Source organism: Episyrphus balteatus, chromosome 1, assembly GCF_945859705.1.
Source record: "Episyrphus balteatus chromosome 1, idEpiBalt1.1, whole genome shotgun sequence".
NCBI lineage: Eukaryota > Metazoa > Arthropoda > Insecta > Diptera > Syrphidae > Episyrphus > Episyrphus balteatus.
In genome coordinates, this window is record NC_079134.1 from 144,063,117 (window position 1) to 144,351,474 (window position 288,358).

Sequence of the window (288,358 nt, forward strand, 5' to 3'; positions counted from 1 at the left end):
AAACATGAAAAGACTTTTGCTTTTGGAGGTGCATAAATATACCAAAAAAAAGAGAAAAGTGATTTTTTCATTTCAAGTTCGGTATAGCTAATATGAAAATATTATAGAATTGTTTGTTCCGCTTTTTTTTTAACCCGAACGAAACCAAGGCTTTGAGGAACATATAAAAGAAATTTCCCTATATTCGAAAAAAAAACTGTTTCATATTTAACGGAATGATAACACTGGCCAACAATTTTCAACTTTTTAAAATTTTCCAGAAAGATTTATAAAAAAAAAATTTCCAGAAAAATTTATATTAAACTCAATGTATTTGGAGTCAGTAAACCTAAAAATCACATTAATTTTTTTCTAGGAGCTCTATTTTTTTAAATATTTTAGTTTTCCACATTTTGGGGGTAATTTCGTACTTATTTATAGGTTATACTTATTTTAACTGTTTTTTAACATTTTCCAGAAAATTTTTAATCGAACTTAATGCATTTGGGTCTCAAAATCACACTGGTTGCTTTCTAGTTTTAGATATTTTAATTTTTCACATTTTTGGATTATTTTCATATTATTTTTTTTTTAGATTTTATTATTACAAGCGTTTTTAAAGTTTTGTTGGAAAAAATTGTTTCGAATGTAATTTATTTCGGTTCAGTAAGTAAAATAGAAATACAAAAAAAAATTGTATGAGTTTCTATGCCTTTTCATGTATGAATAATTTTAAAACTATAGTTGATAGAAAAAATTAGCACCCTAAAATTAGTAAGAAATGATAAACAATGGTCTGGAAAATGTTTGTGTGTTGAGCAGTGTAATTAGAATATTTTAGCATATATGCGATTCTCCCAACTTTCGAAAATACTTATTCGAACCTGTATAAATATCGGTCAAAATGGTGAAAGAATAAGCTGGTTTTCGAGTATAACTAATTTATGTTCACCACCATACAATCAAGTGTTCTTGACAGGAAAATTAAATTTTTTAACTTATCTTTTATTCAATGAGTAAAATAAATTGAAAAATTCTGATTATTTTAGCATCTTAAAGATATTTTTATTAGGAAAAAAACTCACTAAGTCTTACATCACAATGTTTTTTGTTTTTCTTGTTTTTTCTTCATTTGTTTAAAATCAATTGGTAAAAATAAAAAACATTTAAATCCACTCTTGAATGCATTTTATGCCAAAAATACAATTTTTTCATAATAATAAATTATTCTAACAATCTCAAAGCTGAGTTATACACTGTTTTATGCTTCTTTTGTTTTTTTCTTATTGACTTAAGTTCTAATTTCCAAGCTCAAAGAGATAGTAATACTTTTTGTTGTTGTTGTATTTTTGTATTTTTTGTTGTATCTTCTTTCTTAATTATGTCACGGATGATAAGCAAAATAATTGTTCTTTATTTTTAAAAAATGCAAAGAATTAATATCAAAAGCCAAAGAGGTGTATTGTGGAAGTATATGTATGATCTTACATTTAAGTTGAATATTTAAGTTTTATTTAGAAAAAGAAATATATCGGTTATACCTTGAGAAATGGTAAAAATATTCTTTGAGAGCTTAACTGTTACTTTTTTTTATAGAAAAAACGTCTTGATATTGAAACGGAAGAAATATTTTTTTTTCGTTTTTTTAGTTGAACATAAATTGAAAACAATTTATCAGGTGGTTCTTGTGTAAATAAAACGCATTGATTAAAAAAAAATCTGATTATGTGTGTGTTGTCGGTATAATACGCCTGTGTGACTTTAAAAGTGTTGCTAACACTTAATTCGTGGTGAGCCAAAATCTTTTTTAGTTGTCGTTCACTATTTTTTTTAACAATCCTAAGGCTAGGTTTATAATTTAATTTAGACCTCTAGAGTTGGACTATATTCTATGAAGTTGCTCCGTCTCTACACGTAGTGCCTGTAATTTAAAAAATTAAATATTTAATCTCTTCTTAGTTTTGAATTATTTAAAAGTAGTAAAACCTGTAATTCATCTTGTATCCTATCAGTAATTAATTTTCTAGCATCTGGTTCAGGGACATTTCGATCTTTCATATCCTGAATAAAATCATCCAAGGCAATCGGCCTTCCAATATTCATGGTCACTTTTTTGCCCCATTTTGGGATGTAGGGTTCGGTGTTTGGTAGAACTTCGTGCATACCTTCGTGCCAGACTGGCAAGACAATTGGTATTATTGGTGCATCGTAAATCATTCGACCAACACCCCATTTCAGTCGCATAAACTCTCTCGTCATGTTCACTTTGCCTTCAGGGAAGACATGTACCCAATCGCCTATTGATAGTTTTTGTATGCAAACGTCTACGGCATTTTGATAGACACCAGCTCCACGTACAACTGGAATGCATTTTCCTGTTGAATTGAAAAAAAGAAAACACAAGTTTTAAAAGGATTCTGATATTATTTAAATTAAATTACTAACCACTCATAAAAAATAACGAATGATATTTATTCGTAAAACAAATATCGTGAGCGGCTAGTGACCAGCGTGCTGTGGCTGTCGAACAACAATGTTTTAGTGGAAGAACTCCTGCAACGAAAGAAAAGGTGTTATTAGTTTTAAGTGATCTACTTATGTATGTTAAAATAAAAGGTTTTTTTTTATGAACAAAAAGTATGCAAAACGGAGAGCACATTCTTTAAGATAATTATTATGGAGAAGTGCTAAACCGAAGGAGAGGTGACCTCGAGTCATTCCTCGTCGCCATAAGTCAGTATAAAACATCCGTACTAAAGCTCATTTTTTATGGTATCTTATTCAGATATGGGCTTAGGTAATACTTATACAGTGACGTGCAGGTAATTAGAAACAATTTCATAGCAAAGAAAGGCACTTTTGGCATTTGATCAAAGGTGCAAGAATTGAACTGGCAACAATTGGAAAAATTTATTTTTTTTTTTTTTTTTTGTTGAAACGAATATAAATAGAAAATCACCTGATGAAAAAAATCTAAAACTCACTTTCCGAGTACGCCTGGCCGTATTTGCATATTGGTCAAAGTTTTTTGACTATTGTCGCTATTCTAAAGTGGAATTTTTTCTGAACTAAGCTAAGGATGGAAAATACCAGAGGAAACGCACCAGGGTCTCTTTTTTCCGTGTACACCGCAGAGCAAGGCATGGTACGCCACTTAAAAATCGTGTTTTGGCATATAGTGGTTTACCCAAGTCTCGTCAATGGTTACAAATCGTCACACAAAATCAATTGGATATTTTTTTAAAAGGTCCTTGCCTTTGAAATCAATGTGTGAGCTTGTTTTTGATCAGAGCTTTTTAATAACTACATCATGTGCAAGATGTTTCGAACCATTTTTTCGCGTATCCTTACATCAGCTAGCTATTCTGCCGTACTAATCAAAAAGGGCGAATGCGCCAAAAATGAACATCCTGGAACATTGCCTCATTTATGTGTTAACTAAAAACAGCGGATTTCCAATTTCAAGTGGCTCAAAATAGTAAGTAAAGATGAGTACAACGATATTACTCCACTGTATTCCTTAATAGAAAAATGCAATTTTTTCTAACACTAAAATATATATATATAAAAAAAAATAGATACGCATTTAGGAAGCTTGAGCAATATGTTATTATTGTGTAAACTAAAAAATATAAGTTTCCTACTACAAGTTGCTTAAAATCATTTTTGAAGTTGAGCACATTTAAAATTCTGAACTGTTTTTCTTTTTAGAAAAATGCATTTATCTGAAAACTACAAAAATGGATATACACCCTTTTTGCTTAAGACGGCAGTATTTCGATGGTTTTCGGAGTGGCTGCTGTATTCAGCCTTTTTTGACCTGCGACGTTTTTTAGGGACGTGCGGAATGTTAAAATTCCTCTGTCCATTTTTTGACGATTGATATCGCGAAAAGTCTACGTAAGTTTTTATCATCATCGAATAAATTTGATTTGGGGTTATCCATCCAAAACAAAGAATTTTATAAACGCCCAATAATCATTTTTGAAAAATTCTAATAACCAAACCATTAGCTTATGAAATTTTAGCCAATGTGGGATTTATAAATGTTCGCCGATTCGCTGATCGCTACCTTTGCCATGCCGGGAACTTTTTACCTTGTCCTCGCATTGTTCTTATTACACCCGTGTACCTTTATTGAAATTTTTTTTGTTACTTACCCCATAGTCCGGGATCATCAAAACATGAATGATGATTTGATACTGTTAGTAATGGTATACCTGGCGGTCGATTCGCAACCGCATCAATCAGTCTTTCTTGGTTGTAAACTGTTGTCTTATTACAGAAAACTGAAAATATACAAAAACAATAGAATTTTTTATAAAAATTTAGTTTTAGGAGTTTTTTTTCTAAATAGTTTTTAGAAATGGTTTAAATGAATAAAAATTGATGTTGGTTTTTTTTTTAATTGACAATAACTTGTGCAATAGCCTTGCGTGTTTAAAAAATATTCAAATATTGGGAATGGATATAAAACCGTTGCTCATATAATCAATTGGCTTTTCAAAAAATGCATTTTATATATTTTTATGGTTTATAAACATGAAATGTTATTGATTAGGCTTTACCATTTGCTATTTGAAGAAGAGAAATTAATGAAAAATAAAATAATTGTATGACAAAATTTAATATATGTATGTACCTAGTGAACAGGGTAGTTTAAGTTGAGCATGTTCAGTTGGCCTCGGTACTCTTTATTATGTTAAGTTTAATTTTAAGCACTTGCGTTTTTGTATTCTTCTGTGGAGTGTTAAGGTGCTGGTAAAATATATGCCATGAGTATTTTTCCCATTAAGGAGTCAATGGCAGCAGTATGAAACTAATTTCAAGCTGTTACCCAAATCTCTTAAAACGAGTTTTTGGGTTCATCTGTCAGATGTTTGGGCGCGGATAAAACATCTGTCATGGGTGTTTTTGAAATCAGGGCGTCATGATCCAACTAGTTTTAAATACTTATCCTCACTGAATCAATTTTCAGAAAAATTGTACATTTGATGCATTTTTTCTCTGCAAAGACGTTAATACATTCTGACAGAGGATCGTTTATGGTAATATTAGGCGCCGGTTATAGCGTTCAGAAAAATGCATCAGAAAAAAAGAAACAGTATGAAATTGAATATTTTTTCTTGATGCTCGTTAATAGCGATCTGGAAAAACTACGTCAGTTGACGTATACTACTTACTCTCTTCTTTTCCTGATTGAAATAAACACGAAAAATTTTTTCGCATGAAGTGGAACAGGAAAAATTTGAAACACTTCATCGGAACGATTTGCTTAATTTTGTTTCAAATGTCAATCAGCTGGCACGAAAAATGAATTTGCATTATAGCCCAGTAATTTTAGACATTTTTTAACCCAATCTGCGGAAAAATTCCTACTGGGCTCGATTTTGGTATAGACCTTCGCTACGGCGTTGTTATGAAGATGTGAAAAATCGACATTGATATCGTGTCCGCGTTAAGAGTTATAGGGGTCAAAAGGTCACAAAAACTGGTTTTTCACGATTTTCAGCAAAACGGTAAGTCTTATCAAAAAATTTTCAATGCAAGAATTGTAGACCAGATTATTATATATAAAAAGTGTCATGACACTTTTTTTCCTAAGACCCACCGTTTCTTAGGTATAACGATTCAAAAAGTTGAAGTTTAGTTGTAATCGTCATAATCCTATTCCTGAAAAAAAAACTCCTAACTGAAAAGTTCCTGAAATTTCATTATTTTTTTAGCTTGAATTTCGTTCCTCAACTGTTAAGAATATGGGGAAACCAAAAAAAAAATGGAAATTTTCGCCATTTTTCCGATTGGGGCCCTTCTCCCGAAACCATTTCCCTGGGAATTTTTGTTTAGAATATGTCTAAAAATACACAGGGTGTGCAATAGAGAATGGACAACCCTAAAACGGCTTATAGCTACACTTATGATTGTTCTAAAAACAGATAGAAAAAAGTTCTATCGCAACCAGTTCATAAAATATGGACTTTTTTTCGTTCAGTGTATTTTAAATTTTATCATCTTATGTTTTCGTTCACTACAACCACGAATGAATGAATTTTATTTATTTCTTTTTTTTATAATTTTCTACAATAATTGGATGAGTACATAAACACTTTAAAAATTTCATAGCTATTGCACATTTTCGTAAAAAAAATTTTGAAATCTGTTTTTTGATGCAAAATGTAAAAAAAGTATTTTATGAAAAATTTTAAACACCTGTGGTATTAAATAAATCTATAGATACCTAGGTGGCCAACTTTCTTAAAAATATTCTGGTATAAGGAGAATATTTTTAAGGAAGATGGTCACCTAGGTTTCTATAGATTTATTTTATACCGCAGGTGTTTAAAATTTTTCATAAAATACTTTTTTTACATTTTGCATCAAAAAACAGATTTCAAAAATTTTTTTACGAAAATGTGCAATAGCTATGAAATTTTTAAAGTGTTTATGTACTCATCCAATTATTGTAGAAAATTATAAAAAAAAAGAAATAAATAAAATTCATTCATTCGTGGTTGTAGTGAACGAAAACATAAGATGATAAAATTTAAAATACACTGAACGAAAAAAAGTCCATATTTTATGAACTGGTTGCGATAGAACTTTTTTCTATCTGTTTTTAGAACAATCATAAGTGTAGCTATAAGCCGTTTTAGGGTTGTCCATTCTCTATTGCACACCCTGTGTATTTTTAGACATATTCTAAACAAAAATTCCCAGGGAAATGGTTTCGGGAGAAGGGCCCCAATCGGAAAAATGGCGAAAATTTCCATTTTTTTTTTGGTTTCCCCATATTCTTAACAGTTGAGGAACGAAATTCAAGCTAAAAAAATAATGAAATTTCAGGAACTTTTCAGTTAGGAGTTTTTTTTTCAGGAATAGGATTATGACGATTACAACTAAACTTCAACTTTTTGAATCGTTATACCTAAGAAACGGTGGGTCTTAGGAAAAAAAGTGTCATGACACTTTTTATATATAATAATCTGGTCTACAATTCTTGCATTGAAAATTTTTTGATAAGACTTACCGTTTTGCTGAAAATCGTGAAAAACCAGTTTTTGTGACCTTTTGACCCCTATAACTCTTAACGCGGACACGATATCAATGTCGATTTTTCACATCTTCATAACAACGCCGCACGGTTGTCCAAAATGACTTATCTCGTTGCAAAAATCATAACTTTTGAACGGATTGAGTTAGCGGTACAATTTTTTTTTTTATTTGAAGGACATTTCTAGGGCTGTTATACCAATGAATTTCAATAAAATTATTTCACAGGGTGTTTCGGAATCATCGGCCAAAAACAGATTTTCTTTAAAAAAAAAGTTTAAATTAAAATTGGTATGCCATTTTGTAGAAATCACTAATCCACATTTAAAAACAAAATTTCAAAAAAATACAATGTCCCGTTTTCGAAAATTTAATTTTTCAAAAAAAAATTTCAAAATTTTTTTAAAAATCCAAAAATTATTTTTTTTGAAATTTTATTTTTGGCTTATATTTGAGTTATATAAGTGCTTCTTCACAAAAAGTTTCGTTGAAATCGAATAAGCCGTTTTGGAGAATATCGGATTTGAAAAAAAACGGTTTTATGGCAGGTACCGTAAAAAATCCATTCGGTTCCATTCATTAAGCCGAATAGGGTATGTGTACCAATCAATTGTTGATTCAAAATAAAAATATTTAGCTGCGCATGCTTGCGCACTGCCGAGATTTTGTACTTTGAAAAAAAATGAAGGCAGAAGGAACAGATTTTCTTTAAAAAAAATGTTTAAATTAAAATTGGTATGCCATTTTGTAGAAATCACTAATCCACATCTAAAAACAAAATTTCAAAAAAATACAATGTCCCGTTTTCGAAAATTTTATTTTTCAAAAAAAAATTTCAAAATTTTTTTAAAAATCCAAAAATTATTTTTTTTGAAATTTTATTTTTGGCTTATATTTGAGTTATATAAGTGCTTCTTCAAAAAAAGTTTCGTTGAAATCGAATAAGCCGTTTCGGAGAATATCGGATTTAAAAAAAACCGTTCTATGGCAGGTACCGTTAATAATGATTTTCCAAAAAAATTTTTTTCATTAGAAGATAGACCTTGTTTTCAAACTTACATTTGAATTTTTTAAACAAAATCGTTGGAGCCGTTTTTGAGCAATTACAGCTTTACTGAAATTGGTGTATGACAAGTACCGTTATTTTTGGCCCAAAAAAATTAATTCCAAAAACACCTCTGGAGGGTCTCCAAAAAATGCTACATACCAAATTTGAAGTCAATCGGTCCATCCGTTTAGGATGTAGATCCTTATACAGACAGACAGACAGACGGACTTCCGGGACCAACTTTTTTGGCATTCTCTATAATCGTAATATCATGGAAAAGTGTAATCTGAACTTTTTTTAGATGTGAATTAGTGATTTCTACAAAATGGCATACCAATTTTAATTTAAATATTTTTTTTTTTAAGAAAATCGGTTTTCGGCCGATGATTCCTAAACACCCTGTAAAACAATTTTCTTGAAATTCATTGGTGTAACAGCCCTGGAAATTTCCTTCAAATTAAAAAAAAAACTGTACCGCTACCTCAATCCGTTCAAAAGTTATGATTTTTGCAACGAGATAAGTCATTTTGGACAACAGTGCGCCGTAACGAAGGTCTATACCAAAATCGAGCCCAGTAGGAATTTTTCCGCAGATAAAACCTAAAATTACTGGACTATTAGGAAAACAAATAAATACAATTTAAGCAAAAAATAATGGTTCGATTGTAAATTTTCTTTTCGAAAAAAATTCTTTGAGTCATTTATAATCGATTGGTATAGTATTTGTTTTTCAAATCGAATCACAAAATATCTACACTTATGTAAGAAAAACTCGATTATAAGAAACACAACCAAAAACACTGTCTTTTCCTAATATTTACCTTTGAAAGTAATCGTTTATAAGAAACTCGCATTTAAGAGAAAAACTGTTATAAGAAACTTCTTTTTACTAGCCAATATCAATTTTAAAATAAAAAAGAATTCCTATAAGAAATTCAATTCATCGAACAAACTTTTTCAAGTCTTTTTTAAAATAATATGTAACTTATCAAATTAACAGCATAGATATTCCGGAAAATTTAAGTTTCAATTTTTGAAAATTCAGAAACATTATCTATAAATTTTTTTTTTAATATGTATGTGAGTTTTTCCTTGGAGCCGACGATATCTCGTTGTTCATGAATTTTATATAAGAATATTTTTTCTTATATCACTCCTTAATATACAGGGTGTTCCAAAAGTAATGGATCAAACGAAATATGCTGATAGGCCTACTTAAGGACTCTCAGAATTTGGTAACTTGTTCATCCCAAATCCTTACGGTTTTCGATTTAATGCAGTTTTTGTGAAATTTCGAAAAATGCCGACTTTGCATCAGTATTTTGCTTCCTCCGCTCATAAATGATTTTTGTTTTTTTACAATTCTTCCACTAAAACATTGAATAATAATAGGAAATAATTAATTAATCAAAATATTTTTTATTTCATACGCCATTTTGCTGCAAATTAATTAACAGTTCCATGTTTTATAAAAACTCAATTTCTTACTTTTATTTCAGAGCAGCATCCCGAAAAAAATTTGCATGGTGTGATACTGGTTTATTATTTTAAAAACTTGCCGTGTTATTGCAGTTTTCAAAAATGTATACAAATTTCCAAAGTTGAAGTTATAACGAAAGATATTACAATTTAAATGCAACAAAATAGGGCTTTTCAGAGTAAAATAACAAAGAAAAATAAACACATTTTCTCGACTGTTGTTTGTTTATTTCTTTTTGAATAAAAGTCGAGACTTTATTTGTTATTTTTCTCTGAAAAACGCTGTTTTGTTACATTTAAATTGTAATATCTTTCGTTATAATTTCAACTTTGGAAATTTTTATACATTTTTGAAAACTGCAATAACACGGCAAGTTTTTAAAATAATAAACCAGTATCACACCATGCAAATTTTTTTCGGGATGCTGCTCTGAAATAAAAGTATAAGAAACTTTCTTTCTTATATCCGATGTTTTAAATAAGAAAACTCGGATATATGAAATAAATTTTCAGCGATTTTCAGACTTTCTTATATCAGTGTTGCACTGTATTTGAAAATTTTTCCTGATTCATTTTCGGCTATAACCGGCTACTAATTTGTTTAAATAAATAAATGAACATGAAAAATATCAGGTGTTCAGGAAAAACATAAAGGCTTGGCCACACCGGAGGGTATGCGGTATAGCGGTAACGATATTTGTACTAAAAAAATTCCACACCTGAACGTTGATGTGTCAGTTTGGAATTTTTTTCATACAAGTACCCTAACCGCTACCCGTACCGCTACCGCATACCCTCCAGTGTGGCCAAGCCTTAAGTATCTTTTCTTATTCAAATACGAAATACATCGATATCTCTTATCGTATAGTCCAGAAAAAGCGTATAAGAAATATAAACAATTTAACTCATATATTTGTTTACTTTCAAAATATCTTATTTTATATTTTTGTTTAAACTAAAAATACACAATTACTATCACCGTACTAATATCCTATAAACTGAAAAAATTACTCGAAGAACTGATATTATGAAAAAAAGTTAAGCTTTTGGGTAAAAGCTGAGGAAGAAATTACAAAAAAAAATTGCCAATTTCTTAATCCGTCAACAATTTCAATCTCAAATTCGTAAAAATTTACACATACAGTTAGCGAAGGGAAACTTTAAATTATTGGGTCATATTTTCGTTATTTGTTCACATCATTTTGTTCATTTTATTTGATGTTCTCCTTTCTTAGAAATTCCAATCACCCAACACACAATCATCTTTATCAGCATTCAAAATGTCATTTAAAATAACCGTTCAGTCTGCATTTCTAAATTTAAATAATATATTTTTTTTTTTCTTTCTAAATCTTCCATCTAATCTATTCAAATTGAAAAGATTCGGCATGTGTATATTTGCGCAGTTTGTACTTAGTTTGCACTCATGGATAATATTCTTCAATTAGGTCGACATTCTATTTGGATTAAGCTTTTTTTTTGTTGCAGTGTCATTTATTGTATATATTTTTTTCTTCAATTAAGAATGGCACATCACAGCAATGTCGTTCCAAAGAAAAGAAATTATTTTTGGCAAAATTGTTGGTCCACAATGAATAACAATTATGCAATTAAAGTTGATAATGCATTTATATAATACTTGCAAATATAAAACTCAGATTATCACTCACTAAAAAATAATCTAATAATTCTATTTATAATAACAGAAGAGATGATTTTTTTTTTGCCATGACGCTGATGCATGGAAAAAGAAATTCATGGCGAATTTAATTTGTTGGAACAGATGTCAGAAGTAAAAATGTGATAATAATTTCTGATCAAAATATTTCAGTGAAAAAGGCAACGAAATGTTTTGATGTTTACATATACATAAAGCAATAAATGAAAAGCTGGCTAGAGCAAATCAAAAAATGTTATAAACAAAAGAATATAAAACAGTACTCGCTAAAGCAATAATTATTATTGATTTAGCTCATTTCGAATAATCAATTTTCCAAAAAAAAAATATAATTTTTTTAATATCGCCAAAAATTTCTTTGAAATTTTTTTTATTATATTTTTTATTTATATTATTTGATATCGTTTTGACAAAGTCAATAGTGGAGTAACTAAAGCTCAAAAATTGGTAATATTAGGGAACCCGGCCAAACAGCTTAGATTTTGATGATCTTTTTTTTCAAACGTCGGTAATTAATAATACTTTAAAGCAGGCATGTCAAACTTGCGGCCCGCGGGCCGCATGCGGCCCACAACCAATATCTTTGCGGCCCTGTCCACATTTTTAATAATTTTGAGTTTAAGTTTATAATTAAGATTTTGTGTTCACATCCTTCGACACATATTCACACCCTTTTTTCTAATCAACAAACAAATATGCAACATGTACTTAAAAACAAAATTAAAATTCTTTTTTAGATCTCATGGCTTAAATCAGTTTAAATTCTGTGATTTCTCCAAGTTAATTAGGATCGAATGTTCTGATATAACTTACCAAACGGAATTTTTTAGGGTTTTTGATTTGAAATGGTTGCAGAGTTTATAATTCATGATACCTTAGACATTTATCTTAGTTAAACTTAAAACTGAATGGAAAATGCATTATATAACGATTGTGTGACCAGGTTATGGCATTCAAATGCAACTTATCTCTTTTGGGACATCAGAAGAGGATCTGACGCACTTTTTTCAAATTTAGGTAAATTTGCATCGTGCGTGACTCGGCCGTATCAAAAATACTCCGCAAAAAAATCTAAGCTTTAGGGATAAATATGAAAAAGGTTTGCAGAAACAAGTTCTCTTGATTTTCTTCGATTTTTTTTCCATAAACATAGAATTAATGCGGAATCATATGGAAATGGAGGCAAGCGATTTCTAATGTCACTTCAAAGTTAGTTCAAAATTCGTTGAAGTTTTATGTTTGTACACATGAAAACTGCCATAAAAATCGTTTGCGAATTTCACAGTGGGTACCTGTAACCTGGAATGAGTTACCTATAACATCCAGCTTTACTAATCATGGTCCGAAAAAAAATTGTAAATGGAAAACATTAATGTACCATCATTCTTCTTTTTTTATTCTTATAAATTAATTTTGTAAAAATTTTAGTTTTACTTTTTTCTGCGGCCCATAAAAAAATTGATCTCGCTGTTTTGGCCCCTCATAACTATTGAGTACAGTTTAAATTTCTTCCTTAGATAAGATTTGATAACTTTTAAATCAATTATTTATTTAGCAAATGGTAGCTAGCATTCCATTTCATTCCAAGCCGACGATTTTGAAACTGTAAAGTTCGTAATCTTAAGTTGTTAGTAAAAAATAAAAAAAAAAAATATATAAAAAAAGGTGAGATAACAGCAGTGCATATCGCACATGTAGTACAAAAGTGGCAGAACTCAAAAATCTTCATTTTTCAATAGAGGCGATAAACCAATTTACAGAGAATAGAATCAAAACAAAAACATTACTGTTAAAAAAGGAGCCAAGTTCTCCTATGTTGAAATTATGCTGGCACAAAAAGTACTGAGATGTAAAAGTGTACCAAGTTCTAAAGTTTGGGTTCAAATTCGTATCAATAAAATTTTGATTGTTCTCTTGACAATTTTTCTTTTAATTACCGATTTTTAAAGTTATTTCAAAAATTGCCAAGTAAACAATCAAAATTTTATTGATACGAATTTGAACCCAAACTTTAGAACTTGGTACACTTTTACATCTCAGTACTTTTTGTGCCAGCATAATTTCAACATAGGAGAACTTGGCTCCTTTTTTAACAGTAATGTTTTTGTTGTGATTTCACTACTTTTTGCAAGGTATGGCTGTAGAATTGAAAATCTCTAGGTATATTTGATGAAAATTCAGTGAAAATGGGCGGTTGCCACGCCCCCTGGCTGAAACTCTCAAACTTTAATTTTGTTCCTTTGTATAAACTACCATCTCTACCATTCTACCAAATTTCAAGATTCTACGATAATCAGAAGTGCTCTTTTATATTTAATGAAAATTCAGCGGAAATGGGCGGTTGCCACGCCCCCTGGCTGAAATTCTCAAATTTTAAATTTTTTCCTTTGTATAAACTACCATCTCTACCATTCTACCAAATTTCAAGATTCTACGATAATCAGAAGTGCTCTTTTATAATTAATGAAAATTCAGCGGAAATGGGCGGTTGCCACGCCCCCTGGCTGAAATTCCCAAATTTTAAATTTTTTCCTTTGTATAAACTACCATCACTACCATTCTACCAAATTTCAAGATTCTACGATAATCAGAAGTGCTCTATTATATTTAATGAAAATTCAGCGGAAATGGGCGGATGCCACGCCCCCTGGCTGAAATTCTTAAATTTTAAATTTTTTCCTTTGTATAAACTATTATCTCTACCATTCTACCAAATTTCAAGATTCTACGATAATCAGAAGTGCTCTATAATATTTGATGATAATTCAGCGGAAATGGGCGGATGCCACGCCCCCTGAATTGAAAATCTCAAATTTTCGATTTTTCCCTTTGTATACACCACAAGCCCTATCACCGTGTAAAATTTCAAGTTTCTACGTTAACGGGAAGTTCTCCATAATTTTGATGATCTGTCAGTGAGTGAGTGAGTCAGTCAGTCAGTTACGGTTTTTGCGATTTTTTAAGCCCTATATCTCAGAAACTACTCATCGTAAAAGGCTGAAATTTTGTGAGGAGTATGGTTTTGACAAGCTCAATAAATGTAGCGAGTTTGAAATTTCTAGCATCTTTGGTGTGGAAGTTAGAGGGGGGTCGAAAATGGCCTGAGTTGTTTCCTGTAAATAAGGGTGTAGTGCCAAAGTTGCTAGAGAACTTGGCTGGGCACTACCGTGCCCCTTGATGAGTATATGTATTTATTAATTAGTTAATTTTTAGAAGAGGAGATACACTTTTAACCAAATTCAGACAACCAGCATCATTTAAATTATCTTAAACCTTGGAAATTCACGTTTTTAGAGTTGTGACGATTTTGGTGATCTTTGTATACAAAAAATAATGTCTTATTTTGAGTTCAGCCACTTTAGACAAATTTTTTTTGAGCTGTGACAGTTATGATGTACTTGACTCTAAATAATTAAATCAAGTTTTTTCACCGCTTTCATATTTTGTTAGAATAAATTATTGAATATTATTTCAATACAATAGGTGTGTTTTTTATTACCACCGGTCTTAACTGGACAAAAAAACTACAGTCGGGGCTAAGCAATTTACATGTTAAATACAACAACACTTTAGGTAGTTTTTATTTAATAGTTAGTTAAACTTTTTTTTTCAAAAACACAAGAAACCCCAAAAGCGAAAAATATGACAACTTTATATTTTTTTGTGTCACCTGATTTCAGAACATTTAGTATGTTTTTCTCGCTAAGCCCCGAGGCGTTTTTTTTTAACCAGTTAAGCCCGGTGGTAATAAAAACACACCTATTATAAACACCGTAAAAAAAACATAGGTTTAAGAAAACTATGAGACCGAATCACAAAATCAAATTATATAAGAGATTTCGGTGAGATGAATCACAACAGGGATTTGAGATACTCACGTTAGGAAACCACAAACATTTTTTTTGAGATAAGCTTAATAAGCTTAATAAGCCGTTGAAATATTTTATTCACCTAACTCATGTTGTTTTAAACACAACGAACGAAAAAATATAATTTTGGATTTTTAGGCGAAGTGCTAAAAAATTTCAGACTTATTTGAAGTCAGCATGTTTTTTGTAGCTAGAAGTTTATTCGTCTAAAGTGTCATAACTCGAAAAACATCCAAAAATGTATGAAAATAGGATTTGTTTTGAGTTGAAGTGTTTGTAAAATATCAGCCCTAGCTAGCTTAAGCTTTGATAAAAAATTGGAAGCATTTGGGATTAAAATGAGCTTTAAAAAGCAATTTTTTAAATAAACAACAAAACTGTATTAACTCTAAATTACAACTTTTCATTTATCTAAAGTGATGTAACTTAAAATAATATAAAGGAGATACGGTAACCTCAATCAACTAAAATGTCACAATTAAAAATGAAACAAGAAAATTCAGCAAAAGTGTTTCAATTCAAAATGCAACACTCGATTTTCTTGAAAATGGTACAACTAAAATGACACAATTCAAATTAAGACACTTTTAATACTTATGAAACAACTTTTTCCAACAAGAATCACGTCACAACTAAAAATATGTCATTTTTGTCAAAGGACTTTTTATTTTAAATGAAACATCTAAAACGACATTTTACCTTCTGGAATAAAAACTATTCAAATTATATCAATGGCAACGAGATAGATTTGTCCGGGAAAATTTCAAATATTTTTTGAGTTGTGACACTTTTGTACTACATGTGCGCTATGTATTTGTTGCATATCATGGGTCAAACGCCAAAAAGTGTGCATTAATTGAAAATATAGAATATTATTTAATATCTTTCATAGAAAATAACTAACTTGATTCAATGAAGTTCTAAACAGAACAAATATTTATTGAAACAAAAATCATTAGAAAACTATAAACAAAATATAAAACAGTGTATAAATACTAACAAGTAGATTCTCATAAAGTTTTGCAACATTATTTGTATACCGATTTTTACCTATGTAAGTCGATTGTCGTGAGTCGTAGTTATACTTTGTCAAAGTAAAAGTAACTGATCTACCACTTTTTGAAAACGAAGATTTTTCATTTCCGTAGGTAATGTTTACGATCTTCTATGAAAGAACCTTATAGTTTAAAGTTTAAACGATTGCTCTCATTTTATCTATTGACATGATATCAACATTGTTCATTATTTGAAATAATATGATATCGGTTTTATCTGACATCACTTCGACATGAAAAAATATCCACTAGGATTCTGGAATTATCACGAAAGATTACAACATTTAATTGCTTAAATAAAAGTAGGAACAAAAGTTCAAATTTACTGTTTACAGTTTATTAATTCTCCCCTTTGCCAAATCAAAAAGTGTCAACATATTTTCAATTATTATAAATCAACCTCAATATACACAGATCACTAGTGTTAAAAAATATTAAATTAGATCGCGCTTACATATACCTACTATCTCCCGATCATATCAAATCATTTATTTTGAGCTTTTTAATTTTGTTTAAAAAAAAGATAAATATATCCCAAAAATAGTTCAAAATCCCCCATAATATCTCTCCTAAACGTCAGATGACATTATTATTATTTATCAAAATCACATCTCATCTGTTGTGTTTTGTCGTCAAAAAAAGCTTTCATACAAATAATTGCGCAGGTTCAGTCGAAATTGTTTTTTTTTTTTTGCAAGAGCAAGCGTAGAGAGAAAGTTTACGAGTACTTGCAAAAGCATCAGACATTTAAAAACACTCAAAGTATTTTTTTTTTATGTTTTAAAGTGCCACAAGCGACATGCCCCATTTCGTCATCCCACACATAAAATCGTGCTCAAGGTGGTTGATCTTTTATTATAATTTTTTTTTGTACCTATTCTGTCGTTTTTGTTTTAACAAACAAGGACTATGACTGTCATTGGTCTCTGGAGGAGGTATATAATTAAGCTCTCTCGTCTACAATAATATTATGCATTTTTTTTAAATAATTTTTTTTAGTTATAAATAAATTTTTAAAAAATGTATCAAAACGAAAAGTGTTGTTGATGAAATTGTTGATGATAATGAGGATGCTTTTTGATGACAATGATGAATTAAATTGATGATTAGAGAGAGAGAGAAAAAACAAATCAGAGGAAAAGGTGGAAGAAAAAGAGCAAAATAGGTTTTTTTTTTTTTTTGATGATTTTATTTATTACATACCTAAAAGTATTTTACTAAATAATCCAACGGCAGCTATGGCAATCGTACTAGCAAAGTACCAAAATTTCGACGGATGCATTAAGCGTGGGAATACCCAATCGATATTATAGCCCATTATATCCTTTTTAGTTTGATGATTATTTTGTTGTTGTGTTTGAGAAGGAGTTTGAGTTTGTTGGACGTTGCACTGTTGTTATTTTGTTGTTGTTGTTGTTATTCAGGATGTAGAAAAATAGTTTGTTGATTTTTTCGATGACAAACGACGACGGCAAGGACGAAAATTAAGGATTATCCCAGAAACAAAATAAAATTAAAATTTGTTTTGTCAAATAATAATATTTTTTTTTAGAGAAGATTGCATCTAGATTGAGAGAGAGATAGAGAATAACACAATTTCACGCATTCACACACAACACGTCACACACGTTTTGATTTTTTTTTAGTCTTCTTTTTCATCGAAATGCTTCTTTGATCTAAAAAAAATAAATTTGAATATTTCAAAAAATATTTTTAAGAATCCTTAAAATTTTACAGTAGTTTTTTTATTTTTTATTTAAAAGGATTCGTTAAGGATTTGTGGAAGAAAATTGGAAGAATTATTTCAACAGACAGCTGGAAAATTCAGCTTTTCAGGACATTTTACGAGGACACGACCAACAAAAATGGAGAATGGTTGTTGGTGCACACAAAAATCGTTGCATTAAAAATGTCTACAAATGTGAAAATAAGGATACACGGGAGAGAGGGGGTGGCTTCGCGAATCGAAGGATATATTCTCTTTGTTAAGCAGGTCAAAGTTTAGTTTGAGGATTTTCGTTTCACACGATTTTTGTAGAAATTTCTAGTTTTTTTCGTTTTCAGTTTCATTCAAAATTACTGTTTTTCAAATTTTTAAAAAATCAAAAAAATGTAAAAAATATTTGTTTATTATTTTTATATTTCACATTTTTGTTGGGTAGGAAGAGAGATATGCACAAAAAAAAAACTGTCTAGACGATATAAGTTGGCGTTTTGAGAGAGAATAAAAATATAACGAACGAGGAGCAGCGAGCGTTGTTGTCAAGCTTTTGGCACCAATGAAGAGACTGTGAACGCCCTTGTGACAACTTTTGAGTTGGAAAATGAACCAAAGCAGAAGCAATATGATTTTTAGTTTTTATATGCACATTGCGCCTGTGCTGGGAGTTGGAGAGCTTTTTTTTATAGTCTTCTAAATGCAAGTTGTCATCATTCTAGATAGGTAATAAGGGTAGATTTTGATAGAGAATAGACGAAGCACAACAACGTTAAGTGTAACCCCTTGTTGAGTCGAGTTGACGATGATGATGATGCATGCATCGGGTTGTTTATTGTTAAGCACGTTTTTTTCGTGGAACAAGAGGGTTTATTTTGAAAAAAATCATAAAAATTTATTCGAAGAAGATCTATTTGAAAAAATGGGTAAAGTACACGATATAGTTGTGACTTCTTGTAAGAGAGTTTGAGAAATGAGGTTAGAGCCCAGACCACGCACCGGCCGGCATTTTTATATTTTATTTTAATTTGAGAGAGGGAGAGTGAGAGAGAGTAGATGGATTTACGCATAAGGATTTTTAGTTTCTAAAGGTTTCTTTTTTTTTTAATTAAGAGAGGAACTTTACCATTTTTGAACTAAAAATAATATTTTAGGTTAGATTATTTCATATATGTAGGTGCAATGCCGGTAGGTAGTTTTTTTTTGTATTGTTCATCATCATCTTGAATTCTAGAAGTTCTTAAACGGTCAAAAGTGGAGCTTTTTGAAATTGGGTTAACAATTTTGGATTGTATGTCAAGAACAGACTTGACAATTGTATTAATTTTTTTTTTATTATTATTTCATTTGAGCCTTGAAGGAAGAAAAAAAGCAAGAAGTGGTTTTAATGCAAGTGCACGAGGACATTGTTCAAAGGCCATTTTTAGAAAAATAAGTACAAAAATGTAGGCTTTGTTATTTACATATGTCAAGGAATGATATTTTGTCGGAATTTATTTAAATGCAGGAAGAGAAGCAAAGAATAGAAACCGTTATACGGAAAATCATCTGAAAGTGAAATAACCTTTAGGAAGTAAGATGCTAATCCTTAAACAAAATTATTTTTAGAATCTAACAAAAAAAAATTTTATATTGAAATTCGTAAAATAAGTCTGTAAGCGTTATGTTCTGGCAGACTAATATTAGTTATAAAATTTTTGCAATAGTTTTTACCATTAACCTAAGGAACGAAATTGCAGTTTAAAAAAAATGATTAAGAGCCGGAAAACATGTTTTGCAGGTGTTAAACCAATGCATGAAGCCCTCATTCCGTTGGAGCTTCGAGGCACGGAAAACATTGCGGCTAAATAAAAAACACGTTAGACAAAAATATTTTAATCATATTCGAAAAACATTTGGAAATGTTTCTGTAACAAAATAAAAGTTAATTTTGTTTACCAGTGCTAGTTACTCGTATCAACGATAAAAAACAATATTTCAAAAAATTGATAGGGGAGTAACAAAATCAAATTATTAGGGAACCCGGCCGAACAGCTCTGATTTTGATAATCTTTTTTTTTTCAAACGTCGGTAATTAAAAATACTTTAAAGTCTATAGGTTAAAAATTGCCGAAGTTTTCGTATTGTTTTTTAAAATTAAAATTAATTTTTTATTTCCTTGAATGTTTGAATACAATAGTGTTTTTATTCGAATAGTTTTTTTAAACGATAATTTTTTCATTTAAATAGTTTTTTTATACGATAGTTTTCTCATTCGAATAGTGTTTTTATACGACAGTTTTTTTATTCGAATAGTTTTTTTTATTCAATAGTTTATTCGATTGTTTTTATTCGATAGTTTATCCGATAGTTTATTCGATAGTTTATTCAATAGTTTTTATTCGATAGTTTTATTCGAATGAATAAATGAATGAATGAATAAACTATTCGATAGTTCAAATCATTCAGTTAATAACTAACGATAGTTCAAATCATTCGATAGTTCCCATCACTAGTTTCGGTACTTCAAAACCCTCGCATTTCCCTTAAAAATATTGTTTCACGTGAAAATAAACTTTCTTGAGTCCTTATTCTACGACAAACGAAACCAAATTGCCAAACTATTATTTTTTTAAAAATTCTTCGCTATTTATACTTTTTTTTGTTGTACTGAAAAAATTATATTTTTTTTTCAAAAAAAGGATTATAAATATTTTTAGCTGGTGGATGTATCTTAAAATTTTAGGTATCATTTCGAATTAGCATTCAAAAATACCTTGAAATAATGGGTCCGCAATATGGCAAAATCAAATTAAATTTTTGAGCTTGATTAACCATCATCTCATCCTTTACTCTTTCTTTTTTAATGCGATTGAAAAAAAAACAAATAGGGGGTTTTCGAGGAACTTTTCGTCTGCGTCGATACCAATACTAAAAATTGATAAATAAATTTTTCTAAACTTTCGCGGTACTAAACTTTCTATTTTTCCTGGACTGAGTTTTTTGTTTAAAAAATGTTAAACAGTAATTTCAAAGATGAACAAGTTTCGCACAAGTGGACAGTTAACCTGTGAAAATTAAAAATCGGTTCCCAAAAAAATGTACATTTATAAAACTTTTATCTTTCAATGGCAAATAAAACAACATTCAATTATTAAAACTCAGTTTTTCACTAATTAACTAATAACTTAAACAATTTTAATCTGAAAAAAGTTAATGTTGATGTATTCTCAGCGATAATTTTTTTTTTTTATCTGACCATCTGACTTATTCCGGTTCTTTGATAAACTGAAATGATGAATGTATCACCATTAAATTTAAAAAGTGTTTCATTAAACTTCTTACAAACCCAAAATAGCCCCTTGAAGTAAATAAATCAAATAAAGCAATTTGTTGTTTTTATTCCAGCTATTTACTATCTTAATTACTTTATTTGGAGACAATTAATAGAACAAAAGTGTACAAATCAATTAACAAAATGATTCAAACATCTACACACATCCATTCACACATATTAACTACTGAATATATTATTATTTAGGTTTATATAAAATGATGACAAACTTACTCGATCAAATGTCTTGCTTAATTCAGCATAGAAGATATCTTTCTTCAAATCTTCAACCATAATTATTTAAGTCCGATTCTCAATTTATGTATTTAATTGGTTTTTATTTGTGTATGTTTTATATTTAATAATAATTGTAATTGTCTTAAGTAGCTACATTGGTGTAGGTCAACATTTTGTTTTTTTACCTTAAATCAATCTGATGATGATATAAAAAATATTAGTTGAATACTTAATGCGGATGCGGAGTGATCTTGAAAAAAAAATACAATTAAGGCCTTGAAAAGTTTTTTTTTTTTATTGTAGCCAAAACAACTCTTTGCAAAAGATTTTTTTTTTTTTTTTTCTAAAAACTACTAAAACTAGAACTACCACAAAATAACCGTAAATCTATGATTAAATTATAATGGAATTTCGTTATAAAAATTATCTATTGAATTAGTTCCTGACTTGACTGACTATCCAAATATTGATTGGTATAAACTTCTAGTAGATTTAAACAAATCACTTTCAATAATTTATGTGCGAGTAGATTACAGATTACATTATAAAAATTGAAAATTTCGTATTAACTAAAATTCAAATTTATTTTTAGTGGAGTAACTTAAGCCAATTATTTGGGAATTTTATAAATTAAATGATACCAAAAGATTTTCTATGTAGGTAATTTAAGGTAAAAAATTATGAGTGGGGGACTGTATTCCATTGTTTAAATTAAACGATAGATGTAATTTTCTCACAAATTGACTTCAAACACAAAACAAATATTTTGAACACAACGGCAATACTATCTGTTAAATTTAAATCAAAAAAATTTTTTAAGCAAGAGTTTTTTGAAAAAAAAATGCTTATCAAACTCAGAATTTTGAAAAAAAAAATTTATTAACAAAATTTTTAATGACTTTTTTTCAAACTTTTTCGTAAAATAATATGAATTTATCATAAAAATTTTTTTAGTATCTAATAAATATTGTTTTGGAAAAAAAAATTAAAAATTCCTTCAATTCTACTGGATTTTGTTCATAAAAATTGAAATGATTGATTTTCTCTAAGACTATAACAAACAAGACCTTCAAACAATTTAGCCTTCAACTTTACTTAAAATTAAAAAAAAATTTTGAAATAAAATACTTTTTAATTCTTTTCATGAACTATAATACATTTTTGCTGTTTTGAATTCAAACAACAGTAAATATGGCCGAAATTTTTTTTTAAATAATTTCCTATTTTGTTACGAAAAGAAAAAGAAATGTTAAAATTTGTTCACTAAATATTTTTTTCAAAAATCTGAGTTTGAGAACCGGTTTTTCCAAAACACTAAGGGTCATTTTGTTCACCATTGCTCAACTTTTAGCAAACTCTCAAGTTGACGAACTTTACATAGAGTTGACTTCAACTCGGGAGTTAAAACAAAAGTTGAGAATTTATTTTGTTCGCTGTTTTTTCTCAACTCTCCAGTTTATAAAACAAAAGTTGCCTAATTTTCAGTTTAAAAAATGTATCCTTAGGATATTTGTCACAGCTAAAACAAATACTGCCACTTCAATGTCATTTATATCGCAGTTTTTTTTATATTTTGTGCATTTTTTGTGTTCAAAATGTAAAATTTTAGCTAACAATTTTTAATTTTAAGCAAATAATTTTCTTTTTCAAAAGTTTGGATGTGTTCATCAGGATATATGTTTTTTGATAACTAAATTAATCTTCCAACATTTAAGAGCCATTTCAGTTTATTTAACGTCCATTTTGCCCATAAATAATTTTTTTTAACCATCAATAAATTGTTTAAAACTAAAATTTAGAACAAAACATGAAATTTTGCTATGCAAAATCTCAAGTTTGCTTCCCCAACTCCTACTTTTTCCGGAAGTTGAGAAAATTGGAAGTTTATAAACTCTCGAGTTGAAAATCGAAAGTTGAAAACGTCAACTTTTAGTGAACAAAAGCAAATTCGAAAGTTGAAGAAAAAAATAATCAAGTTATGTTTAACTTCGAGTGAACAAAATGGCCCTAATTCAATTTACTTAGTTTTATTTTAACAAAAAAACTACGCTTCTAGCTTTTTAAAAATGTGTATTTAAATATTGTAGGTGTTGCCGTTGTGATCAAATATTTTTTCCTTGTGTTTGAAGTCGATTTGTGAGACTGAGTACTATATATGTTTTTTTTTTCCTTAAATTACCTAGACAATCTTTTTGTAGCATTTATATAAAAATTTCTATTAAATTTCAAAAAACAAAACGGCAACAGCGACAATTTGTAACCTACTATAGAGGTTAAAGTATTTTTAATTACCGACGTTTGAAAAAGAAGACCATCAAAATCGGTGCTGTTCGTTTATTTATTATCAACTATAAACAGGAACAGAACACAATGGCCTTTAGTAACAGACCCACATTAAATAAAAAATAAAACAAACATACATCTCACTTCCAAATTAAAAAAGTGCTTTGATTTTAAATTCGCCTTAAATATGAATGAACTGCTTCTAAGCCATTTTAAGTTTAAAAGTTAGACGTATGTATGTTTTTTATGTTTTTTATTTTTATTAGTTTTTGTGTTAAAATCGATTTTTGCTAAATTCGGGTCTATTAATAAGGGCCAATGTTTCTTTTTATTTTAATCAAAATTATTTTTTCTTAACTGCGAGTCATTTCAGGAACGTTTTTGGAAATTTTTAAAATAATAGTATTTCATTTCAAAAACAAAGTTTATACCATTTATCCAATGTAAGTACTAAGTGGGGGTAATTATTTTATCTATTCTATTCCCTCCAGATGGATAGATCAAGTCACACACTTTATGATTTATTATTAAGATTAAAAAAAAAAAATGTTGTTTTATTTACAATTTGCTTATGTATGTAAATGTACTCATAAACAAATTTTTCTACAAAACTAAAAAATTAACAGATACGCCTCGGGATATGCAACAACATAAACACTTTTTTTAAGTACATTCAAATTCACTCACAAAAAAAATAATTCGAACTCGAATTTGAGAGAATTTTGCAAAAAATTTCACTCAATATTAAACAAAAACCAACTGTCAAAATAAAAATGTGAATACCAAATGGAAACAAGTAAGCAACAAAAAATAACAATGTCAACAAAAAAAAAAAAAAACCAGATAAGCGTTGGTGTAAACACACAATAAGTTGATAAGTTGAAATCTATCCAAAAACATTCAACTCAAAATAAAACAAAGGAACAACTTGACATAAAATCAACAAAAGAATAATGTAAAAAACACTATATGAATGCAAATAGATCACAATCTGTACTAAAGCTAAAAAAGATACAAATTCGCTTTGTGTATAAAAAAAAAAAAAAAAACAAAAAACCTTTTAACAAAAATAACGTTCATTGACACAATCACATGAGAGAGGAGGAAGAGCACTTAGTTGAGAGAAACTCAATGCAAACTCTGTGTCAGTGCAAACTAATGACCTTGCTGCCAAGACTTGAAACACTCGATTCAAGATGAAACTGAAACAAGTTTGTAGGATTCACAATTCAATATTTCTACCGGTTTATCAAGCATCTGGATCATTTTCACGAGGTATCTTTTTTTTTGGTTTTTTTTTGTAGACAAATCAAATTTAAGAAAAAATATTAAAATATATGTATTTTACAGGTTAAAATGAGAGAAAACTAGTCGTCTTTATATTTCTTAAATAATAAGATTATAATCACTGGGAAATTTTTAGGTTTAAAAATAAATTTTTTCTTTTTCGTATACTTTTTCGCATTTATATACTCTCGAAATATAAGTACACTCTTGAGCAGCAACCAAGAGACCGAGCGACGCACATGGATCATAAAAAAACTCTCTCTATACACGCTGCCGACAGTCGCTAACACATAACACAGACTAAAGAAATAAAATGACGAACAATGGAGACAACCCCAGAAGAAGCAGGCAGAACCGAACCAAAGATTCACTTGTGTGTTTAGCATTTTTAGCTTCACTTTTCTACTCGTAGATATACCTACTTCCCGATGTGAGTGAGTAATACCATATCCGAGTCTTCTCTCGACTCGGCGACTCGAGTTCATATCTAGAGGCCAAATTTTATAAAAGGGCATTGTGCAAGAAGCGTTTCATGCATTAAAATTTTTGCTCGAAAATACATTTAAAAATAAAAAATAGATCCAGCTGACGATGATAATAAAGAGTACAAGAAAAAATTTGCTGATTCTTTCTTAATCTACCTACGGGTTTTTTTTTATGTTAAAGAAACTATAAGGCATACAATTGAGGGCGTTAACAAATGATTGGGTTTTGGTAGCTACATATGCGTCAAAAATTCAAAATACGCATATATTTTGTTTACAATAAAAAGTTGCAAAATTTTTTTCATATTTCAAATAGGTTATTCAGGTTCGGGACCTCAAAACGAAAAATATTATACCTAAATCTTTGACTTTTATCATTTTTGAATAATATGGGAATACCAAATAAGTTGTGAAAATTATTAAAATATAATTTTGGGTAAAGTAGATCTATAAATATTTTTCCCCTTCTAAAAGTATTAGTAACGGTTGACGAAATTTTAAAGAAATATTAAATGCAAATAAACTTGTTAAACTATTAAATTATTAGGCTCAATAGGTTTCGACCTATGAAATATTTCAGAAAAATATTAACGAAAAACAATTTTTTGTATAAAACAAATAAATAAAACATTTCAAACGGATAATAAATTCGACACTAAATATCACTCACTTCCTGTGTCTCCAAGTTTATCTCCTATTTAAATTATTCAAAGTTTTGAAAACAAATTTTTTTTTCGTTTTTGTTATTTTTTGATAGCTTTAACCTTTGTAAATAACAAACCTACTGAAAGACTTGGAGCTATGGAAAAAGTGGTTTCAATTTTATTTAAGTTTAAATTAATAATTACCGTACTTACTCATTTTTCATTTTAAACGCAAAACAAAAACATATTAGAGCGGGCGGCCACTGCAGAAACGTTCAACTCATCGAGCTAAAGAAAATTTCAAATGGGAAGTGAGAGAGGGGTATTAGTAGTTACGAAAAACCACAGGTCTTCCCGTCCGCATCCTGGCACGATTGGCGTGGTAAAGTGCATTGTGCATCTCATAGAGTTAAAAGACAATATTAGTGTCAAATTAAAGGTGATATTGTCAGCAATCATAATTCAGAGGTCTTCCGGGTGAAAGTTTGGCAGTTTTGTCATACAGCCCATTATCTATTTATGCGTTGGTCATAAATCCACAAATCAATTATTGACTTACCCACACAAGGGGGCCAAATTCGCGCGAATTTTTATTTTAACACCTCAAAATGTATTCTCCTGTGGGAACATTTTTTTTCCGCATCGCATTTGTACCAATTGATTTGGACTGATTTGTTTTTGATCTATGCGTGATCATTAATAAGTCCGCTTTGTTTGCGATATAGTTTTTCAAGTCTTTTAAGTAAAATTTTGTTTTGCTTTTTCTTTTGGTGTTTTGGTATCAGTTTTTTTTAAGAAAAACTTCATACAATTTTTAAAAATAATAAATTTATAAATAATTTTAAAAATCTTTTAACAAATATTCTTTAACAAAAATTCAGCGTTTCCACATTGTTTACAATTGAATACTTCTTAAGCACCTTTAATCTTCATTCTTTTTGAAATTAGGAAGTTAGGTCACAATTTTGCAGATTTTTGACTCACTTGGCTTGGTTGTAAATCCATAGTGGAATTATAACCCAATGGTCCCTTATTGACTTTTCGCCCGTGGCGTATTATGACCCTTTACTCCCCTCGCTCTTTTCACGTTGTTTTTTTTTTCTAAAGTAGCAGCTCTGAAATTCAACAACTTCACAAAATAAGATCATTTACTTTTTTTTTTTTTTCTATTAACTAATTTCCTGACATGGTCCAATATTAAGTTAGTACAACTTTAACATACATAATTGAAAAATGTTTGAAAGACGTCCGCATTTAAAATGTTTAATTAACTTAGAGCTGGGTAACTATTTGGATACGTTATCCTGCCAACGCCAATTTTTTTAATATTTTGTCAAACAAAGAAAGTTATAAAAATTAAACAAAACTATTTGTTTTAAATGGAAAGTTGTACAATGTACATATGTATATCAATAGTGAGTTACATTTCGAAATACACTTAAGAGCAAAAAAACGGAATCAAAAAAGATAATTTTTATTTGAAACAAAAATTGCAATGGATAAAATAATGTTTTTTCAAGTTTTATGGTCTCATTTAAAAGCTTGAATTTTTTACTTTTAATTGTTGGTAAAAACTTCAAAATGCATACGATAGTATCATAGCTATCTGTCAATAAATTGCACTTCATTTTTTTTCTAAATGTTAAATTTTCTTGATATTCTCTGCTTCAATTTCAGTTTTTTTTTCCTACCGTTACTATTGACGTTATCTGTCAATAAATTGCACTTAATTTTTTTAAAATGTTAAATTTTCCAGATACTCTCTGTTTCAGTTTCAGTCTTTTTTTGCTTACATGCTTCATTTATGTTGATTGGATCCTTATAAAGTGAACGGGTTTTAAAGTTCCTAGTATTGATTTAAAGCCTTTGTTTCAAGCTTTTTAATGGTGCAATTAACATTCATGTATGTCAATTACATCCTGGCCAATTAACGTTTAAAAAAAACGCAAAAGTTTGATTCCATTTTTTTGCTCCTAAGTGTACCTATAGTAAAAAAAAATGCCTTGACAACTTTAATTACTCGTCTCAGTTTTTCTCTCCCATTTTAATGTTCAGACCTTAAAAACCAATGTAAATCGCTATATCCTTTTAAATCCTTCCCTTAATCATTAAAGCTCGTACTGTGTTTTGTTTACATACATATTAAGGGTACCCAAAACTATTATAAAAAAAAAAAAACATATTAAAAAAAAAAGTTTTTAATAAAATTATTTAATTTTAACTGGTTTTTTTTATATTTATTGCTTCTATTTAATTTTGCCTACGATTAAAATATTTTATGATATTGTTTTCTATTGTTTCTACCAATTATTTAAATTGACAAATTTGCTATTTTTAATTTGTTTACAGAACTTAAAGGATCATCACTAATTGTTCAAATACACTACCACTTATTGAATACGTTTACGTATATTCATTGAAAAAATGCCATATAAATTATTAAATATTACGAAGCAGCAAATAGCCGTTTTTAATTATAATTAAATTTGCATTTAATTCAAAATGTTTACGGTAAACTACATACAAATTTTTAAAGTAGTATATTAAAAAAGTACTAAGCATTTTTCAAAACACGAATATTTTTATACGATATATCTCATATAGTTATGCACTTAATTTAATATATGATTAAAATTATTAATGAATATAAATTAAAAGCTCAATCGACACAATAACGAGAACTTATGAATTACAAATGCGTACCTCATAGTTAATCCAAGCATGACGAATTCCAACGGACGTAAAACGTATACGTAGATAAAAATGAATGAGATTTTATAATGAGCCACATTATCAACGAGTAAGCAATATTTAACACATTTTCTTATCAATTTTTGAAAATGAAATTATAACAATGACTTTTATAATAAAGGATTAGTAACAGGCGATCATATAAAGGAAGGTATGTATTTTTTTAAAGTTAGTTTAGATAATCATTTTGGAAGATAATTAAAAATTGAATGGGCATAAGTATCATGTACAAGCAAAATATATACAAGCAAAAGTTTATACGATCAACTCAGACATTTTTTGAAAACAAAGATATTTTACAAACTTGAAACTGAATAAAACTAAGTAATTGTCTCTATTAAAATATAATAGAGAACAAAGTCTTCCTTTTTTATTATGTGTCACTAATTATAAAGGCAAAACGATCAACTGGAAATGTTATTGTTTATTTCTCTTTACAGAAAAAAAAATGTTTGGAAGGCAAAAAAAAAAATGCAATTAATTGCCATGTAACGCATTACTAATATGGAGAAAAACCTGATTTGCATCAAAAAGCTTTTGAAGGTTTAAAATTGCTTTGTTGAGTTTTTTTTTAGGTCAAACAATTAAAACACCAAAGTAAACTAAAACATTATATACCCACTTAGATCTATTAAATCAAAAAGTTTTCATGTGAGAAATGTTGTTATCATTAATTTGTTTGATGATAAACTTCAGTGATTTTCACTTTTATTATCTTAAAAAATCATAACGCATAGAGAAAAACCCATATATAAAAGCAAAACAGTTTTTATAATCATTAACAATGATGACAGGAAAATAGCGTGTGGTTGCTTTAATGAGTTTGATTTTTAGTTTGATTAATGAATATTCTAATTACAAACGTACTCAATGTCAATACATTTATTAGCACTCTCGTTTTCTTCACTCATTTTTTCTTTGAGGATTTATCAAAAGAATATTTTGTAGATTTTGAAAGAAAAGTTCTTTAAACATTTAAGAAAATCATTTTCGTTTTATCAGATCAAGGTTGTTTTATGTTTATATTTCATTGTTTTCAAGCATACTTTCTGCCTCAAGGACACCTGTTGCTCAAGTATTTAAGATTTTTCTTTCATATATCATCTTGAGTCCGAGGAAGAACCAAACAGGAAAATAGTGTTTTTTCTCGGATTTTTATAGTTATTATTAAATTTAAAAAAAAAAACATTGTTTAGATTATTAGATGTGTTTTTGTTTTGTGGGAAAGCTATCCGAATTATTATATCCAACATAATCAACATTGCAAATGCAATGCACGCATCAAGATAAATGCAAAAAGAAACAAACATATTCTATCTGCAGCTGGATTTAGCTAATACATATTCTTATCGGGAGCTGCGTGTTGTTTTCGTAATACATGTAAACTCCAACACATTTCTATTGTATGTATTGAAAAACACAGTGTAATAACCTGAGGTAACCAAACGTTTACTCATGAAACAATTCAATTTTCACGTTTGAAAAAGAAAACAAAACTACTAAAAACATATGTTTTAAATAAGAATCAATAGATTTACAGCAAAAAACTACAGGATAAGTTAATTTTACGCAACAACTCAATTGTGCGTTTCTTAACAAAATTTTGAACATTGAAATTCAAATCCTGAGACTAAGGGTTTTTAAAATAATAAGAAGAAGTATCATAGCGGATACCGGCCCGGTGAGGGTTTCAGGAGGTTATATTGGAATAAAGGAAGCGAGTTTTAAAATCCGATGTAATGGAAAAGTTTGGAAACAAAGACAGAAAAACAGAATCAAGAACTGATATAGTTTACTGTTGGGATACTAACAAAAACGTTTTTAATAGTCAGTTAATGTATGACATTGGTTAATTTGATATTCACGTCATACGTCCGTGCCTAATTTACAGAAAACTATTTATCTTTCGTTCACATAAATTTTGTTCATTTTCAGTGACAACGAACATTTCAGAAAAAATTTGTTAAGTTTCTGAATTTTCGCTTTATTATTATTCATTATGTCTAATTGAAAAGCCGATTAGTTGTGCCAATTTTACAAAAAGAGATACATTTATATCGTGAACGAAATGGTGTTAAGAACTCAAAATTCATTTTTTTAGAGATTGAGCTGAAACTGAAGTTCAATTTGATCCAACTTCATCTTTTATTCATCAGGAATCACAATTTCATACATACACGTCATTGCTCAACATTAGACCTGTTTGCGTGAAAATCATGCAAAACCTTACTGAAAGAAAAGAGTTGTAGTAGCTTCCAGTAAGTTTTTTTTTTGTAACTCTTTGTTAAATTTGTTCGCAATTTTACGAAAACACAACTATTGTAGACGATTTATGCTGGTGATAAAATAACACATATTACAAACTCATTTTATTTTCTGACCGCGAAATTTTAAAATAACGATGCAGAAAGCTTATTTTTTTGGTTTCAAAAACAATTTGTGTAGTTTTTTCAAAAATAAATCGCGCTAGATAGAAAAAAAATTTTTTTTACTTTTGTAAATTTCCCACTTTTTCACTTTTTAGGTCATTGTAGTTAAGGCTAGAAGATGCAAAAGATTTTGTGAGAAAAGTATATGGGATTTCCGTAACTTGTAGTTGTAGGTAATACTCGGGCCCCTAGGCAACTGGCGGGCCTTACATGCCATAATAGTCCAGTGCATTTATGGTCGATTCAGCAGTTTGTACCACCCCCAAATTTTTTACCCATTCGATAGAGCATTGGCTGAATAGCATTAACCTTATTTTTTGCACTTGTGAAATTCACCTTTCGGCCGCCATCTTGGATTTAAGTTTTTGTTAAATATCTTGATTTCTGTATATACTACATAAAAGTTGTGTTTAAAAAAAACGTAGACAATTAAATTTCTCGTCTTTTATGTTAACAACATTTTTTCAATATTCTGAATATTAAAAAAGTTATAAGCCAAAAAAAGTACAAAATTTACGGTGATAAATCTTTTTTCGGAAAGTTTTTTTTTTATAATTTTGATAAAAAGGACTCAAAACTCAAAATTGTCCTTTTTTTCACTTTTTTTGGGTTGTAACTTTTTTAATATTCAGAATATTGAAAAAATGTTCTTAACATCAAAGACGCGAAATTTAATTGTCTACGTTTTTTTATACACAACTTTTATGTAGATATTTAACAAAAACTAAAATCCAATGAATTTCACGAGTGCGAAAAATCAGGGTAATGCTATTCAGCCAATGCTCTATCGAATGGGCAAAAAAAAAATGGGGGTGGTACAAAATGCTGGGTCGAATTATAAATGCACAGGACTAATAAGTCTAGTAGGAGCAGTCGAGTATCTCTAAAATTAAGGATTGCCCTCGGTTTTCGTTCCTAGATTTGCAATGTTTTATTTATATAATATTGAAATTTTTTATGTGCAACTCACTGACTAAGAAGATGATATTGAATGGAGTTTTCTACTTTCGTCTACTAAAGTTCGTTTTTAATTTTACAGTTTATGACCATACACTTTTCTTTTGCAACTCAATTTTATTTTTTATGTAAAATACAATAGACAGACCTTAAGAGCAAAATTTTGTGTACACATATTTGCTTACATGTGTGTGGAGTGGGGCTCAATTTGTTTCGATTTATTTATATTCAAATCCGGTGCCAGCAATTTAATGGAATAATTTTGTCAATGGAAAAATTAGCAACATACCACAATTTTTATCACATTCACTAAAGGATATTATTTCTAATAAGAAATTATAGAATTTGTTGAAAAACTTACATTATCTTTGAATGCAAATAAAGTTGTTTTAAATTCCTGAGTACGTAAGAACCCTGGCGGTTTTAATACTGCTGCTGTACGAAGCCTTTCTAAATGACGTAGTTTACACATATTTGCATTGATTAGGCAATACATTATGAATAGATTAATATTTATACTTTAATTAATTGATATGTTTTCGTTTAACAATTCCTTAATTTAATTATTTTGGAAGAGGAACCACGTAAACTTTTTTAGAAACCTTTAATTCCTAGCTGAAGCGCCATTCAGCTAGTTTGACAGGTACATTTAGAAATGTCAAGTGTGTTTATTTGCACGTGCAAAAAAAAATTGATGTTTTTTTTACTTCTGCCGGTATTAAGCTATGGGAGAAAACGGAACAGATAGCTTTATGTGAAAGAGAAAATCTGTCGTTGAAATATATTTTTGTAGTAGATTTTTTAAAAGAATATGGCTGATGTGGTTCATGTCTGAGATATATTGAAAATAGGGTAAATAACCCAATTAACATTCTTCATTTAATTGGGATTGTTTTCATTTTAAAGGCTTAACTATGTACATTGGCTCAAAAAAGGGAAAGAAAGTACAAAAGTGAACATTTTCAAAGGCATTTTTGAGACTGAAAAATTTAAACAAATGATGCAGAAAGTTTATTTTTTGGTTTAAAAAAACAATTTAAGTGATCTTTTTGACAAACAAAATGCGTTAGCGAGAAAAAAAAATATTTTCACTTTTGTACTTTTGCAAAAATTGGCCAATGTAGTTAGGGCTAAAAAAGTGAAAAAAGTACAAAAGTGAAAAATTTCAAACTTATTTCGTGATTATTTACAGTGATGGAAAAATTATAAAAATGATGCAGAAAGATTCTTTTTTGGCATAAAAAAATTAGTATACTCTTTTTTACAAACAAATTGCTCTAGCAAGAAAAAATAAAAATCACTTTTGTACTTTTGAAAAAAGTGGCTAATGTAGTTAAGGCTTTAGGTATACCAAACTACAACGACCACTTTTTGCGAAAAGTGAAAATTTTCAAACGCATTTTGTAATAGTTTTTCCAACAGCAAATTTTAAAATAATGATCCAGTAATCTTAGTTTTTTACTTCAAAAACAATTTTTGTAGTTTAAGCCTAGTATACAGTTCTTCTAGCAAAAAAAAAACCAATGCATTTCTTATGGGAGAGATTTTTGTGGATTTTTTACGAAAAAAAATATTTTTTAACTCACCACAGCTGCAAACCAAAATCTAAAAAAAAATTATACTCACCAGGATTTTTTTTTCTCGCAAAACAATGTGCAACCCATTGTTTTTGCGGAAAAAAACTTACAACAACTGTCATCTCCCGACAAACTATTTTGGTTCTATAAAGCTTTACAGATGCAATTATTGCTTTTGTAAAGCATTATAGAAGCAAAATTGTTAGTAGGGCTGTTCACCACAGATATTTTTTTTCAATAAAAAATTTTTTTCTTCACCACTTGTTTTTTTTTTTTATCAAAAAAGAACTGTATACTAGGCTTTAACCAAAAACTAGAAAATTTTGTTTTTACTTTTGTAAAGTCTTAACTACATTGGCCACTTTTTACAAAAGTTTAAAAGTAAAAATATTTTTACTTCGCTAATTTTTAAACCAAAAACTAAGTTTTCTGCATCATTTGTTTTAGTTTTTATCCGGAAAAATTATAAAAAATTAATTTGAAAATTAACACTTTTGTGTTGTTCACTTGTTCACTTTTTAAGCCTTAATTTATCTTAATATAAAAACTAAACTTTGTTTATTTTTAAAAATTATTTTTCGGCCGTCTCCAATTTCCGGCCACCTTTCGGAAAATCTTTATAAGTAGGGGTTTTGTAGGGTTTATTCCAAAATTTTGCTCTTATGCTGTTCTCTTATATGTTAGGACAGCATATAAGTGAAAATTTGGAATAAACCCCTTTGAAATCACTAGTTATAACGATTTTGCGAAAGGTGGCCGGTAACTGGAGACGGCCGCAAACGGGCAACTCTACCCTATTTTCGTAGGAAAAGAATGCCAAAAAAAAAAACAGAACAGATAAATTAGACCTATTATGGCTTTGTTATCGTAGATAACAACAATATAGTTTTCTGTAACTATACAAAATAGTTACTTTTAACTATTTTGCTTTGGCATGTGACTATTATAATAATTATTTCTAAAGCCTGGTACGCTGCTCGCGCTAAATTTTAGCCGAGATAAAATTCCCATACAAGTTATCGATAATTTGTATGGGATCTATTTTAGCTCATCTAAATTTTTCGATAATTTGTATGGGAGCTAAAATTTAGCGCGAGCAGCGTACCAGGCTTAACTATAAACAAAATAGTTAAAAATTACTATTTTAATAGTTACGTAATTATTACGGCATAGTCAATTTAATAGTTATTTTAAACTATTTTGTTTATGCATGTGACTGTTATAATAGTCATTTTTAACTATTTGTAACTATTTTCTGTCAAAAAATAGTCATTCGCCATATTTCACTAACGCAAAATTTAAAACAAGCCATTGTCAAGAGTTTAACATATTACTATAGTTAAAAATTTGTTAAATATTTAGTAATTTACTAGCTGACGGAAAATTTTAATCCTTTTTCATCGTTTTACTAAATAGTAAATTACTAACGCCCAAATTATCAATTTTGATAGAAAAATTAAAAGAGTAAGAAGATGATCTGAGCACGAGGTTCGAGTCCTGAAGTGAATTCTATAAAGTGACTATAGTTATAAAATAACTATTTTATTCCTTGACTGTAGTTTTAAATTAAGAATCATCACACTCGTAGGAAGGTCCGGGGATGGATGAAAAAAATCATATTTTTTGACTACGATCGATGCTTTTTCAAACCATATTTTTTATGTCTGTGTTGAGTTTTTTCTCCAAATTTTTTTCGACATTCTTCTTTAACAATATTATAAACAAAGTTGTTTTATAAACTAAAATCACAACTAAAAAAAGTTCTGTTACTTATAGATAACCACCCGACAAACAATTTTGGTTCTATAAAGCTTTACAGATGCAATTGTTGCTTCCGTAAAGCATTATAGAAGCAAAATTGTTAGTAGGGCATGTTGGGTTCAAAATTTAAGTTCATTCATTTACCTACGCATATTTTAACTTGGTTACTGATTTTACGCACACCTTTTCCTCTAAAGATTCAATAATAATAAGTGGATGAAAAATTCTCAAACATAAAAATCAAAAGTTATCTTCAATCGAAATGAAAGACTTTTATTTTATTTTGGCAAATTCGAATCCAAGAAACAAGATTCAATGACCGATGACGACGAATCGGCGAACCGATAAATTCTTGTGGAATTCTATCTTCATTATTCAGAATGCATAAGCCCCTAATTGATATTCCAGGTATGTCAAAACGTTTACTGCAATCATAAATACACCCTATACCTACACTCTAAATCCACTATGGACTTTGACTTTCTTTCAGTTGAATGGCTATTACTTTTTTAAATTTTAATATCAATCTTATATATTTGCACCCCTCTTAACTAATTTGGTACACACAAACTAGAATACGTATGTGTGTGTCTTGAAAATTAAGCCTTTAAAGAAGAAAAACAATAAACCATTAAAAAATGAATAAATCAAATAATATTAAATTAAAAAAAAAAACTTGGAGATGCCGGGGATCGAACCCGGGGCCTTTCACATGCAAAGCGAACGCTCTACCACTGAGCTACATCCCCGATGAGAAATCTGTGGGTTCAATTTACATTATGAGTAATGGCATACAAAATCCATCACAGTCATTTAAGGTCCATTTTCTTCACTCGGAGTTGAACATAACTTGAGAATTTTTAATATAAAAATTCTCAAGTTTTGTTCAACTTCGAGTGAAGAAAATGGACCTAAAGCTGTTGCCTGTTGTCGGTTCGATAGGGTGATTTGGAAGTTTAAGGTGCTAGAATTTAAAAATGTAACATATCGGTGTAAAATTAACACAGTGAGCCTGAACAAGTTTAAGGTTGACCTAAAATGACGACAAAAACTAAAGATGAGGCTTTGTTCCTGAAGGCCTCAGCAATAATAATCCGTTCTTACCAAAATCGGATTAGCTTCCTTTTTCGAGATACCCCCCGTAAACGTGTTTTTTTCAAAAAAAAATTCATATCAACGCTAGGCTCGAGTACGATAACTTAGGCGCTGAGAATTGAAAACGGTTTTTAGTAGAGGTGTTTAATACAATCATTTTTTGTTATGGGAGGGAGGGTCTATGTCCCCCCCTTTAGGCGGGAGGGGCAATTTTCTAAAAAATCATACAAAAAATTATTAAAAAACAATGGCAACACTTACAGTTATCAATGATACCTTTTTCAAAAGCTAGAATTGTACACTTAGTTATAGTTTTTAAATCAAATTATTTTAATTAGTTGTTTTCGAAATAATCGATTTCAAAGTCAACAATTGTGAAAAAAAAGTTTAAAAAAAAACATTGAAAACTATTTTTGTCAAGACTTTGGATTTCATTACGGGATTAATTGATAATGTAAAGTACCTCAATAAATTCCTTATCAAATACTGAAAACCATATGTTTCTATGCCTTCTATTTTTTGAGAAAATTGAAAAATAGGAAAACTACTTTCTTTATAAGATTTTTATTTTCTTGGCTATTTTGCTTTGCCACTATCAAAAATCAAAAATTAAAAAGTACTGTGCTTAATCTACCTCGGTTCCACGAATGGGTTTTATTTCCATTAAAAATTGGATCTTAAAAATAAAATTTCTTGGTACCAGTGTGATACCAGAACGCTCATTAGTGAGCCTGATAAGAAAAGTAGTTTTCCTATTTTTCAATTTTCTCAAAAACTAGAAGGCATAGAAACATATGGTTTTCAGTATTTGATAAGGAATTTATTGAGGTACTTTACATTATCAATTAATCCCGTAATGAAATCCAAAGTCTTGACAAAAATAGTTTTCAATGTTTTTTTTTAAACTTTTTTTTCACAATTGTTGACTTTGAAATCGATTATTTCGAAAACAACTAATTAAAATAATTTGATTTAAAAACTATAACTAAGTGTACAATTCTAGCTTTTGAAAAAGGTATCATTGATAACTGTAAGTGTTGCCATTGTTTTTTAATAATTTTTTGTATGATTTTTTAGAAAATTGCCCCTCCCGCCTAAAGGGGGGGACATAGACCCTCTCTCCCATAACAAAAAATGATTGTATTAAACACCTCTACTAAAAACCGTTTTCAATTCTCGGCGCCTAAGTTATCGTACTCGAGCCTATCGTTGATATGATTTTTTTTTTGAAAAAAACACGTTTACGGGGGGTATCTCGAAAAAGGAAGCTAATCCGATTTTGGTAAGAACGGATTATTATTGCTGAGGCCTTCAGGAACAAAGCCTCATCTTTCGTTTTTGTCGTCATTTTAGGTCAACCTTAAACTTGTTCAGGCTCACTGTGTTAAGTAGTGTAACATTTACTAGAATATACCGTGTAGTATTTTGGTTGAAATAAAAATTATTTTTTTTTCAAATGTTTTGAAAATTTCACAGTAGTCAAATTTTGTTTTTTATTTAGAAAAGCTAAATTCTTAAGATTGCTTTACATTCCTTTACAACGCAACTAAAAATGCAGTTTTGAAAATTCTAAAATTCACTCACAAATAAAAAAAATTCTATTTTATTACTATTTGCGTAATTTTTATTAATTTAAAACTCTCTATAGGGTAATTCCACGAAAGTAAACCACTATTTTGAAAAAAAAAAATGAAAGTAAAATGTATAAGATTTTTCTTTAGTAATTTCATTTAGTAGGTATAACTTTTTTTATTTATGTAACTCAACCGTAAACTAAAAAAAATTAGGAGTTTTTGAGTAAAAATTGAGAAAAATTACTTAAAATTAAAGTTTTAAAGCACGCATTATCTTTTCAAAACCTGCAACATTTGCAGGTGGAGTCGCATTTTTATCTGAAAATAATTTTCTTGAAAAAATCTCGATTCAATTATTCTGATGTTTACCCAGACTAGCTGAGCCTAGTAAATTTATTATTTATTGTTTTAATATTTAAAATTTGAAGTTATTGATTTTTTATAATGTTTATAAATTTAATAAATACGTTTTTTCATACAATGTCACACCCGTTACATTTTTAAATTGTTATAACAACTTTTTTAATGACCTTCTTACTTCCTTTCATATTGAATACGATATCTATACGACTTTTCATTCAAAAAACTTCAATATGTGTTCAAAAAGTCAAAAAAGCAGACTGGATCGGTTTTTTAACGTTACACCCATTACATCTAACCTTAATAGATTGTGGGGTTTAAAAGGACAAAGTAATTTTTCAAAATACACTAACAACTAAATACATTAGGTGAATCTATAACTACCATATTTAGTGAATGGTAGGTAGGTACACAAACCAGAAACAAAAAAATGATGTAACTGTGTCACACCCGTTGCAATGGAAATACCCTATAATTAATGTCGGTTCCAGACCACTTGAACAAACTCGTGCGACAGAAAACATAATTGAAGAGTTTAACTTTTAAGATGTTAGACATATTTGGTTCGAAAGTCCATTTTATCATAAACAAAACACTTTAAAGTCACTTGTCACTATGTATAAGATCATGATTGCGAATTATGAAAGAAAAGCATTTATTTAAAAAAAACGTTGGAATATTCCATTACAAATGTTTTTGTGTCGTGATCTAATTCTAAGCGGATTAAAAGTGTAAGTGGATTCGTAAAGGGTGCTCGAGAATACCAATCAACTTGTGCTCTCTAGCTTCTGGTCACTGTTCGCCAATTGAGTTCAATTAACAAAAGTTTAAAACGCAAATTCATTTCAATTGCTTTTGAGATCGTACATGCAAATGTTAACAATGTAAAGATGATTTATTGAAAGAAACCAAAAGATAAATATCAATTGACACTTAGATAAACATAAACTTAATTCTAAGTGAAAAGAAAAACGAGAAGGATCGAATTTTCGAAAACTTTTAATTCCAAAAATATAAAATCCATTATAAGACTTTTGGGGGTATAGAATAGGACAACCGTTCTTTTAAACGAAAATCAGTGCTTCAAATGCCTTCGATTTTATTTAAAATCTTTTGCTTTATGATCACAGAAATTCAAAGTTTCAATTCCGGATATGGTGGACTTTGTTTTTCTAAAAAGAAACAACAAAATATTTTTGCATTTTAATTTTGTTGTTTACCACTTTTAGAAAAACACCAAAAATTTATCAAAAAAAAAAAAAAAACAAAAACAAAATAAAAGTTCTAAACAAAAAATTAACATTAATTATACACAATCTTGGTATCATAAGTTTCATCTTCAATATAGTTGTTAGTTAATCTACTAACAACAAAATTTAGAAAAAAAACCCAAAAAGGAATAGACGTCAAGAAGATTAATGAATCACACACAGGAGAGAGAAAAAGATTAAAGTCTATGGAATTTCCTAAAGTTCAATATTTACCATTAAAATCCGTATTTGATTTTTGATTCGGTTTAGCATAAATACAAATCAAATTAATTCAGACTTGTTTGTCTGAGATTCAGAAAAAAAGATAAATAATGACGGCAAGTCATGTCTGGCGCCAATTTTGAAAGCATTTAAGTTCTAAATTCTTTGAACCTTTCTTTCTTTGTTGGAGTTTTTAGAAACAATTTAGTTATTGCAGAAATGTTTACACCCAAATTATTTAAAATTTATGTAGGTATTTCCCCCAAAAAGGTTTTACAATTAATTCAATATTTAAATAATATTTATTATTTAATTTCTTAACATTAACACAAATTATATATTTTTTAAGTATAATAATACAATTAAATATCAAATAAATATGATGTTAAAACAGTTTTAAAATAGAACTAAGATAATATTATATGTCAACTGCTTTTAAAAGGGTCTTGTATTTAAATTTGTTAATTGTACCTAACAAATTATTTTTGCATGTAAACAAGCGTAAAGCTGGTTCTTTATATCACATAATAAACAAAAACAATTTCTTAAATGGGTGTGAACACTAAAAGAGAAAATTCGTCTCATTTCATCTATTTATAGAGAAGAATTTTTATTAAAAGAAATTTGTAGATTTTGAAAATAAATTTTACATTCCTACATAAAATTTAAAAATTTACATTTTGTTTATCCCATTTTTTGAGAAATCATTGATCTTTATTTATTGCAAAAAATTCAAATTCATTGAACTGTTTGCATTACATTTTGTAATAAGATATACGTAGATTATTTTTTTTTTTTTCAAATTTTACTGAATATACACTCCTGCTCAAATTTAACGCACATCCTATTTATTTTACAGAAAAGCCCTATTATTACTTTATCTCACAGTATCTTGGTTGTTTTGTCAAATGAGACAGGAGTGAGCTTTAATTGAAGGTATGGAATAAAATGTTTGTGTTGAAGATTTGGAGAGGTATGCTAAAGTCTATCTGTCAACCCGCGAACCTTTTAGAGATGAGTCATAATTGTAAAATCAGCTTTACAACACGTACGCAGCTAGTGAGCTTTCCTAGATCTACTTTAAGTACCCAAAGATACTTGACTGATGTCCTCGAACAGCATGCGGTTCCAATCACCCTTAGATTTGGTCCACATTTCAGTCTGATGCACGATAATGCATGCTAGAGTGGTTTGAGAATATCTTCAAGGTTAAAACATGCCACCCTTGAATTGACCACACAGATATCCGGATTTAAATTCAATAGAACATGTCTAGGAAATGTTGAAAACAATGCATTTGCGACCAAATTCCATCTCCAAGCATTCTTGATCAACAGAAAATTGCATTGAAAGAAAAGTTACAACAAAACCTTCAAAAGTTAATTCGTGGAATGAACAGGCCACTCCAAATTATCATATGCGATAGAGGAGACCATACCAAGTATTTAATAAAATTATTGTAAAAAACTGTCACGTGCTTCCATTTTAAAAAAAAAAATTTTCTGTAGAAACAAAAATTATTTTAATATCAGTTTTCAGACCTTGAATTGCAAAATTTGGTGCATCTTTTTTTTTGGTTGATAATACCGATGCAGTTTAGCACTTTTCTGACTTGCTAAACAATAAGCAAACATAAAAAAACACAGCAAATAATTTTAAAGCCATTTTAAATAAGATGCAGGGGTATAACTAAAGAAGAAAAAAGTGTGCGTTAATTTTGAGCAGGAGTTTATGTTTTGTTTGTTAAATTTAAAAAATTAAATGGTCTTATGCATAATAGTTTTTTTATTTACTTTAAGGATTTATATTTGTTGGGAGCGGGTCATAATTCTGCTTGTCAAAATTCTGTACGACAAAATTCTGTACGGTCAAAATACTGTAAGACCATAATTCTGTACGTCATTATCACTGTATGAACAAAATACTGACTTGCAAAATTCTGTTTCGCAAAATTCTGTACGGCAAAATACTGTAGTATTTTTAAAGAAATTTCCTTTGATAAAAACACTAAATAGTAGATTTAAATATAATTATTGACAGTAAAGTTGTAATTTTATACAAACATAATTATTAAATCAAAAAAGCTAATCAATTCTAGGAACACAAATCAAACTTTTCTTAAACATAAAAAATACGTTTTACAAAAAAAATGTCAAAATTAATATAAATTTAATTTTTTTTTTAATCCGTTTTAGGTATGCAACGTGGTTTAATTCAGATTGTTTTTCATAAATAAGTGTAGTTTTGTTTTCTCTCTCTTTTTTCCGTAGATCCTAATAAGGTACATAGATTAATCAGCATTAGAAGCTTGCCTCTTTATTAGGTTGATCTCTTAGAAATTCATAGTAAACCCTCTTTTAAATATATCTGTATTTCAAAATTCTGTAAAAATGCTGTAAAAAATATCGTTTTGATAATGTAAAAAAGTGCGCGCGCACTTTTTTTCATTAGCTGCGTTCCTTTGGAAATATTTATCTACTTTTTAGTACTTAAAGCTGCTTTGAACTACTTTTTCAGTATAGCAAAGTAGATCAAAGTAGTTTTAAGTACTAAAAAGTAGATAAATATTTCCAAAGGAACGCAGCTATTATCAAAACGATATTTTTTACAGCATTTTTACAGAATTTTGATATACAGAATTTTGATGTACAGAATTTTGAAATACAGTATTTTGACCAACCAGAATTTTGCTATACATAATTTTGTTCGTACAGCATTTTGCACATACAGAATTTTGACATACAGTATTTTGGCATACAGTATTTTGATTACAGAATTTTGCAAGATACTGAATTTCGACCCCAACCCAATAAAGTGCACTATTGGGTCGCATATCTTATGCTAAAGCTCAAAGAATGTTTAATGTTTTCATAAAACAAAATAAAATAAAATAAAAAAAACATGCCATTAATATTAATTTAAAAAAAAAATCAACTTTCCACAAACCTTGTGCAAGAGTGATAAATTATAATTTAATAAGTTGCTGAAAAGAGGCCTAGCCCTTATTTTGTTCACTCGAAAAATTACATATTCTTTTGTTCTTGTACGATATCTAGAAAACTAATTTAATGTTGACATTCCCTTAATTGCCACTTTGTGCCTACCTATACTATGCTTGACTTTTCCAATGTTCTTCATTAAAAAAGTAGTAAAATAAAACTAGCCGTACAAGACTGCAATTACCCTAGTAGGTACCAACTTTTCTGAAGTTATTATAGGATTTGAATATTCATTTCCAAAAAATTATCTTCCAGTTTTTTTTTTCTCACACAAATTAAATTGTCTGAAAGCTACAAAATAGGTGACTATGGGCACGTTCAAACACCTATCGGATAGGCTATCTGGGATACCCGTATCTGGAATATCTTTTTGAACGAAGAGCTATCCAGATAGCTTGCCCAAGCAGCTACCAAAAAATATTGAGAAGAGGAAACTGTTTATTTTGAGCAAATTACATTTTTTTTATTGTTGAATAGTACTTGCACAATCGCTTTGACTTTATTTCTTGCAAATTTGTATTTATTTTTAAGCCCGAAAAGTAATCAAAAAAAAAAAAAATAAATGTTTATCAGCTGATCACTTGAATACCTGAGGTATACCAGAAATTCTCGGATACCTTCAGATTATTTTTTGACAGAAAATGGTTCGTTTCCTTGCTAATTTTTAACATTGTTTACAACAACAAAAAGCTATCCGATAGCTTTATGTTAGCTCTTTGAACGTGCCCTATATAATGTACTATCTTTTGTACCCCGTCCAGGTTAATAATTTACTACCAATCCATCTTTTGAAGATAATAATCATACAAACTACGTTTGATAAATTTGCAAAGAAATATAATATTTTATTTTAACAGATTGTTTGCCAAAGATACAAAAAAAATGACGAATCAAAAGAACGTAAAAGTTCTTAACGTGGGTAACAATAAAATTAATTGTCTATTCTTTAGTTAAAAAAAAGAAAAAAAACATGAAGATTCCAACTTTAAACTCATCAAAAGAATGAATCTATAGAAAATTATAAAATCATGCTGTGTCAGCTTTTATAGTCAGCAAATTTTTCAAATTAAAAAACTACATACATAAATACCCACAAGTTTAAAAACATTTTGTACAATTTTGTGTAAAAAAGTTTATGAACCATGAAATTATTGGTTACTCCACCACTTCATGACCACTGGACAAACAAAACAACAGCGACCAAAAGCGTGTAGACACATAGTCATCAGATGCTTTTCTCTAAATTATTACTTCCTTACTTGTCAAGAATTAAAAATAAATTTCAAATTGACATGACGTCTTCTCCTGGACAAACAAAACCAGCATCAAAATAAGAACTTTACGATCGGATTACCTTAATTGAGTAAACAAACAAACGTATAGAAGTAATATGAGTAATTTCCCAAAAATATAAAAATTCAAAGAAGAAAAATTATTTAACAAAGAACAACACTTTAACATCTTTACAAGAATCAAATTAATGTTTTTTTTTTACAATTTTAGCTTCACACATAAAAAACTTTACAATATTACAAGGGATACATTTTTTCAGCAATTAAGTTGAAACTTATGTTCTAAAGCAAAGTATTTATTGAATGACACATGAGTGTTGATATGAATTTGTATTGTTTGAGATGATATTTACATATTTTATTTATTTATCAATCTGCATCTGAAGATTGATTGAATTGCAGTTATTTTCCGTCAATCATTGTCAGACAAAGGGTCATTAATTGTTTCTATTTTTTTTTTTTTTTAATTTAAAAAAAGCTTTATTGTAAAACTGATTTTGAATTAAACACTTAATTAAGGCTTGCATATATGTATTCTCATTATTTTTGTTTTTATAACCTACTTATTCCAGTTTATAATCTTGATTATTAAATTCAAAAATTTGCTATAAAACAAAACTTAATCTTATTCCTAATTAAGATATTATTTTTTTTAATGATGAGTATAACAACCATTTTAATTAGCGATATTAGTATCCTGTAATGTAAAAAAACGTGTCCAAAGGGGTAGAGGGATTGTGGATTTTAAATCATTTATTAGTATTCTTTCGAATTTAATACTTTGTCTGAAGTTTTCTAAAAAAAAATTACACTTTGGAAAAACTTATATCTTTTTGACATGAATCCATTAGATTTTCCCCAAAATATTAGTTTTAACGAAAATCGGACACGATCTTTATGCTTCATATTTTTGTACCCCAACAAATAGCTTGAACCCATTTTGAGTTCCTATCGGAGGTCATTTTCACTTCGGAAGTTCATCGGGAAAAATGAGTTTTTTTTTATTATAGTTAACAAGGCAATAACAGGGCGTTCGAATCATCACTTTTTCTCTATTAAACCGATCCTGTAATATAATCAGCTCTATATTAGATTTAGGTAAATACAAATATCTTGACAAATCGACCCAGGAATGTCATTTATAAATCGAACGCCTTTTGGGTAACTGTGGCGTATACGTAATTTTTTTTTTCTATTGAAAAACTCAATAAATCAATATAAAATTTCTATTGTCTTACCAATGTATGTAAGATTTTTATATAATATAATTGTTTTGAGCAGCAATAACAGGCAAGTTTTTAAAATAATAAAACACTTTCAGACCATGCGATTATTTTTCGGGGATAGCTGTTTTAAAATAAAAGTTGAAACTTGTATTTTATTAAAACTTCGAATTGTTAATTCGTAGTAAAACGTGCGTACGATATAAAATATGTTTTTATAAATAAACTAGCTTTTGGTCAGTGTTAAAATTAAAGAATCAAAATTAAAAACCAAAAATCTATTATACACTACACAGGGGAAGCAAACCGATAACCGTAAAGAGGACTCTCTTTACGGTTATCGGTTTGCTTAGTTAATTTTAATTTATTTTTAAATATTTAAAAAAATATAATTTAATAAAGATCATTTAAAGTATGAAAAGTATACCATACAAATAGATGAACTGTAATCGTTTTCAAACGATGCTGAAATTCTGACATTCAGAAAATAAAATACCAAATAGGCGTTGCTACATTTTGAATTAAATAGTCTTTTTCGGTTTCACTTAAACCTTAAAATTGCAATTGAAAGATTATTTTCAGAATTTAAAATAATTAAAAAATACCTCAGAGATTTCATACGACAGAAACAGTTATTGGCCCCTTAATTTTGTCCATAGAAGCCAAAAATTCTAAAAAATTAAAATCGTGATCAAAAATCGTTTGGACAGTTTTTTTGACGTGATAACGTCTTATAAATCGATGAACCATGGCAGCCAAGACAAAAAAGTGACACCATTTTCTCCCGTTCCACTTGAAATTTTTCGCAGTGAGTCAAAAATTTCAATTCAAAATTAACTATTAGAGATAAAAATATCTTTTATATAGGTCGTTTCAAATCAAAAGTCCCATGGAAAATTGAGCAAAAATAAAAAAAACTCATTCGCTTACTGGAAGGAAGCATTTATGAGACAGCTGAACTTGTTCTTAAATTACGATAAAATAATGAAGAACAGTTCTTTATATCCCGCTTTTAATTAATGGATCCGTCTGTGAGATTCACTGGATTAGCCTCAGAAAGCGGAGGCAAGTCTCCCGGGCTTGCATCACTCCATATCCACGGACAATACAAAAAAACATACAATTATTTAAATATTTATCATTTGAAGGCAGTTGGGATAACTTTGACGAAGATATTGTTATAGGACTAGGTGAAGATGGACCAGAAATGTCCAGTTTATATGATAGCAATTCATAACTTAAAATTCTATTAACTTCTTTTCATTTGTATAATTGGGCAGTAAATATCTTATTTTTATTTTTCAATTATTTTGGAGTCGTCACCATGGAAATCATTAATAAACAAATTCAGATTTTTCGTTTGTTTATTTTTTTCTCTAGCATTTCTTTCATTTAAACAAGCATGATTTGTTGTTATTTTTGAGTTGATTTGTCGCAATGAGCCAATAAAATTGAGTTTTTTGTTTATTTGTTCTCAATTTTATTGGAAGGGAGAAAATAAACTCAGAGTCAGGACTTTTGATTTGAAACGACCTATAGCTTATTTAAAAGATAATATAGGTCGTTTCAAATCAAAAGTCCTGACTCTGAGTTTAATTTCTCCCTTCCAATAAAATTGAGAACAAATAAAGGAAAAACTCAATTTTATTGGCTCATTTGGACAAATCAACTCAAAAATAACAACAAATCATGCTTGTTTGAATGAAAGAAATGCTAGAGAAAAAAATAAACAAACGAAAAATCTGAATTTGTTTATTAACGATTTCTATGGTGACGACTCCAAAATAATTGAAAAATAAAAATATGATATTTACTGCCCAATTATACAAATGAAAAGAAGTTAATAGAATTTTAAGTTATGAATTGCTATCATATAAACTGGACATTTCTGGTCCATCTTCACCTAGTCCTATAACAATATCTTCGGCAAGTTATCCCAACTGCCTTCAAATGATACATAATTAAATAATTGTATGTTTTTTTGTATTGCCCGCAGATATGGAGTGATGCAAGCCCGGGAGACTTGCCTCCTCTTTCTGAGGGTAACCCAGTGAATCTCACAGACGGATCAATTAATTAAAATAGGGATATCAAGATGTGTTCTTCGTTATTTTATCGTAATTTTAGAAAAAAGTTCAGCTGCCTCATAAATGCTTCCTTCCAGTAAGCGAATGAGTTTTTTTTATTTTTGCTCAATTTTCCATGGGACTTTTGATTTGAAACGACCTATAACCTAAAGCTTAATATAAATGAAGGATTTTTAAAAATTCCTTCATTTAATAGGGCAAATAGGGGTAAAACAAAATTGCAAAAAATTGGCTATTTTCTAAACGCGACAATGTAAATAGTTGATTTTTTTTAATCGATAGATAAATTCATTGCAAGACTGACAATGGTATTGAATCAAAATCAAGTAAGAAATGGTTTTCTAAAACTAAAACATGAGGTAGACCTTTGACGAAGTAGTGATTATAGGTAGGGACATTTTTTTTGACAATTCGAAAAACGTCATTCGAAAGATAATAAAAAAAAAGTTAGGGGTCTACCACGGATTTTTTTTAAGTCTCTGCGTTTCGAAATATGAATTTTTGAAAAACATCTACTTATTTTTGGGTATTTTTGTGGTGAGTTTTTATTTTTTTTAATTTTTCGTAGCCTTCAAAAAATCTCAAACTTATACAACATGTAGTCTATGACCGTGCACATATATGTGCATTTGGTATTTTAAAATGATTTTTGACAATTTTTTTTGTCCCAAGTTTTTTGACCGTTTTTAACCGTTTTTTATTTTTATCTTTTTTTCTTCAATAGATAAATAAATGAAATTTATGTTGTAGATATGAAATAAACAGAATCAATTTTGTGGTCACAATTTTGAGATAAAGGTAAAATAAAGTTCTATTTTTCAACAGGTTATATCTTTTGATTTAGAGCAGATACAAATTTGATTTAACTTTACTGAGCATCCTGATGATATTATCTTTCATTTGATATAGCACACATAACTGTACATTCACTACAAGGCTACACAATGTTAAATTTAAAAAACTTGCGGAATACCTCAAAACACCTGTGGAGATCTGTTGATCATGAACAGCCACTTGTGTGGAAGCATCTCAGAAATAAGACATGATATAAAATGTTTTGTAGGTTGTCATTGAAAAAAAAAAATTGATTCAATAGTGTGAGAAGATAAAATTATATGTTTTTTTTTTTGGTTTTTTTTAATGAAAACTGATTGGGTTCAAAAAATTCTAGCTCTTTTTGTAGGCGTGCGTCGCACAGACATGGGCGATATACATATTTTGAGCTAAAATAATAAGCTTAAAGAAATGATTATTTATAATAAATTATTTTAATACTTTTTGCGCATTGTAAAAATTTAGAAATGGCTTTATTAATTAGAAGAAATATTTGGCTTTTTAATGATATAATTGTTTTTGTAAGCTTTTTAAATAAAAAAATTAATATAATGAGAAATGAAAAAAAAGGTATTTTTTTTGGTTTTTTCTTGTAAATTATGATTGTTTGAAATAAATAAACGCTTCAATTGACTCATTTTAAAGAAAAGCACACAACCTGTTTTCTTACGACGTTATCACGTAAAATCATCTTCCGTAAACCGACTTTACAGACAACCACTTTTTTTAATTAATTTTGTATAGGTACAAACAAAATTGATAAGCTATTATAAAAAAATTGTATGTCAACACACATAAAACCAAAATTAAAAAAAAAAATAACAACACTTACTAATTAAAACTACCAGTCTTTTAAATTCCGTATTGGGACGCAAATAGTTACAACTCCAGCCCTTAAAGTAGAGTACACACATTTATTTTGAGATCCTTTTTCATTCCGGGGTTTTAATTGCGGGTTAATCAAATGCAGACTGTTCCCATTGTCTGCTATCCATAAGTAGGTATACAATTTGTACTTTACACGTGTCTTAAACAACTTTAGCCGATAAAGCTTTGTCATGTCACTATAGGTCATCTTCAACACGTTACAAATTATAATTGCTACTTTAAAAAAACAAAACAAATTAAAAATTCCAATTATTTATGATTTTAAGTACAAAATTTGAAAAAAAAAATCAGCTTTACAATTTATGGTTATCTCACTGTCACGCTTAATTCTTTAATTCTAATAAATTGAAATTCTTCGTAAGAAGATGCAATGCTTATAAGAACTTAGGTATTCGAGTTCAAAAGAAAACAAAAAAATAATTATAATTTATTAATGTAAAGCTTGTTTTTTTTTCGTTATAATGTTTGTATTAAATAAGTTATTGCTTTTGTTTGAAAGAAAGGAGTGACCTTGGCCTAATGTCGACAGGGTTGTATTTTTTTGGTATAAAAACCAAAAAACAAACAAGTTCTTTATAATAAGATTTCGATTAAAATTTGTTTTTATTATTTTAATGAGAATATTTAGTTCACAATACAAAAAGTTAAAAACTTATAATTATGAGGGGATTTTTTTTTTAAATTATTTTTTTGTTTTTTTTTTTTTTTTTTTTTTGTGACCAATTTAAGAAATTGCGACTTAAAATCTTACTGTAGTGGATTCTAGATTGATATGAGCTGTATTTGACTGTCTTATACTTATACCTTCTCTGGTCTAATTAAATTCCTAAAAAACATTTTTAAAAGAAACTTAAGAAATTTTTAATTGTAAAATGTATCTTCTTTTATAAGCTAATTTCTAAAAAAATATAATAGTAGGTTAGGCTGCTATCAATCAAATCAGAATTAACAGATCCCATCTTTAGATTGCCTTTGTCTGTTTGTAAATAAAGAAATAAACAAAGCAAATTCCCATCTCACATTATAATACCTATATAACGTACCGGTGTTATTTCTCACCTGTTTACGAAGTCGCCTCAAGTTATTTATAAATAGGTATTTGAAATATTTTACAACAGATACAACAAAATAAGGAACACCTCACTTAAATCCACATACCAGACATTTATTCCATGTTTTATCAAAGTCTACAAAAATGCCAATCCACATCATATTATATTCTATTACGAACTTGGCCAAGACCCTAAAATGTGCTCAAATGTGATCCAGAGTTCAAGCTTACTGAAAAAAATGTGAGTATAAAAATACAGGGTGTCCCACAGTCACCGCCCCAAATGAAAACAATAGGTTCCTGAGGTCATTTTAAGTCGAAAAACTTCAGAGGCAATTTTCTCGTTTTCGTCCCGTTTTCGAGTTACCACGGTTTTTATGATTTTTGCTCTCTTGTCCTTTAACTGGCCTTATCTTTGCCAAACTACGTTTGATTTGAAAGATTTTTTTTACAACCAATCAAGAATTCATTACAGTTTAAGTTTGTCTCAAAACTTTTTTTCTGCGGATAACCGTTTCTCCGCCATTTTGCATCAAACACAATTTTCTTCGTTTTTTAAGTTGTTGCTTACACTTTCATATCAATTAAGTAAAAAAAACACGTTAATAAGTATTAATTTTTTGTGCTTTTTATTAAAGCCCAGTTTATTTCCATAAAAAAAAATAAGTTTTATTTCATAAAAAAGGCTACTGAAAGTAATTAAAAAAAAATAAACAAACTGAGTGAATAAAAAAAAAATAATTTTTAAATAAAAAATTAATTTAAATGAATTAAAAACTTTTTCTGAGCTATTGTGGTTAAGAAAAGAACAAATAGACAAAGCTCAGAAAAAGTTTTAATTCATTTAAATTATTTTTTTATTTAAAAATAATTTTTTTTTATTCACTCAGTTTGTTTATTTTTTTTTTATTACTTTCAGTAGCCTTTTTTATGAAATAAAACTTATTTTTTTTTATGGAAATAAACTGGGCTTTAATAAAAAGCACAAAAAATTAATACTTATTAACGTGTTTTTTTTACTTAATTGATATGAAAGTGTAAACAACAACTTAAAAAACGAAGAAAATTGTGTTTGATGCAAAATGGCGGAGAAACGGTTATCCGCAGAAAAAAAAGTTTTGAGACAAACTTAAACTGTAATAAATTCTTGATTGGTTGTAAAAAAAATCTTTCAAATCAAACGTTGTTTGGCAAAGATAAGGCCAGTTAAAGGACAAGAGAGCAAAAATCATAAAAACCGTGGTAACTCGAAAACGGGACGAAAACGAGAAAATTGCCTCTGAAGTTTTTCGACTTAAAATGACCTCAGGAATCTATGGTTTTCATTTGGGGCGGTGACTGTGGGACACCCTGTATATAAAATAAAGGTTTTGTATTTTTGCGAAATAACTACATTAGTAGACACGTTTGTAAAGTCAAGTTAAGGCATTCGTAAAAAAAACTCTCCAAAAAACAGAACGATCTTTAAAGAGAGTTAAGGTCATTCGGGCATGGTTTTACCCATTTGTTGTTTGCAAAATCAAAGATTTAAGTATGGTTCAGTATTGGTTAAGGAGTAAGTTTGTTGATTAGACTTTGTGGACGGCAAAAACGCTGTTGGTGCAGTTTTTTTTTAATGAATTTGCATTTTTGGTCCAAAACCTAAGAGAATCTTAGTTATCATATCCGAGAGTTAACTCTTAAATTACTATCTTTAACAACATCTTTGATGCAGAACTACTGCATGTGGCCTTAGAGTTAGTTTTTCAGGGTGAAATTAGAGTTAAACGCTTACGCTTAAAATATTGTCAATTGTGTCTATTGAATTCCGTTCAACTTGAAAGCGTTTTGTATAAATTTGGAAAGAAAATCGACATAAAATTCTTATTTTCTTGGTGTCCGTTGACATAATGATAGTGAGTATTTACGACACATCTAAGTTATAAGTTCCATGCTCATGCAAGCTTTACTGTTTTTTTTTTTTCGCCGGATTGTGCGTGAAGCGCCTACCTGTTTACCTGTTGTGTCTTATAGCCCGGGAGTTCATATTAGTAAAATCTACTTCCAAGAAAGTAATAAATAGAATGCAAGAAAATATATGAATCTTAAGCAAATTGCATCTATGATTTTTCAACAAAGACTGGCGTCAGTTCTTTTGTTTTCGTTGAATAATTTCAGGGTTTCTGGCGTGTTCAGAATAGCTCAAGCACAATTAGCAATTAGGATATTACAAACTGTCTCGGTCGCACGTATAATTGTTCTTGCAGCTCAATTATAACCTGTTTATTAGCAAACCTTGGGAAATTAAGTTAAAGAAATTTGAATAAATTTTATTCTTCTATTGAATTGAATTGATTCACTTTTAATTGATCAAAAAGTATGAAAATTTCGTAAAAAATATCCAAAGCTATTTTTTTTGAGAAAAAAAAACTAAAAAATAAACAATTTTGTTAGAATCACAAAGAGTATTATTAAGCCTGAACAACATCGAAACACAAAATGCTCAGTATAAATTTATTTTTAATACATATTTTGAACTTTTTTCATTTTTATATTTCTGTACTTCAATTTTTAGCTCTGGCTTTTTATACACCAAGTTTGATCAAAATCGTTTGGGTTGTTTTCGAGAAATTTTCAAAACCTCATATTGTCTCACATAAAATTGGCAAGAATTTTTCACACAGGAAATATGTATATGAAATCATCTTTTTATAGTATTTATACTCTTAGAGTTAGAGTAAACTGACTCGGAAGCAACCCCTACGTCCAATCTTACCTGATGTCATTACTCTTTTTCAGATTTGTTTCCAGAGTAGAGTAATCGTGTGTTGTTTTCCATGTGGCACTGAGAATTTATTCCTTTTTATAACAAAAACATGTCAACATCGCTAAGACGTATTCATTCGGACGATGACTAACGGTATTTACATTGGACTCAGTTCTCCACCTCATTTTGAAGGCTCTGTGTTGCTTTCCCACTCGCACTTCATCATGAGAAAGAGTTGCTTCACTTTGTAAACTGAGTTTCAGATTTTCTGAAAGATATCTTATATTTTTCGTCTTATAGTTTTTGGCAAGAAGTGAATGGCAGTTAAATCAGATTTAAAAGTTTACAGTTTACACCACTATAATTTTTGAAAAGTCGGAAACATCGTTTAATGTAAATCTGAAGTCTAAGATAGACTCCTTTCCTTTTTTTTGGACTTGAAAGATAAAAAATGATTAAACATCATAAACATCATCATTTCTACTTGATTCTACTAGTTGACGTAAAATAATGTGTTTTTTTTTTTGTTTTTTGGAAAATAATTCTGCACAATGAATAGTATTGCTTGCTAAACCTATTTATAATGTAGCTATTGTTTATCATAGGATATAGTCTAAGAGCCGGCAGCATATTTTGGCAGTTTTGATATAACCGAAATTCGAGTGTGCACATATCTAGATATGCACCACAGTATGTCAACGGAAAAAGTCTGGCAGTGATCTTTTTCAGCTTTCCCTTGCCAGCCGCATCCAAAGTGCAGCAAAAAATCAACTTTTAGCGTTTTGGTATAACCAAATAAATGATACACCAAAAAATCATAAAAAAATCCCCTGATTACGAAACTGTGGGTACCAGAAGTTTTTTTTCAGCTTTCGGCCCGCCAGACCGCTTTGAAGCATTTTGAAATGCATTTTTCTAACAAAAAACCTAATAGCTTATTTTCTGTTGGGTATAACCGTATGATGGTAACAAATTAAAATTCTGTGTTTAGAAAATATAAGTTTAAGCCAGATATTTTTCAGCCTTCCCTCTGCCAGACGCCCTTAAAGGTTTCCCAAACAGGTTTTTCCATACAAAAAACACTTAGTTTCTGTTTTTTCTTATAAAATTGAAATAATATTTTTTTGTTTAGAGTAACCATATGATGGCCTGATTTAGAAAATGTAAGTTTAAGCCAGTTTTGTTTCAGCCTACCCTCTGCCAGGGTAGCCACTGCCACTGTGGCGTATGCGTAACATTTATCCAAATATTTTTTTATGGGTTTTCATAAATTGAATTTTTTTCTAATAAAATAAGTGTAAATCTTAGTTGTTATGCATATCAGCTTAAACAAGCCCTTCATTATTTTAGTATAACTTTTCAAGTCACACCGATCAGTAATTTGTTGATACCCTCATAAGAAAATATCTTTTACGAGTGTATTTATTTTTATATAAAAGGTTAACCTTTTTAGTTCAGAAAACACAAATAAGACCAAGAAATAACAAAATTTAACCTTTATAAAACAGAATTGCCACAAATTTGTTGCAAATCAAGAGGGGAAATGCGGCTGTTCGGGTTACAATATTGTATAAGAATATGTTTCTGAAATTAAAGGAAAACAATTAGATTGTTTAGCTGGAGTTACATCTGCTAAATTAAAACCCATCTGTGCTATTCGGGTTCTAGAAGGATTTATCAAAAATGATCGAAATTTCAACCCAAGCCAAGCTTTCTAATCATAAGCTTATGTTCTTACCAATATTAATATCTTAACTATAACAAAAGTAATTATGTTAAAAAATATTTTCAATATGTTTCTTTTCTATTACGTATGTTATCGTTTGAAACTCTTTTCATTTTTGCAACTCCACCTACCCGACTATATTACTATCGACGATGTTCGTCCAAATTCCTAACAGCATGATACTTGTTTTGATATTTTGTTGTTGCTTTTTGTCTGTTTTGTTATTGTTGTTGTTTGATGATCATCTACATCCACAAAAGCCCGGATCGTGCCAATGAAGCTGAAATCAAACCACCGCGCGCGATGATGTCATTGAGCTAACCAAGTTGTGACGTCAAAGTCCGATCGGAAAGTGTTAAAAATTTTATAAATTGGAGAGAGCGTAGCGATCCTCTTCTCATTTCATATTGAATCGTCAAGACGAACTAACGTATTATACAAAAAATCGTATTTATCTCTACCGAACCTGAACTTTATTTATTTTTTTTTGTTATTTTTGCTTAACAAGAAAATAAACTGTAAAATCGAATTCGAAACGAGTAATAGTACCTACATTATTTAAAGATACAGATAAATCACAAAATTGTACAAGAAAACAACCAACATAAACTCAAAAAGAGAAAAGTCAAAGAAAGTTTTACAACACACAGGTCACCTCTTTTCTCCAACTCAATAAAATACTTGTGCGATTGGCAAGCAAGTAGGTGCGCAACTTCACGATTTAAACTGCAATTTATTTTATTTTTATCTGTGAGATACATTTTTTTGGTTCGATTGTGATTTTCATTTGCGTGGTTGGATTTTGTATCAAAAAAAAAAAAATATAGCATTCGCAAACAGAGTTTTGTGGATACATTTTCGTGTATTATATTTTTTGACTTGTCATATTTCGTCGTCCAGAAAGAAGAAAGTTCACCCAAAGTGAAATTTATTTACCGTGACAAAGTAATACCTAAGAGGTTTTATTTTGAAGATATTAAAAAGACTATTGGTATAGAGTTTTTGGGTGTTTGTCATTCGTGTGCAGTCTTTATAATAAAATTGCTAATTGCATTTATGAACAAGTTTTTAATTGCTTCGAGCACTTAAAACTCAACCTCATCTATTAAACGGGCTATTAAACTTTTTTTTTTTGTTGTTTTATATAAAAAAAAAGAAATAAATAAATAAAACATCTCAACATCAAAATGGCAATAAAAATAATTACAACTCTACTTATTTTGACCGTGTCTCTAGAGATGAGTTCCGGTTCAGCGATACCAATTTGGGAGTTTTTGTCACGTAATGAAAAGGTGAGTTCCAAACACTTTTTATAATCTAAAATCATATTATATTTTTTTGTTTATGTCATTATTTGATTATTTTTATTAAAAAATGTGTGGGCTATATTTTTGTTAACATAATCGACCTGTCATAATTGTATACCTGCTTTTATTATGGAGGCAATAAAAATATTGAACATGGGTTTGAGCTGGTAGGCGGGAATTGGATTAATAAATATTTTTGTAAACAATTTTTTTTTTAAATATGTTTGCACTTTAAGATGTTAACATATGAGAGGTTAAGATGAATTATTTTGCTGCATAAAATTTTGAAAATGGACTTTTGATGTTTACTATCATAACTTCTAAGAATTTTGAGATAGAGTCATTCATTGTCTCAAACTTTACTTTGTTAAAAAAAATTATTTGTTAAAAAATATTCTTCTTTATTCCATCCATACTTAGTAAAAATTTAAAAATAACTTAAAACCGAATTAAAACAAGGTTTTTTAAAACAAAAAATTAAACTAAAATTTTTAAGTCATAACTTAAATGAAGGAAAACATCCACAAGAAGTAAAAAAAAAAGTTTAAAAAAATTGTCAAATAAACTTTGTTAGCATTTCAAATTACGAATACGTCGTTTTTTCTTAAGAATATAGCAAAAAAATACTCCTCAAGTCTGTTTTTTTAATGCAAGTATTGTGCAATAAAGGAAGTATACGTTACCATTATTACCGGTGTGGCACTTTAAGTCCAAATATCATAAATTATTTAAATAAATATTCAATATTATTCAATATTATTTAATTAAATCAGACTAAGGAATGCATAGGGTTATACTAAATGAATGGTTTTTTTTTCCGCCTCGGATTTTTTCCATTTATCGAACATTATTTGTTATTTTGTTATGAAAAGATTAAAGTAAAAAATTATATGATAAACACAATTTGAAATTGTAATTTCCGAAAATTCTGGGTTTAAAAAAAAAAAAGAAAAAGTTCAAAACTATAGACCTATTGCAAAATAATCAATTGTTGCGAAGCTCCTTGAGTTGTGATTTAATCTTAAATCAATCACTGCGCCAAATCTACGTGACTTTTTTCATGGAGTTTACAGAAAATTGCATTGACTAATGTAAAAGTAAGAAAGAGTTAGATTGTGTTTTTAAACTTAGTGTACCTACTTGGATAAAGTAAAAGTTATATTTTGAGACCTCAGTCTTTTCAATTCAATAGATCCTAACTCGGTGCTTTTAAATGGTTGGCCACCAAACTATTTCCTTGTTAATACTGGAATGCCACAAGGCGGCCATTTTGGTCATTTATTTTTAATTTTATATATACTTATATGACTTCCGTCCATCTTGAAATATTCAAATATTCTAGAATATTTAAAATGATTTCTAATTATTTATTAATTTATTTTTTTTTAAACTTTATATACTTTATACTTTAAAATATGCCATGAGAACAGATTTTTGTTTTCCATTCATTACTAAAGCTATTAATGGGAGAAAAGACTTCATTCACCTTTTGTCTCGCATTAATTTCAATATTCGCAAAGAAATTTCAAAAATGTCTCAAATGTTATTAAATGTTTTACTATTATATCGTACTTTTAATTTACTATTTTCTCCTTTAAATATAGGTAATATTCAATTAAGGTTATCTTTCTTATTAGTAAATTTTAAAACTTATTCCAATCGCTTAATTTCTAAGTATACAAAAAGTTTTACCAATTGCAAATAATAATAAAAAATTATATGATAAAAATAAAAAGAAAAACGGGGGGTGTGACAAAAATACGCCAAAAAAATACTTACAAAATTATTCACAAATGTTGACCTTTTAAATATAAAATCTTAAAAAGTAAATATCAACAAAAACGTGCCTCCAAATAGAAAATGTTAATGTAACAATAGCTAAACATTATTATTATTTAAATTAATCTGTATGCAAAGTAAACTCTTCTCCAGAAACATTGTGAATATTTTTGTCTATATTTTCTATAACCTGAACTAATTAATAAAATACTCAGACAAAAACCTATAACACTTAATTCCCTTGAATACTAAAATATAAATCAAGGCAAATTTTACTACATCTACTACTTATCAAGAACAAAATACACAAAAACAAAAGTTTGTCTTATAAAAACCCTAATTTGTATTTAATTTGTTAAACTTTTAACATTTTCCATTGCATTATTTATATAAATTTGAACTTAAATTAAGAAATTTTGTTTTGATTAAACTTCTCTCACCTACGTCAGCAAGAGTGTTATAAAAACAAATTTTATTTCAAATTAATTCTAACTGTCTTTAGTTTTTTTTTCTCTAGAACCGGATATAAAGAAAAAAAAAGTGGAATTCCACCATAAAACTGGTCAGCCCCAAAATCTTCATAAATATTCACTATCAGTCAGTAGTAAACATCAACACTTTTAAAAACAATAACAACAACAAAAGAACAAAATTTCAAAAATCTTAATAAAAAATAAAGATATTTTTCCCAAAGAAAAAAAAAAAACCAAACAATAAACATAAACAATCTACTTTCTTATTCATCTTTATTATAAAATAGAAGATCTTTTTTGTCAAAACAAGACCCAAGACTTAAATATACTTAAAGCGTAAAAGCCGGTCTTTATCCTCCTATTGACCTTTTTAAAAATTCACTATTAAAAATGTATTTACAAAAGTTTTATAACAACAAATTTTGTTTGTTTTTAAGAACAACACAAAATTGTACTAAACTTTAAGTCTTGGTTGAAAGAACTTGCTCTTTTCGAGAAATGAAATAGGTTAATATCTTAGATCTTGAATTATATTTTTCACGAATCCATAACTTCTTCTTAAAGTTATATTAGAGAAAAACAAAATAAATTATTTACTATGACGTCAAAGAACACAAAAAACAAAAACTCAAAAAATATTCAAAATATTTGCTAATAAAAAAAAGAAGACAGATTTAGTAAATTTAAATAAAATATGCATTGGACATTGCCAAGTTCGTTACCACTACTCGCACCATACGATACCTTTTCTAATTTGCATTTGCTCAGACATAACATAAATATATGCGCACTGACCATTTTCATTGTCTGAGCGTCTAGTTAAAGATATAGATTTCCTAGAAGCGATATTAAAAAAATGTTTATTAACTTATTATTTAAATCATTTAGCAACTACTTGCCGCATAGGCTCGCAGTAAGAGTCGTGCTTTATGTGGCGATGCATATAATCTTTCTTTGCTTGGTTGTAACTTTTTTTTTTATTATGCGGCATCCGATGGATTATGGTGGTGGTGTGGCCGTCAACCGCGCTTTATGAATAGTTAATTCATTTGCATTTGTTTTTGAAGGACAGGGTGCCGCAAAATTAAACATATACGCATAAATAAAAAGATACAGAATGATAAACCAGATATAAGGTTATTGTGGACCTTAAAAAAATCATTGTATTAACCTTAGAAAATATTTTAAGAAGACATGTAAAAAATTTGAGGAAACTTAAAAAATAAAAGAAGTTCATCAGAATGATCTCAATGTTTCTAGCTCATAAATTATGTATGTCAAATCGTGTGAGAGCTTTGTACCGATAACATTCTCATCTTAAACCTTCATATAAACTTCATTGAATGGTTAAGACTTTATAACGTGACTAGTCTTTATCCACACACGCATCCATAAAAGTTCAAATAGGCCTTAAATGTTATACATGTATTTGAAATATTCAATAAAAACTAACAATCGGAACGATTTTGTCACACCCTGTTGTAAAACCGAGCAATGCAACACGATATATTGCATTGGAAAAAATAACTCAACGAAATGTTTATTTAAACAGAATGCTTCCTCTCTCCCACATGACCGTTTCAGCTGTTTGTAATTTATTCTTCGTATAAATGTTTTATCATAATCTTTACTGAATATTTGCACGATGTGTTTATTTTATTTGCGTAAGTGCCGGATTTCCCACAAGGTGTAAAAACGAGCCAATGAATTTAGAAATTTTTGAAATTTAAAATCTAAATTTGCCAAAATCTAGACCTCATTGCACTAATATTTTTCACTCCTAATTTTTAGTTTTTTAATTTAAAATAATGATAAATCAGATGGTGAATTTAATTTGCTAACGAGTCTATTTGCCATCCGCCCAATTAATGTATTAAAATTGGGCAAGGACAAATTTTAAAATAAAAATCTACTACAATTTGAGGTTCCTAGCAACTATTTGACAAAAATATTTTGACGCAAGCTTTTTCGGACATATTAGAGGCGTTCGTTTGGAGATGGTAGACTATTCATGAGTAGATGATTAGAAGATCTAGTACTACAATCAACGCGTTATCTACTCGAGTAGATATGAATGTGAATATGTTGTAGATACTAGATTTCTACTCATAAGCAGTCTCCCACCACCAAAGGAACGCGGCTATAGTTGGTATTAGCATTAGCCGCGTTCTATTGGAGGTGGTAAACTACTCATGAGTACATTTACTACTAGATCTACTCATATTCCTCTGCTCCAGTAGAAGGGAATTGCAATGATTTGGTTGAAATTACTTTTCATTGAAAAACATTAGTAAGTACTCATGGTTTGTGAGTAGTTTAACACCTCAAAAGATACGAGGATGTAATAGGCCAGTCTTATCTGTTAAAAACGTCACATCCTTCGTAAGATATCTATATCGATCTTTTAGAGTCTTTGTCGCATTCTTGAAAAAAAAGTAACAACTTGCATTAAATACAAGTGCGGCCCTGGGTTTATAAAAACTCCTTTATCTGCTAGAAAAAAAAAAAACACTGAATTAATGGTTAAATTTACAAAGGAAACAAACTATCAGATATACTATATGGGGAAACACAAAAAACAACAACAAATCATACAAAAATTAAATTAAATTGAAAACCATTAAGAACTTACAATTTAATGAATAAAATTAATCATTTTGTGTGGGATACTTGACAACATGATCCCAATCAATGATGATATCAGGCATTACATAAGCATATACCCCAATGACATGTGCGTCCTTAAACTATGTCCGTGTAACACTTTTTTTTCTATTATTTTTTGTTGAAATCACTTATAGATACTCGATGATCTTCGGGAATCTATTTCTAAACTCATAAATGTATTTTACATATAGGTGCATCACACTTCGCGGTATTGAAAAATCATGACTTTGCAATACATAAAATAAAAATAAAAATAAAATGTAGTAAAACTAAAGCTCTAAACAATAATTATTTTCAACTACCCGGTTTGCCGGTCTAGACAACAAAAACATAAAAAAAGTGCATTGTATCTATAGTTAATTTGTTTAGCTTCAAGAGCTCATACATACAAGCTCGAAGGTGAGCAATATAATGTTAATGTAAGACTGCAAAATAAATGGATTTTACAACCATTTTTCCTTTGTTACACATCGCTTATAATGCCCTCGTCTCTTCACAGTGTAAATGTGTAATATTTTTATTTTCGTTATTTAATTAATTCAGTACATGTGCTATGCACTCATTGTTGTTTGATAAATTGTTTTGATTGATTTGTTGATACTCTACAACTACAACAAAATTATTGACGAAACGTGATTTTACAAAAAGAAATAGAAAAAACTGGCAAATACTTTTAAGGGAGTTTGTTTTTATTGTTGTCTATAGATCTGTTGCCAAATTATATAACGTTCCACCTATAACTTTCATGATGAAACATTGTAAAATATTTTATAACTTTTTTTTCTGTTGTTTTGGTTGAGATAAAAAAAAAAAAACAACATCTGCCAACATTTTGCTGTATAATAAATGGGGGTTATAGCTTGTATAATAAGCATTAGCTTATTGTTTTTTTAATATATTGGTGACTAATGGAAGTTCAGGTGCTGTTATATTGCCGGTAGAGGTATCACTATCATGTCTATTTCCGGTAATAAATAAATATCAGGGTTTTAAACGATGTGGTCCCACAATGTTTAAGCTTCTTCCGAAAGTGAATTTGATTAAATTATTTGTTAAGGCTTATCGATATACATAATAACATTGCGAAATGTAAATAGTTTTTGGTTCAATGAACTATTATTTGTTATTCAGCTTTAATGGAAACTGATTATGAGACTTTTTTAAAACTGTAATAGACGTTCAACTTCTATTCTGGAAATAATTTTGAGCAAGTTCAATCTTTGTAGTCTTTTCTATTATTTTGTTGAAAGTTGACAGAATATTGGCAAGAAATATTACTGGAACATTGGCTGCGTTCCTTTGGAGGTGTTACTCTAAACTTGTCATGAGTAAAAATCTAGTACTACCAATCTCACTTCGTATCTACTCAGTACTCGACCAGAAAATAATGTGACAGTTATAGTACTAGAAATCATCTACTCATGAGTACCATCTAAAGAGAAACGCGGCTACTACCTATTGCAACTCGTTTATATAGGTGTGTTTCTTAAGGACTCAAAAAGTACTTACAATTATTTCAGATTGTTTTTAACACTTTTTTTTTCTATAAATAAAAAATCTTAATGTAGTCATACGAATAAGTACGTCTTGGTTGAAGGTGTCAGAATCCATCTTTGTACCTACATAATTTTTCACTGTACTGTTTGATTACATCAATGTCAAGTTGCACTCAAACAGAAGTTAGTTTTTTGTCTTACATCAAACTGTGATTATAATTAATGATAATGAATAACCATAACAATTAACAATTGTAAACTATTAGTTCTTTTTTGTCTCTGTCACAATGAATTTTCAGTGTTAGCGAAGCATTATACAAAATAATTAAATCTACTACTTTCATCAGTTATATAAACAAAATCTCCCATTGAGATTGGCACTTGTAAGTCAAGTCATTTGAATGTCATTGCTGATATGATAAACGATCTTAAACACTTGAAAATAATTACAAAGTTTTAAATACAGACTTATAGACTTTCTTTATATGAAAGATGTGTAGGTATACAAAAGTGCCAATAAGATGCGTGCGAAAGTGAAAGTTTATTTTTTTTTTTCATAGGTACCATACCAGTCTGGCATTGAATTTGTTAATTTTTTTTTTTTACTTTGCAAATTTTATTTATTACAAACTTTTGTCTTGTCATTCATAAATAAAAGATAAAAAGTCATACTACACATAAACTTATTGTTTAAAGGTGCCTACAACTTCGTGCTGTTGCAGAGCTTTAACAATCTTTATTATTTTTACTCTTGAGTTGAAACTAAATAAAAGTGTGAACATACATATACCTTTATACCTTATACAAATTTCGACCCCTATTTGGCACGCTCTGAATATAATATTGTAAATTTATTACTCTTTTTTAATGTGACACTAATTGTAGTTGAGAAACGATATGACAGTTTACACGCATTATTACTTCATATGTTTGGCATGGTGGCAATGACATCAAACAAACAAGTGAGGGATCAGTTGTGAGATAACTGCAGGAAAAAGTAAGAAGAACGATATTTTTTAACACAAAGATAAACTGCGTTCATAGTTAAATTTTAAAGCTTATATTAAAAGAACCTTCACCTTTCTTTCCTCTTAGCTCAACATAAATCTATAACATTAGAAGTAGGTACAATATATTTATAGTATCAATCGAACTAACATATTTCTGCTGAACACCCCTTCAAGCAAACGAGTCCGACCTCGGTTCGAATCGGCTCCGAAGTGAGTCTGAACTCGACAACGAAAACGGTCCCACGGTGGCACAAATTAGTATGAAAATTATAATCACTGCAGATTCGATTGTATAAATATTGGTATTTTCACCACGATTTCCTTCGACTTTTTGTTCATACACAAAAAGTTGTAAATGTGTGAGTAAAATGGCATATCCAAATGAAGAAATCAAACAGAACTCCGTTTTCTTGCTTGAAGGGACACTCATGATAAACGGTTTTCGTTTTAAAGGTGCAGGTGACACTCAAAAAGGCGTGTTCATGTACTTGCATCGTGAAACCATAAATAATCAAAAAAGGAGTGAAATCCATCAGTTTTGAAGTCATCTTTAAAATAACACTTCTCAATCTTAATTTTTCTTATTTTCTTCAAAAAACATGTATGTATGAACTCTGTGCAGTTTTGGAGAAAGGTGTTACATCATCAAAGCCCTCTCGTAAACAATATTATTATTTAATTACTTCCTTTCATATTATGCATAACTTCCACTCCATCACCAAACCCTAAAGTAAAAATTTTAAATAAGATATCAACACATCACGTCTGTTAGTTCGTCCATCACATTACAAAGAAAAACACAAAAATAATGACTCTTTCCGCTTATATCATAAAACTAGGTAACTTATATGACGTATGCTCCTTAAGAAGAGATATATCTTAATTACACCTTTGATGACTTGATAGCTTTTCTTCGTCAATGCCTTTCAAAAAAGTTGTTAAAACTTCATTTAAACTCTATAGGTCCTCTCTTTAGATCTTTTATCTTTGAAACAACTTATAAGTTGTATAATAATTTATTATTTTTTTAGATCAAATTTTGTTTATTTCTTTCATTATGTTGAAGTCAACGAACTGCACTTTCTTTTTCTTAACATTTTCAATATGATGAAAATTTTTGAAGTTCATTTACCTACCTTAACATGATCATGATCACATTATGTCATGTTTGGAAATCTCATTTTTTATTTTATAGGTTAGAAAGTCAAAAGAAAAGACGTAAGGACTGTTAAAAATTTGGCATAAGACCATAGACTTAATTTAAAAAATAGGTTGTTGGAAATAAAAGTTAAATTAAAGTTGTAATAATAGTCCAAATTATGTCTTAAATAATTGCTTGTAAAAGCTTTTATAGGGTTAAATTATACACTTTTTCTGTTTGACAGTTGCTATAAACACAGATTAAATACAAAAATTTGGACAGATTTTGACAAAATCTGAAAATAACAAATTTGACAGTTGGATGAGGTCCCATCCTTTCTTTCCATCTTGACACTTGCTTATGCCTCGTGAGAAAGATAAAACACACTACTTGTCTAATTCAAACTTAATCTATCTAATTAAAATGAGTTAAAGTCCATAGACTTTTTCAAGACTAGACTAAATGGAATTTTACATTGAACTTGATACTGTTTTTTATAGAAACAAGTTAATCAAGTCATTTAACTTTTTTTTTCTGCATGAAATGACTGGATTAAATGATTCAATATTAAGTGTAATAAAGTGTCAACTTATAATCTGAAAAGTGGTTAATCTAAGGTGATTAATATAAATTAATTAAAAAACAAACTATTGTTAAAGAGGATTATAATTTTAATTACATTTTTGTATTTAATTACAATCTGCATTTTTTTCATTGTTCAATGCAATTCGTATCACGTAAAATTGCATTATTGTAGTCGATTTATTATAAATACCATAGCATACACCTTCTCTAATTATATACAACCTTCTTGTACAAAGCAAAAATAACTCATTATAATTCAATTTGAAGAAAATTGTCAAATCAAAACTGGCTTCAAGTCCCCCGTTCGTTCAAGGTGTATACAGTATTTTTACTTAGCTACAATAAATAAAATCCATAATATGCAAATATCTTGCGATGAGCTGGAGGTAAACCTTCTGCATTAAAATGACAACCGAACCAACATTTTTTGAAAGTAATATTGAGTTATAGTAAATGAAAGTTTTGGATTTTTGGCAAAGATTTTTGGCAAAAACTGTAGTTTTAAGTTGGCATATTGTGTTCGATTGTTATCTTATTTTGTTTGAAAGCATTGCTGCCAAAATTATAAAACTTTAATAGCAACAAATTTGGCACTGTTTCCAGTTTTTGTCATAAATAATGTAATTCACATCTTCTTATAAAAAAAAAATTGAAGTTGTTAAAAGATGTTTCATTACTTACGACATTTATTTTTTAAGATTAAAAATACAATATAATTTTAAAATATACTCCTGAAATTTCGTTCAATCTCATGACATTTTTCACTTGAATTAACAAGTTCAAGTCTTTTTGATGCAGTTTCGCATTATTTGTATAATGTAAACTTGAATTTCAGAAGTTTAAAAATATTAAAATAAATATATTAACTTACATTTGCGTAAGCGAAAACATTAAATATTTGCTTAACATTCAAGCAAGCAAGGTACTGTAACAGCTTAAATGTCTGTTTTCACTTGCTTTCTTCTTATTGACTATTTAACTCAAGCGATGTGATGGTGTATTTTACAATGATATTTTCTGAATTTAAATTTGTCTTTGTTATCTTTTACATTGTTGTGCAAAAAAATTATCAGCTGGCCCTGACTAACAGTATTGCTTCTATAAAGCCTTACAGATGCTTCAGTTACTTCTTTAAAGCTTTTTAAAAGCAAAATAGTTGTTAGATGGGAGAAATAGCTTTTGGAGAGCAATTTTTAGTTAGTTTTTGGCATATGCTTCCGTTTAGGTGATATTAAAATTTGAATTATTCTTCAATAGTGACACAAAAACAAGTGACAGCCAAACTGATACACCATTTTACTTTTTTTTATCGTTGGAATGCGTTCACTTTGTTCTCACTCGGCCAACTCATTTTGACATTTCAGTGTTTCTTTCACACTTGCACTTTATGATGAGAAAGTGAGCCAGGAAATTTTTAAGGCTTTTTGACAGACTCTTTTTGATCCCAATGTGATCACGGTCTATTGATGAGTCTACGAACAAAAATGGATTCACTTTTTGACAAAGAACTAAATTTTCACAACTAGAAATCATGAAACTTCAAGTGACCTCTATTCCAAATGCATTTCACTTAAGAACGACAGTAAACGAGACACATAAATCATCTTCCAGCAGACAAGTTTGACAGTAGGATAGAATTCCATTAATAATAATTTACTTTTTGACACATTGTTATTGTGTGGGTAATGTGGATACATTAACAAGGTATTCTTTTATGAGGCCGTTGACTCACAATTATTCTACTTTACTAACTGTTTTGAAGATTTTATGACAATATCCTCTTTCATGATCATTGTTTTCTTAAGCAAATATGTCGTTTCTTCCGGTTTAACTGCATTTTATATCAGTCTACCAGAAAATAATAATCTTCCCACGAAATGTCCTTATTTGCATAATCCAAGATAAAAATATCTTCAGTTTACTGTTAACTTAATTTTAGAACATTTAATGGAAGTGAATTTTTGGCGAAGCAATAATAAAAAAAAGAACTTGGATGCGATTATACAAAATTATTTTAAAATATACTTAATTTTTAAGCATCCAAGGTAAATCAAGAAATTGTATTGTTTAGTTTTTTTTGTTTAAAATTGAATTACAATTTTTAGGGCAAGAATGACTTCTTATTAAAATGAAATTAACGCATTCCAAACTCTAATGTTCCTGTTCTCGAATAATAATATCGGACTTTCATAACTTCTTTTATGAATCATCAAAAGCTTTAGTCATCTTTGAATGACTTCGATTGTGAAATAAACCAATTGCTTTCAAATTTTTGATATCTAAAAATGGATTCATACAATCATCAAATAGAAACAAAAAATTCCTGACAAGCACGTTCCAGGTTATAGGTATGTAGATTAAAGTCAAAAATGTATCTTTGCTACTGGAAAGCCCAGTAGAACCAAAATCAATCGGTTTAACAAAGCAATTCGGATACATATCACGCACTCACGTAATAAACTTATACAAGCCAAAGACTTCAATTTCACAAACAAACAAAAAAAAAAATAAGTCAAATTAGAATATTTACTCAACCAAAGTAGATCTAGAGTAGAGGTATATTTTTTTTTATTTTCTTATTCATCGGATGAGTTCCAGTTTCTCATGCACATCATTTATCTTGATAACTGACTCATCATCAAGATCATCATATAGGTAGGCAAGGTACATCTGCACGGTAGCTAGCTGAACCATGGTATCTTTGAATTTTCTTTAAGTGCTGTGCGAAAAATTCTTGTCTATTTTTTTTTTTTTTGCTCACATTGTGATTAACAAAAATCCCGATGTAAACAAGCCCTTATTGACAGTTGTTAAAATAAATGATTGCTTTTACTCTTCTAAAGACGTTCATAGTGAAAAAGCAGTACGAAAACGTCAAAATGAGTCGAAAGATTGAGTCCAATGCGAACACCATCTAATTGTGCTGACATCTAAGACGGTATTCGCATTGGCCTCACTCCGCCTAATCATTTTGAAATTTCTGTGTTGCTGTCCCACTTACACTTCATGGTGAGAAAGAAATAGCCACAAGAGGCAGGAAATTTTAAACTAATTTAAAATCCTTGAACTCACAGAAATGTCAAAATGAATTCGCAGTGATAGGCCAATGTGAACACCGTCTTAAGTTGAACAACTTTCTATGACAGCTTTAGCTTTGACTTTGACAGTTGCATTTGCATTATAAGTGTGTTCAGTGAACATGACAACATCGAACAAATAAATCAGTTCAGATTGAGAGTTGAGATTTTACAAAGTTTTCTTCCGAAAGTACCCAACTAGCACAACAGCTTCTATAAATTGAGATCTCGCAGGTTCTGCTTTGTATACAGCTTGTATTGAGCTTGCTTCAGAATTTAATCGCTTATAGAAGTTCGGACTTGTTTAACAACTTCTAATAAGTTGTTTAAATACTGTTAAAGAAACTTAAACGAAGAAAGCTTGTTTTTCGGATAAGCTTGCTTAGTGAATTTATAGAGGCCTTACAGAAATTACCAAGTTTTTATTTAATTTTTGGTTTTGATATTGAATAATCTAGCTTGGACACTTTTTGGTTTCGACATTGAATAATTTAGCTCGGACATTTTTTTCTTTGACATTTCTGCTATTTGAACTGATTAAGTTTTTGATTTCATTAATGAATATACTAGGATGGCCGAGTGGGTAGAGTGATGGACTACTACCAAGCAGATACGAAGTTCGATTCCTGGGTGTGGTAAAAAAAATTATCTACTTTTCAAATTATTATTAATAGATAAACTAAATACTAATATAATGTTATATATAATATCAGGTCAAAAGATATAATTCATGATTTAAAACCTGCTAAAAAAGAATTCTTTTTGGTTTTTGTAGTTTTTTTTTTTTTTTTTTTTTTAATTTCGATAAGACATGTATTAAAGAGCTATACAGGCGGTTCCGAAGCTATCTGTCAAATCTCAAAGCTTCGGTAGAGCTTCGGTAAAGCTTCGTTTAAGATCCTTATAGAGAGTCAAACTTGTATAACGTTCTCCTTTTTCCATGCCCAACAACCTTACTAAAGTTTAAAAGAAGCTGAAATGTAGCTTTTGTAATACCTTAACCGAAGCTGAAATGTTAGTTGGGTAGACGATGAAAAACTTTTTTCTTTAGTTTAGACATTAAATTGTTAAAAATTTTGCTTCCACAGTACTGTCATGCATGCTCTTATACCATTATAAACTAAAACTACTTCTTTTAACGGCTATATTGCCTGTCTTATAGTCTTCACTTTAGAAAATGTAGATTTATAGATCAAAGAACTGTAACTGTAATATTAGTATTATAGTGGTGCTCTGATGCTCTAGTTTTTGCACAATGCAGACCAAGGGAAATAAAATGTATGTACAACTAAATACAAAAAAAAAATCTATACAACCTTACTTTCAAACTGAATTTTTGATTTTCTATTTTTTATTGTATTATTGCAGATGTCTTATTTGTATTCAACATTTGCCAAGCTAGTGAGCGATCATTGTAAGACGAATACAGATACTCGAACTGTACCAGTTAATCATTGCAAACGCGATCTTCTCAACTATGGATATGAGAAATTACAGACGTTCGCAGATCATCAATTGGACACATTGGATCCATATCAAAGAGGTGCTAATGAATTGAGTAAGTATTTTTAATATTTTTTTTCGTTGGGGTATTTTGTTTACTTTTTTAGGGATATATTTAAATAAATGAGTGACAAAATAACTGCGCAGATATTTTTAATATTCAAGAGCTAGATTACTTTTATTTGGAAAACAATGAGTCACCTTGAAAGAAAGTTTTTATCAAAAAGCTGACAAGTGAATACCTTTTTTTCAAAATGATCTAGTTTTTTTAGTCAGTCTGACAGATGGGGTTTTGAATTATGTATTTACGAGGTTAGAAGATTGATTGATAAAGATAATGCAAGATTGTATACATATAAATTATTTTAGTCTTCAGGTTCTATAATTTTCAGTAGGTAATAGATTCAAATTAAATTTTTACTATGAGACCCTGTAACGTATGTGTAATATTTTTTCATATTATTTCAGTGATTAAAAAAAAAATCAAATGCATTGTCTGCGATAGCCAAAAACACACACTCAGTCAAGGCAAACAGGTCTATAATAGCTGCGTTTCCTTGGAGATGGTAGACTACTGATGAGTAGAAATCTAGTACAAAAACTATACATTTCTATCTACTCCAGCAGAAGATAATGTGTTGATTGTACTACTAGATCTACTAATCATCTACTCTAGCAGAAGATCATACATATGTAGATTTTAGTACTAGATCTAATTATAATCTACTCATGAGAGTTTACCACCACGGTCGCGCGGCCACGGTCGCTAATTTAAAGCTTACCAATCCCCAATTGAAATATTTCAATGTGATAACTTTTAACTTTTGTAAGCTGCAATAGCCCCCTTTCATTGGGGGTGGTAGTTTACTCGTGAGTAGAAATCTAGTACAACAACTGAACATTCTTTTTTCCTCGAGTGGAAGATCATTTGTTAATTGTAGTACTAGTACTCATGAGTAAACTACCACTTCCAACGGAACGGGGCTAATGTAAAGAACGCTTTCTTGTTGAGGAGAGTTTCGTTATGTAAAAGATATCCCTTTTTCGCAATCATGTTTCTAACACTCCTTAAACATTCGTATTTTATTAATAAATTTTTCTTTTCTTCTACTTAAAGTCTGGACAACAATGATCCGTGGTCATCCAGCTGTAGCAATCCCACCCAGTCGTCACCCACAACCTACTCAAGCCCCCAGTTCAATGGTCGTCCTAACCCACCAAAATAACCCATCATACCCATCCAATCCTTTGTTCGATGAACATGAACGTAAACACGCCTTTGCCATGGATATGGACACAGCTTATGGTTATGCACCGCCTGCACCAGCATCAGCTGAAGATCGTTTTTCCGTCCATTCAACATCTGCCACATCATTCAAACAGCCAACATATCTGAGTGGTCCATTTGTTTTCCGAGTTCGTCCAGATGGCACTCCTATCGAAGAAGACAAACACAGACCATATCCTGTCGATGATGATCTTGAAGCCTTCCAAATTGCCAAACAGAGTAAAGTAGCAACAATCAGTAGCATCAAGCAAAAGAGATTAGCTACTCTTGCCAGTCAACATTTGACAGTTCAACCTCAATTGCAACGTGACAGACGTCAATCCAAGGTTGTCAATAAGCAATATCAATCTGTGGTTGGTACCCCTTACTATAGCCGCCGAGTGGTTCTTGTGTAAAAAAGAAAACAAGGTCGTCAGTGAAAAGGTTAAGAGCCTAACGTGTCTAGCGATAAAGAGAGGATCAACTATATAATTATGCTTCCTGGTTGTCATAATGACACATCATCCAAGTATTCCTTAGATAAGCATTGAGCATTTTATCATCATCACAAAAACACATGTCAAGCTTGTAACGAGACGGGGGGCTCTTGATGCGGAGATATATTTATAAATTTATACTATGTGGTATTCTTAAGATCTGTTTAGACTGAATGCATGTAAAAATGAAAATGAATGAACAAAACTGAGTGACTGAGTGAGTGGTTTAATGGGTAAATGCGACGAGACGATCTGATTGTATAGGAAATTATGCAAATTTAAACTTCATACCGATTATATACAAAGCAAAAATTAAAAAAAAAAAAAAAACTGGGATTATTCATTACTATCATCATCATAACTAGTAATTAAACTCATCTCTAATTGTAATGCAGTTAAGTTAAAAAGCTTTGAACTTATATGAGTATAATAATAGACAAAGCAGGAAATAAAATTAAGATTCATCTTTAATTGACTAAAGATGAGTTTTTTTAACGTACATTCCTTAAGTTGATTTCATATTTTCTATACAAAATTCATCTCATGATTTGTTTTTCGTTTAGTTTAAAGACTACTTTAATAAGTTTTTTTTTTCATTTGAATATAAATATATATAAGATAATCATCACTAATAATTTAAGTTCATTTAATTATTAATAAAGTTTAAATTTATAAATTAGTGTAAGAATTATATACAATGTGATGTTAAACCATTTTTATGTTATATGTAAATTAGAAAAATAAATTATTACAAAATATTCTCGTATTTAACAAGATTTGTTTTTTATTTGTTAATAAGTTCTCAGACTGCTTGTAAGGAAAAAACAAGTTTAATTCAACAATTTGTATGTTTCAGTCAACAAGATGTACTCCAAGCAAGGTAAACCAATACGGAAAACAACTAATTTTAGCCGCGTTCGTTTGGAGATAGTAGACTACTTATCATTGTATATATATTTCTATAGTACTATCATGAAGTCGAATTTAGTATTAGTTCATGTCGCCACTTTTTTGAGGTGGCGCTCAGTGTGTTTTTTTCATACAAATTCTGCATTTTCAAGTCACCACTACCCTACTAACAATTTTGCTTCTATAAAGCTTTACAGAAGCAACAATTGCATCTTTAAAGCTTTATAGAACCAAAATTGTTTGTTGGGTAGAGTTCCTAAGATCGTTTCACTCCATGATAGTACTATGGAAATATATATACAATGCTACTTATGAGATTATGATTAGTAGATCTAGTAGGATCTAGCGCGCCTCTTTTCAAAACTTATGAGTGCAAAAGAGAATAAATATAAAACAAAAATTATCCGACCGGAGAGTCGTGGGTCGAAGTTCTGAGACTCCTTTTGACGTTTCTTTTTCCACTTTTTCTTTTTTCAACATTCCCTTTCATTTCTTTTCGCTTCCTGGTGCAAAACAACAACAACAAATTTTAAATCAAAATGTCAAATTTGAGTCCTAGACTCAAGAGGCATCGTGTAATAGTACGCGCCTCACAGAATTATTATCAAAAGCAAATTCGAAAAAAGAGTCAAGCCTTTTAAGGCTTCCTGTAAGTAGCTGACATACGAATGCGTAGTTGTTGTACTAGATTTCTACTCATGAGTAATTTACCACCTCGAAAGGAACGCGGCTATTGCACAAAATGTTAGCCACGTTTCTTTGGAGGTGATTAGCGTACTCTATTCATGAGTATTCATAGCCTAGTACGCTGCTGATGAGATACGAAAAATTACATACAAAAGTAGCACAATGAAATGGAAAACAAAAAATTTCGTTCTGCATTAAGGCTTGGCCACATCGGAGGGTATGCGGTAGCGATACGTATGCGGTAGCGGTACGGGTAGAGGTAACGGTACTTGTATGAAAAAAATTCAACATCTGAACGTTGATATGTCAGTTTGGAATTTTTTTCATACAAGTACCGTTACCTCTACCCGTACCGCTACCGCATACCCTCCGGTGTGGCCAAGCCTTTACACCGTTGGACCAGCGAAATTAAAAATTGTACTAGATTATCTGGAGGAGTCTCCACCTTTTTTTTTGTACGAAAACATTAACCCTCAGTAGACACACCCCTTTTTTGTGACATGCAAGGCATACGGATGCGAATTTGGTTTTTACTTTTTCATGTCGTTATAACTTTTTTCGGTTTTAATATTTTATAGGGAATATGCATATAAATTTGACGTAGAATTTTCCGAAGAATCCGAATATTATTTTCACAATTCCTATCGTTAATTTAAAAATGTTGTCCTGCCAAATTCACACTCGTGGTGTGCCGACAGAGGGTTAATTGTATATACGGGAAAATGACTCTTGAGAGCTACATTTTTGTTAGTCATTTAGTCATTGCATGTCTTTCTGAAATTTGTGTTAAGATTTATTTGGTTTTGCAACATAAATGTTTTTCCGCTGGGATTTCGTCAGCATTTCGTTGTCCTGTTGGAGACCGACAACGGTGTTTGAGGCTTATGGATCTAATATCCTCACGGAAAAGTACTCATGATTGTTTTGCAAATGTCGCACTTGTCACATTAGAAAAGCCTTATGCACACGTTCAACACATTTTCTGCAGTTATTTTTGTTTTTTGGGGAATTTGTAAAATTAAAATGTTTTCACCGATGCATTCTTAAAATTTTAATTATGGCCCTGTTAAGTGTTAAAACAAACAATTTTCTGCAGTCATGATAACGTCGCGTTCAGGTGTCATAGTGTCTGAGAGGAGGCCCAACACCAATAAAACGTGTCTACAGCGTTTGTTGTAATTATCGCCGTTGGAAGAACCTAAAAAAGACAATTAGTCAAGGAAACATGCTTTACTGCAAAATGGATCCACTATTTCGCGTTTGATTTTGTTATATCTGCTGTGGTCACCATTTGATCATTACTGAACGATTAAATGTCGAAAAATATTTCTTAGAATTCTGAAGAACATTATACATAAATATACATTCAAATAAAAAAAATCGAAAACAGAAACTGGTTCATTTTTGAATATTATATAAAACTCAACTTACATAATCTTAAAGAAAAATTCGTTAGATTATTATTTGGTAAGTGATAGAAATTTTTTTATCGTCTATTAAAAAAAAATGTTACACATACGCCAGAGTGGCACTCAAATAATTCGATTTCTCATTTGAATGAAAATTAGGTTAAAAAGAATCATTGATGGGTCCAGGGGAAAAACGGCACGTCATGTCCACTTTTTGTCATAAATAAACTAATGATGATGTTTTGTAGTATTGACTGAGTACTGTGTGATGGCTTCCTTACTTTTAGAAAACAAATTTAAGCTTTGCTAAGAAAATAAATAACTGACGTGCCTTTAGTACTAAGTTGTATGAAGAACAAAATTTTAAAATTCGTTTTTCTCGGAATGGACTGGACTGGAATGGACTTGTGCTGGACCCTTCAATTGTTTTTTTTTTTTTTGGACTGAAAACCAAGTTAGAAATCAAATTTTGTTTTTATAGAAGTTGTTTTTAGACAGTATCAAAAATACAGGTATTAATGCAAAGACTAAAACTGCTTTTCTTAGATTTATTATTTCAACTTTTATATTACCTAACTTTGAAAACAAAAACTAACTATACAATGTTTTTTTTTGAATTAAATGTATATAAATCAAACAAAAGTTAACAGACCAAATATTTGTTAAAACGCAAATTGAAGAGAAATTAACAAGTTTTTTATTTTGAAGAATAAACTCAGTGCAAAAACAAAAATATAAATTCGTTAGAATTTGATCTTTTATTAGGTATACAAATGCAAATTGACCTAATCTAATTTAATTAGAATATTATAATCTTAAAGGAGCTTTACCTACTTAAGAATGTCTAAAGTCTGAATACCTGAATTTTTTTAATGAACTTAAACTAATTATAAAAAAAGAAGAATAACACGGATCTTAGAATGTTGACGCCATATCGATGTCTAATCTATTGTGTAATTTATTATAATTGGGTAAGACTCTAAAAATTGACACACAAAACCGCCCACCATAACAAGATTTGCCAAATTTGTTTCAAACGATTTATTTATTTTTTCCAAACGGGTCTTTCTTCAGTATACCGATGTATATATATAATTTTATTCACATTCTTTTCTTCTTCAAAAGAAAGGTGAGATGTTTAGCCTCAAAGAAAAAAATTTAGTATGACCTTGAAGACGGTTAAATATCTAAGACGTAGTAAAATGAAATAAAAAAGATTTACATTAGTTGCAGATTCGACTAAGTACCTAAGCTTGCAGGTTTAAATAAGTGTCAATTAAAAGAACATTTGAAAATTGGGGGCAACCATATCTAATCGAAACATTTGCTACAGCACTCTGTTTTGGTTTCGTCAAACAATAATTCTAAAAAATTTCAAGTAATTAAAGTAGGTATACAGGGTGATTCGGGAGGAATGAGCCAAAAAGATAGAGCTAGTAGGTTCAGTCGAGACAAGAAAAAAACCGTATGTGAAGGCCCGACTAACAATTTTGCTTCTAAAAAGCTTTACAGATGTAACTGTTGCTTCTGTAAAGCTTTATATAACCAACATTGTTAGCTGGTGGGGGGGGGGTGCATCTATTCCCCTAGGTCCATTTAGCCAGGAGGGGCAATTTTATATCAAATTGACTGCATTTGGGCAAAAATCATTTCAAATCAACGCAACGGTTAAACTTACAATTACGTGCTTTACCTTTTTGTAAAGCCAAAAATCGGAATGAGGGGGGAGGGGGGTAGAGCCCCTCCCATTCTAAGTTTTTTTTTCTCGGCTCAACTTACAGGGAAAAAAAGAGTTCAATACTACATATTTTTATCAAGGTTGTGGATTTCAATACGAAATTAATCGATTAACTAAACTGCCTCAAATTTATTCCTTTTAAAAAACACTGAAAATCATAATGTTCCTATGCCTTCTAGTTTTTGAGTTCTAGCTCTGCGTTTAGCGGAGTTTAAATCATGGGAGCTGGTGAACTCAGGATAAACCTGGTAATTTGGTAAACTAACTGTTATGATCACAAAAAATGTTGACACATCTACCATTTTACCAGGTTTAACACCGTTTCACGAATACCCCTTATGTATTAAATATAAAAGATCTTTTTTGTGTAAAATTTTGGCTTTTGAGAAAGGTACTAACTCTAACAGTCGTATTTATTAGATTTGCTTAAATTGGTTCTCAACGGTTGTTTAGTTCAGCTTGCTTAAATATTTAATTCGCTTTTAAGCAACGTTGCTTAAATTTGTATTTATAATCGAATTTCCACAGATGATTAACTAATCGATAGTTGTGTTAAAAAATAAAGGGGAATTGACTAATCTAGTACAAAATACATTTAAGATACATCACGTGGTCGTTGACGATGATTTTGCTTTCGTCGGGTTCCTTAATAATATGCACAGAGCAAAGTCAGAGAGCATTCTTTAATTTTAATTTAAAATTCAAGCTCCTCTTAGGGAATAATTACATTTCAAGCCAAAATGACGCCTTCACACCCTATATAAATTATTACCAGGATACTGAGCTATCTTAGTAATAATTCATATGTGGTCAAATCAATCTTAAAATGGCTCTAAACAAGCTCTAAACGCGGTGAATGGGCGTTTAAATTAAGCAATCGTTAAGCAACGTTGCACAAATGTGTAATTTTTTTATAAATACACATTTTGTACTTAAAAACTATTTAGAGGTTGTTTAACGTTAAACAACCTTTAAGATTCTTTTATAAATATGGCTGTAAGTGTTGTGGGTGTTTTTTAAAAATTGTTTTTTGATTTTAAGTCACTTTTGAGAAAATTCTGAATTAATTTAAAATCAAGAAAAATCAACAAAAATTTTTAAAGCAAGCAATAAATGAATTAAAAGTGAAAAAACGATCAACACTGCTCTTGGAGTCAAAAAAAATTCACAGGACAGTAGAAAAATGGCCTCTAAAATCATTTTTTTCGTTCGCCATGGTGGTGCTACCATAATGCCAAATAAAAAATCATGAAAATTTGGAACAATTAGTCAGCTATTACATGCAGCCTCAAGAGGCGCGCCTCTTTTCAAAACTAATGAGTGCAAAAGAGATAGAAGATCAAACAAAAAATTATACGACCGGAGAGTCGTGGGCCAAAATTCTGAGACTCTTTTTTGACGTTTCTTTGTCCACTCTTTCTTTTTTCAACATTCCCTTTCATTCTTTTTGCTTCCTGGTGGAATACAACAACAACAATACTTAAATCAAAAGAGAAATGTCAAATTTGAGTCTTTGACTCAAGAGGCATCGTGTAATAGTACGCGCCTCACAGAATGATTACACTGGTCAACAAGGTTTTTGTTACAGACACCAAGATATATTTTTCTATAGGTTTTTTGGGTGCTGAGCTCGAATCCGAAGTCAGAAAAATTCTACCACATCACGTTTTTGAGATAATCCCGTTAGAAAATCGAAAATGCCGCTTTTTACCAGTTTTCGAGATTATTTCTTAGCTTTTGGTTATTTGTTTTAAATAAATTTGTAACGGTTTCTAATAGATCTAAATCTTGTCTTTCTTAATCCGTTTAAATCTTTTAAAAATCTCTTATCTTCTTTGAGAAATCTGAAATTGAAATCAACGTGTTTGGTATATCTCATATTTATTTGCTTTTAATAGTAAATCTCGAAATGTTCTTTGCCAATCGCTTTCGGATTTGAGCTCAGCACACCAAAATCCTATAGAAAAGTATACCTTGGTTTCTGTAACAAAAAAAAAGTTCAATTTTGTTGACCAGTGTTATCAAAAGAAAATTAGAAAAAAGAGTCAAGCCTCTTGAGGCTTCATGTAATAGCTGACTTACGAAAACAAAAATCTCCAAAAAGTATGCAACAAATTTAAATCAAATTATTTTTGTCTAACACCATCAAAAGTTCTCTCGTAAGTAAACCTACCCCTATGACAAATGTGTCAAAAACATATGTTTGACATTTGACATTTCTTTTCTTTAAAAAATTTTAAAGTAAAAATAAAAATTGGATCTTTAATAAATTTGTTATTTTCACTAAATTATTGTAATAATTTATTATTTATGTGTTAACTATCTGAAAGATATATTAATAAAGTAACATTTTCAATATTAACTTACTAAAATCACACAATGCAAGGTCTATTAGCTTTTCTTAAAAACAAACCCGTATTTTATATAAGTTTAGCCGGCACAGTTGTTGGTGTATCATGTTTTGTTAAGTGAGTTTAATCTCTTGATTCCTTTCCCAAATAAAATTCATGTTTCATTTTCTAGAGATCAAATGCAAGGTGGTCAATTCAAAAAGAAAGTATCAGCTGAAGGTAAAGTCTGCATTGTAACCGGTTCCAATACAGGAATTGGCAAAGAAACTGCAAAGGAATTAGCTAAACGAGGAGCTCATGTTTATATGGCTTGTCGTAATATTCAAAAATGTGAAGAGGTTAGTCTTCTTATTGACTTTTAATTAGAATTTGTAGTTTTATAATTTATTGTTGCTTAGGCACGAGAAGAAATTGTTCTGGAAACAAAGAATCGACATGTTTACTGTCGTGAATGTGATTTGGCTTCCCTCCAGTCGATTCGGCAATTTGTTGAAGCGTAAATTCTAGTTCCTAGCCAAAGTGTTATCACATTGATTTTGACTATATTTTTTTTAGATTTAAAAAGGAACAAACCAAATTGGATGTTCTGATTAATAACGGCGGCGTTATGCGTTGTCCACGTACTTTAACTAAAGATGGATTTGAAATGCAATTGGGAGTCAATCACATGGGTCATTTCTTGCTCACAAACTTGCTACTGGATATCCTCAAAGTAAGTGTCTGCAAACGGCTTATACAAGAGGGAGGAGGGGGGGGTAGGTCACGACTGGACTAGGATTATTTTGATTCCTTCCTTCCTTATTTTACCTGTACTAAGCTTGTACAGGTAAAATAGGCATTACAAAAAAAATTGTTAAACTCATGAAACTTGACAAAAAGTTTGCTTTTGTTATAAGAACCAAAAATCGAAAAAGTCTAGGTACAAAAAAATGTTTAAATTCTTGTTTTTAATCTCAAAATTAACACAATTGCTGAATTTGAATAGTGTATTACTCACTTTTTCCAATATACCCACATTTTCTCTACACCTAGGAAAAACAACCTTTCACTTGAAAAAAATGTATAGACTTACTTTATTCGTAATTTGTATCATGTTTCCCCTAGAATCAAAAACAATCTATTCCACTTTTTCTTTTATTGAGTTATTTAAAAAAAAACGTTCCGAAGCACTTTTTCCCGCTTTATTAAAAAAACAACGTCTGAATCGAATTAAACATGTACTTTTGATTTTATACTGACTGTGCTTTCCTTTGTCACCCAACGCGTTCCGAAAATATTTAATAATTAATTTTGGAATAGAAGTGTTTTGAAAGTCATGCATAGGAATAGTTTTCTTTTGAAACTTAGCAAAAGAAATATTTAGCTTTATATCAGGAATAGTGTTGTTTTGATTCTCAAAAAATGTAAAGAATGTGGAATACTAGCCCAGTCATTTTAGTCATTTTTAAGCCCAATCTGCGGAAAAATTCCTACTGGGCTGAATTTTGGTATACAGCTTAATGACGGCTTTGTTATGAAGATGTGAAAAATCGACATTGATATCGTGTCCGCGTTAAGAGTTATAGGGGTCAAAAGGTCACAAAAACTGGTTTTTCACGATTTTCAGCAAAACGGTAAGTCTTATCAAAAAATTTTCAAAGCAAGAATTGTAGACCAGATTATTATATATAAAAAGTGTCATGACACTTTTTTTCCTAAGACCCACCGTTTCTTAGGTATAACGATTCAAAAAGTTGAAGTTTAGTTGTAATCGTCATAATCATATTCCTGAAAAAAAAAACTCCTAACTGAAAAGTTCCTGAAATTTCATTATTTTTTTAGCTTGAATTTCGTTCCTCAACTGTTAAGAATATGGGGAAACCAAAAAAAAAATGGAAATTTTCTCCATTTTTCCGATTGGGGCCCTTCTCCCAAACCATTTCCCTGGGAATTTTTGTTTAGAATATGTCTGAAAATATACAGGGTGTGCAATAGAGAATGGACAACCCTAAAACGGCTTATAGCTACACTTATGATTGTTCTAAAAACAGATAGAAAAAAGTTCTATCGCAACCAGTTCATAAAATATGGACTTTTTTTCGTTCAGTGTATTTTAAATTTTATCATCTTATGTTTTCGTTCACTACAACCACGAATGAATGAATTTTATTTATTTCTTTTTTTTATAATTTTCTACAATAATTGGATGAGTACATAAACACTTTAAAAATTTCATAGCTATTGCACATTTTCGTAAAAAAAAATTTTGAAATTGTTTTTTGATGCAAAATGCAAAAAAAGTATTTTATGAAAAATTTTAAACACCTGTGATATAAAATAAATCTATAGAAACCTAGGTGGCCATCTTTCTTAAAAATATTCTCCTTATACCAGAATATTTTTAAGAAAGTTCAAGCTAAAAAAATAATGAAATTTCAGGAACTTTTTAGTTAGGAGTTTTTTTTTTCAGGAATATGATTATGACGATTACAACTAAACTTCAACTTTTTGAATCGTTATACCTAAGAAACGGTGGGTCTTAGGAAAAAAAGTGTCATGACACTTTTTATATATAATAATCTGGTCTACAATTCTTGCTTTGAAAATTTTTTGATAAGACTTACCGTTTTGCTGAAAATCGTGAAAAACCAGTTTTTGTGACCTTTTGACCCCTATAACTCTTAACGCGGACACGATATCAATGTCGATTTTTCACATCTTCATAACAAAGCCGTCATTAAGTTGTATACCAAAATTCAGCCCAGTAGGAATTTTTCCGCAGATAAAACCTAAAATTACTGGACTATACATTCGTTTTGATTCAAACTATAATATTTCTATAAAGTATAACTCTGGAACAAGTTGACTTTGAAAGTGCTCGACCACACTAAAAGAAAGAGGTTGAAAAATTGAGATAAACTGCGTTTCTAACTCATTTTTCACAAAAAGTGGAATAGATTGTTTTTGATTCTAGGGGATTTTCCTTATTTCCCAAAAAAAAAAATACACCCTTTCACCTAAAATATTTGTCTAGACAGCTTAGATTCTTGGTTTTTGTTATAAATTGAACATTTTTACCTATTGGTTTGAAATTTTCTACTCAGTTTTTGTGGTACTAATTCCGAGTTTCATCATTTCTTATAAAGTAAATACCCTTTCACTCAAGATAATTTTGTTGACTCTGTAGATTCTTATAATATAACAAATATAACTTTTTCATCAAGTTTAAAAAATTTACAAAATTTATGTCAGCTGTTATGAGGTATCATCACACATAACTCAACCCATAAAAAAAAAAACACCCTTTCACAAGGTTTTATACCCTGCTTCGTATAAAACCTTCTTCCCGAATTTCATCAATGTTTCTTGTTATTTACATAGGTTTCGGTTATATTTTACCTGTTGAAGTAAAAAAAACAAGCACCCTCGTTTTTAATCGGCAATAACTTTACTTAGAGCAATCGTATTAACTTTACTTTTATGTCAATAGATAAAGCATCCGAAAATAACTTTAAAACATGTGCCATATGATGATATTTTACCAACAATTTTTTCACTATATTTTGACAATATTTTGACCTTCACCCCCTCTCTCTTGTTCGCGAAAAATCACCCTTCCAACCAACTATTTTGATTCTTGGTTTTTTATTCCAAAAGCAAACTTTTTGCCAAGTTTCATCAGTCTAACAATTTTTTTTTTATTTGTTGATTTTATGTAGGTACTATTTTACCTGTACTAGCTGTGTTTTAGAGTTTTGTATGGATTTAAAATCCGAAAAAGTATTGTATTCAAGTCTTTTAAAAAGAAATTTTCCTTCATTTTATATCAAAAACATATATTTAGAGCAACTCTTTCCTATAAAAACAAACGGATCAATGCTCAAAAACTCATCGATGTTCATACATAATTCAAACTTCAATTGCATTTTCTGGCAAACTATCATTTCTCCATGTAATAATTGATTTCGACAAAAACTTTAAGTTTTTAGAGTTTTCGAGGATCTTTTACTTACGCAGATTTGTGCATATACAGTTAGAATTTTATTTGATTATTATGGAAGTAAATTAAATATGTATATTCAATAAGCTTTCTTTGTGGAGGTCAATTTTGTTGATGACATTCGTCATCGGCAAAATTTTTATAAAGAAGATCATTTCTCAAATGTTTTTTTTTTATATTGTAAACCGCTGATAAATACCTAAAAACTGACGAATTCCAAAATATCTATCCTGAAACTTGAATAATTTTATTTAATATTTTCTGTTATGCCAAAAATATTTGTTTGTCTTTACTATTTTTACAGAGGTAGTACCTGGGTGACCGAGCTTTGCTCGGTATCTTTAAATGTTATAACTTTCAGGGAAAAAAGTCAAATGCAAACAGCAATTTTTTGGACTGGGTTTGAGTTTGAAATGACCAATTTTTTTGCGGGTTACAAAACACCACATTCCCACTTTATAATCCAGTTTATTTACGTTTGAATATACATACGACGATCAGCAATGGATGAAAGGGTTACAGGAATCTGCATTATCGAGAATGCCTATAGCAATGAGATCCCTTTTTGTTCAAATTTTAATTTACGGGTCAGAAAGTTTTGGATGGTGTATATAAAGCTAATCTTTTTTTTTTTTCAAGTTTAGCCTTGTCGGCTGGTACACTGCTCGCGCTAAATTTTAGCTCCCATACAAATTATCGAAAAATGTTATCTGAGCTAAAATGGAATTTACTCTCATTATGTTCTATCACTCCAGAAAAAGGAGTACAAATTTAGAGTACTCCTTAATAGAGTGAAAGAAAACGACATTATATCTTATAAGATTGACATTAGGTCAATGGTGTTGCTTGTTGTGAGTTCTTTTATTCTTAAACGTTAACAATACCCGCATTAAAACAAAAAAAAAAACGTAAAACAAAAATAATGTCTGATACCAAATTAACAAATTACTTAAAAGTTTCAATACATGATCAAAAAAGTTATGATCTAAAGAATGTTGTTTAGTTATTGCTTAGAGGATATAATATATGGAGTTCTTGTTCCTATACCTAATACATTGTAACGCCATATGCATGGATAGGGGTCGCTGCCTTCGTTTTTCAATGAGAGTCCGGTTCCGCAGCTGTAAATAAACACGCTTGTTGATGACATCCATGCACTCATCGAAAAACTTCAAGCAACTACAGCCCTCTATAAAAGCTTCAAGGAACTAACAGCACAAGCACTCCATATATTATATCCTCTAAGAGTTATTGTAACAAAAAGAAAAAGAACATTGCGTAAAAAAAGGAACCATCTCTCAAAATTTTATTGAAATCGTTGAATCTGTCTCCACAAAAAAAACTAATTTAAGAGAAAATACTTCCAAAATGTTGTATTTGCCTAGAGGAAAAACCCTCAAAATTGTATCGAAATCTTTGAAGCTATTACCAAAAAACTTATACATAAGTGAGAAAAATAGGCGTGGCTGTAGGCTTATTTCTAAAAGTACTTCCAAAATATTTTATTCGCCTAGACCCTAGAGAACCAAACCCTCAAAATATCATCAAAATCTTTAAAGTTAATACCAAAAAATGTATATGTTAAAAAAGTGGGCGTGGCAGTGGGCGGATTTTGCCAAAAGTACTTCCAAAACTTTTTACTCGCTTAGATGAGCAAACCCTGAAAATTTCATTGAAATCGTTAGAGCCGTTTCCGAAAAAAACTTATATGTTAAAAAAGTGGGCGTGGCAGTGGGCGGATTTTCCCAAAAGTACTTCCAAAACTTTTTACTCGCTTAGATGAACAAACCCTGAAAATTTCATCGAAATCGTTAGAACTGTTCCCGAAAAAACTTATATGTTAAAAAAGTGGGCGTGGCAGTGGGCGGATTTTTCCAAAAATACTTCTAAAACTTTTTACTCGCTTAGATGAACAAACCCTGAAAATTTTATCGAAATCGTTAGAGCCGTTTCCGAGATCCCAATTTTATATATATTTATATATATATATACAATTTTAGCTCGTTTAAAGTTATAAGATTTGAGTTAGAAATTATTCTTAACATGTGTCGGTGTTGGGTTTTATTAAAACAGCATTGAATTCTTATTTCTTGTAAGAAAACTGTATCCCCCTCTCATTAAAGTAATAAAATTCTCATACAATTTTAAAACAAAATTTAAAAATAATTGTATTTTCAAATGCAATTTTTTTACAAAACTTTGCGATTCGTTTGTTTGAATTTTAATTCAAAAGTTACCACTGTTATTGAATAAAAAAGATTTTTATTTTAATTTTCTGGGCTAGCGGAAAACAATGAAGAGTTGTTTTAAAACAAATTATTCATTCGAAATACTTGTACAGTACAGTGGATTTTTAGAACAGGATGGTCTAAATTGGTCAAGACTTAAAGCTTGGCGCTAAACTATACCAAACGAATCACATACCGTTTTTGTTTGGTTATTCTTAGAACTATTTGGAGCTTTTCGATTCAAAATCCAAAACGAACAAATTTTAATGTTTATTTTTGAAAAATAAATTTTGGCAAGACTCCCCCGAAAAGAAATCCTGTATACGCTCCTGATGTCTCCTCAAGGTCTTCTTATTTCTTGAGCTAATATTTTTATTTTCCAGAAAAGTGCACCCAGTCGCATTGTTGTTGTAGCTAGTTTGGCACATACTCGTGGAGAAATCAACGTTACAGATCTGAATAGTGAAAAATCTTATGACGAAGGTGATGCATATAGCCAGAGTAAACTAGCAAACGTTCTCTTTGCCAGAGAATTGGCCAAGAAGTTAGAAGGTAAATCATATTCATCAATTGAATTCCTTGATCTCACTTATGTATTTTTATCTTTAAGGAACTGGAGTAACTGTGAATTCTTTACATCCCGGAGTTGTAGATACAGAAATCGTTCGTCATATGGGCATTTTTAATAATTTCTTTACAAGTTTGATATTCCGACCTCTTTTATGGCCTTTTGTTAAGACAGTGAAGTCGGGAGCACAAACTAGCATTTATGCTGCATTAGATCCAGATTTGGAAAAAGTATCAGGATTGTATTTTAGCGATTGCGAACCAAAAGAAGTAGCACTTGCTGCTCAAAATGATGATTTGGCTAAATGGCTTTGGTCAGTAAGTGAAAAGTGGACAAGAATTAAGGCTTAGAATGACTTTGTTAAATAAAACTAAAGTAGATATTTTAATATTTACAATGGATCTAAAGTCTTTCATTTATCATATTTCATAAAATTTTTTTTGTAACTACCTATTTTTATAAAAATCAAAAAAATGTACCTAGCAAGAATATGGCAAGGTCACCGGAAGACAGGTGAATTTCACCAGATCATCCCAAAGTATCGGATAATCAATCGAATATGACTTGAGCAATGAGAGTTATTTCGAAAGGTCATAGATTAAATATTTTTGCATAAAAGAAATTTTTTAAAAGATATGTATTTCGATTGTAGAATGTCGAAAATAACATGTTTTTTGCATACTACTTTTAAAAGATGAGTGGTGAATTTGCAGATTTTATACCTTGTATGTAGCTTTTTTGAAAAATTGTCTTCATAGGTACTCTATCTTGAGCTACGGAACAATCCTACAATTTTTTCGAACTTGGTATGTGAGGGTCTTAGGTGATTTCCTATAGGGGAAATTGAACTTATTTTTGGGACCTGTCATTTGACTACAAAAGAAAAGCTTATTTTTCTGGAAACGGCTCTAAACGATTTCACTCCAAAAAAACTGGCTGTAGTATATCGCACATAAAATTCAACTTTGAAATAAAAAATATATTTTTTGAACGGCTATTAACGAGCCTATTATAGATCCGTTTCCTTGACTTACATGGCTGTTCTAATATTCGTTCGAATTTAAAAACGGAAACGAAAATTAAATCCACACGGATTGAAAACGGTAGCTTTGATTTCCATTCGACTCTTTTGTTGGAGAACGTTGTTTTCCGGTAGCTAATTGCTACCCGGATTGAAAACGTCAAAAATTTGTCGGATCGTAGGTCTGTTCGTTTTTCGAAACATCTATGAATTCGCAAAATGTGTTCGAATACGGAATTCGGAATAGCTAAAATTTGAAAACGGGAGCCAATAGAATTCGAACGGAAATCAGAACAGCCGTGTCAGTCGCAAACGAGTAAGGCGATTCTAACAAAAAGCGTTTGAATAGCGGTTAAGCAGTAATAGGTGTGTTTTTTTGTTTATCAATATAGATTTTGTGCAAAAAACGACATTGGGATTTTTGAAATCCTTCCAAATGTTTGGCACCACTGTACATACACTTTGGCAGCTGTCTGTCAAAAATGTGCCGTGCTCATGTTTTTTTAACTCCGTAGTGGTATGGCCTTTACATCCATGATGGATTAAAAAAAAAATATTTTTTCACCAAAAACCAAAACCAATTATATGGCCATTGCATTCATGTTGGATTCAGAAAACAATAATTTTTTTACAAAAAACCAAAAATCATTTGTATATTCTTAGCTTCACTTTAAGACCATGACCATTAACATTAGTTGCGTCGTTCTTGTGTTATAAGCGTTTGAAGGTAGCCATATTGAATTTTTTTTCGATTTTTTTTAAATCAAACGTGGAAACTTATTTTTATTTCTAATTTTTCGAAAAAAAAACTTTGGTAAATTTATATATATATTTGTTCAACAATCTTATCAGGATCCATTTAAGACTTTTATCTGAAAAGTGCATTGCGTATATCTCTTAATATTTACATTTCAATACAACCATGTCAATCAAATTTTTGATTATTTTTTTCTATGAGAGCTTTTTTCAAACCTCTTTTTCTCCACTTTTTTTTTGCTAATATTTTCAGATATTTCTGTATGAACACAACAAATAAAGTACCTTGGCACTACTGTTTTTATCGAGAGAAAGTAAAATCTGGATAATTATCTGGATTTTTCAAAAATCTATACAGATAAAGTTTTTGTTGTTTTTAACACGTAAATTGTTTTGATTTCAAATATCTCGATGTTGTTTTTTTGAACAAAATCTATACCTATAGATAAACAAAAAAACACACCTAATATATCAACTTAACAAATTAAAAAAAAAATGATAATTTTTTTTAATCAATTTTTTGAAAGCGGATTCATGATTTTTTTAATTTTGATAAATTATCTTAAGAACTTTTTGAAAATTTTTATTTTCAAAATACCTAGTATTTTAAGCCTTAACTACAATGACCTAAAAAAAATACCTAGTATTTTAAGCCTTAACTACAATGACCTAAAAAGTGAAAAAGTGGAAAATTTACAAAAGTAAACATTTCTTATTTGTTTTTAGCGCTATTTGTTTTAGAAAAAAACTAAAGAAATTGTTTTTTAGAACAAAAAATAAGCTTTCCGCATCATTATTTTTAATTTTGTGGTCGGAAAAACTATCAGAAAATGAGTTTGAAAATTTTCACTTTTTGAATTTTTGCAAAAAGTGGCCGTTGTAGTTATACCTTTACGGTTTAATTCAAAGAACATTTTCGCAATATTTTAAGACTAAATTAAAATTATTCTATTATTAATGCTATAAAAAGCTCAATCATAGTAGGTATGTATGCATAAACAAAAACATTCATAGTAACTTTCACCAAACGAGCAATAAATACGTCTTAATACAAATTTTAAAAATAAAGGCGACTATAAGTAAAAGTCATGACATTCCTTTCAGTTGAATACGAAGTCGTTTGCTGTTCGTATGACAACATGCCAAATGATGCCATGATTTAACCCCAGGTAGTAAAATTGTTTGTGCCCACATACCTAGAGATACTAAAAAATTAACATGGCGGATAGATTTTTAAATCAATTTTGACAACACTTGACTTTAAAATAAAATTTTGACAACTATTTCAACTTAACCAAAATAGATTACCATTTATCACTGGAAAATAAAACGAAACAAGATGGATATCTCTTTTTCACTAATGTGCGTTTGTATTTTGCACACACCTAATGTCTTGCATCTCTTTTTTTCCTACGACGCATAAAAGCAACCGTTGAATAAGTTCTACAATGCAGAAACTCTATTCTTGCATGCAGGCGGTTGCCGTCGCATTCCAGAAAATAGTAAATGTGAGAGAGCCCTTAATGTAATTTGTGTTTGTTTGGTACTTTGAACGCACTCATATAAATTACGTTCAAGAAATTATTGTCGTTAGATAATTATAAAATTAATTAAAATGCTTTTAATCAAGCAGTATATCGTCGGTGAAACCAGAAAAGGGTGTAACTCCATTTTAGCAAATTTTATAGGAGAGCAATAAAACAAAATCGTTTTTAAGGCATTTGTATGAGTTTTCATTTTCTAATTTGCTAATAAAATAAAAACTATGAACTTTAAGGGGATTCTGAGTTTAAGGAACGGTAGATATTAGGTTTGTTTCACAGATGGCATTCAAATCTAATTTTCAGAAAATTTGGAGTTACACACTTTTCTGGTTTCACCGACGATATAGCAATATAATAAAAGAAAGCATTTTTTAGCAAACAAAAGCCAGCCAAAGTAACTTTAAAAATATTTTATATTCGGAAAAATAATTTTTCATGCCCTACCTATAAATAAATAAATTTAAAAAGATAATTCAATATACAAAAAGTGAAAGGTAATTTATATGCCTTATTTTATTCAACAATTTATTTAATCGGAAACAAAACTGAATTCAAACAAAATTGTATAATTTAACGAGGACAGAGATAATGCTTAGGAAAATCAAAACTTTAATTTAAGCAGAAAAAATTCTTTTCATGAATGTTAAGACTTTTTAGTTAAATTTACAAAAAAAAATTCTAGTTTTTTCCCAATTTGTAATTTATTTCTTATTTGATGTGAAAAAAAAAAAACAAAATATATGAAAACATTCTTACAAGCATTTATTGTATTAAAATTGTTAAAGTGTTAATTTGCTTTTATAATTTTTTTTTTTGTATTTTGTAATAATTTTTTGCCGTTGATTTTGGAGTAAGGCCTATAGTGTACGCAGCTGAAGCGGAACGAAATTTTCCGTACAAAAATTTAAAACTTATTTTATGATGTTTTTCTTAATTTTTTTTATTTTTATTTTTATTATTTTTACTTTGCTATAGTCCCCGATGGTATTTTTTCGTTAACAGGTTCGCTGTTGACCTTGAAGACTTCAAAATTGTTCGTTTCGCTTCAGCTGAGTACATAAAGGCTTAAAGGCCCACCAACGACGATCTTCAACTGCGTATTTTGTCGTCCGTAATTTTTTATTTTTGAGGGAATAAGCTCGCATAACACTCTGAAAGGCATTTGTTTGGGAAGGATTTTAAACTATTTAACGATTTAACAAGTGTATATGACTGGTATCAGAACTTGTAATTGTTTTAGGAAACAGTTGAAAAATTTTACACACGATATGCGCTGCCGTTACAACTTTTGCTTCCAATTCCCATTTAAACAAATCTATACAAGTTTTACAAAAATTACTTGCGTTCGTCTCCACTTACGATAAATCAATCGCAATCGCAATAAAAACAGTAGCAGATCATAGACCTTTCAATTATTAGGTATGTTTTTTATTCAACCGGGCTTAACTGGACAAAAAAAACGCAGCCCCGTGGGTTTAGTTGTTAAGTCTGGAGATTTCTCTGGGCTTAACTTTTTGAACAGTTTTAATTCTGTGCTACCAAACTAATTTTTTCATAAATTGCTTAGAATTTGGTTAGAAACGTGAATACTGACGTGTTTGGAATGATATTTAACTAGTTTTTCTAGCTTACATTTTTGTATCTCTTTGTAAAACATACATGAAAAATTCAAGAAAAATTCGAAAGCGAAAAATATGACAACTCTAAATTTTGTTGTGTCTTGTGTTTTCGGAACATTCAATATACACAGTGCTGCCAAGATTTCATGTTAAGCCCCGATTCGGTTTTTTGTCCAGTTTAGCCCGGTGGTAATTAAAAACATACCTATTATTATTTATGAAATATAAATAGGTATATAATCACTTTTATTTTTCTAATAACGAAAATAAAAAATATTTTGTTTGATTCCATAAAAATAAACCAACCATTAAAAAATAGAAAACTTAAAAAAAATCTATGCTGTATACGTTCATTTCGAAATATAATTAGTACATTCTACCTCCATCTACATCAACTGAACGCTTTCATTTTCGAAGTCCAAATAAAAACATTTAATTATTTTAAAACAGCATTAATTTGCTCTTAAATCGCCCCAAAACAGTCACAAATTAATTTAAAAAAATGATTTTTTAAATAATTTAACTGTGCCAGCGATTGTCACATTAAAAAAAACACCCCAAATTAATTATGCCAACAAAATGATTTCGACGAGCACATTTATCGCACAGGTAAAACGGAACAACCATCTTATAGTCCGCCATTACGGTTAGTGATGAACGTGTCCCTGTGAAAAACTCGTGTCGTTGCACAATCTGATTAAAATTCTACTTATCCAGTGCGTTAAATATAATAAAAATAGTGCAAATAGATAATTTAATATCGTCTTTAATCATATTAATATATAAAATGCAATAAAACGCCCGATTTTATATGAAAAAAATGCTGTGAAAAAAAGCATTAAGCAAATTTGTCGTTCATTGATTTTTTTTTTTTTTTTGCTGTGTGGGGTGAAATACAATATGGCGTGTTGGTGATGTGTGTGCTACATCGAATGCAGAGCCCTCTGGGTTGCGCATTTGTTGTTTCAGTTACGTTCATTCGTCTCGCTTTTTGCTTTCGCCTATTTGCTTGGAATAGTTGTTGTTGTTGTTGGTTCGGTTCAAATCGAGTTGACCAACACAGCGCGCGGAACTTTCGAAGTTCGGTTGAATTTTTCCACTGTGATACAACACCAGTAGCTATCTCGCTCTAACTTGTGTTGTTTCATATTTATTTATTCGAAATTGTGTATGACAGAGGAAAAGTGAGTGTCAGAATTTATGAAATACAAAAATACCATACTGAAGTGTGTGTAGTAGAGTGCGTGTGTTTTAAACTGCGCATACCCACATTTACCATCAATATATCAAAAAGAGACAAATATATAATACAGGTCGCTTGCGTGCTTCGATATTGTTGTCCCATTCGTTCTCTTCTTCATGTTCTGCTCTTTGTAGTCTATTTCGCGGCCAATGTGGAAATTCTCCACCGATGCCGCCATTATGGCTTTTTGGGATAAAATCGGCAAAAATGTTTTTTTATTTCCATCCAAATTGTGTTCCCGGTTTTCCCTCATAATGTGTTTATTAAATTTGTATTAAAGTTTTCTTTAAATGTTGCATTAAATGCAATTATAAATAGAAGCTTTTCAAATCATTAGAAAAAAAGTGAAGTGAATTTTCATTTTTTCTCGTCGAAGAAAAAAAAATCAATTTTTTGCATGGTCTACCAGGGAACAAAAAAAAAATTAGTCGCCTTGTCGGGTTATGAATTCGCCGTGGTTTCCTTGCGAACGACGACGTTGAAGGCGTATATACTTTCATTTCCCCTTTTTTAATCTTTCTTTTTGTTGTTTTTCGCTTCAAAATAATTATTTCGGGGATTATTTTTATCAAAAAAGATATAAATTAAAATGATTGAATATTAACTAGATCTCTTTTCCGTTCAGCATAATTTATGTTAAAAGAAATGTTTTGCATAGGTTTTGACATTTCGAAACAAGAAAAACGTGCAGCGTTCCGGGTTGCGGCAAAACACCTGTCATTATCATTTTTTTTTTATTGTTATTTATTATTGTTATCAATATTATTATAATTATCGTTATCAATGAATTTTTTTGTTTTGTAATTAAAAATATAAAGTGATTAATGATGGTTTATGGTTTATTTTTTTTTGGTTTTGTAATTGGAAATTTTTTATTTCTAATTTAGAATCCTTCGAGGATAATACAACAACAACAAAAACAACAACAAAAAACAACCAAAACATCAACAAAACCTGGATTAAGGATTACTACTATCAATTCTTCGTTTACATACAAAAATCGGCGGCAAAATAATAAACAACAACAACAACAACAAAACTGTTCCATTCAAGAAAAATTTGTTTGGAACAGTTCCGTCCTATGCGGAGCTGAGCAAAAGGAATTAAATCTACACTGAAAATAATAATTGGAATATATAAAATTTAAGTTTTTAAATTTAAAAATTAAATTAAAAAAAAAAAGAAAAAATACACATAAAAGATGTCGAAACTATCGTTTCGGGCGAGAGCCCTTGATCCAGCCAAACCAATGCCAATATTTTTGGCTGAAGAATTGCCCGATTTGCCAGAATATTCGGCAATTAATCGGGCAGTTCCTCAAATGCCAAGCGGAATGGAAAAAGAAGAAGAATCTGTAAGTATAAACAAATTTTGTTTACATACATTTTGAATTTAGTTATTAGATAATTTGTAAGTGGGGTTTTTATGAATTGGGTTTAGTCGAAAAAAGGAATGTATTTTTGGGGGTTTTTGAAAAGGGATCAAGGATGTGATCATTCCAGTTGCGATTGATTGGCAATACAATCAAAATAAAATGTTATTGTAGTTTTTTTTTTGTTATATTTATCATTAAAATGTAAACACTTTTAAATATTTGTACTAAAAAAGATTAAGGCCCAATTTATTGACTCTCCATTAAACTTAAATCGCCATTAAAAAAGGGAATTTTAAAATTAAAAACCAATTTCGTTTAATTCAGTCTCTTTTAAGGATTTTTTTGAAGTTTGGCATCATTAACTAATTGAGCATTAAATTTAAAAGTAGTTTTAGTTAAAACACCAAATTCGACCTTTTAAGAGGGATTTTTAGAGCTAATGGAGGTTTTAAACAGAATTTCTATTTATTCACTCTCCATTAGTGTCAAATGTCATTTCATTTATTTTTTTATTTGAATTATTATTTTATTTGAAAAATGTCAAATGAGCTAAAGAATTATTAAAAAAACATCACAATTATGAAAAAAGTCAAGACTACAATTTTTTGTAGGTTATACACACATGCATTTGTACCATAAAAAACAACAAAATTCAAAGAAATTAATGCATTTCTTGTCTACTTCGCACAGATAATACTAGGTCTACTAGATTATATTCTCAAAACTAATCATTTTTGAGATGCTGCATAATACATACATAACATACATAACATTGCAATTGAAGCCATGAGAAGAAGAGATATAAAGCTTACTTCTAAACCAATGACACGAGATGAATGCCGATAACACTTAAATTTAAGTTGTTATTTGACACCGATGGAAAAAATTAAAAATTTCACTTAACTCCTTCTTCTTCTCATGGTTTCAATTGTGGGTTGTAGCATTCTTTAGTTACCACTGGTATATCGTTAATCTCTTGCATTTTCTGGCGTTTTCAGCTGCAAAATACTTACGGGTCATAGTTTTTTGGTTTTTCTTCCAATTCAAATCTATTTGATTTGACAAAATTGTAGCTTTTGACAGATTATTTTTCAAACAAAATAAAAAATCCCTAGGATATTTTTAACAGAGTTTTAAATTTAAAGTTTCCATTAAAAGTAAGGACTTTAACTAAAGAAGAGTGAATTAAATGAATTTTTAATGATGTATACTTAAAGGCGACAATAGTTTAACGAGGCCGTTAACTAAAGCGATAAATTTCAAAATTTAATGGAGGCTCAATAAATTGGCCCTAAGAGCGGTATTCAGAGTTGTCACTCAAGTAAAATTTTTTTTCAAGCACAAGTCTGAGATGAGTTTTCTGAGTGTTTGCTCACGTATTTACTTCAAAATTTCCTTAGTTGGTATTCATAAGCTAATTCATAAGCAAGAGCAAATGTTGACTTGAGTAAAATTTTTACTTGAGTGACGACTCTGAATACCGCTCTAAGTTCTTAATAAACTGAAACTCGGTTGCACGTATTTGCTCTTATTTTAACATATTTTAACATAATGCTCAAAATATTAGAACTTTTTAAAAAGTCGGAAAAAATATTTAAATTAAATTAAAATTTGAAAAAAGTATAATATTCGTTGAAATCGTTTTTGTCGTTTACAAGAAAGTCGAACGTCAAGAAAACGGTATGTACCTACAGGTATCAAAAAATATTTCTTTTGTATCAAAAGTAGGAATTTATTTGCCAATAGGTATTAGTGCATGTATTTTTTTTTTTTTTTTAATAAAAACCATAAAAGCCGTTTTTGGGGTAGAAATTTTTCCATTCTGGTCGTATCGTATGTAGGTATCTACCAATAACACTGGTCAACAAGGTTTTTGCCACAAGAACCAAAATATACTTTTCTATATGTTTTTGATATGCTGAACTCGAATCTAAAGTCAGAAAATATTTATTGGCCTCCGTTTTTGAAATATTACCGTTAGAAAATGCCGAAAAATGTCATTTTGGCTGTTTTCGAGGTTATGTTATTATGTGGGGTAATTCATTTTGAAAAAAATATAACTATGTCTAAAAATATAACGGTGTCTATCTTCCCAAAAATGTTTAAATCTTTCCTATATCTTTTTTACTGCCCGAGATATTAAAAATTTAAGTACCGGTCTTTGACTCAGAAGCAGCACTTTTTTTGCCACAAGAACCAAAATATACTTTTCTAAAGGTTTTCGGGTTGCTGAACTCGAATCCGCAATCAGAAAAATTCTATTGGCCGCCGTTCTTGAAATATTACCGTTATAAAATGCAAAAAAATGTTTTTTTTATAACGGTTATATTTCAAGAAAGGAAGCTAATAGAATTTTTCTGATTGCGGATGCGAGTTAAGCGAACCAAAAACCTTTAGAAAAGAATATTTTGGTTCTTGTGGCAAAAATTGTATGCCCAGGGACTTAAACTTTAGATTAAATTTAGTTCCTCTTTACTTACTAACTGAAACTTAAGATATCTGAAGCAATAAAAGAGATATCTGTAAAATTTAAACAGTTTTTGAAAGAAGAATAACTATTCTTAAAATCAACGGCACGAATTTGTTTATAATGAATTACCCCACATAAAATTAGAAGCTCGAAAACAGCCAAAATGACGTTTTTTTTTAGCATTTTATAACGGTAATATCTCAAAAACGGAAGCCAATCAAATTTTCTGACTTCAGATTCGAGTTTAGCACGTCAAAAACCTCTAGAAAAGTATATTTTGGTTCTTGTGGCAAAAAAAAAGTTCAATTTTGTTGACCAGTGTAATTTTGGATCTAAAAAAAAAAAAAGTTTTCTCGTCTGATTGGTATTTTAGATTTTTGTTTACAAATTCTAAAGTTGCCCCATAGTTACGGTGACCATCCGTCCCGGTTTACCTGGGACTGTCCCGTATTTCTACAGCTTGTCCCGGGTTTTTATTTAAGAAACCCAGGACGAATAAGTGTCCCGTGTTTTGTAATTTGTCCCGTGATTGTCCCGTATTTGCACATTCTCTGATTTTTGTATTCAATATTTTAAGTACTTTGTACGGAAAACAAGAAAACATTGGTTGGAAATTAAAATTTTTCTAATAAAGCAATAAATAAAGTACGCTGCTGAAGCAAAACGAACATTTTTTTAAGTCTCCAAAGTCAAAAAACTGTTGCTGCAAGAAAAATTGCCTGGACAAATAAATGGCATTGGCAAACGATTGAAAACTCTCCATATATTCTAGCACAGTGAAGAATTTCGTTACCTAGGCTGCGTATTGTGCAACGAAAAGTAGAGTTTTCGTTCACGATTTCGTTGCGCTGGTTTTGTATGAAAATTTTCGTTTCGCTTTTAGACTAGGCTTTCGTTTTTTTTTCTAAATGTTCTTCAATTATTTAGTTCCAGCTGCTGTTTGTCAGGTTTCTACACCAGTTTAAATGTTTTCGAAAAAAGAACAACATATGGAAGACTAAAGAACATAGATGAGTTTTAAAACTTTTAAAGACATGTTAAAAGTTGTGTTAAAGATCATACAATTTCAAATCATTTGAAATAAAATTAAAATGTTAAAAAACAGCTCTCCCGATTTTGATTAAAAAAAATATTTTTTTTTAGAAGTTATAACAGACATTATTATAAAACCATTTTATTGATTTCTGATTTCATAAACGACTTAAATGATTTCAACAAAATTTCAACAAAAACGTTTCCATAAAATCGTCTAGGAAATCTTGATAAATCAATATTTTCAAAACGATCGAACGAATTGTCGAATCTGCAGGTGGCACTGTCTGCCAGGCCAAGATTGTTGAGGTGTTTTCTCAATTTGCAGTGGCCTGTAAGGATCCCTGTTATTATTCTCCGGTTATTTCTACTCAGGTTAATGCAGGTTTTAAAAATTTTTTTTGGTTGTAATTCCCAAGTAGTGATTTTGTCTGTCTGGCTTCCTCATCGGTCTTTATCATTTGTTGGATCGTGCTGTCTCCAATTCCGCAATATGGTTCTGGGCCCATAAGAGGTGCGGTTGCACATGCTTTTGCTAAGGAGTCTGCTACTTCGTTCCCTTGTACTTCAACATGGGTATACCTATTTACCTATTAATTTTATTGAATTCACACCGCTTGTGACTATTGTAAATGATAAAAACTTTAATTATCAACTGATATAAATTGGCAATCGCAGTGGAGTAAAGGTTTTGTTTTTTTCTTAAATTAGGAAATGAAAGCTAGTTTAGTTAGGTCCAATTTATTCACTCTCCATTAAATTTAAAGTGGCCATTTAAAATTCGTATGCGATTTGATAGATTTTCAATTTTTAATGGGTACTTTAAATATATGTAATGTATAATGTGAATCCCAATCATCAAATAACTTTAATATCTGGTATTTTTAAGATAGTGAGAGCGAATTTCAGAGCTGCTTTAAGTTCAAAGCTCTTTGAAAAAAAAAAATATGGCTTATGGAATGTGTTGTAACATTGTTTGACTAAAAAAATCAATCCCTTGTGACTAACAAAAACTTCCCGAAAACTGAGGAAAGGCTATCCTGAATAAATAATTTCGCTGGCAATGTTTACGTTATTTCAAACATGGGAACGAAAATGATCATGAAAAGTTTCTCTCAGAATTTGTTGGCATCGCCAATTAATGTCCTGGAGAATTTAGCAGTCATTGTATAGGATTTTTCGTTCTCTAAAAATTAAGGCAAATAAAAACATTCCGAAGGAAAACAAAAATTCCTCTAGAGATTCACGATAGGGCCTAAATTGCTGTGCAAAAAGATTACTTTCCTAATACTTGGCTTAAACGTTGTTCGTTGCAGATTACAAAAATCTGAAATGTCCAATAAATAAGAACTTTTGGGTGGAAGGAAAGTAGGTAGTAAGAAAAAAGGGAAAAAATATTACAAAGATCTTATGAAAATATTTGGGGCCGATTTTTCAGGGTATAATAATGTACCAAAATTATGTCATTCCTCCTGAAAAATGTGGGAACAATGTTAAATTTGTCGTTAAAAATGAAAAATCTAAAGAAATCATAAAAATTTATAAATATTTTTTGTTAAGTATGCACCATTGCACTTATTGATTTTGAAAGACCAGTATCGAATTCTGTAATCTTTTGAATATAGGTAGAAATCGCGCTGCTCTTAAGGGCCAATTAGCACCTACTTATATAGGTACATAAAAAAAACTTAGCACAAAGGGCTTGAAATTGTATGTTCTTGTGTAGAAGTAAAAGCTTGAAAAAAAAAGACTAAAATTACTCAAAACTGAATTCTTTTTCAATCTAAGCCATAGTTTTTAAATACCTACATTTATAAATGAAATCTTTCACTTCATCAATTTTATTTCAGTAAGATTTAAATAAACAATTATGATTCTTAGGGCCCTATTATGACTCACGAACCGCTAAAATAATTTGGCGAATCAAAGTTATTCAGCCTGTTATAAGGAATTTAGCGTTTTAAAAATGATTTTGGCACATCATTTTTTTTTATTTTTACTCTATAACGGGGAGTAGTTTTATAATCGGAATACCACGACAAGAGTGTTTCCCATATCGTTCTCCTTGAGTCGAACGTTCGACACGCGAGTCATAATAGGACCCTTATTCAAGACTCTAAAACATACGTCTGTATATGGAGTGTCAATTATGTATTTTTGTCATTTAGTAGCTTATTAAAACTGGGTGGGCAGTTATTAGTCCCTGAGAGCATATTTCAAATTCTTCTATTAAATTATATTAGAAAGCGTAATTATAAGCAAAAAATTCAAATTGCATCTTCAGTTCAATAATCCTTTGTAATGATTTTCATAGAGAATAGGTAGGTGGTGTATAGATAGGTACCATGAATACCTCGCAAATTACATTTTGACTTCCTGACAAACAAGCATTATATTTAACACTTCCAGGAAATGTTCCTCTACATTGTATGAAATGGAAAAATGAAAATAATCCACACTTACATTTTTCTACCTAAGAACTTAACTACCTACCTGTTTTATTTTTTCCAAGAAAGAGAAATTTTAAATACGAATTTCATAAATATATTATTATTATTATTATTATAAGTTTATTACAATGCAAATAAATTACAAAAATAATATGTGAAAAGCGCTAGCTACCAGGGCCAAAGGCTAAACGATTTTTAATTGATTTTGAAATATACATATTAGTTATAAATGATTGATACAAAATTTCAAGGTTATATATTTCTATGAATATTGAAGGCTTTAAGAATGGAATATATTACTTTAATGTTGTCTATGGATGGTGATTTCAGGAGTTCCAACATCGGTTCGTTGATGCCGTGAGATGATAGGGTTCTTTTTATTGGTTCACAGTTGGAGGCAAGATGTGGAACCGTGAGTGGCCCGTCGTTACATAAGTGACATCTTGGGGGATCTTTGTTCTCGAGGAGATGACAATGTGTTAAGTTGGAGTGTCCCAATCGCAGACGAGTGAAACAACGGATCATGGGGCTACTGCAGTTTGTAGGATAAGAAGCAGAGTCAGCACTGGGATTGATAGTAGTATAGTGGTGGCTATATGCGTTCCACTTGGTCATCCTGAGGTCCTTCCAGTATTGTTTTACTTTATTGTAAATATCTTTTTTACTTATCACACAGGTCATAATTAGGGGTTCACTAGCTGCACTTTTGGCGACTGTGTCCGCGAGTTCATTTCCATTTATTCCCGCGTGTCCGGGGATCCAAAAAAGTTTGATGGATTTTTTATTTGCAATCAGTTTGTCTCTTATGTGACGGATTATTTGGTGGTTGTTGTTGATATTTTGTATGGCATTGATGGTCGACAAACTGTCCGTGAAAATTATTCTTTTTTCTGCATTCTGCAGTTTCATTGCAGAAAGTATTGCTGCTGCTTCTGCACAAAAAACTGATGAAAAGTCTGGTAGGAGGGATTTGTAAAGGGTATTTCCGGTATCGTCAACTACAGCAAAGGCCGTGCCGTGTTGGTTTTTCGTACCGTCTGTGTATATGAAGTTCCAATTATCCCTTTTGTAGGGGGATGATTTTTCGAAGAAATAAGATCTGTACACGTCATTGCTAGTTGATTTTTTCGGAAGCAAAGTAAGATCTGTATTAATAGAACTAGGAGAAAGAAGCCATGGTGGGTGTAGGCATTCTTTTTCACTATGGAAAGACAGTGGTATACCAATTTTTTCGGCGGATAATAAAATGTTGTTGATCGTCGAAGGGCATTTCGGTGTTTTTTTCCGGAGAGAACAAAGTTTTGCGGTTGGTATGATTGGCGATTTGTAAGGTCCGTTTATTTTGTAACAGAGGATGGCTGTAAGGTAGCCCATTCTATCTTCTATAGACGGCAGTCCGGATTCGGTGAGCAAGTTAACTATCGGAGTTGTCCTGAAGGCTTTTAGGGCTAGACGGATTGCACCATGATATTCTGGTTTCAGCAGTTGAAGAGATGTTTTTGAGCACTTTCCATATATTGTTAAGCCATAGTCTAGTTTTGATATAATAATAGATTTTATAATTCTTATTATGGTATTTACATGAACAAAGCTTGATTTGCAAGATAAATATTTTATGACATTAACCCTGGAAGATAGGCTTTTTTTAAGTTGTTTACAATGTTCCTTAAAGTTAAATTTATTATCAAAAATTATACCAAGAATACTTAAGCTGTCTCTGTTACATATAGGAATATTGTTAAAATATAAATTGATTTCTTTTGGACAACTCGTTTTTCGACATATATGTAAGATATTACTTTTATTAATTGATATGATAGAACCTGAAATGTTGGACCAATTGTTGATATCAGTAAGAACGTTTGAAAAGATTGTTGTTAATTGTAGAAGGTTTTTGCATTTTGAGAACACCAGAAGGTCATCGGCATACAGAGAATACCGCACAGATTGATAATTATTAAGGATTTCGCTTATATCGTTAAAAGCTATGGCAAATATAACCACGGAAAGTGGAGATCCTTGGGGGATCCCATTATTTAAATCTTTAAGGTTGGAGTAAACATTATTTATTCGTGTGCGGAATTTTCTGTTTGTAAGAAATGATTTGATATATTGAAACATTTTTGGTCCAACCTTCCATTCCATAAGTTTTTTTAGGACAACATGAATCCCTATTCTATCAAAAGCCTTTTCGAAGTCGATTGATAGAATAGAGATATGATTTTTCGTGGATAGGGATGTTGCAATATATTCATCAATGTACAAAAGTGCGTCGGTGGTACCGAGACCTTGTTTAAAGGCAACTTGATTGTTGCTTATGAAATTATTATTTTCAGTGAACCATTGAAGTCTTTTGGCAATAATTTTTTCTAAAATTTTACCCATGCAGGAGAGTAGTGATATGGGGCGATAGCTGGTAGATTCAAGTGGGTTTTTCTTAGGTTTTAGCATTGGTATGACTGTTGCTGTCTTCCAGGTCTGAGGGATAATACCACTGTTGAAAATATTGTTGTACAGAGACAATATTCGATCTTTGAGAGTGTTAGGGCAGTTTTTTAACATAGGGTAGGATACCCGATCCATTCCAGGAGTATTGCCTTTGACAAGGGAAAGACAGTTTTCAAATTCGGTGCGACTAATAGGTAACTCGATTAACTTACCGGAAGTAGATGTGTTAGATGGATGAATACACGATTGCAAGATAGTAGTTTTAGATTGGACAAATTGTGGTGTAAAATTGTTATCGTTTGAGTATGAAGACCAAATGTTGCCGAAGTGATTGGCGATTTCTAATGAATCTAAAAGTGTTGTCGAGTCAGTTTTTATAGTTTTTATGGAATGTGGGGAGAAATTGCCTGTAAGACGTCCGATGTCGGCCCAAAGTTTTTTGGGAGTTGAGTTGCAGTTGATATTGCTTGTAAATTCCTCAAAGGATTTTCTTTTTGAAAGCTTAGCAGCTCGTCGAAAGTATGCGTTTGATTTCCGATACTCAATAAGGTTGTAGTTAGTTGGGTGCTTTTTAAAGGTTTTCCAGGCATTTTGTTTTGTTTTCCGTAACTCGCTTATCTCTTTGTTCCACCATGGGGGATTTGATCTACCAAGACCTTTGTGTGATTGTGGGATTGCGATGTTGGCTGCTTCTCTAATAGATTTAAGTATTTTTGATGCTTCTTGGTTTATATTTGTTGAGATAGGTCTAGACGATAGCGATTTTAAAGAATGGGTTTGAAATTGGTTCCAATCAGCGCGATCGATAAGGTATTTAGGTTTAAATTTTGAGATGCGTGATGAAGAGTCCATTGATAAGGCTGAAAGTAACGGAAAGTGATCACTACCATGTAGATTGTCGAAAGCAAACCAAGATATATTAGGAAATAGCTGTGGGGAAACCATTGTGAGATCAACATGTGTGAAGGAGTTGTGGGTCGAGAAATGGGTCGGGGAGCCATCGTTTAGCAGAATGAGATTTGTGATAGCAAGAAAATCTTCAATCTTTTTGCCTCTGATGTTACTTATAGGAGAGCCCCAGAGCGTACTCCAGGAATTAAAATCCCCAGTAAGTATTACTGGATTATGAAATTGATCGACAATGTCACATAAGTCGGATGTTGCAAATGGTTGGTCTGGTGGGATATACACATTTAGGATTGTAATTTTGAATTTAAGTTCTATTTCAATTGCTAATGTGGATAAATTGGAGTTTGTTGGAATAGGAGTTTGTGGAATGGACTTGTGAACAAAAATCCCTATCCCTTGTTTGTGGGTCGTATTTGTTGGAAGGTTATGCGAATAAAAATTGTATTGTTTTCGAGATAGAGACGAAAGTTTATTTTGGTCTGTTATGTGAGGTAGATGGGTTTCTTGAATCGAAATAATAGATGGGTTATGATCTTTAATCAGTAATTGCAACTCATGGTAATTGTTGAAAAGACCGTTAATATTCCATTGCAGAATCTTGACCATCATAATAAAAAGAAAATCTCTTGGACGCAATATGGTTTTATTTTTTTTTTATGTATATTGCGAAAAAGAGAAGGGGGAGGAGGGTAAATTTAATATCGAATTTAGAGTCGAATTACGTTTGGGAAATATAGTTATGATTTTAAGGTAACTATTAGTTAAATATTTTTATTTTTTTTTTTTTTTGGTTATACCTGTAAAAGGTATAAAGTGTATTATATTTTGTTGATTGAATTTGGAACCCCAGAAATCTGGGGTTCTTTAGTTTAGAGTATGGCGGCGACTGTCGGGGGCGGGCACCTCATGGAAAATCGAATTTCCACGAACTGTCCGCCCCCGACAGCCGCCGCCAAAGGTGAGTAGATTATATTTATTTATTCCATAATGACGTCCGTCGCTTCGTCACTATCGTCGTTAGATTGTGCGGAAGCTGAGGTGTAATACTGAGATTTTAAAATTAAATCTTTAGTCATAATTGTTATAGGAGAGTTGGGTAATTTTGTGATGTTAGTTTCATCGTTTGTGGGTGGTTTGATTGGGGTGGATTGTGTTTGAATTGAAGTTGTAAGGTTGTTGGTAGGATTGTTTGTAGATGATGATGTGGATGGTTTTGTTTTTGAAGGTTGGGTATCAAAGTCTATGGAAGAGTCGTTTTCAGAGACTGGATTCGTTGAGTTTGGAGGTGAAGAAGTTCCTGGATTGGATGTTGATTTAGCCGGGGCTAGATCAGATTGATTTGTGTTTGGGGGTAAAGAGGGGATGGATTTTATTGTTTTATTTTGGGGGGATGGTGGTTCGGTTGTATTCGCGTTTTTTTCAGTAGCAGTTGAGTTAGAGTTTTGGCCACGTATTTGAGAGGCATAGGTTTTAGACGGGTTGATTTGTTGGAATGTTTTATTGTATAGTCGCCTAGCTTCTGAAATAGAGCATTTTTGCTTGGTTTTGATTTCTAGTATTTGTTTTTCTTGAATGTATCGTGGACATTCGTTTGAGTTGGAAGGGTGAACTCCTTCGCAATTGACGCACATTGTTCTTGTACATGGAACGGGCGTGTGTGGAGGTAAGTTGCATACATAACACGTGGGCTTGCCAGTGCACCGATTTTTCGTATGACCTAAACGTTGACACACTTTGCATCTCATGGGATTAGGGAAATAATCCTTGACTAGTACCGTAGACCAACCGGCTACCACTTGTTCAGGATGATTATATAAATTGAATGTGAGAACTATGTGCCCAGTGGGAACTTTTTTGTTGTCGACAGATTTAGTAAATTTGAAAGCACTTGTTACACCTTGAGAAGCCATATTTTTCGCGATTTCGGTATCCGGGCAGTTATTTAAGAAGGGGGCATAGATAATACCTTTGCTTAAGTTGAGGGAATCGTGAAATTTCACAGAGATAGGGCACAAGTTTGCGAGCGTTTTCGTTGCGATGAATCTACGTGCGATAGCTTCTGATTTGGTAAGAATAAGGAGGTTGCCGTCGCGGAGTTGGGAGATTGTTTCCCATTGGGTACTTATGCCGTCGATTGCTTTGCGTAGTTCGAAGACATTGAATGAATTTAGAGATTTATTACTGTCTGTTGAGGATATAACAATATATTTTGGGTTTGCGGAGTTGATTGGGTTCGTAGAAAAGTCCAAACCTGTGTAGGTAACGCGTGCACGTTTTCCTTTTTGTGTTTGATGTTGATTACTTAGGACTACCAAGTCTAAGTCGGAAAACTTCCCCCCTCTGCGGGGGGGCGGCCCTGCCATGGTGAAAAAAACTTTTTTAAGATTTATTCAATTGAAAAGGATAAATTGAAATTCGATTAAATTGCTTGAAAAGCAAATTGCAAAAAGGGTTGTCAAAAAAAACACGTGGGTTATATGAGCGAGACAGATATACTGTATGAAACTGGTTTCCGAGGAAAAAAGATGAAGTGATCGCTACGAAGGCTAGACGATGACTGTCATAAATATAAAAACTGGTTTTTATTTTGAAAATATACACTTTATTTCGCAATAAAATTGTATTACCTACATACATTCCCTTCTGCACATATGGAGTTGAAATATTTTTTAATTATAGGTGTCATTATTTTGTCTCTATTTATGTACATATATTAATTCCAGAATTAGTATTAAAACTTTTTAATCTTTTATTCATAATGTACCTAATCCATGTTGCTATGCATCCTGTTGAAATGCATAGGTAGAAGTTTCTTCTTATTTAAATCTTCATAGAAACTCTCAAAAAATGCTCTTAACTAAAGTTTTTGTTCTTGTATTGTCTTAGGAAAATTCTTCTTCTTCTTCTTCCTTATAAGTCGCTGTTATGATCTCGTTGTCGAGGGGATCATTACTCTACCACGTATTTGCTTCACACGAGTAACAGCAAACCAAAAACAATTGAATCATTGCGGTAGTTTCCGCTTGTTTCATATTTTAACCCAATATACAAATGTTATTGGATTTGTTTGTGCCAGAAGGCCCGCCTCATCTTCACAACAAGTTGCATTAATGGAGGATTTTCACTTATGATAATCTAGTCTGACTAATTCACTTTATTTCACCATTAATCATAAAGCCAAGAACTTGTGAGCAAATACTTTGAACTTCTTCGGTGACGCCCGGGAGTCATCTAAGCTTTGTTTTTTCTTTCTCGTACATGTCCTTGATCAACTGAAAGTTAGTTTCCGAAGTTCTTCGTTGCCTTAGGCCTGAAGGCAACCAAAATATAATCCCGTTGTTGTCTTTTAAATACTTTTTCCAAAATTAGACAGATGTATTTTTTGTACAATAACTACACAAAATTGTTTATAGTGCCAGTAATTTACTTTATCGAACGATATTCCTGAAATATTTTTTCGGGCTTGGATGTATTTCGAGGTGGCTAAGGAATTTTTACCACCACTTAAGCTGAGGAGTTCCCCGAAAACGTTGTACTAGAGAACTGAGTTCTAAGAAGTTCCCGTCATGTTGAATGGGTCAATGTTAAAAAAGTTGTCTGACTAATGTCCACAGTGCCAGTCATTGAATCTTTTCCCATTCACTTTCTACCGATATACAGTGGACCTAACATAAATTGAACAATTCGAAGGTTTATTTTCGATCCCAACAATAATATAGCCTGGCTCCATTTAGCACGGCTGGGATAATTAAGCTCCTATAAATGCCCCCCTTTTTAATGCTTAAATGTGTTCTTAGCACGAAAAAACTGGTTTTCGTTTAATGTAAGCACTGATGTTGTTTTGCGATATAACAGTGGATTCTTGGTTAACAAATTCTTCGACTTCATCTGTCCATTATTATGTTTGGTCCAAATTAATGTTGTACAGTTTCTCATGTCATTCTTTGTTTTCATTCCATTAACGTTAACTACCTACATTTTTGCTACCTTCGTTTCAATACTAGCAAATGTACGACTGACAGCTCTCATAAGCACGGATTTGTTCATAACCCTTCAGTAATATCAAGAAGAAAAACTATTTTATCAATATTTACGATATTTTGAAAGATCTCACGGAAACCTAACGTAGTTCTGTGTCTAATCTAGAAATAATATAAAAACCATATAGCCTCGATTTTTGTGTTATCCGACTACCTTTGACTAACTGGCGATGATGGATATGATGTCACTATTAGAAAGGTTCTTGTTTGCTAACATCAAAACTTATACAAATTTGTTATTCCAGAACTCTAGTTTAGAGATTTGTATGATTTTAAGACGGTCAACAAAATTACACCGAAATTTCAAGACTATTATTGCGACTTGTTGTTTAAATTGATTTTTTTTTAACACATTTATTATGTAGGTATGTTAGCTACACCTACATGTGTATAAATTTACATATACCTTCCTGCTCATGTTTTATTAATTTATTTCTATTCAATCGCAATCACACATTTGGCAATTTTTTTTTGTTGGTGTTTATTGTTTATTTTTAGTCGCAATAAAAGCACTAAGCAGCATATCTTCACCTCTATCAGCAAATAATAATCTTTTCGTTAAAACTTTTAATTTAAGATTCTGATAGCGTTATGATGCCCCCTAAGTTTATAAAAAACAAGGTTTATTTTAGAAATTCTTTTGAGATAAGAAAAAAATAGTGTAAATGAGATGATAATCAAACAAAAGAGTTGTTTAGCAATAAAAAAAAAACGAACTCTGATGTTTTGTAGTCATGCAAGATGTAAACAATCTTCGGTACACGAATGTTTCTCTTAAAACTTCCAAATGTACATACATTTTTGTTGTTGTTCGATAGTATTATGTCGGCTTGTACGTGAGAATTTTTCTTTTCTTTTGGGGAATTAGGTATTCATATTGATTTTATCTATCTAACATCCCAAACCAAAAAGCTTCTCTAAATTAAACAACAATGTATCATGATTTTGCAGGAACACCATCTACAAAGGGCGATATGTACTGGTTTGATTATTCCCACGCCCGAGGTGTTTACATGTGATCAGGATTTCTATGACAGAAGCTATCCTCCCAACTATAAAATGCCACGCCAGATGATTCATATGCAACGTAAGTTTAACAAAATCTACTATAATCAGGAAAAGCTTATAAAATAATTTTTTTTTTATTTTAGCACTTGGTCTGGAACAGGATATTCCCGACTATGATATGGACAGTGCAGATGAAATGTGGGTAAATCAACAAAGTCGGCGATTAGAATTAACTCCATTAAAATTCGAACAAATGATGGATCGCTTAGAGAAGAGTTCCGGCCAAACTGTGGTAACGCTTAATGAAGCTAAAGCACTGCTCAAGCAGGACGATGAAGTTAGCATAGCAGTTTACGATTACTGGTTGAATAAGCGTTTAAAAACTGTAAGATTGCTTTTTATAGCTCTTATTTACTAGTTTTTAAAATAATCAAAAAAATGCTTAAAATCAAAATATTCGTAAACTACTTAATTTCAGCAACATCCGTTGATTTTGTCTGTGAAAACAGAAAATCGACCTGGTACTTCGGCAAACAATCCGTACTTAGCATTTCGTCGACGCACTGAAAAGATGCAAACACGAAAGAATCGTAAAAATGATGAGACATCTTATGAAAAGATGTTGAAGTTGAGGTAAAAGATTTACTATTTTTACTAAAAATATGAATTATTTAAAATTTGTCTGATGTACATTTTAGGCGGGACTTGTGTCGAGCGACGACTGTACTTGAAATGGTGAAGCGACGTGAAAAAACGAAACGAGAACAATTGCATTTATCTATTGAGATCTTTGAGAAGCGGGTTCAGCTGCGTGACTTTAGTGGAAGCCTAATGTCAGAGCTTAGTTCGACTATCAAAAATTCAAGGTATAATGTTTTTGAAAATAAAAACAAAAGCTCAAAAACTAATATATCAATCTATTCGATTTCTTAACAACAAATAACAGGCCAGCATTTGCACCATTATATACAAATCAATACTCACATAATCCATCAGCGTCGTCTACGAATCCAGTTGGAGGTCTTTTGCCGTCGAATACAGCATCGACCAGTGGCGGTCATAGTTATACTTCGACGTCACAGTACCTGAATACTGCGAGTCTAGCAGTTGGTAAGTTAAAAAGAAAAAAGTATAAAATGCATTTTTTTAACTTTGTTTATTCTTCTTCTTTTAAAAATAGAACCAGTCGGTGTTAGCAGTAGTGGTAGTCGTAAAGAAAAAAGACAATATAAAAAACGTAAACACAAAATACCACGTGAAAAGCAGTATTCCTTAGTTCAAAGCTCATCACCTGCGCCAATAGAATCGACGATCGAAACAGAAGAAGAGGATCTCACAAATAACCCATTGGGTTCAGAAGGCGAAGATGAAGGACAATTTGCATTTAGACGAAATAAGAACTGCAATTACCACCGGGTACAATTTTTTTTTTCAATTTGTTTTATTATTTTCGAATCTTATTTATATACTATTTTTGTATGTTTAACTATAGCCCCTTGATACTTATGGAAATTGGCCATGGGAATCGAAGAATGATAATGGCTTTGGCGATAAGAAGTATAGATATACCCTAACATCCATAAGGCATCCTAGGTAAGAATAGAACTAAGATACACTTTTGTATTGATTTTAATTTTATTGAAAAAGGTCTAAATGAATTATCTTTTAAAGATTGAATATTTATTAGGTTTTATAGCATCAACAAGACTGAGCAATTACAATTACAGTCAATTTTTGTTTGTATTAAAAAGCCGCCGAACGCCGACTTTGATTTCGGAAAAAATCTAATTTATAGCGTTTTCGTTTGGTAATTCTTAGAAGGGTTCGGGAGTATCCGATCCTGAATGCCAAACGAACAAACTTGGATTCTTCTTTTTGATTCTGAAGTTTGGGTTTCTTTGTATTTGTGAAATGCAAATAATGCGAACGACTGATGAAAGTTTTGTTTTGTTTATTTTTGTTTATTTCATAAAAAGATATCTTTTATTTTCGTTTTCTTCACTTTATTTTAATATAATTTAAAGTTTGGCATAGTAAGAGATCTCGTTTTTCAGAAATGAACAACAAAAAATAATATTTCATTACTTTGACGTCTTAAGTGTGAACATGTGTGCGTGATTCTCGTTTTGATTCTGCCATAAAATTCGGAATCGATTTTCTCTTCTTTTCAGAATTAGAACTGTCATTGAGTGCCAAACGAACAGTTTCAGAATCGTTCGGAAGAATTCCGGACAGTCCCGGACGACCAAACGAAAACGCTATTAGTTCCTGTCGATTTTAAAAATAAATGTTGAGGGTGGCCTTTTCCTACTCTAAACAGAGAAGGTATACAATTAGGGATACAATTTGTGTATCCAATCAAGATCAAGATTAAGATTAAAAAAAAAAACTTGACTTAGAAATACGATTCGCTGGATTTTAGCTTCCTTATCGGAAGTTTTCAGTTTTCACACAGAATTGTACCAAAAGTTTCTTTTTGTGGAATTTATCTTACCGAATAAAGTGTAGACAATTGACATAATTAAATTTCACTTGAAGCTTATAATGCAAGTTCTTTACGAAAGAGCAGAACGCTGCATAAGATCTAATACAAAAGTTCTCATTAAGAATCTAAACAAGTTAACGGTTAATTTGAATAATTTCGAATTCCTTTCAACAAAATCAAATTAAAATTAACAATGTGCCGAGCAAGATATATTGAACAAAAAATCGCTTTCAAATTGATTTTTTTTAAAGGAATTCGTAATAAAACTTTGATTCAATTGCAAATTATGTATAGGTCTGATTAAAATTCTAGAGTAAAACCGGAGTACCCCGTAGTACTAAAATTACTTCGGATTAAATAATTTTTAATTTTTTCGTCATTTACGAAATCCAGAAGTTTCGAATAAAGCAGACACGTTGCCTGCAATTTTTTGGCCCATATGCAAAAAATGAGCATAAGCTCATCTCTCACTTTTCAGTTTATTTTCTTGAGATCTATCTAATGAAAATGAGTTCGACCTAAAGAAAATGTTGTCATTTTTTTTGCATACGACCCATTGTTTCCTTCCCACTGGCACTGTTGTTTCAAAACTGATGTTCATAGTGAATGAAAATCAAATGTGCATTGTGTCGCTTGTTCGCCATAAGAGTAAACAAAATGCTCTTGGTCCTTTCAAACAGATTTGTAACTTGAAAACCATTTTTATTCACTATTCAAGGAAATAATTTGCTAATTAGCAACTGATGCTAGTATACATATGATGGTAAATGTATTCCACTTTTATCCTATAAACTACCCGGCCATATGAATACGAACAACCTTATTTTTTTTCTTAAAGAAATCATATTTTCTTTGTCAGCTTTTTTTGTCAGTTAAAGACAAAGTAATGATTCGGTTGCCAGTGAACAGCCACATGTCTTTCAATATCAAAATTGTTGATATTTTCATTAGGCTTTATATGAATTGACACTAACATGTGTCGTTTTTCAATGAGTCAAAAACCGGTGGATATTTAAATATTTATTATTTTGTTTTAATGTTAATGCATATGTATGAGATGATGCATTTTTTGATTCGTCATGTTGAGTTCCCGAAAATACTCACGTGTTAGATTTAAATAATTAATTTATTTCATTGACTTTTGACTGTGTTCTTTGATAAGCTAAAGTAATTTAAATTGTCAAATTCATAAAAAATCCAATAACTGATGCATGTTATGACTAATGAACTTTTGAAGCTGATAAGTTGAGGAACCATATGATTACGAGCTATACCTAGGCGGACGTGTGTTTGTATAGTATAAAAAAAATTTGTTAGAGCCTTTCACAGAGTAACTTAGTAAATTGAAACAAGACTTTATTCAAAGCCGTTATTAAAAGCATTAAATGTGTGGACCCTGCCCTCAACCAAAAATCCTATCCAGTGAGTGTGTCTCATTGCTTTCCCCTTGTTGAGGTCTATTTCTGGTACATTTTCAATAGAGGTCTAGTTCGCAGACTTGTTAACCTGGTGGGTAAATTTGGTCCTTCGCCATCTCGGTCGTTGCTTTTTCATTTTTATGAGCAGTTCGAGTCGCTCGAATAATAATAATAATAATTAATCTCAACTATGCATCTCTTGTTCTTCTTAGTTCTTTGAGAACGGGGTTTTAAAACTCAAACGCCATTTTAGCCAATGTAACGGCGATTATATTAATGTACTTTTTCGATCTATCTGATCACGGTGATGATTTATTGTTGATGAGTCGATGAGTATTTGTTTTCCAATGAAGAATTATACTTTGTTTTTGTCGTCAAATTCAAAATTCCAAACCAAACCAATTCTTGCCGCCTCCACTTGAATACAAGCAAATGCACGTTTCGCATTACCTACTCTATTATATCAAAATCATCAGCATAACCTAGTATTTTATCTTCACTTATAAAAAGAGGTTGTATAGTAGCGGTTTATTTGGTTTGAAACCTTTGTCGAATAAGGTCTCGAACAAACGATGGTTATGTTTGTATGAAGTTGTATTTAGAGCATTAATTTTATTACAGCTAGTTCTAAGTTTAAGTGACGTTCTCTTTTATGCTCACAATAAATATTTTGTAAGGGAATCTTTTAAAATTCTCAGTTTCAATACCAATGGTATCTTAACCACCTGTGTGTTACCAAAGCTAGGCATGCCTTAGTTGTTCAACGGGAAGGTTTCGCGCTTAAAAAATAGACCTTTTTCATATTATTGAAATTTTGAGACCAAAACCTTTTCACTAAACCAAATTTAACTTGCAAAAATTCTTTCTATTTCAGACCACGTTGTATAGGATTTGCACGACGTCGATTGGGAAGAGGTGGACGTGTTATTTTAGATCGAGCCTCAACAAGTATGGATGATATTTGGTCTAAACTCGATTATACCATAATGGAAAGTAGCAGCTTACAAAATCCCGCCGCATGTCTAAACGCAAATCCAGTCGTCGTCGCCGCCGCCGCTGCCGCCAATCAACAACAACAAACTCAGAACTCTTCAAGAACCTGCCCAACAACTGAAAACAACGTCAATGTCAATGTCGATTCCATCGACTACGATGATGACGACGATGAAAATATTTCTCGGGATTCACTATATGTGACAGCATTTGTGAAACCGGTGCCAATAAAACGTCCCAAACGCAAATGGGATTACAACAGTTTTCATCCCAAACACAGAACATCAAACAATAATAATAACAGTGAAAACAACAATAGTATTAGCAACATAACTAATAGTCTCCTTAATGAAGATGCTATCAAGCGTGAGAAGCTCAATGACGCCGAAGACTCTTTCAAGTTTTCAACAACGTCATCGTATGCAGCAGCTAACGTTGATCAGCAGCAACAGCAGCATCAGCAACAGCAACCAACCACCTCGTCCATATACTCAGAGGTTGTAAGCGACATAGTTAAAAAAGCACAGGTGCTGCCAACTGATCGCAAATTTAATCCTAACGACATAAGTAGTAGTAGTAGTTTTAAATTTAGTTGTAATAGTTTAAACGAACAAACTTACAATAGCATTAACAGAACTACATCCAATGTAAACAATTACATTAATAACAATAATAACAACAACAATGATGGAAAGCCCAATGTGATAAGCAGTGCTGATGTCCAAATCAAGCAAGAAATAATCGACTCGGCCGATCTAAATATTCTCGATGATGAGAATGTTAATTTGGCCCGATTGAGTAGCTACATAAATGCCAATCGAAATAATGCAGCGAATCAGGCTCTAACCGATGCCTTGATCAAGGCCGAACCGGATGACGAAATGAGTGGTGTGACAATTAATAACAATCAATTGCCCAAGAGTCAGTTTACGGAAGCTAAAGACGTTCTGCGGCATAGTAGTTTGAAGGATTGCTTTGCCATGAATGATCGACAATTTCCGTTTCTTTTGGACTATACGAGTGCACCACCTCCATCGAGTAAACGAATGGAGTTGTGCAACGAAATTTTGAGTGAGATAAGAAGAGATTGGTTGCATTTTCGACCGAAGACACCGACAGAAGAGTTGGATGATTTTAATGAACCTATAGCGCCTGCGGCGGCGACTACCGTCGAAGGTGGTGGCGAAGCACCAGCCACTAAACCAGCTGTTGGCTTTTCGGCTATGACACCGATTTCGATTGAAATGCAGCGTTTGAGTCGATGTGCAAGTCCTCCATCGGCGATGTTTCAAGAAAACAACGGCAACAGTACTTCAGCGGGTTTGTGGGAAAGTGCTTCTGATGATGCACTTTTCGTCACAAATCCCTTCACATACACCGATTTGGAGCCTGATTCTCAGTTGCTTCCATCAGTGTTTGCGGCCAACTATCTTAGTAAATCTGCTAACGAAAATAATCTCGATAGCGATGGACCTAATGTTGGCATAGATTTGAATCTAAGCGGTGATAGTTTAGCTGACATGAATTTCTCCCTCGGTGAGGACGACAACGAAAAAATGCTGGACAACATTTTGCAAGAGTGCCAAATAGACGACCTTAAGACGCTCAATCAAACAACGACCTTTTGGAATGGCATTCTCGACGACGGCGGCGCTGGCTTGCTTGACTGTATCGAAGAAAAGAAATTGCCCAGTGATGTGACGAACAAACTTGGAGAGGCGGGTGGTGATGGTGCAGGCACTGATATCGCACTGGAAGATGACAAGGATGGCGTAAAGGCTGCGATAAATAAGTTTAATAATAGTAATTTTGGTAGTTCGACATTCTCCACGATAAACGGTCTGAAGGATGAGATATTCTTTAAAAAAGAAGAAATCAAAGAGAAGCTACCGGAGGTCAATAAAATAGAGCCGCCTGATGAAATTTTAGCATCGCCTCCACCTCCACCTGTTCCGTCGTCATCATCGACAACAGCAGCGGCATTATCTATAGCACAACCACCCGCCCATCAACAAATTCAAATAATGCAGCAGCAAGGACTGCTGCCGACATCTGAATTTACTGGAAACACATCTTTAGGTCATTCATCAGGTCAGAGGACTGCTTTAAGAGTTGTTCAACACCATCAACAACAACAACAACAGCAGCAACAACATCTCCTGCAACAAAATTTGCAGCTTCAACAAAAGAATCTAGTAACGCCGGCTGTTACACAGGGTGCCATGGTCTCTCGTCCCCATGTTCTTACATCAATGGCGGCTACAACCAATCATACCACCATATTTGCAACTCAACAAGACTCCAATGCAAACGGTGGCGGTAGCGGTAGTAATATGCCACAGAAAATCTATCTTAAACAAAGCAACTGCAATGTTGGTGGTGTTGTCAACACCAATCAAGTTCCTAATAATGTTAATCAACAACAGAATGCAGTCATATTGGCCAATGTGAAACTGGACAATGAAATAACATGTGATAATCTGGGGAATACTATTATTTCAAGTAATGGCCCAAATCATAGTGGTGGTAGTGGTTTGGTCGATGCAGGCGGAGGAGGGAGTTCGAGTGGCAATGGAAATATGATAATGACCGATAATATGATGAGTCATCAGACACCGATGATTGTGACGACTTCAAAACCACAACAGCAGCAACAACAACAGCAGCAACAACAACAAACACAGCAAATAGTTTGGCGACACGTTGGCCAAGGTGGATCTGGTATTTTATCAACTGATGCAACTGCAAATAAAATTGTTTGGACAAGTCGACCAGCCGGACAAAAGAAACAATTGAATGGGCCAGAGGGTAAGTTTTTGTTTTGTTTTGTTTTCTTATTTATAAGTTTGTTTATTAATTAGATACAATGACTAATGTGTTTTTTTTTAATTGTGAAAGTTGTTAGTTATCACAAGTCAAAAGCTATTTAAATTTTAAATCGTAATAATTAACTTTTACTTAGTCATTCTCATTAGTTTTAAGTGTTTTGTTGATTTGAAACAAACAACTATTTGCCTCAGTTGTGAGTGAGTGCACTTCAGAAAATACAAAGATTAAACTATTTTGTTGATGACAAGTTATTTAGATCTTGAAAGGTTGAATGCTTAATTATCTTGAATTAAAAATATTAATATTCAAAACTGAAATTCGAGTAATAAGTAAGATGACGAAGTAAGGTATTAAAGAAAGCTAATTTATAAAGATGACACCTTTGGGCCATTTGCTGAATCGAAACTTAAATAATTTATGTTGAACATTATTCCTTACTTTTTCGTCTGCGTAAACTGTCACATAAGGATTTATGTAGAACTTAAATGCTTAGGTTTCGATTCAGCAAACGGGTCTTAATGCCATAAACTGAAACTGTGGGTCGAACAACTGTGCGTTGTGTTGACCTCAATATTGCCAATGTTTGTTTGTTGAAATAGTCGTAAACCCAAAAAAATGGGTCTCCTTTAAGCAGATGATCATTTGGCCAAAATCCAAATTTTCGGTCAACTTTTTTATCGTCCAATAAGATCACGAAACTCTGTTTTTGTGCCGTGTATCTGGCTGAAAATTTCCCACTGTGCGACGATTTTCCTATGCAATCTGAAGCTATGATAAAGGTTAGGTAGAAATGGGTCTCAGAAAAACAACTGACACAGACACTTAGACGACTTATTGGTCCGTTGTAATACCATTATATTACAAGGAATTTTCTCTGTCTGTTATCATTAATTCTGAGTGCTTATCCATGTCTCTGATAATTTCATTCCCAAGAGAAAATGCTCTATTTATAGCCAGGGCAAGTCATTCACATAGAAAGTCATGATGTCCACCAGTCTGTTCGACTGTGCCTCCATCTGTACACATTTCCACAACTTAAACGAGTGAACGCATCTTCTAAAAATTTGGTAAAGATAATTTACATCTAATTCTGAAAGTTGTTTTTTTTATATTTCGCTTGAAACGTGTACGTCCCATACAACATTTTTTCATATTATGTTCATTGAATAATGATAGCAATTGCACAACTGAATACAACTGAATTTTTAGTTTAAAAAAAAACTCAAATAACAAAAAAAAAGGCGTTTTCGTAAAATATTTTGTCTGTCGAGTGGACTCTTCCTGTATAATTTCTTTAAAATTCTTATAGAGACCGTTCTTACTATTCACAAGTTAACTAGTATGTATGTAGCTTGCAGCTTTGAGCTGCAAGAGCAATTTTTTACGAAGAAAAACTGAAAAATCATCAGAAAATGAAACTGTTAAAATATGAGATAAAATATGAGAACTTAATGAATGCATTTAGAGGTGGCGATTTTTAAATTTTGAATTTCAATAAAAATTACAAAATTACAATTTGCGAGGTAATCAACCTTTTTTCACTTAAACTTTTGGTGAAGAACAAGAAACCAATTTAGCAAAAATTACGTATTCACTTCAGGTCAAACTCGCAAAAATTTTTTAAAATACGGCCAAACAATTTCGGGTGGAAAAATTTCAACATCAAACTCTCAAAAGGGTTGAATAAATAAAATAAAATAAATCATTTCATGCGGAACATTGAATAAATTAAGAGACATATAATTTTTTCTCAGTAACGAAAGCAATAAAATTAATAGAATTTAGGTATCGAGTTGGAGTTATTTTTTAATTTTAGTTGTACTTCTTGTCTTAATGATTTTTGGAAAGTATAGGCCTGGTATATAAGTAGTAGGAACATGAAATACCATTGCATTTGAAATGTTTAAACGAATTTACCTTCTAATCAATCTCCGAAGCAGTCAATTCACTTCCAGTTGTGTTGTTTTGCTTACTATTTCTAAAAAAGTTTTCTAATAGAAATTCTACTAAAATCTTTGAATACTCGTTAATAGCAGAGATTCTTAGGAAATAATCCATGTTCATAATAGCTGTTTTTTAACAGCGATGTGGTTCGCTGTTATGAAAATTGTGTTTTTGACTAAAAGGGTTAACATTGTATTAGGCCTCGAAACAATTTAGAAGACGTGGAAGGTTTTACTTTCATTCAGGCTTGAAAGAAGGTTGTCTTTTAAGGTTTTTTTCTACATGCATGAAGCTTTTCTCACGCTAAACAGGATTTTTTTCATAATCTTTACTAATTTTAAAATGCAAATAGTTTTCTTTACTCCTCTGCGAATCGCTCGCTGGGCTAACAAGCGGATGCTGTAGGTTAATCAATGACTTTTAAAGTGTTGTGAGTTTCTGCTTAGATAAAAAGTTTAATGATTGATTTTTATAGATTGCGTGTGTTTATGTTTCTAAAAGTAAAGACATCGGCACGACATCATAATCTATCTTTCATTGGAAGAAGTTTAATCTTAAAATCTTCACTAAGGCTAGGTTAAGTCAATAGTGGTTTGTTTTCGAAAAGAAACTAGCGTCTACCAGGAACTTTCAGATTTTCAGTAAACTTTAAATTTATGCAGTTTGAAATATGACATTAATGTTTTGGTCTTCGTCGAAAAGACTTTTATTAATATTTTCAATAGTCTAATTAATTTGTTTTGAAATTCATTACAAATTTTAATAAATAATTTCTATCATTTGTTCATTTATTTGAAGAAAAAATAAGTAAAACGTATTTATTTTCTATTCTAGTGCTGGATAAACTTTTACTGAGTCGCAAACTTTCACAGCGGAAGGTTCAAATCGCTCATCAACAACAACAACAGCAGCAGCAACAACAATCCCAACAACAACAGTATCAAGTTATCAAAACTGAAGACGACACAAACTCTACAACAATGGTTGATGTCAACAATCAAACAACACAAAAAACTCTTCCAACTGGAAAAGTAATCAAAATGTCTTCATATCCAGTTGTGGTCTCAGAATTAAGTGTTCAACAGCAACAGAACTCTGCTGCAGTTGCAGCAAACCACAATTACAGTTTGCAACCCTCATCACAGCCTATCACCATGATTAGCCAGCATTCTAATACCGGTGGAGTGGCTGGACCGAGTGCCAACAAACTGATACTCAGTACATCGGGTCCATCGGGTAATGTCACAAGTACTAGCAATTTCACAATTGCCACATCGTCTGGTGGAGATATGCAAAATAAAATCCACTACAAAGAGATTTCCAATACGAATCTCAAGTTGAATTTTGTATCAACTAGTTCAATACAACAGGGTAATATTGTTGTCGACTCGAAGAATACAATAAGCGCGCAGCAATTAAACAATCAGCAGTTAAAAACAGCCCAACAACAACAACAGCAGCAACAACAGCAGCAACAACAACAGCAAATACAACTGCAAAAAATGAAACGCGATCGAATAGTAAACATCATTGGAGGCGAGACTCCCGACAACAAACGAGTCTTCTACACCAGCTTATTGAATCTAAAATCCCTTCAGAAAAACAACTCTGGGCAAATGCAAATGCAGATCTCACCCGGTATGACTACAGTTCTGGGCAAACAACAACTACAGCGCATTGCCAACAATCCAGCTTTGTTTGCCAACATGCGCGTTCCAATATCCAATCAAGTTGTAAATACCCAAACTGGGGCCTCTGTGTCGGTGGCTGGCACCACAACAGCAATGTACACAACATCTGCTTCGCCAAAGACCTCCTCCAATGAGATATCAGTGAAAATCAACAACAATTCCAACGACATGGCAACAACTTCGTCCAACATGAATGCAGGCTCATCAGCGACAGGAAGCAACACAACCAACAACAACAATAACAACAACAACAATAACTCACTCTCGGCAGGCATCAATCTAAATACAACCAATAGGTGAGAAAAGGGGAGATAACTAACGACTATTCACTGCGTATGCCCTGCGCTAGCTGCGGGTATATCTGCTAAACAACTCCATAGAGGTTTAAAGCACTTGCTTCTTCTTATCGCTGTCGATGTTTTGTGCGCTATTTAAAAAAAACAACAAAAAATTTGTAAAAAAAAAACTGTTTGCCGGTTCTTGATTTCAAATGCTTTTCTCTTGCTTCAGTTTTTTCCATTCAAACTGTGTAAAGTATAATAACAACATTCTCGAGAAATGTCATAGGTCATCAGTTTAATAAAATATGCTGTCGCATATTTTATAATAATTATAGCAGCTCACTACCAACTTTAACAACAACCAGCATCCGCAGCAAATATCCATCCATAATTTCAGTTAGAATTTCACACACTCAAAAATACACGAAAAAAATATATAAAATACCGCCAGCATTTCCATTAAAAAAATATATATAAGGAAATACCTGAATATAATACGAAAACTTAATTCGTTTTTATTCATTTATTTTCTCTAAGACTGTCGTTGATTAGATTCAAAATAAACAAAAAAAAAAAATTATATAAAAAAACAAAAAATCGAAAAAAAATAACACAAACAAAAAAAAAAAATAAAATGTTCTTATTTTATTATTTTGAAAGGATTTTTTTTACATAAACTAAACAAAAATGTCATATATACGTTCTTAGTTTTTATGTTAGTATTAATTTAATTTAAAAAACAAAAAAAAAAATAATTAAAATTTAAAATTAAACAAAAAATAAAAATAAAAAAAACTTATTAAGATCTTATTTTCAAGATCGACTTTTGTAAATAGTAACCTATAATATAAATACATATAAATATATATATATATATTAATAATGATATACATACATAAAAAAAAGGAAGAAGAGAAAAAAAAAAACAAAAAAATAAATGAATCATAATTATGAAAGTAATCAAAATTTCAATGTATTAATAAATGAGAAGTACATGCAAATTGTTATTTAAAAAAAAAAAACAAAGAAAAATCTTATTCGACAACTAAAAACAAGAAAATTTTTAGAAGAAGACACAGTAACAGAGAAAGAGCTAAAAGAAAAAAAAGAGGGGGAATATACATAAAAATACACATAAAATAGAAATATTTAAAACCCGTTGTTCAGGAGTTTACATTAACATACTTCATTAAAAAAAAAAATAATGCATTTTTCAAATAAATGTTCTTCACCAATTTTTAAAAAAATATCTACTCTTGCTCTACTTATGTATAAAAATAATAAAAAAAAAAACTTAAATTTGATCAAACGTATTGCGCGGGGTATTGATATTTAAAAAAAAAAATTGGAATGAGAAGAAGATATAGAGGAGAAGATTTTTTAAATCTCGTGTCGTTCAAAAGCTTTATTGTATAAAAAATTATAAAATTAAAAAAAAAAAAACAAAACAAAAAAAGGATAACAATCATATAATATAAACTTAATTGAACATTCCTAGTGGATTTGTATTAAAATTTTTTTCTTGTATGTAAGATAAAGGATGAAGTAGAAAGAAAGTAGGAGGAGGGAGGGTGTTCTGTGAAAAAAAAAATATCTGTTCTGTCTTCTGTATTGAAAAACTTTTTGTTAGGGTCTGGAAGAAATTCGATAAGGAAATCATTAATTTATTATATTACTTTGTTCAAAGAAAAGGGGCGTTTTATGAATTTTATTTGTTGTTGTTTTTATTTATTTATTTTTTTAATTATTGGAGCTAACTCTTTCTCTAGTGCAAATGCATTATATTGTTTCGGTTTTTTTTTGTGATTATTTTGTAAAAAAAAGGTTGGTAGAAGGGAATAACATGTGTGTAGGAGTTAAAATAACATTTTTAAATTGCAATTGAAGTTCAAATTCAAAATGATTAGAATAGAAAGTAGTCAAAGTGTAGAGAGCGAGAGTAATGAATTATCAATTATCAAGTATATCTTTAGGCTGTTGTCCCCAATATATTTGTTTGTAATATTAAAATTTCATATAGCATAATTATGCTAGCTCAAACTTAAAGATTTCGCTCAAAATTTTATACGGTATTGACTCTTTATTGAATCAACTGCAATCAAGCAACAAACAAGTTGATTATCAGAATTTAGATTCTTTGTTAATATTTTAAAGCACTTATTAGAAGGTTTTTTTTTTTTATTTTTAATTAGATTTTGAATCAAGTATACTAAATGTCAGCTTTAAGATAAAAGAATTTCGTAAAAACCATGGGGCACATGAAAGATGAAATTATCGCAATTATAAATGTCTCCGAATCTTCGTTGTGAGAATTTTCTAGTTTTTTTTTGCTTGTTCAATTACACAGATGCCACGAAAAGGTTCTTTCAGAAAGTGCCAGCAGACTTGGTATATTATTCATCATGGCGAGGTCTTTGCAAGTTGCTTTCAACAATTTAATAGAGCTTATTAATATCTGGAGTTTTCGAGTAAAATAATTGCATAACCCCAGATATCGTTTGGTGAAAATTGTCCTTATTTCTCTGTACAGATAGAGACTTAAAAGTTTCGCTCTGAACTTTTGGTCACTTTTAGGGAAATTTGGCTGTCAACAAAAAAAAAACTGAAGAATCCCAGTCAGGCCCAATAAAAAATAAAAATCAGGCTATTAACCGGAAAGTCAAGGACTCACTTGAATTGATGCCTGTTAGCGTAGAGCAAAGAAACCGCTTGAGTCAAAGCTTTGCTTAGATATGAACTTGTGCTTTCGGTGTCAACTTCAATGATAGGGCTAGTTGTAGGATTTCTCAAAGCAAATACTTCGGGTTTTAGCCTCAAATGGTGATTTTTATGTGTATTGAAGAAAATTCAAAACGATATTGGATTTTCTTCATTAATATAAACAGGGATTGGAAGTTTCGACCTGATTGAAGTACAGGCGAGATCAAGTGCATGTAAAATAAGCATGATGATTGCATTACTGATTGTTGTTTACATTTTTGCAAATAAAGAGAAAGAATGTAAAAATAGAAGCAGATAAGTCTGAAAAAGGTCTATTTCGTCACAAGTAAGTAACTTTGTCGGAGGAAAAATTAAATCATCGATGATTTTCGTGAGTGTTTTTCAAAAAAAATAAAAAGCAAATCGATTTGTTTCAGTTGTAAGCTGTGTCTTAAAGATTGGTTGTTTGATAATAATATTTTATGAAAAGATTATGGTTGAAACTACTTCGTTATCGTTCAAATGCGATTATGCATAACGATGATCGTTTTATTTCAACAATAACCATTAATCTTTACGAATGTCATTTGTCTATCGTTTGACTTTCGTTTAGGTGTCATAATATTTTATTGCCGGTAGAAAAAATGTTTGGTTTGGCCAAACGACTTGCTCGTTTTACACAATCGCTCTTTGTCCAGGCTATCGCTTACTTGCCGTTCGTTTCGTATTATTTAATAGACCTCCAGAAGCAACGTGAAGATGAGAGTTTTCTTCAGAACATCCTTGGTTCTTGATGAAAGGGTCTTAGGTCCACATTATGAATAGCGAGCGAATCGTACTTTCGACAAATTGCGATGGTTTAAATAAGCGAATATTTGCTATCGTAAAAGTTGATTTATTCATGCGAGTCATGTTTTCATACGTTTCGTTAAGTCCTACGAGATGAAACCAAAGTCTCATTTCCCATAATCAAAAATTCCCCATGGCCAAATACAGTCAAATCCCTCTAAATCTAACTACATTTCAATAAATTCGTTTTATAAGGAGTATTTATTAATTCCTTTTATTTTATGGTGGAAAATGTAACACAGCGTCCCAACGTTAAAAAAATGTGAGAATGTCGTATCGGACTTTAAGTCATTTTAATATCGATAACTATACATATAGGGGCCAGGCAGGTGGAAGGAATGAGATAAGCTATGGTAATACATAGTTGAATTGGTGATCAAAGTCTTTAATATGTAATAATTGAATTGAGAGTAGTTAAGCGATCGCTGAACCTAGAGTTAATGTTTAAAAATCAACTTTCATCTTAGTCGATTTCAGTGAAGGGGACTGAATGAATTCCGAAAGATCTTTTTGATAACTGCTAAAAAATTAATTGTGGATTTTTTCTATTGTTTGTCTAATTTCAATAGAATAAGTGGTCAATAAAAGAAACCTTTGAGCAAAAAAGCTGCTGTTTCTTTTTATTTTGTTCTAAACGTCTCGGAATCTATAGGTCAATCGAATATTGATCATTTTAAATTTGAAATCAAATATTTTAAAATCTTCCATTAATCCCGCTTGTCTCTAAAATTGTATAAAGGATTTCATATTTGGGAGGTGCGTGCAGTCAAAATGGATTTCCTTTGAACAAAATATTTATAAATTCCAACACTTTGCCTACAAAACTTTTCAAAACAATTAATAAATTTATTAAAATACTAACGTGAAAAACGGGTAATAACGCTGAAGGTTTTATTTAACTTAAACACCATTTGTGTGTCCCATTTGAATGAACTGCAAAAGTTTAGAAATAATCTAAGTTGGTAGGAATACCTTCGAAACAGCCTCCATTTTAAAGAAATAATCAGCAAAATTTGAACACAATAATATCTATTACTTAATTTTTCGAATAAAATAAGTTTAATCCAAGTAATTTAATACCTTAAAAAATAAATAACATCAATTCGACAAGGTTATAAGAATGAGAGAATTTCTTAAAAAAAGAATTGTTTTTGTGTAATATGAATTGTAGATAGAACTAATAATAATAATGAATAATGCCACTTTCTTATTTATGAATAAATAAAGTAAAAGATACATACCTACCTTTTTTATTATAATGATGACATCCTTATAAAAATAATAAATAATTAAATGTACTTTTTTTATCAGGCTCATAAATAAAATTCAAGAATGAAAAAAAGTAACTAAACATGTGATTCTTATAAACAAAATATTAATTTTAAACAAAAAAAAAAAAATAAACATTTCTTATCAGGACAATAGAAAACATTTTCATTTAAAATTATTTGTTAATAATTATATTATTCGAAAATAGTAAAAACTTTTTCTTTTTAAACTTGTTTTCTAGTTTTAAAAAAAGCAAAAAATAATAATTTGTTTCTTATCGCACCTCGAAAGTTGGTAAGGAGAGAAACGATATGCATTAAAAAATCTCCTTAATTTTGAATTTAAAAATAAAAAAAAAAAAATTAAAATTTTTAAAAACTGCAGCTTTTTCAGAGTCAAGACTGTCGTATACCAACAGAGAGCGAAATTTAAATAAAATATAAATAAAATTTTAAATAAATTAAAAAAAACGAATTTTGGCACATACCTATATAAATAAAATACTTAAATAAAACACACAACTCTATAAATATTAATAATAAACAAACAACAAAATAAAAAAAAAACATATACATATAAATAAATATAATGTAAATGTATGTGTGTCTAATTTAAAATAATAATAATAATAAAATAGTATAACAAAAAATTAAAAATATTGCAGTAATTTCTAGAATTATATTATAATTATTATGATAATTATTGTTTATCCGTGATTTAATGAGTAAACAATGAAAAATACGCTTATAGATAAATAAACTCAGAAATTGTAAGAAAAAAATTATTCATAAGTTTTACTATTATATAAAAAAAAAATAAAATAAAAAATAAATAGTTTTATTATTTTCCATATAATTGTTTAAATATTTTTTTTTTAATTTAACTAATTATAAAAATTACAAATATTTAATTAAAAACCAACAACAACAAAACAAAAAAAAAAAAAAACACTATAAATATTAATAATAAAAAAAATTAAATTTAAATAAACATAAGTACGTGTAAATCTGTAAACTATTATTTAAGTAAAATTTGAATAAAAATAATAAACAAAAAAAAAGAAAAATTAACCAAGAAGGTGACAAAAAAGATATTTGGATTTTAAATGTAATATAAATTTATATTAATTATTACTTAATAAATTAAAAATAAAATAAAAACAAAAAAGCAAACAAAAAAATATAATTATAATATACATTATGGAAAATAAAATAAAAAATTGTATTGTTATAAATTCAATAATAAATAAAAAAAGAAACCTAAATTCATTTAACTGAATACCAATTGAAGTGAAAAGACGCAACATTTTTTGTATAAACATATAATTAAATTTTTGATGATTACGAAACAAAAGAAAACTTGGTTTTTTCGAAGGTGTTTTGATTTATTTTGAGAATGTGTTCGGTTTTTTCTTTCGTTTTTCCGTTTTGGTTTATAATGTTTGTGTGGATCGAGATTCGAGAATTAAACAGAGTTTAATTTTCGTGTTTATATTTGTTTATGTTACAATTTTTATTTAGTGCCCGCTAAAACGTTTGGTATTTTTAAGCTCAAAAACAACACAAAAACAACATTTGAAATACATTGATTAACGAGGACATTAACATTTTTTTGATAAAGTTATGTTTTGCCTAGGTTCTGGATTGGATGTTGTTATTTTGGTATGCATGCGAACTTTGTTTAATTATTTTTAGTTGCGAACCTTTTTATTAAATCTTACATAAATGTAATTTTTGTTAAAGGATTTTAAGATGTTTAAGATATGTTAAAATTTCACATCTTTTAAAAGATTTATTAAGTTAACCTATTCTGAAAGAGAGACCCCCGCACTTATAAACTGTATAAATAATGAGTAAGTATGTAGGTACTTATGTATATTCCTATTTCAATCTTTTATTTTACTCATTGAAGAAAATGTAGATAATTTAAAGCTCTAAAAGAGCCGCTATTGTGCCTAAGTCGCCATTTTCGTAATAGAGCAAGAGCCCACGACGGCCAGACCTTCGTTATTTTATACCAGCTGAAAGTTTGTCTGTGCATACCCCCCATAGAGGTAAGAACGACCAGGGACTTTATAGTTCTGGGTTGTGGTTGCTTTGGCAGTTAAACGGTACTAAAGGTGTAAAAAATAGGACCTTACTTTCGTCAAAGTATACCGCTTCATTTTTTTATATTTTCTTAAGGATAACTTCAGAAGTCTAGTCGTCCATTGCCAGACACCTATGACGGTTGTTTCCCCCTGCCAGACACCCCTAAACTTGCAAAAATTAGGACCCTACTTTCGTCATAGTATACCAGCTAAATTTTATATATGTTATTTGGGGACCTATGAAAAGATGTTACCTCAAGAGCCAGACAGTTTTGATGGTTGCAACACCTTGCCAGACACAATTTTCTAAAAAATGACTCAAAATTAAAAAAAAATATTAAAAAACGACGGCAACACTTACATTAACAAATGATACTTTTTTCAAAAGCCAGAATTGTACACTTAATTTTAATTTTTAAATCAAGTCATTTCAATCAATAGTTTTTGAAATAATTGATTTCAAAGTCAAAATTTGTGAAAAAAAAGTTTAAAAAATTACATTGAATATTATTTGTGTTAAGGCTGTGGATCTAAATACAAAATATTCTAATAAAATAAACTGCCTAAATTAATTCCTTATCAAACGCTGAAATCCATATGTTCCTGTGCCATCTAGTTTTCGAGATATTTGAAAAATAGGAAAACTACTTTTTTATAAGATTTTAATTATAGTAGGAGATCCCACCATTGGACGACCTATTCACGTCGTTATACCAGTTGAAAGCTATATTTTCTGAAAGGTAGTGTCTAAGGAAATAAATTGCACATGGGTTGCCTAGCGATATCCTGTCAAGGCATAGGGTTGCCAAGCCTTAAAATTATTTTTCCGTATTTTTGAATACGCGTCCCTGCTTATATGGCAAGCCTAAGAGTTCTAAAAAAAAATATGTCATAGGAAATTTATTTTGATAATTTTTATTTTAAGGATTTTTTAAAATTTTAAGTTTGAGTAGGGTAAACAAAGGCAATAGGTAAATTTAGAAAAGGGCAAAAATCTATTTTCTAAGAAAAACGTGATAAAATTAAAATTGAAATTGGAATCGATAGATATTATGAATATATGAAAGCCACACATACAAATAAAAAGTGTAAAAACCTACAACTTGAGATAAAGTCTTTTTAAAGTCATGACACTCAAATTCGAGATTGGAGAAATATTTCATTAAAAATCAGAATAAAAGATTTTTTAAATAATTTTGATTTGATAAGTTAGAAAAAAAAAATAACTTAAAAAATAACTGTTTCTTTAAACACTACCCTTAAGAAAATAAAGCTTTTAACTGGTATAACGAGATGAATAGGTGGTCCTATGACGGGATTTTCTCCTTATATATATTGAAAATATACGAAAACAAGTACTTTTTCAAAAAATTCCTCCGAAAAAACAGCAAGTTAAATTAAAAATTTGACAGACACGTGTCAAGTTATTTTATTTTTTCTAACTTATCAAATCAAAATTATTTAAAAAATCTTTTATTCTGATTTTTAATGAAATATTTCTCCAATCTCGAATTTGAGTGTCATGACTTTTAAAAGACTTTATCTCAAGTTGTAGGTTTTTACACTCTTTATTTGTATGTGTGGCTTTCATATATTCATAATATCTATCGATTCCAATTTCAATTTTAATTTTATCACGTTTTTCTTAGAAAATAGATTTTTGCCCTTTTCTAAATTTACCTATTGCCTTTGTTTACCCTACTCAAACTTAAAATTTTAAAAAATCCTTAAAATAAAAATTATCAAAATAAATTTCCTATGACATATTTTTTTTTAGAACTCTTAGGCTTGCCATATAAGCAGGGACGCGTATTCAAAAATACGGAAAAATAATTTTAAGGCTTGGCAACCCTATGCCTTGACAGGATATCGCTAGGCAACCCATGTGCAATTTATTTCCTTAGACACTACCTTTCAGAAAATATAGCTTTCAACTGGTATAACGACGTGAATAGGTCGTCCAATGGTGGGATCTCCTACTATAATTAAAATCTTATAAAAAAGTAGTTTTCCTATTTTTCAAATATCTCGAAAACTAGATGGCACAGGAACATATGGATTTCAGCGTTTGATAAGGAATTAATTTAGGCAGTTTATTTTATTAGAATATTTTGTATTTAGATCCACAGCCTTAACACAAATAATATTCAATGTAATTTTTTAAACTTTTTTTTCACAAATTTTGACTTTGAAATCAATTATTTCAAAAACTATTGATTGAAATGACTTGATTTAAAAATTAAAATTAAGTGTACAATTCTGGCTTTTGAAAAAAGTATCATTTGTTAATGTAAGTGTTGCCGTCGTTTTTTAATATTTTTTTTTAATTTTGAGTCATTTTTTAGAAAATTGTGTCTGGCAAGGTGTTGCAACCATCAAAACTGTCTGGCTCTTGAGGTAACATCTTTTCATAGGTCCCCAAATAACATATATAAAATTTAGCTGGTATACTATGACGAAAGTAGGGTCCTAATTTTTGCAAGTTTAGGGGTGTCTGGCAGGGGGAAACAACCGTCATAGGTGTCTGGCAATGGACGACTAGACTTCTGAAGTTATCCTTAAGAAAATATAAAAAAATGAAGCGGTATACTTTGACGAAAGTAAGGTCCTATTTTTTACACCTTTAGTACCGTTTAACTGCCAAAGCAACCACAACCCAGAACTATAAAGTCCCTGGTCGTTCTTACCTCTATGGGGGGTATGCACAGACAAACTTTCAGCTGGTATAAAATAACGAAGGTCTGGCCGTCGTGGGCTCTTAGTCTATAAGACCGTGGTCTTACGAAAAATTCCGGGCGAAAAATAATTCTATACCCCTGGAGACTCCCGATATTCGCTTAACGGGCCTATCCTGAATCCCCAAGGGAATTTTGTTTCCCTTGGAATATATTTATCCCTCGGAATTTTTTGTGCGAACGTGAATTTATTTTCAGGGAACCAAAAATCGTATGAAATGACATCTAAATTTCCCTGGAAAATTAATTGCCGATATCAAACTTTTCATGCGAATTTTTTATAAGATTTTTTTTTTTTGTATTGGAAGTCCTTTCAATAAAACATTAACCTGAGAGTTCTTTTTCAGAAATGGACAATCCTATTGTATATACCGTTTAGAAAATTACATTTGAAATTTCGAGGTTCCCCTGAATGGAATTAACATTTTCCGTTTAAACATTTTTTTTTTGTTCGCCATCGAGTGGAGATCTTTGATTACACTGGTCTGCAATTGAATCCTCCTTTAAATAAAACTATACTTTTCTAAAGGATTTTTGTATGCTGATTCCGAATTCGAAGACAGAATTGATCTAGCACGTCAGGTTTTTTAGATATTCCCTTAGAAAATCTCAAAAACCCATTTTTTTTCGAAGAAATATTTTGGCATAATGTAATATTTTTCAATTAAAATTGTTACGGTTTATAAAAGAACTTATTTTTTTCTTTCAAATTCAGTTTCAATCTTTTCAACATCTCTTTTCTTCTCCGAGATATCTTAATTTAAGTAAGTTTAGCAGGTTTGGCATATCTTATCATAAAAAAAACTGATCTCTAAAAATTAATATATCTTTCTCCCTAGAACAAAAATATACTTTTCTAATGGACTTTCGTATGTTGATTTTGAATCCGAACTCAAAAAATATCGGTAAGCTCTGGTTTGTGAGATATAGTAGTTTTTATTGAGATTTTGTGATACTTTAATGCGAATATCTTAAAATCCTGACGTGATAGAATTTTTTTGACTTCGGATTCTAACTCAGCACATCAAAAACTATAAGGAAAGTATACTTTTGTTTCTTGGAGAAACAAATCTGAAGCTTTACAAGGCAGTTTATCGAATGGTTTATTACAAATAAGATATTTCTAAATAGATAAATAGTATATAAAATTACAAAACACGTAAAAATTTTGTTTAATGTATTTTATCATGGTTTTCTTTACATATTTGACTTTTTAAATATAATCGGCGTTGATATTTTACATTTTCCTTAATTAAGGTGTTTTTGTTCATGTTGGATTTACTAAAAAGTAAAGGATTTCGATATTTCTGCTTTTTTTATAAATCAGTATTTTAAAATATGAGTAAACATTAGAGTGACCGCAAGAAATCGATTTTCGAAATTTGGTCGGGGGAACCCCATAAAATGTTCCGCCTTTGCAGATTTTTAGATAGCCAAAATTTCAGCTCGATTGGATAACTTTAAATGGTGCCGACACTCGTCCAAAGTATCAAAAATCTCTGTTTTTTCACTGTTTTTCGAAGAAAATTAGCTCTAGCTCCCAAAGAGATCGGGTTATTTTCACTTTTTATATATTAAATTAAGGGTAGTGTTGCTACACATAATTCAGATGCTAAATTTGTTTAGTTTTACTAAAACAGAAAAATTTTGTCATCAATTTAAATTTTCAGTACTTACCTCAAAAAGAGCTGAAGTGCAAACTCGATTTAAAATGAAACTTTTTTTTAAACTGTTTTATTTAAAAAAACAAAACATTTAACAGAATTGTAAGGCTGTGTGTGAATTGCGTTAAATATTTAACACCGTGTAAAATTTTTGACACTATTGAGGTGAACAAAAAAACCTCAGCTGTATGGCTTATTGTTTAATATTTTTCTCTGCTTCTTTTCTGCTATGAAACTCCTTTTTAATAAAAAAAATACAAAACAAAACCATCTGCAAAAAAAATTTAACTCAAATTTAACCAGGTCCCAGAGCCCAATAAATTTTTAACAGCTGAAATTTTTTTATTCACCTCAATAGTGTCAAAAATTTTACACTATGTTAACTTTTTTACGCAATTCACATAGGCCTAAAAAACAAAATAAATAACATCGTGTTACATTTCTTATACATAATTATTGAAGTAAATACTAAAAAAATTTAATCAAGAGATTTACAAAGTAGTTTTGGAAGCATCAGGATACAATTTTCGGCCCTCACTGACTACTTGAAGTACATATTGTTTTTGTTCCTCATCTTTACTTAAAAAGGTTATTAAAATCGGTTATTAATTTGACTCCTCTTTCTGTCATGTCATTTACGACTCTAAGTTATTGCACTTTTTTAAAGCCTTCTTTAAAATGCGGGTTTTCGGGCCAAAGATTTGGAGGTTCTTTGAGAAAACTTGTGTCTATTTTCAATCGGCTGAAAAAGTTCAATGTTTTTTTGCTCACAATATTTTTTAACCCTGCTGTGACAAATTGTTCATCTTCATGTGTCTGTAGCTTTGGATTTACTATTCTGTTGGTTTACGTTTCACTGGTTTTCAAAATTATGTTGGCCGTTTCTAATTTTTCGCCATCTCGTAAAGTTAGGTCAAAGAACGCCAGACCTGCCAGCTCTGAACTCAAATACCATAAATGGTTTGAGAATTTAGCAAGAGCCTTCTCTGAAATATCTTTGTCTATCTTGCGGTATTCAATGCAATTATGCAAAAGATCAAGATCTTGTTTAGGAGCCAGATAAGCTCTTGGGGCATTAAACCAAGCAAAAGTTTTTTCTTGTTGAATGTAAGTTTGATTTTGAAACTACAAAGTCAATTGGATTTTGCCCTAGTGCTTCTATTGTAGCTATAATTATGCGAGAAGCATTTCTATCAGATGCCTTACATCGATCCAATAACATAGAAAGTTGCATTGTTAAAAGCTCTTTCACCCCACGACTATACCTCATACTTTTGCTACCCGAGGGCCCAGAGATAGAGAAACATCCATTCTATCCCAATCCGCAGAATAAAACAGTTAAAAAAAAATTTAATTTTAAATCGAGTTTGCACTTCAGCTCTTTTTGAGGTAAGTACTGAAAATTTAAATTGATGACAATATTTTTTGTTTTTAGTAAAACTAAACAAATTTAGCATTTGAATTATGTGTAACAACACTACCTTTAATTTAATATATAAAAAGTGAAAATAACCCGATTTGTTTGGGAGCTAGAGCTAATTTTCTTCGAAAAACAGTGAAAAAACAGAGATACTTTGAGCGAGTGTCGGCACCATTTAGAGTTATCCAATCGAGCTAAAATTTTGGCTATCTAAAAATCTGCAAAGGCGGAACATTTTATGGGGTTCCCCCGAAAAAAATTCGACAAAAATTTTTTTCTATGGGAGTTGCGGTCACTCTAGTAAACATAAATGCAAAAGGACATATTTGGTGTCAATCAATAGCCCATATTATGAGGAATAAGTCCTCCAAATTTAAGCTCAATGCTACAAATAGTTTTAATTTTGCACGAGTTCAAATAAATCTAAAAGGTTGATTTTTTAGAAACTACCCACATTTTTTAAAAATCATTTTTACAAAAATGGTACCTAATAGAATTTTTCTGAAACCAGATTTAGATTTAGGAAAGTCTAATCTTTCATAATATCAAAAAATTATTTGAAGGAGAAAAAAAAAGTTAAATTTTGCAGACCAGTGTTACCTCGCATTTCATAGGAAATAAGTTCTGAATAAGGGGGAACGTAGAACGACAGCTCTTTTTTCACTTCAATTTAGGTGGCGAACAAAAAACCAGCTAAGCGGAAAATTTTAATCCATTCAGGTGAAACCAGCAATAGCTTTTGTAATTCCGGCCGAACATAAATATTAGGATGAAAAATTTTCCACTTGAGACTCATTCATACTTTTTGGACTGTAGGTATACCTATAGATAAACATTAAACTGATCGCAGAAAAAAACCATGAGGGGATTCCCTGGAGGTATTCTACAACGCCTCTTTCCCCCAATCCGATAGCGCTGGAGTCCAATTTCTACGATTACGATGGAATTTAAAGAAGTTTTTCGTAACTAAAGTTTTTAGAGATGTTTTGAAAAAAAAAAATCCAAAAAGTTATATTGAGGGCCATCGTGGAGATGCACGATAGGGCCCATAATATTTTTGGCGATAGAAATGTATATCGTTGAAAGATGAGAGACTACGACTGCTAAATGCAAGCAGCTACAAAATAAAAAAAAATAAAAAAAAAAAAGTAAAATAAGAAAATAAAATAATTTTCTTATTTGGGATCGCGAGAGAGCAGATTGTGGTGTATAAATACAAATTATAAGAAAATGTTAAAAAATTTGAAAAATTCGCGTTGCCGTAAAAACATTGCAACGTGTCATAAAAAAAACTTACTGAAAAAATAAAATAATCGCAATCTATAGCATCACGTTTCTATTTACAGTAGGGGTATTCACGATTCGATGCAAATGGTCTTGTATCGTTTGTAAAAGTGCAAAAGTGTAACATTTTCTTACTAAAATAACCAAATATACAGACTATAATTTTTTTTTACACTTTTACACTTTTGCTATACCCTATAAAATACAATGGTGCAAAATTTGTCTTTTGTAGTTGTAGTACCTAGTAGAAAAATAAAATTTAGCAATTTTTAACCTTTTCGTTGCACCGGATCGTGAATACCCCTAGTATTTTCAATTGGGCGTCCAAAAGCCTATATTTAACGGTCATTGCAGTCAAAAATTGAATAAAGCCAATGCGAGCACGAGATCCAATAATGCTTTGCTAAGGCACGAGTTCTACCAAGTTCGTTACTGGAATTCATCTTCGACTTAAAATATTCTTACGATGAAAAACAGAACATACGAATTTTTCTTAATTGGTTCCTCAATACTTCAATATATTGATGCCAATTTTTACCAATTTATTTGTGTTAATTGAAAAATCATTTTAAGTGTTTATAACTGACGTGATTATAACATTGGAAATCATTTAAAAACAAGAAACACGACGACCCTTGACACCCAGCGCTAAATACATTTAATTAAAAGCTAACCATGTGACTAATGGTTTTATTATGCTCGCTGATTTTTTAACAGTTTTCTTAATTTTATGGTAAATTTAATAAAAAATTAATCAATTGTCTGGTAGATTTTAGATTAATGACTCGAAATAGTTAAAATTTATATTTTTTTCGTTACTTTAAACTTGTTTTCTCGAATTTAAACGGTTATAATATTTCTTGGAAGTTCATAAATAGTGTGTGCTCTATTTCACGTATGTGTACTCTATAATCTATAACTCTGATAGAGTACGTCAAAATACTCTTTTTTTACTTAAGACTGTGTGTACCACCACATAAATTTTTATTATTAAGTTTAAAATATTCTACCTTATAATTTCTAAATTTCAACAATAATTGTAATTTAGAGAGTACAAATCACAGTAATTTTGGTCGTTGTTTTAGTACGACCTATTTGTTTTGTGTTTATTTCTTAGGGCCAATTTTTCAATAGTCAGTTAAACAGTCAGTTATAGTACTTATTCCTAAGGATAGCGAAAAAATCAATTTTTCAACAGGCAGATATAGCTTATTCCTAAGAATAAAACTATCTGCTCCTTTCAGAGACGAATAAAAATTATTCTAAGGAATAATCTCAACAAAAATATTGTGTCAGTTGTCAAAGCTGTTTTGAAAGAATTTTGAAAAAAATAAAGTGGAACACAAGAAAACAAAAACAATCATAAATAAAAATGACGTTTAATTTTAAATATTTTTGAAATTGACAATTTTTTTTTGTTATTCTGTAGAATAAATTATTCGTGATTGAAAAATTCAATGTTTTTATCTGATTGTTTATGAGCCTAATAACTTTATTCGTCGAACAGTTAACTGACTGTTTATTAGAAGATTGAAAAATTGGCTCTTAGGGCCAATTTTTCAATAGTCAGATAAAGCTCAGATAGAGCTTATTCCTAGGAATAAAAGTTTTATTTATATTGACATTTGGCAGTTTTTATTCATCTGATAGTCTAACTGACGATTGAAAAATCAGGGCTTAGTCAGATTTAAATTTTTTTTTTTTTTTTGTTAATTCTAAGGAGTAAAGCTACATATTTTGAAAAACTTAAACTTTGTTTTTTTTTTTTATAAAAAAAATGAATCGCAACTGATGCAATTTTCTTGACCTTGCAATGTTAATTCATAGAAATTAAAAGAAATAAAAAGCTCAAATATTTATACCATGATTTTTTACAAAAGAAAATCTTAAGGTTTTAGATATTATATAAGGTTAGGTAGAAATAAGGTTAGGTAGAGATAAGGTTAGGTAGAAATGGCTGTCAGGAAAACGACTGACACACTTAGACCACTTATTGGTCCATTGTGATACCATGATTTTGCAAGGAAATTCCTGACTAATTAAACCAGTTGGAGCTTTTAATGAAGCGGTGAAGGTTGAAGATGTCAGTATTAATTAATTCACTAGTATCTTCTAAGAAATATTTTTCCAAGTATTTTTTACGCCTACTGGAAAGGGCAGGACATGAACAGAGAAGATGTTGGATTGTTCCTTCTTCTTCCTCATCAAGGCAACTTCTACAGAAGTCGTTAGAGACTACTCCATGTCTTATGGCGTGTCTTTTAAGACAGTGTCCTGTTAAGACACCTATTACAGAGCTGATATGGAATCTGCTTAGAGACAATACATTTTTTGAACGTTTTGGATCTAGCCTAGGCCAGATCTGCTTGATATAAAATAAAGAAATATGAATTTTGAATTTACACAATACATAATGTTAAAAACAACAAAAAAATGTTATGTACGGCAAGAAGAACAAAAAAATACATTTTCAAGACTTGAAATAAATGCACCGAAAAAAAAAACCAATATCAATTTAACATTTTTTTAATATCAAATTAACATTTTTTAAATATCAGCCAAAAATGCTCTATAAAATGTGTTTTATGATATTTAAAATGTTAAAACAAAATTTTTATTATCAGGATGATATTTAAATGTCACATTTTGGAAATTTTGTTTGATATTTTATTATCATTTTTTCATATCAATTTCTCATTCCAAATTATTGAAAAATATTAGGTAAATAAAAAATTCTTAATGTGTACTAATTTAAAGGCGCTTTGTGTTTTTTCGAAGTAAAATGTATGATTTACTGAGAAAATTTGATCGGCACTAAGATTTTACTTCACATAGTTTGGGAGAAAATAACAAAACAATATCACCATTATTTTGTAAAGAATATTCCCTTTCAGTAATGTTTTGAAAAAAGAAAGAAAATTCTTAAAATATTAAAAAATAAAAATGAAAAGGAAAGAAATAGGTTTCATTATACATAATAAACTAAAACGTAAAATCTAGTCAACATTGATATTTTAATTGTCAAAGTGAAATTTTAACTATCTACTTAAACTTAAAAAAATGTCAAAATGATATTTTAATTGTCAAAGTGAAATTTTCACTATCCCACCTGATATTAAAAAATGTCAAAATGATATGGTAAAATATCAAAATTGATATTTTAATTGTTGGACGACTTTTGTCACTGAAAAATGTTAATTTGATAGCTGTTATTATCAATTTTTTTTTTCGGTGTGGTTCCCGAATAGCACAAAATACGATTTGCAACAAGATTTTTGTTGCATTTGTATCATACTGAGGTTATCTGAAACGAATGCCGTTGTAACTCAGTTTTATTTTTGTACCCAAAAAATTGTTTGAAACTTTTTTATTCGAAATGCTGTTTATAGGTTTTAATTAAGTTCAAACTTGTTTCTTTAAAAAATCAGATGTTGTTTAGATATTATAAACAAGTCTCCAAGTTAAAAGTTGGTAAAAAGTTATATTTACTCTTATTCAATTTCGATTTTGGTTTCTTTCAACTAAAATGTTGATAAAACCTTTATGCAGCATTCTCTTATAACAAGTGAGTAACTCAATTAAAATCTTTAGTTTTGAATAATTTTAAATACATAAAAAACGATTTAAAAACATCACTCAAACTAAGATACTAATTAGAATATTTAAGGATGGAACTAAATATTTAAATAACATTGGAATGGTTCAAGTAGTTGGTAAAAGACAAATTAAAATCATTTTTTGTACCAACAATAAAAGTTTTAAGAAAGCACTAACTTTTTTATTTCCCTTTACAATCTACATTTTATTCGATGTCTTTATTAAACAAATATACTTGAACTTCCTTATTGAGCGTTAGGGTGGGTCGATTTAACTTAAGTTTTTTTTTTTTTTTTGACTTCGGTCATTTATAAAAAGTTGTCACTGAGTGTAAAATATGAAAGAAAAGTTATATTTGACTTTTAATTCTCACTCTAGGAAAAATCTGAACAAATGCGTTATGAATTAAAAAACATGAATTTGATTAGCTCTCCATTTCCATAATTAGTTTAGGTATTTGTTAACAAAAAAGTATTTAAAAGTTGATTGTTTTTTTTTTTATTTTTCACTCAGTTAGACATACCTTTTTGATAACATTCTATCAATGATGGTTTATATCAAAATATTAAAAACAAAATCGATCCACCCTAGTATACAGGCATATCCCTTCTTAAGTGGTGTTTTTGTTTTATTTTAGTTATTGTTCCACAGTTTAATGAAACAAAACAACCAACATACAACAAATAAACGGTCATAGAATTAAGCACTTAATCGTTGTTATAACATAATATGTAGTGTATACAATTTCATGTTTAAATGTATTTATTTTGTTTTTGTTTACCAATAGTTTGATTAAACATATGCCAAATCAAGAACTGATTCAAATATAACATTCAAACATATATGTAACTTAATAGTAAATATGATTTTGTATCTTTGTCATTCAGGGATGTTTCTGTTTTATGCTGGTTTTTCAATAGTTTTGCTTAGCAAATGTCAAACTAAGAAAAGTTTTCAGATACAAGAATCAAACATCAATGTAACTCAGTCGATTCTATGTTTTGTTGTCTTCTTCTTTACCCAGTGTTTTTTGTTTTATTCTGGTTTATTAACAGTTTGGTAAAACCAAACTGTCAAGGAACCATTTTTTTTTTCATCTGCAACATTAAGATATACAGTCAGCGTCTAATGAAAGTTTCACATTAATTGGTTTTCAAAGAAAAAAAAAACCTTCCTAGCTATTTCAATTATTATTGGTACGTATATGAATTTATTTTATCATATTTGTTCAAAACAAAAAAAAAAAAACATATTGCAGAACATATTATTATCATGCGAAATCATTTAGCACGTTTTCATACAAATATTTAACCGGTTTAATGTTAAAAAAATCATTAAGTAGGAACACATGAATAAAACTTCCAAACTATTAAAATAATATTAATGGACAAATCTAGACAAAAAAGAATTTTAAATGTAAACTGTTAACTTTTTACTGACACTGACTGTAGCTCAACTGTTTTGTTTTTCGTTCAAGAATTTTTATTACACTTAAGTTTTTGAAAGTTTGGTTTAACAAATATAGAACTAGAATTACAACATTTTTTTATGTATTGAAGTTGAAACAACAACGAGTTCCAAATGATATTATAGTTATGTTTCTGGAGCTCCGAATTATAGTTTTTGTTAATTCCATTTTGACAGATGATGCTAGTTGTTAGTTGTAGTACTTAGTTGTAAATCCATGGAAGCAAAACGAAATGTTATTATATGCCAGAGTTGCCTAAGACAATAAAACAAATTTACAGGCCAGAAAACAAACATTGTAGATTTCTGGATGGAAAAACAAAAATATTTTAATATTATTACAAATACCAACATAATAAAAAATTAAATTTTCACATATAAAAGTCATATCTAATTTTGATATTTTTTTAACAATTCGTTGCATATTTCAATAGATGCCTAGAAAGTCAGATGTTTTTTTAATCGAAAGTGATTGCAGCCATTTTGTTTTTTATTAATTTCATATTTATTGTGTTTTTAAAAAAGATGGCAATTAGCATTTGAAGGTTTAATGAGACTTAAAATAAAAACACACTTAAAGTGGAAAATAGGAAAAATGTAAACAAAAAATACCCATGGCAAGCCTGACAAAGTATAAACTATAAACTAGCATATTTCTCTGTTGCTCCAAAATTGTTAAATGGTTGAAAGGGATTGTTTTACAACATTAAGTTTCTATTTTGTTCAAGTTATATGTTTAATAACATGAAAGTTTTAATTTGAAATTCTCTTGTTTTAGTTTGGTTTCTTGCAACAAGCGCCATTTTGACTTCCATCAAAATTCGAAATGATTTAACGTGATGAATTTTAAAATGATTTTTCATATTCTTACTGCTGTTTCATATTAAATTTCAGTGGAAAGGGATGTTTATTCCATTTTCTAACATTACCCAGTGTTTTTCCAACTTTTATACCTAAATACAAAAAATTATTATTTGTTAATTTTCAATTTATTTCTCTAATTTCAATAATTTTTGTGGCGCGTGAATTTTATAGAGGCAAACAGTGGCGTACGTTGAGTCGCCGGGGCCCCGGGGTAAGACTAAATTTTGGGGCCCCTTTGATATTTGGGGGCCCCTTAGTTACAAAAAAAAATACGTATACTCCATAGGTTTTTTTTTTTTGTATGGCTTATTTATTTTTAGGTTTATTTTAATGTTTTAATATGTTCGTAATGCACTTTGCTATACTGACTTAAAATGTCTCTCATAAAAGTAGTAAACACTTGTACTAGGGGCCCCCAAAATTAAATATTTAGAGACCCCTAAAATAAAAATTTTCTTGGGGCCTCTGTTCTGAAGTAATAAATACATATTTTATTTTCCATCATCAGGCCGCTGAAAAATTATTTTTAGAGCCTCAAATTTAATTGCTTAGAGGCCCCTAAAATATAATATAATTTTTTTGGAGCCAAGAATTAATACATAGGTATTGGGGCCTCTGTTCTGAAGTAATATTCGGAATGCCACCAATAACGTAATGTTTTTATTTTGGGCCCTGATGTATTTATGTTGGGGCCCCTAAATTTATATTTAATTTTCCATTTGATTGTTTTGAACCACTTTTGAAGATCCTCAAATAATATTTTTTTGCTTTTTTGGGGCCCCTAATGTATTATTTGTGGTGGCAAAGATTTTTCAAGTTATATTTTTTGGGGCCCTAAGATAAAATTATAATTTTTCTTTTAAAAAAGCAGTTTATTTTTTTTTTTTTTGGGCCCCTGGGTTAACTTTTTTTAAAATCAATATACATATATTGTGTGGCTACCAATGCATTATACATTACACTGAATGACATAATTTGTCTCCCTGGTTACTTCGTAACTCAATTTATGCTAACAGTTTCCTTCTCTGCATTGTCTCCAGTGGGGGCCCTGGGGCGGTCGGGGGCCCCGGGGCACCGCCCCGCTTGCCCCAAGGGAGTGAACGCCCCTGGAGGCAAAACATTAATCTTTATGATAAAAATAGTAATCGCATTACAATTTCCGTTCATAAACGACTAAAACTTTCATTTTCAATCATAATTATAATACGTATTATATTGATTTAGTACTTTAGACTTTTATCTTTTTTATAACATCGTAGGACATAAACATTTTATGAGAATTAGAATAATAACTTTTCGGCAACTTTTCAAATGTTTTCGAAAACAAAATTTTCATTTAATTATAACAAATGCTAACAAAAATAATAAAAGTCACTACTTTCTTTAACATTTCTACAACATTAGTAAAGCTGATGTTTGACTTCATTCATAGTTGCACACTTATTAGGTTAACTTTCATGAAACATGTTTTTAGTTCAGAAAACACAAATAAGACCAAGAAATAACAAAATTTAACCTTTATAAAACACAACTGCCACAAATTTGTTGCAAATCAAGAGGGGAAATGCGTCTGTTTGGGTTACAATATTGTATAAGAATATGTTTCTGAAATTAATGGAAAACAATTTGATTGTTTTCCTGGAGTTACATCTGCTAAATTAAAACCCATCTGTGCTATTCGGGATACTCTTCTTTTTTCAAATGTACTTTTTTCTTCGTCTCTAAAATCAAATATACTCTATTCTTTCTTAAAAAAGTTGGCAACCCTAGTGAGCAGTGAGCTTAGGTAAAGCGAAATAACGTGAGTAATATATACAAATTTTTGGTCAGTTATGGAATTCATAAGACAAAAACGACGACAATTGTCGTACGACTTATCTGCTTAACTAAATGTAAGTAATCCACAAATATCTACGGGTTCGGGTACTTCAGAATCATTTGATTCGTGGATTTAGCCTAATTTCAAAGAACCTGTACCACAAGTTCATTTAGTGCAACAATGCAACAAAAAATAATAATTTTACAGAAAAATAAAATACCTTTTAATAAAATACCTATTTATTAGCAATAATATTTGCTACTAAATGTCTTTGAAAAAGACAACTCACATCATCTCGCCGCCAAAATGTCACGCATTTCAACTTCATTTCAAGAAGCCATTTCAATATTATTATACCTATCTGAGTGGTATCTGAGGTATCTGTGGTATCAACCAACTCAATACCTTTGAAGACACACTGACAGAAAATCTATATTTTTCCACCGACTTCTGTCGGTGGTGGAATCGGTTCCTCCTTCCAATGCTGTGCCGACATCGACTCATGTCTTTCTTTTCAACTGACTTTTATACATAATTAGAGACTTGCTGTCAAAGAGAAATATTCAATTTGACGATGCACATCTATTAGCAAGATTATACTTTGCACATGCATATGCATAGTATGTTCATGGTTCGTCTGTCCGTTTGTCCGTCCGTCCATCTCATCACTTGCGCCGCACCGTCTTCACCGTCGATCTGTCCATATTATTGTTTTGTACGTTATTAAATAGTTGAATTGTGGTTAGATAGTTCTGCCTACCTAGGTAAGAAGTACTTATATTTCTTTTGACAATAGTCGTACGTCCGTCTTTCGGCTGGTCTTCGTCGTCGTCTTTTTGAATGCTCCTGAGCTCCTTGTTTAACCCTTTTTCTGGCCTTCATCACAGGCTTTTTACTGTAGGTAATAAAATTGATGTCAATTTTACTCGTGTATATCTCCTAATTACAAGTTTGCTGCCTCTAATCTCCCTCATTGATTTGAATGTTTTGGCCGACTCGCATTGTGTCATGTCAAAATGTCAGCTAATGTCATACCACCTTTCCAAGTGACATCGTCAGCGTCATTTTGTGCATGCAGCAATGGCGACATAACGTGAGCAACCGATTCGTCGCCGTCGTTTCACCGCTGTGCTGTTGCACTGAACAGGCTTCGCTTTGCTCTGTTCGGTGCAACTGCAGCGGAATCGGAATGGAATGCATTGGATGGAAATAATCAAAATCGAATTAAATTGACACGATGAAAGGTGATGTCAATTGCATCGTAATGTTTATTCAATTAATGCACGCGAACAGATAAGACCGAATATAATGTTATTCTTGATTGCCTACATAATATTATTTGTGATGGCAACATAAAATGATTCCGTAGAGGTAGTGTAGGTATGTTTGTGTTTAATAGGATAGAAAATTATTTAAGATGTTTTCAGCTTTCAGTAATAATTGGTTAAATTAATTAAGATAAGTCTTTGAAAAGTCTTTGACAATAGCACAACCGCTTTATAGCAAATCAGCGGCTATGTGAAGTTGGAACCCCTAGATGCAAATTTTGTTTGTAAAACTTCTTGGTTCGTTGGCCTAACTTTGGCCCAGGATAACCAACCATTTTTTTTTCTTGAACTCACCATTTTTCAAAAGATACAAAAAGAAAAAAGAAAAAAACATTTTTTTATTCCAGAAACCGAAAAAATTTTGATTGTGAAAATATCGTAAGTTTAAGACCATGTGGTTTGTTTGCTCATAAGGTTAGCGCAGGATAGCCCACCTTTTATTTTCACCAGCTTACCTTTAATTTAAAAATTATAAACGCATGTATTATTATTTTATCACCAAAAGAATCACAAAAAATATTTTTTTGTTCAGTATAAAATTCGTTGATTTTCACAGTAAAGTTTGTTAGCCCAAAGTTAACACAGTCTTAACCATCATTTTTTTGGTCAGCCCACCATAAATCGCAAATTAAAGCGGATTCGTTTTATTTACCTAAAAAACCACTCTCAAACTTTTTTTAAAGTCATCAAAATAACAATTTTAATGGATCACTATGGCGTATGCGTACTTTTTTTTTACTAATAAAGGTTACCTTTACTTAATAATAGCCGTGTTTTATTGGTACTCAGTATTTTACTGAGTAAACATTTTATGCTGTTAACAACAACAAACGATTACTTTTATTTATTATTAATAATCTTTTAATGTTGAAGAGTCAAAAATGTATAAATTTAGGAACAAATTTTCTCTGTAAACCAACAAATACAAAGTTTTTGTTTATCCTAGCAAGTATTTGTTGTTGTTTCCCGTGCTAAATTTTACTGAGCTAAGTACCGAGTTACCAATAAAACACGGCTAATAATGCCAGGCAAGAGTACGATAACTAAGGTGGTGAAAAATAGTAACGGAATTTATGTTTTTGACTAATAACATAAATTATTCACATTTTTGTTTGAGCAAAATATTGTTAAATTAAAACGGGAAAAAAAATTTGTTTTACAGGAAATAAAGTTTACCCATTCTTAAGCTTTATACAAAAAATTATTTCATACAATTTTAAATACCTATACAAAATTGAAAAATAGAAAAAAGAGATTTTGTAACAAAAAATGTTGCAATTTAATTAAGTTTTAAATTAAATTGGGAATCTTAAAAGCAAAAATTTTAGATAATCCAAGTTGCTTGGCAAACTAAATATGTACATTATGTGCTTTACTTGAGAAAAAAAAGTTAAACAATAATCTTAAATTGATCAATTTTCTTTTTCTAGCGAAAAAACAAATATTTTTTCTGTCGTACTTTTGCAAATGTAATGTGGCCAATGTAGTTAAGACCATGCTTCGACTCATCTCAATGCAATTATGGACAAATAGGTAGTGGAAACAAGCTAATTTCAATTATTTTTCTGTTTGATTGTTATAAATAAAGAAAAGTGGAATTTATTTTCAGATTTTATTATTAACGAGACATTTTCCTAACGCGGGGCCGTGTGCGGGGGCACACTTCGCACACCACTTCCGCCGCATCTGCCCCCCACCCATAGTAAAAAAATGCTGCTTGGATTTGACTCCTCTACAAAAATCCGTTACTAATTTTCACCGCCTTTTTATTTTACAATTTCAGTACAAAATATTTTTTTCAAATAGCGTAGTCTCACAATTTATGAAATATCACAAAACCAAAACTTTTTAAAGATTATAATATCATAACCAAAAACGATAATAGTAATTTTAACTACTAATACCTCAACAACAGATCATTTAACAGAAAATTCAATTTAAATTAAAAACCTGCATTTAATTTTCGACAAATAAATAAAGTCGTCTTTTTTAGATTTTTTTTTTACATTTCAGACTAATTTAGAAAAGCTATCAAGATAGGCTTTTTTTTTAATTTAATTTTAAAATTAATTAGAAATATGAATGATGATAATTTAAATGAGGTTTAACTATGTTTTCTTATGTCGTTTTCGATTGGACGTCCAGAAGCGTCCGGAAGCATTCAGAAGCCTTCTGAAACCATTTTATTGGAATATTAATGACAGCTATAGGTCGTTTCAAATCAAAAGTCCTGACTCTGAGTTTATTTTCTCCCTTCCAATAAAATTGAGAACAAATAAACAAAAAACTCAATTTTATTGGCTCATTGCGACAAATCAACTCAAAAATAACAACAAATCATGCTTGTTTGAATGAAAGAAATAAATAAACAAACGAAAAATCTGAATTTGTTTATTAATGATTTCTATGGTGACGACTCCAAAATAATTGAAAAATAAAAATAAGATATTTACTGCCCAATTATACAAATGAAAAGATGTGAATAGAATTTTAAGTTATGAATTGCTATCATATAAACTGGACATTTCTGGTCCATCTTCACCTAGTCCTATAATAATATCTTCGGCAAAGTTATCCCAACTGCCTTCAAATGATAAATAATTAAATAATTGTATGTTTTTTTGTATTGCCCGCGGATATGGAGTGATGCAAGCCCGGGAAACTTGCCTCCGCTTTCTGAGGCTAACCCAGTGAATCTCACAGACGGATCAATTAATTAAAAAAGGGATATCAAGAACTGTTCTTCATTATTTTATAGTAATTTTAGAAAAAGTTCAGCTGCTTCATAAATGCTTCCTTCCAGTAAGCGAATGAGTTTTTTTCATTTTTGCTCAATTTTCCATGGGACTTTTGATTTGAAACGACCTATAATACATAAATATTCAAATGCCAAAAAAAAAACTCAATCAGTGTGTTTTTTTTAATTCAAGAATTAATTGTTTTCTGAAATTGAAATTCATTAAAAAATATAAATGAATGCATTAAAGCGATGGAATAATTTATTACCATCATCTCCTTCGTCGTCCTCCTCATAATTATAGTTTTACAACTTTAATACCATGTCATTAGTTTGCCAGAAAAAAAAATTTATTCAAATTTTTGACATTTAAAATTTTACACAAACGCAAAATAACAGAATTGAGTGGAAGCGTTTCAAACCGTTTTATTGGATTTCAGAACGAGTGAATCCTCGAGTGAAACCAATCGAAAACGACATTAATGTAGCCGAAATTAATCTGCAAAATAACACTTTTATCTATATACATAACTCTGTTCTGAGGGCTCAAACTTTTGAGATGAAATAAAACAGCACATTTTTGCAGTTGTAAATTACGTAGGTACTGCACTTTTAAGTGACCTTAAAAAAAAATATTTTGAGTTTATTTGAGCATTTAATTAATAAATTTTAAATATTTAGATAAATTAAAGAAATATTAAATATTTTCAAAACAAGGAAAAATATCCAAAAATTGTATAAAATATTTTTTTTTTTCAAAATTTAACTTTTTTGAAAACTTTTAATTTTTATTTGGATTATCTAAAATTTAGACGATATTGATGAAAAAATTCTCGTGTTTTTATTTTATCTGGAAAAGTACTAATAAGAGATATTTAATGAAAAATTTAAAATAATAATTAAAAATTTGTACTAATTTGAAGGCGCTTTGTGTTTTTTTCGAAATAAACTGTATATATAACATTAAATTTACAGTTGACGCCATCTTTGATTCATGCAGGCAAAAAAAAAGTAACTAAAAGTTTTCCTAAAGTTACCTAAGTTCTATATTTTCAAGACTTGTTAAACTTTTTTTTTTTTTTAATATTCTGGCCTAACAAAAGGACGCTTCAACACACTTTTTTTCGACAATAGAAAGTGACACAAAAATATAGCTTTTTTATATACCTACCGTTTTATGTAAAAGTATATTTAACCTCGTGTTTTACAAACGAAACCATTTAAAATTTAAAATTGAATTAAATAGCAATAAAATCAGCAATCAGCACATGCTTACCTACAAAATAGATAACACTCATAAATTACTCCAAAAAACAACAAAAAAATCATACAAAAATTTGCAAGGAATTCCAATAAATCATTAAAAAAAAAAACCATCACATAAATAATAAATAACAAAAAAATGTCATCATTTTAAAGAGTGTCTCCATACATAAATAAGCTGCCTATTTTTTTTTTTTTTAACATACGAAAAAGCATAGATACATAATTTAAACGGAAACCTTCTGGATTGCAATTAATCAAGAGATTATGAATAAATCAAATTTGAATTTCCATCTCTCGCAATCGCATAAATTCCATAAAAATATTTCAGTTTTTTTTATTCAGATAAAACATTCATTAACATTGCCTAACTAGCTTTATTTTTGTTATTAAACATTGACGATTTGTTAAAAATATGCTGAAACCTATTTTTTCCTGGATTTTTTTTGACAAAATATTATATTCAACTGATGACTTGTGAATATTTTTTTTTATTTCATTTTACTTTACTGCATTACAACAAGGACAAACATACTACACTGACAGCGCAGAGCAGAGCTCCAACAAAGTCAGAAAATAAAATGGCCAATTAAGCATTTTTCAACTTCGGCTGAACGCCAAACGAAACAAGAACGCCGTTGGTAGAGTACGTCTCTACATAGCGTAGGTACTATTATTTAATTTAGTCATACCATAAATTATATCCCATTGGCGAGTTTTTTGGTCCGAATCCGAAATGCGGCCTCCTCCGACTCGACCCTCTGTGGTAAAGGTTCCTATAGCGTTCCTATAGAGATGATAATAATGCTCTACTATGCCTTCAAGAGTATTGGCTTGCATTACTGAGCAATGAACATCGTCGTCGTTGATTCATAAACCGTCCATAACCGCACAACAACTTGTTTTTATTTTGTGAGGGACCATAAATCCAAAAGGAGCAATCGTTTAGGCCAACATCGTTTCGGTTGTATGTCTGCAGTTTTGCACGCAGCGAATAAATGTATATCGGTCGGTTATATAGTTTGTTTGATGCCAAGATGGGAAGAGAGAGCAAAGCGTCCAGCAACAGTCCAAAACCTATCCCCATTCTTGGTTCCATGTGACTCATAAATGTCCCAAGTTATTCTTTATTGAAATTGAATAAAAAATAAATAAATACATTGCTTACAGAATTCATACTCAGAGCTCTGAATGTTTGTTCAACTTATGGTGGACGATGGTAATTGAACTTTTTTTTTTTTTGTTTCTACAAATTGAAAGTCCAACAAATTGAAGATTCAATTCACATAAAATTTTTGAAACAATTTGCAATAAACTTCATACAAAACATGGCAAACATCTGATGAATGCCAGTAGCGGATTTATTGATGAGAATACTAACAAGTTGATGCTTTGTATGGTTTATTCGAGTTTCTCTCAGGGGGCAATCATTCCAATTCCAACATGAACAATGAACATCCTTAAATGGAAGTTAACTACAGGAGGAATTGTCTTGATATCGAAGAAAAAAAAAATCAATTTTGATTATGATTTTCTGTACCATGACTATGACAAAGTGCGTTTTTTTAACGCAATATCCCAAACTTTATTAAAAGCAAATATAACTAGTCTTTGATAACAATTTGATTTTAAGTATTAAATTAATTAGATCAGCGTAAACATTTGTAATTTTTTTAAAAAAGGCCAAATTCTATTCAATGAATTAGTTTCAGGCATTTCTCCAAGTTCTTGGATAGCAAAATTAAATGTCGAAATATTGGAGTAGCTAAAGCTCAAAAAATGGCAATATTTGGGAACCCGGACGAACAAATGTAGGTAGGGGAAAGGTGCGAACAGTGAGACAGTGCAAACAGTGAGACAATCCATTTTTCTCTTTTCTGAAAATAAGCACAGTAACGCTAGTTTGGGTCAAAACGTTTATTTCCCCGTCTGCGTCTTTTAATTTTGTCCCGACTAAATTAAAGCTGTCCATTTTCCTACACCGTAAAATATCAACCAAAATCAGGTGAAAGTAGTTTTTGGAGTGTTATAAAAGGAGTGTATAACACAAAAAAATCTGGTTAGTGGACAGAACTTTTTTTACATATATGTATTATATTTATATGTTCTTTCATAAAAAAATATCATGTAATTAGAATTCCTTCTCGTTTTTTCTAATTTTATATTTTTCCGAAAAATGACAAAAAGTAAACAGTGAGACATTTTGTAAAAGCAAACAGTGAGACATAGATTTTTTAAAAAGCAAACAGTGAGACATATAAATTTAAAAAAAAATTTATTATTTTAGCATGACTTCAATATAATTTCGAAGTGTTTTTTCTTTCATTTTTTTGGGCTTTTTGTTATTTTTATTTGAAAAAATGGGTTAAAGTAACATAAATTAATTAATTATGTACTTGTCAATTACCTAATTATTTGACATTTTCGTAAATTTATTTTTCATCTAAGAATGTCTCACTGATCGCAACCCTTGCAAACAGTGAGACGTTTTGACTTTTTCTACATTTTAGTCCAATGTGATGCTCTCATTCATTCTTTAACTACAAGATTTTTTGCAACATTAAGATAAAATGTGTCTTAAACTGTCTTCAAAGTTTTGTTAAGCTATCTTGAAAACATTCTAAGATATACAAATTTGAAAAAAAGGTGTCTCACTGTCCGCCACCTTCCCCTACTTTAAAGTCTATAGATTAAAAATTGCCGCTGTTGCTGTTTTGCTTTTTAAAACTTAATTGAAGATTTTTATGAACAAAACATGTTTTTTTCAAAAAATTTTGCTTAAATATCATAAATTAATTGATGCCCAAAGATTGTCTAGGTCAGGAATGGCGAACCTTTTTAGAGCCTCGTGCCATTTAAAAAAAAATATTTATTTGAGGTACCTTCGGCGTGCCATACAGTTTTGATCTAGTTTTTTTTGTGACCACTAGAAGCAAAAATAATTAATTTAAAACTACGCAGCGTTTTATTTGTAAACACACCTATTAATTTAAATTTGAAAATAACAGATTATTATTGTAGTTCGTTTTATTAAAAAAAAAAACAAAATTTCAGATTAAAGGTATAACTAAATGGCCACTTTTTGCAAAAAGTGGGAGATTTACAAAATTATTATTTCTTTATAGCGCTATTTGTTTTTGAAAAAAAAACTACAAAAATTGTTTTTATAACCAAAAAATAAACTTTCTGCATCATTGTTTCAAATTTAACGTTCGGAAAAACTGAGTTTGAAAAAAATGAATTTGAAATTTTTCACTTTTAAATTTTTAGATGTAGGTACCTCAACAAAATCATCTGACAATATGCTTCAAAGCGAATCTTTAATGTTATTCATCTAGACAAATTATGACTCACAGGTGTAAATAGGTGAAAATATTGTCAAGATCTCCAACTTTTCGAATTTCATGTTTCCATTAATTTGGAATTGTTCGTCGTATTGCCCTCCACCCTCTCTAGTTTGATTGATTCCAACGCTTTCCTCGTTTCGACTAATTTTTGAGTCGGTATCGGACAAATTCGTTCAGCTACATTTTAATTTCTTCAATTTCCTACCAGTAAAATTAAGACATGTTAGGGGAAGGTGGCCTAAAATGGCCCCCCTAAGGAAAATGTCCTATATCTCGAAAAACAGTAGCATTCAAACTTGAATGCTATATGCTTTTCAAACTTTAATACATATATTACTCTCACATTTTTTTCATTTGCGAGTTTATAAAGTTCCAAAAAGTATTTAATTTTTTTAATTTTCAAGACGTCTACAAATTTCACTGATCAAATTTACCCGGGTAAAATGGCACACTGTCCAAACATACGTGATTTTAAATGCAAAATTGAGTCAAAGGGCTTCTTTTCCATTTTCTTGGAACAAGTGGTGCTTAATCCCCCCAGATCTTTCATCGAGTCATTCAAAACCCAGTTCATGTTGGTTGCTCGTCTCATTTTTGAAAGTTTGCAACTTTCAGTGTTTTGGATGCTTTTTTCCAGGTTTTTTAAGGAATCAAGGGCTTTCTTCAGTCGAGGACTTCCTCTAATTTTAAATAACATGTGAAATAGGTATGCCATTTTACCCGAGCACTAAGTAGGCCATTTTGCCCATTTTGAGTTTTTTTCAATTTAATTTTTACACCAAAAAATTTAAAATAGTTTTAAACCAACTTATTTCAGTAAATTAATAAGAAATACTTCATGCGTACACACATTAACTTCTTTTTCCAAAATACAATGTTTTTTATACTTTTTTTTTGCAAAAAAAATTTCACAAAATTTTAACGAGTGTACTTTTTGATGTGGATAGAGACATTTTGACCTGTCAAATTTCAAGAAATGACTTGAAGTTCCTGAAATTCCGTATATGTTGGTTTTGCCAGATAAACTAAAGAATCGCGTTCATAAAACTGTCTAATTATTTTCGATTCTACGATTTTTAGCAAGGGGGCCATTTTACCTTGGGGTGCCATTTTAGGTCACTTTCCCCTAAGTTTATCAAAGAATGTCAGGGTCCATAGTAGACCTAGCATTTCCGATAATACTTTAACTTGTGAAAACCTTATTACCTACAGTTAAAAAACTGTTCCTTTAAACACACTTTACTTTATATTTTTAGTTAATTTTAATTCGTCTGGTTTTTCAATCCGTTCTTCAGAACGTGAGTATCTTCTTCTGAGAAGAAGAGATTTTTACAGTTTTATAAAATCTCAAGAAAAACTTTACTGGAAAAATCGTCGAATGTCGCTCAAATGGCAATTGAATTAGTTAATTGGTGGCGTGCCGGAAATATTTTATGGCGTGCCACCAATGGCACGCGTGCCATTGGTTCGCCATCCCTGGTCTAGGTAATTAAAGGAAAAAAAAATATATGGGAGTGAGGGACAATCTTCTATCGTTCGAGCAATAGATGCAATTTTCTTATTAATAGACTTCAATCACAAAAGAAAATTTGAACACAACGGCAACACCTACAATATCTAAATATATGTACATTGTACATTTTTAAAAAGCTAGAAGCTTAATTAAAATTAAGTAAATTGAAGAAAGGATTTTTGAAAAAATTGGTTACTAAACTCAGATTTTTCAAAAGAAAATTATTGAAAATTTTAACATGTCCTTTTTAAAACTTTTTCGTAATATAAAATGCATTTATTTTTCAAAAATTTCTGGCCACATTTATTATGATTTGAAATCATAAAAAAATGTCAATATGTAGTTATTACAGTTTGTAAAAAAAAATTTAAAAGTGTTTCATTTTCGAAGAATTTTTTTTAATATGTATAAGTTTTGAAAAAAAAAATTTAACTTATTTTCTTTTTAAATAAGAAAAGTTTTTGAGATAATATCTGATCAATGAGAACGAAATAGAGGGCCAGCTATGGCGATACTGCAATGAGAAATTTGAAATGTCAAACTATTATGCATAAACTACAAATTATTGCACCTTGAAAAATGCTTAAAAAAGACATTGGCAAATGAAATGGAATGACTTTCATTATTTTCCTTTAAAAAAAAAAATTAATACAGTGCGGTTGGGAGATCAAGCAATAGGAATAGGTTTATTGCTTCCTATCCAAGGATTACCTACCATACTCTTCATTAACTAATTTCTAAATTCATGTCTGTAGTGGGCTGGAGCCAGTGTTGCCAATAGTGCAGATTTATATGCATTTTGCAGATTTTTAACCCATTCCCAAACTTTTGAGAACCATAAATCTGCAGTGCAGATTTAATCTGCAGCTGAAACTTAACGTTTTAAAGACACAAAAGGATTAAATTCCAAAAACTCCAGTAAAATGTCAATTAAATTAAGGCCAAGAACGAACTAAAACATCTTTTTTTTTTGCCAAAAACAACAATTTCGCCTATTATTTAAGTTAAGTTTTCAAATCAGGTGGAGTTTTTTCAAAACGTTCTATTTTTTTCTTTCTTGATTTTATTTTCTTAAATGCAAATTATAAGAAAACTTAGAGCATTTTTGCTTGGAAAAAGTCCAAGAATACAATAAAGCAACACTTCTAGGAGAATTTCAGTTTCAATTTCAGCGCTTCCGCGCTTTCGAAATTAATATTTTATTTGAAATCAGTTCGCAAATTTTTTCAAATCGAGTCTAGCAAATTTTAAGAAATCTGCATTGCAGATTTTTTTTCGCCGTTTTTGCAGATTTTTCGAAATGTTTTCATGGTAACACTGGCTGGAGCTCCATTTTGTTGCACTTATAACGTTCAAAAAAAGGATTGTACCCATACATACAAAATTAACAATTGCACTTTAAATATTTGTTGTAACTGCATTTAATAAAGGTTATGTAAAACAAAAAAAAAGAAGATTTTTTTTTTGTCCTTATAAATTAGATTAAAATTTTAGTTGGCTAGGGGAAAAGTGAAGTTTCGATTTTATTTTTATTATAAATCCTTAATATTAAAGAAGGCAAATACAGTTTTAAGAAAATCCTTGGCATTTTTTTAATAATCTTGTAGATTGCGGCATATTGATGAAAAGATCTCCAAATTAAAAGTAGTAGTATAAGTATTGTTTTAGAAAACTATATTGAAATAGTTTCTATTTCGAGAAAATTCCATCCGAATCGGATACGAAAATTCGATTGACAATAATAATTAAAATAGTCACAATCACTTAATAGTGTAATAAATTGGTTACACTAGAGAAAACTTGAATTTACTATTTTTTTTTTACTATTAAAAAAAGCGATATACCGATTTAATAAATGAAAAAGTTTAAGAAAAATTGTTTTAAATTTTTTTTTTTTTTTTTTTTTTGACGGGAGGAAATCTTCAAAAGACACTTGGCAGTATTCGACACCAAGTAGTGTGGGACTCTTAACCACTAAAACGACCTCTTTATCAGGACCAATCTTGAGAGATCGACATCAGATTTTTCTTTCTTAACTTTGTAAAATCACTTTGGGGGAAGTTTAAACTTTTAATACTTTCCCATGTTTTTTTAGACCATAAGCTCATGAGGCTTGGTTCTTCTTAATCTCCGAACATGGTTTCTTGTATTCAAGACGGACACCATTTCAGAATTGGTATGACTTTGCAGTCTCTGATTATGCGATACAGCGTATTTTTTAACAACTTCTGTAACCGTTTCTATTTGTAGGTCACGATGTAGATCGCTATTTCTTATGTACCAAGGTGCATTAACTATTCCACGAAGGACTTTGTTTTGGAATTTTTGGATGATTTCGGTATTTGTTTTCTTTGTACAGCCCCATAATTGGATACCATAGGTCCAAACAGGCTTTAGTACTTGATTATACAGCATTATTTTGTTTTGGGTTGATAAATCAGAGTTGTTACCAAGTAACCAGTACATTTTTCTATATTTCAAGTTTAGTTCTTCTCTTTTCTTTTTGATGTGCTCTTTCCACTTTAGCTTTGCATCCAAAGTCATTCCAAGGTATTTGGCCGTATTGGCGTAAGGTACAGCTTGATTATTAATGAATATTGGAATATTGTTTATCTTTTTATTTGTAAAGTTTATATGTGAAGATTTTGTTTCATTGAGTTTGATACGCCATTTTCGGTCCAATCTCTGACTGTGTCGACGGCATATTGCAGCTTTACTGCTCCCCTAGAGACACATTTGTCGGGTACCAAAATTGCGGTATCATCTGCAAAAGTAGCCATTATGGTGTGATTCCCAACTGGGATATCCCTTGTGTATAGTAAATACAGGGTAGGACCTAGGACACTTCCTTGTGGTACACCGGCTTCTATTTTCTTCAATTCCGAATATTCTTGATCGTTTTAAATGACCATTTTTCTGAGTGTAGAGACGAAAAATTTCTGACATTTGTTTTATTTTTTTTATGAACAATATGTGTATTACTTGAAAAACTGTCCTTTCTTGCAGATTCATTTCAAAAGTAAATAAAATAAAATATTGTATTTTTAGTTTTCTTATTCAATTTGATATTGTTGTGATAATGTATCTTTCCCAAATGAATTTTATTGATTTAATGATAAATGTATTTATAAAACATATACAATACACAAATAAAAAGGGGTTTGAATAAAAAAACAACCATTTTTCTTAATTGAGCTTTTAAGAACTGCTAAGGTACTATATCAATTAAGCTTCATTTTTGTTCTCAGTAAAATATAAAAATTGGCTGCATTTGAGCTCACTTCGAGTGTCTTCTCTTTTAGTCTCAAAAATCTTTTAAAATCTTTTAACAAAAAAAAAACTCCAAAAATATATTACGCATACGCCCCAGTGACCTACATATTTTCGATTTGTTACTTGGATGATCTAAACATGTCATGCTATAATTTTGCAAATTATAATTTCTTATTCTTATTATGTACAAAAAAGATTCGATTAAACACCTTTTCTCTTTATATTTTTGATGCTAAAGACCACTGATAGTATTTCACCAATTTTTTTTAAATTTTGTCTTGAAAGTTCCTTATAGGCACTTTTATTTTTCTTTGACACGAAAAACTAATAATCTCACGACTTGAACTCATAGTCGCAGCTAGGATTTGGTTTCGAGGGGGATAAGGTGAGGCCGACCAAAAATGTATTTTTAGGAATGAGCATACGAAATTTGTATAAATGATAATTGAGTCGGTTCTTAATTGTGTTGAAAGTGAAAAAATATAAAATTCAAACGAAAAACCTACCACTGTATTTTTTTTTTTATTTTTAAGGAGGGCAATTTGTAGTTTACGCAAAAAGTTTGAAATTTCAAATTACTCATTGTAACGTTCTTATAGCTGACCTCCTATCCTCTTCGTTCAGCTTGCATAGGTATATAATTTTTTTTTTAATGTTTCCAAAGATTTTTATTTTTATTTTCTTAAAATTCTTTGTAACATGCTTTGTTGAGCGATTAAAACCTTTTTAATCGATATTTTTGTTATTTTAAACACAAATTTTATAAAATTTCTTTTTTTTTTTAATAATTATCAAATTAAAATTAATTTTTTATTATTTTTAATGTAAGCTGCAAATTTAATCTATTGTGTTAAATTCTTTCATTTGTTTCCGCTTTGTGTGACCCTCTTCTTGTTTTTCGAACAGAAATAGTAGAAACCTTTTTCAGGATCTTCCCGAGTTTTTCTTTGTATTCGATAGATTGGTTTTATTTTTGCGTCCCGTTCGAATAATTGGTAGCTGGTACCTATTGATCGTAGGTTCAATAATTTCAAATACCTGCACCCCTTTAAACCACTTAAATACAAAAATTAAATAACAAATCTCAAAAGAAAAAAACATTTACCTATCTAAAACCTAGCAAAATAATCTTAAATAATTTCACGCAATCACATTTTCCAAATGAACCTTTTTCAATGCTCAATAAACTTGCATAACTTCCAATTCGATTCGAATTCTCTACCCAAAACACCACATAAAATAGGCAAAGGTACTTTGCTTGTCTTTTGTCTATCATCAATTTATTTTCCTTTAAAATAATTCCTTGATACCTTACATACCTATCAATATACAACCCAATACCAACATACCTGCCTTACCTACCATAAAATTGCTCCTTAAAACCTACCTATACCTTCCTGTCTACCTTACCTACCTTCTTTGTCTTCATCGAGCCTTCAAAGCCAGCTCCTTCGATCTAAAAACTAAAACTGAACCATGAACCATCTATAAAATGCCAGAAACGCTTTATTTGCTCTGTGCAGGCTGAAAATGCCATTTCATTCCCCACTTAATTAACCTGTTCTCAATTTTCAACTCAAAATCTAACAGAGAATTCAAAAATATATTACCAATAAGTTGTCGACAGAGAACTTGCAGACTCATTTAACAATTCAATATATACACAACAACAAACACAACCATCAGCAAAAAAGCAACAAAAAACAGAAGAAAAAACAAATCAAACAGTATTGCAACTCTTGCAACCCTTTGCAATAATGTGAGTGCGTTCAGAGCGTTTGTTGGTCTTGTTCAGTGAGCGGGAGGAATATGGCAAGCTCCCACAACGCAATTGTATTCAAACACACGCATCGTGTGTCTGTCTGTCAAATGATGGAAATGGAGACCAAGGAATATTTATCTGACCCCTCCCCTTAATCCAAATAAATCCCAACTTATGTATGCTTCTATACCCTACCCCCTCCTCTTTAGTCACGTCCAACGAGTGAACCCATTGTACACAACACGTTCAGAACCAGATAAGGAAACATTAAGCCAACTGGAAATATCCCTTTAATTAACAATTTGCAGTGAGCAGGAGAACACAACTGTTTACCAGATAAAAAAGGACAACAAAAGAGACACCAATCATTAAAAAGAGACAAAAAGACTAACATGAAAGGTCTAATTGGATTCACACACACATTCTTAAAAGAAAACCAGTTTTTTCCTATGTAATCGAACAAGTCCAAGTCCATCCCTGATGATAATATCAAAAGTGTAAACGCCCCCTTTTGTGTCAAACACAGCCAGTGTTTGCTCCCAACAGAGGGGAAGTTGCTAGACCACTATTTATACATGGCGGTTAAGTTAATATACGTACGCGGCGCCGCCTACCTTCGTTTGTTTGCATTCAACGAAAACGATTTCAGTTAAACGACGCGGTTTGACAGCGAATGACGCGGCATCTATAGGGTTCTTTTAAACTCGCTCATTTTGAAAATTATGCTAGCGACATCGGTCGCATGTGTGATTGAGAGAGATTTGTTTGGTTAGAATTCGCAGAAAACTAACAGTAATTTTGCAAAGAGAAGCTTTAAAGTGTCAACGGTGATAATAAACGGATTTATCTGTCGAATTGACAACCCAATAAAATGACATTTAAGTGCCGTCGGCAAGTTTAGATCTTAGAAAAAAAAAAGTAATAGAATAGAATTATTATAGGTAAGGGAATTCCTCCGATGCGGTTAAGCGTGTTCGATAAATGACAACGTTAGCAACGTCACGTCTATTGTTGCCACCGCCGCCACAATTGTTACCCATTTTGTCCGCTGCCGCCGCGTTGTCGTCGGAAACGTTGGCGCACAAAATGCATCCGGATAAATTATTAATGCATGCGCATGGAGTGACAAGTCCACGATTGTGTCCCACCGGTCAGTTGATGGTCAAAGCTACACCACCACCACCATCTATATCAAGTGACAGTCCGTTGCAATATCCGGCAACAATTGCCGATGACGATGAACTGACAGGTGACATGAATGACGAAGTGGCAAGTGTGTGTGACAGTGAAGATAGTGAACTGTCAGTTGGACAGGAAAACTGTGATAGAAGTAATAATAATTTGATATCTTCAGCTGACAGTGGTTGTGTATCACGACCATCGTCGGTGAACGGAAATAACCGATTAACGGAGGAATTAATTGATCCATTTGCAATGGCTGCCCTTCGAATACCTGCAGCAGCCGCAGTAGCAGCATCAAGTGTGCCTATTGTCCGGCCAAGTCCTACACGATTTCAAGAGGAATTTTTAAGAAAATCACATATTTATGCTGAAGAATTGATGAAGCAACAAATGCAATTTATGGCTGCAGCACGGGCGAGTGCGTTTTCGCTGCGACATTCGGCGAATACCGAGCAGGTGACGGAAAATATCAATAATTTTTCCGGCATCCATTCTCACCTGTCAGCGATATCGAAAATGACACAAATGTCACAGATGGCAGCGCAAAATGGTGGCGGTGAATCGGCTTTGAGTAAACTGACCGCATTCGGATTGGTCGCTCAATCGGCGGCTTCGGCGAATTCGTCAGCGTCGAGCTTAAATCAGCTGCAGCAACAAATGCAAGCTCATCTGCCATTTATGAATAATAACATCCATGAGCCGAGTTTGAAGTTTAGCATAGACAATATTTTGAAAGCGGATTTCGGTCGGCGGATAACCGATCCGCTGAATAAGCTTGGTGGGGGTGGTAATGGGGGAGCGGGAGGCTCTTCGCGAGCAAGAAATAACAAAAGGGCGGATAAAAATTTATCATCAGCAACCAGTGCCAAAGTTGTCGGTGGCGTCGGTAATGCAGTCGCTACAGCGACAACTGGAACGCCAATAGATTTGACAAGCGTTTGTAATAATGTGGGGGTGGCGTCAGCGACAGCGACGTCATCCCTTATAAGCAATCACTGCACTAATAGCAATGATTCAACGAGTACAGTATTTAGTAGTAACTACAGTACCCCAGTGAAATCGCCAACGAGTGCGTCCAGTGCAACAACAAATGCGGCATCACCGTCGGAAACGGGAGCGGGAGCTGATAATTCAGCTGAAGCTTGTGGCAGTGGGAATGCGAGTACGAGTTCGGGCAGCGGAAATGGTGGTTCCGGCTCAAATGGACCAATAGTTTGGCCAGCGTGGGTTTATTGTACTCGATATAGTGATCGACCTAGTTCAGGTTAGTAAACTTTGAACTAAGTTTTTTTAGTTCTGTTTGTTTTCACAATAAATCTGCCAATCTGTAATGTCAAGTTCACACTTAATAATTAACAAGTTGTTGACACTCGTTTTCAAAAAAATATCTACAAACAAAATAATATGCAAAAATGACCAAATGAATAAATTTTTTTTTTCAAACCAAATTAAGCTATAAACCAACAAATGGCTTCTATTTGCATAAAATGTTAATTTCTCTTTAAGTTATTAATAAAAATATTTGTATGGCAAATAGTAGAGTTGACAGGCAAGCCAAAGTCAAGTCACTTGGGAAGTGAAGGTACCTTTTTATGGAATTTGAATGTGGTTTTTGTGGAACTTAATTATAATAAATATTGATTTTTTTTTGTTACTTGGTTGCGTGGTTGAAAGGTGTTATAGTTTTTTTTTATTCATTTATTTGAATTAAGTTCAACTTTAGTTATGAAATTAAAAATGACATTTAGTTTTTTTTTAGTTTTTTTTTTTTTAATTTAATTGAAATATATGTCGGTAATCAGTCTTATCCTACTTCAGTTGAAAGAAAAGATAAATATCAGAAATAGACTTAGACGTTTTTAATTGGAATTTTTTGAGAAAAAAGTGACAAATCCACCGAACTGGCTATCTAGTACTTAGTAGTGAAAAAAAAACAGGTCCAATAATTTATTCGTCATTTAAATATTTTGAGCTATGTTTTCTTTTGGGCTGCAGTGTCTAGCTTAAAGACCAAAGGAACATAATGTAGAGCGGTTATTCCTAAGCATAAGCCATTGAAAAATTGGCCCTAAGAAGCCATAGTTAGTAAATGTTCAAAAAGTGATTCATTATATGCAAACAAAGTGTAATAGATGGCTTAATTTTAAATGACGCAGAATAATATTAAAAATTAGGATTAGTTATTAACTATTTTTTTTTTTGAATAAATAGTTTTGAACATTTTAAATAATTGTTTCTTCCAAAATTTATTACAAAAAGGTATCTACTTAACTCAAGTTCAATGTTCCGCATTTTGGGTTAGTATCAAAGTTGATTAATTAATTTAATAATTGGATAGGCTCTAATTTTTGTAGTACATTTAGTTATCCAGTTTTAAGCACTGCAATTAAAAATTTAATTTAATTACATGGATGCAAAGTTAGTAGAGCCATTTTTTATATTTTACAAAACGGGTTTGTGTGCTGTGGAAATAATTAAAAATCAGCACTGTAGGTTTTACATCCTAAAAACAATTGTTAAGAATTAAGGATATACGTTTTCTATGTATCTATTGTAATGTAAAAATTTAAAAATATTTTCATGCCTCTGTTCTAACAAAAAAATACGTTTTAAAAGTTGTCGTTGTAACTTTCAGCCAAAATACTTTTTGATGCCTAATTAGAGCAGTGAATTTTGGAAAAAAATATGGAAATTTTTATCAACATATTTTCATATTTTTTAGTTGACATAGAATAGTTATACTTTAATCTATTATAAAATAACATTTGCACCGATATTTTGAATGATATTTCTATATTTGTGACAATTTAAACAGAAGTGATCAAAACCAAACAAGTGCGTTACTTTACTGCAAATTTCAGTTTTATTTGTAAAATCATAATTAAGCTCTCTGATAATGCTATTTGAAACTATAGGAACAACGTAAGTCTCCTATGAAATTAAATCACAGAAAAATTAATTTCAATTAAATATTCTTAATAGTTTATTACCAAAAAATCAGCTTTAAAACTTTAAATACCACTGCGTTACCAAGATAAATCACAATGTTAGCAATTCAATCAAAATTTGATTTTCAAACTTGTAAATGCAAATAATGTTAATTTTATAACTCAATATAGTTTTTTCTACTAATTTGTACTTTTTCTTCACGAAAAATTAAATTCAACCAAAGGGAAAACTTTTTAGGCACTAAATAGTATTTTAGCCCATTAATAGAAATATTGAAAATTTCCGAATCTCAATGAGCTTAATTAGGGTTTTGTTGGTTATTCCTTGAATTATATTCATTGTTACTTGGAAAAATAATTATTATAATTCGTCTTTATAGCTCGAACACATACAATTTATCTAGATCGACTTTTGGCCATAGATCCTATAAATTTTAAGACAATGGTAAAAGTTCTCGTTTATGAAAAATTTAGTAGTTATTTTTGAGATATGTTTCACCTATGTCAATAACAATTTAATGTTTGGCTTTTGGTCTTTGACTAATGTGTAAAACAATTAATTTCAATGAAGCATGTTTGTAATTGTAATATTGTAATTGTTATTATAATATTGAAGACTAAACTATATCAAAAACATAACTATACTTAAAGGTGATACTAATTTGTTTAATTAAATTAATTTGATTGCTGCGGTACCCAACTGGGTTCAGTTTTGGTTTATGTTTATTCTTTCTCATATGAATATAGCTAGATATTTGTTCCTTATCAAAAATAATACATTCTAAGCTAGAAAAAAGTTTCTGATAAATTATTATTCTAGTTCGGACGAATAAGGGTGCCTAAATTAATTTGTAAATAAAGATTAAAAACTCATTTAGAAAGAAGGTGTTTATAAAAAAAATAAAGAGAATTTTGACAAGAGAATTTAAAACCTCTTGTTTTAAATTCAGAACTTAAAACTAAGAACTTAAGAATAATTTTTTCAACGAATACTCGCAATATTATTTTTTTTATATTCTGTCAGTCAAATGCGTTTCTATGATTTACAACCTAATCGTTACAGCCAATTTGTATTCTAAAAATCTAGCAATCTAAATTAGTTTTTTTTTTAAACAATTTTTTCTAGTATTTCTTCAAGCTTTGAAAATGTAGGTATTAAAACTCATTTGTTCATCAAATCATTTTTTTTATCAATAAAAAGAAATTATAGATTAAAACTAAGTAGGTATTGTATTTTTTTTTTAAATTATAAAACTTTCCCCAAAAATCTCATAATATCAGATAGTGGTACTCAAATTGAGAACTTTTAATGATGATATAGCTATCTACCGGGAAGTGTCTTTTAATTTTTTGCAAAGAAGATCAAAATAAAAAAAAAATTATGACCAATTCCAAAAATAAATATGTAATATTCTATTGAGAAATTATATAATCTTTCTCTCCCATTAATATATTATCAACTAAATTAATTTTGTGTTAGAAAAATTTAAGAAGCTTTTAAGGTACAAAAAAAAAAACATTTTCATTTTCAAAATCCGAAGAAATTTATGTCGTTTCCCAAAATTATGGGAGGGAATCACTCCTTTTTCGTGCAATGTTGGAATTTGTTCATGAAGAATTTGACAAGTGGAGTGATTTGACGTTTGCTTTGCATGTGTTTGTAATACGAAATAATGAATAAAATAATAACACAATCTTTTAAATTCACTTTTAGTGATTTTTTACAATACTTTATTGAATTTTTTTTGTAAATAAATATAATTTCCTTCACAAAAAAAAGTTAAAACAAAGTATTGTAAAGTATTGGTAATCACTCCGTCACTCCTTCAAAATTTTGGGAGTGAAGAATTCACTCCAAAACTTCACTCCTTTTTCAATTTTGGAATTTGAAATCACTCCTTTTGGAGTGATTATATAGCTAGTATAGCTAGTATAGCTAGAATTTTGGAAAACGACATTAGTTTCTTCATACGTATTTTTCAAATTGTGTGTCCTTTAAGGGCCGCTAGTTTTTCAGTGCTACTCGTAAATGAACGAAAAAAAAAATTTTTTACTTGTACACTTATACATATATTATTTTTTTCCAAAAATGTATTAAGAATAAAATTTTATTTTTTACCTACTTATCGATAGGTTTTGATTTTAATGTGTTTTCCATGTAATGGAATGTGAATGTCTAATTATTCACAAAGAAATTAACTTAGAAATAAGTCTGAAAGAATTTCAAGCTTCCATTACCTACAACAATTTCTCTTTGACTTACTCTAATTGAACAATCATAGAAATAACACAAACTAAATTCACTTTTTATTTATTTGAACATATTTTTTTCTTCGCATACAATCTCAAAGCTAAAAACCAAACCCAATATCAAACAATTTGAAAACTTTCGAAAAAATTGCCATAAATCTTAACCACATAACCAACCATTTTACTTTTGTGTTTACAATAGGGCTTAAGCTATATGTGTCGTACTTCGTCCTTCTAAATGATAAAAACCGCGTTAGTATCTATGATAGGTATTTCTACGTATATGTTTGACTACATGTTTGCCCCCCAAAAGTTGTCTATTTAACATACATTCCTTAAATACTCGGACTTTGTCAGCGAGTTGTACCAGTACCACACCAGTCAGTAATACTAAAGTTGTTGTAAGTCAGTAAATTAAGTGTCTAATAGCTTTTCGTCCTCTAGAGCAAAATATCAAACCGCCCTATTTGAAAATGCCATGGATTCTATGAGTGCGAGTTCTCCCTTGTTTTGAAAAAAAAGGGGTTGACAATTTGTTATTTTCAACAATGGGGGAAATTCTGGTTCAAAGCAACGAGGTACTTGGTATATTTACTGAGTGTAAGAAGATAGTTTCAAAAAGTCATTATGGGAATCTAAGGAAAGGTTTGTTCAACAACCGCAACATATTTTTATAGTAAGGTAAACCAAGTAAAAGCAAAATATGGAAAAGGTAATTTTTTTTATGAAGAAAAGAATTTCTAGTAGCTATATGTATTTACATTGTAAATAGGTGAGGTACAATAAAATTTGAGAAGTCGTCATGCTTGGATGGAATATGACTTAGAGTTATGCGTTGTTTTTGAAATGGGCTTTTAAAAATCTTTTTAAGTATGTACCTACAAGTAGAAAACTCATAAAATAAAGGAAAGGAAATTATTTTGAAAAATATCTAATCTATCTAATTAGGTATATGTATCCTCTTGCTTTTCAAAATTGCAGTAAGTACCAGGGGCGTATACAGGATTTCTTCTTGGGGGGGGGGGGGGGGGGGGGTCGTCATGCCAAACTTTTTTTTACAAAAGTTTTGATAGTCGGCATATCTAAACTTGAAAATGTGCTATTTGAATTAAAAATATTAAAGTTTGTTCGTTTTGCATATCGAATCGAGTAGTTCCCAAGAGTTCTAAGAATAACCAAACAAAAACGTTGTGTGATTCGTTTGCTTTTGTTTAGGGTTCAACCTTAAGTCTAACCAATTAAGACCATCCTATCCTTAACCCCTTGTAACCCAACATCGTAAATTTTAAAATTAATAATGTCAATCGAAAGGGCTTTTAGCTATAATAAAACACGTATTTTTTAAAAATTCAATAAATTCATTATTTGCTTAGTTATTTCGAAATTTACGCAGTAAAAAAAAAAGTTTAAATAATTTATTTTTGTGTATAAATGCAAAAATTCAAACAAAAAGCTATCTAATATTTATTTTTAAGCGCATTCCTAAAATCCAAAAATAAAACCCCGTTAGTTTATGCACGAAAAATATTTTTTCTGAATTTCTTAGTTTTTATATGAATTTGCTTGTTTTCCAAAAAAGTCGAACTTTCAACATTAACTGCCAATTAAAAACTATTGGTGCTATTTATTAGAAATATGGCGCATTATTTCGATAAAGCAATTCTTAAAGATTGTGTAAGAAGCTTTAAAAGAATAAAAATATGTTTTTTTACAGCTTTTGGGCGATCTTTTTCGGTTTGTTACAGAAATGTCACATGGGGCTACAAGGGGTTAAAGTACAGTGTAATGTATATGTATAAAAACGAAAAATATGCGCTCAAAATATACTCTTAAAAAAAATATATGCACTTTAAATATGCTTTTGAGGCCACATGAAAATTTAATATTAAATAATCCAATTTATCATTTGAGCGTGTTTTTTATGAGTTTGGACAACGTTGATTTGCCAGTTTTGCACAGCATTTGCTTACGTTTTTGACTTTTTTCCAATTGAATTTCAGTCACTTTTAGTCAAAAATTTTAAGAGTGAAATTTCGTTATTTTTGCCAATTTTTGCGAAAATATGAACGAAAAACATGCATTTATTTCCAAAATATGTCAAAATATGCAAAAAAAAAAAATGCTAATAAATGCAAAATATGCACTTACGATTGATTGCCGTTTTAAAGAAAATATCCTGATTCGTGTACATACTTCATTGCCATGCTTCCGAGGTGTTTCTAAAAAACATTCATTTGCATGGAAACCCGATCCCTAGCAATGTACAAGTCCTTCGATTCAATAATTTACCTTTAAACAACTCTGCATTGTTTTCTGCTAGTCCAGAATTATTTTATAAGTTAAAATAACCCCCCCCCCCTGTATACGCCGTTGGTAAGTACCGAATTCATTGTTAATTTTGACTTAACCAATTTTAATTAATTTATTGAAAAATTTTTTATGTAGTTTAAATAAATTAAAAGATTTTATTTTCTTGTATAAGAATTTTTTTAAAACAATCGGTTTGAAAAAAATTTAAAAATGTTTGCATAAAAAGATAGGTAATTAAAACAAATATTTTGCTAAATTTAATATTAATATTAATACCTAAGGTATTTAATTTAAAAATATAATTATTATAGGGTATAGAAGTTTTTAGAACAATCAAAGTCTAAAAATAAATTTTTTTTCATTAAAATATTTGTTTAGGTATGTAATTTTTTCTTCACTTATATGCGGTAGATACTGGATACTTGTATTTTTTCTTATAAAAATAAAATTCAAATTAGAATAACTTGAAAGAAAATCACTTAAGAAGCCCTTGATTTGTTTTTGTTTTTTTTTTTTTTATAAAAATGATATAAAATAAAAAACTTTCAAAACTTTAAAGTACCTTTATTTATTTTAATGTTTTTTTCCTGTTTCTTAAAAAGTTTTAGGTATAATACCTTCGTATTAAATATGACTTTATGTTTATGGATAATTTCGATTAAAAACAAAATAGCTGATAAATCACAAATATCCATTCGATTTGGCTTATTTCATATACATAGGTAAAAAATGCAATATCTTTATGTGTATAATCTTAATTTATTTAAGAGCTCTCAGGAACAATAACTTAGGAGTGACTTTTATTAAAAACAAAAAAAGAGTTTTAATACAGTCAAATAAGGTGAAAAAAGGGGTAAACCTCGGAATGAATGGCAATAAATTTTTTTTTTTGCTCAATACCTTCGTTTTGGCATTGTCTAACATATGTACCTCAAAAGTCTAGACAAATCTCATGTCAGCAAGTCGCGATTTTCAAGATCAAAGCGCGAAATGGAGATTTTCAAAATTAGCAAAAATAAACGATGGTATTATATACACATATGATACATGATTTCGAGGTATTTTTTAATGCTGATTCCAAAAAATCTAAAATCAAGGCAATCTGAGGTCTCTGAAAAACGTTATACCTGTTTTTCATCTGTCAACCCATATTATTATGACAGTTGCAAACTTACTACCGAAAAACAATAAAAAGTTATGGTAGAGGAACCAAATTTTGCATGAAGGTTTTCATATCCATTACCATAAAGAATCAAAACAATGCAAAAATCTAAAATTTTAAAGTTTGAAAATGGAAGAGTTTTCCGAAATAACTTGTTGAAAATAAAATTAAATTAAATTTAATACATTTTATTTGTCGATTTAGTGAGTTGGTTGAGCATTAAGTAAGAATTTAATATTTCGCACTTTGTAATGGTTAATTGTTGTTTTAGATGATGTTGGGCCAATACCTTATAAAGATCACAATAACCCAAGATATTTTGTGGCACCTATTTCTTTATTTTGTTTTTAATTTTTCGCATTTTTTCATTCAACACAAATAGATTTTCTCAATTCAAATGATTCAAACTAATAAAAAAAATTTAACAAAAAAACTTTCGATATGTTATGAAATAATTAAAATATGTTATATGATTTCTATCTTGTCTTTGTAGTTCTATTCATTTAATATTAATTTCATTAATTGGCGCCTATTTTCTTTTCTGTGGTTTTTGTTTTTTTATCAAGAATATTTTTCTAAATAATACTTAACATTCTGTACTTAAATAAATCAGGCATTTTAGAATTAGGATCATATAGGTATTAGGTCTGTTTAATGAAGAAAAGCTAGAACAGAACAGTACAAATTCGTTAAAACTGTCAGAACAAAAAAGATTAGAAAAGTACACCTTTCTGTTTTATAGGGTTGACTGTTACCTACATATGTGCCCATGATTATGAAAGTGGACTAAGTCACTTTTTGCATTGTTTAAAGAAAAACTTACATAATAATTTTCTTATAACGATTTAATTATATTTCTTTTATGAAATCACTAGAGGAACAATAAAGAAGTTTATTTACTGCAATTTCGATTTCAAATTAACTTTACCCCTTAAATAGTAACTATTTTAAGGCTTGATTTGAGGCCATTTTTAGGAGTGACTTAGTCCACTTTCATAATTAAGGGCACATATATCAGTTTTGAAACTTAAAATTAAAATAAATTCCTTTGCTATCACTTTTCGTTCAAATAAATTATAAATAATTCGAATACATATTTATTCACAATTTAAATTTTTCTTCATATTAAGAAGATTCTAAAAAATTTCCATTATATTCAATTAATTTTATTTTATATTTATCAGAATACAACAAATCAACTGCTGCTTGACATTTTCTCACTCATTTGCTCTACTTTAAAAGTAAGGAAAGGGCAGAAAAGCTTGAACTATGTAAACTGTGCTGGAAAACTTCATCGAACACAAAATGACAGTATGTAGAACAGTTTAGGGCAAGGTTTTCCTTCATGGAACACACAAACCTGTACTTTTCGGATCTTTTCTGTGCGGATCAGATTCATTAAACAGACTTCATTACAGCCAAATTTTTTTTCCATTTTCTCCATTTTTTTAAATACTAAAGTACTGCCAACTCTAAAGGTGAAACGACAGCCCTGCTGCCCTATTGTGAGTCTCGGAGATGGCGATCGCGTCATAATCCCTTTGACATTCTTGTCAAAAAAGCAAATTTTCATGGCTAACCGCCGGCCGTAAAAGAAGTATAACTTCAAAAAGAACACAAAATTGAACCCTCTGCGACACCATCAAACAACTTAATTGAATTAAACAAAGTAATGTCAACTTTAACTTGTTTTTGTTGGTGGACATTCGAACGTCTTCGTCTAAATTCACTTTGTTAAAATTTTCTATAAACTTCATTTTTACTTCATGTAAAACTTATGAACAAATTCTTATACAAAATAAAACTTTTATATAACGTTGCATCGAAACCTAATAGAAGCATTAAAGGAGTAAATCTCACTTTTCTTCTGTTCAGTTAAATGTCACTGTCTAACTACTTTTGTTTATTTATCTAAATTCACTATGCATATAAGGAAAGTTAAGAAAAAAAAAAAAAAAACCATAACCATAATCACTTAAACATCCCTAGAGTATATTCAACATCAGGATAACTCCACAAAGTGCACCCAAAAAAGTACATACAAAATTTATAAACAAAACTAGTACTCAAAGTAACACTTCTTAAGTGCGTTCAAATATGCCTGGCCCCCCATTTCGATTTGCGGCTTTTTTTTGCATTGATCGCACATTATAAAAATTACCCCATAAACAAACTGATTACAAGCAACCGCTATTTGGCACACAGCGCATTAAGTAATCAATATTCGTAAATCGCTTTAAATCGTTAATGCTTTTTCCGATAACGATGTTTTGCTTATGTTTCGCATTGACTTCACAAATATAGCCAAATAGTAAAGCAGTCAACATTTATGCTCACATTCGAAAAACCGAATTAAGCTTGAGATAGCCAAATAAAAAGAGCCCGAACAAAAAGAAACCCAAAAACAGATAAAACATCATTTCGGGACCGTAATTGATGCCAATAGAGTTGTTAAGCTTTTCTCGCAGTTGTGTTGCGGTATTAGAGATATATTGGTAGTTTGTAACATTTGCTTGGAAAACGCGACCGAGGAATGATTTTCCCCCGAACCATCAGATTAAGACCGGGACGAGACCAAAAAAATACACACAACCAACAAAACGATAGAAACGACCGACGAGAAGCACTGCGCGCTCAGTGCAAGACCATGTCCGACCATGTCATGAGAGAGGTTTCAGCTGTTTATGGAAAAGTAGCCATATAGCTAGCTGCTACCGGACCAATAGATAACTATCCACTATATCCAGGAGAGTGAAATAAGTGTATGCGATCTTTATGGTCTAACAACAGTTGTACCAACTACCTAACCTATACCAAATGGCCGAATCAAGAGCCAAATGAAGTTGGCAGCTTAAGTAGTCACTCTGTCGTCGCTCGTCGTCGTGTTGTATAGTCGAAAAGCTGATACGGATACTATACAAACTAAACTCAACTACTTGCTCAAGGGAGTAGCTGTAGCAGCAGTAGCAGCACATGTGCTTGTTAGCACAAAATGAAGTGCAACTGTGTACAACAAACTATTTAGTTGCCAGGAGCGAAGTTGGTAGAGAAAAGGGGTCAATTTCATGGTAATAAGGGGAGAATTATAACTTTTGGGGGATTATAACTTGCTTCGCACCAAAATGCCTAATTGGTATAAACGTAAATCTTTCAGAAGAAAATTAAAACCATAAAACTAGGAAGATTGTTGATTGGTATAATCTGGCCTAAAGAGTTCATGAACTTATACTTTTGCTTTAAAATCACTTTTATTTGAATAGAATACTACTTAATATCCTTTGTTAAATGCATGTGTTTTTGAATGGTATAATCAACTCAGTCGACTAATTAACTGAAGGCCCTTGCTTCAGTTATCTGTAGATATCCGATTGGTATAAAATGGTAAAGTGTATACAAATTAATGGTTTAGATTTCTTATTTTGAACTGAGCTTGAGTTCAAGCTTGAATGCTGTTCATGGACCACTAAATCATTCTTTATACATATGTGAGCTTCCAATTGGTATGAACAAAAACTGACACAATTTAACTCTCAAGATGCGGAAATGGTGGCTTGGGCTTCCTTACCTTATTTCTATATTTAACTGTCACATTGCACTGCATATGTGATGAAAAGTAGTCTTGGACGCGTTTCGGACGCGTTTTGTACGCTTTTTGGACGCGTTTCGAACGCGTTTCAGAAACGATTGGACGCGTTTCAGACGCGTTTTGGTCGCGTTTCGGGCACGCGTTTTGGACGCGTTTTGGTTGCATTTCAAAATCGTTTTGGAAAAGTTTCGAACGCGTTTCGGACGCGTTTCAGACGCGTTTTATACGTGTTAAGGACTCGTTTTGGACGCGTTTTATAAAAGTTTCGAACGCGTTTCGGACGCGTTCTGGATGCGTTTTGGACGCGTTCTGGACGCGTTTTGGACGCGTTTCATCAAGGACCACTTGAACAATGACAATGGCTATGATGACGAACAAGTAAACCATAACCTTTTTGCCTTTTGATGCTATGTAAGGAAGCTTACTATATAATGTACTGTATAAAGAGCAAAAGTGCTGTACGATGACTACTCTAGGAGTAGAGTGCTCTCTCTGGGCATTAAATTTTTCAACGATATAAATATCATCTCAGAATTAAAGATCAAAGACTTGATCTCATTCCTCAATGCAACGAAGTGGTTTTAGGCCTAAACGCTCGTTTGTATTGAAATCACATTATTTCAATTAATCCATTTATAACTCATAGGTTTCACAAGTTTTGGTATCAAAACGGCGCGCTTTCTGCGCTAATTTTGTCATCAAGCTAGGCTGCTTATGACCGCCATCTCTATCTACCTACCTACTCTAGGCATAGTAACATTAAGTTTTTTTTTCACAAAAAAAAAAAAACACGGAGAGATGTATGTTTTTTTTTAAACAATGCATGTTTTTTTAAACATTTAAACTGAAAAGTGTAAATTTTTATTTGATTTCTATTTCGAGAACATAAAATACTTTATTCAATTCGTTAATTTAAATGGTATAAATTATCATTTTAGCACGCATTTGCGTTTCATGTGCTCCCGAACTCTATTGCCACGACTCAAAACTTCTTATCAGTTTGCTAACCCGAATGGTATAAAATGATATTCCTTTGTATGGATTGCAAAAGCTTATTTGTTCACTTTAAGAGTCTCAATCTATTTTTACCCATCATTAATATTTTTTAAAATTTCTTTTAACTATTTTTCCCTGATTGGTATAAACTGTTCTAAGGCACACAAATTTTAGTAACTGCGTGTTTTTTGCACTGCAAACTATAGCATCTCAAACTATAGCATCTCAACCGCCATAACAAATGTACAAAACTGCTGATTTTTATTTTATATTTTTCTTGATTTGAATAAAAAAATTGATGCTTTTTTTATACCATTCAATAATGATAATAAATTGGTCTAAATCGTTAATTCAACCAAGATTAAGTTTATATCTTCTTTCGTAAACTATAAAAGAAAAAACCTATGGTTGGGCCCTTCAAGTGCAGACTCTTTTTCGTTTGTATAATCCAGCCCTGTAAATGATGGCCGCTTAGTCGCAGTGGCGGCGTGCGGCAGGCGGCACAAGCTATTAGATTTCTCCTTTGGGGCCACCAGCAAATCAATTGCGATCAAAATTGCAATGAAAAGTGATAGTGCGCTGGCTGGTCGACTTAGTTTGGAAGTTAACTTTGGTTCCGAGGAATTTTTGTCGACACATAGACAAACATCAAGACTGACTGTGCTGAAAAATCGTGGTAGTTATTAATAAACCCATGGTAACTTCGTTGGAGTCAACATTTTGTGTAGTGGACGACTTGCCTTAAAATGAGAACTGATTACCACTGCATATGGCCAAATAATGCTCTTGATACCGCTCTAAACAGAGATGGTGAAATTAATTTTTTGTCACTTTAGTATGTCGATTACGATAAACGTCTAGTTTGTCAACTTAAAAATTTCGTGTCTCCTCGAATAGATACCAGCTATAGTGTCTCTTACAAAATGGTTTAAAAGTATAGACCCGTGGAGGGTGTGGGGTTATTTTATATAGATATAAAGATACTCTGAGGAATCCGTGTTATTGGTTACCTTAAAAAGCCAAAAAGAGAGATGCGGTTTTTGGTGTTATTGCAATTGCCATCAGCGGAATTAAGTTCTCTAATGGGCTATTTGTCCAACAGTAAGTTGTTGGATTCCGTATAGTTTTTGATTTCAAGTTGTGTGTGTGTTTAGACTGTAGATAGATATAATATAAGCAATGGAGCTTTGCTGCAAGTTTGCAAATAAGTTGCATATTTTCGCACTTTTTAAGATCATCGAACAGAATTTGTAATTAAGTGAAAGGAATTACTAATTGAAGTTAATTTTTTTTCCGTCTTTTTTCGAGTTAATAAATTTAATGAGAAAGAAACACTTATACGATTATAGAGTGGTATTTCTATATATATTATTTTGTATCCATTAATGTTTAACTTTTTTTTTATGGTTATAAATTTGTGGTTTGACGACTTATACAAAAACGATGTAACTGACAGCATTAATATGGGAAATATTGTGGCAAGGCAATTAATTTATAAATGTGACAAAAAAAACTGTAATTGGTTTGTCGTAACATATATTAAGCTTACTTAATTTATTTTTGTCATAATTTTTTTTTTAAGTTTTGCTCAATTGGGTTTGCACAATTATTATCAAAACACAGATTGAACAAAAAGTTTCGTTTAGTCTTAAAGTACTTGTGTTTTACAGTTTGTTTTGGTTGAATTCTACAATAATCTTAACTTTATAACATTACGAACTTAGAAAATTGGTTTATTTGTATTTATGAAATTTTTGGGTTCACTGTATAGACCAGTGCCGATGCCTTCAAAAACATTAAAAAGTACAAAAAAATCATAGTAGGATGAAACCCATTGGAAAAGGAGGGGAATATGATAAGAATGAAAGGAAAAATAAATTACGGGCAAGCCGAGTTCGGGAAGTGGGTGGGTTGAGTTTTTAGTGGTAAAAAATGGTATATCTCGATTTCCGGCAAAACTACAAATCCTATAGAAAAAAGTTGTATGGCAAAGTTGTAGGTAATAAAAAGATCTACAACTTTTGTATCAACAATTTTTTCACATAACCTCAAAATTTATGTGAAAAATTCAAAAAACCGAGTTTTTGGTTTCTTATTTTTATCTTTTTCAAAAACAAACATTTTTCTACGAAATTTGGTGAAAACTTACCTTATTATGTCTCAAATACACTGTAATTTATTTGATTTAAAATATTAATTTGTTCACCTTATTTTGACTTAATACCAAAAAAACACCCTAATTTTCAATCGAAAATTCACGTGTCAAAATATCAGCTTTTTTCAAAAAGTCGGTGGGCATTTCGTTCGTTAAAATGTCTATTTTCTGATGGTGTAAAAAAAATTGTACATTAGTATACTATAGAACATGTTCTAGTAAAATTCAAAAAATGAAAAAAGCTTGAATTCGAAAAAAAATTTTTATCATTGTTTACAATTTTGGCCTATTTATTCAAATTTACACTTTAATTACTCAAAAAACGTAAGATTTCATGTAACATTGATTAATCTTACGTTTTGTGAGTAATTAAAGTGTAAATTTGAATAAATAGGCCAAAATTGTAAACAATGATAAAAATTTTTTTCGAATTCAAGCTTTTTTCATTTTTTGAATTTTACTAGAACATGTTCTATAGTATACTAATGTACAATTTTTTTTACACCATCAGAAAATAGACATTTTAACGAACGAAATGCCCACCGACTTTTTGAAAAAAGCTGATATTTTGACACGTGAATTTTCGATTGAAAATTAGGGTGTTTTTTTGGTATTAAGTCAAAATAAGGTGAACAAATTAATATTTTAAATCAAATAAATTACAGTGTATTTGAGACATAATAAGGTAAGTTTTCACCAAATTTCGTAGAAAAATTTTTGTTTTTGAAAAAGATAAAAATAAAAAACCAAAAACTCGGTTTTTTTAATTTTTCACATAAATTTTGAGGTTATGTGAAAAAATTGTTGATACAAAAGTTGTAGACCTTTTTATTACCTACAACTTTGCCGTACAACTTTTTTCTATAGGATTTGTAGTTTTGCCGGAAATCGAGATATACCATTTTTTACCACTAAAAACTCAACCCACCCACTTCCCGAACTCGGCTCGCCCGTAATTTATTTTTCCTTTAATTTTCATCATATTCACCTCCTTTTCCAATGGGTTTCATTCTACTATGATTTTTTTTGGTTTCAAAAATTATCGACCCTGGTCTAGTAATTAATTTGATATAAATAATTTCTGCTCTCTTGATTTTATTGAAAAGTAAAAAATAATTTTTTTTTTTAATTTTTGATTTATTACATAAGCATACGGGAGAATTCTACCACCGAATTCGACAGTTTATGGTTATTGGTGTGCTTGCAGCGCCATTTTTAATTTAGCTGATAAAATTGTTGGCATTTTCTTGGGGCAACTTTTATTTAAATAATATTCTAAAATTATTTAATTTTTTCGCACGACATTAAGAAATTATAAAGAATATTGTATAAATGGTGTTAAGAAAAGAAACTAATTGATTTTAATGTGTTTTTAAGCGATTTGATTTTCAGTTTTTGAGAAATGGAAGTGTTCCAGGAACGTTGTTTTGAATGGAATAAAATAGAAATACAATCTTATGAAAACAAAACAAAATTATTTCAAGATGTGTGCTCATTAAAAACCTATTTATTTAAATGATATTTTGGTTTCCTAGAACTCAAATATACCACCTCGATGATTTTGACCCATCATTTCCAAAGTCCTCACAGTAAAAAGTGTGCACAAATAAGATTACCAACAATTTTGATCAAATTTCTTATTTGGTCAGAAAATTGTAAAAAGTTGTTGTTTTCCCTGTTATTAAAATTAATTTTGAGCACATAAAATTTTTATATGAATTTGAGCTTGATTTCTTTTATTAAGCTTTCGAAAAAAAGATTTTTTTTTAATATTTTTTTTTTTAAGTTAAGGTATTCCATTCTTTAGAAACTGTTAATTAACGATATATATTCTGAGTGTATGAATATTTTCTAACAACTACAATATTGGATTCTATATCAGGGATGAAAATTGTCTGTCAGCATTGTATCGAAAGTGGAATAAAAAGTGTATCGAATTGTACTTTTTTAATCTGTCAACTTTTATTGAAGAATAACACGGTGTAACACTCAAAATATACGCGGGCGGAGACCTATCACGTTTTTTCTCAAAAACTAGAAGACATAGAAACATATAGTTTTCACTGTTCGACGAGGAAACAATTCAGGCAGTTTTCTGTATGAGTAAATTTTTTTTTTATTAAAATTCACAGTCTGGACAAAAATAGTATAAAATGAGTTTTAAAAAATTTTTGTTCACATATTTTTAACTTTGAAATCGATTATTTCAAAAACTATTCGTTATAATATATTGATTTAAAAAATGAAATTAAGTGTACAGTTTTGCCTTTCGGAAATGGTATCATTTATTACTGTAAGTGTTGCCGTTGTTTTTTAATAATTTTTGATAATTTTTTTTAGAAAACAGACCCTCCCACCTAAACGGTGGGAGATAGACCCCCCTCCCAAAAGAAAAAATGTTTGTATTGAACTCATCTACAAAAACCCGTTATTAAATCCTGGCGCCCAAGTTATCCTACCACGTGCCATACAACATTTTTGTTCTATACCTAAAAGTTCGAATTTCTGTATCTGGGTTGAAATCGTAAATTTTTTTTTTCTAAACCGATTTTAAACAGATTTTCATAAAAAATACCTCGTTTGATTTGGAAATAAATATTATTTTAGAATACCTATATTTTTAAAACAGCATGTTGTTGTGAAAATATATACTTTAATTTGATATCGAAGTTGGGTAAATGACGAAAAAAATGGAATTTTTAAACTTTGACAGCTTATAAATTCTAGGTGGTTTAACCGAGTTACATGTTTTATACATTATTGAAAAGGTATGTTTATCTCCTATTAGAAACTGTAAAATCAAAAATGGGTAAAAATTTGACGTAGCTAGAATTTTTTCAATGGGTGAAGGTCCAAAAAACCGTTTTTTGCCCCTAACTCCAGATTTTGGGGGTGTAAGGAACTTTTTAAATATCGTTTCGTAATCACTGCGACTAGCTCTACAAAATGTGATAGGTCTCCGCCCGCGTATATTTTAAAATCTCATTTTTGTAACACCCTGTAATTAAAAAAAAAAATTATTTTGAATGAACAAATATTTCAATTTCAATAAATTCGAAAAAAAAAACATTTAACAAGATTAAGATTTTTGCTAATCAAGAAAAAACAACAGAAATTAATTTTTAACACAACACAAAAAAAATGAATTAAAAGTGAAAAAAACTGCTCTTGGCATCAAGAAAAATTCACAGGACAAACAAAAATCTTTCATTTAGAATCAACTGGAAAGAAGATTTTGAATATAATATAGTAGACGAATTTATTCAAATAGTGTGAAGACTGCTTTGGCATGGATAAAACAAAGCTATGATAACATAAATATTGAATATATTCACTTACAATAGTTTGTAGGTATAATTTGTTTAAAAATTTTTTTTTTTTAATATTTTAGATCAAAATTTTACATTACATCTGTTTTACCTTTCTATTCTTGACGTTTTTAATGTCAATTAAATTTATAAATTACAAGTTTTGTTTAATAATAAAAACAAAACTCTAAACTCAAAAAAAAGTTACGCATACACCACAGTGACCCTTTAATTTGTAACTTTAAAATATTTCAGTATCTAAATTTTCTACCGCTATAATTTTCTACCAAAAGTGAAATTATGTGTCATCTACTCTTTAAATAACATAATGTTGACTGTCACTGTGGTGTTATAGCAAACTGAAATTCCATTTATTGAATCTAGCAATAAATACTCTATTTTCGTGTTAACTATTTTCTTGATAACTTTACAAAAGACTTGCAGTCGTATTTATTAGATTTTTGTCTACTTATACACTGCATAACTTTTTTCAAATTGTTGGAAATATGCTTTATTTAATAAAAATTATAATCACATCATTCGCGGGTAAGACAATCTACTCTTGGGTATAAGTTTGACAGCTATAAGACAACAATAAACAAGATTTTTGATCACATTTTCCAAATTTAAACAGTTGTATAAAGTTATACAACGTTAATAAATACGGGGGTTGTTCTTTAGACTCTGTAAAATAAGTGACATGGTTTAAACATTAAAAATGGATGTTTTGTATTTTTTTTTTCTGATTAATAGGTTTTCACGATGCATCAGTAATAGTTAAATTGATAAGAATTTTGATGTAAAACTAATATTTTAGGATATTGGTTGATTCCATCTATGGCGTGTTTTTTTTTAAGACAATTTAAAAAAATTTTCAAAATAGTTTTTGTACAACACTGAGAGAAAAACTCATTGTAAAATGGATATATTAGGTTTTTTTTCATAATTAATTCAACGTTGACAAAAGATATAACATCGAACTTAAATTTTACCAAGCTTTATGTTGAAGTGGAAGTTTGTTAAGTTTATTTTCGACAGAGACCGGTCAACAGAGTGCTTAGCTATCCTATCATTAACTGAAAGGTAGCAGGTTTGATCCTGGCGTATTTTTTTTTTTTTTTTTATTGAAAATTACTTAAAATTAACGTTGTTAACATTTTATTATTAATGAGAAAGCTCATTTTCTTTTGTAAATTTCCATAATATTACTCCATGAGAATGAGAAATGGCTATGCTATAGCAATTTAAACGATGTTTTAAAGCTATGACAGACACAAACTGTAGGTATTGATATCGTACGATTTTATCTCGCATGAGAGTATCTTTGATCGTTGCCAATGTCACTGGTTTTTTATAATACTGAACCTAATATGCTGTAAAACAATTCATGTATTATTTAATATAAGTTGTTTTTACCTACTCTTGCTCAATTTCCATCCAATACACAACTTTTTCTCTGAAATATGTATAAACAAAAATCTTCTCACACATAAATTTTAATCTTCTGACAAAACATTTAGTAAAACATCAATTTATCAGGAATCACAACCACATCTCATCACTAAAGAGATCTCGTCTCACACTTCAAACAATGTTATTTTTATTTTTTTTTTTTATTGACTCTTGGGTATACTTGTGTATCTGAGAGAGAGAGAGCAAATACAGCGCCATCAAGTATCTGTTATCTGTTTTGATGTAAGGTATGCCTCGGTAAAATGCCCAGAAACGGAAATGACAAGATCATCTCTTCTTATATTCAACAACAAAAACGATCTCAGACCTTGTACGATCTCATACTTATTTCAATGGAATTACAAACGACTCAAGCCTTAAGTGATGTTTCAGTCAGAGTTTGTGTGTACATAAAACTTTGTTTTCATTCTTTTTTTTTTTTTTATTTGCTTTATTTGATTTGGAATGTTTGCACCTGTTAGGAAGACATTCCGAATTAAAATTTTTAAGATTCGTGTTGTGATCGAAGTGGATCAATGATCTTCTGAAAGGGTTTAAAAAAACTCACTTTGATTGTTGACAAAATACAAGGGGACCAAAAACCTAACAACAAAATAAATTTCCATAATCGCGGTCAATTTGTCTGAGTGTACTTCGAAAGATACAAAAGATACAATTGAATGCATTGTTGCGTTACAATTACGATGTTTCTACCAACCAACAAAGTGTTCATGGTACCAACTCCAGCAATATAGCCAGCATATACAAGCCATACGCTCTCGATTTGTTTTTGTGGTAAAAATTGAAACGTTGACATGGCAACAGGTTATGATCAATCAATTACAGTTACAGATATCTACATTCGGTCGCTTCTAAACGAACTGCAACACTCAACTTGCACTGCAAATCAAGTTGTGGAAGCACAAGCAGCTTCAGCTTGAGTAGAGTTGCAACAATGTTAAGCTTGCCATCATAGTTTTCTGTCAGCAACACACCACCTCACTTACCACCACCACATCATCAACCTCATCATCATCTTTAAGTATAAATATCTTAAGTTACACCTCTAAAGATTGACAGAAGCGCTGGCTTGGTTGGTTTTCGTCTTTTATGGCTCGAAAAGAATGGTTCAATGATGATGATGATGAAGCAACACAGAGAATCAGTTTCCCACAGCACAGATCAGATTGGGTGGAAGAAGCCGCAAGTATTGACTCGAGTTTGTGGCTTTGCTACATGTCAAGTATTCTGTTTCATTAAGTGATTAACAATACGATCAGTTGTTTTTTTTTTTGGTTTAATTTTATTATTTTTTCCATTTGTTTGTTCACAAAACCACAGAAGAAAAAAAAACAACCTAAAGCAAAGATGTCAAATACAATGTAATGAGTCTTTGATATTCAGAAATGTGTTAAGTCAGAGGAATAATGTGCAACATGCAACATGATAAAGTTTTTTTCTGAATTCACTGATGGGGAATGATTCAGCCAGCCAGAAGCTCATTAAAGCAGAAACCGAATAATTAACGTTAATAGGTTTGCAAATATATTGAAAATAAGAGATGTAGGTATTGTGTGGGTCCTTAGGCTAGGCTGTGATTGTAAACACAATAAGGGTACAAAATCAACATTTGCACCTGTTCTGTGTCTTCTAAAGACCTTGTACTTTGATCTCTTAGAAGTTTTCACAAACAGAAAGAGTTAAAGACAGCAATTAATCATGCCCTTGTACTTGTTGAAGTATCTATCGACAGAAAAATTAAATTCTTTTGATATTTTGTACTAAAGAGCTCTTCGGAAAACTCTATGTATGTATGTATACTTTTGAAGAAAGTCTGAACAAGAAGATTGAAATCTCAGTTCTTATCTGCAATAACTCAGCAACATAATGCTAGCGCTACAAATTTGAATTTTCTGTTTTAAGCATTATAGAAAAAAACAATTTTTTTTTTCATAAAAAAGACTACTGAAAGTACTAAACGAACTGAGTGAATTTAATAATTTTTCGCTTATCATTAAAACCCAGTTTATTTTCTTTAAACAAATATTTTTTTTTTTTCATAGAAAAAATTACTAAAAGTAGATAGGTAAAAAAAAAATAAACAAACTGAGTGAATTTAATGAAAAAAATAATTTTTAAATACAAAATTAGTTTAAATGAATTAAAACTTTTTCTGAGCTATCGTGGTTAAGAAAAGAACAAATAAATAACGCTCAGAAAAAGTTTTAACTCATTTAAACTAATTTTGTATTGAAAAATAATTTTTTTCATTAAATTCACTCAGTTTGTTTATTTTTTTTACCTATCTACTTTTAGTAATTTTTTTTATGAAAAAAAAAAAATATTTGTTTAAAGAAAATAAACTTTGTTTTAATGATAAGCGAAAAAAATTAATACTCATTTAAGTGTTTTCTTTGAATAAAAAGATATGAAAGTGAAAAAAAAAAAAATAACTTAAAAAACGAAGAAAATTGGGTTTGATGCAAAATTGCGGAGAAACGGTTGCCTGCAAAAAAAAAAAGTGTTTTTTCGAATCAGACGTAGTTTGGCAAAGAGTTAAGGGAAAAGAGAGCAAAAATCATAAAAACCGTCATAACTCGAAAACGGGACGAAAACGAGAAAATTACCTCTAAAGTTTTTCGACTTAAAATGACCTCAGGAATCCATGATTTTCATCATGGATATACAGGGTGACTGTGGGACACCCTGCATATATTTTTGTTTTGTTTTGGGGGTTTCCAGATTTTTGAGTCTGAAGTTGGGGACAAAATATTAGGTTTCTTAGAAACAAGGCTACTCTTGGCAACCCAACACCTGAAGTCACAAAATTGAGCCCGATGATGGTTTTTCAAATCGAAACTCGTCGCTAAAAATTATAAAAATAAATAAATGCTGTGAAAAGGAGATGGCACATTTTTTTATGGAGCTTGGGCCCAGTGTGTACACTATCGAAATTGGTATTAAATGAAAGGTGATGATAAGCACATTACGTGGGTAAAATATTTTCAAAATCGTTAGTGGGGTTTTGGAGATATTGGAGTTTGAAGTTTCGGATAATGTGCTACCTTTAATTCTATATATAAAACTGTTCTATAAATCATACAAAAAACCTTATAAAAGCAAAATACACAAAAACGCGATTTTATGTATCACTTACCGTTTAGAAATTAAAACATTTCAAACTATCCCATGTATTTTGATTAAAATAACAAAAATATAAAGATATTAAGAAAAACATATGCGAGTTTGAAGTGATATAATTTCTAAACGGTGCATGATACAAGAAAAACTTTGTGGGACAATTTTTATTAAAATAACCTCAGCTAAAATTTTTTAGAACATAATTTTTGTTTAAAACCTAACGTTTTTAAAATAAATAAATAATGTTGTGACCTTTGACCCCTTATAATGGGACTGGTGGACAGAGCAAACTTCAGGACTTTTCACAGATTGTAAACCACCCTAACAATAAGTTGTATACCAAAAATCATCCTGTTACAATTTTTTCCTTGAAAAAAATCTATTTTTCCTAGGCTATCTAGCGATACCTGATTTGTCAAATCACTATAAATTAAGTAAAAACCTAATAAATGTATAATTTTTTTTAACATAGAAAAAGATTTGTAAATTTTTAAAACAAATTTTTAAAACAAAATAAAATTAAAAAATAATTAAAATTGTGTTAAATTTTTTTTTTAATAGATATATTCTTTATTCTTTAACAAATTAGGTGACTTTTTTTAATTCTTTATTTCATTTATATTTACATAATGCATATATTCACATAACATGAAGACTACTCGTCAAAAAAATTCGAGGTTATATAAACTGATACTGAAACTGAAAAAAATAGGGCTGCAACTTATAGTTTTTCAGTTTGTTAAAAGGAATTTTTAAGTTAAATCTTATGATGAATTTAATTTCTTAAAATTAAATTTGATCACAAATTTTTTGAATTTTTTATCAAATAGTAAAAAAGTTTTTATTTTTATTTTTAATCTCGATTTTTGAAAACTTCTTTTTCAAGACATTTGATTCTAAAAATGAACACAACTTTAAACTTAAGGCTTACTAAATCACGTAAAGATATTTAATTCTACCTATCTAATATTTATTAAATTCAAATAATGAAACAAAAACTGTCTTTAAATTAGTTCCCTCTTGTAAACTCCTAGCACAAAAATTCAACTTTAAATTTTTTAATAATTCATGCAAACGGTAAACTTAACAAGCATGTTTTAATGTTGAATCAAGTGTCAAAAATCGTTTAGGAGTTTCCGCGAAGCACATCAAAACACTTTGCACGTTTTCTACACACACACACACCCGTACCCGATGCAATGCAAGCATCAAAATTGAACAGCAGCACGTCCGACATTAAATTAAACTTTTGATGAATGAATTTATTTTGGTAATCGGACAGGATTTTTAAAACGCTTTCATAATCGTGTTTATTTTCTCACCTTTAAACTGGTTAGAAGGTGTTTGATATTTACTGACTATACTGACAGTTTCTTATATGGTGGTCTTTATTTTTGTTTTTTTTTTTGCATAAACATTTTGACAAAAAGTTCCAGTTTTGTGTTCCATGAGACACGGTAATTAAATATTCAAAACACCTCACAAAATTAATGCGAATCAGATAAATTTGCAATGATTTAAGAAACGATAACAATTCTTTTAGAAATAATACAGAAATTTAGGTATCCCAAATGCAAAAATTTTATTTATTTTTTTTATAATGACCTCATAAAGAACACCAACAACAAGTATAACAATATTTATACCTACTAACTTAACGATTTCTTTAATCACGTTTTGTGGCACAGCATGTGGCCAAATACAGCGATATACATATTTATTCATTTTTAAAATCGCTAACGATCCCATCAGCCATCACACTATAAACCTGGATAACCAGACAACTGACCCATACAATTAATCACTAAGGTGCTGGTTAAAAGAATTTAACTTTGATGTAAAAGTTTAGTCAATTTAAAGATTTTAATGACCAATTGTTTGTTTTTGAGTAACGCGATTAATTGACATGACAAAGCGGGACTTACAATTATTTGTGGTAAAAATGAGTTTGCTAACAAGAGAATTAAATTTAAGTAGCATGAGAGGAAGTATAAATATCAAGATAAAAATTAAGATAGAGATTATTTTTTAGGTTATGGGCAGGAAGAAGTCTTGAAACCTTATTTACGATAGGTAAAAAAATGTAAAGCTGAGTCAGTCGATAAATATTTTTTGAAATAATTCATTTGGCAACCATACATTAGCTATTTCAACTATATATATACGTAATGTAATTGAACCTAATGTAAGGCCAAATAGTCAAACTTGTCAGAAATTCGACGAATATAAAAAAAATGAAAATTTTTAATTTTTATTTCCAGTAAAAATTTTATTTTCAATGCAATTTTTTTTTTAGTTGCAATAAAATTTTCTTTTTAATGCAAAATATTTTTTTTTTTTTTTTAATGTAAATATTTTTTAATAGAAATAAAAAAATTTGTTTAATGCAAATTTTTTTTAGTTGCAATAAATACACCGGCACACAAAAAAAAGTGTCATGTACCAGGAAATAGACCTATCTTTCTATATGTTTTTGGACCCGCTGAATTTGAATTTCAAGTCCTTTTTGTCCGAACACCCTCCAATTTTGAGAAAAGTACAAGAAACTCCAAAAAAAGTCATTAAAATTCAAACAAAATGCAGCCAAAGCTCAAAACTGGAGGGTGGCCGGGCCAAACGGACTTGAAATTCGGATTCAGCGTACCCAAAAACATATAGAAAGATAGGTCTGGTTCCTGGTACATGACACTTTTTTTTTTGTGTGCCGGTGATATTTTTGATTTTCTTTTTTATTTGCAATAAATATTTTTTTTTTAATTTCCAAATGATTTTTTCTTGTAACTGATATTTTTACAACTTTGCAGTAAATTACCGCAGTATCCTCCCCTTGACGGTGTTTGCATTGGGCTCATTCCCCCAACTTATTTTGACATTACTGTGTTGCTAAGGCAAATGTGAACACCATCTTTTGTGTGATTACTGTAAGAATCAAACGGCTGCATTATCAAGCGTCAAAGAACGCCTAGTGTGAACCAGGCTTAAGAAGTTTTCTATTTTCGATAGGGGCGTACAAGCCCTTGGAGCAAGCGGGGCGGGCGGCGCGCGGCCCGTAAGGATTTTCTTGGAATTTGGTACAGATGATCTTTTCGTAATTTCCAAGGTTGTTTTTGTTTTTCTTTTTTTTTAAATCTCACTGAAAAAGTGCACCTCCCAATACAAAATTTTTGATTCATTGCAATTTTCTCAAAAACGGCTTTAACGATTTCTATTAAACTAAGTGTACATAATGATCTAAGATGTTTTATTCAAATTGCGTTTTTAGTGTTTCTCAAAAAATTAGGATAGTGGAAGTATGGCTTTGCCATTTTTTGCGAAAACTGACATTTAAGTTAGTTGAACATACCTCGTTAAAGGGTGAACTAATTTTATTCAAACCTTACACACAGATTTTTCTTATCCTTTAAAAGTATTGTGTTTATTAAGATTTACAAAAAAAAAACTGAAAAGAAAAACAAAAAATAATAAAAACGCATTTTAAAATATTAAAAAAAAGCTTCATAATCATGTCATCTAATTGTAAGACAAAAAAAAAAAAACCTTAGTTCGCAAAAAAATCCGCTGTACTGATTTTTTTGATATAGTACCTACTATGTGATCCCTGTAGTATAAAAGAGGGCATTATAAACATAGAGTCAAATTTTCTCAAGTGGGCCACCTAAAACCGATTTCTCGAATTTTTTGCATATGTGTAAAGATTTATTTAATAATATTCCAAAATATTTGTGAAAAATTTCAATTTTGTTAAAAGTTATAAATAAATGAAATTTTGTACGTCTTTTTGTTAAAATGACTATATCTCAGTAGTGAAACAATAGAAACTAATGAAATTTGGTACACATATTACTAATTGTACACACAAAAATTTACTAAAAAAAAGTTTCAAAATAACAACAAATTAGGGTAAAAGCGGGTGAGATGGCATACCTTTTTTGTTTTTGACATATTTTTCAAAGTAAACCACATTTCATATTTCTAATAATGCAAAAATGTTCTATATTCAATACCCAACGTATTATCAAGGGGCACGGTAGTGCCCAGCCAAGTTCTCTAGCAACTTTGGCACTACACCCTTATTTACAGGAAACAACTCAGGCCATTTTCGACCCCCCTCTAACTTCCACACCAAAGATGCTAGAAATTTCAAACTCGCTACATTTGTTGAGCTGGTCGAAACAAAACTCCTCACAAAATTTCAGCCTCTTACGATGAGTAGTTCCTGAGATATAGGGCTTCAAAAATCGCAAAAACCGTAACTGACTGACTGACTGACTGACTGACTGATTCACTCACTCACTGACAGATCATCAAAATTATGGAGAACTTCCCGTTAACGTAGAAACTTGAAATTTTACACGGTGATAGGACTTGTGGTGTATACAAAGGAAAAAATCGAAAATTTGAGATTTTCAATTCAGGGGGCGTGGCATCCGCCCATTTCCGCTGAATTTTCATCAAATATTATAGAGCACTTCTGATTATCGTAGAATCTTGAAATTTGGTTGAATGGTAGAGCTGGTAGTTTATACAAAGGAAAAAATTTAAAATTTGAGAATTTTGGACAGGGGGCGTGGCAACCGCCCATTTTCACTGAATTTTCATCAAATATTATAGAGCACTTCTGATTATCGTAGAATCTTGAAATTTGGTAGAATGGTAGAGCTGGTAGTTTATACAAAGGAAAAAATTTAAAATTTGAGAATTTTAGCCAGGGGGCGTGGCAACCGCCCATTTTCACTGAATTTTCATCAATTATTATAGAGCACTTCTGATTATCGTAGAATCTTGAAATTTGGTAGAATGGTAAAGCTGGTAATTTATACAAAGGAAAAAATTTAAAATTTGAGAATTTCAACCAGGGGGCGTGGCAACTGCCCATTTTCATCAAATATAGAGATTTTCAATTCTACAGCCATACCTTGCAAAAAGTAGTGAAATCACAACAAAAACATTACTGTTAAAAAAAGAGCCAAGTTCTCCTATGTTGAAATTATGCTGGCACAAAAAGTATTGAGATATAAAAGTGTACCAAGTTCTAAAGTTTGGGTTCAAATTCGTATCAATAAAATTTTGATTGTTTACTTGGCAAATTTTTGAAATAACTTTAAAAATCGGTATTTAAAAGAAAAATTGTCAAGTAAACAATCAAAATTTTATTGATACGAATTTGAACCCAAACTTTAGAACTTGGTACACTTTTATATCTCAATACTTTTTGTGCCAGCATAATTTCAACATAGGAGAACTTGGCTCTTTTTTTAACAGTAATGTTTTTGTTGTGATTTGTTTTACAGAATTTTATACATATTTTAAATTTATATTTTTAAATTAATATTGCAAAAAAGTTTAAAAAAAAACCATCTCCCCCTATAGGGTGGGTGAGATGGCATACCCTGGTAGGTGAGATGGTGGTCTATTGCCACATTCATTGCACAAATTTTTGAACGATGTGCATGTGCAGGAGTCAAGCACCAATACATGCCATATAATATAATTTTATAATTCTTCCGATCTAGTTGTTGGTAGTAACTATGATGCGAGTGGGTTATTACCAATGACCGACTGCTGTAATTTGTTTCTCGATAGAAATGACGTTGTTTCTGCACTTCGTGAGTTAGACCCATTGACTTCTCCTGATTGTCATGGCGTTTTTCCAAATGTGTTAAGTCATTGTTGTGAAGCTTTGAGTGTTCCTCTTGAATTTATATTTAATCAATCTCTTTCTTGTGGCATTTTTTTAGACGATTGGAAAATATCAACTGTTAACCCGATTTTTAAGTCGGGTGATAAAAGAAAAATATTAAACTATCGTCCTATAAGTAAGTTAGCAGTTATTCCTAAGTTACTGGATAAAATTGTAAAAACTAAACTATACAGCGTAATAAAAAATCATATTTCTATCTCCCAACATGGATTTTTTAGTGGCCGTTCTACTTCCACAAACTTAGCTTGTTTTTCCAAAAAATGTTTTAATGCATTAGAAAAACATAGCCAAATGGATGTGGTTTACACGGATTTTGTAAAAGCATTTAGTAGAGTCAATCACCAAATTTTAATTAAAAAGTTAAAAGCTTATGGTTTTGATGGAACTTTACTTAAATGGTTTATGTCTTATCTCAGTGGTAGGAAGCAGATAGTGAAAATAGGTGACTTGGTTTCTTATTCTATAATTGTGCACTCAGGTGTTCCAGAAGGCAGTCATCTTGGCCCGCCATTGTTCGATCTTTTTATAAATGATGCCCCATCTGTGTTATCTGTATCCGAAATGTTAATGTTTGCAGACGATATCAAGTTATTTAAAGTCATTGACACTTTGAATGATTGTCTCGAATTTCAGCAAGATTTATATTCGTTTGAGCGTTGGTGTAAACTTAATGATCTAATGCTCAACTTTTCTAAGTTATGACGTTTTCTCGGAAACTTAGTCCCATAATTTTAGATTATAATATTAATGGAAGTTCCTTATGCAGGGTAAATGAATCAAAAGACTTGGGTGTTATTTTCGATGACAAGCTTACTTTTGAATCTCATGTTACTTACATCGTGTCGAAAGCAAACTCTATGCTTGGCTTTCTCAAACGAAATTCGTCGGATTTCAAAGATCCATATACACTTAAAGCTATATATTGTTCTATTGTTCGTCCAATTTTGGAATATAATTGTATTATCTGGAACCCAACTTCAAAAAAATTATCAGATAGGATTGAAAAAATTCAGAAAAACTTTTTGAGATATTCTTTGAGAACATTTCAGTTGTCTGGACAAACTCATTTGAATTATCAAAGTAGATGCTTGTTACTCGGAATGCAAACTCTTGAGTCGCGGCGTAGAATGTATAGTGTTGTTTTCATCCGTGATATACTTTGTAGTGATATAGATTGTGAGGATCTAATTTCATTCATAAATATCTACGCACCATCTAGACCACTAAGGATAAGGCAGTTTATTTTTGAAATACCTCATTCTACTAATTATGGACAGCGGGAACCAATTTCTCACTGTTGTAGATTATTTAATATGTATTATGAAGATCTTGATTTGTTTATGCCTAGATATCAATTTAAAACCATTCTTTTAAATATGATCCCAAACCACTTATAAGAATATTTTTGAATTACATAATTCTATTTATGTTTTGTTTAATTTACCTTATAATACATAATGTACATTATAATTTTATATTAAATCTAAGCAAAATCTGTGGATGAAATATCGTAGATTTGAATAAATAAATAAATAATAGATTACAACTAGTCGGCTTTTTTTTATACGAATGTTGGAGCAAAGATTATAGAATAATCTATTCTATAATCTTTGGTTGGAGTTAAAAGTTGATTTTCCTTTAAATTTGAAGCTAGCTCTTTGGTTTTTACCAGTTTTTTAAGTTAAAAGAATGTTTTGTATGTCAACGAAGCAATAGATACAAATTATGTCAATGTAAACGTTTAAAAAGTTCACTTATTCCTCATTCCTACACCTCATTCTAAATTGTGTGTTTTAATGAAAATTTTAACTTGGCTGAATTACTTAAACAAAATTTTTAAGGGTGATATGGCACATGCTAGCATTATACTCAAGTAAAAAATTCTAGTACAGAATGCGCCATTTCACCCGCAAAAAACTGCGCCATATCACCTTTTTTCGTATACAGTAAAACCCGGATAGGTACCTCACCTTAAATGCCCCATTTTGTTAGGCACTAAAGCGGGTAAGTTACTTACACGAACCCGCTTAAGTGCTCATAGGCACTTATCTCTATATTTACTTAAAAATAAAAAAAAATATGTTTGATTTATTAAAAACAGAATCTTCATAAACAAAATACCTAACTTTGAAAGTTTAAAATAACTAACTACTTAGTTTCTACTTTTAGTAGAATTTTTGAATCTTAAAGCGCTTTAGCAAATAAAGTTTTTCTTACTGCTGAAATTTGTTTCAAATGTGTACTTAAAAGAATTTCCTGTAAGTAAATTCAATTATAAGTATTTAAAATAGAAGGTAGTTAAGCGGGAAAGGCAGTTAAGCGAAAGGTAGTTAAAAGATGAGTTTTATATGAAAAAATCCTTAAAACATTGGTTCTAAAAAACAAAGGCACTTATGCGGGTTAGGCACTTAAGCGAGAGGCACTTATCCGGGTTTTACTGTAATTCCTATTTGTAAGCACCCATAAAATATTTTTCATACATTTTTAGAGCAATAAATGTACAAGATATTTAAAGTGCGCCATCTCACCCGCTTTTACCCTATTTACACTGAGGGAAAAACCGCAACGTAAAATTTAATATGTTCAACGTTGATTTAATGTTGAAAAAACTAACATGAAACACTTTTAAAATAAAATTGAAACTACGTAAGAAATGTTTTTATTTTTGTCGGACTTCAGCTTTTGTTGCATTTTTTCACTCTTATTTCAAACAGTGAGATAGCACGTTGGTAAAGCATTCGCCTAGAGACCTAAGAGTTGTAGGTTCGATTCCCAGCGTCTGCCAATTTTTTAATGTTTTTAATAAATTGATGCTTTTTTCAAAGTTGAAACAACTTTGATTTAAAAATGTTTTATAACGGCAAACCACTTTAAACTAACGATGTAATGCTTTGATTTTAAAATTTTCGTCTTCAACCCAAAATCATTCCGAAAAATAGTTGAATCATAGTGGTTTTCATTGATTTTAAGTTGTTTTTTTCCTCAGTGCATAAATAATTGATTTTGTTATAAACAATTGCATTTTTTACTAACTTCTGGAGTATGTAAGAAAAAAAATTTTTCTTATCGATTCGAAATTTTATAAGCTTTCGTTATCTGAAAGAAAATTTTAGTGCAAATCATAAGAAAAAAAGTTGTGGGCGTTTTAACTTTGCAAAATATCATTTTTTTTTTCAGCGGCACAATCAAATGATTTCGGAAAAGTTTAAGCGTTTATAAAAGTGATTGAAATATTTCGAGGAAAGTTCTGCATTACATTTTAATTCATTTTCCGAAAATACTGTTACCAAGATTACTGTGTAAGATCAGAAATGTGATCTTCATTTTATTTTTTTTTACATCTTTGAGCAGGTAGGTAATAATGATAAAAAATCGATAAAAACAATTATTAATATCTTAAAAAATTAGTCACTATAACACCTACTCGTATGTTGATACATAAATATTTATAAAAAAATATAAAAAAAAAACCATCACATAGATTGATTGACATTACAGAAATAACAAGAACTCTATCATCTTCTAGATTAATAGTTTGTTTACATGATAGCTGTGTGCTGTCAAAGTAACTCATGCATCTGTTTTCTTAAAGAATAACAAAACTTAAAAGCCAAACCACAGACACATCAATTTTTTAAAACATTTTACTGTCATAAACCTGCACTCTGACATCACCTATTTGGCCACTTAAATATCAGTCATTGATCGGAGGAGAAAACAAACAGATTCCATCAAGGACTCTTTTCTCATTTTTCATTATAACAATGAAAACAATGAAACCAAAGAAAAAAAAAAAAACAAAAATATGACAAGAAAAAACCGTTTTAACTTGCAAAAATCTGAAATGCAAATCCACCTTATTCTTCCAACAAAGGAAATTGATTGTTCAATTAAATTTTTCGTTCTCCGAAAACAAAAAAAAAAAAAAAAACATTGAGAGACAATATAAACAGAAAAACATTTTTACTCGAAAAACATCTGTTCTCTCATTGACGAAGTAAAGTAATAATATTTATTAAATATTTTGATTCGATTACCCTGATTTTTAACCGAGACAGCCAGCGAGGGGGTTCTTCAACTCGCTGACTGGATTCAGAATCAATCTGAGAAGTACTTGAGTCCTTCATCAATCATATGGATGGCTCCCCGGGGGAAGCCTTTTTTTTTGTCTTTTAGCTTGTACCTTTTACCATTTGAATATAAGCAAATGTGTTGTTATCCGGAGTCTCCGTAGTGCTAGAGGCTATGTCACTGGCGCGATGGGTAGGAGGAAGCACCCATCTCGCAATTGCATGACGGCTGTGCGCTCTGACTTATTATTTTTTTTTTGACGGAAGATTTATGCATCTTGGAGGATTATTATTTTATTGCGATAAATTTATTTGCAAGGATTGAGATTTTTGCGGCAAGGAAATGGAGCGAGGAGAAATAAGTAGGAAGAGACTGAAGGAAGGGACTTGCAGCAAGTTTAATTGAGTTTGCGTGTGTGCAATGCGATGGACACAAGGGATATTAAGTGAGCAGATGGTTGAAGGCCGAATGATGTGCCTATTCCAGAAATGATGGGACATCACAGAGTCTTGGTGTGTTCTGGTTGAAGCTTCAAAAAGTATAGCAGACCATCTTGCTGATGATGATGATGATGATGATGGATCAACTACATGACAATTTATTGTCTGACATTCGTTTGCATTCCTTCGCTTTTATTTAGTCTTTGCCTACTTTGATACTCTCTCTGATGGGATTGAAGAAAAGTTGACCTCATGACCGGTTCCAATGAGTTTTGCGGTCAGATTGTTTGCTTTGTTTTTTGGTGTTGTAGAAGTTTGGTTGTTGTGTGGTATCATCATCATCATCATCATCATCATGGCTCACGGATGACAGATACAACCCTTTGGGTATTTGTTTTGTCGTCTTTGATATGCTTAAAGGAGCAAACAAATATTTTTGTGGTTTGGGTTATGTCTCGATTGATACATGTATTTATGTCATATTAATTTTTTTTTTTTTTTTTTGGGTACCTAGAGGATGTCTAACAATAAGTTGGGGTTAGTATGAAGTGCTAGGATCGTGGGAATATGAATGGGAATGTGTAAAAGAATTTTGTACATGGTGATTAGATTGAAATGACAGGTGTAAGAGTGAAGACAGTTTTTGATGGACTTGGGGTTGTACCTTTATTACGCTTTTTGGAATTTTTTTTTCTAAGGAATGATAATAATATTAATTTATGCTAACAAAAAATTGGAGACTAAACAAATTGCTGCAAGTCGAATTTTTTTTTTCAAAAACTTCTTATTAAAATGAAATGGAGGTCACTTTTAATTTAACAGATAATATGGAATTCTATTTATTTTAATTAGAAATCTTGTTGTTTTTAGAATATTAAATTTAAAGTGGGCATCATCTTATTTTAATTGCATACTTGAAATAAATAAAAAACATATTCTTCAGAGAAGTTGTAGCCCAATTGATTTATTGAAATATATAAAAGCTTACAATGTTTTAGCATTTTTATGCAAAAAAACATTAAAAACAAACCACTTAACAAACACCCACCCTTTTAAACCTGCCTGGTTCGATTGCCCAAGGTTAGCCCAGGATAGCCTTAATTTTTTTTTGGTTATACGGAATTATTTTTTTTTCACATCAAAAATATTTTTTTTTACTCAGTGTAAAAATTGTCGGTTTTGCTCTGTGGTTCGTTTTCTCAACGTAAGCTTAGGATAGCCCAACTTTTATTTTCGCTATCCTACCTTTAGTTTAATAAGCATTATTTTGTATTCATCTCAAAGTCCACAAAAAATGTTATTTTTTTTTGTTCAGTGTAAAAATCGTTGATTTATCACAGTGAACGAACCACAAGGTAAAGTCTAAACCATCATTTATTTTCTTCATCCCAACTAAAGTTTGTTACAAAGGCCAACTAGTTTCATTTTTAGAAAAAAAAAAAAAATAGTACGCATACACCACAGTGACCTTTTTAATTTGGAAAAAGTAAATTCACTGGTGTGGATGCCTTAAATGCGCCTAAAATGTTATTTATTTAACTCAAAATTCTTAATTTCAAAAAAAAAATCTCTTTTATAAGAGAAATCAAAAAGAATGCTTTTTTTTCGAGATCGAATCATATAAAATGATGTTAAAGGAATTTTAAAAAACAAATTTTATTATTTTTCTTTTCTTTTAAAATTCCTTAACAACTTATTTCTAATTGAATTTTTACATTAAACATGAAAAACTCATGCATTCTAAGCATTTTTTGACGTGATAACGTCTTATAAATCGATGAACAATGGCAGCCACCACAAAAAAGTGACGCCATTTTCTAACGTTACACTCTCGCACTTTCGCAGTGCGGCAAAAAATTTAAATTCAGAATTAAAAATAAACTATTAGAGATATAAAAATCTTCTATAGCTAATTTGAAAGATAATAACCTAAAGCTTAATCCAAATGAAGGATTTTTAAAAATTCAGTCATTTAATAGGGTAAACAGGGGTAAAACGGAAAGATGAAATTTGGACTAAAATCTAAACGCGAAGTTGTAGAGAATTGCAGAATAACTGCATTGGAGAAAAAATTCTAAAAAAATTTGAAACTAAGCTATAACGTTTTGTTTAAACGTTGCACACGTGTTGGGGCTATGACAAAATGATGATTTTGGGTAGGGGAAATTTTTTTTGACAATTCGAAAGATGTCAGATGAAAGATGGGAGGAAAAAAATTAGGCGTCTAATACGGATTTTTTTTACATACAATACATTTCGAAATATGATTTTTTGAAAAACATCTATTTTTTAGGGGTATTTTTTGGTAGTTTTTTATTTTTATTTTTTTTTGAGCGTTCAAAAAATCTCGAATTTATAGGAAATGTAATGTTATCCGCATACATGTGCAAACAATTGGAGTTCTAAAATGATTTTTGACTGAATAACAGGAAAAATAAGTTTAAAAAAAACAGGTTTTTTGAGCGTTTTTAACCGATTTTCATCGTTTTTGATTTTTATCTGTTTTTCTTTAATAGATAGAGAAATAAAGTTTATGGAGGGTTGATAGAGTATAGCCAGGACTATATGCGTGAAAATTTCAATCATGTTTAAAAACACAATTTTGAGATAACGGTTAAATAAAATGTTGGAATTCAACAGCATATAACTTTTGATTTAGAGCACATAGAGCACATAAAGGCAAATAAAGAAGTATTATGTGACCTATGTATTAGCAAATTTACTTTTTGATTTGTAACATATTAAACATTTTAAGTATTCAAACATTTTTTTTATTAATATTTTTTTTTTTTTATTTTATCTTTACAGGTGAGTTATCAACTGGAATACAATTACTTTGCCAATGGTTTGTTTTTACATACATAAATTTTCATCAATAAGTAGTATCTTGTTATAGTATAAGTCACTGATAACATGAATACGTTTCTACTGACGCAAAACTCTAAATCAATGAAATTACGTTCAATAGATCAAATTAAAGCATTAAACTGATAAATTTATATTTGTTTGATTGGTATAATATAAGATAATAATTACTTCACAGTCCCGATATATATACTTTTTGCACACATAACTGACGTGACTAAATTTTGTCTACACGTATAAATCGAAATTATCAAGAGAAAGTAGAAACACTGATTGGTATAAATTAGTGTTGCCCTCCTCACTCATATGAGCAAAATTCCAAAATCACTTAAAAATAATCAAATCTTTCAATTAAATCTGTAATTCCAACTCTTTTCTTCACCCTGTGGATATTATAGATGTTCAAATAATAATGAAAGGAGATAATTTGCTCTAATTCATTAGCTATTATAGTTCGAAATAATATTACGTAAACACAAAAGAGCTGAATCGTTTTCACTTTTTTTTTTTTGTTTAAATAACTTGCGTGCGCCAGCTTCAAAAGAAAATTTCCATTAGTTGATGAAATGTTTGTGAAAAGTTAATTGGTTCACATATATTGGTCATTCATTCATCTATTTACCTACTAGAATCTATACAACATACAACATGTTGTGTGTTCACGCATTGCATGATCGTTTTTAAAGTTTATAAATTGAAAAATATACACTCTCACTTTTGATAGTGCTGTGGTTGTTTTCCTATTGGAATCACTACCAGGATGAGAAGAAAATACAAAAAAAAAAAAAAAAAAAAACAAGAAACACTCCTTGTGCGGCAATCGGCAAACGCTTTTAAATGTTTTGAATATTGAAATGTTGACAGTTGAAACAGCACCCAGAGATCAACAAAAAAACAAACTCACATTTTGCGGCATCTTATTGATTTTCAATTACATTTTATATGAAGATAAATGAAATTTGAATTTCAAAAAAAAAAAGTGTCAATAACATTGAATAATTATTGATGTGACAGAAGATTGACACATCATGACAAATGTTTACACCATCAGCAACAATGCATGTTGTATTTTATAGTGCATCGAACATGGAGTGGCCTATATTTTTTTTTATTGCTGATAGTTTGAAGTTTAAGGGCAGTGTTGTATCACGATAAATTATGTTGCAGAGTATAAAAAAAGTTTTAAAATTCGAACGTCCAAATTTTGTTATACCAGTCAAATATTATTGTAATTTTAAGTTATTTAAAAATAAATGTTTTATATTTTTCAAAAGTAGGTAGGTATACAAATCAAATTTTTTGCAAGGGAAGAACTGTTATTATTTGAATTTATACCATTAAACTGTTTGGTATAATTTGGTCTAATAAACATTGATTCACTGATTTAGAAATTTGCTTTTCTTTTTTAATTGTTTTTATACATGACCTTGATAGTAATTATATGATTTAGACCAGTTTATACCAATCAGCGACTGAATTTAAAAGTTCTCTATTTTCCCTTGTGCATGAGTCAGAAAAACTTTAAAATTTTGAAAACTTTTAATTTGATGGCGCATAGAGTCCTACTTGGACGACACATGGCCTAAGTTGTTTGCAAGTGGTATGCACCAGGATCAATTCTTCTTATCCATCGTTTTCTATGTAGGTTACTTCAAGTGGTCTAATATCTTTACAATCTCGTTCTATAGCCCCACTTATTTGGTCTAATAAAAAATTAAGCATGAATTTATGTCCACTGAATGATATACATTAATGTTTCTTTTTTCTTTTGATTTCGCTAATTGGTATAATTTATTCAAGTGTTCATTATTTTAAAGAAATAAGGCTTTGCGGCATTGCACACTCGAAGCTGCACATGATTTGAATTATTTGATATTCAAGGACTTATTTTAATATTTAACTACACGCAGCCTTTATAAAGTGATTGGTATAAAAAATGCGTACTTTTCATCATTTCCACGATTTTGATTTGATATCACTTCAATTTCCATTTTTACATCGAAGAGCACACATGAGTCGTGTTGATTTGTATTTGGTATGAAGGTGAATGGTATAAACTGGACAAATATTCGTTATTTCTTTGTTGTAGATATTTCATTATAAAATATTTTGTTTATTTTTTTTGTATATCCTTTTTTGTTACTTCAGTAACACTGATTGGTATAATTATGGTCTTATATTCATTATTTCACAAATCTAAGATTTCACAGTATTTCATTGTTGAAACTGAGCAAGATGTTATGTACTATTAAATGAACACTAGTTTATACCAATCAGCTACTAATTATTCAGTCACTTTTGTTTCTACCAGTATGCTAATTTGAAAAGAAGATATACATATTCAAACCATCGAAATTATTACATTACACTACAATTATTAAATAGTGCACTAATTGGTATAAAAGTTAAACTTTCCATCATTTCGTCAATTATTGATTTGTTGTAATTCACTTTCGATGCATACATCGGAATGAATAGAAATGGAATGTTCAAGAGTCATTTAAATTTTTATTTCGTAAAACGCTGATTGGTATAAACTGGTCTAATGTTAATTTTTTTCATTAATTATGAACTTCAACGAAAAGCCTGATTGATATTAGTGGAAATAACTATTTTACAGACTTTATACCAGTTTATTCCAATCATTGAGAACGTAATCAAAACACACTGGTGTTTCCTTAACATTCTGATTTCTTGTTTATACCAGTTCAGTATTAAAAATAAAATTCTTTAAAAGAACTCCTTTCAAGCAGATAAAAAAAGCAAATGACTACAACTAACCGCAAAACAATTCAATACGATATATGAATAAATAAAATGTCAAATGATTCACTTTCCAGAAATGAAAGAAGGAACAACAACAACAAAAAATGGCTTCATATAAACTTCAACTTGACACCGAATCATCATCATCGAGTTGTCATATCGATTTGTCAGTTAGTTGTCACTTTTTCAGGGTAAATTATATCATCAACAAAAGGGGAGAGAATACATATAAAAAAAGTATCCGATTCCTTTGAAATAATTGTCACTCAGGCATGCCAATATGTTTCAGTACCTTTTTCAGGTACAGGCAGCTAATAGAAGGCAAGGTTTGATACGAATTGTATTCCTCATTTGCTAAGATAATATCATAAGACTCAATCTTCCTTACCGACTCGGCCTTTGACTTGCCATAGAGAGTATAGAGACTCTCCTGATTTGCCTCGTTGCTATTGCGCTGCGTTGTTGAGCCGCAATAAAAATGCGGTTGCAACAACTTGACCGCAAATATCTCACAATTCCAGTTTCGTATTGAAAGGCTATACAACAGGAGTGTGTTGTATGCAACGACAATAGTGACGACTATGACGACGATGTCGTTGATGACAACGACAACGACTCTGACTACGACCAGACGCTCTTCTCTTTGGTGTGATATGATACGACTGCTGCCTTTGGCTTCTGATCTCTCGTAAAGTTGTTAGTTTGCGAGCAATTCCTTATGTTCCGTTTGCACCACCACCATCCGTCAATTGAGCCCCTGAATCTGGCTCTGAACTGTCACATCGAAGAATGCTGCGAAGCGAGAGTGATTGACAAAATGTTGGTTTTACCGCGTGTTGCAGAGATAGAAGCGTTTGGGTTTCTATCTATCCGTGCATTGAAATTATATTGAGACCACTCTATCGGCAATCGCCAGCATCATCATCGTCATCATCTCTTTGGCTTTATCGCTGCGGTTATCCGATATGGTGCAGCTATAACATTATTGCGGAGATACTGGCTCTTTTCCTAGAGTTGTTGCATTTTAGTTCAGTGTTTTTAGAGTCAAGTCTCGGTCCAAGCCCTCTCTTATATGTATTTCATTTTTTCGGATCGTGCGTATATAGTTATTTGCTTTTGCGGTCGGCTTACATCATATTACAAGGAACGTGTGACTTAAATTGCAACTTTGTTGCAAATTGCCTGCACTCTTCGGGCCCGATCGTTGGGGTGTTATTAAATCGTTGTTGGTTGGTTTGGTTGGTTGGTTATAGTGCAACATATTTCCATGTCCATGTTCGTCGTCTTTGTTGGTGAGCCGGGGTACTGATTGAGTGCGAAATGCGAATGTTAACTGTCACATTGAATTGAAATTTTGTGGTGTATGCTTTACTTGGCACCAGCATATCGCCAGGTTCTATAAGATTTTGTGGTGGTGATGGGGAGTATGTAAGGTCGCGTGGCACCTCTATGCCCGTTCTTTTGCTATCAAACTATGTGACTTAAAGGTGTTAAAGTACAAGAGATCATAGAGAAAAAAAAAATATATGAAAACTTATTCCCAAGGAATATATTGTTATGTCATCAGGTTGAGTTCCTTGCGGCTAGTGTCAAATGTCGAAAGGATATTATTGATGCATCAAAGGCAGAAGATGCTGGCGTTACTTTGGGTTCTAGTAGTACCCGTAAAAATGATATCGTTACGCGTTACTTTCGTATGCTTCGTATATGTTCTGCATAATTTGCTTCTTGTTCAGTTCCAGTAACGAAATATATGAGTAACTTAACATTGTTAAGAAAGTAACGTTGCGTTACTCGTTACTGAATTTAATACCCACATCTTAGTAATGAATACAAACGATTTCCTACAACAGCTCTTCTACACAATAACGATGAAATTTGGGGATTTGAAATTGAAATTAATACAAAAGCTCATTCAAATGGGTTACTATGAGTGACTATGAATTATATAAAATAAAGAGTAAAGTGTAGTACTACGTTACAAATAAATAAAAACATGCAGGAAGTCAGCATGTAGTGAGGTAATGTAATGGTTTTCATGTATAATGTGGGAGGTTAAGTTGTTGAATTTTCATAGTTTGGGGAGGTACAGTTGCTTATTTATGATTTAAATTGGGTGTTTGTTGGTTTATAGTTGGTTTATAGTCACGAATTCAGTGTTTTTGACTATAATATAGTCTGATATCGGCTGTTGGTAAATGTATGAATCAAGCTAATAGTGAGAAAAAAGTGTAACGCTTTGTTACAAATATACCATACATAAGGCCAAGAAACTTGTTGAAAATCCAGTGGGGTAAAATACTATTTGCTGCCTAAGAATTTGTCTCTTTAGTTGAATTTTATTTTTCATGATAAAAATGATTATACAAAAAATAGAATATCACCAAAAATTAGGTTGGAATTTTTTGTTAAATCATAAAAACATTGTAGTTTACCTTGGTAACGTAGGAGTTTTTCATACAAAATAAAAGAGGTACGAGTGTTAATTACGTGATCATGATCAGATCACTGAGGAATCGCATTTGTGAGATAGGTATACACAAATTTTGTATTGCTGTTATTCTAATACACAGTTTTTATGGTAACAGTTTATACAATCACAACATTTTTGCAGTTTGTTTTTCAATTACGGTCAAATTTACGATGCAATAAGATATTTACAACTGCGTTACCATGAAGAATGACAAGAAGTTGTTTAGATCTATTTTTAAGTTATTAATTCATGAGACACTGTTGTCAAATACTAGGGTCAAATACGCGTTACGGTCTGTAACGCTGATGGCTGCTATGCTTGGTTTTGACACCCATTAAGTAACGCAGAGCCGAAAGCCGAGTTGGCCATATTGATTAAAGTTATTGGACGTATTGCTGGAAAAGCTTTGACTGTAGGGACCCTACGTAACAAGCTGTTGTTTCTGGTTTCTACTCAGCCCCGTGGCGAGTAAGTTCAGAGAAATACCGAGATTTTCTGTGAAGCTATGTTTTTTTTTTCTTTTGGAAAATTATTACGGCATAAGTTTTTTTGTATATATAACGCAGCCATTGGATACAACAAGAATCATATACAAGTGAAGTGACGCTGTGGTGACGCTGTGGTGACGTAACGCAGTTTTGAGAATTTGCTAGTCTTCCTGTTTTCCTTTAGAGCACCACACGAGTAGTTATATTATATTGACGAAGCGTTACCGTATTTGTGTATGATTCCTGTAGCAAGTGGATGCGTCATGCGTCCGTCAAAAATACGCATAGGTGTTGGCATCGAGTCTAAGTCTTTAATAAATTAATCAAAAAGATCGCTAAGGTGTCGTCTAGGAAAAGAAATTCATCCAAATTTTTAACATTAATAAAAAATTTCATTCAAAAAATGTATATGTCCTTTTCCATTTAGCTGTTTTAAGTCAGTTAAAAAGAAAGACATTTTTGCGATAAGAAATTTGATTTCTTTCAAAATTTCCTCGTCATAAGGTAAAGTACTTTAAATTTAGAAACAGAAAAACAACTTTAGAACTATTAAATTGAAGCTTCGCATTGGGCGCCAATTAAAAACCCTCTCATTAAAAAAACAACAGCATCCCTTTATTCATATTCATATTTTCACAAAAGCTATAAAAACGTTCAAGACCCTAAAGCAGTCTTATTCGATGAAAAGTGCATTTTCATAATATACCTCACATTGGGCGCCAATTAAGAATTTTTTTAGGTTTTCCTCAATTTAAAAGTGAAAACGCCTCCCAAAAGTATAATCTTAATTTTTTCCCAAAAGTCAGCCTCCTCATATTCAGTGATGACAAGAAAAAACAAGAACAAAGCCCTGGCATGTGACATGAGTCACCAAGAGCGCCATCGGCTGCTTACAATCAAAAAGGCAAACAAAAAAAAAAAAAAAAACAAGCAATACAACAAGTTTCTCTCTACCCAAAGGCAAAATGTTGTTGATGAGTTCATTAGTGAACTAATTAAGGTTAAAAATTAAACAAACAAAATCAAACAATTAAGGGGAAAAGGCGCAGCGCGGCTGGCTGTTTCGATTAATTTTTGCTCAGCAAAAAAGAAAACAATCAAAAAAAGTTAATATGCTTTTATATGACGATATCATTGCGTAGGTACCTCTCATAAAAGCCAAAACACAGATGACGATGATGAGAATTAAATAAAACAAAAAAAAAAAAAAACTAAATCGATGTTTAATTTATGCACGCGCACAAAGCAAAGCACATCATCAAGCAATGTGAAAAAAGATACCTACTCTTTGATTGATTCAAAGATCGAGCCAATTATACATAAAAAATTTGTACATATCTACAAAACGCACCGACTCTGATACATCACATTTTCTTCCGCTCTCTCTCTTGGGGATGGGAAACGAAAAAATATAAAACTATCTACAACACTTTTATACGACATTCAAAGAGAGGAAATACATCTTTTATCTCTCTCACAGTCTTGAGAGTTTTCTTCGGAGTCTTTTTATTTTGTTATTTTCTTTTTGTATTTTTTTTTATTAATAAAGACCACACATTCTGAAAGTCAAGACCACCCAACGCGAATCTTCAAGCGGCGAGTGCGAGCTGCGCGAGAGAGCGGAGCGCCCGCCAACATTACACAGAGATATACTCTTTAACCGTAGATAACTTATTATTATTTTAGTTTTTTTTTTTTTTTTAGTGTCAATGTGACATTTGGTGGAGAGGATTCGCCAGGCTTTGGTTAGGGCCCGAATGACATTTGCCTAACATGACATTATCATAATGGCCGTTTAATTAATCGATCTTTGGGTGATCGTGTAAGAGAGGAAGGGAAAATCCAGAGTCCGGCTTAGGCTGATCGACCGAACCTCGAACGACCTCCATCAAGACAAGCAATTGCTCCTATAAGACTCCTATAGTCTTTCGGACTTAAAGTCTGGTCTCAATACACTCTTGATGATGATGATCGCATCAGTGATATTGTTGATGCTGATGATCGGGGCAGCAGCAGCACACAGAATCTCCAATTAGTCCTGTCCTATAGTTGATGACTTAATTAAGCCATCGTGGCGCCTGAATTCGTATAAGAATGCGCGCAAGGTTTTTTTATGGGCTCATTTATCGTTCCTTTTTGTCATTCTCTTCTTGGTCAAGGTTTTCTGTTTTTTTTTTTGTTGGTTTTGTTTGAGATCGAAATAAATTAGGATTTTCCATCAAAATAAGTTTGGTTGAAAAAAAAAAAAAACATTTGACAGCACAAACATATTTGTGGCGAAATCACTTTGGCGTACTTCCTTCCTAATGACAATAATGTGGCGGACCTACTTCGACGTTTTTTTCACATGATTTATGGTTTTTTGGAGGTTTAGCATGCCACAAAGTGATGTTCGGAGAGGGTAGAATTTTTGAGTTTTAAAGGGGGAAAAATTATTTCATTCCGCGATGGCGATGCGGGTGGCGAATTGGTATTTTTCATCATCGTTGTCGTCGTTGCGGTCGTTTGTAAATGTCTTTTGCTAGAAGATATCTGTCAGTTTGTTTGTTCTACATGTGAGGGACTGTCAAAGAAAGATTGTTGATGGGTTTTTTTTTTTTGTTTTATGACAGGATCATTCAACGTGCGGAAATTGTTTTGTGGTCTTGAAAAAAATAAAGCTGCGAAATGACAAGATCGTGCTCTTAATTTTAATTATTGAAAGCGTGAACGATATGTTTATATATGATATTGACATTGCATCCCGGGAAACACTCTTTGGATTGTAGGTGGGCGTGGGTGTTGGCTGCTTTATGGTGTTGAGTTTAATAGTTTGTATACTTTGGAGTGTCTGAGAAAATGGACAGTAATTTTTTATTTTATTTCAAGGTCTTGAATTTCTCAGACAAAATACGTGACAAACAATGAGAAAAAATTGAAAAAAAGCTATAAGAAATGTCATGAGAGTAGTTATACTTAAACTGAAACTGAAAGAAATAATTAAAAATAGCGTGACTATACAAAGTTGCATTTGAATAAATGCAATACAACAGAATGAATGTTTTGCATAGCAATAAAAAACATAACAAGGTTTGGTTATTTTTTGTGAGGATTCTAAGAAAAAAAGAAAATAATAATTTTTTAATTAGTGATTTTTAAAGTTCTGGAGGACACGTTTATTTTAAATTGGGTTGGTAACAACGAAAGAAGACTTAAGTTATCCTTGAATACACTGGTCTGCAAGGAAATCCTGCTTTAAATTAAACTATACTTTTCTAAAGGATTTTCGTATGCTGATTTCGAATCTGAAGTCAGAATTGACCTAGCACGTCACGTTTTTTAGATATTCCCGTTAGAAAATCTCAAAAACCCATTTTTTTGCTATTTTCGAAGAAATATTTTGGCATAATGTTATCTTTTTCAGTTTAAATTGTTACGGTTTATAAAAGAACTTATTTTTCTCTTTCAAATTCAGTTTCAATCTTCTCAATATCTCTTTTCTTCTCCGAGATATCTTAATTTAAGTAAGTTTAGTGGGTTTGGCATATCTTACCATAAAGAAACCGATCTCTAAAAATTAATATATCTTTCTCCCTAGAACAAAAGTATACTTTTCTAATGGACTTTAGTGTGCTGATTTAGAATCCGAACTCAAAAAATTTTGGTCAGCTCTGGTTTTTGAGATATAGTAGTTTTTTTTTTGAGATTTTCTAAAAAAAAATTTGATTTTGTGATACATTAATGCGAATATCTCAAAATTCTGACGTGATAGAATTTTTTTGACTTCGGATTCTAACTCAGCACATCAAAAACTATAAGAAAAGTATACTTTTGTTTCTAGGAGAAACAAATCTGAAGCTTTACCATGCAGTTTATCGATAGGTTTATTACAAATAAGATATTTCTAAATAGAAAAGTAGTATATAAAATTACAAAACACGTAAAAATTCTCTTTAATGTATGTTATTATGGTTTTTTTTTTTTACATTTTTGACTTTTTAAATATAATGGGCGTTGATATTTTACAATTTCCTTAATTAAGGTGTTTTTGTTCATGTAGGATTTACTAAAAAGTGAAGGATTTCGATATTTCTGCTTTTTTGGTCAATCAGTATTTTAAAATATGAGTAATCATTAATGTAGAAGGACATATTTGGTGTCAATCGATAGGTCATATTATGAGGAATAAGTCGTAAAAATTTGTGCTCAATGTGACAAATAGTTTTAATTTTATACAAGATCAAATGAATCTAAAAGGGTGATTTTTTAGAAACTACCCACATTTTTCAAAAATCATTTTTACAAAAATGGTACCTGATGGAATTTTTCTGAAACCAGATTTAGCTTCAGGAAAGTCTAATCTTTCATAATGTCAAACAATTATTTGAAGGAGAAAAAAAAGTTAAATTTTGCAGACTAGTGATATTAGATAATAAATTTCTTTTTAAATTTTTTTTTTGTTTTATTGGTTGATTAGAAGTTAAAATAACCTTCAATACTTTAACTGGCGCCCAATGTGAGGTAATTATAAAAATGTATTATTGAATGAATAAGACAACTTTATGTTTTCATAACATTCTACAAAAAATAATATTGTTTCTGAATGAGAGGATCATACTGCTTTTTCGTAAGTTGTGATTTTTTTTTTAACTGGCGCCCAATGCGAAGCCCCAGTTCCCAAGTTGTTTTTTTCTGAATTTAATTTATTGTGATGATGAAGAAACTTTGAAACAAATTCAATTATTTTTTGGCAAACAATTTCTTTCTACTGGCGCCCAACGTTAGTCTTACTTACTTACTTAAGGCGGCTACAGTCCCTTGCGGATTTAAGCCTCAACCAACAAGCTTCTCCAGCCATTTAATAAATGCAGCTTTATGTAAATCTAGCATATTGGTACAATCGGTGGAGTGAAAAGTGTTACGCTTCGTTACAAAATTCCATACATTATTAACTGGCGCCCAATGTGGGATATTATATTTCTCACTGGTGTTTGGTCAAAAACTTGCTATGAGGTCCTAAATGGTCAATTGACGAAGTTTTTTCACTTCCATTTTTATTATTATTATTTGTGTGTCCAAAAGTTAAACATAAGTGATGTACTATTTCCTGTCATGTACATAGTTTTGCCACTTTTTTAACTCCTCAATTTTAGAATAATAATGAATACTAGAGTATCTACATTTCCTCATCTTTTCAGTCTATCATCAGCTTCACTTTATCTATCAATTTACAGCCTCTGTCTCGCATTGCTTGCACACACCATGCATGTTTAGCAAAGCAGAGCAACAACATCACACGACGATGACGACGCTACGATGGAAGAAGAAAAAAATCGAGAGTGATGTTAGTTGTCATTTTTGATCTCTCCACATTGTGAGGAGAGCAGGAGAGCAGAGCAAAGGAACACCCAAAGAACTATTTTACCAAACCAACGACGGACACAACATTATGTTCTTTGAAAGCGGCAGTAGGTTGTAATGAGGCGAAAAATCCAAACAAAAACAACCACAAAAAACAACAACATCAACTTCGACCGACATCAAGATACGACTGCGACAAACAACTTCTTTAGACGCGGGAACCAAATGTTAATGAGTTAATTAGTAGAGAAGGGCAAAAAAAAACGCTGAGGTTGGTCCCCCGATTTCAGTCCCGTTGCCTGCGCATTTAGCCCCCATCAACCCTAGTTCTTTTGCTTTTCGAGCGACCTCGAATGCGGCATAACGCGCGCGTAAAATGTTATATTGTAGAAGCTTCTTCTTGAGGTTCAGTGTTCGCGACACATCTTGCTTGCCGAACTCTGAGCAACGCAAACTTAACTAACAATGTGAGAGAGTATGTTTTGTTTTTTTTTTGTGTGTTTTTTTTTTTTTGTTAAATGTTTGTCGGTTGTCAGTTGATAGATGGTGCATGTTGCGATGTGTAATGTCATCAGAGTTTCGCTTTTAGCAAGTATATCCACGATCTTTGACAAGATACTTTGGGTGTTCCTTTTCCTCTTTGCGCGACGAGACGACCTTTCACTTTTAATTAAAGTGTAAGCACCACATGAGCACAAGTTCATCAAGAAAATAATGTAGGTAATATGGTTGACATTTAATGGTTGAGTGCGTAATTAGGTAACAAAAATGAACATAAGCAAAATCATGATTTAAAATGTAAAGTGCAATGTTGAAAATGGTAAAGGCTTTATAGAACTGAGAGAATTGTGCGAAGCTGTAATTTTGCCAAACTTGAACTTGATATAGGTACTAACTTAATAAAAGGAGCCGTGCCGTGATACTTGTTGCAGTTGGTGCTGGGATCAATATCCCAAATACTAATAGAACAAATCTTTGACAAATACTTATAGAAAAAAATTGCGACAAAAATCTGTGATACCCTAATGCATTACTTATAGCACAGGTCTGTGATATCTATTTTGCAGAAGCAATTAAATTTAATCACCAGAAAAATCTGTTCTCGATGTCTCAGCTATCTATGATACGCTTTAGAACATGCTCTGATAATTTTCGGAATCTAAGATGTTAACCTGCGTGATACTTGCGGTAAAAACTGTAACAGGCGACAATTTCGTGATACTTGTTTATGCATTAATATTGAACAGAGCAGTCTGTGATATTTATATATCAATTTGATCCGTGATACTTACCCAACAAATTTGTGATACCTTAATTCGTTACTTATGAGAAAAGTCTGTGATATTTATACTAAAGCAATTTGTTATACATAAATACTGTGAAACTATTTACTCCATGTCTGGCCCACCTGTGATACACTTTAGAAAAATCTGTGAAAATTTGAAAAAAAATATGTGATACTTAATAATATTTACCAGAGCAATCTTTGATATTTATTTACCAGATTGATCCGTGATACTTTCCTGATAAAATCTGTGATACCTTAATGCCTTATTGATGGGAGATATCTGTGATATCTATGTACTCCATGTCTCGCTTTCTAGGTATATTATAAATGAGCCACATTTAACACGCACTCCCTGAAATGTAATATCTTATCGAATAAAATCCTCGTTATAAATGTATTAAGGCCCAATTTATTCACTCTCCATTAAATTTAAAGTCGCCATTAAAAATTGAAAATCTGTCAAATCGCATACAAATTTTAAAATTTTCTATTTTAAATGGAGACTTTAAATTTAATGGGTTGTGAATAAAATGGGCCTAAATTCGTGATATTTATCATAGCAATTCAAAACATCGTGATATCAACTTACGGGTCATTTAAGTTTAAGTTATTCCAATTTATCTTAGGATTTGAAGCTCCACTGTCTTGTTTCCTGATCCACTTGACCAATAGACCATTCTCCATTCTAGTACTTTTTACTACAAATGTCAAAGTGACGTTATAAAAAGTAGCTTCAGTTAGTAAGGACTTTTGCGTCGAGAAGAACTTCATTTTCCAAAAAATTTAAAAAATTCTTCATATCACACAATACTTTCTTTAATTTCCTGCAAAGACATGTCACTTTTAACTTAAATCACCCTGTTTATTTTGCCTTTCTCAGAAAAATTGCATTTTCCAAATAATTCCGCAAATTACAACTAACTGTGTTTTCCTACGCAACAAAATATATACCACTCTCTATAGGCCTATCCATTTATATTATGACCACAATAAACAGTTTTTTATAGTAGTTTGCTAATGCATGATCGATGATCAAAGTGCCACGCCAAGAAATATCACTCACTTGACAGAACAAACTGACAGCTGATCAGGAAGACATAAAATACAATAAATACAATACACACACACACACACAAAGTAATATTGACGACGAGTAGAAATAATTATATTCTTGGTGCCAATCCAAGGAAAACGCCTTAAACATTTCAATCGCGTTTTCTAATCAAAAAAAGAGATGATGCAAATATACTGAGTACCCCACCCTTTCTTCTATTCAAGGTTTGATTTTCTATTCAAAGAAAAGCCTTCTGCGAATATACGTCGTGCAACGCTATCTTACCACTTCAATCGTTAGAAATACAATATTGCAATAGAGTTGCATTGCACATTGCTGCTGTTGCTGATGGGGATTAAAAACAATCGTTGAAACAACTTTGCATAGTTCAACAAGTGGGTACCCTCTGCGCGCTACTGCAGCTGCTTCGACCGGCTATCGGCAATCATCGTCATCATCATCATCATCAACATCAACAACAAACATCAACAATTCAAATGCACGCGCGCCTGTCTGCGCGCAAAGCGTTCCGTTTTGTTCGCTTTGACGTACGCAAATTAGTTGCCGATATAAAATGACATGCAAGTATCATATTAGAGAGTGACTTGGATCACGGCCTTAGACAGGGTTGCCAATATAATCGCATCGAAATTGGACTTTGCAGACTTTGAGGCTACGATGAACCTGTTCGATTACTTCAACACAATTACAAACTTTTAAAATAGAGTTAAAATGTATGACAGCCTCCAAGGCCACCTTTAACACCTTATAAAATAATATGGGTGTGAATTATATTCAACAATCTTGAAATATTTGCAGATTCGTATAAAATGGCTTCAACTGTCATTTTGAACTGTCAAATGTCAGTTTTGAAATAAAAGTTTTAAAAAAATCAAACCTGGCAACCATAAACTCAGTTCAATGACTGCAATTTTATTCATTTATTTTTGCCAACATAAACGCATCGAATTTGGACTTTGCAGACTTTGAGGCTACGATGAACCTGTTCTATTACTTCAACACAATTACAAACTTTTAAAATAGCGTTAAAATGTATGACAGCTTCCAAGGCCGTCTTTAACACCTTATAAAAAAGAATGGATGTGAATTATATTCAACAATCTTCAAATATTTGTAGATTCGTGTAAAATAGCTTGAACTGTCATTTTGAACTGTCAAATGTCACTTTTATAAAAAAAGAGTTAAAAACCTAGCCTGGCAACCATAAAACTCAGTTCGATGACTGGAATTTCATTCATTTAGTTTTTCCAACATAATCGCATCGAATTTGGACTTTGCAGACTTTGAGGCTACGATGAACCTGTTTGATTACTTCAACACAATTAAAAACTTTTAAAATAGAGTTAAAATGTATGACAGCCTCCAAGACCGTCTTTAACACCTTATAATATAGTATGGTTGTGAATTATATTCAACAATCTTCAAATATTTGTAGATTCGTGTAAAATGGCTTCAACTGTCATTTTGAACTGTCAAATGTCACTTTTGAAAAAAAAACCTAACCTGGCAACCATAAAACTCAGTTCGATGACTGGAATTTCATTGAGTTAGAGTTGGAGTGGGCGCGCGCATAACCCCACCTCACGTAGACATTTGCGCGCCCCTTGATGAAATACATTTGATTGATCGATATTCCACATTGTTGTTGTTTTATTGTTTTTTTTTCTGAATCAAATAAATCGTAATTAGATAATTTTGTTGCGTGCATACATCACTATTTTTGTTGGCAATGTATAAAGAATGACAGATAGATCGTATTCGGATCATCATTATTTTCTGCTGCTGAATTTATGTTCTATCCATCTCCATCCACATCGGACTCAAACTGTCCAAATGGATGGATATATGTCTCTCATGGCGAGCAGTTCTGTTTGCTTACATACAATCACGTAGATGCATATGTTATAAAAGTCTACTATAAAGTGAGTAAGTGAGTTGGCGGCTTAAAGTTTATTATCCAACAACTTGCCCCCCATACATTGTGAGAGTGTGCGGCGGCGCGGCGGCGTTGCGCAGATTTGTGCTTAATTGGGCCCCCCGTATCGCATTTAAATGTGTGCGGTCCTGATGATGTGTGTGGTTTGAACTATCTTGCATGCATATGTTGTTAAATTGTTTTTTTTTTTGTTTTGTAAAGTCTGCGCTTAAAAATGTGTGACGGGATCAAAGAGTCTTTTTCAGTCTTGTGTGCTTCAAAGTATAAATCTTGAGATGACTCTATTTTGTTGCATGGGGCGCTTGAATGACCAGCCAAACGGGAGCCTAATAGGAGGTTAATCTTTGTGTGTTTGATTTTACTTTTTGATGATGTAGAAGTTGGAAATTTTGCTTCTGGGGACAGATGTTGCAAAATGAAATTATTATGATGTTCAAGGCTACATAGATTGAAAAGCTCCATATACCATATGAACAGTAAATATGGACATTAAAAATGCTTGCTTTTGGTGTTGACGGTTATTGGAAAAAAGTAATTAAAGCACCCGAGTACATACGATATACATACACAGTTGCAATAAAATACTTGCAATTATGTAACCAATCTTCAAGTTTTAAAGTTTATGGTCTTGAAATGATGCCAATAAAATAGAGAAATAATTCTTATATCCGTGTTTTACTTATTCATTAAAATATAATCGAGAAATATTTTCGAAACGTATTTATCGTTCAATTAAAAAATAAACAAGATTTTCTCCGCATGGTTCCATTCCATTGCGCTTCTGAATTTTGATTTGCTGATCATCGACAAAAGGCCTTGGTTTCATCTTCACTAGTAAAAAATTTTTAGTAGAGTTTGTAATGACTTTGTATCTAATCATGAGAGTCTCTTCACCGATATGACGCTGTTGATCTTCTTAAAAGTTTCAGATACTGACTTGATTGCTTGAAGTTTTATTAGTGCAGTACCGTTTCAAATGGAAAAAATTCGGGGCTTGCTGAAATTTTGAGGTTGTTTCTGCGGTAGTTAATGAACTTAAATCCAAATTTAAGACCTCAAATCCCTTGCACAACCCGAGTTATGGGGGCGGATCCCTGAGTAACGCCTACTTTTCTCAATGCTTGTTTCTCGTAAACGGTACTATCTACTGATTTGAATGAAATTTTCAGAACTTATTCTTATGAGGTAAAGAATAATTAAAATATTTGAGCACCATCCATTTCAACAAAAAAAAAAACCGGCCCTCTGACACGCCCATTTTTTCTAATAATGTAGATTTTTCAGAAACTGCGTCCCAAATTTAAATGAAAGTTTAGGATTTGTTGTAACACGTAAGAAAAAAGAATTAAATTATTTAATTTGGAAGTGACACAGGGAGTACAATTTATATTTTTGTTTTTGTAATATTTAAAAAATAACTTGAATTAACGATATGCTGAAGAAGTATTTTTAAGTTTTTGATTCTTATTTGAAAAGATTTTATTTCTTTAATTATTTAATAACATTGACGACAAGAAGATAATCATTTTGTTCAATTATTTATTTTCGATTAGGGTGTCTTAACATTTAGACCAAAGTTGTAATTCAAATTATTTGCACGTTTCTACGTGCACGGTGGCGTATACTTGTTAATTTTTTATTGGCTTTTGTTCAACTGCATATGAAAGAGTAGGGAAGAGAAGACATACCTATGTGACACAGACTCGAAACGATGACTATGAATATTTTTTGAGTAGTGGTGGGCGAAATTAGAAGGAAGAGTGTTAAGGGCATTTTTTGTAACTTTATTTTGTTTTGTTTTATTTTTGATCGTTTTCTTAATAGAGAAGGGGTACATTTCTTTGTTTATTAAAAGAAGTTTCAATTATGTTTTTTTTTTGGCAAAAGCTCAAGCAAATATATGCAAAAAAAGTTTCAGCCTTTTCATCTGGATCACAAGATGAGCAATATTTATTTCTTATTCCTGTGAAAGTGTTTGTTTTTTTTTTTTCAATATTTGATATGTAAATAAAAATGCTCACAAGAATTCTTTTCAGAGGTTTCCGTTTAGTTATATTTTTGCATAAGCTGTGACTCAGATAGAAGGTCTTCTTAATTTACATATTCATTCAAACGTCTGCTTATTGTTCTTACCAGACGGTTTTTGGGTCTAATACGAACTTATTATTTGGTATTGCTACAAAGGCAGTTTACTTGAAATAAAATATTTTATTTTTTTAACTGTTTATTTTTTATGTTGTTATGTTTGACAAATTATCTGTCCAAAATGCACAAACCAGATGATATATGCACTAAATGACCGTTGTGTTCGACTAAATAAAACAGTTTTAAGGAAGCTTCGTCTTAGACCCGAGTAGGGGAGAGTGGGGCTAAAAGTAACAGGGGTAAGAATTAACAGCTAAAAAAAAACGATGTTCCTTTCAATATTAAGAAACGCGTAAAGGAGACAAATGCTCAATTTTTCCATATCTACCGGCACATTTACTTCAGTTGAAGATAAAATGACAGGGTGAGAAGTTATACTAGTGGTGTCCAAAAAAAGCATGTTTGTAACGTTTTTTTTAAATTTTATTTTTGGTCTACCTCTTAACCCGAAAAAGATAGAATGCTAAGTGTTTTTTTGTTATATGCATTTGTGTTTTGGCTCTAATTGCGTGTAAATGTTATGTCTATATCAGTTTCGCTTTTTGTTCAATATGATTTTGTGTGAAAAATTTCATGCTGGGGCTAGTTGTAACATTTTTCCGGGGCAAGTTGTAACATGCAAAAACCTACCTATAGATTTGTTCACTTAAGTATTTATGATTGCTAAAGTGTGACTCAGATAAAATACTCCTTTTATTATGTATTCATTCGACTTTTTTTTACTTTTTACACGTAAATTGTGATTTTTCGTTTATTTTATTTTTATTTATTTTGCATTACAACAAATGCTGTTTGTTATCAACTAATGTAAACTAATTTTTTGAATAAGTACCAGAGTTCAAACCTTTCTCGGTTTGGAGCATATTTATTCAACTTTCAGGGAAGAAAGATTTACTTTAACGTTCAACGCAACGATTTTTTTCGACTTACCCCACTTTTTTCTTAATTTCATAAGAATTTTTTACCTAGTATAACCAACAATCCTGGATATGAATGCTTGTAAATGAATTTGTATTTATTTTGGAATTGCAAACACATTTTGAACCAACACTTGAATTTATAAAACTTATAAAACAATTTATGAATTCAATCAATTTTAATTTAAGACTTCAGTCAAATCTTCTCCGAAATCTTGGATTTAACCCCTTTTTTTTGCAAATCTGCACCAAAATTTCATGACTGAGGTTTGTTTTTATTATTACTAATTAAAATAAATAAATACAAACAAATAAAGTTATTTTTTTCTTATTTTTAGTTCTTGGTACAACCTACCCCGGTATGTGTTACACTTTGCCCCGTATATGGGGTAGGTTGAAACAACACGATTTTTTTTTTGGAAGATTTATTTTTCAACATTACCGTTAGGTTTTGAAAAAAATTTGTGCTGGATCTTGCAGCTAAAATGTTTTTCTTTTATTTAAAAAAGGTTGGGTTGATTTATTTTTAAATTTGTAGGAGTACCATCGGTTTTAGTAAAAAGTGTTACATTTTTCCCCCCTCTCCCCTATAGATGGAATTCCGCCGCACCACCGCACGTCCGCACTATTTTTTTACCACCGCACCACGTCCGCACCATGATAAAATATTTCTAAGCCGCCGCACCACCACCGCTGCACCACATCCGCACCATTTCATTTTGAATGAAAAATTCGGTGCAACACCACCGCACCACGTGGTGTAGACGTGGTGCGGCGGCGGTGATGCACCGAATTTTTCCGCCAAACGGCGGCGGTGGTGCAGCTGTGGTGCAGCTGTGGTGCAGCTGTGGTGCAGCTGTAGTGCTGTCAAGTTTTTCTTTTTCTTTAAAAATTTAATTTCTTTTTTTTTTTTACTCGGGGAATTGCCTATAAAAAGATGGCCTGTAGAAAAATTAAATTATAACCCATTAAATTATTGCCACCCACTCACAAATTCAAAGCAATATATATTTATGAGTTATTTTTTTGTCACAATATTTTAGACCTATAAAACGTTAGTTCAATTTAACGAGATTCCATTAAACTTCAAAAATTCAACCTTTACAGGTTTGGGTAGACCTTTATAGTTATAACGTCAATTACTATGTGGCCAAACAATAAAATTATATCATAAAGTCAAAACAAATATTTTTATTGATTTTCATGCGATAAAGTTTTCATATATTAAACATTAAAAGTTTTTTTGATTTTATTATTCGATTTGTTTCATAAAACACATTTCTTGTGGTCACATACGGGCTCATGCAAATAGGTAATGTTCATATAGCCTTTAAAACTCTATGAATGGAAAGTTTTTTCCTCACGAGTATATTTCCTCATTGTCCATACAGACAAATACCCAAAAAGATATAAAATCGGCTTTGTTATCATAAGCTGTTCCACTTACGAAGATCATAAAATCCATGTTCATATATAAACTATAAAAGCAGACAATCAAACAAAAATTACGTCACCTAAAAACCAGTTGCCAACAAACTTAAATCCCTTTTTTTGTATGTACAAAAGATACACAATCTATTCCGCACAACAAAAGATCTTATTAAAAAGATATTCCTCCAATCATCTCACTAATTATCCAAAATTTACATCTCGTAAATAGATAAAAATTTTTGATTATGACTCAATTTGGTATTCCCCCTTTATCAAAACCACCAAAAAAACAAAAAAAAACCTATACAAGGTGTATCTGTATCTGAAATCTAAATCTTTCTATCTAAACTACCTTACTACTTGCCTACCTGCCGATATCATCACGCTTATCCAAATTAAATGATCGTAAAATCCATTCGGTCGACTCTAATGAACACATCAAACCTTATTTTTTTCTTCTCTCTCTTTTAATTCCCCCCCATATACCCGCTTAGGCATCAAAATCAAATCTGAAAAATCAGTGAAACAAAAAAACAAAACACAACTTCCACTGACTGCCGAGCTGCGCTGCGCCTCCAAAGACTGTGTGATGATCATGCTGATGATGGCCCAGAGCCCCGAAGACCACCCCAGCGATTTTACGGTTCCTAGTGAAGAATTATGCTCGAGGATGATTTGTGTGGAGTTGAAGAAGGCCGAACCTAAAGGCTAGCCAGAAGAGACTTTAGACAGACGAAATATTTTTGATTTTGGAATATATCGCTTTTAGTGATCTGCGCGGGCCCAAGACAATATGCAAAAATCTCTCAAATTCAAATCAACATCTGCGTATTTTGATTTGAATACAAAAAATATCTGTGCCAAGAGTCAACCTTTTACCTTTCTTGAGAGTCAACGATGGAACACCAAGATCTAAGAAGCTTTATGCGATGACGAACATCAGCTCAGACCACTATACGCGATGACGCGACGTGTGTGTTCCTTTTGTTCAAAATAAATGAACGTTCACACTATGCCTCCAAATATATTTGAAATCAATTCTTAATGGCGGAGGGGAACACAATATAACTGATGGAATCGAAAGAGTTTGTTTCGCTGGCTGATGGCAAAGTTAATTAATTTATGCGGAGGTTAATTAACCTGTAATAGTTTTGGCGGTGTGCGTTCGTTTTCATTCTATACTTTAAGTAAATAAAACATCATCATTGGGGGGCCATCCGGTGCGTTTGCGGTCGTTTCAGTGGCAGCAGTTCTAAAGACCACCTGTGATCGGCAAAAATAATAAGCGAGATCGTTTTAAGGGATTATCACAATATAATATGGTTACGATGATCAGCCAGAGCAAATACAAAAAACTTTTAAACATAAACAACAATAAAAACAAACAACACACACGGCATTTTCTGAGTGACGTTGAAGGACAGGTCCATCAAGAGTGAGAAGCTGATGGGAAAAGTCAGAGTGGGATTCTGAAATCGAGATTTTGGGATCGGTATCGGATTGTTTACGATGAAGTCAATCATGATTTTTAAGCAGTTTTTGTCGTGTGGCCCATGTTTTGTGGTCTGTGGCTTCTTTATTATTTGTTTTCTTTTTTTTTTCAAAATTTTAGGGAGTTTTATTGATAAAGTGTGCCTGGAAGAAACAGTGAAGTTCTTGTTTACACCAGTGAGGAAATAGGGTTAAAAAGCCGAGATTTGGAAGCAAGTAAGCTATATACAGTCTCTATTGCACGAATGCAAACTGAATTGAAGATTGCTAAAAGAATCTTTCTCAAAGTAGTCTTAAAGGCTTTCATACTCTCTTTTCAATGTCGATGGCTCTGTAGATTGCAGAAATGAGTTGGAGCAAGGTGTCAGCTCCTTACCAGATCATCTTCAGGTTCTTTAAACAGTTCAGCCGGTAGGGCATTAGCACTCTAGCAACCTTCTATGATTTTATGGCTTGATATAAGTGGTCTTTCATCTTGTATGTTGGGCGACATAATGCCGTCTTTACCATAAGGGCACACGGGGCCCGTGCCCAGGGCCCCCATTCTCAAGGGGCCCCAAAGGAACGAACATTTCTCTCACATATTTATCCTCAAAACATTTTTGTCGTTCAGACTATCTACCAAAAAATTTTAGTTTTTATATGACAATTAAACAATCAAATAAAGTTTTTTCTACTCCTTTACGGAAAATAAATGTTTTCAAAATGAAAACAAATTATGTGGAGTTGTATGCGGACAAAATTTTAAATCTGAACGACCAAACCCAAATTCAATTTTCCAAAAAATAAGACAATAACATTTTCAAAAAACAAGAAAAATATCTTTTTTTTTCCACTGTCCTGGTCATAAGTCGATTTTCTGAAATTCAAAATTGACACCAAAAAGTTTGGCAAAGTTGGTGCAAAATAAACATGTGTCAATATGCTGCACTCATTTTTTTGTTTTTCGATCGTGTCTTGTTAAAAAATGAGTTCAAAGTTAAGTGTTACATCTACCTCAATTATTTGAATGCGAAGTATTTTGGTAAGTGTTATTCAAAATGCGATATCGAAGTGTTGTGATAGAAATCTAAAAAAGTTAAAATGGAGAATTCTTCTTCAGTTATTTATCAACGATATTAATAAAGTTTTGAAAATGTTAGATGGTTTTTTCTATTTTAATTCGGGCTTAAAACTAGTATCTAAAAACTTGCTATTTTTGATAAGTTTTTATTTGAACTTTAATGATTTTGTTTTAGTATACCCCGTTATTCTGCGATGAATTGAAACTTATGAGTTAGTTTATATATTCTTTAACACAATGCAACAAAAATTGGGTGCTCTTAGGTGCTCTTTAGAGAATCGAAGGTCAATTATTTTTCACTTTCTGATAGAAAATACTCCTTACTTTATGCAACGTTTTTTATTTTTTATTTAAATTTACTGATGTTATTATAGTGTATTATATTTTGGGTGATCTTAGTTAAGGTTGGGGAAGGGAGAAAAGAAACTGAGAATTGCGTATTAGGGATGAGGAAAAAAATTTGAGAAAAATAATGTCGACAGGCGGCGCGGCGTACAGGCCATTAATCAATTTTTTTAGTTTTTGTTAAAAAAAAATAAAAATAACAAAAACTTGGTTTATATTGTATTTTCTTGTAGGGATACTCATTTTAAACAGAAATAATAACAAAAACCACTAAAAATAATTATGGCCAGGTTTTTGATGACAATTAATCTATGTGCGACGGTACATCAATATTTTGGCTTTTGGTTCAATGGAAAACGCCATGGTACAATGGTTGACACCCCCAAACATTTTTTAATTTGAATTTCGAATCGCTATCGTATTTAAAAATTGACTCATAAAAGTCATTAAATACATTATTAAAAAATTTAAAAAAAAAAACAATTAATTTTTTTTTTTAATCCAAAAATAATTTTTTTTTTAAGTTTTCTTAATTTTAATACCACTATAAACCTTTTCATGTCAAAATTTTCATTAAAATCGGTTGTGTTGTTACATTAAGAAATCGGTTCTATGGCAAGTAGGTACCGTTAATAACGGTCCAAAAAAATATATTTCTTATTTCAAAAGTGCGGCCTTATTTGCAGCATTAGATGTTTTTTTTTTAATGCAAAATCGTTATCCGTTTTTGAGAAAATTGAAATATCTCGAAAACTTTATATTGGAGATATCCGTTGAAAAGGCTCTTGGAAATCACGTACAAATCGTCTGCACCGAGTTTTTAGCAAATCTATCAATCCGTTTGAGCTCTTTTTTTCCAATTCTTCAAACTGAAACTTATAACGGATACAGGGTATAATTATTGGCAGTATAAAACTTACAATTATTAGCAGTGGCAAGGTTTCATGTCTAAATGCACGTATTATTGGCACCCCCTGCATATAATAAAGACAGTAGGTACTTTATATGGAACGATATATTGGCAGCAATTTTTAACCAACTATTGCCTTTTAGCCAACCATTGTACTTATTTTACTTTTCCAAAGGGCCCCAAATTCTTGTGTGCCCAAGGGCCCCAGGATAGTTAAAGACGGCCCTGGGGCGACAGATATTTTTACCATTGTCGTTCAAGTAGAATTGACTGTCTTTCTCAAAAAAAAACTCGACCGTTTGTTTTTTCATATAACCTCTTTATTCTTAAAATTCGGTGTTCCTACATTCTTCATTGAACCAAGAGTTATGGTGATCAGTGAGCATGAGCAGTGACAGAACTTTAAATGGTGCCTTTTCAGTGGTACCACCTAGACTTGGAATTTTTTTTTCGGAAAATTGTCAAATTAGTAGGAGGCTAACTGGACAGACTAAGCGGAGGTGGGCGGTCAAACTTGTAATTAAACAAAAAAAAAAAAACTCTCCGGCAAAGCTGAAAACTGGTAGAGTTTTTTGAAGAAAGTGTAAAGAAGGCAATTTCAAAATGGCAGAAGTTATAACCTTTTAAATTCTAAAATTTTACTTGACCGTTATCTCAAAATTGTGTTAGTGAAAATGATTGAAACTTCGCACACATTTAGTCGTAGTCATGGTCTATCATTACTCCATATACTTTATTCCTGCATCTATTAAAGAAAAAAAGATAAAAATAACAACGATGAAAATCGGTTAAAAACGATAAAAAAACGTGTTTTTTAAAAACTTATTTCTTCCGTTAATCAGTGAAAACTCACTAAACGATGAGCTTTATGCTCATGTATGCATAAAGCCAAAACCTACATTCCCTTTAAGATTTAAATTTTTTGAACACTCCAAAAAAATATTTTTCAAAAATTCATATTTCGAAACGCAAAGTGTTGAAAAAAAATCCGTATCTCTCATCTTTCACTTGGCATCTTTAGAATTGTCAAAAAAAATTTTCCCTACCCAAAATCATCATTTTGTCATAGCCCCAACACGTGTACAATGTTCAAACAAAACGTTATAGCTTAGGTTCAAAATTTTTTAGAATGTTTTCTTAAACGCAGTTATTCTTAAATTAGTTTTATCTATCTATAGCAAAAAAATCAACTCTCTACGACTTCGCGTTTAGATTTTAGCCCAAATTTCATCTTTCGGTTTTACCCCTGTTTACCCTATTAAATGACGGAATTTTTTAAAAATCCTTCATTTAGATTAAGCTTTAGGTTATTATCTTTCAAATAAACTATAGAAGATTTTTATATCTTTAGGATAGTTTATTTTTAATTTTGAATTGAAATTTTTTGCCGCACTGCGAAAGTGCGAGAGTGTAACGTTAGAAAATGGCTTCACTTTTTTGTGGTGGCTGCCATGGTTCATCGATTTATAAGACGTTATTACGTCAAAATAAGCTTACTCTATGTTAAGATCATTTTCTACTCATGTTTATTTTTTATAGTCTGATCGAATTTCCCGCAGTGATCAATTAAAAACTTTTGAACACATTTTAAGACCCAATTCACCGCAATAGTCGCATTTTTATGTGATTTTAATAGTTTCTAAAAATAGAAATCAAATAAATTTAAACACTCCAAGTTAATAAAATTTCTTTTCAATCTCCAACCCTCGCAAACTCTGATTAACAACAAAAATGAATCAAAAAACTCTTTATTAGATCTCATATAAAAGGAAATGAAATTCCTTTATAGTCTTTTTGTTTTGTGAAGATCTCTCTCACATAGCCCACCCACTTTGAAATGACAAATTCAAACCATGTTCACCCAAAATAGGTCTCATAAAACTATTTCATTGGACCTACCGCAGCGTTTCTGTCCATCCGATCGGTCGGTCTTAGAGCTCTGCGCGCAGTCTTTCAAAAATTGATATGCTTCCGAGCTTGTGCGCTCAGCTAATAGAGGCGTTTTTTTGATGTAAATGCGACTTTTACAAATCATTATAAATGCAAATCGACATGTCAGCTATCCATTTTTTTTGGATTGGGTAAAAACAACAACTACAAACAACGTCAGACCTTTGGTTATACTCTCAAATTCCATATCCGGGGCCGTTTGTCTTGAGGAGATTAACAACGACACGTTTTGTTTTATTTTATTATTTTTTTGTATTTTTCATCTTCTTTTCTGTCCCTTTTTATATTGCGAGTGACCATCCATGGGCTAACGTATATCATCGCAAAGACCGCTCTTAGCTCTCCCAACCACTGACCGTCATCACCATCAGCGACTTAATTAACTTATCAAAAGGTTTTATGGACAGCTAAGAAGGTACATTTTTGAAATTCTCTTCTATAAGGTTTTTGGTCCAAGTTGAACAGAAAAAAAAAAGATGCGTCCGTGGTCAATCGTCGTCGTCGTCTTAGCCACTGCTGCCTGCATCCAGGCCAACGATGCCAATCATTCGACCTACATTTAGAAGAGGTCTCTCTCCCTTTAAGATGGATCTTTTGGTTGAGTAAATAAACTCATTAAATAAATAGGCGCCACCATTCGATGGAGAAAACCTTTTTTTTTTTTTTTAGTTTTTTGTTGATTTCGAAAATTCTGCACCCACCTGAGGAATTCCTTTCGATTTAGTTAAAGGAATTTCCAGACTCTTGGAAAATCAATTACAAAGAAGTTATTCAGACAAAACTTCACATCCAGTCCAGTTTTAAACCAAGTCAGAGCGATCAACAACTATGCTGATGAATTCAGTAGACTTGACTGCGTGCAGAGTGTTTCGATCAAACGGACTTTTTATGCCGATCTTGGAGCATTGCCTTTTTACTTTTTTTTTTTTTTTTATTTCTATAAAAAAAAAACACGCCCAATAAGCGCGTTTCACAGTACGAAGTATAGTGTAGAGCTCTCTCGATTGAGTTATTTAAAAAGGCTTCAGTGTGATTACAAATAAATACAAAAAAAAAAAAAAAAAAAACCCCAAGCGGATGGGATTGAAATGTTATCCGTTGACAGGTTCCACTGAATCAATTCGTACGTGACGTGAGTTTTGTTATACCAGTGATGCCCATCCCCGGATCAACCGAAGTAACACAATATATGGGTTATTTATTTTTAATTAATTCCAAAGACTTAGCGCATATCGTTTGTGGGGAGCATTAGGTACCCATTTATTTTCATAGAAAAAGTAGATTTTCAAAGTAGTAGAAAGGAGATTTGTCAACTTACAATACCTATTTTAACAAATTGGAAAATGATTAGAAATTTTTTGCATGCAAAATGTCAATTTTTCTTCATTTTGAATGTAGTTTTGTTATAAAATTTAAGGTCACCATTTTTTTTGGGAGATATCGCCTGTCTCTGAAAAGTTCTTCTTCTTCTTAGACAATAAGAATTGTCTAAGAAGAGGAATACTGAAGTACAGAAGATACAACTCCCAGATTTACCTATAACCCTTCTTACGTAACTACCTAACACATCCTGTAAAAAACTAATTTTTTATAAATAATTTTTTGGAAAAAAAGTTTTAAAATAAAATTGGTATGCCATTTTGTAGAAATCACTAATCGGCATCTTAAAACAAAATTTCAAAAAAATTCAATGTCCCGTTTTCGAAAATTTGATTTTTCAAAAAAATAAATTTTCAAAATCTGTCTGTCTGTCTGTCTGTATAAAGAGCTGCAGCCTAAACGGATGGACCGATTAATGTCAAACTTGGTATGTAGCGTTATTTGGCGACTCTCCAGAGGGGTTTTTGGAATTAATTTTTTTGGACCAAAAATAACGGTACTTGTTATATACCGATTTAAGTAAAATTGAATCTCAAAAACGGCTATAACGATTTTGTTTAAAAATTCAAACGTTAGTTCTAAGCTAAGGTCTATCTTTAAATGAAAATTTTTTTTTTGAAAATCATTATTTACGGTACCTGCCATAGAACCGTTTTTTTTTTCAAATCCAATTATCTCCGAAACTACTTATTCGATTTCAACGAAACTTTTTGTGAAGAAGCATTTATATAATTTATATATATATATTATATATATATATATAAGCCAAAAATAAAATTTTGAAAAAATTAATTTTTGGATTTTTAAAAAAATATCAATTTTTTTTGTTTGAAAAATCAAATTTTCGAAAACGGGACATTGAATTTTTTTGAAATTTTGTTTTTAGATGTTGATTAGTGATTCCTACAGAATGGCATACCAATTTTATTTTAAAACTTTTTTTCCAAAAAATTATTTATAAAAAATTAGTTTTTTAAAAAACGGCTCTAACGATTTTGAAAATTTTTTTTCTAAAAATGCATCTTAATATATCAATCAAAACTGCATACTTATTTTGGAGGGCAATTTAATTTCAGATTTTATTTTATTTTTTTTTTAAACGAATTTTTATTTTTTTTTCCAAATTTCTATATAAAAAGTCTTAAAAATTTAAGCAACTTTAACTCTAAGAGGAAGTTCGTGCGACCCAGTCGTGCATTTTATTTTTATCAGAATTGCCGGTTTCTTTTGGTAATCCTAAAAAAAAAAAAACACAGCAGAGTTATGAAAGAAGAAACTGTTTTTCAACTTTAGCAGTGTGTGCGGAAAAGTTCCAAATTGTTTGCAGAAACTGACGAGAACCATTGCGGTAACAATATTTTCATCAATATTTTTGCTTGTGTAATGAACTATGTATGTATTTTAAAAAAAAAGCTGTGTTATAACTCTTCCCCTTTCTGCGTCATCTACGTAACAACAGTATATTAAAATGATTTTTGTTTTCATCTAAATTTCATAAGATACGAAAGTTATAAATCGATGAACCATGGCAGCCATCACAAAAAAGTGACGCCATTTTCTAACGTTACACTCTCGCACTTTCGCAGTGCGGCAAAAATTTTCAATTAAAAATTAAAAATAAACTATTAGAGATATAAAAATCTTCTATAGCTTATTTGAAAGATAATAACCTAAAGCTTAATTCAAATGAAGGATTTTTAAAAATTCCGTCATTTAATAGGGTAAACAGGGGTAAAACGGAAAGATAAAATTTGGGCTAAAATTTAAACGCGAAGTTGTAGAGAATTGATTTTTTTGCTATAGATATATGAAATTAATTTAAAAATAACTGTATTTAAGAAAAAATTCTAAAAAAATTTTGAAACTAAGCTATAACGTTTTGTTTGAACGTTGTGCACGTGTTGGGGCTATGACAAAATGATGATTTTAGGTAAAGGAAATTTTTTTGACAATTCTAAAGATGCCAAGTGAAAGATGAGGAAAAAAAAATTATTCGTCTCATACGGATTTTTTGGGTAATTTTTGATTTTTAGCTTTTTTTTGGAGCGTTCAAAAAAAAAAAATTCTAGTTCTTTTTGTAGATGTCTCATAGACCTGATCGATATATATATATATTTTTTGAGCTAAGACAATAAGCTTTCAGATGGTATAAAATTTTTTACAGCTTGTTAGAGAAAAAATGGAATTAATGACGTGAGAAGATAAAAATTCATGTTTTCTTTTGCTTTTTTTGATGAAAATGATTGTTTTCAATAAATTATTTTTATGCTTTTTGCACATTGTAAAAATTAAAAAATGGTTTTATTCTTAAGAAGAAATACTTGGCTTTAAATTGCATAATTTTTTTTGTAAGCTTTTAAAATAAAAAAATTAATATAATGAGAAAATAAAAAAGGTATTTTTATTTTAGCTTTTTCTTGTAAATTATGATTGTTTGAAATAAGTAAACGCTTCAGTTGACTCATTTTAAACAAAAGCACACAACCTGTTTTCTGACGACGTTATCACGTAAAATCATCGTCCGTAAACCGGCTTTACAGACAACCTCTTTTTCATTTATCAACCGAAGAAACTTTTTTCAGTGGTTTAAAAAAAATTTATTCTTTCGTTTTGCACCTGATCTTTTAGTTCTTCTTGTTGTGTTCATTCTGGCGCGATGAAAAACTTAAGGGTGAGGTCTTAAGAAAAACAAAACTTTGGAGTAGCACTCAGAAAAAGTGAAAATATTTATTATTGTCTATTCAAAGAACACCAAAATTTGATTAGAAAATAATATTTTGATGAGAAAAAAAACTAAATTTAACCAGCAGTCGGCTAAAAACATGAAGCATTTTAGCTATGCGGAAGCATTATCATAATTATAAATAATAAAGTTACAACAATTTTAACCATTTCCACAAAGAAAAATTCTAAGAAAACAAGAGTAATTACGCTTTTAACGCAGCACCCTTTTCTACTTCAAAATAATTTAATTTAAAAATCCATTCTATACACACACACAGACATAATTTCTTAGAAAAATAACAACCGTTCTCAATCATTATTCATGTGATGAAGGCTATAGTAAAAGTGCGAATCACTTTGTTAATTCATTTACAAGCCTAAAGTGAAGATTGAAGAATGATGATATAACACAAAAATCAATCGATTGACTACGACACGCTCAAAGCAATCACTTTACACACACAAACACACAGATAATAAGTGTAGATACATTGTAAAAGCACTAAGTTAATTTGCTAATTGCAAACAATTTATTCACCAAACGAAGATATCTAACTGGTAAATTAATTTAGCTACCTCTCTCTCACCCTCCTTTTCTTGATGTCATTCACCACTCTCATTCTCATCGTCATCATCACTATAAAGATATAGAAAAGATACATGTATCTACTCGATGAATTCAATTAATTAAAATTTTAGTCATGCTTGTTCTTTGCTTTTATTCAAGACACCCACCCACCCACACGTTCTTTTTTGAACACAAAAAACAACTTTGTTGTTCTAACAGACAATTTCCAATTCAACCCAATGACAAAGTATTTTCCAATCAATCTCGACTCGACTTATTGCGCAATCATCATCATCATCACAAGAAAAACACTAAATTGAAGGGTCTCTAAAAGATATATATACCCTCCTGAGTGCGTATACACTTGAGAATATAGAAATGATGCTCCAAAAGTTAGGGGAGAAGAGGATAGTGAGGGTTGTGTATATTTGAACTTTGAGCTTGTCATTGATTCTAACATTTTCCTTTTTGTTGGAAATTACTCTCGAAAGTCAGCAGAGGAAGTGGATATAGATAAATAAAATTCTTTTTTTTTTTTTTCCCAAAAAAAATCCCTTACGTCAACATTTCAGAAAGGATTCTGGTGTGTTGTTAAAAGAGAGAAAATGGAAAACCGAATATAAAATCGGAAAATGCATTCACATTCTCATTTTCAGATAGAATATAAACTCTCCATCCCTTTTCTCTCTGGCAATCGTCCATTTTTTTAGAGCTAAAGCCAACCCCCGGATAAAATGTGAAAGTACGTGATCTCGGTGTCAGTAAAAGTTGAATTTAATTAAATCCTTCATGTCGGCATGTCTGTTAAACAGACACCGGAATGAAAAGCTGCAAGAGGATATAGAGTGTAGCAATTTGTTTGTTCACTTCGCGTAGTATTCTCAACTCTCTCACCCCCTCTCAGAAAAGTCAGTTACAGTTTTTTTTTTTTATATGCGGGTGGAGAGGTTTATAAGTGTATTGTATTTGGAGATTTGGATGCAACATATACAAGAGAGAATTGTTTTCATTTTGATTCTCTATTTTTTTTTTTATTTGTGTTGATAGATTTTTATTGCAGTTTTTTTTTTTGTATGTGTGTTTGTCTCTTTGAAATGTTGATGCTGGGAAAAACATTTTATGTCAGTAAAGTGAACACATACAAAAAATTGCAAATGAATTTACAATGTTATTCGAATAAAATGAAAAAGTCAAATGATTTTAGTAAAGTTGAAATTGGTCAAAAACGGCTCCAACGATTTTGTTTAAAAAATTCATTATGTAAGTTTTAAGACAAGGTCTATCTTTTAATGAAAAAAATTTTTTTTTTGAATATAATTATTAACGGTACCGTTTTTTTTTCAAATCCGATCATCTCCGAAACTGCAAATTCGATTTCAACAAAACTTTTTGTGAAGAAGCATTTTTATATAATTAAAATATAAGCCAAAAATAAAATTTTGAAAAAAATAATTTTTGGATTTTTAAAAAAATTGTGAATTTTTTTTTTTGAAAAATCATATTTTCGAAAACGAGACAGATGTTGATTAGTTTAAATGTTGATCAGTGATTTCTACAAAATGGCATACCAATTTTATTTTAAAACTTTTTTTCCAAAAAAATTATTTATAAAAAAATTAGTTTTTTAAAAAACGGCTCTAACGATTTTGATTCTTAAAATTTTTTTTCTTAAAATGCATCTTAATATATGAATCAAAACTGCATACTTGTTTTAGGGGGCAATTAGATTTTAGATTTTATATTATTTAAAAAAAAAAACGAATTTTATTTTTTTTTTTTACCTACATTTTCCAAATTTCTATATAAAAAGTCTTAAAAATTTAAGCAACTTGAACTCTAAGAGCAAGTTCGTGCGACCCAGTCGTGCATTTTATTTTTTTTTTAAATTTGATTTCTTAAAACATGCATCATCATTATATTTAACATCAGAATAGAACAAGTACCTAGTTCAGAAGTTATTGAAGAGGGCGACATACCCTTTTCTTACAAACCAATACACTGTACACTGTGGTGTATGTGTAATATTTTTTTCTTAGCGAATTTTTGATGAATACATTGTTTACTTACGATATAGGTAGATATACAAAGGTACAATAATGCAAGTTTTGAGTTCGTTAAAAAAAAAATCAACTCGAGATAATAATGAGTTTTAACCCTCTGTAGGCACACCTCTTTTTTGTGACGAATTTGGTTTATACTTTTTCATGTCGCTAGAACTTTTTTCGGTCACAATATTTTATAGAGAATCAAGTATTAAATTGATGTAGAATATTCCGAGGAATTCGAATATTGTATTCACAATTCCGAAAAAAAAATATTTTCACCCTTATAAAGAGATTTTTTTGTGTCCACTTTTTTGAAAAATCGTAATTTTTTTTATTTTTGTCCTGCCAAATTCGCACCAGTGGACAAAGGTAAAAAAAATCAAGTCCATTATATGATGAAAACACAGTGCTTCACATGAAGGGATTATATTCGACAATAATAATGCACAGTTTTTCACTGCTAAAATACAAGATTCAAAAAGATTAGTGGTGTTTTTCATAAAATTTTAATTATTCAAGCTTAGGTTCAAATTGATGTTTATCATTTTTCTTGACTTTTTTTTTTTTGTTAATTATCAAAATGAATATCTGTAGATCAGGTGTGTATGTGTATGTCAGTTTGTTTTTGTAAAGTAAAATTAGTATTCAAAAAAATTAACCTAAAAAAGTCTGTGTTTTGTGACTCAAAAACTAAATTTATATCAGACTGTAGCAAGCTGTAGCAGAATCTTGTTTGCCACAAAATTCCCTTATATTTCTACTTTCTAATCATTCTCACCTTTGAGCAAATACTTGTTCATCTTCAAAATATTAACATTTTTGTAGACTCATTTTTAGTACTAAAAAACGAGGACTTTTTCGAAAAATTGGCTTAAATTGTAAAATTTTCAAATATAAAGGTGCTTTATGAGTTTGTTTTAAGTAAAACAAAAATCTGTGGATGCTAAAGTGCCTTTCAAAATATTTTGTTTCAAAATATCGGGGAATTTAATTGCACTTTTGTCATTTTTTGGACCATTTTCTCACGTGTTTTTTTTTTCTCTATTTTATATGTTTTCTTTCTTTTTTTTTTGTAGGAATCTAGAATTATAAGAAATAAACAGTCTTAAGATTGAATTTAAAAAAGTTGGACTTTTTTAAAGGAATTTTGAATATTTATTATTTTTTTGTGAAATTTATCATTACTTTGATGAAATATACCATAAATATGTGCTTCTGAAGGTTTTCTTATTAAAAAAAAACACAAATTTTTTATATTCTGATTTTGTCCACATCCCCCATACACTCGACACACTGTGCCGTGTGCTATCTTATTACGATGATGGAAAATGCGATAAAAGTGGATCTGGCTATCTGTTTTGTATAAGTCTTTCTCGTAAAGTACTAAATTGATTTCAACGAAGTTTTTGCACAAAAATATTTTAATCGGTATTTAAGTTAAGGAACATTTTCAAAAACAAAAAGTTTTGTCGCATGTTGATGAAGATTGTGTCAAAACTAAAAAAAAACTTCATTTTCAGGAGAAGAAAATCATAAAATTACACTGGCCAAATTTTTTTTAAATTTATCAAATATTTGATTTATCATATTTGTTGAATATTCATACTAATTTTTTCAGTTTTCCTTGTTTTGAGGGCTTACTAAAAATTTTCCAAAAAAATTTATATGAAACTTAATGTATTTAGGGTCAGTAAAATTAAAAATCACATTCATTTATTTTTATGAGCTCTATTTTTTGAAATAAAACAAAATAATACTAATTTTGAAGTTATGCTTATTTTAACTGTTTGTTAACATTTTCCAAAATAAATTTTTGGCAACCCTAATGCATTTGGGTTCACTGAGTCTTAAAAATCATGACAAAAGTTGTGACTTCAGCTAAGTTTGGATGCAGTATTGAAGAGGGGTTTATCCTGAGTATAAATCTCAGTTTGCGTATTGTTTGGTTCTGTGGGGCATCCGCCATTTTGAAAAAAGCATTAGTCTCAATATCTCGAGAACTACTGGTCGGACAGAAAATTTGCAAGGACTTTTTCGATTGAAAATATAATTATCTATCTTTCTTTAGTACATCATTTTTCTCTAGTATGGTTTTCAGTCGAAATTTTTTTGAAGTAATGGAATTTTTTAACAATAAAATAAAGGTCATTTCACTTTGCTTGGTCTCATTTTTTCTTTCTTATTCTAAATGTTTTCAATTTAAAATAGTTTTTATTTTTATACTTACTTTCTCAACATAACAACTAATAAATATGTATGTGCATCATCGCCTGAAAAACTTGCAGGTGTAAATTTATTTTTACTACCTATTTATGCAAAAATTCATTGACATTGTAATATTACCATGACAACATCCTTGTGTCAAGTTTGATTTAGATGTCACTCTTTTTCTAGCTACAAATTCATATCTTGTCCCGTGTAGACAAACTGACTACTAATATACTGCCTACACTTTAAATGAAAATCTAATAAAATCAATGACGAAGTGATGAGATCAAGAACTGCAAGAAGCAAGACCCTCATCTGTCAAATACACATCATTCAAAAAAAAAAAAAAAGTTATCCAACACCTTAGTAGGATATTAAATTTCAAAGGTGTTACAATTGATTATCGCAGAAAATACATCACACCGAGTTGATTTTTTATCTCATCTTATTGCGTGAAAAAATACAAAACTATTTTCACACCTCGCACAATTTACCAGAGCAGAGCAGAACAGAAAAAAATGTTTGTTGCAATAAAATTCGTGTGAAAATTATATTCAAATATGCAGTGCAAATGCAAATGTAACACAAAAGCTATCACTCATTTCAGCCTATTTTTATATGCATTTGCAAGTGTCACAAAGCTTATTGCAATATACCTTACCCCCTGCTGAATAAGTTGAATACCTTATAGACTATAAGCTACAACCAGCTTATAGTGTTAATAGAAATATCACACACGTTTGGGTAAAGTATGGCTAGGCAATAGCGAGCAAACGATACCCATACCTCTCGTGGCGAGTATACAGATTAATTACCCCGCGTTCACACTTGGTTTATCGATTTGTAACTTAATATTTGATCCATGTTCAAATTAATTGCATTGAATGCCAATGCATACAAAATACAATAACCTACCCCACCCCTCCCCACAAAGTTTAAATTTTGAAATATCTCCCCATTCTTACACAATAGAGTCAATCGGTCTACCAAAATCCCCTAAATAAACTGCAAATATTATTTTGTTGAGTGTAATAAATTTTATGACGTCGTCCTCGGTTAATAGCATAAAACATATGCCATCCCCCTTTTGCAAAAGCGTAATCTTCTTGTAACAGCAACAAATTTACTTTGTGTTTACCCAACTTCCATCACAGGACGAACATCCTTAAAATTCAATAAACGACAAATCTCTTAGGAAGCAAAAAGCTTCACCAGAACATCATTTCACACCCGGCATAATAGTGCGGCTGTCAAAAGGGGGTTGAAACAGAAAACACCCCCAAAATGATTGTTATGGAGCTTATCGTAATGAAACATTCACTTTATATGTATGTACTTTGGAGTGGTGACGACAAGAGTGAAGTGCTCTCCAGGGGGTTATTCGGGTCGATAACAAAGTGGTAAAATAATTTTATGATTGCCCACAACTTTGTCATTGGGGTTTAAAGGGGATATGGTACATTGCTGTACACCAGAGGGTATAATTCTATTATGGGGGAGGGTATGGGAAATGTTTACCACAGAGATTAAGATTTATTTTGATAACTTTTGGTGCAAGGAGTTGGTGTATAGATGATACGCCTTCAAGTGTTATGAATTGAATTAGCTTTGAAGGTGGGTGGTTTATTAAATGGGGATTTTATGAACATTGTATTAGATAAGAGATATGATTAGATTATGATACATGAATTTGGTAGAGGAAATTCAAATTAATTATAACAATTTTCAAGTGATTATTTGGACATTATTTGTTAGTTTGATATCATGGAGGGTCTTAGATAATGAAATATATGTAGAACATAGGGTAATATTACTCACTTGTGTTATTTTGAGGTTAAATTTGAAAAAAAAGTTTAGGAAACCTTGTATGCAAAATCTTATGATCTACATTTTGATTTCATGAGAATATTTGAAAGAAAGAACTGCCCCGATATTTAACCCAAAAAATGGGTAAAATTTATTGAGTTGATATTTTGAAATGAGAAAAAATATCACAGCTTTACGATCAATTCGATTCTGTTTTGTGTATAACATATATATCACCCTAATGAGATTTGTTAAATAAGTTGCATTTGCGATAGAAAGCAAGAATAAAGAGTTTTCATAAAATAATGTTTGGTGAAAGGGTGTTTTTTTTTCGAAGAGATATTTAAATCTGTAATTGGTCCCAAAAAGCCAATGATTCATTTTATTTTTGGCTTTGATGAGAAATTAAACGTTTATAGTTCTTAGACGTTTTACACGAATAATTGGATTTTTGGGACCAATTACAAATTTTACTGTCTATTCGAAAAAAACACCCTTTCATCTAAATTTTTTTTTATTAAAACTCTTTATTCTTGCTTTCTATCCCAAAGTCAATGTTTTTACCAAATTTCATTAGGGTGACCTATCATTTTTGTTTCCATTAAAAAAAAAAAACACCCTTTTAACCATGATATTTTTATAGACACTTTAGATTCTTGTTTCTAATCTTAAAAACAACATAATTGCTGACTTTCAATAGGGTACCACTAATATTACTCTAGTATTCCACACTTTTTCAAATATACCCATATTTTCTCTACACCTAAAAAAAAAAACACCCTTTTACATGAAAAAAATTTATAGATTTCTTTTTATGGCAATCCCCATGAGAAAGAGAACATATATATTGAATTTTGAAACGGTACCTTTTTATACCATTGATTTTGTTGGACTTATCGCGGATTTTTCTTATTATAAAAAAACACCCTTTAACCTAAAATATTTGTATAGACTGTTTGGATTCTTGGTTTCTATTATAAATGAAACATTTTTACCAATTTTCATTGATGTAACAATTTTTTTCCAGTTTTTTGTGGTTATATTTCCGAGTTTTATCTCATTTCTAGAAAAAAAAAACACCCTTTCACTCAAGATAATTTTGTACACTTAATAGATTCTTAATTCTCATACCAACCAAAACTTTTTCACCAAGTTTTAAAAATTAATAAAATTTAAGTCAGCTGTTATCATGGTATAAAAAGACAAGGTATGATCATTAGAGCCGCCATCTTACAAAATGGGGTAATAAGGTTATGACGTTTAAATTTGGCAAAGTCAAAAGCAACAACAATTTCCAAGACAAATTTGTTTACAACAACAATTTCAATAGGCAGCTGTCAAAACCTTAAGTAGCCATTTTTAAGTTTTGACAGTTTTCGATACAGAGTTTTTTCTAATGATCATACCTTCTCTTTTTATACCATGAGCTGTTATGATACCTTTCTCACACATAACTCAACCCATCATCCTATCACCAAAAATATTTTTAAAAACTTTTTGATTCCTTTGTCTCTGCTTTATCTTAAACCTTCATCCCGAATTTTGTCAGTGTAGCATGTTTTTCACTTAGGTTTCTGTTATTTTTTACCTGTTGAAGTGATTAAAACAAGCTACCTTGTTTTTAATCAGCAATAACTTTTCTTAAAGCAATCGTATTGACTTTATTCTTATGTCATTAGATTCAGCATCAAAAAATACCTTGAAAACATGTGTCATTTTGATGATATTCCACAAACATTTTTTGTTTACTATATTTTTGACCTTCACACTCTCCCTCTTGACAGCGAAAAAACACCCTTCCACACAACTTTTTTTTATAGACTTTTTTTTATCCTTGGTTCTTATCCCAAAAGCAAACTTTTTGCCAAGTTTTATGAGTGTAACAATTTTTTATTTATCTGTTGATTGTATGTACTATTTTACCTGTGCTAACTGTTTAACTATTAAAATTAATGTGGAAATCTTCTTAATAATTCATTCACATCACAAATGCCTTTTTTCTCCGTGTAGAAGCATTTAACTGCAACCATTTTGAATACTAAGTATTTTTTTAAATTTTAGATATTGAAAAATTCAAACCAATTTGAGTACGAGTCGATTTTTCCTCTCAAACTTTCGGGTTCTGTCAAATCGGGAACAAACTTTATAAAAATGTTCTTGCATAAGTAAAAGATACTTAAGTATTTTTATCATAAACAAAGAAAATTAGTAACTAGGATCAAGTCTAAAAAAAAGTAGTTAAACACTCCTGGGAACACATATGTTACCAAATTTCGTCAGAAAAACTAAAACGAGATTTAATTGCTTGCCTTAATTGGTCCGTTAATGAAAATTGTTTATTAATCATTTGAAAGTAAATTGCAATTAAAAATGCAAAAATACAAACTCTCACACTTCTTCAAATGGAAAAACATTTGTGCCTTTTATAATTCCCCTCCATATAATAAACTAAATTAAGTGTTAATTCAATAAAGACTAGTTTGCTTTTATCCAATAATATATAATCTTTCAAGAAAACCAATCCGAAACTATGAGAAAAATCCTCACACAGCTTCATAAAGTTACTCTTTTTCCCTAGGAATTTCTAGACATTTTATTTCTCAAACACCTTTCATAAAAAACAAACAAAAAAAAAAAAAAAACATAAAAATTACAACTTACAACTTTTTCAATTCCCAAAGTGCATGAAATTACATGTTTCTATATAATACAAAAATACCTATTACATGCGCTCGGAACAGAAATCTATTGCTCGTTGTTATACTATCAAACCGAACATGTTTTAAACAACGAGAGAGTGCAATTGCATCCTAATGAGCTCATTACATCTTCAGATTCATAGAGACTTGACTTCAAATCAAATCACAGTTCCACGCAACATTTCTATACTAACTCCATTCCTCCTTTAATAAAACCACATGATAGCAACCAGTAATTTCGCGGTATTTTGAACGGGAACAAAAACTTGTCAACATCACCACCACATTCCATATGGAGTCAGACGTCTTCTTCTTCTTCAAATGCGAACAAAAAACATATATAAACTCCTTCAGTTTGCATCGTCCTTTTTTTTTTTTATTTGTTTTCATTTTTGTCTGCAAAAACGGCGCGGAGACCAAACCAAACCGATTTGGCCACTGATACCCATAGTGGCCTGGCCTTATTTCCCCCCGGGGGCAGAGCAATATAATTAAAATGCCATCGAAATACAAATGAACGCCTGTCATAAATCCTCTTACGGGCAGAGTTGCGCAGTGAGTTGTGCGGCGGTGATGCGACGGCGACGAACGGCGCGGCGGCGGCGGCTGATGTCCGATGTCCGTTGTTGTTGCCTGTATCCTCCTGCATCCGTGACATACCACATCGTTGACTGGGAATATACAAACAAAAGAGGAGCGACAGACTCCCGAGAAAACATGAGCAAAACCAAATCCGGACCTCCCAAAAATGGATCACATGGATACAGCATTTCTATACACTGCTGCCGGACTTGTTCTGTGCTGGTTGCCTTTGGTATACAACCATCGCACAGACTTCCTTAATAGACCTCTTGGGAAGATGTGTGAGATTCTCAAAGGGAATCCCAAGTAATAGCTCTCGGACGAGACGAAGGCGAAAGCGACGAAGACCTCCAGACTTATTTTCGATGACGAAGAAGACTGACGGGACGCACCAGGATGGGTTTCGGTGGGAGCACCAAACTTTACATACATCACCATCACCACCGCACACAGATGCTGGCTGACCGGCTTTCTTCTAGCGACTCTTCCATTGGTATGATTGATGGGGCATTATAGAGCTCGACGAACAGGTTCACTCTGGCGGATAATCGGAGCAATGTTAAAACCCATAATAGAGCGACAGACACGCTCTGTGAGAAGATGTCTTCATTTGGTCCAGTGACTCTTGGAGAGGCCTTCTGCGACTCCTGCCTTCAGTCGGTTGGCGTTATTTATGCGCGGCCGACATCGGCGGCGGCGCACAGGTAGGTCAGGCAAAATACTGAATGGTTTTGTTCGGTCGGATGTGGCGGGATTAGGTGGGCTCCCGAATGGTGGAGGATATGCTGATGATGCACTCCTGCCATAAAGTCAAAGCAAAAGTGAGGAGAAGATGAGTGGGGGGGTGGGGGAAGGGTTATCAATGTGCACACACCGAATATGAGATATTAATTTGTTTATGCGGCAGTAGGCCGGGAGGTCGTGTCGGCGGCGGCATTCGTCGTCGTCGTCGTCGTAGGCCGGTGAAATGGATCAAAACCAAAAAGGATAAATGCCATGGGCGCCAGTGTGTTTAGATGAGCTATAAAATGAATTTTCGGACTCACAAAGCGGTCTCTTCTCGATATGTGTGTGTGTGGTTTTTTTTGGGTTTTATTGATGGTTTGCCACATTTTTTGTGGGTTATGCCTTTAGGGCTGACGGGGGAGGATTTTAAAAACAGCTATTAGTGTGGTCGAATTTAATAGTTAGCCATTATCAGTTTTTCGCAAATTGTGCTAATTTTTTTTGGTTTGTAAATAATTTTAAAAGTTGGAAACGATTTAGTTTTTGGTTTTTTTTTGTGGAACCCTTGGAGGTCGAAGTAGTGATAGCTTCCTGTGCTAGCAGTCAATGATCTTTTGATATGGGTTTTCTCAGGTAGGTTTATGAATTATGACTAATATTAGAAATATTTTTTGTTTCAGATTAAACGTGGGAAATAACGATAGTGGGGAGAGTAAATATAATTCTTATACGGGTTCTTAGATATAATTCCGGTTTGTTTGATTTTGGCAAGTATTTCTGCAGGGGAATATTGAAAACAACAAAATTTTACATAAAATCTTATGAAACTATTTTCCCCTTACCCGGTTTTCAGCTTAATATACATACAAATTTCTTTAAACAATTTTTAATATCTAATGGGGTAACTAACTTTTACTGTTTTAGGGTTTTTGGATACTTTCAAAAATCATTTGGACAAATTAGTTTTTTTCTTAATTTATTAAACGGGTAGAGCAATTCTTATGATCTTATTGGGAAACCAACTAACTTAGGGTTAAAAATTTTACCCGTTTCTAATTTATTACTTATACATATTTCAAAAAATGTATGCACCTCAAGCTAGAGCCTAAGCTGCTAGAGTGATTCTCTACAAACTTGGTAGCTAACAGTCTTGGGCGATTCCCTAGAGCTGAAATTGAATTTATGAAGTGAAAACTTCTTTAGTATCGTAGTGTGATTTGAAACAAGATGAAACGAAAACGCGACACGAACATTCAACTTGTTATAACTTTTTTTTTGTTTTAATAGATAGTTGAATGAAATATGTACTGTAGAAAGGTAATTAAATAAACTATAAATGTACGAAATTTCAATTAATTTTATATTCAAAATTCTGATATAACGGTAAAAAGATGTTCTTTTTCTACACACGTTATATCTTTTGATCTAGTGCACATACAAATTTGATTTAACTTTAATACGCATGCTGATAACATAACCTTTTATTTGATATATCACACATAACGGTACGTGCTCTACAAGTTACACAATCTTAAATTGAAAAATACCTCAAAATACCTGTGGAGATCTGTTGCCGATGACCAGCCACCAGTGTAGGAAGTACCGTAATCTCAGTCTGGAAATTCGACATGGTTCACTTTAAAAAATTCTAACTTCTCTTGTAGGCATCTTAGAAATCAGATTGATACGTCATATGAAAGGTGAAACAATTATCTTACACATGGTATAAAATTTGTTACAGGTTGTCAAACAAAAAAATTGATTTAATAGCATGAGAACATAAAAATAAATTTTTTTTTTGGTTTTTTTTTTTGATGAAATTTCATCGAGTTTAAAAAATTCTAGCTCTTTTTGTAGATGTCTCACAGACCTGATTGGTACATGTATTTTGAGCTTGGACAATAAGCTTTCAGATGGTATAGGTTGTTAGGGAAAAAATGCATTTAATAGCGTGAGAAGATAAAATTACGTGTTTTTGTCGCTTTTTTTGATGAACAAATTCAAATTCAACAAAATATTTTTATACTTTTTGCGCATTGTTAAAATTTTAGTATGGCTTTATTCTTCAGGAAAACTTTGTAAGCTTTCTAATGGTTAAATTAAAAAAAAAAAATGATTTTTTAAAGTTTCACTTCTACCACGTGTGAATTGCACACATGATTTTTTTTTTTTTTGATACCAAAACTAACGGCACCTGTCATATAACGGAAATAGAAAAGCTAATTTTTTTCCAAGACACCTCTAACGATTTGGATTCAAATTTTTGTGTTGGTATAGTATTACACATAAAGAGCCAACTTTTGAAATAAAAAAACAATATTTTTTGTACCGTTATTAACCTTACCTGCCATACAACATTTTATTTGACTTAGCCGATTCCATTGAAAATTTTTATACAAAAGCGTATAAGTAGAGGCAATATTAAAATTTTCAAAAAAACACATTTTTGGATTTTTAAAAAATATTTCAAAAATTTTTTTTTTCAAAAATCAATTTTTTGAAAACGAGTTTGTGAAAAATTTTTCGTTTTTATGTGAAAATATACCAATTTTTTTTTTTGTTGAAAAATGTTGGAAAATTTTTATACATAAAAAATAATTTTTTTAAAAAAACGACCTTAAAGATTTTAGAAAAAAATTTTCTCAAAATTCCTTTTTATACAAGAAATAAAATACTCCAGTCAAAGTAAATTATCTACAATTTAAAAAAAAAATTAGCTCTCTACGACCCACACGAGCAGAGAAATTAATTTGTTTAAAAAGTTCCAAATGCCCAACGGAAAACATGAGACAAATCCTCTTATAACAAGAGACAATAAAAAAAAACGACGAAAAACGACGGAATGATGCTTTCTTAAAATTATAATAACTCGGCTCCCGTGGGTCGTAGAGAGCTAATTTTTTTTTTTTTGAAAGGACTACAAGAGTATTTTATTTTGTTAGCTAAGACTTGCACCGTTTACAAAATAATAAGGCAAGAGTTTGCTAAACAAAAAAACGTCTTTGACTTAATATTACTTATTTTTTATTTGTTTCAACAAAAATAATGTGCACCAAATCGATAGAAAATGTTGTAAAAAACAATCAATAGTTTTATTTTTTGTCGTAGGACACTCTGAAGCCGAGTTATTCCCAAAAAACGATATTTTTGGGTGTTTTCGCACCGGTTTTGCATGCATTCATTTATCAATTGCTCGGCCATCTTTGATGATAAAGAGCTCATTTTTTCTTTGAAATGCAGGACATGAACAGGGCTACAAAACAGGTTAGAAAAATGTCAATCATGATAAAAAGCTTTTTTCGAAATAATGACAAAAATGTGTTTTTTAACAACAAGAATTTGACTTTAAATATCTGCCATTTTGTATTTACTCACTCAAATACAATGAAATTATATACAATAATAAAAAATATTATAAAGAAGAGAATGTATGTTTATTTTTTGGTCTACGACAATCTGTAGCAAAGATATTAGCTTGGAAGTAAAATATCCCAAAAAAATGCATTTTTGTGAATAACTCCGCTAAAAAGAATGATCAGGTGGTGAGAAATTGGGTTTAAGCCTTTTAAATATACCCCTATCGATCCATGAAATAAAAACTGACAGTGCCTCTGTGCGCAAGGTGAGGCCCTTTTTTCCGACGCTTTGACTGGAGTAAAATGGCATATTTGTTTTTTTTTTTGTACAAGATCAATTAAAACGGTGTTTAATTAATTATAGAAACAAACTTTATTTTTTTTTAATTTCTTGAATATATCATATTTTCCTTAATTTTCTTGAATAAAAAGCTTTAATATTAGAGTTGCTTTTAGAATAAGAGCAAGTACGTGCACGACTGGGGTCAGTCGTGCATTTTTTTAATTTTTTTTTTCAATCACATTAGTTTATTGATTGTCGAAAATTGAAAATCTGGAAAATTCATCCCAAATGTTCGGTTCTTTTTTTAGACAACCATCTGAAAAAATAACTTGTGTTTTTAAAAACTTTTGTGCAACAATGCTTCCAATATGCTTCTATTGTGTGGTCCTCTTGATCTGCTTGATCTGTAACTCTTAGCCTTATTCAACTTGGAACTACTTTTTATTTAAAAAACTGTTTGTAAGCTCGAACAACTAAAATGGTGGTCTTCCGTCACAAATTGAGACTATTAAAAAAAAACAAACAGAATGCGAATTGAGAAACTATAAGATCAACATGGTGGTCAAGAACCTATATTTACAGATCCTAGATTCTAGGATGTATCCTATCCTCTTTATTGCTACGCCTATCAAAGCATCTTAAACATAGCGATCCGAAAGAGGTGCAATAAGGAATTTGAAATTCCTCTGCAATTCTGCAGGAGGAGTTTAAAGTGTAGTCATATATGAATGTTTTTTTTTAGCGATCTACCGACAACTATATATAACTCCATCTGGCTTATTAGGAACGTGCCATTTAATTTCTTCGGTTTTTTTTTTTTTTTTTGCATTAATAGCTGACAAAAAAAAAACTCTTGAAGCACGTGCTTGTAAGCACGTACATTAACCATGCTTGCTTAACAACTTTAGAAACGAGTGTAGGCACTCTTCAAACAAATACTTTTGTCCAAACCTGTCAAAACTTCTTGCTTCACTTTGAAGAGTTCACCTATGCCACTTCTAAGAAATTGTCCCGCCTTTGTTTGGACATAATTACCGATTAGGGGTTTATGATTTGATTAAAAAAAAAAAAATAAATAAAAATTAAAAAAAAAAAAAATCATTTATGGTTTCACAATCACAATTAAAGTGATTTGTTTTAATAAAAAAAAAAAAAAAAACAAATAAGTTTGCCTTTAAAATAGTATTTAATGGCCGTTCACATAGTCGCAGTCGGTATAAGTCGTGTCTTTATGAATTGGTCGCTCCTTCTAATTATATAAAAAAATGTGAAAAAATGCTTGAATCTGGGCGGTTAGCGGCTTGCATTGTTATTAAATATATCCAAGCTTGAAGATTGTATACAGAGAAAGACTCGTTGTCGTCGGTCGTATTCGAACGACAACGTCGGACAATCTTGTCGGTAATAGTCGTCGAGTTGAGGTAGTGCGCTAATCTTTTGTGCATAACTAATTATTCTGCATTCGTGCGATGAATGTTGGAGGTTGTGTCTGTTGCTGTTGCCTGACTGCGCTTCAACTATCAAACTATCACCCCAAAGCGATTTTATCTTTTTGATAGAGTTAACTTGCAACCGCGTTGGTTTTTTTTTGCTATACAAAAAAAAAAAAACTAAAAACAAAATTAAAGCTAAAAGACTGACTTTGGTATAATATTGATGTAATTCAGTGCGCACGGGATATAAATAATCATCAGGTCTTTGTATTTAGTTTTGAGCTTGAAGTCACATCAAGTTGAATACTAGCAACAACAACAATTACTCTGACTCTGGCCTGTGTTCATTTGATTGAGTTATTTTGCTAAAGGGCGAACTCTTTAAATGAGTTATTATGTGATTTTTGTTGCACAGTTTTTTTTGCTGTAGATATTATTATTTTATTTTAACCACAGAGAGAAAACTATAGTTGATTTTTTTTGTTGTCATACAACAATATTATTGAGGGAGCACTGAGCAGACATCAATTATAAACACGAAGATGTATGTTTTTAGATTGTAAGTATGTTTTATGTTTTGTGTTGTGGATTTATTTGTTTAATGGCGATATGGATCAGTACTTAATTGGGATGTAAAATTGTATGAAACTAGTTTGTTTATTATAACGAGTTGGACACAACAATAAAATGGAAAATGGCAGACAAAAGAAACTATAGTTAACAATTAACTGATAATTTTAGTTTTCCAACGGGAATTATAAAGACTTATTTGGCTTAAAAAATAAACTCAATTAGTAAAGTCACCTCCACCATTTAAACCAGTTTATTATCGGTACAAAACCAAAAATTACAGATTCTCACAATACATTATTTGTGACAAAAGACGCCATGCTTTCAAGTGTTTTTGTCAGGGTCTTGAGTAAAAATTGAATTCCGGCGAGCCACAGCCGCAGCACTGCCGCACGGATTTTTGAGAGCCAAACCACCGCCACACCACAGCTACACCATTATCAAACATTTCTATTCCACTGCACCACCGCCGGAGCACAGCTGCACGACATGGTGCGGCGAAATTTTCCATACAATATTAAAGCGTGCGGCTGCGCTGCGGTAGATCGGCTGTGGTGCGGTGAAACTGGAAATGTTTTTTTTTTTATCTTTAAGAATTAAATTTCTAGTTTTACTGGCTGGAGGTCAATTTTGGGATTTTTTTAAATGATAACCACTGCATTTGGCAGCCCTGATAAAACATACTAAATGTTCACATAACCAATAAAGTTTGAATTGATTTATTTTATCATCACAATAAAATCATATAATTTTCTTCAACACTGTTAACCATATTAACTCTTTAAAATTTTTATTTGAGGAAATTGCATTAAAATGTCTAAAACTATAAAACTACTTGAAATGTTTTGACGTTTATGGTCTTTAAGTAATGCCTTTAAATAATAGTACGCATTGGTATAGTTTTTGTTCCAAATTGAAAGAGATTTTGAAAGAAAAATCGTTCTTGCAATTCGTCGTTCAATTAAAAAAAAAAAACACTTTTATCTATTTGTTTCAGACAAATCCTTGATTTTTGGACCATCAAATCTTTTGTTATCACTCTTTTTATAAAAAAAAAATTAACCATTTGGCAACCCTGGTCGAATGTGAATGCATCAGTTCCCAAAAACAATATTGTTTGACCTGATTTATTATAACATCACAAAAATATTTAAATTGGATATCAAGTTTTTTCTTAACCATATTAACTCTTTAATAATAAATGTTGATGAACCTTGTTATTTTTATTATATCACATGATGCACTCAATTCGTACCGCAATTCAACACCCTCAAAACAATTTAATCCCCCCCCCCCCATATCGCTTTTTTGTGCTAATAAATAGCTCTTCACTTTTCACTTTTTCACATTTTACATTTTCACTGTTCATTATTTTTTCACCCCTTCTCTCACTTCACTTTGACGCGCTTCAATATAGTAGAAGTATAGAAGAAAATATAATAAAACACGTGTTCAACCCCGATATAGAAATTTAAAACCCATCCGGATGCTTACGAGTAGGTACAAATAAAAAAAGTACAAAAAAAAAACGAACCTAATGCCTTTTTTATCCTAGCAAAATTGATTTGTTCAATTTTTCCAACGATTAAACTTTGTTCTCGCGGAAAATTCGTTGCAGACCATTTACTATACCTATATCAACCCCCTTTTTTTTCTCCTCTCGTGTTGGTGTGTTTATTTTAAAAATAGAGAAAAAAAACTGGTGTTTGTATTCGGTTTAAAGAAAAGTTAAAAAACAAAATCTGAAAAAAAAAGCTTTGAAGGGTGGATTGGAAAAAAGAAAATTCCTTCACGTCCCGAAGGACTAAATTCATGATTGGAGGAAATAAAAATTTTTCGATTTTTTTTTTGCCTTTTGCTTCTACCTTTTTTTTTTGTAAGTCTCTTTTGAAGTTTTATCGCAGAAACGTTGAAGAATTTCATCAATTAATTTTCTTTTTTTTTCCAGTTTTTATTTTATTTTTCTTTCTATTGTATTATGTTGTTGTTTTTTTTGTATCCTATTTGTTAGTACCTTTATTGATTTTTTTTCTTATTTTACTAATTAAAATCTTTGTTTTTCTTATCTCTTTACAGGAAGAAGTAAGTAAAAGATATCTTTATGGCTATACAAACTGATGGTATGCATTTTTAAAGGTGTCGTGGTAAGTTTAGATGTTAAGAAAATTTTAGAAAAGTATAAGAGGATGATGGAGATAGTGTACGCCATTAAAACGAAAAAAAAAAACATAAAGAATGTAGAATGCGTTCAGTTAACGAAAGTAACAGGAATTTTATTTAAAGAGCTTGGAAGATCAATAAATAAAGGTTCCTTGAACTTTTATGCATTTTGCTCGTTCAAGAGGTAATTTAAATAGCTAATTTTCATTATTTTAAAGAATTCGTAAAATCAACAAGAAGTCAAAATCAAAAAAAATTAAAGTAAAATTTAAAATGTCGGGAAAAATTATTCAACCAAGAAAAAAAAAATATTTTAACACATAAACAATTTTTTTCGGCTTACAAAAATGTATTTATAATATGTATGCAAAATGTGTGTCTCCAATCAATCTTGTATAATAGTTCTCAGTTACGTCCATAATATTGAAAATTAGAAATCGAAAAACATATCATAATATTACTCAGGTGCAGTTTTTGGAAAAATGACAGTAAAAAGTAGACCGTACAAAGTAAATTGTTAATGTTAATTGAAGATGAAACAAATTTATGGCTTTTTCGATCATTTTGAAACAAAAAAGTTGAGACTGTTTTTATCATCATCATCAATTTGTTAAAAAATATTAAAATCGATTTTAACTCAAACTAGAAAACTTTTAATTTTCGATGTTGTGTTTTTTTTTCATTTGACTGAATTAATATAAACGACCACTATTAAATTAGTGCAGACAAAAATTATATATCTTACCTACATCTTTTTGTAATTTCAATGTCTATGATTTAAACTTGAAAGAAGGTAGATAAGCGCTTTTTAGGAAGCATAATTGGATAAGCTCATTGAAACAAAAGAGCTGAGCAGCGAACTTAATTTTGTTTTGTTTTTTAATATTCTTCTTAAATTCGCACTAAAATAATTATTTTTACTTTCTTAGCCTACATAAAAACATGAAAGCAAACAAGTAGAAAATTTAAAAAGTTTAAAATTAGTATTGAGGTGGCAGCTTAAACGATTCAAATATTTGATAATTAAAAACACTTTTGTATTTTTTTTTTTAATTTGGTGTTTTTTTTGTAGATCTGCTTTAATATCAATTATTGTCACAGAAGTATTATTTAAAAGAAAGTGTCAATTTAAATAAGTCATAGTTTTTAGACATAGCGTTTAATAAAGTTAAAATCTTTGTTTCTATTAATTCAGTTGATAGTAAAAAGCGTATTTTTTTTAAATAAATATAATAGCCCGCAAAATGCACTCTCGTTACGAAAAAAAAATTAAGTAAAAATATATACCATAAAGAATTCAAATAGATCAAAACCGTGGAGGTTGAAAATATGAGTTTTAGGCATTTTTTTTATATCAAAACAACATTTAATTAAAGTTTTTTTTCTCAATTCCCCATTAAATGAATTCGTATGCATCAAGAAACGTATTCGGTTTGATAAGTGTGTTTCATTTTCATATAAAAAGCGTACATCAATTAACCATAATTTTGGCATCGCTTATTTTTTTTGTGGTATTATGATCAAAAATCGAGATCACTACAGAATACATGTATGGTAAGATAAAAATAAATAGATAAAAAATTACACAGTCACACAAAAAAAAAAAAAAAAATTAAAGTTCTGACCTGGGGTTGCGACAAAGTTTTTTTTGGGTCGCTGAAACCGAATCCGAAGTCTGTTTTGCCCCATGACATCAGGTTTTTGAGATAACCTCAAAAAATGTCACGAAAACAAAAAAAAATTTTCTCTGATCTGGATGTGCGAATATGTTTATCATATAGTTTTTGGATCGCTGAATCCAGATTCGAAGTCAATTTTGCCCTATCACGTCAGGTTTCTGACATATCCTCAAAAAAATGTCAAAACCAAAAAAAAAACAAAATTCTTATCTGGGGTTGCGTCTAGGTTTTTCATATAGTTTTTGGGTTGCTTAAACCGAATCCGAACTCTATTTTGCCGTATTACGTCAGGTTTTTAAGATATCCTCAAAAAATGCCAGATAAGAACTTTTTTTTTTGAGTTTAGACATTTTTTGAGGATATTTCAAAAACCTGACGTGATACGCCAAAATAGACTTCGGATTCGGTTTCAGCGATTCATCAAAAAAGCTAGATTTAATCATTTTCTTGTATAAAATTGAACGCTCTACAAAAAAGCTCTTAATAATTTTTTTCGTAAACTGCCCCGTTTCGAAGTTATTCAACTTTAAAATATAAAATTTAATTTTTTCTTCATTTTTTTGACGAAACAATTCTTTGTTGTGTTTTGGTTTCACAGATCCTTTTTTATATAACTCTCAAACCCCTAATACTATCATATTAGATTTCTTCAATAAATTCGAATTATTCATTTTTTCAACCAAAAATTATTTTAATTAATTTTGCGCGTCGGTTTTTTTTTTAATTTTATAAATTTATAAATTTTGTAGAGCGTTCAATTTTATACAACATAATGATTAATTCTAGCCTTTTTGATGAACCATTAAAAAGTTATAAAATTCCAAACTCAAAAACACAATCTTTCCCATGTAAATCATATGGGAAATAGAAATTTGCGATGTGGCTCGCCGCGGCGGTACTAAATGTTAATATTAAAGGCTGAAACTTCTGCAAAAAAATTAAAAAACATTTTCCAAGCCCATTTTTAATTTTTTGCAGAATTTTGTAAAACAGGATTATGAAAAGCAGAATTGTGAATAACAGAATTTTAAAAAGCAGAATTTTGAAAGCAAAATTTTGACAAAAGAATTTCGACCTTGGCAGAATTTTGACCCAAACCCTTATTGAAAGTCTACTTTTTTCATATAACAATGCATCATTCACTTTGAAACAAATTTTAGATCCCTTAAGTCGTTTCGAAAATATCTCAATCCTTTCGTTATTGTACGATTTTTAGTACTTGTTTTGGTTTTTGATACTATTTTCTTTCGTTGGTTTAGGTAGTAATATCTTATCTTAGAATTCAACAAAATTTCAATTAATTTCTATTGGTCTTACCAAGTTGTGCTGTTCCCGTATTAAGAATGATAAAACCTTAATAAATTATACCAATTCATGAGTTTAATTAAATATTAAATAATAGCATAAATTGTCAAGTCATTAACTTTAAAAATATTGTCACTTAAATTTGTCGACCTTTTTTTTTTTTTGAAATACGCTTGTTAAAAGACCATCGTGGTATCCCATTTCCCAGCAGGACAGAACAATAAAGCATAACAAATTGCTTCAACAAACTCCAAATCTATCCAAAGTCATAAAACTAAACATTAACTATATCTTTGTGTTCAAAGAAGTTTTCTATTCGACATTCCTAAAAAAAACCACCAAGATCCGTTGCCAACCACAAGACGCACCATATCTCTACAAGAACTCGATACATATTCGACCCTGGCTAGGATGATGGAAAAACTTCTTTGAAATACATTTTTGTCAAAACCAAGAAATTCTCATTAGAGAAACCAATAACTGCTTAATTCTTCTTCTTCGAGAAGAAGTTAAATAGTTTTAACCCTTTCTCATAGTTTTGTTTAACTCGAAAGTCTCAAAAAAAACCCTTTCAACAAAATGCCCATTTTAAATGTCCGCTATTTTGAATATTTTGGTTTTTGTTTTGGGCAAAAATGTTTAACGCGAGCGAGAACAAAATGAAGTAATATTTTAAACTGGGACAGTTATTGCAAATTTTATTGCTTATTTTGGGAAACATTCCGTTTGAAAAGTTTTCAAATGGCCATTCATAAAAGAGCCGCTAACTGAATATCTACCCCCTTGTACGTTCCCTTCGTCGTGTCTTCGGTAATGAAAATAAGCAATTCGTAATGCTTTCCCATGTTAATTACTTTGAAACATCTTTTTCTATTTTAAACAACAAAGTTTTCATCTATCGAAACATTAAAAAAAAACGGTTTTCCAGTGATTTGAAAACTCACTCATTCCGTATTATATCCCCCCGACAAGAAAAGAGAAGAAGAAAAAGAAATTAGCTACACTTAGTCATGATGAAATGGCGATGATAAGCATTTTATTTTTTATTTTTTTGAGGGGTGGTTGGGTTGGTTGTTGCTTTTATTTAATTATTTCTCAGAAAACTTTAATTGAAGAAAATGGGTGATGATGATGCTAAAACAGATAGAAACGGAAGGGGATGAGTACCAGCCCAAAAGATTTTAAGAAAACGAATTAAGTGCTTTTGTTTTTATGACTTTTTTTTATTTTTGAGGATACTTTTGATTTGAAAGAATTTGCTAGCCAATTGATCTTTTGTTACTTAAAAGAATATTATTTATACAGAGCGTAGGTCAAATAAAATAAAAACATTAAAGTTAAAACATTTCTAGCTGATTCCATGCCAATGCCAAACAAAATATGTGTTCTATATAGCAAGAAGACATAACAATAATTGTCTTCCAAAGATAACTTTTTTTACGATATTTGTCAAACGTATACCTCCTATCAAAAAAAGTTGTAGATAATAAAAATATCTACAACTTTTACTCAAACCAGTTTTTACATAACCTCAAAAATATTGAGAAAATTGCAAAAATACGAATTTATGGTTTTTTATTTTTAAATTTTCCAAAAGTGGTGGGATTTTAACAAAACCTGGTTAAAAATTTTTTTTTATATTTTAAATGTCTTTTTTATGGATTTTTGTTGGATTTTTGACGAATTTAATTTGAAAAAATAGCCTATTTTTCAATTAAAAAAGTTTGAAAAATTAAGAATGACAATATTTAGATTAAAACCTTTTCTTAAAAACTATGTAGAAAAACTATACTTCTACTTCAAAAAATAATGAGAAAAATTGAAAAAACAAAAACCATTTTTAAGATCGATTTTTTCCGGAAATGACAATAATAATATATCTCAACAAATATTTTTCTATAGAAACCAAACTATATTTTTCTAATGGCCTTTGACCTTCTGAGTTTAAATCTAACAAGATTTTTGAGATATCGAATTTTGAACTTTGAAAAACACAATTTTTGTGATGTTTTGGCATGGTAATATATCTTTCATTTATGTAAGTTGTTAAATTCTTCTGTTGTCGTGAATGTGTACAAAAATCAATTAAAATTTAGAACTCCTGCTCTAAAGTCCACATTTTTTTGTGTCGTTTTTAAGAATATTACCTGGCCTGAAAATTTGAAAGAAAACGAAGTAACTGCTATCAATGAAAATTTTAATAAAAAAACATTTTAGTAGCCTTAATTTAAAAATTTAGAAAAATCTTCAAAAGATATAATTTTTGGATATAAAACAATTCTTTCAAAACGAATCAATGAATAGTTTTGAAAATTTGTTTTTATTTGTCATCAATATTTCATTTTTATTGGCAAACTATGTAGGTAAATATTATTCTGAAAATTTTTATTTTTATATTTTCAGCCGATGAAAAATTTAATTGGCTCAACGAAATGGCTTTCATACGTTAATGAAGAACTTTATCAACTAACGAAAACTTTCGTATTTTAATGAAATTTTTCATAAAAATTTTTGATCGAGAATTAATGAATTTAGGTATACATCACTTTACGAAATTTTTTCATCAATTAAAGTAAAATTTAATTAAAACTTTCGTAAACTAACGAAGTTTTTCGTAAATTTTATGAATATTTTGATTAAAGTACGAAAAATATTCGTTAGCTAACGAAACTTTTCGTTGTATTAATTTTTTTTTAGTAGATTATTCTTACATTCTTTTCGTAGAATTACGAATTTTTTCATTCATTTTTCTTCTTATATTTAATTGCACTTGTTACATCATTGATTTAATATAGCTTTTTATGGCCTTTAGTCCAAACAAAAAATTGGCGTTTGTCCCGGTGGAACTCACTTGGACTCATCAGTTGACGTGAGACACCTTGTCAATACGCAAATATTGTTAATATTCAGCTCAACTTATGTATGTACATAGATTTTTAAACAAAACCTAATGTAAACTATATCCAGCAAGATTAAGTTTTTCATCAACAGAAATGCACCCAAGTCTACGTTTTTTTTTTTTGTAAGGCAACGATTTTTTTTCGTTAACTGATGTATTTTTTCATGAGCCGATGAAGAATTTTCATAAGACAATTATTTATTTTCATAAACTTATGAAGATTTTCGTTAGTTAATGTTGAATTTCATAAGTTAATGAATTTTTTCGTTACTTAATTAAAACTTTGATAAAGTAAGCTAAAAATTCTTATTTTTATTCTTTAAAAGAGTATGAAATTTTTCGTTAAGTGATGAATCTTTTCATGAAATTGGATTTTTTGGCACTAGATAGGGAGAAAAAGTGTATGAAACGTTTTCAATTACACTGGTCTACAAAATTTAATTTTTGTTTTGGTGCCGAGACTATGATACACTTTTCTATAAGTTTTTGATGTGCTGAACTCGAATCTGAAGTCAAAAATATCCTATCAGCTCCCGTTTTGGAAATATTACCTTTAGAAAATGTAAAAAAAACGTTTTTTTACCACTTTTGATGTTATGCCTTAATTTGAAGAATTTTTTAAAAATATAAATCATAACGGTTTCTATAAGAACTATTTTCCTTCTTTCAAGACCTGTTTAAATCTTTGCAATATCTTTTTTACTGTCGGAGATATCTTAAAATGAATAAGTGTGTTTTTATCAAGAAGGAGATGAAAACGTGATATCTGTTTGATACATTACAATAATCCAAAAAACTGACGATATCTCGAAAAATAAAAAAGATATCGAAAAGATTTAAAAAGATCTTGAAAGAAGGAATATAGTTCTTATAGAAACCGTTATAATTTATATTTAAAAAAAAAGTTTCTTCACACAAAAACATAACCTCAAAAGTAGTTTTTTAACATCTTCTAACAGTAATATTTAAAAAACGGGAGCTGATAGGATATTTCTGTCTTCAGATTCGAATTCAGCACACCGAAAAGCTATAGAAAAGTATATCATAGTCTCGGCACCAAAAACCTTGTAGACCTGTGTTATTGATGAAGGTTTTCATATTACGAAAAATTACATATTTTCGTTGAGCCAACGAAAGTTTCGTTGGGCCAACGAAAATGTAGTGTATGAAACGATTTTCGTAATTTTACGAAATTTATTATTTTCAGTGTATAAAAGAAATTTTATGGCATACTTCGTTTGGAGTTCAAAATTCAGTGTATCTCATCACTGCTACTCCTAAATATTGAGTATGCCAAGCTTTCAAAATTATTTTCTCGTTCCTCGTTTACGGAGCCACGATAAATAATTCTTGATTTCATAAAATGGTTATATTTTTAAAAATTGATGCTATTATAGAGAAATATAGAGAAACTTGAAATCTTAATTTATTTAATATTAGGTACTCAACTCATATGCTGAGAAATTGCAACTTTAAGTAGTCACTTAACTAGTCTTGAAATTAACGATTTAAAATTTCAAGACCTTCCATTTGGAAATCCTCTTAATTTATTTTGAATTTATTCCTTTTGCAGGTCCCCGTACACGCAAACCCAAAAAGTCACCTGGTGAAAAAGGCATCCAGCCCGTTAATGAAGATAAACGACCTCGTACAGCATTCAGTGGGTCACAGTTGGCTCGATTAAAAGTAAGTTCTTAATTTTTTAAGATTTCTCTCCTCTTAAAAAAACCTTCAATATCCGTATTTATAAACTCTATTTTAGCATGAATTCACTGAAAATCGCTATCTAACAGAAAAACGACGTCAACAGCTAAGTGGCGAACTCGGCCTCAATGAAGCTCAGATAAAAATCTGGTTTCAAAATAAACGTGCCAAGATAAAGAAGTCTAGTGGAACGAAAAATCCATTAGCTTTGCAATTGATGGCTCAGGGTCTATACAATCATTCAACAATTCCACTTACAAAAGAAGAGGAAGAACTCCAAGAACTTCAAGCTAAAGCTGCATCAAGTGCATAAAATAAAACGAGTTCCTTTATTTAGAAACTCATCTTTACAACGAAAGTATTAAATAGACAAACGAAAAAAATAAAAAACAAACAAAAATAAAAAAAAAACATAAACAATTGTATATTTTAACCACCTATTCTTGTACAAAAACAAAATAATTAAAAAATTAAATTAAAATAAAACGAAGCAATATTTAGCTTTAAGATAAATTCTTATGTATAACAAAAATATTTGTACATATTTTCTCACTTGTTTTTGCCACGAATTTTTTTTTTGTTTTCTTAAAATAAAAAAAAAAAAATTAAAATAAAATAAGTTTCTAGTCCTTGCAAAAAAAAAATATTTATAAGCTAAATAAAAAAAAAATTAATTTTAAATACTCATAATTACGAAAAAAAAAATAATGTATTCAAATTATAAATTGTATATTTATTCAAATCAAACAGGATAATATTATTGAGTTATACTCTTTTATGTATTTTGTATTATAAAATTATTGAACTGTTAGTATATTTAATTAAATGAAAAAAAAAAAAAACAAACAAACAAAAAAATGAGAAAAAAATAAAAAAAAACTTATTTAAATTAAATAATAAATCGATTTGTTTTGATTTCTTAATTAAGAATTTTCAGTAATTCCCAAATAAAGGTAAGCTCCGTCAATATCTATTCATATATTCATTTATGGACATGCCAATTTAAAACAAAACATAATTCACCCAAATTACATAATTTAGATATAGGTTGATTGGTTTTAGGCATTTGGAATTTTGGATATTTGAAAATTTGGATAAAGATTGAGCCATTGAACTTGAAGATGTCATTTATTTATTGATTTTTATAATTTTGTGAATTTGCATTATTAATAAGATTTTTTTTAATAAATATACATAATCGCAAAGGTGGTCGATACGATTAAGAGAAATAATGTTAATTTGATTTTAATTTTTAGCTTTAATAAGCTGAACATGATTGATTATGGTGGTCTTGAACTTTTGAAGTATTAGTAAGCTGAACTTTAAAAAATAAGAACGAAAAAAACCATTACCTGAATGAAAAATAGGTTTATTTTTTGAAGCAACTGATACCTACAGTGCTTTCAGGGCAATATGAACGAAATTACTGAAAACTTTTTCAGAATAATGGTACAGCATACAGTTGTTTATAATAATGGCTCAATGAACGACATAAACTTTTTGACACGAGTGTCGAAATCAACATTTTCATAAATGCAAAAAGTTTAAAAATAACCCGTTTTTGTATTATTTGTGATTCCAACTCTTAACGATAATATAATACAATAACTTAAATCTGAAATAATTTCTATAGAACTATAATAGTTTTCAAGATATTGCTTTTAAAATTTGGTCAGTTTACCATTTTTCTAATTCCTATGAAAACGGCACTTTTTTGGCACCAAGAGCGACGATCCACCGGCACCATTTTTAATCACAGACACACACAAGCCCATTCCATCAAAAAGGTGAGTCAGTTAAACAGTACATCAGTACGAGGGTACATCATAGAAAGTTAAAACATGTACACCATTGAAGTCAAAAGTATCAGCAAACAAATTGGACTATTCACCCTCTTCTTCGCCATTCTTCCACTTATTATTTTTTTTACAGTGCGAAGAAAAATAAAAAAATTAAATTTTTTATATAAAGAACTTGATGATCTAGGCCCTATTTCATAAAACAATTAGTCTAATACTACTTAATGATAGATAGCTGCAAAGTTTTGATAACTTACTACATTTTTAAGGGTTGGCTTTTAAAAAAACCTTTGAGCCTTCCTTAGAAGAAGGGTCTGATATTGATGGAAACAGTTTTTTTTTCCGAGTTGAGTAGCAACAGCCAGTGAGCAATCAGCACACTATTCGGTAAAATTCAATAGAAAATATCGCTCCTTTACTTGAATACTGTCAAAACTCAAAAATCACGTGTTAAATGCAAAAGTTATTGGAATAAAGTACATAATCTTCTTTAATCCTCCAAAAAGTTATTTCTTAACTTTAAAAATTAACGGAGAAGGAGCAATAGTTTTGTTTTAGAAACTAAATTTTTAAATTTTTACATAGAAAAATGGATTGGGGACAAAATCCCGAAAACCAAAATCCCGAAAACCCAAAATCTCGAAAACCCAGAATCCCGAAAACCCAAAATACCGAAAACCCAAAATCTCGAAAACCCAGAACCCCGAAAACCCAGAATCCCGAAATCCCGAAAAATTATATAAAATTAAAAATTTGCGCAAATTTTTCATTTTATATAATTTTTCGGGATTTCGGTTTCGAAAACAATACTAAGTGTGAAATTAAGGTGTTATTACGTAAAACACAATATAAGTTTATGATTCCGTTAATATCTCTTTTTTACATGATTTCAAGTTCTTATTGTGATGTTGTATGTTTAAATTGTTTTTAATTGGTTTTAATTTTATGTTTCAGTTAAAATTTCAGTGAAACACAATTTTGAAGAGTATTTTATTTTTTTTTATTTTTTCTGTTTTTTTTTTTTTTTTTTTGGGATTTTGGCCTTTCTGGATTTTGGGTTTTCGGGATTTTGGGTTTTCGGGATCTTGGGTTTTCGGGATTTGGGGTTTTCGGGATTTAGTGTTTTCTGGATTTTGGTCTTTCTGGATTTTGGATTTCGGGACTCTGTCCGTCTCCCTACAAAAATAGATCGATACTAAAATTAAATTCGTTTTCTGAAAAAAACAGTTTTTTTTAGTAATGACAGTACCGCGGTACTCAAAATGACTATTTTGTAGCTAATTTTATATTCAACCAAAATGAGAATTGAATTTAAGGATACGATTTGAAAAATTTATTGAACTTAAAAATATGACAGCTTTGTGACCAATATGATATATGAAAACCAAATTAAAATCTGAAATTACTATATCTGTTGTCAGTGCAAAAAATTGTGATGTGTAATGTGATTCTTCTTCGTTCTATTTGAGGAGTAATTTTTTTTCTATCCCATCTTCCTATCATTTTTGCTAATTTGTATGCCCTGCGTTGGGCGCCATCTTGAATGTCATGTAAATAAGTAGATATTTCTTAATTATATTCCTTAACTTTATCGAAATTAGTTTCGCTACAGAGTTTGACAAATCGGCTACCGGCAACCTATTTAGGCTTTTATTGCTATGTATATATCGTTTACATATTTCTCTTAATTACCTACAACACTTATGAGTTTTTTTTTTTTTTTTTTATATAAAATAACTTTCATGTTAACAGGATAATAAGCAAAATAACAACAAAACACTCACTTATTTCCGAACAAAAAGCCTCAATTGCCAAATTGGTTTGCACACGAAATACTTACGTAATCCTTGGAAATTCTATTTTGGAAGTCAAAACACTTCCCTAACGAGTCTCGTCTAACGAAATAAAATTATTACCACCCGGTTGCGGCTTTTCAAAACAAAAAAAAAAAAAAAAATATTTTAATATTCCTTAATATTGGCATTGGAATTTATTACATAATTAACTTTTAGGTTTAAATTATCCTTATAGACTCCTGAATGATGAAACGAATATAAAACAAAAAAAGAACACAAAAAACCCAAACCTCACCTGCGATGGAATTCCTTTCAATTAGCGCCTAACAAAAAAAAAAAAACCAAGCCACACACATTCACACAGAAGTTTCAGAGGAGCCAAGCCGAGCCCTAGAAAACAAAGAAAGGGATATACTTAAGAAACAACAAAGTCCCTTCGACAGGACATTAAGCGCAGTTTCTAATAGCTTTGACTTCCTTCCTTCCTTTCCGCGAAGTAAACTATGTTGGTTGCAGTAGTTGTTTCTTTTTCTTAAATAATTACCTTGATTCACGAATGATGGAAACAATGTCCGCGTGTTTGCTGCTTCAAATTCAACGACATAATCATAGAGAATGATGTCCTTTTGTCACACAATGTGCGCAGAGCAAGGAAAACTCAAAAGGAGCCTGACAATATGGCGTCGCTGACATTAAAATAACTCTTTTTTTAATAGAATAATGCTACTGTGTCAATGCTTCGGCTACAGTCAATATTTTCTTTTTTTAATTATCTTTTTTTCTGTTTTTTTTTTTTTATTATTATTTCGACGCACCCATCAATAAGACCGCAAATAAAATGGTGGGATGGTCATTGGCTATCCAATAAATTGAATCCGAAATCGAACCTTAAGTAATAAAGTCAATGAGTTCCGATGAGTTGTTAGGGCTTGTTTATTAATTTTGTTTAATAGGTTTTAAGGACGAACCTTTAAATATAAAAGTAAAATGCGCCAGTATGTCCAATGAGACACATTAAATTGGCTGGAGTCTTAATTAGAGTCGAACATGAATGTATTTATTTACATTTTGTTGAACAAAGAAAACTAAAATTCAAGGATATTAATTTTTTTAAGTTTCTGTTAAAGATGAAACTGCATACAACATGTTATGAAATACCTACATAAAAATACGTAATTTTAAAAAATATCTTATAGATGATAGGGAAAAAGTGTGAACGAATAAAATGTTCAAAATTTTAAGATGTTGCCTACAAAATTTGACCCTAAGACCAACAGATATTTAAATCATTTCAAAAAATGTTCAAAATGGATTATGAGGATGTGCTTACAAACTATTGATCATTTTTTATTTTTACAAATTTTGACTGAAATGTTATGTTGAATATTTTTGCTCCTTTACAAATAAAATAAATTGATTTGAAGCATAAGGGACAACCACGGACCGGGGAATACTCCAAATTTTTTTGTTTTTTTTTGTCTTGGTCTTCAAGGAACAATGCAAGGAACATAATGCAATGAAAGTTCGGTTAATATTTTTTTTGGATATACATACCCTAAAATGTTCCACTAAGTTGACTATTCCGTCATTTAATAGGGTAAACAGGGGTAAAACGGAAATATGAAGTTTGGGCTAAAATCTAAACGCGAAGTCGTAGAGAATTGTTTGTTTTTGTTATAGATAGATGAGATTAATTTAAGAATAACTGCATTTAATTTTTTTTCTGTAGATTCAAAAATACGTGAGTTATGTGAAAAATTGGAATTCTTATTAAAAAAACAAAATGGCGGCCAAATGACTCTAGATACGATTGTGCAAAATGTGGTTTTCGACTCGTGTCTTGATACTCTTTCGAGCCCTGAAGTCAAAATGTGTTATAAATTTTTTCCCAGACCTCCATATAATAAAATCTAACTTTCTCGTATATTAAAATGCGTGTCTGGCAAGGTGTTAGGCCTATTCGATGGGTCTGGCAGCTTACAAAAATTATTGTTTTAGTACCCTGAGTATCATTATATAAAAATCAGCCTTGAGAAAATAAGGAAAGTAAGTACGTATTTTTTGTACCTTTAGCTGTTACCGGTAAAATGGCCGTCGGCACAAGGAAGCCGGTATCCATACACTAACAGTATGTCTTAGCACTACGTAATTCCATACATTTTATTCTTGGGAAAATAAGTAAGGTCTGGCGGCCCTGGGATTTTAGTCTATAGGGCAAATAGGGGTAAAAAAAAATTGCAAAAAATTGGATATTTTCTAAACGCAACAATGTAAAGAGTTGAATTTTTTTTAATCGATAAATAAATTCATTCCAAGACTGACAATGATAATGAAAACAATTCTAAAAAATTTCAAAACCAAGTAATAAATGGTTTTCTAAAACTAAAACATGAGGTAGACTTTTGACGAAGTAGTGATTATAGGTAGGGCAAATTTTTTGTGACAATTTGTAAAACGCCATAAGAGAGATAATAAAAAAAAGGTAAGGCGTCTAATACGGATTTTTTTTTTAAGTCTCTGCGTTTCGAAATATGAATTATATCGAAAAACACCTACTTATTTTGGGGTATTTTTGGGTGAGTTTTTATTTTTTTTTTAATTTTTCGTAGCCTTCAAAAAATCCCAAACTTATAGAACATGTAGTCTATGACCGTGCGCATACATGTGCAAAAATTGGTGTTTTAAAATGATTTTTGACCGAATTACCGGAAACAACAAGTTTTTTTGTCCCATGTTATTTGATCGTTTTAAACCATTTTTTCTTTTTTTTTCTTTTTTTCATCAACAGATAAATTAATGAAATACTGTAGATAGATAATAGATAGAAATATATCTGTGCAAAATTTCAATCAATTTTGTCACAATTTTGAGATAACGGTAAAATAAAGTTTTATTTTTCAACAGGTTATATCTTTTGATCTAGAGCAGATACAGATTTGATTTAACTTTATTGAGCATCCTACTACAAGCTACAAAATGTTAAATTTTAAAAACTTGCGAAATAACTCAAAACACCTGTGGAGATCTGTTGATCATGAACATGAACAGCCACCAGCGCGGGAAATGCCGTAATCTCAGTTTGGAATTTCGACATGGTTGGCTTTAAAAAATTCTAACTTTTTTTCTAGGCATCACAGAAATAAGATTGAAACGTCATATGAAAGGTGAAATAATGAGCTTTCACATGACATAAAAGTTTTTATAGGTTGTCATTGAACAAAATTGATTCAATAGCGTGAGAAGATAAAATTATACGTTTTGTTTGCTTATTTTTAATGAACAACTATCAAGTTCAAAAGATTCTGTCTCTTTTTGTAGATGTCTAATAGACATGATCGATATATATATATTTTGAGCTGAAGCAATAAGCTTTCGGGTGGTACAAAATTTTTTATCATAGGTTGTTATATCAAAAAAATGGATTTTTGGGTGATGGAAGTGTAAAAATTTAAAAATTGTTTTATTCTTTAGAAGAAATATTTAGCTTTCTTATGGTATAATTTTTTTTTGTTAGCTTTTAAAATAAAAAAATAATATAATGAGAAAAGAAAAAAGGTAATTTTTTACCTGCTCTATAGGTACGGTGACCATCCGTCCCGGTTTACCCGGGACTGTCCCGTATTTCTATAGCTTGTCCCGGGGTTTTATTTAAGAAACCCGGGACGTATAAGTGTCCCGTATTTTGTAATTTGTCCCGTGATTGTCCCGTATTTCTACATTCTCTCATTTTTGTATTTAAAATTTTAAATACTTTGTACGGAAAACAAGAAAACAATGGTTGGTAAATAAAAGTTTTTTAATTTTTAGTATAAAACCATTAGTTTTTAAACTTTTTCGTCAATTATTTAGTTTTAGCTTGTGTTTGTCAGGTTGAAAGCTACATCAGAAAAAGTTTTTTCGAATAATGAACAACATATGAAAGAGGAAAGAATCCGCTTCATTTCAAGAGTTTTAAGGACATATTAAATGTTGAATTGGATATTACAAAAAATTAAAATCATTTAAGTAAAATAAAATTAAAATGTTAAAAAACAGCTCTCACTATTTTGTTAAAAAAAATATTTTTTAAGAAGTTATTAACTGTACGTGTTATAATTTATAAACCCGTTTTCTTGATCTCTGACTTCCTCGTAAAGGACTAAAATGATTTCAACTAAAATTACTCGTAAAAAATTTAAGAAATCTTGATATCAAAATTAGGAAAAATTATGAAAACTCATTTTATTAATTATTATTATTATTATTATTTTTTTTGTTTTGAAAAACCAATGTTTTCAAAACAATCCAACGAAATTTTTATCTGTCCCGGGTTTTGCCCGTAGGAATATGGTCACCGTATCTATAGGGCAAGTATTGGTTTCGTGTCGAAAAAAAAATTTGAGGTTTTAATCAAAACCAACATTACGATGATGGAGAATTCCAAAAAAGTGGGTCTCGCAATTCCGTCCGTGCGTCTGTACGTCTGTGCGTCTGTGCGGTTGTGCGTCCATCTGTACACATTTCCACAGCATAAACGGGTGGGCGGATTTTCTTCAAATTTGATACAGATGATTTTTATGGAATTCTGAAAGTTGGTTTTTTTTTGTTTTTTTTATATCTTGTTTAGAACGTATACCTCCCATACAAAAAAATACGATATTGCGAATTTCTCGAAAACGGATCTAACGATTTTGATTAAACTTTGTATACGTAATATTTAAAGCAGTGGAAATAAAACTACATTTTTATTTTTTCTCAAAAAAGTCAAACAAAAAAAAAAAATTTCATGCCCTAAATGTCGGCTCTTCCCCAATATCAATTTTTTTTTAAATTAAGATCCAGCTTTTAAAATCTACAAGTAGACTAACATAAAAGTGCTTTGAACTGCAAGAGCAAGTACGTGCGACCTCAGTCGTGCATTTTATTTTAGCTTTTTCTTGTACCTAAATTATGATTGTTTGAAATAAATAAACGCTTCAATTGACTCATTTTAAGCAAAAGTACACAACCTGTTTTCTTACGATGTTATCACGTACAATCATCGTCCGTAAACTGGCTTTACAGACAACCTCTTTTTTTTTTCTAAATTCAACCATTTTTTTTTTAAACAAGAGCATACCTAAACATAATTTTAATATTAATACACACAAATTAAAAAAAGAATCAGTTTTTGCATATTAAATTTTTTTTTTTAAACTCATTTTATTAGGAGCCTCAAAAAAATTGTCCAAAAAAATATATAAATTTGAATATATTTTTAAGCTTGTAACAATTAAATAAAATTATTTAGTTTGGTTTATTATTGAACTAAAAACCATCCAATTTTAATAAAATTAATAATGTGTACCCCGTGACGTTAATGTAAACTCAAATTTTTAATAGAACATCGTTACCTTAATTTTTTCCTTCAGCTTTATTAATATTTTGAAAGTACCTAAATTTTCTTAAATATAATTTTGAAAAATTTTTAATTTAGTGAATGTTTAACAATGCTTACTAATTTATCTGAACATGAAAATATTTTGTGGCTAAAAAAAAAATTAAAACAGGTTGATAAGTTAGTATAATTTATTCAAATTCCAAATTGGGTCTTATTTATGTTTCAAAATTGCAAAAATGTTCTAGTTTTATGTGAATTTTTTTTAAACATGTAAAAGCTTTTTAACCTAATTAGAGATACATACTTGTTTGAAATCTCATAAATCTTGCTTCTTGGCAAACTTATATCTAATTTTGGTTTTTGTACCACTTCATTAGCTTTCCATAAAATAAAATATTTATCTATCTTAACGTACGCATGTATGTAGGTCTATAGTATTTTTCTATCAAAACTAATTCGTCTTCAAGGTCAAAATTATATCTAAACTCATGTTTTGTTATCAAAAACAGACAAAAATCTCTAACAAAAAAAATACATATTCAAATTCTGACCAAAATCCCTTCAACGCCTTATAAATCTTATTTCCAAATTGAAACTGACTTTTTTTTAATTTTTAAGTGGAATTCAATAAAATTGAAAATTTAAGACTTTGACAATCTGACTTATCACCTGCCTACTTTTCATGCAAATAAATAAAACAAAACCTATCTCTATCTGAATTTCTAACTTTGTAGATTTATACATGAGATACCTTTAACCTAAGCTTTTATAAATAACAAATTTGTCTTCTTGTCGCAACTTTTTATAGTCTTGAATGTTGAATTTATGTTTTCAAATGATTTTATAGCCCAAAAAAACACCAGGTCGTTGTTCTGTTTTTAATTTTTTTTTTTTTTTTTTTGGTTTGGTTTCATATTAACATCACAGAGACAAATTTTTCAATTTTGTTGTTGAAATACAAGTTTTGTTCTTGTTGTATTTTGCTGTTTTACATTTTCAGATACAAAAGTCTCTGGATGAATTATCAAAGACATGATTAACAGACAAATGTCGATTAAAACATTTTTTTTTTTAAATTTATGATCCCCATCAGAAAGATACTGGTTCCCAGAGCAGTCTTGAACTTTTTAACTACTTCGTCACAAATCAATCCTCTCTCAGAGAAGATTAAGTCATAACAATTTTTTGTTATAGCTTCAATTTTGATTGAAAAAAAAACGCGCCCACGTTTATCATCAACAAAAAAAATTTGCAATTTTATTACCCTCGTTCTTCTTCAAGATAACTTATCTTTTTTGGAAAAAAAAAAGAGTCACACGATGAACAAGTCCAGAAACAAAAAATTAAAATGTCAAAAACTTAAGAAGCCATAAATCCAGCTTTCGGCTTAATTGCATTCGAGTATTCACACTTTTTTTCCTTCTCAAAAAAAATCTCCCCACATCCAACAGATATAAATCCCCACAAAAAAAAAAAATAAAAGTATCTTAATGTGTGCTTTTGTATCTAAAATTGTTGCAACTTAATCTGCTCACTCGAAATTGCGAAGAAAGATTTTGATTATTATTTCCGTATGGTCTTGAGATACAAAAAACAGACAAAAAAGTGAACAAAAAAAAAAAAAATAAAGGCGCACCCACACTCTATGCATTTTGCGAGAATTAAATGCGCCAAAGCGAGTCAAGTTCTGGAACTTGGAGAGACTTTGGGAGTAGGTGTCGACCCCACTTAATTGTCATGTCTTGTGTCGTTTGTTGGGCGATATAGCGAGCTCCATTGAGGGAGTTGTATCGGGTTTTTATTATATTTTGAACGCACATTACCTCCATGAAGACAAAATAAAAGAGTTTTTTTTTTTTTTTTTGTTAAAATTATGTTTATTGCCAACGATTGTGTTTTTTTTTTGTCTTCAGTTTGAGGGAGGTTAACAGTGTGGCTATCTGGTTGTCTCTATGAAGTTGTCTTACATTTAATGAGCTTCAAGCATAACAACACACAAAAGATTGGAGAACTTTATGCGGCGGATTAGATATTTTGTCACAGAAATGCTGCGAAATGGCCAAGCCAACACAAGCTCTCATATAATTGTGTCATTGATTAAGGAACGAATTTTTTACTGCACCTTTTTTAAAATAGCTACGTGGTTCTCATCGAATATTATGTAGCTTAGAGCTCTTAAATTGTGTGTACAGATAAAATTGGAAATTTATAACGTGTGTAGCTTTAGTTTGTCAGATGTGATTGTCAAGGCTGTATTCAAATAGACAAACCACTTAGTAATTTTTTTTTTTTTGTTTTCACTACTAAAATAAAACTGTCTCATTTGAAAATCATGTAAATGAGTTTAAGCTTACATGTTTACAATCACAATGGGATGAGACTGATGTGAGTTAAAAAAAAGGTTTGTTTATGATGGCAATTTGGTATAGTGATTGGAATGCCTGAAGATTTGTTTTAAGTTGAGTGATTTTATTAATTTCCGTCTTCTTGGGTGGTATGAAAAGATAATTATAGAGACAAGGTTGAGTCAAAATTAATTGATCTTGGAACCGGAAATTCGCTAACAAATAAAAGCAGAAAATAAATTTTAAATAGTTGAAAGTAATTGGAGTAAAAATGCATTTTTATAACTTCTTAAAATAGTCGAATAACGGAATATATTAGGTTTAGGTTTTTTATCGAAAGTTGCATATTCTTACATATTTTATATTCAAATGAATAAAACTATACTTCAAAATAAATAAATAAGCGCGTTTTAATAAGCATAATTATTTGGTCTCGTTCAAACAAAAGAGCTGAGAAACGAACTTTATTTTGTTTTATTTTCTAAAATTTTACAAAAATATAAAGAAAAATTATGAATAAAAGCCTAATTTAATAAAAGATTATTAAATGAGGAAAAGGAAAAAAAAATAATGACGAAAAAACGAATGTTATACGTACATAATCATTTTTATCAAAAAAAAAAACAAAACCGACTTCCATGGATCAAAACTGGGTTTTATGGTTTTCTTTCAGCACCCAAATGTCCAAGAAACTTTTTATTTTCACTTACGAATAGAACTCAAAGAGACCTTTCTTTTGATGTATCACTCGATGGATTTGGAGGAATTTTTTTAAAAATTCATAATTTTTAGCCAAGGGGTTAACCTTGATTTTTTATCGAAAATCCTAAAAAAATAAATTTTTAATTTTTTCCATAAATGGATAGAGGTATTCACTGTGATCTCATATCTGCTAACCAAATCTTGTTTCGAGACCTTGATCCAAAAATATCAGCTTTCAAATGTGAGAATAATCATTCCATGGATCAAAACTGGTTTTTATGGTTTTTCTCATAGTTTCTATGGATAGAACTGAACGAAGGTGAAATAAGACCACACAGAAGGCACCAGTTTTCGAATACAAAAAAAACTATCAAAATTGGTTAACTCAGTCCAAAGTAATGAGGTAACAAACATACAAAAATTTTGGAAATCGGTAAAAAATTCTAACAATGAACCATGGCAGCCACCACAAAAAAGTGACGCCATTTTCTAACGTTACTCTCTCGCACTTTCGCATTGCGGCAAAAAATTTCAATTCAAAATTAAAAATAAACTATTAGAGATAGAAAAATCTTCTATAGCTTATTTGAAAGATAATAACCTAAAGCTTAATCCAAATGAAGGATTTTTAAAAATTCCGTCATTTAATAGGGTAAACAGGCGTAAAACGGAAAGATAAAATTTGGGCTAAAATCTAAACGCAAAGTCGTAGAGAATTGATTTTTTGCTATAGATAGATGAGATTAATTTAAGAATAACTGCATTTAAGGAAAAATTTTAAACTAAGCTATAACGTTTTGTTTGAACGTTGTACATGTGTTGGGGCTATGACAAAATGATGATTTTGGGTAAAGGAAATTTTTTTTGACAATTCTAAAGATGCCAGGTGAAAGGTGAGCGAAAAAAAAATTTGGCATCTGATACGGATTTTTTTCCAACACTCTGCGTTTCGAAATATGAATTTTTGAAAAACAACTTGTTTTTTAGGGGTATTTTTGGGTAATTTTTGATTTTTAGCTTTTTTTGGAGCGTTCAAAAAATCTCAAACGAACATGTAGGTTTTGGCCTTATACATATATGTGCAAAAACTTGGAATCGTTTAGTGAGTTTTGACTGAATAACAGAAGAAACAAGTTTTTAGACCGTTTTTAACCGATTTTCATCGTTTTTTATTTTTATCATTTTTTCTTTAATAGATACAGGAATAAAGTATATAGAGTAATGATAGACCATGACTACGACTATATGTGCGCGAAGTTTCAATCATTTTCGTAAACACAATTTTGAGATAATGGTAAAATAAAATTTTAGAATTCAACAGGTTATAACTTTCGACCAAGAGCTGAGTCTGGAATTTCGACATCGTTGACTTTAAAAAATTCTAACTTCTCTTGTAGGTATCTTTAAAATGAGATTGATACGTCATATCAAAGGCGAAATAATAAGCTTTCAGATGGTATTAAATTTTTTACAGGTTGTTAGGGAAAAAAATGCAATTAATGACGTGGGAAGATAAAAATTCACGTTTTCTTTGCTTTTTTTGATGAAAATGATGGTAAAAATGTTTTGTGAAAATGTATTGTAAAAATTTAAAAATGGTTTAATTCTTAAGAAGAAATACTTGGCTTTTAAATTGCATAATTTTTTTTGTAAGCTTTTAAAATAAAAAAATTAATATAATGAGAAAATAAAAAAGGTATTTTTTTTTTTAGCTTTTTCTTGTAAATTATGATTGTTAGAAAGAAGTAAACGCTTCATTTGACTCAATTTAAACAAAAGCACACAACCTTTTTTCTGACGACGTTATCACGTAAAATCACCTTAAATTTTGGAAGTAATAAAACAATGTATAAAAAATTGCACCTTATTACTTTTTAATTAGAAATTTTCTCAAATCAAAAATAGTTCTATACCTGCACGAGAAACTGTTATATGCACATGCAAAAAACACAATTCTTATCAAAAATTTACAACATTAAAATTTTGTTCCATAAGTTGCAGTTTGCAGTCTCTTCTAAATAATATTTTCGTGCTATTTATTCTTTGGGAGAATTTAAGAAAAATAGAAAATAACAAAGTTCGCTGCCCAGCTCTTTTGTTTAATGTTAGATTTTAATAATAAAACCAAAACTAACCGAATTTTCATGTACAAAAATAATTTCGTGGACTACATCCTTTTTGTTTTCCAGTTAACAAAACAGAACCCATCAAAAACCTCCGATAAATAGGTCATTTTCATCATGACTCATCATCTGTCTAATTAATAGCAAATCAAACGTTAATTTCATCATATTTTTTATATACCTTTCTCATACTATTCAAATATAACCGACAATTATTGTTTTTTTTTTCGTCTATTTGTATCCTTCTCTTTCCATTCCAAAATTTCCTCAACCCAACAACATTAACAAAATATCAACTTGTCAACGACAGAAAAAAAGTGTCCAATAATTTAACCCTTTTACCAGATGACACAATACTCGACTTTTATTTGTTCCCTTTAACTTCGTGTCCTTCGTCCCTTTTGCTTGTTATTTGTTTGTCATTTCACTCCTTTTTCTCCAAATAAATGAAATATTTGTCAAATAAACTTAATGAGATTTGTCACGCATGTCCAGTTAGTAGGTCTATAATAGCAAAAAAAAGGGCCAGTAACAGTGCAGATATACCTTTACCAGCCATAGATGCCATTTCGATGTAACCCAACCCTTGTTTTATTCACACAGCCACCGCCAACGCCACAGCTACACTGGACTTGAAATAAAATCCAAAAACACAAGCAGACAATATACACACCCGCGATTACAAAAAGCAAACAATTCTAAATTCTAAAGGATTTATCTATCCACCCGTCGTCGCCGTCGCACCCTTATTTCACGGAAATCATCAAACGGAAACGATTGCATCTCCATTTCGGGAAGTAAAATCATCCACAAGACCGAAACCGGGTACGACGACTTTCGAAGGGTTGTCTATCGTCTATTCTGGGGATGTGTGTAGAAACTGCCATGGAAACCTCTCTCAATCTGCGATTCGATTCGCATTTCCAAGTGTAGTCGTCGCTTCCTCGCATGACATTGAACACTTGCGAGCAATCAAAAAGTTTAATTGCTTCAATCGTTTGAGTTTTTTTTTTTATTTTTCCTCAAAAGCAGAGAGTTAGGGCTATCTTTTAATTTTGTTTGGGTTACCTTACTCTTTGCCATATGCTTTGGAAGGAGTGTAAAATACATATAAAAAAAACTCAAGGCTTTGACAGAATTAAAAAAAAAAAAAACGAAAGGTAGGTGTGAATATCTGGGTACACCTGGATATTGAAGAACCAATATACCCGCATAAGAGAGGAAGTAGGTTGTTGTTACACAGGAGCTACTTCAGTCTGCATTTTCTTATTTTTTCTATTTTTAGTCGAGACCAACAAAGTTTAATTAAAAATGTGTCCAAACGCAAATACTTAATTGTTTCTTGAATGCAATATCCTCTAGTCGCCTTATCCTCCCATAAAAATAACGTTATTGTTTTTATTTATTTTTAAACAAAAAACGCGACTTGGATAGTGCAATTAAAAATGTCCATGAGGTATTTTGTTGGTATATTAAAAATAAGACGAAACTTTGGGTTGAAACTTTCAATTTTCTTTTTATAGAAACGAAATCATTAGGTACATCTACATTGCACTAATTCACTTTAAGAAATCGATAATTTAAGATTTTCACGAAAGAGATTTTTCAGAGTTTTTTTTTTAACAACAGGGACTTTTTTCAACGACCTTGGTGTTATGTGTAAAAGTTCAATATTTTCAACATGTTCAAAAATTTCAACATGTATTTTGATTTCAATATTTGCAAGACTATCAGTACCTACGCGAGCTTAAGACAATTTGTTTTTAATTACCTCAAAAGTGAATTTCCAAAATAAAGAAAAAAAAAAGTGCAAAATATAAAGCTTTTTTTTTTAGAAATTTTTAGTGTCAGCTGGACCCAAATGAAATCTATAAACTTTTATTTTTTTTTCTTTAATTTTAGCTTTTCAAAATTGCTGCAAAATTAATTTTGAAAAGCTCTTTTATATAAATTTTATTTTTTTAAATAAAGTTTCGTCTTATTTTAGCGGAACAAAAAATCTAATAGAGCTACAAAATCGGTGTTTGTGCCTTTTATCTGGTTCTAAATTAGGTAGGTACACTAAATTTTTTTTTAAATAGTTTACAAAAAAAATAAAAAAATTTTGGACACCAAGTGCCGTTATACTTTTCGTATAGATTTGAGTCCAGAAAACTCGAAAATCTTATTTAAAAAAATATTTATGGATAGGTTTTCGAGATATGATTTTTTAAAGTTTGTTCAACCACACATTAAAATGAATTTAAATACAAATATTGTATAATTTTATAAAAGAAATGAATTTATTAAACACTGAATTAAAAGATTAAATAATTTATTAAAAATCTTGTTTTTCATTTTTTTTTAAGATCACATATATTACATATCACATTTTAAATTCTTAATCTAACTTAATTCTAAACTTAAAATTAATAAAAATTCTTAATATTCAGCTTCAATCCTGAAAAAGAAAAAAAAAATTTTTTATTATATGTTGCAAAGGTAAAATATCATCAATTTACCCTATTTTATAAATGCAATGTAAATAAAAAAAAATTGCAAATTTATGTCCATTGGAGCGCCAGCAAAATCCAATTGCCTATTAAGGGAGTTGGAACCTGCAAATGAAAGAAAAATTAAATTAAATTGATTTAGTTTCATATTTGTAAACTATTAGCACTAAATTACAAACAAAAAACAACACATAAATCACAAAATTAACAATTTACATTGAAGTTGCAATTTGCAACCCTTATATTAAAACACACAACGTCACAAGTTTATTTTTTTTGTATTAAATATACATAAACAATTAAAATAAACAAATATAATCACTTTAATGATTAAACGAAAATGTTTAATTGTATATAAACAATTAAATAAACAAATTTACAACAAAAAGGTTTATCAAAACATAACCTACAAAGTACACATATTATTTTTACTAAAATTTCACTTATAAATTTATGTCCCCGAACAAATACACATTAAATTTAACTAATTTAACAATCTTTTAATATTTTTACAATAAAAAATTAAACAAAACACAAATATTTCACGAATAAAATAAACAAATAAAGTTAAACGTCACTTGTAAACATGCGCGAATAAACAAAGTTGTTTTGACGATACAACTTTATAAACCGAGATTAAAAAACTTATTCACAATACAAATATTTAGTTGGGGAACAATAATTTTGTAATAAATTATAAAAAATGTTAATAATTTATTAATAATTTAATATTTTATAATTCCCAATAGATCCAATAAGTGAAAAAGAGACAAACATATATACCGACAACAACAAACAATCATATGAAAGCTAAGCAGCTGGAAGAAAAATGCTGCCAAGGCTCATTATTTTCAATAAACTTCTACAAATTTGAATGGCAGCACCAAAGCTCGAATTAGAATATAAAAGGGCGACAATTTTCCGAAGAAACTCACTTTTTCCCGACATCTCAAGCAAGAAGGATCGTACAAAATTGTAAGTTGTAAATCAAATTGAAATTGTTTTACGAATATATACGTAAAACAAATATAATTTGATATAATTTTTTAACATTAACATTTAATACTAAATAGTAAAGAAAAGGTGGAATTCGAAGTTGAAATCGATCGATGACAATATATGTCGTTCGAATATAATCTCGAAAAACCCTTTTTTAATTGTGATCGTTAGTAATTAATTAACATAAAGTAGTATTTATAATTAAAAATTCGATTGGAAAGTGTTCGATGACAATATACGTCAAGCACAAATCTTTCGAAAATAGTTATTTATATTAAATTTAATTAATTAAGCATTATCCAATAATTGTTAAGAAATTAAACGGATAATAAAACTTACATTTATTAATAAAATTATCACCGCTTCCGACTTCTTATTTTTATGAATTTTGAACCTTCGTCGAATACGTACATTCGTAAGTATCAACGTTGGTCAAAAAACAAAGTTTTTTTTGTCGTTTTTTTTCAGCATACTTAGTATTCGGGCTATATCTTGAGTAATAAACAACAAATCTGAACAGAAAAACCAGGTACTGAAAGTTAATCAAATAAGCAATAAACACTGAAACTGGAATAACTTTTTTGGGTCACTCCAAAAGTTTAAGTGCATTGTATCAAAACACTTTAAAAAAAAATCGACTTTTTAAAGGAAATTTTTGCAAAAAAAGAGTTTCTTACTGAAATAAAAAATCTAAATCTTGTGAATCCTCATAGTTTTATATTTATTTTATGGCAAAAATAAAAAGATAATTTTCTTCAAAATCTATGGATAAATTATAAAGATAATTTTTGTAACGACCAATATTTTCGACTTTTTTTTGTTATTTTTTGTATTTTCGTCTATAACTTTAAAAGGAAGCCGAATATGAAAATTTTTATTAAGTAATTTTTTGTAGATAATTAAATTTCCTATCGATATAAATCCTTTAAAAAAAATTTAAAATTAAAATATTGTAAAAAACTAATGTAAGACTATTCGAAAAAGAGAAAAACATGACATTTTTGGTGTTTTAACTAAATGGTCTATTCTTATCCTTTAAGTATTTATAGATTTTGAACATGTAACAGAGAAAAGAAAATACTTTATCTTTCAACATAATGGTCATAAAAATTGTATACGGCTAAAATTGGATAAAATATGGACTTTCAAAATCTACTGTTTTTGGTCTCTTTGAGCCACTTTTCTTTAAGTTATTCCAGTGTTTGTTGATTATTGGATCAGCTTTTAGGAACCGGTTTTTCTCCTCATATTAGTTGTTTATTACTCAAGATATAGCCCGAATAATAAGTATGCTGAAAAAAAAAACCACAAGAAACTTTGAAAAATGACCTATATCTCGAAAACGTATCCATCGTAATTTTTTTTTAAAGTGATTTCCGAGTTCCTGATGTCAAAGTACGTAAGAAAAAAATAGTGGGATTGAGTGTCCATTTTGGCTGTAAACCAGTGTTGTTTTTTAATCTTAATCACTTTCTTAACTTAAAATTGAAATAAAATGAAAGTTTGGGTCGCACGTACTTGCTCCTATGTTTGAAGCAGAGTTGTAAAAAATCATTATTTTTAATTACCTACAAATAGGTAAAAAAAAATATTGCAAATATTTTTAGCATTAAAAAAAACTTTGTTTCCAACTGGAAAAAAATTTGCATTCAAAAAAATGATATTGTAACTGAAAAATATTTGCAAATAAAAAATTTTGCATTACAAAAAATGATTGCACCTGAAAAATATTGCTTTGAAAATAAAATTGTTATTACAAATACAAATATTTTGCATTAAATAAAATTTTATCGCAAATAAAAACTTTTCTGCAAAAAACAAAAACAAACAATGCGAAATGTGTGCAATAATTTTTTTTACGTATGCATCGAATTCCTTACAATTTTGACCATTTGGCCTTACATTAGTTATTTCAACTATAATAGGTATTAAATCTAATGTAAGGCCAAACTGTCAAAATTGTTCGAAATTCGACGAATATTAAAAAAAAAATATTTAATACACACATTTTGCCTGCATTGATTTTTTTTTTTTTTTTTCAATGCAAACAATTTTTATTTGCGATAAAATTTTTTTTTTAATGCAAAATATTTTTATTTGCAATAAAAATTTGATTTTCAATGCAATATTTTTTAGGTGCAATAACTTTTTTTTAATGCAATTTTTTTAGTGCTAATATTCTTCAGTTACAATACCTACAAATTATTTTCAGATGAAATAAATATTTTTTTTTAATTTCAAATGCATTGTTTTTCCATTGATATTTTGTTGCTTAGTTGTGAGTTGTTTTTATAAGATTCATGAAAAAAAAATATTCATCTGATCTTTTATTGATTTTATAAGAAATTTGAAAAAGAACTAACACTTAATTGTTTTTATCCTCCAAATCAGCCAAAGATTTTTGAATTTTTTTTTTTGGAAAAACCATTTCTTAAATACCTATTTGTTCTCATTTTTAATTAAAAATATTTAAAAAAAACTGAATCGCTATTTTTACCAAATTTGGACAATTTAAAATAAAATTAAAAAAAAAATAGTATCAAACCGTTTTGAAAAAAATTTATTTCAAATCTTTTAAACTACGGTATGCATTTTGGATTTAAGAATATTGCAAACAAAAATGATTTGAAGCATGGCTAAATTGTACGTACAAACGTGCAAAGTAATTAAAATGATATGCAAACCAACTTTCAATTATATCCACTTATCTGTCAAATTTATAATTATTTTAATGCAAATTATTTATTATTATAACCTACATATAATCTAGTTTAAGGCCTTGAAACTTTCAGTTTAAATTTTAAATCTATGCGCAAGACTCTATTTTAAAAGCCGCCACATTGTCTAACATCTACTTACCTACTTCACTTCTTCGGTATATTTGAATTTAGTTGAGTGATTTTTTTTTCAACTCACAATTTCGTATTCTATCCAACATCTTCATCTCTGGTTAAGATTCTCTTGAATCCTCTCTTAACATCAACTCAATGCCAATTCAGAGGCGCATCTAGTGAGTGATGGAAGCCAGCAAACGAAATCTCATCTAACAAGCAGCGCGCAAAAGGCAATAAAATCTTTAAATCGCCGAAGTCTTCTACGCTAGAGTGTACTTATATCCGACTCGTATAAAAATGCACTATACTCTCCAGAATGTTTTCTTATACAGAAAATAGATATAACTCGTGTATTTAAGTTGGAGTTATAAAGGTATGCAAAGCTAAAGTACTCCTAACCCACAGAAGAGTGGGCTTTGGCGTCATTATTCCCTCCAAGTACAAATCATGGAATAATAGTCCAGGGACACAAGTTGTATCTTTGGAAGTAATTTAAGATCAGTCAAGGTTCTTAGAGCTTAGAATTTTTCACAGAGGTGCTAAAAATCTTGTTTTAAATTGTCTTTAATATTTATAATTCGTTCTATGGGTTTTTTCTCATGAATATTAGACCAGTTTATACCAATCAGGATTTAATTGTTTTTAACATATCTGCATTTGGTTGTCATTCCCAATCGGTGTTTCGTGATTTTTCACATATTTGAGTGTAGATTATGACTTTAGACCAGTTTATACCAATTAGCGTTTAGTGTATGTTTTCACTCTTGAGCAGATATCTCCGCTTTTAACTTAAAAGTTATCACAAAACATATAAAAATGTACTTCATAATGGTCACTAGTCAGATTTTTTTTTTATACCATTAGAGCTCTAGCAGCAAACGAGTCATAAAAATATATGCGAAACGTTATATGAGCAGCAATATGTAAAAATTATAAATTCAGAAGTATTTTTTCATTACAAACGGTGTTGGCCAACAGACCAACAAGACAAAATCATTGTGTTTATATTTGCTAACTTATTTAATGATTGGTATAAACTGGTCTAATTAGCTATATAAATGTATTTTCACATGTTTTCGAATAGAAATAGTGATAGAATATAAAACTATTTTTAGAACTTGCAACTCAACTTCCTTAACTATCTACAAAAGTTCTTCGAGAAATTTTCTTCATCCGAGCCCATCGCAACTTGGGTGGTCCACGGGCATCACTTTATTACGAAAACATCTCTTTTTCTTCTCCCAGAGCAGCAGAGATACTTAAACGAGTACACATCCACTTACCCGATTTAAACTTCAAAACATCCTCCTTTAGGTCTTCCTCTGGGACAAAATAAGAGGGGATTGCATAAAGAGGGTATAAGATGGAGTTAGGAAGAAAAACGACAACGGGTAGTGGCGGGCGGAAGGTTATATATATACGCGAACAAATCCGCCGGGCAAATGTATTCGAACGGACGGACATCAGACGGGCTGGTTAATTGTAATGTCTATATATTCAGTTTGATTTACTTAGGCAAAGTTAATGCTCTGTGCTCTGGTGCTCTCTGCTGGTCGTTCGTTGTCTCTGCGCAGTTGTTGTGAGATTTGTTTTATTTATTTTTATTTTATTTTTACTTTTTAATAAGAAACTGGTCTATGATTTAAATGGATGAGAAAGTTAGACTTTGCAAAATGAAATAGAGTCACAGGTAGAAATAATTTGAAGACAAAAAATTATCTTCATCATTTTAATTAAAAAATAACCTCAAGGTTAGAAATTATAATTGAAGCTTAAAAGTATGCCGATTTTTAAAATATTGGATTTATTTAAGATTTTAGGTGCTGGAGCTTAGAGATCATTTGTCGATGTCCAATATATCCCAAAGCATTAACCATAATGATAATTTATAGTATAACTTTAGTTAAGTTTTAGATTTCTCTCAGCAAAACTTTGCGGTAAATACCTCGTTATTTTGGTTAGATTGGATTTAGAAAATTTTTACAAAATATGTATACCTATACCTACATTTTTTTTTTCTGTTTCTTCTACTAAATTATGTGGGTTACCAAAAATTAAAAGGAAAAATAGCATGTGTACAAAAAAATCCGATACCTTTCATAGGAGAAATTAAAAAATTCAGGATGCTGAAATTTAAAAAATAGTAACAAACTCGAAATCCCGAAAATAAGAAAAAGAACCATAATCCCAAAACCCAATGAGAATAAGATAAATAAACAAGTATCGGGTCTTAAAGTATGTAATGACTGAAATTAGAATAACTGAATATCCCCAAATCCTAAAACTGGATTTTTCAAAAGTTGAAAGTTTTCAAAAAAATAGTTTTGAAAAGAAAAATTTTCATACCGGTTTTGGATATTTTTCCTTTTTTTTGAAATTTTTTTGATTTTTCTTTGTTTTATGTAAAATTTAAACGGTATTTATTAATAATTTGATTTTGCTCATAAAGAAGTGTTTGATTTCATCTCAAAAGTTCAAACTCTCACAACAGAAAAACTGTTTTGGATGAACAAGTCTGAAACTTTGCAAATTAATTTCAGTTCAATTATAAGCTTCAATAATTACGCCTCGATTTAATCTTATCAGTCATAGTTATAAAATAGGGGAATATTTTCTAAAAAAACGTAAAAAGGCTTATTTTGATAGCTTTTCTAAATTGATCTCAAATGTAAGAAAATATTTTTTTTTTAAAGTTAACTTAATTTCTTTGTAGAAAATAATATGAAATTTTCAAGTGTATCCTTAAATTTTCTGTAAAATGATCCGTTGTTAAAATATTGATAGTCAAAGTCAAAAGCACGGTTTTTGGTTTGAAGACTGATATTGCAGTCTAAAAAAAATCGTAAAAGTTTCAAATAAATAGAATCTTAAAGCCAAATTAATAGCCTTTCTAAAAATAATAATTATCATTTTATCGAAAAAAATTTTCCCAATTTTTTTAGAGAAAAGTAAAAACAAAAAAAAAAATTGGAAATTTTTGGTATTTGAGCAATTCCAAAGATTTAGCTATTTAACCATTAGTAATAAAATATTTTGTTTCTAAATTATAAAACTATATAAAAACTACAGCCTATTGAAAATCACTAAAAAAATAACAATTTTTTTTTGTAAGTTTAATTTTTTGGGCTAGCGTATTTTTTGGAAAAATGTTTGAAAATTATTATAGAGGTATCTTTAAAAAATTATTTTTTTTCGAAAATGATTTTCGAAATTTTTTTCAAAAAATTCTTTTTTATACCAGAAATCAAACGGCTTACTTGGTTTTATGTAAAACATCATTTAAAACGGTTGATTATAGAGAACAGATTTTATTTTTTTACACTAAAGGTACTTATGGAATTTCTTAAAAACATCAAATTTTAAATTTTCCCTAATTTTGTTCAGTAAAAAGCTTTAACATTAGAGTTACTTTTACCATAAGAGCAAGTACGTGCGACCCTAGTCGTGCATTTTATTTTTTGTTCTAAACGACAGAAATTTACCTTTTTTAAAAATTAGCACTTTTTCTTAATATTTGGCTTTTTTCGTTAAAAGCTAGATTTTAAAATTCGACAAAAACTTCGGGGGATTGTTCAAATTGTGTGCAGTTTTGTGTATCTGTATTTTTATAAATACGGATCGAATAGTAAGAAGAAATATTCGCTATAAAATTTTATAAATTTTATTTCAAAGAGTTGTAGTTTAACTGCCTTTTTAGTTTTTCTCAAAAAATGCCGAGAACGGAAATATGGTGTTGCCGTTTTTTGCAAAAATTGACATAATTTTAACTTCCGTATATTTCATGAAAGCATAAGCCAATTTTATTTAAAATTTGAAAATATGTATTACTTATCATTTTGAAGTGTAAAATTTAAAAAAATTCTTTAAAAAGTTTTTGAAAAATTAAAAAAATTAAATTTTTTTAACTTTGTATTTTTTTTTAATCGAAACTTAACAAAATCATAAATTCCCAAAAAATATTTAAGATTTCGATGCTTTGAACTACAAGAGCAAGTTATTGCGACCCAGTCGTGCATTTTATTTTTTTAAATTTTAAAATTAATATGTATGTAATCAAAGGACAGGACTAAACTTTTAACGCAATGTTGTGAAGATGAAACAATTATAATGATAAATAATTAAATAAGTTAAAGACCAAATCAACGACACACTTTTTCGACATTCTCCAAAAAAACCATGAAAAGTTGCCAAATAGCAGAAACTGTGATATATTTCAATGACCAGTCAACAATAGAACTTTTTTTCGATATATCTCTTTAACAACTTTATCAATTTTGATAAAATTCAACCTCAAATTTCAAGGTTTCCAAAGCAATATTTTTTTAATGCAAATCAACTAGAACCTCATGAAACATGAAACACCACAACAACAACTGTTAAAAATTCTCAAAAAATAATGTTTTCGCTAAACAAGACACCATTTCTGAATTCGCCTTCAAACTGTGGCTACTACCTTGACTCGTAAAGTTGTTATTTGTGACTTCCCACATCATTTCCCCTCTTACTCTCTCTTCTCTCCCTCTCGGTCATCCATCATTTGGACAGACTCAATCACTTATCTTTCACTGAATCATTACCACGTTTCTCTGTTTACCCATATAAGAGGATTGTGTCGACACTTCACATTCCCCTTCCTTCAGTCAACAACAACAAAAACAACAACTACAACTCGCTGACCACCGAGAATTATAATCTGTTAAAAAAGCTGTCAAAAAATTGTCAAAACAGTTCTTAATCGTTCGTGATATCGATAATCCAAAAGAAGTGAATTCCAACTTCTTCAATTCCCTCGGGTTTAGCTGCCTGGTTGATGATGATGATGGTTTGGAAGGTTGTTGCGACTCGGTTCGGGTGTAATTAGATGAATTTTGATTCTGGTCATTTCTCGGAAGTCCCTGAGCCGCTGTTGCCGGTTACCAGTTGCCAGTTGCGCATGCGAAATCATTGCCCATTGATCCGTAGCAATCCCACATCGTAAGCTCTCGAAGGACAGCTAAAGTAACTCTCAAAACTCGCTGAAACTCTCTGAATGAAGGAACATGATTTTTTGGAGGTCGTGCATTGAAAATTAAACGACTTGACGCTGACATTCAAATTCCCATCATAACTAATTCGATTTTGTTTGGGGCAAACGAAACAAAGAGAAAGAGAGTGCACCCGAAAGAGGGGGAAAGAGAGGGGCCTTGAAATATCTGCGAATCCATATATGCCATCCGCGCATGTGCTACGAGCTGCGCCTTGTGCTTTGGCCTTTGCATTCTACGTACGTCGTCCTTTTGGGATTTTGTGGGGATTGTGTTTGGGTGTAAGAGAGTGAGTGAGTGAATTTTTATTGAGAACCCCCCAAATACTGGTGCGGATGTATCGGATGGATATGGACGGAATAATAGGCACGAACATTGCAAAATGGCCCCAATGAGAAAGACCACACACGACGTCGTCGTTGTTCGAGTCCAAGTTAAAGTCAAAGTCGAAGTCCCTCTCTTATGGCTGAAAGAAGTCAAGGAAGACTTCGTCCGTTTCTCCGCGCACCTCGCCGCCACATCGTCTGCCCTCATCCACATTTTTTAACCAAATGAAGATCATGCACCTAACATGAGGAACAACTACTGCGCATACCGACTTCTCTCTGGCTTGATCCATTCTAGAGTATATATTTTTATCTGGGAGTCTAGTTTTGATTCTGGCGATCTGATGTGGAGATGCAATGGCATCACGGAGCTGTGGGCAAACGAAGGTTAAGTGCTAGCCTCTTTCAAGTTGATGAAGTAGACGAAGAAGTGATGGCCAAACAATTCAGAGACGTTCATCAAGAGCACTCGAAGTGATGTGTTGCCAGTGTGATGTAATGATACGCTTTATAGCCACAGTAGTAAGGAAACAGGCAGGCGCAACAACATGCGGAATGGCGTGGAAAATTCGTTCTAATAATGATTTTCCGAAAGTGAATAACTCAATCGTTGCGTTTGTATTGGAAGGCCTAGATTGATGTAGATGATGGAGAGCAGTTTGAAGAGTAAGAGCCAGTGTGTTACAAGTGATTTAAAGAAAAGAAAGTGAAGAGATTTAAGTCTAGGGGAGATGGACTTAGACACGTTAGGTGCTGAGACGTTTTTTTTTTTGTATTAAAATTAGATATTCGTTTGTTTATATTTTTTGTTTTTCTGGTTTGTAAAAAAAAATCATTGACTAAATTTAAAAGAACCCCAAATTTGTAAAGAACCCCAAATCCCAAATGAAAATTCTATTAAAATTCTATGGGGGTAATGCATTAAAAATTGCAACTGTGCCCATTACTAGCAGAAAAGCAATAGGTTTCCAACGATATTTCATTTGTGAAGTTATGAGAGAATATTCAGACCTTGTTTTTTTTTCAATAAATGCTGTCAAAATTTAAAATTCAATATCCAGTAACCTAAAACTCTAAATCCAAAAAGTCAAAAACACCAATATTTTCAAAATTCTTTATATTTCTGGTTTTCAAAGTTATTTATTTCATTATTATGTAAATGAAAAAAAAATCTTATTTTCATTTTTGGAACATGAAATTTTTAAATCCATAATTTTGAAATGCAAAATTATGACTGCAAATGCAAACAAAATTCTCAAAAACCCAAAATTCAAACTCTCGAAAACTATTAGACTTTCTTGTTAAAATCTTTTGTCTCTAAATTAGCCTTAACATTATAAGATCAAAAATTAAAAATGCTCAAAATCCTTATAACTGAAAATTGTGATAATCCATATACAAATTTAAGTTCAAAAAAGCTAGGAAATGCCGAAATCTTATTAACTAAAAATCCTGAAAATCACTGTTACGAAAACATAAAAATGTTTATGACTCAACATTCTTAAAACAAAAAATTTCAGAACGAATATTCCAAAAATAAATCCCATAAATATAGGCATTTTTCTTAATTGTGAACCAAAACTTGTAAAAAAAAAATCCCAAAAACTTATAACCGGAAATATCGTTTACTTGAATATCAAGAATACCAAAGCAAAAACAATATTAAAGGAAAAAAGTAAGTCGAAAAAATAGTCGGAACTGAATATTCAGAATAACAATTATTTTTGTTAAAAAAAATGTCAAAGTTTCAAAATCCTAATATTCTAAGATATGAACAGAAAAAATTAGTTTCGGTTTTTTGGGTTTCATTGATTTTTGACCATAATATATTATAGATTCCGGATCATGGCATCGTTTTTCTGACTGTTTTTACTTGCGATATAGGTACTATATAGCTATCAAGTTATGCATTCGTACAAAAAAAAAGTTGAGATAACATTTTTCCAGGACATTACGATGATAGAGAATGCCAAAAAAGTGGGTCCCGGAAGTCCGTCTGTCTGTCCGTCTGTCTGTCCGTCTGTCAGTCTGTCTGTCTGTATACGAAGCTACAGTCTAAATGGATGGTATGCAGCGTTATTTGGCGACTCCCCAGAGGGGTTTTTGGAATTATTTATTTTGGACCAAAAATAACGGTACTTGTCATGTACCGATTATAGTAAAGTTGAAATTGCTCAAAAACGGCTCCAACGATTTTGTTTAAAAAATTCAAATGTAAGTTTTAAGACAAGGTCTATCTTCTAATGAAAATTTTTTTTTTTTTTGAAAATCATTATTAACGGTACCTGCCAGAGAACCGTTTTTTTTTTTAATCTGATTTGCTCCGAAACCGCGTATTCGATTTCAACGAAACTTTTTGTGAAGAAGCATTTATATAATTTAAATATAAGCCAAAAATAAAATTTTGAAAAAAATAATTTTTGTATTTTTAAAAAAATTTTCAAGAAATTTTTTTTTTCAAAAATCAAATTTTCGAAAACGGGACATAATTGAATTTTTTTGAAATTTTGTTTTTAGGTGTTGATTAGTGATTTATACAAAATTGCATACCAATTTTATTTTAAAACTTTTTTTCCAAAAAATTATTTATACAAAATTAGTTTTTTAAAAAACGGCTCTAACGATTTTGAAATTTTTTTTCTAAAAATGCACCTCAATATATCGAATAAAACTGCATACTTTTTTTGGAGGGCAATTTGATTTCAGATTTTGTTTTATTTAAAAAAAACGAATTTTATATTTTTTTTCAATTTTTTTTTTTTTTTTTATATGTATACCTACATTTCCCAAATTGCTATATAAAAAGTCTTAAAAATTTAAGTAGCTTGAACTCTAAGAGCAAGTTCGTGCGACTCAGTCGTGCATTTTATTTTTTTTTTTTTTGTTTTTCAATTCATCTCAAAGCTTTATGGGATTTCGAATTTCGAGATTATGGCTTTTCGGTATTTCGGGTTTTAAGTTTTTTTTATCAAGAATTTCGACCATGATTATTCAAAAAAAAAAACTTCTCAAAAAAAGGAAAATTGGGGATTTGGTATTAGATTTGGGGTGCCCACTGCCCACACTACATAAATCATACTCTTTTTGCCTAAAGTGAACTGCTGTAAATTTTATAATAATTTTATTTTTTTCAACAACTTAAACTTTAGAAGTTGTCAACCCCCTGAGTTCCCACTGTGGTACATTCATCCATACCAATAACTATATTCACTTACTCTCGTACACATTTCAATTAATCGAATTGCCATCGATCATAATTAAAATTCCACTTTTCAAAGAGTTCGGTACAGAGTATAACAATAAAATATAATTTATTAAAGTCTATTGCCATTGAAAATTAAACAAAAAGACAAACAAAAAACAAAATCATAAAAAAACAACAACAAATTGAAAGGAAAAAATTAGTTTTGAGAGAGTATAAAAATATGATTGTAATGATTTATCGACACAGGAGGGCGCGCACAGCAACTCTCTCACAACACAAATGGCTATAACAAATGCTATCCGTGTGTGTAAGGTAATTACGATTTATCTTTATACAGACATGCAGTCAAAACAAATCTCAATAAATCAACACGATTATGGGTACAAACTGACTACGTGAGGAGGATTGAGGAGGACCCGCACATAAAAACTAAAAAAACTTGGTGTGGCACTCTACAAATGTACCAACTCCATCATTAGATTTATGCATAACGCAGTCATATGATCAAAAAGCAAAAGGGGCAATATTGACAGTCGAATGCGATCGAACGAGATCAGTGATGTGCGATTTCTGCGGACTGACGGATTTTTATCTAAAAAAAAAACTGTGCAATTCGACAAATTCATTGGACAAGTGCATGCGGATTTGAGTTGGTGGATGTAGTCAGGTCTCAAGACTGCGAAAAGCTATGAAATATGATCTTTTGCGATATTGCTTAGAATGGTTATGGTGAATCGCTGCAGATACACTTGCAGATAGGCGCGCATAGGTAAATGATGCAAGTAATGTAAATTATTTGTTCAATGCACACTTTTGGCTTGAGAGTCTTGTTCTGGCTGAGATCATCATCATCAGCATCATCCAACAAGATCAGTGAACGCGAATGACTGGTGTTGAGTTTTGTATCTGAAGTTAAATCTTAATTTGAACATGAAAAACGAACGAAATGATAAATTGCTAGTAAAATCGCGCAATGACAAAAAACTTTTGACACCCATATGCGCACTGATTTAAGAGAGAAACAAGTCGAGAATTGGTCTTGGGTCTTTTTAAAGGCTTTAACGACACGTTTGTGACAGTTTACTAGGTGAGATAAAATTCATCGCTAGATTTTAAATCACAGCTCAAAACAGGCTTAGAAACAGGAACTTAGTTAAAAGATGTTAAATTCCAAAAAATACACCCAAACATTTTTGAAAATGTCACATATCAAGGCCGGTTTTGAAAATTCAAAGTAGAGATCTGCAAAAGAGTGAAAATTAGATCATAAACTTTTGACTATAAGACAGCAATAGTCTGTGAACAAATACTTTATTTATAGACCAGTGCCAATCCAGTTTTCATGGGTCAAAAGTTGAAAAAATTATAAGCATCATAAGGGTGGTGGGAAAATTTTAGATAAATGGCATATGAAAGGGGAAAAATAAATTGCCTTCAAACAAATTGGAGGAAATGAGTTTTAGTGGGCGAAAAAAGTTGGATTGGTGTCAAAAATTGTATTTTTTTACGATTTCTGGTAATAAATAAATAAAACAATCCATTTTTTTTGTATAACCTCAAAAATATTGAGAAAAATCCAAAAATACGTTTTTTTTTGGTATTTTATTTTTATCTTTTACAAAAATGATTAGTTAGAAAAGCTGGGTTACTTTGTTTTACCTATTTTCAATGTTTTTTTGAATAAAATATTAATTTTTGGATTTTTTGACGAATTTAATTTGGAAAATAGCCAATTTTTCAATCGAAAAAGTTACCGAAAAAAGTTTTTGATTTTTGAAAAGTTTGGAATGCCCTTATTTAGATTTAAACTCTTAATTAATTATCTAAAAAAAAGTACCCTTTTATTTCAGAAAATATTAAGAAAAATTGAAAAAAAAAACAAAACAAAGAAACGATTTTTAAGATCGATTTTTACGTAAATGACAGTAGGTAATATTGGCTAGAACCTTTTTTATATAGTAACCAAATTATTCGTTTCTAATGGCCTTTGACCTTCTTAATTTTTAACTTCCAAAACTACCATTTTTGTGATGTTTTGGCAAGGGTCGTTCGAACTCGATTCAGATTTTCTGATGGAAAAATGTTTCTTGGGGTGTCAATAGTAAAGTTAATGCTTATTTAAAATCCGTTATCTAGATATTCACTTTTGCGGGCTTTCTTAATTAAAAAAGTCTTTTACGTCCCTCACTCATGTTGACGCAAATATCTCTGTTAATAATACCGGTAAAAACTTTAATAATGGCCTTATATTTAAATTACGGGTCGACAAAGTTTTTGTCAAAAAAAAAAAAACAAAACTAATTTTTTTGAAAAATTTTTATGTGCTGAGATCGAATCCAATGTCAAAAAAATTCGATCACATCACATTTTTGAGATATTACCATGCCAAAATATAAGTGTTTTTCAAAGTTCAAAAATCGAAATCTCAAAAACTTTACACGTTAGAACCACATAACAACGTAATTTTTAAAAGATAAAAATAAAAACCGAGAAATCGTATTTTTGCATTTTTTAAAAACATTTTTGGGCTATATAAAAAATGGTTTGAGTAAAAGTTGTAGACTATTTTATTATCTATACAACTTTCGGATTTTAATTTTTTCGATAAAAAGTCTACTTCTGACAGAAATCGTAAAAAACACGATTTTTGAAATCCAACCCAACTTTTTCGCCCACCCAAATCCTTTTCCCTTAGTTTGTTTGTGGCAAATTTATTTTTCCCCTTTCATATACAATTTATCCTAAATTTTCCCACCACCCTTATGCTGCTAATTTTTTTTTTTTTTTCAAAAACCATTGGCACTGGTTTATTAGTCCTTAATTTAAAGTTACTTTTAAGGTTTCTATTCAAAAATCCTCTTGGTCAATTTTTAAAAGATTTGGTCAAGAGGTCTTCAAGTTCTACAGAGAAAAATCATTTTTCTAAAGAAAACTCGTCTAACTCTTCAAATATGGATAGGATATGGAAGTACAAATGTTATCGTCCAACTATAACCAACAGATTCATTGTTACTTCTTTCCCTTAGCGCCACTTTGTATTATTTCAAGTGCATACAGTGACCAGAAGAAGTATGCCTACACCAAAACTAAAAAATCAATAAGAACTATTTTTATCGTCTAATTCTCTTTGGAATTTCCTGGAAAAAAATAGTTCCTTCTTTTTAATAAAAAGTCTGATAAATCTTTAACTACTAAGATGTTTCCTTTTATATTTTCCGAAAAAGGAGTTTTACTTTTGATGGACACTGTAACTCTATGAAAATATTTTAAAGAAGTTCTGTAGAAAAAAATGAAATATTTCATTATTTTTCAAGTGTTTTTTTCTTGAATCTTATTTGTATGTGCTCGTTGTGTACATGAAAAAACATTAAGTAGACAGTCCTAAGTCAATATCATAATATTGAGCACATCATTTTCTGAATTGATCTATTCAAAGATGAAAATGTATTTTCCTCAAAAAGTATTAGAGTTCTCTTAATTTTGACATGGCGCTACAAACTGTCAAATATTTGTACAATGTCATGCTCATGATGGAAAAGTTATTTTTATTTAACATAGTTATGTTAAATGCATATTTATTTTTTTTAACGTGTATAGAGTAATAGGAATAAGGCTTATTGAGGTGTTAATAGATTTTTAAAAGGTCTAGAAATCTATATGGTAAATAATTACTTAGATAGAAATGCATTTGATAATTGAAAGATCAACGAAAATCTATTGGATGTGATATGCTTCAAATAAAAATATTAACAAGTCGTAAATAATGCAAACAACCCTGTCAAGACAAGGGATTTAGGGTATTGAATTAAGATTTTTTTGGAACTAGAATAGAAGAGAAATTATCATGTTTTTGAACTGAAAGATTTTTCGATTTTGCCAAGTGAAGATTTTTCTTAGGATTTCTGTCGGATTTACTGCATTTAGGCCTTTGGGATATCGGTCTAACAGTTTGAGGTCTTTTCTAATTGTGGGTCTCTAACTTTAAACCATTTTTTAGTTTTGACTTTTCAGGTGAATTTTCACATTCTGGTTCATTTTTTCACCTCTTTGATCTGGGATTTTGTAAGACAATAATAAATCCAAGAACAAAAATATTTACAGTTTTGTTTTTCGTTTCTAATTTTCGAATTTTTAAAGGTGGACATTTATAGTCGTCATTCAAGTAAAATATTTTCTCAGTTACATGTTTAAACAAATTTTCTGAGTGTTTGCTGAAGCATTTTCTTCAGAATTTCCTTAGTTGGTCATAAGATAAAATTAAAGAAACACTATGTTTTTTTTTCACGTAACGAGTAGGTACCTGAAGTGTTCAAACGAAAGAGCAAATGCTCAGTTGAGAAAATTTTTGACTTGATTAAAGACATTTAATTAAACTGTAAGCTTACTTTAAAGCATTAAATGTTTTAAATATCTTTCTCTCTGATACTTTGGATTCCAAGACTATGGTTTTTTAAGGTTTTTGGTTTCTAAATTTCGTGTCTTTTCGACACAATGCTTTCCGGGGTTTGGGATTACAATAGTTACTGATCTGATGTTTAAGATTTCTTAAATTGTATTTTTCTTGGTTCCCGGTTCCCGGGTGCCGATAATTACGAGATTTTCAATTTTTGTGGTGTTCGAGTCTGGAGGACTTTGAGATTTTGAGTGTTCTGAATTTTTGATTTTAATATTTCGGAATTACATATTTTGGTTTCTTCTTGTGATATACTTTTTTCTCAGGATTAATTGTTTTCAAGTTTTTTGGGTTTTTTTTTTGAATTTTTTGTTTTTTTTTGTCTGAAGTTTCGAAATTTTGAAAACAAGTTATGCGTTTGTAAGTAGTTTTTTTTTTTGGTTTGCTTTTCTTTTTTCTTGTCTTGACCCTTTTTTTGGAGGGGGGGGGGGGGGGGGTTAATTGAATAATTCTGTATTGTTATTTCTAGAAAAATAAGGACGTATGTAAGAAAAAAAAACAAAATTTTTTGGACCGTGAGTTTATTTTTGGAAAAGGAAAAACCATACGATTTTTGCTCATGACTGATATTTCATATAAAAGGTGTGTCCAAAATTTAAGGAAAAGGCTTTGAAGCATCCTTCTGCTTCTATTTTCGGGCTGTCTCTTGAAGATGTTAGATACAGTACTAATATTAATTTTTTATTTCAAATAAAATATTTTTTTAAATTTTATTTGCTTATAGTTTTGGTATCAAAATGCTCGAAATAAATGCATGAAATATGCATCTTCAGAACAAAAAACAATTCTTATTGAAAGAAGCCACAATACTTTATACTATCGTCAGAATTCTATCACCTATTTTGTTGAACATGTCTTGTTGAAAATACTTTTTTCTTTCTCACAAGCGCCTTTTCCAGAAGTTCAAAAAAGAATCTAGCAATCACGATGACATTTGGAGACATATTATCGAGACTCTTATCGTTATCAGATTTCTATTTTTCCAAAAATTAAATTCATTTAAATAACTTTTCCATTGAAACGTTCAAATTAATTCACTGGTTAGTTCACAACTTATACATAAGTCTCCAATGACAGCTATGTCCAATTTTGTGTATTATCTTCGATCGCGTTTTAAATTTCCATCAAATTCAAGACTCGTATTACTTTGTCTTCATTATCAAAAGTGAACCAACATCGCCTTTAGAAAAAATGTTGATCCAAAAAAAAAGCTAAATTAATCAAATTCTAGCTGGAACTAGACACTTTCATCGCTCAGTCAGACCTAAAAAATTACCACTTATCTGAGCAAGAAGCGGAATCAATTATTCCAAAACCAAAGTCATCGATATTGATCAATTTGGTGGACTTCGTCAGTCCGACCTGGAACTCTCTTAGCAACAATGTAAGAATGTCAGTCTCGCCCTCGCTTAGCCTTAGTCCCAACCAAACAAACAATAATTGCCGAACGTTATTCGCTGCTTTTTTTTCGGATAATGGATGATGAAGACTAATTGCGTCTGTCTTTGGTACACAAATCTCACACTGGACTCCGGCACGTCCCTGAGCGCCGCCACCGCTAAAACTGCCACCAAACCGCTATCGAAGCTGATGATCATCATCGTCATCGGTTGCGGTCGTGCCGCAAACATATATCAGCTTCAGCTTCAGTTCCAACTTAGAGCAGCAGCTTCAGCCTCGACGAAGAAGACCAAATTGTTGTTGTTGTTGTTGTTTTGGTCATTGATGATGCTGATGATGATCCGTCCAGCCACCCAAGTGCAAAGTCATGTAATCGTTAGAGGGCTCTGTCGGATTATTACGTATTATGGACGTCATCGGGCGGATGACAATGGATATATATGTGCTGGCTGGCTGCTGTTGCATGCAGCTGGGTGTGTGTTTTGTGAGCTCGGTTTTGTGTGCTGCATCCACATTTTTAAGCCGCGCGAGAGATGTGACCTTATCGGATGCTGCGGTGATGAATTGAGAGGAAGTTTTTTTTTCGGGATTCTGTTCGTGTTTTGTATTTATATACGCATTGTGTATAAAATATATTCGATGGCGCAACATGGTTGGGAGAGTATCTTTCTATTGTTTAGGAGGAGTCACGGCAGCCAGATTGGATTTAATCAAATTACCTGACACGTAATAAATAAAATGGACATAATTTTATGTTATCCATCGTAAATTGTTTATTTTTTTTGTTTTTTTTTGTTTGTTGAAGAGAAAACAGAAGGACAGTGGCTTTCAAGGGCTTGTTTTTGAAGAATGATAAAATGCACAAAAACTTTGTTGGTTTAATCTACTGGGGTACCAAAAAGCATGAGGGCATAAGGAATACATTAACGAGTTAAAGCGTGTACGTGTAGGTACAAATTTAGGCACTCGAATTGAAACTTAAGGTGATTGGCCATTAGTCTATTTGCCCCTTGGGTCAACTTTTCCCGGTTACCCCTAATATATTCATAAACTCAAATGTTGTGCGAAGTGTCTCGAGCTTTATCCCGGCCGGCCATGTGTAGGACCTTCGAAAAAAAGTTTTGAATTAAAATTATGAACTCAAAGTGGTCAGATTTATCAGATTTTTCGAAAAAATCCAAGGCAAAAAAAATTACTCTAAAAAAATTTCCACAAAACCCATCAAGTGAGACATCAGAAGAAAGGTCTCTTTAAAAACGATTAATGACTGAAAACAAAAAGTTTCTTTGAGGTCTGGTTGCTAAGGAATATGCAATCAGATCTATCGAGTGATTTATCAGAAGAAAGATCTCTTTGAAGCTCTTTTAATGAAATGAAAGGCAAAAATATTTCGGAGTAAAAGACAATCTTCCGTCGTTTAAGCGATAAATGTAATTTTATCACAAACTAACTTCAAAAACAAAAAAAAAAAACAAAAAACATTTTGAACACAACGGCAACACCTACAATATTTACATACACGTTTGTAAAAAGCTAGAATCTCATTTCTATTGTTAAATTTAAATCCACTAAATTAAATCAAGAGTTTTTGAAAGAATGGTCCTCAACTAAGAATTTTGGAAAAAATAAACGTTTTTTTAAATGAATTTTTTTCAAACTTTTTCGTAGTAGAAAATAAATTTATTAAAAAAAAAAATTTGGCAATAAATATTATCAGATGAATTCTGAAGAGGAAAATATAATATTTATTACAATTTTGAAAAAAAAAAATAAAAATTACTTTAATTTCATTTGATTTTTTTGATAAAAACTGAATTTTTGCATTCAAATTGAAATAATTGACTTCCTCAAAAACTTTGACAAAAAATAACTTTAAAATTTTGCTATTTAACGTTCAACAATAAGGGCCTTTGAATGAAGGAAATATAAACTCTATATTTAAATGTTGAACTTAAAAAAAAATAAGTTAATTTTTTTTCAAAACTTCTATTAAAAAAAGTTCTTTGAAAATGAAATATTTCAAATTTGTTCAATAATTCTATATTTCAAAAATCTGATGGCGTTTTCGATTGGCAGTCCGGAAGCGTCCGGAATCATTCTGAAAGCGTTTTATTCGTACAAAACTGACAGTTTTGTGTGAATAAATTTTTTTCAGAATGATTCCGGACGCTTCCGGACTGCCAATCGAAAACGCCATGAGTTTCATTACCATTTTTTCAAAAATACTTTCCTCAATTTACTTAATTTAAATTTTACAGATATAAATAAGCTTTTAGCTTTTTAAATATGTACATTTAAAAATTGTAGGTGTGCTCAAATATTTTTTTTTGTGTTTGAAGTCAGTGTGTGTGAGAAAATTGCATTTATCGCCTAAACGATGAATGTCTTTTACTCCGAAATATTTTTTCCCTTAATTACCTAGAGAATCTTTTGGTATCATTCATTTTGTGAAATTTAAGCCAAAAAATGGATTTCTTCAAAAACAATTGAATTTTAATTTAAAAAAACAATACGGCAACATCGGCAATTTTTAATCTATAGACCAATGTTTGAATAAAAAGATCGGGTTCCCTAATATTGCCATTTTTTGAGCTTTAGTTACTCTACTCTACTAATAAGCTGAAAAATTATTTGCAAGATCAGAAAAAATTAAGGTTGAGTACCAAAAAAAGTTTCTTGCTCAGCTCTTTTATTTCGATTAAGTGTGGGCATTTTTGTGGTACATTTTAGCTTATATTTTAGTAAATATTGTAAAAAAATAGAAGAATATAAAAAAAAAATTTTTAATGCACACATATACATAAATTGAATAATTTTTTTTTTTTTCAATAACAAATTTTTTTTATTTGCGGAATAAAAAATTAAAACATTTTTTTTAAATAGTTTTTGAGGTTTTTTTAAGCTTTTTTTCTTTCTACAATTTTTTTACTAAAAAAATTACAATTATTTTGTGTATCAATCTAGTCCCAAAAAGGATTGCTTCAAAAAAGACATTGACAAACTATAGGGCCTACCACATTCCAAATTTTGTATTCAATTTCCAGACGATCCCAAACAGATTGAAAAAATCAAATCAACGACAACGGTTAGTGCACGCACCATTATAATTGAATACATTTGATTAAATAATTTCCATTTAAGGCCTAGATTTTCTTATCTCCAACTTATAGGTCAATCATAGTCCTCAAAGTGACCCGGAAGGACCAGACTAGTTAATTACAACAAATTAATCAAAAGTACACGCACATCAATATCCTTGTAGAAAGATACTGAACTCTAGACTGCTGACTGACTGATTGCGTCAAATTGACTTCTGGGCCCTCAAATCTGACAAAATATAAAAAAAAAAGAGAACAAGAATAATGTCTGTCATGATTCAAAATGTCAATCACTTTAGGTTCCTTTGGGAAGGGTACGTTCCTATTTATTTAAGTAAATAATTATCTCAGTTACCTTTTACTTTTGTTAAAAAAAAAAAAAAAAACGAGTAACGTACGACGGACAAAGATGGATTTTCGAATTTGGGGAATATACCTCCTTAATGTGTTAGTCCAGAAAAATTAAGTCCAACATTTAAATGGTTTCGTGATATGCAGGAAAATTAGAAAATGGGAAGGAGTCACTTTTTATGGAGTCCTTTTTTTTTTTTTGTATAACATTTCTTTATTTGACATTGAAAGTAATTAAAGTTGAATTTATTTGTGTACAATGCAGCGAAAAGACACACAACAAAAAATATACCCGTTTAATTTGTAAACCACATTTTTTTTAATTCCAACAACATAGAAAATAGCCTTGGAAAAAGGATAAAAGAAGCAATAAATGGCAAAAAAAAAGTCCTTCGGAAATAAACATAATTGGAGAAATGGAGCCAAAATGGAGAATTCGTGGAGTTCCCAAGTGATTTTAATACAACAAATGGCTTTGGTAAGGGAGCATGAAGCACGTTTTTAATTTAGGATTTTGGCCTGACACCGACAACGGTGTTTATATTTTATGGAATAATTCGACCCCTTTTTTTCGACTTGATATTTT

At 30.5% G+C, this 288,358-nt stretch overlaps 6 protein-coding genes and 1 non-coding gene across 13 annotated transcripts; 5 read left to right on the forward strand and 2 right to left on the reverse strand.

Annotated features, from left to right (window-relative positions):
• Window positions 1–1,320: 1,320 nt before the first annotated feature.
• On the reverse strand, window positions 1,321–32,901 carry LOC129921063 (tafazzin). Of its 2 annotated transcripts, XM_056002707.1 has the most exons (7): window positions 25,164–25,430; window positions 21,423–21,621; window positions 17,362–17,548; window positions 4,140–4,268; window positions 2,425–2,532; window positions 1,966–2,354; window positions 1,321–1,900 (listed from the first exon to the last, which is right to left on the reverse strand). In XM_056002707.1, exons 2-7 carry the CDS (start codon window positions 21,480–21,482, stop codon window positions 1,862–1,864), a joined length of 912 nt encoding a protein of 303 aa, XP_055858682.1. In that variant the 5' UTR covers window positions 21,483–21,621; window positions 25,164–25,430; the 3' UTR covers window positions 1,321–1,861. The 2 variants fall into 2 exon arrangements, with proteins under 2 accessions (XP_055858682.1, XP_055858681.1); XM_056002706.1 differs by lacking the exons at window positions 21,423–21,621; window positions 25,164–25,430 and adding an exon at window positions 32,623–32,901.
• A 3,375-nt stretch (window positions 32,902–36,276) lies between these two features.
• On the reverse strand, window positions 36,277–36,348 carry Trnaa-ugc (transfer RNA alanine (anticodon UGC)). The gene has a single exon. It is a non-coding gene; the product is annotated as a tRNA-Ala (tRNA).
• An 18,987-nt stretch (window positions 36,349–55,335) lies between these two features.
• LOC129905088 (rhythmically expressed gene 5 protein) lies at window positions 55,336–72,060 on the forward strand. The gene is made up of 3 exons (XM_055980463.1): window positions 55,336–56,238; window positions 69,850–70,039; window positions 71,102–72,060. Exons 1-3 carry the CDS (start codon window positions 56,134–56,136, stop codon window positions 71,665–71,667), a joined length of 861 nt encoding a protein of 286 aa, XP_055836438.1. The 5' UTR covers window positions 55,336–56,133; the 3' UTR covers window positions 71,668–72,060.
• Window positions 72,061–78,714: 6,654 nt separating this feature from the next.
• On the forward strand, window positions 78,715–86,018 carry LOC129906372 (retinol dehydrogenase 13-like). The gene is made up of 6 exons (XM_055982115.1): window positions 78,715–78,959; window positions 79,015–79,180; window positions 79,241–79,338; window positions 79,398–79,554; window positions 85,433–85,601; window positions 85,660–86,018. The coding sequence occupies exons 1-6, from the start codon at window positions 78,871–78,873 to the stop codon at window positions 85,965–85,967; spliced, it is 987 nt and encodes a 328-aa protein (XP_055838090.1). The 5' UTR covers window positions 78,715–78,870; the 3' UTR covers window positions 85,968–86,018.
• A 4,948-nt stretch (window positions 86,019–90,966) lies between these two features.
• On the forward strand, window positions 90,967–124,461 carry LOC129913418 (homeobox protein 5). 6 transcript variants are annotated; one of them, XM_055992079.1, is made up of 11 exons: window positions 90,967–91,166; window positions 92,688–93,154; window positions 107,476–107,611; window positions 107,676–107,917; window positions 108,011–108,165; window positions 108,231–108,398; window positions 108,479–108,642; window positions 108,713–108,948; window positions 109,025–109,125; window positions 112,310–115,236; window positions 118,036–124,461. In XM_055992079.1, the coding sequence occupies exons 2-11, from the start codon at window positions 93,002–93,004 to the stop codon at window positions 119,190–119,192; spliced, it is 5,439 nt and encodes a 1,812-aa protein (XP_055848054.1). In that variant the 5' UTR covers window positions 90,967–91,166; window positions 92,688–93,001; the 3' UTR covers window positions 119,193–124,461. The 6 variants fall into 6 exon arrangements, with proteins under 6 accessions (XP_055848054.1, XP_055848089.1, XP_055848044.1 ...); XM_055992114.1 differs by lacking the exon at window positions 90,967–91,166 and adding an exon at window positions 91,185–91,203; XM_055992069.1 differs by lacking the exon at window positions 90,967–91,166 and adding an exon at window positions 91,210–91,741.
• A 32,673-nt stretch (window positions 124,462–157,134) lies between these two features.
• On the forward strand, window positions 157,135–158,604 carry LOC129911158 (homeobox protein invected-like). Its single transcript, XM_055988870.1, has one exon. It carries the CDS (start codon window positions 157,135–157,137, stop codon window positions 158,602–158,604), a length of 1,470 nt encoding a protein of 489 aa, XP_055844845.1.
• A 13,014-nt stretch (window positions 158,605–171,618) lies between these two features.
• On the forward strand, window positions 171,619–249,842 carry LOC129911168 (homeobox protein E60). The gene is made up of 3 exons (XM_055988880.1): window positions 171,619–171,688; window positions 249,335–249,447; window positions 249,524–249,842. Exons 1-3 carry the CDS (start codon window positions 171,619–171,621, stop codon window positions 249,776–249,778), a joined length of 438 nt encoding a protein of 145 aa, XP_055844855.1. The 3' UTR covers window positions 249,779–249,842.
• The last annotated feature ends 38,516 nt before the right edge of the window (window positions 249,843–288,358 follow it).

Coding starts and splice junctions, on each gene's coding strand:
- LOC129921063 (XM_056002706.1), bottom strand. CDS start 32,757: ATGTATTGCCTAATCAATGCAAATATGTGTAAACTACGTCATTTAGAA. Junction 4,269..17,361: donor ATTTAGTAAAATACTTTTAG/GTATGTAATAAA, acceptor GTATATTTTCAG/TTTTCTGTAATAAGACAACA. Junction 2,533..4,139: donor TGATGATCCCGGACTATGGG/GTAAGTAACAAA, acceptor CTTTCGTTGCAG/GAGTTCTTCCACTAAAACAT.
- LOC129905088 (XM_055980463.1), top strand. CDS start 56,134: ATGGCAATAAAAATAATTACAACTCTACTTATTTTGACCGTGTCTCTA. Junction 56,239..69,849: donor TTTTGTCACGTAATGAAAAG/GTGAGTTCCAAA, acceptor GTATTATTGCAG/ATGTCTTATTTGTATTCAAC. Junction 70,040..71,101: donor AAGAGGTGCTAATGAATTGA/GTAAGTATTTTT, acceptor TTCTACTTAAAG/TCTGGACAACAATGATCCGT.
- LOC129906372 (XM_055982115.1), top strand. CDS start 78,871: ATGCAAGGTCTATTAGCTTTTCTTAAAAACAAACCCGTATTTTATATA. Junction 79,339..79,397: donor ATTCGGCAATTTGTTGAAGC/GTAAATTCTAGT, acceptor TATTTTTTTTAG/ATTTAAAAAGGAACAAACCA. Junction 79,555..85,432: donor TGCTACTGGATATCCTCAAA/GTAAGTGTCTGC, acceptor TTTATTTTCCAG/AAAAGTGCACCCAGTCGCAT.
- LOC129913418 (XM_055992079.1), top strand. CDS start 93,002: ATGTCGAAACTATCGTTTCGGGCGAGAGCCCTTGATCCAGCCAAACCA. Junction 108,399..108,478: donor TCGACTATCAAAAATTCAAG/GTATAATGTTTT, acceptor AACAAATAACAG/GCCAGCATTTGCACCATTAT. Junction 115,237..118,035: donor ACAATTGAATGGGCCAGAGG/GTAAGTTTTTGT, acceptor TTTCTATTCTAG/TGCTGGATAAACTTTTACTG.
- LOC129911158 (XM_055988870.1), top strand. CDS start 157,135: ATGACAACGTTAGCAACGTCACGTCTATTGTTGCCACCGCCGCCACAA.
- LOC129911168 (XM_055988880.1), top strand. CDS start 171,619: ATGCGGTTTTTGGTGTTATTGCAATTGCCATCAGCGGAATTAAGTTCT. Junction 171,689..249,334: donor AATGGGCTATTTGTCCAACA/GTAAGTTGTTGG, acceptor TTCCTTTTGCAG/GTCCCCGTACACGCAAACCC. Junction 249,448..249,523: donor CACAGTTGGCTCGATTAAAA/GTAAGTTCTTAA, acceptor ACTCTATTTTAG/CATGAATTCACTGAAAATCG.